This window comes from Rhea pennata, chromosome 1 (assembly GCF_028389875.1).
Source record: "Rhea pennata isolate bPtePen1 chromosome 1, bPtePen1.pri, whole genome shotgun sequence".
NCBI lineage: Eukaryota > Metazoa > Chordata > Aves > Rheiformes > Rheidae > Rhea > Rhea pennata.
In genome coordinates, this window is record NC_084663.1 from 138,751,434 (window position 1) to 139,039,791 (window position 288,358).

The 288,358-nt window shown below is 37.5% G+C and overlaps 1 protein-coding gene and 1 long non-coding RNA gene across 8 annotated transcripts; one reads left to right on the forward strand and one right to left on the reverse strand.

Moving 5' to 3' along the window:
- Positions 1–9,498: 9,498 nt before the first annotated feature.
- On the reverse strand, positions 9,499–214,041 carry TBL1X (transducin beta like 1 X-linked). Of its 7 annotated transcripts, none has more exons than XM_062601277.1 (17): positions 213,088–213,168; positions 156,124–156,196; positions 104,911–105,018; positions 67,559–67,666; positions 49,994–50,139; positions 46,955–47,204; positions 40,213–40,345; positions 31,497–31,638; positions 29,206–29,269; positions 29,005–29,102; positions 27,391–27,451; positions 22,833–22,954; positions 21,298–21,372; positions 17,686–17,813; positions 16,325–16,490; positions 15,149–15,250; positions 9,499–13,937 (listed from the first exon to the last, which is right to left on the reverse strand). In XM_062601277.1, the coding sequence occupies exons 4-17, from the start codon at positions 67,614–67,616 to the stop codon at positions 13,911–13,913; spliced, it is 1,572 nt and encodes a 523-aa protein (XP_062457261.1). In that variant the 5' UTR covers positions 67,617–67,666; positions 104,911–105,018; positions 156,124–156,196; positions 213,088–213,168; the 3' UTR covers positions 9,499–13,910. The 7 variants fall into 7 exon arrangements, with proteins under 7 accessions (XP_062457261.1, XP_062457268.1, XP_062457254.1 ...); XM_062601284.1 differs by lacking the exon at positions 213,088–213,168 and adding an exon at positions 212,249–212,275; XM_062601270.1 differs by lacking the exon at positions 213,088–213,168 and adding an exon at positions 211,987–212,037.
- A 6,909-nt stretch (positions 214,042–220,950) lies between these two features.
- Positions 220,951–232,594, forward strand: LOC134139855 (uncharacterized). The gene is made up of 6 exons (XR_009958273.1): positions 220,951–221,028; positions 222,514–222,605; positions 223,449–223,545; positions 228,074–228,187; positions 229,409–229,510; positions 232,494–232,594. It is a non-coding gene; the product is annotated as an uncharacterized LOC134139855 (long non-coding RNA).
- Positions 232,595–288,358: the final 55,764 nt, after the last annotated feature.

Genomic DNA, 288,358 nt, shown 5'->3' on the forward strand with positions numbered 1-288,358 from the left:
GCCCTGGGAAGACATTTCATGTTTGATTGTTAGAGCGAGAGTTAAAAGGCAGAGGGAATTTGTGACGTCCCAGAGCCTCCTGCGATCAGCTGGGCCTTGTGAATTTGTTCAAAAACTATACAACAGAAACATCAGTGAAAACCGAAGGTTGTTTCCATATGTAGAAATGCCTGGGTTTCTAATTAGCATAGAGGCATTTATGTCTTAGACGTAGAAGACTCAGCTCTGCACCTCAATTTGAATGTCTTCTGTATCAGGAAGTTTTTAGAATCTTGGAAATTAATTGAAGCTTCTTTGTATTTTGTGGAAAGTGATTGTTTTGAGAAGTATTTAGCTGATAAAACAAAATAAATTTAATTGACTTCTTTAATGCCTCATATATCATTGGTGTTTGCACAAATTAGTATGGGATAAGGCATGTTCAGGCCAATTATATCTATTGAAGCATTAGTAAGGTTGAACACTTGGTGACTCCAATATGCTGTTAGATGTATTTCCTTTTACAGGACTGTGTGCTTGAGTTCTACATTTATCTATTTTTTTTCTTGTGGGTACCATTAGCAAGATTAGACCTAACTATAGTATAGAGTCTTAGCAAGAATACAAGTAGGATGAGAGATGAAAGCACTATAGTGTTTTAAAGAAATACTAGGAAAAAAAAGGTATCTGTTAGTTATCTGTATTACAGTAGGTGCCTTTTGTGTCCAAATGACTCATATACCCTTTAGTTTTAGAAAAAACTCTAATGTATCTGGGAAGTTAGAGCAGCATAAAACCGGTCCATGTAGTTAGAGCTGGAGTGAGACTGTGTGAAAGCTGGGACTTACATGATGTAGTGAATGTAGCACAGATGCGTAGAAAATAAACAGGGATGCTGGCCTGTGTGGGTGTTACAAAGAGCCTGCTATTTGAAGGTAATATGGACCGAGGGTAATGAGGGAGAATTCCCGGGTAGGGCGTTACTTGTTTAGAGTGAGAAACAAAGGGCTTTGGAACGAAAGTGTCTGAACTTTCTCTTCGCTCACTCCCAAATGAATTAGTTTCTGATTAAGGTGAAATGAGCAATCCCGCTGAAACAAAAATACCCTATGGATGTTGAGTAAGGGATATATTCTGGATAGCTTCTAGATAAGATTAGGATTTAGCAGACAGAAAGTCTCAGCCACTGGAAGTCAGAATGATCGTTAAAATTTAGCTCAGTGATGAGATCACTTTGAAGCACTATGCGATCAACAGCTGCTTAAGAGCTTGGTTGATAGTACCTAGTATTTTGCAGTTACTTAGGGGAGACAGAGAAATAATCTGACTAAGAGCTATTGCTCTTCTGCCACAGTGGATTCTAGCTCTCCACCCAACAAGAAGTTTCTGCTAGTACATTTTAATGGAAAATCTTCTATGAAAAGAACACAACTTTTATAAAGGAGGCTGTACAGGGCTATTTTGGATTCACATTTTCATTTTATTTGGTTAAAAAGATTAAAGACCTGGTGGCTTGACGAGGGAATGGCCTTATTTAAGGAAGCATTTGCATCTGAAGAAGAGCTTCAGTTCTTAAAGTTCTGGTACAAATCTAGTTTTACTTTAGAGGGAATCAAAAACAGTTGTCATCTGATGACAGTATGTTTGCTGGCTTCTTTGAAAACAGACTGTAGTCTTAATTCAGTTTACAGAATGCAGGCCTGCTTTCCACAGGAACTGCCTCAGGTGTCACCTGTAATGACAGTTTCATCAGAGGCAAGACCTGAAGGTCTTTGGGACCTGATCTGGGCTCTAACTCTTGCCCTGTTAGGTCTTTTGGGTCAAGTATTAGACGCAGGCTAATGGGAGTTAAAGACTTCTGCGTTAGTGTTTCCTAGCTGGGAGAGTACATGGGGCATTTTCTAGCTTGACCATTTTCAGGAATGTAGAGACTGAATTCACTTAGGAAGATCAGAGGGCAGGTTGTTTTGCCCTGAATCGTGTGACAGAAAGTGACGGCTGTAGACTTATGAGGGGAAGGGAATTCCAGCTGGCAATGTTAGTCTGTTAAAGTTAAAAAATATTATTTCTAGTAGCCGTGTGTTTTATTGTTTCTCTCTATAAGGTCTCTGAATGAAAATCATTGCATCATTTGTATTTACAAATATGAGGATAGTATGTTTTTAATCTTAATAAACTGTCAAACTGACAACAGGTAAATTTGTCCTATGAAGCCTGAATAAAAGAAATTGGGTTTTCTTTTCTGGCTCAATGGTAAAAATAGTATTTCTATAATAACAACACTGTCAATTTGTGAAATGATACCAGCCAGCTGAAAAAAAGTCTAAGCAAAAGAAGTCCACAAAGTAAGCTGTGTTGCCTGAACACAGTAGAAAAATAATGAAATCTTCATAAACATCCATTAGAATCTCATGTATGAAAGAGGTTTTTATCATCCATTTATAAATGAGAAGACCTATAGCCTGAAATAACTTTCAAGATTCCACTTCTCTTTATAACAACGAAAGGGAATCTTATCATACTTTTGTCATTGGACCTTATTACTACATCTGAAGTTTATCAGCAGCAATACTGCATTCCAGTCACCCAGTGGCAGTGAGTAGTGGGGGACAAGCTGACTCACCTAGTGGAAATCATCCTGTGAGGAATGCGATAAGAAGACTTTGTGCTCCTCCTTCCTAGCAACCTAGGAAGGACTCTGGGGCTCATTATGTTTTGGGAACATAGTCTTTTAAACTAAGTCTTTTAAACTTTCCAGCATCTCTGTAGGCTCTTTGCAAAGCCAGGGCTTTGATCTGGGGAAACGTGGGGTGCTGGAGAAGGCAGGTTCACCTTGGGCAGAGATGTGGCTGTCGGGCTCTCTTTGTGCCCTGATGTTGCACCGGTGTGGGATTCAGGCATCTGGCCATGCCTCCTTTGGGGCGAAAGGTTTAAGGGCTGTAAAAGAGCTGTGATGGATGAAAGCAAGTTAGTTCCTTCTGGGAAGCAGAGGCATGTCTGTTAATGAAGTCAACCTTTGTAGCCTAGTCCTAGCCTAGTCTTCCACCAACTTTCCTCCACCTCCCATGAACTATTTAATGCTTTCATGCAGTGTAGCAGAGAGGGACACATTGCATTGGCCTTGGGTTCTTCTCCAGGTACCCCTGGACAGGAGAAGTAACCTCATACCTCATGCATCTGACAGCCTCCTGCAAAATCATGAAAATACATAAAACAAGATCTTTTTTATCATGCTTATTAAAAAAAGATAGGTTTTAAAGACAGGCTTTTAAAACAATTGAGGTGGTTTTGTCCGTGCAATGTAAGGAGCAAGTTCTGCTGCTGCAGCGGGGAATGGGTTGTTCTTGCCATGTGCCCCCCTCAGATGGCACTGGGGCAAATGCTGCTGTGAATCACTGGCAGCCGTTCACTGAGCTGCAGCCACATGATAGCACCGGCTCATGTTTAGCCTGCTGCAGCAGATCTTGAGTGAAATTCCTTGGCAGGGGAAAAAAAAATCAAGAACAGCTCTCTCCTTAGGCTAAAGCACTCAAGCAAGCATCACATTTTATGTGGAGATGAAATGGCTTCTCCCACCCTGGTCCTAATCATGCGCCTCCATGTGACAGAGGACACAGTGTTCTTCTTGCAACCGCTTTGCTCAAGGCAGCAGACATGACCTGCCAGCGATCACAGACATTCCCACAGCCGTGCTAAGTGCTCTCTTAACAGCTCGGCTCTGCTAAGTCAGGGTGTGATGCAGTCAACCATTCCCTAGGAATGCAGTTACACTGAGAACAATAAGGCAGAGGCTAGATAAGGAGGCTTTTCCCCTGTTTCCTGGGGATTTTATCGTCTAGAAGCCAGTATACCAAGATTCTTTCAATACAATGTTTGAACTAAAAAGAAAAAAAAAAATCATCTCTACATTGACAGAATGCTTTTTGATAAAGACAAAAGTTTTTTAAAATAAATATCTTTAAATATAATAGAGTCCTTTCTCTTTTGTTTGCTAGGTTCTGATGCTAGTACAATTGAAATCTACCTCTCAAGTGAGATATATGACTTAAATGGTAATGAGGCTGATGTTGAATAACTGGAAAGCTGTGAAAGGCCTGAGCGGGTGAGCTGAAGACACAAAGACAGGCTCAAGGACCTGAGAATTGTTTCTGTATTTCAGATGCATTTGTCTTCCTTCAGGGGCTGGGGAGGTGGGACACAAATTGCTGTACTGCTACTTATTGCTGCTGCTGCTGCTGCCGCCACAAAGCCAGTCCCACATTTTCCCATCCGAGTGCTTCTGCTCTGCTTATAAAATTAAATCTTCACTGGGCCAAAAGTGGGAGAGGGGAGAAAAAGTAAGAGATGCTGACCTTATAGCCCAGCAGAAGGGGATTCACATTCAGCCCCATGCTCTGCTTATTTTTACATTCGTGACGTTGCCCGGGGATGCGTGGCGCCCTGCACAACCGTGGGCCACGATCAGGGCTCCTGTGTGGGATGCCGAGGAACTACAAGCAGAATTGTTTAATCACTAGGCTGGTGGCTCTGGGGCTGTAAAAAATTATTTATTTATTTATTTATTTATTTATTCTGTAGCACGTGTGAGAAGTATTAGTCTTACTGACATAGAATGGAAAAAAAATGTTGAAACTGCAAAAAGTATTTCATTTTTCTGCCTCTTCTGCATGCTGTCTCCATCTTAAACACTCTTAGGCTTTCTTGTTAGGCAAGATTGATGTGCAAAAATTTTTTTTTTCAGTATCAATTATACCAAATTTAGGCTTCAGTCTTCACGTGATAAGCAAATGGGTAGCCTTCACATTATACAGAAATAAAAATTACATAGCTTCATGTAGGTGTAACACTCTCCTTCTCGTGATGTACTCAATGTCCCTCCACTTGTACTCACCTGTGAACTTAATTGAGCTTCAGCACATGGATACCTCACATATGAAACAAGGTAAATGAGATAAGATACATACATTTTGTTAATACTGATGGGTAAAATTATATCTTTTCATGGTGGAAAAAAAGAATTAATTCAAAGTTCTACTTTACTGTATGCAGTATAACTTGTATTGTAGTGTCCCTGAGGACACTAGTTACAGTTCAGCATATTGACTGTAATATTTTTTACAGGTTGTTCTGGTGCTTTTAGCTAAAGAAATCTAACTATTTTTGATTTTGTATGTCTTACATCATTAACAGAGATAAAAATGCTCTGAATTATTTTGACTTATTCTATCAGGATATCACTATTTAGATCATTAGTAAACAGACTAATCTTATTCCAAGTGAGACCCTAATTATGGCTAGAAAATAGTAAGACTTGCTTCTTGTCCTAGTCTTTTAGAGGTCTGTGAAATAAACTGATAAATATTCAGGCCCAATACAACCTTAAAGTAGTAAGTATATACACACACAGTCGTGCGCATCTTTATTTTTAATACCATAACTTTATAGTTCCTCCAGAAGAGTATATTTTTCTGGTTTTATAACTGTCCTGGTATTTTTCCCCAAATGTTAATGCCTTTTGTTAACCCACTACCACCACTGCAAAAGCCACTACTGAAATAATAAACTTTTTTCTTTTTTCTTTTTTCTTTCTTTTTTTCTTTTTTTTTTTTTTTACCAAAACTTGAATTTGTTTACCAAAGCTCAAATAAAATTTTCAATATCCATTTCACTAATAGCTCGCCTCCCTTGGCAACATTTGCCCATTAATTCTTTACTTGGTTCTTTCAGCATTTTTTCCAGGGTCATTTTCCAATGACAACTGTTCGTTTTGTTCAGACATTTTCAGCCAGCTCAAACAATAATCTACTCCATGGCCTTTAAGAGGCTGCTGTAGGAAGTCTGCTCAGGAGAGGCAGTACAAAGCACATCTTAGAGGAGGATTCAGAGAAGCAGCTCATGCCGGACAATAACATCTCCCCAGCCAAAGACATACAGGGACAGCAAGGAGAAAGCCCATACTGATGGCTTTGGTTAAAGTAGCAGAGCAGAAATCAAACTATTTTTCATTCTCTTTTAGAAATTATATTCTGGAAGCTGATCAGATCATCTTTCCATCAAAGGCATCAAGCCTTTCACTGTTCAGAAAGACATGGTTTGGCAATAAGATGATTTATTTTTTCTTTACTGCTAGAGGTGCCTCTGTGAGTTTGATTTGTGTTGGAATAGGTTTATCACAGAGGACTGGCTCTAGAAATGTATCAGAGCCTTTTTTTTAAGGTTAATTTTATATAAAGAAAGTTCTGAATGTAGTTTCCTTGGAAGGCTTTGGGAGAAATAGTCCCACTCTCCCCATCTGAGCGCTGATCATGTCTACTAGCTTGACCGACATTGCAGAAAGGAAAACAGACTGAAGGTTAGTGTTTCGTATTAATAGGAATGGTTTTTGTTGGTGACAGGTCATCAGTGATGTTTGCAGTTCATCTTCTGTTAGCTTCACCTATTTCAGGAGGTCTCAGGGGATTTCTGCAGTGATGAGCAATGGTGGTTATTCGAATTCCAAAACAGCTAAGTAAGTTATGCAGCTTTCCTTCTGCAGATATTTAGCTGAATTTATGGATATTTTGCAGACTGTGGCAGAATCCAGAGCTTTTTTGGGGGGGGCGTGGGGGTGGGGGATTATGAGTTTTTTTAATCAATATCTGTTTAGGAGATCTAGGATTTTCTTTTTCATGATCGGATGTTTCTTGTCTGCAAAAAGATTTTTATATGCCATGTGCCAATTTTCAGAAATGTCTCTATGCTGAAACAGTAGGACTGCTATTCAAGAACTTGGTAGATTGGAAAGATTTGATTTTCAGTTGCTCTCATTTGTAATCCCTGTCCAAGTCATGAGACCTGGACCTTTAATGTGGATATGAACAAAGGGAGCTTCTATCTGTAGCAGTGTGTCTGTGTAGGCAGACTGACCCGGGGGCGCTCTGCCTGTGGTGTCATCTGTTTTGAAGGAAGGCCTGGGGTGGATAGTTAGATCTGGTGATCTTATTGGACAAATTTCTCAAGATTCTCCCCAAAGTAGCCTCCGAAAAAGAACCCGACAAGCATTCATGCCCAGGACTTACAATAGGGCAGCATCACGGTGCTGACATTTCCATTTGGACTTCTGGTGTTTTTGGAAGACCATGAATCCATCTACCTTAAATGTAGTAACCGAAGGTATTATCTGCAATGACTTGAAACCTCTTCCAATCACTCTGTCAGGACACCATGAGGTGTCCTGCTGTGAGGATTGCAGACGTCTCAAAAAAAAAAAAAAAAAAAAAAAAAAAAATCCATCTATGGATTTGACCTTTGTGTCTAGTCCTCTAAGGAACTGTAAAGATTTCTTTCAGGAACTGCTGCCCAGTGTGTTCAGTGTGTTGTGGTGTAGTTCTCTGTTGACTCCAGTGATTTTTATGGAAGTCAGTTGGAAGCCTAGAGAAATAATTTTGCGTTTTAGGACTCCAGAAAACTGTCAGGGCTTCTCAACTAAATTCATTCTCATTTGTTGTGCATTTCTTACTGTAACAAATTACTCTAATGAAGGGCTAGGATGCTAATTTTGTTCCAGTTATTAATGGGAAGGACTTGGAAACAGATGAGTAGAATCTTTAACCCAGTCCTTTGTATTGAGATAGACAGTAGTGATTTACACATTGAAGTAAAGAGTTCTTCTGTGAGGGTAAAAGATGTTAGATCTTGCAGCAGGAAAAAAGGATATAGCTGCTTTCCTGTGCTTATTAGGTTTTGTATTCTTTTCATTTTGTGAATGTATTCCAAAGGAAGTAGAAAGAAACCTTATCTCTAAGGAAGCAAAGATCTTCCTTCCTATTGGGAACAGAGTCAACAAGGATGATGATAAATTCCTTGCCAAATGAGTCATTTCTTCACGTAAGACACTACAAAGATTTTAAAAAAATGCTTTTCAGAGCAGGGGGCTTAGATATGAAGAATGCAGGCGCTCTTAATGGATGTGACTGATCTTTCCCTTTATGGAAGATGATACATAGAAGATGGCACGGAAATAAGTGGTTTTGAGTGAGGTGCTGCAATACAACATCTTCACAGAGTAGCTCTAACAAATATCCTTTTATTGGATTGCACTCTGACAGAAGCAAGAAGCAAAGCATTTAGAATTGCTCAATACTTCAAGTGCTACTTGTCAAATGGTTTACAGGGTAAGTAAATATTTATAAGATAAACAAATGAAAACTAAATTACAGTGTTAGTTTGACAGTATTACATTTTCTTGAAATATAGTTGGAAATGATGTGAGTAAAAGTAGGACTATAATGTAGCATTAACTTAATAAGTGGGTAAAGTCCCAGCTTTTACATTGTGCTGTTAAAGCTTTAGACCCATAATAGCTATAGCTCCTTTCTCCCTGGCTCTCACATTCTTTGTTTTGAGGAACCATTCTGAAGACTGCTGGTAGTTAGTGGTCTTACGAGAAGCATAAAAATATCTGTCCTATTGCTTTAAAATAATACAATTACAGGGAATTAATTGTATATTGATATTCTGCAAATTTGATAGAGTGGACTGTAAAAAACTGCACAAAAAGATATATTTTATTTTTTTGAGTATTTGATGATGTGACACTGTGCAAATCATCAGCATAGACTCTAGGTGCTTAAATACCTACGAGTCAGGTAATGTGAGACGTAAGATGCTGTGTGGATTTGGGTGGTAGCACCTTCTGAAGGCTGTTGACAATCTTTTAGCCTTGACTTAGATGAATTGGATCAGTGTTACACTGTCACAAAGCAAAAAAAAAAAAAAAAAAAAAAAAAAAAACCTCACACTTCCATGTTGACACCCCACAAAGTAGTGTGGGTACTATTTCATGGAATAAAAAAAATAACCATTATATCTGTGAATTGTTAGTGTCGTGAGGCCCCAGCAGGATGGAGGAGCTATTAGAGGGCGCCCATGGGAGCTCCTATCAGAGAGGATGACTGTGGGAAGCCCACTTCGCTTGCTCCAGCGTACTGGTAACGCTGGGGGACGGGGTATCCCTCTTTTTGAAATGTTTCTAGTTATAGCTGAATGGAAAAAAAAGACCTATCACCCCATTGCATGAGCTGCAACACTCTAAGGTCCTTTAAAAGCCTCCATGGTTTGTTCAGTGAAGCACAGGCACCCTCCTGCATTACGGCCAACTGCGCAAGCAGCTTGTCGAATGTAAGGCCTTCATAGCTTCAGGAAGAACTAACAATTTATTTAGATCAGCTTAGAGACAAATTTATTTTATCTAGAGAAACCTCCTTTTGATTAAACTTTTTTTTTTTTTTTTTTTTTTTTTTTTTTTTTAAGTACTTTAACACAGTTTTACTGAAGCTGGTTCCTTGCTAGTGATCAATTTTAATAATTCACTTTTTTGCTCCCTCTAAAATGAGGGATTTTTCAATAAATGAATCATCTGGGGAAAGTAAAACTGAACAAGAAACGTGTGAAAGTGTAACCCGCCCCCCCCAGCTCTTAACACAGAAAGCAAAATAGTCAAGAAAGAATAAGGAACAACACGCACAGAATTCTCTAATATCAAAATATAGCAATTTATTCAAGACACTGAATATGATCTGTTGATTCTCTCCTTAAAACAAATGAGCTACAATACACAAGGTGATTTTGAAGAAAGTGTGGGTGGGGGAGAAACAAAATAAAGGGTTGATGTTGTTTCAACAGAACCTGGGAAATGCTGAAATGAGAACCAAGTCTGGCTGCAAGTCTGACACAGACAATAAAAACTGCAGAAGCCAGAATTCAGAATTTCAGTGAGTGGCTGAAAGAACATTTCTGCAATTGACAAAGAACCACATTTTTTTAAAAAAAGGCAAAAGGAGGAAAAAAGGAGGAAAAATTAAAAAGGAAAAAAGAAAAAAAGAAACCCAAAAACAAAGCAGACCCTTACATTTGACAAAGTGCACTTCACTTGGCTCTAAAATTAGCTATTTTTTCTCTTTTTAAACAAATTAAAAGGAAATTTCTAAGATGTAGCATGGGGTTAATGTGTGTGTAACCCTGTAAGTCAGGCCCTTTAGTGCCCCATAAGGGACCCAGTGTTTTCTACATAAAAGATTCAGTATCCTTCTAACCCATGGAGCTGAGTGTTTTTTTTTCAGAAACTTTTTTTTTTTCTCACTTCAAGGCCAGTTCCAGACAGCCAGCAAAGATAAAATTCCAGTAAGCCTCGTGATGGTTTCACAATTCAGTTTGATTTCTTATGTTTTTCAATTTCTCTTCCATAAAATCAAAACTATCAAAAAGTATTGTGTGAAAAAAATTGCTCAAGTCCACCAGCCTGTTGCTTCATGCTATGCTGTCTCATAGGGGCAGTCATAAAAGGTAGCGTTAGCCCAGGGACACCGCTGCAGAAATGCAGAAAAGTGAGAGCTCTCGCAAGGGCAATTCTGGACATTCAGGCTTTGATTTCCACTTTGAACTAAGCCCTGGTAGAGCTTCTCTCTCCCCACTGCCCATGGCCTAGAGAAACCAGCCCACGTGCCTAAAACCAGCCTTTGCAATCACAGCTTTTGCTTTCCTTCATCTCTTTAGCTGCCCTCATTTTACCTGAAAACTAGCTACTACAATAGCTTTGAGCATTTTCCCACTTTAGAGGCTAGGGGAGGGGAATAAAGGTGAATTTTTGCAGCTTTTTGCAAATGATGCTTTCAAATCTGATGGTCTGTATAGGGAACGCTCCACTGGAATGGCAGCCTCTCTCACAGGCAGACACTGTAAACCAGCTCATTTTGAAATTGCATTTCTTGTGGCTTCTTACCTCCATGTAGACTGGCAGAGGAAAGATGGTGTTCTCACTGAGAGGTTAAAAAAAATAAAAAGAAAAAAAGAAACACACATCTTCAACACTGCAGACTTATCTACAGTAGCTATTCTTCGAAAAAGTACAAAACCTGGGCTCTGTAACCGGACGGCCACGTGGCACAGCTGAACTCACACGGAGCAACGTGCTCTCTTTGAGTCTGGAGGTTTGCTATTGAAGCATTACACATGGGGCAGATGATTGAAAAGCAGCACCCCGTCCTGCCTATCTTCCACTGTCTGCACAAAAGGAGATTTTTTTTTTTTTTTTTGCTTGTTTTTCTCAGAAACACGACCTCAAACTCCTGTACAAGTAAGGAAGTGAACCGTCTACATGCAATGATTCCAATCAAATCATCAACTCAACCGTGCTTTATAAAACCACATTAAACCTATGTATTCAAATTCAAGTCTCTCTCTTCTAATAAGTACTCTTTTTTTAGGTAGTGACTTTAAATTAGTAGTTACACGTGGTTATTATAAAACAGTGCAAAACTGTCACGTGATCATCTACAGTCATGCTCTTGGAGCAGAAAACTAAAAACAACACATAGACACATTTAACACCAAAAATAATCCTTGATACCGTCCAGTGTCCAATTCTTTGATATAAATTATAAACAAGCCTAACTGTAATTAATAACCAAAATCCCACATAAATCTTTTCACCTCAGGACTAAGTAACCCTTTTAGCAGTTATTTGTTTTTCATTAGTTTTTCCTTTTCAAATGTGTATCTTGAAGAAAAAAGGCTGAAGCTGACAGTGGCTAGTTCCACTGAAAAGACTAGGATATTGTACAGATACAAGTGTAAAGAGAGGAAATCAAAGGAGAAAAAAAAATGTAGTCTGAACTCCACGATGCCAAGATGCTTGGCAGGTTTTGCATCACCATTTCAATATTATGGGCCTGGTTTTGTTTCAGCTCAGATCAGATCACCGCTTCGGCAGCTGGGGTCAAATCAAAGGGAAGATTCTGCATTACAGCAATCACAGCTTTTGTGCTATACGATTTTAAGGGGCTTTTCTGTTTGCCATTCTGCACACTACAAATCTTAACCTAGCCTGCAGGCTGGAGCAGATACTAGTTTGACGCAGATCACTCTGAGGACTTGTCTAAATAATGGCCACCACCTTGCGGCTGCCCTACGGTTTACAGCACTGTCAGTAAACTCTGCCTATGGCTTGCTTATAATATGCCTTTTTTACATCCATCATTTGCTCTTACAGTAAAGAAATCTTCAGTAGGCATCACTGCAGATGTCTTTAACTTTGCAGTAAGGAAATCATATCCAAACTGGAGAAGTGGCTTATCTTTATTGTCTTTATTGTCATTCTGATCATTTCACCCACTCTAACTTTATAGTGGTATATATGTCAAGAAATAATTCATATATTGTTTATCATGTCCTCACCTAATATAGAGATCTATGTTGTCTTCTGAGCACCACACTGAGGATGTGCTCTAAACTAAATGTGTCTGGACAGATAGTGAACCTTCAAGTGCAGACCCAGAGCTTGCTTCAGAGCATGAGAACATGCGGCTGAGGGTGACAGCAGCACGACACGCTGCCGGATGCAACAGAAGAGCCTATTTTAGGTATGTGCTCACCACAGATGGACAGGACCTTGGCAAGAGTCCGTTCATCAACAACGATAAGCACAGTCAATATATCTTGGTCCAATTGGTCCCATTAAGTCAGTGATAAAATCCCACTGACTTACTGGATTAGAAACAGCTGAGTGGGATGAATAGTGGGGGGTCGGCATTGCTCAGCATGACCAGTGGCAGCCAAATCCACGGTCTACATGAACTTTGAACTGTATATAGAGGAAATGGGATATACAGTTGTTTTCCTTTCATTACGAGGATAAATATATAGTCTCAAAACTTATGGATTTCTTTTAATTAGTGTACATCATCAAACAGCCACAAATTTGAAATTAGTCTATATAAATGTCTGGCTGCTGGAAGAGGACTCTTACTAAATGACTGGCATTTTTTGTATCAAATGGCATTTTTTTCTTACCGTACTTTCTCAGAGAAAAAGGATACTGCACCTTTCATGTTCCTTGGACTTTGTGTCATTCTTTTTACTTGAATTACACAACTGGTCTACATTTGGTGGGCATTTTAGGCTTTTAAAACTGTGTTTAACATAAAAAATATCTTTTTCCAAAAATACACTGGGTTCTTTCTGTTAAAAGTCATCTTTCTCCTGTAAAAATCTTCCCCAGCACTGCATTCTTATATAAAGCACTTATTACACAATTTGCTGAAAGTGCCCTTGAGACGCTAAGATCTGAAGCATGGAGGATTTTTTTTTTCTTTTAAACGGAGAGAAAGAAAGAAAAGAGAGAGAGAAAGAAGAGAGGAGAAGCAGTCTGTCAAAAATTTTCATTGTCATGTCCACCTGGCTGCATCTACTATGGGAATACAGGGAAAAAAGAAAGAAAGAGTAAGAAGAAAGAGAAGGGGAAAAAAAAAGGAAAGAGAAGTTGGGAATGGAAGGGAGAAATAAAAGGAAAACAAAAGCTTCATCCTAAGCCTGGGATCCTCCAGGCTTTAATATTCCAGCTGATAGAAAAACCACTGAACAAAAAAAGTAGTCTAGAAAATAGAAAGTGTTGTGATTACAAAGTTGAGCATTTCATCAGTACAAACTGGTCTTTGAACGTCCTTTGGGAGAGCAACTGTAGTGTCCAAATTGGAAGGAAAAAATACAACACCGCATGGAGGAGGATTTTTTTTCCCTTTTGGTTTATCACAGCATTTTTCTTTTTTTGTTTATTAATTTTTTTTGGCACAGCTTTTTTTCCCAGCCATCAGAGCAAGTTCTCAGACGCAAACCAAACAGTGCAATGCCTAGCTGGTGGCTTCATGCTTCCAAGGCTGAATGTTCCAGGTGGAAACCATTCCCTCCCCCTCTGAAGTGACTGTGTTTTTACTCCTTGATGAAGGTTACGGACAAAATACTAGACATCTGTGGCCAGGGAGAGTTGGTTTCACGGTACACTCTAACTTTGTTCAAGTTCGTACAGTTCTGGAGCTGTTAAGAATAGTTTTGAAGAGTGCTTCTCCCCACACATTCACTGCTGGTCCATTTGAAATTTCTTCTAAAACATTTCACTTTTACTTCCGCAGATCTAGAACACAAACCTAGAGAGAAAAGACTCAGGATTAAGAACCATTTCTGAAGATTATTTGGGATTCATATGCATATATGGCCCAGCACAAAGGCAGATCAGCCAGCAGCTGAAAAAATGGCATGTCATACTCCCAAGCTTCACATCAGTCTAAAGTACCTGTTTTCATGTACACAAGCAAGGAAACCTTGGAAGAAACACATGAAAACCATGTATTAAACATTTACCTGAGCGTTCACTAGATTAAAAACATTTCTGTGACACTGCATATCCCAGATAAACTTATAGGCTCTATTCAGTTGCCTAAAGATAGTGTCTCCTTCCATTTCAGAAATATATTCACTTGGAACAGTTCTTGCAAGCCATGCAGGGCACTATCTCAACTTAGCTCAGGCAGCTGAATCATGTCCTAGGTGCTCCCATGGTTAAAAACTTGCAAAATACTGCTCTAGAGCACAGCTATGCCAGCCAACCATGGAGAAAAGTTATTTAAAAAAGCTATAGAGTGCATTATAAAATCTGCATGTCTTTTAAAAGCTGCTTATGCTAGATAGAGGAATAGTGTAGTGGTTATCACATCTGCTTTACATGCTAAAGGTCTTGGGTTCAAGCCTCAGCTGAACCAGCACCTGGAAATCTTTGGGAGGTTGGACTAGATGATCTCCAGAGGTCCCTTCCAATCTTACTGATTCTGTGTAATTGAATTTTTTTATAAAGTAACATTAACAGCAAAGATAATAGTCATGAATTATCAGTATCTCCCAGGCAGCATTTCTTTACCACATGACAAAATCTTTGTGCATCCTGCTGAAAATTTCCTCCTTCAGTACTATTTAAATTTCTTCTGCAGAATAAAATTTAGCCCCAACACAGCTATTGATTAGACAGCTGACTGCCATGACTTTTGTTAAATTTTGATAGACAAAATAAATAATGGTAGAAACAATGCTGTTGTTCTTATCAAATATGTATTTAAAAGTCTTCTCCATTTTCAGCAATATTCACCTATTCCACATGCATTCTGCACTTTGAGTAACAACATCAGCTCTCAATATTCAAAACAGGAGGCACTTTAAATATACTCTTTAGCTCTACTTATTTCTGTCCTGAGCTGTCTACACCTTGACCTCTGTCCAGAGCAGGCAGGAAGGCATGTGAGTTTTTGTTGACAGTTTCCAGCAGAGTAATTTCCACCCAACATTTACAGTGTGTACAGATTCCTACCGATCCATCTGATGCGCTTGCTCCCACTTTGTCTCCTCTAGCATTCCAGCAGACTTCAAAGATGCCTCCAGTGCCTCTGTAGCTATGTACTAGAGTTCCACTCTACAAAGCAAAACAGCATGAGAACATTTGACACAGAAATTCCTTTTTTTTTCCTCTGCAGTAGGGCAATATATTAAGAGAAGCGAGTGGCAGTGAGGGGGAGCTATTCACATTGCCTAACTACAGTCATCTCATGAAGGTGCTGAAGTTAGGAGACTGGTCTTTGATAATAAAGAGAAAAAGGCTCCTCTAGAAAGCAGTTCACAACAGGAGTCTTGAACATCTCTTTCTGTCAACTCTGTAATAGCAAAGGCCAAGAGAGTTAGGCTGAGGTGGCTGTCAGGTTTGTCGTTTACTCTGTGAGGCTGTGAGGCATCAATGTCTGGAATTGTCTGTGGAACTATGGGCGCTGATGACAGTTCTGCCACCACTATGAGGGGGCCTCGGACTTTCCTCAATTCTTCATGCAGTATACATCTCTGTACATAACCTTCTCCCACATTTGGCATCTCCCTACCCAGGAAAAACCTCCTGGCAGGAGTTTCTAAGCCTGTACAGATCACACACAGAACACTCTCATTAGGAGAAGAGAACTGGGTGGACATGAAAGCAGTGATCAGCTCTTTCAGCTTGCTCCCAGGCCTTAGGTCATAAAGCATGAGTGAAAAGAGCTTCCTGGGGCTGGGAGGAAAAAAACTCCAATTGCCCCACTGTTTTTTCCAGAGTATACTCAAACTGTTCATCCTTTGTATCTATCATCTTTTCACTGCATATTATAAGCCAGGTTCAGTCTCACAACTGAACGGACTTTGTTACTGATTAGAAGTTATCACTTATTTCTAAGAATCAGTCCATGCCTTTGCTTCACAAAGCTGACAGCACAGTGTGACACAGCAATTTTCTTGTATGCTATTGTTTTAGCATACAAAGAAATCTTTGCAGAAATGTTCTGGACAGTCACCTCACTCCACCTGAGTGACTCAACTGTTATGCTGGGACTTATATCAGTCAGTACAATCAGGTTCACCTTGGCTGGCAGACACGGTCCACAGAGGTACATGTATTTTCCATTTAAGTTTTTGCCACTAATGTGTCATCTAAAACAGATGCATTTCACATAAATCAAAAAAATACCTGAGTATTCCATATATGGACACATTTGTCAAAGGACCCACTGGCTAGATATTTTCCATCAGGACTAAAAGCTACACTGTAGACAGGCTCTTGATGTTTTGTTAACGTATGAATACAGACTCCTCGGTCAACGTCCCAGAGCCGAACAGTCGAATCAAATGAAGCACTGCAAGAAGCATTCAAACACAAGCATGTCTTAACTTGGATATTAATCAATTCATAGGTTGATATTATAAATATTTGAAGAGAACACTACAGGGTTATTTTGACTAAGCAGGAACTAATGTTTCAAAACAGCAAGGCTAATGTTCACTCAAGCCTTTACTTGCTTAAAGGCAAGAACCTTATCTACAGAACTGAATTCTTTCATGTGGACCCTTGAGTTTAACTAGGGATATTGTACATATGATTAGCTCACTACCCCCAAACAGGGTCAGCTCTGTCTTTTTGAGATTCTACCTGCTATTATTGAGGAAGTTAAAAATATGTTGTCATTAATAGGATAGACTGTTCAGAGAAATCTTATTCCTAATAGATTTGTATCATCTAATGAATTAACTTCATGTAATTCTCTAGAATTGCAGTTCTTTTTACTTTCTTTCAGTGATGTTTTCACTCCAATCCATCTAAATCCCAGACTGTGGGCTTAGGGAAATACAAGGGAAGTAACTGGTATTAAAAATAACAATATTAGAAGAGTAACACCAGGCAAGCAAAGTTCTTTGCTGTCCCTTTTCCTGTCCTCTCCCAGATTGAGGGGTAAAGTAAATTAATCAACTTAGATGCAACTCTTTCCTGAATTGAAGACATAACAAACTGATTTATTAATCAAATGGTACATCATTTGGCATTCCTACAAGTAAACGTATTTCTGAAACTCAAAGAAGAATTTGAGTGAATTTTTAAGTGGAAGCTTAAAAAGTATCCAAGCTTTTCTCTGTTAGTTAACAAGTTAACAAAAATTGTCAGTATCTGCACAGGTGAGCTGCATGACCCTTCTTAGTACACACTCCAAATGGTTTAATAAGCTGCCATCTGTCTCATTAAATATATTCATTTATAACAACCAGCTGCCAAATATAAAGGTGCAATGCCAAATTTACTATCTTTTTATTGAGACAGCCAAAATATTAAATATCATAACTCAAATTTCCTTCCTTTTCTTCTTCCCTTTCCAAATACATTTTCCTTCCTTTTTTATCTATCCCCCTGATTTACAAACACAGGTGCTTTTTAATATTATCTGCAGATGGCTTACTGGAACTGTCTATAGGAAGAGTGACATCATGATAACAGTAGAATTATATGTCAGAAAGATGCTCCTTTTTCTTGGTAGGCAAGAGGAATAGGTGTATTTTTACCTTGCTAACATGATGTTGGAGTTTGGATTGCTGGTGCCCGGTCCTGTAGGACTCCATTTGATAGTATAAATCTCTTTGCTGTGAGCCTGAAGATCATGTACACAGGTATCTTGCTTCATACTCCAAATCTATGTCACAGTAATTATGGAGGAGAAAAATGGTGATGTTACTATTTTCAGCTAAATTATTTCTGTCTTCTTTATGTGTTACTCTTGACATTTCTTCATCTAATATCTAGATTAGATATTCAACTTCTTCATCAATGACCTGGATGAAGGGACGCAGTGCATCCTCAGCAAGTTTGCTGATGATACCAAGCTGGGAGGAGTGGCTGACACACCTGAGGGCTGTGCTGCCATTCAGAGAGACCTGGACAAGCTGGAGAGTTGGGCAGAGAGGAACCTCATGAGGTTCAACATGGGCAAGTGCAGGGTCCTGCACCTAGGGAGAAATAACCCCAGGCACCAGTACAAGCTGGGGGCTGACCTGCTGGAGAGCAGCTCTGCAGAGAAGGACCTGAGAGTGCTGGTGGGTGACAAGTTAACCATGAGACAGCAATGTGCCCTTGTGGCCAAGAAGGCCAATGGTCTCCTGGGGTGCATTAGGAAGAGTGTTGCAAACAGGTCGAGGGACGTGATCCTGCCCCTTTACTCAGACCTGGGGAGGCCTCATCTTGAGTACTATGTCCAGTTCTGGGCTTCCCAGGACAAGAGAGACATAGAGCTACTGAAGAGAGTCCAGCGTAGGGCTACAAAGATGATCAGAGGGCTGGAGCATCTGCCCTATGAGGAACGGCTGCGAGAGCTGGGCCTCTTCAGCCTGGGGAAGAGAAGCCTGAGGGGGGATCTGATCAATGTGTACAAGTACCTGAAGGGAGGGTGTCAAGGGGATGGGGACAAACTCTTTTCAGCTGTCGCATGTGACAGGACAAGAGGCAATGGGCAGAAACTGAAGCACAGGAAGTTCCACCTGAAAATGAGGGGGAATTTCTTCCCTGTGAGAGTGACGGGGCACTGGCACAGGTTGCCCAGGGAGGTTGTGGAGTCTCCTTCTCTGGAGATCTTCAAGGCCCACCTGGATGCAACCCTGTCTAACCTGCTCTAGGTGACCCTGCTGAGCAGGGAGGTTGGACTAGATGATCTCCAGAGGTCCCTTCCAACCTTACTGATTCTATGATTCTATGATATACATGCATAACTTAATTTGAGTTTATTAACACAGCAGTTTGGTACCTATAATGCACGCATGTTAGAGTCACCACATTAGGGGAACCTGATACACTTTTAATAGTATTTATTCAATTGGTCAGAAGATCTAGATAGTTGTCATACTGCCCATGGCCTATACCTGTATTTTCACAGAAGCTGAAAATGTTCTATTTACAGAAATTTAACTTGTTAAGTCATAGATTACAGCAATAGCAGTTTTTTTTAAAGAATGAGAATAGTTTCTGTAAGTACTTAAAATCTAGGAGTTTTCTCTTATGTCAGTCAATACTCATGTCACATGTTCCTTTTTCTCTAAAACTTCACTTGTTTTCCTGATGTTTTTAACAGCATAGATGATGGAACAAAATCACAGAATCACAGAATCGAATAAATCACAGAATCACACAAATCTGCTATTTATGCAGTGTTATGTGGCTAAATACTTTAGCATAAGATAAAGAATATGCTGAATAGACATGACAGGTAATTTAGTAAGTCTTTTTACAGATAATTAAGGAAACCAGAAGAACAAGCTAATCTCTCACAGCAGGGAAAACAACCTAAAATTACAGTCAATCAGTTTCAGAATATATCAAAAAAGTAGTAATAATTTAACTCACTAGTTATAAATCTGTACCATGAGAGAAATGATGGGCTCTTATGCTGAATTTTCAGCAGCATACCTGAGTTCACTTTTGGAAATGTTACACAAACCTTAGGCATGTTCTATGCCTAACAGGAAACATGTTCAAGGAATTTGTAGAAAAATATCAAGAACTTCAAAAATAAGAAAAAATTGAAGACAGAGAGGTATGCTTTCCAAGAAAATGGAAGAGGAACAGTATTTGCCTGAAGAGGATATGAAATCTCCATAACTGAAGGTTTAAAAACAGGCTAGGCCAGGCTAGTGATAGAAAACCATTAGGTCTTGTACCAAATTTGGCGGTCAGAAATTTGAACTGGTGCCAACAACACTGAGCCAAAGCAGTTTTAAAACCATAGCATCGAAATAGACACCAGAAAAAATGTACTACCACTGGGTCAGGATGTTTAAGCAGAGTATTATTGCTTAATACTATAGTCCTGAAGTGCTTCCTTCAAGTATCCTCTAGATCTATTTTCTGTAGCTTTGCATTTCTGTGAATAATTTGGAATACTCTACCTAGAATCCAGAGGGATTAAAACCCCAATGGGTATGTGGCAAAGACAGAAAAAGACCACGCAAGTTAAAAGAAAACATTCATTATGTAGACGTATACTTAGGTCTTACCTACAAGCTTTGCTGCATCCTGAATTTTAGTTCTTATGCATAGGCTGTGCTTATGCAGTAAGCATCTATTCTTTTAGCTGTGTCAATCCACAGTGGAAAGAGGTGTAAACCTTAAATAACACTGAAATCCGTCTTACTGGTACAATTCTGCCCTCAAAAACAAATCTTTCTTGGGATGTTAGCTTTGCTCAGAGGAAGTAGTATAAAACAATAGCTGTGTTGGCATTGTTCTGTAGTCCAACAGGAGGGCCCTCCTGTTACAATATACAGCTATGTAGACATAAGTGTTCATTTTATGGGGTTGAGAAAGAAGAACAAGACTGAGGGGAAAGTTTGGGCTGGAGAAAACTCTATTGTAAAAAGTAGTTTTGCCAGCCCAGCCTCTCCCTTTATTAGTACTACTTTGCTAGTGAAGCACAATGGCCTGGTTATACTGGTAGAGCAGCCTATGCCACCTGTGTGCCAGAACGCACATTAATTCCACCTAACTTCAGGCACCTAACAGAGGCACATAAATCAGCAGTGTAGCTGCCCTAGGCTTCCTATACAGTAAATGGATAAAGACAGGCATCTTCAGGGAGCGACTCAGGTATCTGATGAGCTTGATGTAACCTCTGAATATACTTGTCCTGCCCCATTGTTTATGCCAGGGCTTTTCAAAAAATCAGGGCTTCTCAAAAAATCAGACTGCTTCAATACTGAAGTACTTTCAGAAGAAAGACTCCAAAAGGAAAACTATTTATTTTTATATTCTTTACACAGCCTAATGCCTACTGAACACAGGGGAAGAGCTTCTGTTGACAGGCAAGTAGATGCATGTGTGTATGTATATACATATTATATGTAAATGCACCGCCCCACACACATATATATTAAACTATGACTACTCTGTGACAGTGACATACCAGCCACTTGACACTAATTTGGATAGTATGCTTCAGTTTTACCAGCGGCTGCTATTCTATGTTCAGTCTTATTTTTCACATCACCTTTAAGAAATATGGGACAAAATGAACTATTGTTCATGCACAGTTTTACTGATACAGTACTATCGTTCTGGAGAAGACTTAACAACAGAGATAAGTTTTTTTTTTTTTTTTACTTTTTGAACAGCTGAAACGGAAACTAAATTACCTTTAATGTCATATCATCGGAGCAAGATGCTAGTAGCATGCCAGATGGGTCCCATTTGATTGCATTAACTTCATTCTGAAATAAAGAGTGATTTTACAAAGTGAACACTCAGGTTACTCGTATTGCACCGGGCACCCAGCAGAGGGCACTCAAGGTCTACGCCTGCAACAAGTGAAAGCACAAACTGCAGTCCTCGTTGCTTTACGGGGGAAGAGAAGCAGTGCTCCTTCTTCATCGTGCTATTTAAGTAGCATTTAGAAATGGTAACCATTTTGTGTTTATGCTCGTCTTCACATATATTTTGTGGCACAAAATCTGTCATGTCCTCTTTCTTCAAATGCCAGGATTTAAATAAACCCTAAAACCAGGCTGATTGACGATGCAGCAATAACTTACTTTTAGAATTCAGATATTGCCTAAGTTAATATCACGTAGATCTAGAAGACACAAATTTGCAATAGCAAATACTGGGGGAAGGGAGTTACAGTTTTGTGGGGTTTATTGCTCTCGTTATTACAGCTTTACAACCATTGTGATCTCTCTAAAGAGAGCAGTATGTGTAAATGAAATCCAGCGTGGAATATTAATTAGTTTCTGATTCTTTCTCCATCAAATTTTCCAGCTCTTTGTAGTTAACTAAGTGTAGTGTTTCCCCTAGATAGTCAGTAAGCTTTCTCTGCTTTTTTGAGGGTCAGACGTATATAATCACAGGAGGGAAAAATGCATTTTATAAACACGAAGAGATTATTTTTTAAAAAGCATGAACTGGCTTGAGGTCTTAGTGACAATAATACTGGAAATACTTTCATTTTGCTTTACCCATTTTACACATTTTAACTATAGTCAAAAGGAACTTCACACACATATTTAAAGTCAAAATCTGACCCATATGTGAAATGATTTATTTCATATAATAATAAAACCCATCAATCTGTTGATAGGAATGTGCAGCAACCTGCCAGGAAATACCAGTTTAATACCGATTTAACCACATAAACAAACAAAATTTTTTTTCAGTGGGGAGACAAATAGCTCTGGGAGTTAATATTTAATTTACAGATCAGCATATGATAGCAGTTTTCTCATGAATGAAAACAAGAAAAATTAGCCTTTGACAACCATTAAATACTAAAGAAGAGAGGAAAAGAGGAGTGAAGTACATCTTAAACGGATCTCATCAGATGCAATTGATTCTAGACCTGAACAATGGAAGTAATTTGTTCTGTCCTTATTCTTTCACTCATTTATTAAAGGCAATTAAGAGAGTGGAAAACAAAATCCTATTTATTAATGTGCCTTCAGTCTGCAGCTCATGCTACGTATGAACAAAGTCATTGTTTAAGTTTTGCCTCCTAAACCGATTTATAACAGTTTATCCCTTTCCACAGGCCGTGAGTCATTCCCAAAGAATATGGTTTTAGGGAAGCACTGAGATATAACACCTTTGGTGCTACAATACCCTGCTCAACACATCAACTGCCACCACTGTTACGTGCTGTTGTGACTCCATCACTGACGTTTTAGACTTAACTTACTGTGTGTCCTTGAAAGGTTTTAACAGGACGATCACAGCCAAGTCTGCATACGTGAATGCACATGTCAGTGCTGCAGGAGGCAAAAGTAGTGTTGTTCTGCCAGTCTACGTCCAGAGCAGGAGCTGTGAAGTGCAAACAACAGAAGGAGCATTAGGGAACACAGCAAAGAAACATCCCAAATTATTTTGCTTGTCACCCCCCTAACACCCCCCTGTATCAAAGAGACTGAAAGCTAGTTGTGAGTTTGTCACCTGCAACCAGACTGTCTGAGGGGCACAATTCATTTTTTCTCTTATGATGGGCAATCTGGATGCTTTGTGTGAGATCTATTTATGAGGCTTTTTGGTTGGGTAAAATTACATGAGAGTGGGCAAAACAGTCCTGCTTCCACCTTTGCCCTCCCTGCTCCCAGCTTCCTGCTTCTTTTCTTGTGCCTTCTGTAACATTCAGTGAACTCCTCTGTCAGCCAGTTGAGCTGAGAATCTGGGAGAAAAAATAACCCACAAAAAATGTGGAAAGAGTTTCAGCTAGTTTAGAGAATTGAATCAGCTCCCAAAACAGACCTGTGAATGCCAGAGCCAACGCATGGGAAAAGGAGGGAGCATGTGGCCATCTTGCCTTGTACTATCTATCTCCAGGCAACAACCAGCGTAGACCTCTCATTCTGTGCAGACACATCTGGATTAATCATGTCTACATACAGACAGGTCTAATTTGGTTGGGCATTGAGTTAAGATAGATACGTTGATTAAGCCCACCTGAAGTCAGAGGAAGAGTTTCTGTGGAGGGTTTTGCATTGACTAGGATTGAACTAAGGAAATTTTCTACACAGGAAATTTTCTATACAGATAGCACATGAACACTTAACTGGTCCCTGTGTACACACACATACTTTGCAGAAAATATGAAAAAATCATTAACTTTCATAGCATGCTATTGCAGAGCAAAAGCACCACAGGAGCAAATATATGGGAACTCCTGACATACAGCTTGTGTGTATTTCTATAACTGCTGCTTGTTTTTCCTTCAGGGAAGTGTTTTGCTGCCCTCCAGAGGATGGAATAAGATTTGCCAAAAGAGAGAAATTTTCATTATCAGCACGTATGTGTTATAAATGGATCTATCAGAATGAGACTAGTATTTAAGAAGCGAAAAAAAAAAAAAAAATCTGTCAACAATACAGTGTAAGTCTACCTTTAAAATGAAAACAAGAAATTCCTTATTCAAAAATGTCTAGAGAGAAATACTTTTATAATATAAAGGTGAAAAAGTATCTGTTCTGCCAAACATATTACATTTAAATATGCTTTCTTCCTCTTGTAATTTTCATGAACCACAAAATGAGATTGAACTATGTTACCTTCTGAATCACTAGATAGCTCTTTAAATGAGAAGTGAGGGCTGCAATTGTTTCAAATATAATTTTTTTTAGAATATTAATGAAATAGCTCAATAATTCTGTGTGACAGGTAAGGAATTTCTACATTGCAGAAATATAAAGGAAACTGTGTAAGGCAGACTGCTGCTGTGATTTCTGATCAACATGAATGGGGATCAGGAAACAGTGAAGAATTTAGTTTCTCAAACTGCCTATTTTTCTTTCTATGCTGCAAAGCTTTGTATTACTGTTTCAGAGCAAAGAAAAGATCTGTATTACTGTTTCAGAGCAAAGAAAAGATCTCTTTTAATTAGTAGCAAAATGCCTTCAGGGCTAATATCTAGTATGATATATATGAGTCAAAAGTAATTTTCTGAGAGCTATTGGCACCTAAAATGATAGATTTTTATTACAGCATAATTTCATACAGTCTTGTTCATACAGCATAAATCATACAGTGTTGATAATTAATGCTGATTCATTTATTGGTGTATCTAATCATATGTTTATTGGATAAATCATAATGTAAAATGGTCTGGAAAGAACTACCAAACATTTTTTTTGCTGAAAGTAATCCTATTGCCAAAGAAGTGTCTCCAAACAGGTTACTAGTCAATTGCTTAAAAGCAATCAGAATGCCATCTAATAAAAGAAGCAACAAACCTGAAGAAATGCAGCTAAAATAAATATGAACAATAAAATGTTACAGTAATTCAGTAATTACAGTTAATTTAAGCTTTTACTCATCAAACATATGTGTGATTTAGAATTATTCAACAGTAGAGAGCTAAATGTCTGCACAGAGTGATTCAGGGCACTTAAGACGTCTAAAACTGGATGGTACGAATACCTTCTACTCTACCACTTAAATTGTTTTCCTGAGTGCATAAACATCAGTATATTTCTATCAGTAGATGTGAAATGTGGATTATTTTATTCCATTTTAAAGTAATAAGCTTTGTGAATATGGTTTTGATTGAATGTCCTCTGATGGCCACTAAAACTTAACCATAGAATGATGAAACCTTAGGTAAAATCTACTTATCCACATACTTACATATTTGAACCATAAAACCCTGAAGTTACCTGGGAACATTAAGGATATGGAGGCTTTCAAGACTTAAGACAAAGGAGTCTCACTTAAGATGACAGTCTCTAAGATGACCACTTTGTCCATATCTGTGTGACCTAAACAAGTTGTTTTAAAGGAGCTGAAAGTAAGAATTTTACATCATACCTAGGCCAGCTATCGCTAGACTTTGAACTCCATGAATATGTGTTAGGAGGACTGTAGTCTGTCTAGTCTACAATTTTAGTTTTTAAAATGCCACCTTTTAATCCTTCTTTAGATAAGGCTTTCAGATCCCAGATATGGTAAATAATTTTTTATAATTTTGTTCTGCCGAATACGTGATGCAAGGAGGACAAAGTGAGGTCTTTGTGGCTTTAGACTCAGGTGATGACAAAGGTGATGCCCTGCTTACTTGAGGGCAAAGATGTCTACTTACATGAAGGCAAAGATTTTAAGGAACTACTGGACCTATATTTTTGGCCTATCAACAATTTACTTAATCACTAACTCCTTTTTACTTCACTAGGAAAGCACACTTGAAATTTAAAAAATGTTAGCCTCTCCACATTCACACTTCAGCAATGTCTTAGGGCTGAAAGATGAACAGCACATGTAATAATCCTATTTTTTGCAGTCTAATAATACAGATGGACTTTGGTAGATTGTATGGAAGACACAGTCAAGCTTTCAATTAGCTAAAAGCAGAAGAGAGTGGTGTGTCCATGATGCACATCACACCGGTAGACAGTTAAATTTCAGTGAACATCATTCTGAAAGGACAACTATGTTTTGAATATGCACCTGCTTAGTAGTTAGGATTAGTATTGAATTTAAATTTTATTTTTAATATTTTGAATTTCATTAACTACACCACTATACCGAGCAAAGTTTGCTCCAACAGAACAGCTATGATAAATAAATGCCACATGAGAAAATCTGTCAACAAACACCAACTCCTCCAAACTGACAGTTGAACTAGTAACCGAGAAGATAAATGGCAAAAATACAGAGTGTGGATCTGCTGTGTGCAAAGATATACTTTGTATCTTCTGTTGAATTACTATTTCTGTTGTCACTGCATGTTAATAACATCTGTGAGAATGTAAGAGTGAGAACTAGCAATTCACCTGAAAAGCACGTGGGAATTAAATGTTTTTGTATTAGTAGGAAAATGTATGTTTTTAAACACCATTAAGCACTTTGAGTAAGCCTACTGTATTTAAAAATGGATTAGCTGGTTATAGCAGTTACACAGGAAGACTACAGACTAGAAGACTATCACTATATGGAAAGACCACAATATTTCTAGCATCAGAATCTGGAATGTTTTGGTAGTTAAAAACTCAAGTTTGCCTATGCCCCATAAAAATATTTCATTGTGACAACTTATCAAGTTTGGATTATGAATTCAGTCAACCAGGCTGGTCTCAAGTGAATTTAAGATTACATTAATGATTGCCTGTTACTCAAGATTACTTAGTACCTTGAGTGTCTCCTGCCTTCTGGAAGCAGACAAGATCTATGAACAGTTGTCCAAATAAGGTTTTGGTGCAGGGAGGTTTTGAATCTCAGAGCTGGTAATTGAGATTTCTGCTAATTAGACAAACCAAATACAAAAGAACTACACTTCAAGTCAAACTTAAAAACTGAGAAATTCCTGAGGACATCCATGTTTGCAAGGGTGCATTCAAACTTTTGAGAGATCTGTATCTGCTTCTCTCTGAAGTTAGCTTCATTGCAACTAGAGCCTTAGCAGGAAGAGATCCCAGAAGACTCAATTTAAATGTGTCTTTACAAGCCACCATTTTAGCCTTGATCCTATTCAAGCATATATCAATACTGATAGAATCAAGTAGGCAGGCACAGCTGGTGTATAAATCTTCTCTAAGAGTTTACTTTGACTTTCACAGCTGATTTTCAGAGAATCCCATCTTTCTGAAAAAAGATAAACCCATAAGCCATGATGTTCAGGGGAGTTATGGCACAAAAACCTTGGTTTGTAATTCAGATTACAGATCTGGCAGACACATTTTTACAAAAGGATACATCAGACTGACAAAAGTAAAAAGTGCATTTCATTTTACTATCAAGAGTTACATAGAAATTACCTGAATGGAAAGGAAACTGCTGTTTAGCTTCCCCTGTGTGAGCATCCCAAATTATTGTTGTCTGTATCCAGAGGGAAGAGGGAAAAAAAAAAGATTAGTGATGATTCAGCTTGGCGATTAACAGCAAAACAAAGAGAGAGAGAGACTTCACTGAGGAGTAATTCTAAAAGATGGTCTGATAAAATTACTGACTGCAGAGAGCCTTGTATGCTGCACAGCTGAATAAACAGAAATCACTTCCAAATATTACAGAACACTAACCTAAGTATAGAAACACAAGTATCCCCCCCTACAGAGGAAGCAATGTAACTACTGAGTATGGGCATGTTTTCTCTGGATGAGGTTAGAAGACAATACTAAAAATTTTGTTATATATAAGCATTTTATTACAGATGTTTCAGTTACTATCTTTCTTAAAGTAGTCTTTTCCTTTTTTCTAAGTTGCAAGTACTATAAAACTTAGTGATGCTAATTTAAAAAAATTAAATTATCACATGAAATGTTTATCTTACTGCCACTGTGGTGGGACACACTGAAGTGTAATTTGTTTACTGCAGGTTTAATCCATACTTACAGCATACTTAAGCAACCCCATGCAGAACTGAATACTATCTGATGACTGAATTGTCAATTTATTAGGATTATATACTTCCAGAGAATAAATTAAGGATGCCTCATCTGGCTGATAATAGATCATCTAAAAAATCACTGCTGCTATGGGGAATGTAAGTTTGCCAGGATAATGGAACTACCATTGGGAGATCAGTGTAGCTGCATGTAAGTCAGTATTAAATGAATAAAACTCTAAGTTTCCATTTTCACAAATACGTGAAAATACAGGATTCATCTGTAAGTCAGATTCATCTGGAAGTCAGGTCTGAGCTAGTTCCCCTGGGATCCCTTTGTAAGTTGATGGAAAGGGATGCAGGCAATACATCTCACTGTAACATGGGCCACACAACTCACCTTCTGGAAGTGCCTTTTTTTATCTCCTAATTTTATAAAGGAAGCCAAGGATGACATAGACATCTAACTTTCTAGGCATCTAAAGTTAGGCAAGATTAATGGTGTTTACTTTCTTGTTTGAGTTTTAATGGGTTTGTGTACATCCCTCACTCATCCTCCACTCATTTTAATCTCTTAATATGCACTCAGCGGAAACTACCACGTTTTGCTTTATTTTGAGTTCAGTACCACCATATTTTGCACATTTGCCAACAAAACCTTATACTGTATTCAGGTGCAAAAAATCAGATGAGCTGGCTACTTCCTTCCCTTGAAATACTTGATAAAACTATATGTATAAGTAAGGAAATTAGTTCTTTCTTTATCTGAAAAACATTTAAGATCTGATTTTGCACAGGGGGCACAATGGAGATATGTTAAAAAAAATTAACAGAAAAATAGTACACATTTATGCAGCCTCAAAAACACAATCAACTGCTTAATCTGAGGAAATCAAGGCCTACTAAATTAAAAGAAATTAAACAAATTAAAGAAAGCAAACTCCCCAGGACTCCTAGGGCAGAAGAAAATCATCTTACAAAATTCATCAGCCCAAGCTCACTGAATAAACACATTTATACATCCGAATTAGGCATTTTTAAAACTCACTTTATCGACTCCAGCACTTAAAATATAATTCCCCTTTTTGTTCCATTTCAGGGCAAATATGGGACCTTTATGTTGACCTAAGGTGCTTGCAAGGTTACCTGTAATAAAGAAAAAGTCAGAATTACCATTTAATCTTAAGTTAGCCAAATTACAGTTCATTGCTGTTAACTGCTTAAGAACAGTAATTATTGTGTGACTTACCATCTTCTGTCCATATTCTTGCAAAACCATCGTATGATCCTGTAGCCAATAGTGTTCCATCACTCTGTTAGGATATATATAAATGTCTAAGGTAAATACTAGATGAAATATATTTCAATCAATCTTTTTTTTGTTTGATGCATTACACTTTCCTGTAAATCTGAGCCCTCACAGTGAGACAGCTAATAGCATTATAGCTATTTATTTATAACATTATTATCTAAATTAGAGGTTAGTACAGCAGATATCAAAGAGGAAATGAAATTCTCTATTTTACTGTGAAATATTGGATTGCACCATCACATAGAGTAATCTAATCAAAATGACTGGAAAAGGAAAGCACAATACAACAACCTCTATGGGATTTTTCCAGTTAATAAACAGATATTACTTCTTAGCCATAAAGGGCCTCTAAATCATCAACAGATCACCTAAATCCTAACTAAATCCCAGTTCAGTGAAATTCAGGCATCTAGGCCACCTACACTCACCTTTAATGCCTCAAATGCTATCTAACAAAAAGAAGCTGTTCCACGCTGTCTAAACACAGATTCACACACATGCTCAGAGGCACACTACTATGACAGATAGCCTGAGCAAAGCCGAATTCATGGGTTTCACCTACTAGAAACAAGCCAGTTAATCATAGTCAGCAAATATATATACTCTGCTGGATGGAATCCTTCCTCAAAGGTTAGCTCCTCTGTAGCCAAGAATGCAAAATCTTTGGGCCAGAGTAAGAGAATAATCAGGAAGAAAACTGACCCTGCAGCCTGGTGAGACAAGTACTGCTGGAGCTAGGCATTTACTGGTTAAGATATTTCAGCTGCTGTGTTAGAGTTAAAATTCACCTCATTTATCTCCAGAAGTCCAGAAGTTTGGAGTTAGTCTAACAGCCTTTCTCTACAACTGATAGCATCATCCACCTCTGGAGTGTAATTCAGGATCCCATTTGCTTTAGACTATCCCCAGACCACCACCAAAGCACACACACATTTTTGTTTCTGCTGACTTTTGTGGAAACCTGTATAACTAGGTTAGGTGATTAAAGCTACGGGAGATGAATCTTGCCCTTGGTGCCAAAGGACATGATCTGAATATGACCTCTAGAATTAACGTCTAACAAGCACTGCTTAAATGACATTTCTTATTACAGTGTAAATCACATAAAATAGAAGAGAGGAACTAATTTAATATATTAACCAGTGTGAAAATTTCATAGTGGAATATGATTAATATTGTGGTTCTAAGTAAACAGTAAAAGCAGATGGCTTTTCTAGCATCATGAACAGAAATTTAGGAAAAAGAATAAAATAATCCTCTAAAACATATGTCCATTCCAATCCTCCAAAAACAGCGAGTCAGAGCAGTTGTAGATTTAATTCAAATATAAAATGATGCAGGGAAAAAATATCAAAACCAAGCCAATTTCATTAAGATATACACTAGATGGTGTATACAACCATCTAGTGAGAACAAAGGTGGTAACAGCACCAGGAAGGAGGGAAGTATCAGTGATCAAGTCTGTAAATATAAAGAACTACTAGAGGTTGCCCTTTCCTATCAGTTTTTGCCAACTTTTCTCCTCCATGCAACCTCCCTCTTCACACTCCTCAACTCAGTTTTCCTCAATATTTCAACAATATTTCTTCACCACGATGTCCTAAGGAAACAAATAATGAACACTTGCTTTTATCTTTATTTAGTTTCTTAACCCACCTGTTCTTTCTGTACTATTTATCAACTTAATTCATTGTCTCGAATAAACAAAATATAGGGGAAGTTGTTTTGTGCAGTGGCACAATGACTACACATGCTCCTACCAAAAGGAAGACTATTGTGTGAATACGTTTTGTTATGCACCACGGTACTCAAATAGAAGGGGGTCTCCATAAATGTTTCAACCTCAGGAAAAGCTTCACTGGCACTTACACCTCCTCACATACCAAAATAAATTAACCATGAGATGCAAATACACAATTAATCAGGCTTCATTAGTTCATAGACTGCTTGCTTAATCTTCATATGTAAGTTAGCTATTTTTACTCATGCTCCTAAAAATAGATACATTAATACATCATTTTTAAACTCAAAGCTGGCTAGAGTCCTGGAAAATTCAAGTGTATAGGAGAAAGTTCAGTCTATTACGAGTATGTGAAACAAGAGGTCAGTAGGTCAGGACAGAGGTTCTGGCCACCTCAGATACAAAAGATATGGAGCAGCAGCTGTAATCGCCTCTGAATTAAATTTAGACAGTTAAAAACCATGCCCAGTCCTAGAAGCTAACTTACATTCCAGTCCAATGAAGTCACATCCTTATTGCTGGGGACATCATGTCCTCCTTCTCTTATACAGTGCCTCAGAACTAGTTGAGTGGAACCACTGTTGCTGTTTTCATTGAGATTCCATATTCTGGCCGTTGAGTCTCCTGATCTATAAAGCAAATGTGGAAACATGAACACTTCTCGTTGAGTCCACTCAACAAAGTGAAAACCTCCAGTTATATTTTTGATTGAGAGAACACCTCATCCCAGCCTTTAAAATGCAACTTTTTTTTTTTTTTTTCCTTCCAATTCTGTCTTTCCTGCAGTCTCTAAGCTGGCAAACTTTTTCTTTAATGCTAACATGTTTAAATTACATATATAATTTGAATTCACATCTTAACATTATTTGCTTTATTCAGAACAGTTTTACCCAAAAGACATTTGCTTGTGCTCTACATTTTGCACTTCCTATATAAAGATCAGATCACTGTAACTGAGATAGTCTTGGGGAACTTCACATTACAAACACGTAACACTGTGGAAAACCAAATAAAGATAGAAACACAAAGGCTCTGCCTGCCTGCCTCCCCCAAAATGTCACATAAAGATACCTAAAGTCCTAAGGGTTTGTAGAGTCCCTGGTGCTCCAGAGTCCTAGTCTGCTCTGAGGACAATGCGACCAGACCTGCAGGGTCACCATTTGCAGAAGTGCAGAGTGTCACGGCAGCAGCGGCTGGGGGAAGAGGACTTCTAACTGTGTCACAAGGCTGCTGCAGCGCCAGCTCCTTGGTTCAGCCCGAGCTCCTCTGACAACCACGGCAGGAGCAGGAGGAGAACACAAGGCTGCCTTTAAGTTGGACGCTGCTCTTTCATAAAGTACTTTTTCCACTTCTGTTCAGGACAGTCCAGAGCACAGCCTCTGACAGAAGCTATTTGCAGAGCAGTCTCTCAGCATTAAATCAAACTATGGGAGCTAAAGATTAGGAAAATACAAAGGTAATTTAAATTCACTTTGTCTTGTCTATAGAGTCCTTTGCTGTCTGGAGCTTGGCTGCTTAGCTCATGTTGTTCAAAAAAGTGGCAAAATAACTATTGACATAAGAGAGTTTTTTTTTTCTTGATGAGAGATAGCAAGATAGAGACAGCATTAGGATGTTAATCTGTTTTATAGACTGAGTATTTTCTAAGAAGATGTTTTTATTGCAGACTAAAATTCTGATGTTTTCTAGAGAAAGTTGTGAGGAGGAAGTGAAGAGTTTAACATAATCTTCTCATAAATCATACCTTTATTTTCAGTTTGCATAAGCCTTTCTTCCAATGAAAAATGTCTCTGAGGTCACAAATCAATTTGCAACAAAGCGGAATATATTATGCTTTCCAGTTTATTGGGATTTGTCTCTCACGTCCTCCCCACACCTAACTTTTTAAAAAATAATCAATAAAACTGTTTGTACAATGGATTGCTTGTTTTGCCCAGAGGGTTACTTTCATTTATACACAGTAAACAGAAACATTCTTGGAGCAGAATTAGAACCTTCAATATGTTTCTTAGAATTCATACAGTCCAAACGAAATTTCATTGTCTGTATACTTCACAGGTTCACCTTTTCCTGTCTTTTTCTAAGCAATGATTAAAACTTCCTTTCCTGTAGAGTAGCAAGCAGAGAAGGTAATTCTCCTAAATTCCTGAGGTCCATTTTTGATCCATTTTTGCTTTGATAACGCATGTTTCCATGAAAAGGAAATGTTTCACAAGAGAATTTAAAATTTGATTCTGATCTACTAATAAAACATTTTACTTATTGATAGTAAAAATTCAAGGAAAACTTGAAAAGCATCATACTTTTCAAGGGCCAAACTTGATTGATCTTTGTATATTTCTCTATTATCCCCAATACAAATATTTATAATTTAGCCAGATTTTACATGAAAATGGTTCAACTAGAAGAGCAAAAACCCCTCTGCCTATGCTACCGGCTCAGAGCTCTGTCGGGTCATCGCATGGATGGGGAATGTGCCTCCCACCTGCTCTGAAACCTTTATTGGAAGCTGCAAAGCCTGGGCTTTGCCAGGCTAACCACAGCCTACTGCTATGCAGCCATTCTTTCATTTCTGGCACTCATCTTTCACACTAGTGAATAAAATAATTTAAGTCAGGATAATTTTTGTCATCATACAAAGCTGTAATTGTAATGTAACTCTTTATTGCTGATTTCTAAATTAATGAAATTAATCATGAGGCCTAGAAGTTAAGGAATATTTTTATTTGTGATAATTTACAATAGTGGGAACATATAAGCCTTTTATAGGCTTGGGTTATGGGTTAACATGCTAACGATCTAGGAAATTCCTTCAGTGCTGGCTTCTCTGCTATAGCAGGTTCTAAGCCAGGCCTGCCCTCATTGTAATAATGCAGTTTGTTACTGGACCCTTTGAATAAAACACTCAGCTCTTGGCTATCAAGCACAATTTTGTTTTTGCTACTTCTAAAAGGGTTCTGTTTTGTTTTTCAATATTCTGGCTGTGCTTGGACAATCTTACTTTCCAGTGTTTTAATTTTGTTTTTCCATTTTCTTCCTCCTTAGGCTACACAAGGTATCAGTGTGTGGCAGGGGTATTTGGGAGTCTTCCCTTTTGTTGCTGGGAAAAAAAAAAGAATGTTCTCTACTCTGGAAAGTATTCTGATTTCTGCTGAATGATTCAGTGAATCCTGCCTTATTAGAAGACTGTAGTTCAAACACAATTCAGAAAGATATTTAATCTTCTTAGCCCGCAGAAGCATTTCTATCTGCATGATAAAACAGCTCATTCCAACATGCAAGTCATGAACATTTGAGTAATAGAGTACTGTTCTGCACTAGGGTAGAATATTGCCAAATTTTTGGAAGGCTTAGTTCTGAAAGAATTTTATTTCATGCTCTTCAGCCCCCATGAATCCAGGTGGACAAATGCTTGCAGAGCTTTATTTGTGACATATAAAATCCCCATTCCATAACTGTCAGCACAGAGATTAAAATAGCTGCAGTTGTGTAAAGATACTTGCAAGATGACTCTTGCACCTTGTTATTTCTAATATCCAGTTCCAAGTATTGTATTTACTGTTACACTGTTATGCAATATTGCTAAAATGTATACTTAGCACTTCTGGCTTAAATAGGTTAGATTAGTTATTATTTTATTTTAAAAGAGATTATTAAAGGCATAAAGGGAAGGAACCCCTCCTCCAAATTTATGAATCTAATTTTTTGCTAATGAAGCAGGTCTCTCAAAATAAGTGCTTACATATCCTAGGGAGTCAGTAGAGGGAAGTATCTTGGAGGTATCCAGAGGAAGATTTTAGTGCCTAAGCTTTAGCAGAAGGCTCTCTGTTGCTACTGATTCTACAGTATTGCTTGTTCAAGCAAACCTCACCTAATGGTTAAACATTTTGCATTAAGGATTTGATGCAGTGAAGAAATAGGCTTCAATAAAGTCACTTGCTAATAAATCAACCCTTGTAGTTAAAAGAATTAGGACTGTTTGAGGAGTCTGAAATCTGCAATAGCAGGTACGGCTGGGTAAGTCAAAACAGCTCCTGTACAACTGGTATGAGGAATATGGTAATTCAAAGCATTATATACATCATAGAGGTGATATCAGAAGACGATCTAGAAACATCTTTTCTTGCTTCTGAGAAACACAGCCACAATCCTAAAACTTTGTGAAAAATGGCTTCTATAGCTGATTACTTCATTAACTAAGGAGCACTAAGGGGCACATGATGCTCTGGAAGAGACAGAGTCCCCTCCTGTGAAAGAGGCTGGTGCAGATCAGCAAAGATGAGCAAAGAAATCTACCGCTGGGTTTTGGGAATGATGCCAAGCCACCTGCTTTGGGGCTATGAGGGTTGCTTAAAGGACCTTGCTGGATGTAACAGAACAGAGCATGTTCCTGAAAGTAGCAGCTGGATGTGTACACAGACGCATCCTAATTTTAACTAGAAAAGCTTCCAGAGTTCAAGCTGCCGCAACGTTGACATTCACAGTCTGTTTCAACGCTAAGAAATTCAAGCATGCTCATAAGCATACTTGGTTACTAGACCAGGACTACCTATGTTAGCAAACTGATTGATTATCCCTAGGCCAGAATTTGGTCTGCTTGAACTCGCAATGTCTGTCAGGGCCATTAAGGCCTATTGGCGCATTCCAGGTGCAGACACTCTCCCTGAATAATTCCTGGGCATAGCTTGGTGGGTAGAATGGTTCAGAGACAACTCCAAATATGCAGGTTGTAGGCAGCTACCCTGCCTGCAGCCAAGGCAGTTTGCTAGCATAGATACAGGTCATTCTCTGTCAGCTGGCCTCAATGCCTAAGAATATTCCCAGGCGTGTTTAGTTTACTAATGTGGAGGTAGCTGTAATGGGTTTCTGCACTATCCATGGAACATAAGCATCTGAAATAACTTATATGTGTCATAAAATTAAAGCAGATACTGAAAGATATTTCACGGAAGAAAGCAGTCTTTGCAGAGAAGGGCAGAATCTGAAATATGGCTGAGGATGGCTTGAGATTTGGCCAACTATTTACATTTCATTTTACATGTCCAAAATCTTTTAAGCATTTATTTGCTTTAGAATGTTGATTTGTTTCATAATAGATAATTAATCCCCTTACATGTCTGTATGTATGCATTTTGCTGTATTATTATAATACTTCCCTTCACAATATCTAAGCATCCTTCTCATAAGCATCTGGTGACGCTTAAGCCTTTGATAGGCTTTACTGATATCTCTGGTCTCTCCCATTCTCCTCTTTAAGGTGTGGTGGAACAGGAAAGAGTAGCTGACTGTATGTATTATTTTCTGGCTATTTTATCAGAGAGGTGCCTGTCTCCATTTTTTTAACAGCCCTTTATAAAGTCCAGACAGCACACGTTGCTGTGCTAGCCTTCCTATCTTGAAAGTCTGTGAATGAGTGGATGGAACATCAAAAATCAAACTCCCTTTCTCAGTGGGATACCACTACATTTGGAAACTCATGCTCTAGTTTCAGATACTTTATTCTGCAAACAAATCCTCATACACAATTTGTTTTGGATTAGATCTTATACCTGTGTTACTCTTCCAGTGCTTTGAAGATTACATCAGAATGCTTTCTAAAATGTTAACTGTTAGAGAAATTTATTAGTTGTATAACCTACAGCTTGAAGAAAATACTTTGTAATATACTGAGGTCCACTGTACTAAGCGGTATATAGTCAGAGGAAATCTCTTCTTTCACTTATCAAAAAATGTATTTTTAAAGGGCAGCAGAAAAGTACAGTCAGGCAGATGGGAAAGTACAAGAAAATTAAGGGCTGGGCAGGACAATATGGCTACTATAGAATATAACAGTTCAGGACTGGCACATCAAATTAACTGTAGTTTTCATTTTGGAAGCATTCATCAATTTGTACAGGACAAACAGAACTGTAGCATACTGAAGAGCTCAGGGATTTTTTCCCCTCATTTAGTTGATGCTGTAATACATACTTTACCCATATATGATAACTCTTACCATAATTATGCAAGACATATCAAACACTTTTTTTTGTGCAATAGCATAAAGAAACAATCGGTTCTCTTTCTTTGGCTTATTTTTTTTTTCTGTGCATTCGATGCCATTTCAATCATGTAGGCTTTATATGGCAATCATTGCTGCATTATCTGAAGGCTAACTGAATTCGCATGCTTTGTTTCTTGTGAGCAGGCTAAAATCCGATCAGGAGGTGCATGAACTTAAACAATTTTTATTTTCATTGCATTGCCATCAGTCTGCATGAGAAATAGAACCTGAACGTACTTTCCAGCCATGTGTGTATTTATGTGCTTCCAAAATCAGTAGCAAAACTTATTAATAAAAATCTGTAATTTAAGGGTAAAGGCAAATGCAAGGTATGACATCTGACTAATGGTTTTGATTGTCATCCTCCAGGTTTAGCTGAAGCTGTTAAAAATATCAATGTCCTGTGCTCTTTGCCCCATCCAACTACTGGTGTTTAGTGCCCTGCAGCAGAATTAAACTGTACCTGACTCCTTAGTCGCTGCAGTACATACTCTGGTTTATCAGATTCTGCATGGTTTAAACTATGCATGCTAGGACTGCAAGCTACAGTGCCTCAGGAACCAGGATAGGAATGGCAAGTACTGGCAAAGAGGTGAATCAGATACCCAGAGATACCTATCGATGCAAAAGCTAACTGATGAGGTCTTAATTCCCTATAGAATGAGTTGAGAGATGTCCCCTGCAGAGGGACAGAGCACTTGAGTAGATGTCTAAGATCAGCTACGTAGATGCTCTCCAGAATAAAGCAGCATTCTTTACTTCATCTCAGGCATCACCACGTGTGCCTAAAGGATAATTCCGTATGGTATCCTTTCTCCCCATGGATTTTCCTTAAATAATGTGGTTGGGCTGACCTATCACCTGAAGACTATCTTTCACAAAATTCAAATAAATACCATAATGGGTAAATTTACCATTAAAAATGCACTATTTAGGATAACAGTGGAGGCTGAGGGCTAAAGAAACTCTATCAGATCAACATATTCAGTCCAGATTTGAATGATCCTAAATGAAGAGGTTAAGATAACAGCTCTGAAGAGAGCCATTGAATCTTCTCTGTAAATTTGTCTCCACATCTGGAAAGTTATTCCACATTTTTATGAAATTTTCTCTAAATTTTCATCTTTAGTAAGAACCAACCATGAAAACAATTTACTATGATTAATTAAATTCTCACACCTTAATCTGTGGGGGTTTCAATATTATGTCATGATTACCTATGGTTAATCACCGTATTTAGGCATATACTGAAACGTCAAATGAGTAATACAGGATCAAGTTAGTTCAGGATAACTTGTTGTTGATTTACAAATCATTATGTATGTAGTAACATTTCATTAATATCACAGAATCTTTGCCTTCGTTTGACACTTTTTTCTTTTCCCTTGAAACATTTGCTCAGGTTTGGACCAGGAAGATTAAGGAATATTATATGCCATAGTTTTTTCAGGCATGTCAGTCTTAAAATATTTTTCATTTATACATTAAATAAATCTCATTCTATAGCTCTCTCAATTATGTCCTTGGAAGAGAACTATCTGTATGAAAGAACTCTTTCACTCTTGCCTCCTTCATGACCAAGAGGTCCCTTCTTATGTTCCTAATAATAGTAATTTGGGTTGACCTTTGCTAGGGATAAGTAATACTGTGTAGAAATACTGCCTGAGACACTACAAGGCTGAGTGGGTAGAGGAATATGGTTAGCAGAAAGCATAGTAAATGCAAGGCAGAAGAGTGTGTCTGTTATTACTACTGCTTGTCTGAATCATGGTATCAACCACAGACTCTGTCACAAATCAAAAGGCCATTAAGCCTATGGAAAAAAAGAGCTGACAACCAAAGTATTTCATCCAAAAAATCTACACGCATTTTTGCAATTTCTGCCACTATATCCATTTAAAATGAATATATGAATATACCTTGTGTTACAGATACTAAAAGTACTATTAGCTTTGGACTTTTCAGAATAAAAAGGACATTTAAAAGAATTCTGTCTTCTAAAATCTATTTTGTTATCAGAAATTACTCTTTTCTTCAACAGACTGTTGTCTTCCCTTTCTTACAGATCTTGTGCTGTTTCTACAACTTGTATTTATTTCTGCCAATGACTTTTATTTTTCCTATTTATTCTTTTACATTTGCACTCTAACCCCTCATTTTCATATATTCAGTCAACCTTAGAAGAAGACTATACTGATGATCTTGCAAAAATTTGGGAACAGAATAAGGACATTTCTTCCTTTCAGAAATATGTTGAATAGCTGTACATCATGAAGACTCATCCCTCTTCTCTCTCTTTTATCAGCTTTCCTTCAGGTTCCCAGTTAGACTTCTTCATCTGAGCCTTCATTTTAATGTTTAATTCTAAGCATGGACAAATGCAGTTTTTGACAGTGTCTCAATGTAGCTCTTACAGGTATGTATATTATTAGCATTTTAGTTTGGATCAGGAATATGCTTTGTAAATGCATTTCCTTGTTATCCCGCTTACCACATTTTGGTTCTGAATGCATAGCAATCCTGGGGAGCACAAACTGGAGGGACTCCTTTTCAATGAAATTAAATCAAAATATGCCCTCAAACCACTCTTGAACATTCAGTTTTTACGACAAAATTATGTCTAGCTTGAAGTACCCCTCCCCAATAGAACCACTGGGACATAATGTCCTCACACAAGTGTTTTGCTCTATAGACCTGTTCCTATTGTGCTGCGCCATGTTAATGCAGACATAAGCCAAAGATAATTCTGTTTTAAAGTTTTGATACTTCTTCAAAGAAAGCTTGGATGACAAAGACTTTCTGAGACCCAAGTGTACACCATTAAGTAAGAAGAATCAGAGCGGATCACACGATCATTCAATATTTTAAGAATTTTCCATTATTTTTTTAAAAATATTCAAAATACTCCGTGTGTACTCAGGACTATAGAGAGCATTCTAGGTGCTCTATCCTAGCACATCTTTAATGTGGAAGTGCTTGATATTCTGTGTCACCTTACTGTTACTAAGCTCCTACACAGCTAGGGTACTGCTGAAAAAAAACAGTTGCAGCCTGGAAAAACAGTAGAGAGAAGTCTTGTTAATCTCTAGCGCATGCTCTCACGTTCTTGCGTCTCTAAATAAGCTCCAATTGCAGTAGCTAGTTTCAGTCATGCTCTTACCCAGATGCCAGCAGGTCACTGACAGGGTTCCAGGCACAGATGAACACCTCTGATTCATGGCCCCGAAGGACTGTTGCTTTGTTAGGAGGAATTTCAACATCCCCGTCAATTTCCATTGGCTTTGAATGATTATCTGTAAGGAGACATAGCCGAATATAAGTAGTCTGCAAGATGATGTTAGATCTGCTTTAAAAATAGCTGGCTACCCACAGGCTAAAGCTTAATGCAATGAACACATTACAAATAACGTACTGTATTGTGTCACTGACCACATTATTCTATTTTCTTCCTTAGGGTAATTCAAAGTTATGATAGTTCTTCAAAATGTAGAACTTTCCAAAATATTCTGTATAAATGCATGTAGTTTTTCTAGAAAAAAATGGTTAGCATTTACTTCAGTATATTTTTTGAAGCTGAATTTATAAAAAAATGACTTAAGGATTTATTAAAATAGCATATTACTGCACTTGAGAAAGCTCTATGTTGTTCTTTTAGGAAAGTAACATACAGCACATCCAGTTTCTTGAAGGGTGTCCAGAAAGAAATATGTGGGGTTACTGACAGATGATGGATATACCAAATAAGGGCCTCATTCCCTGAGCACTACAGGAAAACAGAGTGTGATCACCTTACTTTAGGGTTTCATGATTTATGCAAAGGAACCAATGATGCATAGATATACTTAACCTGCATGCTGCAATTTTGGTGGGTTTTTTGCAGTCTAAGGAACTTTGTTTTTTACAAAGCTCTTGCATTTCCTTAAGGAAAAAATAAAGCAAATTTAAAATGATGAATTTCTTAGTGGCAGCAATTCGTTCCAATTTGCACCACGAACAATGTTTTCACTCCAGATTTTCATCGCTTCAGTATAAATCTTCATCATTTTCAGCTCAAACTACACTTCCTGGCAGCAACACAAGATTATTATCCTCTGTGAACAAGACACCAATCAAGGACAGGTAACAAACTGAAACAACAGATAACAGATGTTACATACAGAAGTGTAGCCCATTTCACAAAAAGCACATCCAAGAGCAGGTACGTGGCAGGCTGTCAAGAGAGGCAGCCTCAGGTTATTTAATCAATTTCTTGGCCAGCTGATCTGCTCTGATTGATCAAAGTCCAAGTCCTTATCCTGGGTTAAATCTTTTAGTTAGTCATTCTTTAATCACATATGGAGATCCATAGGTTCACAAGTGAAATAATTATGTTTCTTTATTGCCACAAGTTTATGGTATTTAAAATCAGCCATCTGTCCCAATATCATGCCCTGCTGAGCTATTGCCCATTGCCTGGCAAAGCAGACTGTGATAGTATACAATTGCCATCGGAAGGAAGATCTCCAGATTTCTACCCTTGCCCATGCTTTCAACTACTTTGATCTGCTCAGTCTAATTTTTACCGAGTTGCATAAACAGCGCTTCCAATAGCATATTTTGTTGGGTACCTTATTAATTATGGGGTGTGCAGTCTGTGCCCTAGCTATGCTGAAGACTCACATGTAATTCAGTGAGTTACATGGCATTGCTTTGAGTATTAAAATTAGGAAACAGATAACAGTAGTTTCATAGTTCACATTCCTCATTCAAAATACTTGTATTTTTAACTATACTTACTATCTATGGACTCGTCATATAAAAATTAACATATTACAAATGTCTGTTTGTAAAACCTACACCTCTGCTAAGTTCATACGTAAATCATTGCCCTTGATAACTCCTCATGTGTGTAACTACTAAAATTAATACTGTCAGGATATAATAATGCTCGAGATCTAGCCTGACATTAGCAACTGGAAACTCTGATATGATATTCTGGGTAATCAGGGTAATGCACTATCAAAACCAACCAGAAGATAGGAGCCCAGAACCCACGACCTTCTGTTTCTAACCACAGTAGAAAATCACCTGTTTTAAAGCATACTTTGATGAGAAAACCAGCAGCATGGTAATGATTATGCGTTCCTCTGTGTCCTATTCACAGTATGAGTTGGAAACTGGGGGCAAGTCAAGAGGTAACATCTTTCAAGTACTTTAATTTGAAAAATTTAAATGAGAGCTGCTCTTACCAGATATGATCCTAGTGTCACCTGCCTGGCTCTAAAGGCAGAGCTGCTTTTCACTCTTGAGTAAAATCAAATGAAGGCTTGGAAACAGCATTACTCCCAGGTCCCAGAGTTATGAGGTGCTATCAGGGCAAAGCCATCCGATTCTTAGAATTTTTTCCTTTGTACATGGCCAGATGGAAGAACCTAAATACACACTTGCAATGTTATTAATTGCTGAAAAGAAAGATGGTCTTGCTATGAAAAAGAAACCTTGATCAGCTGATACCTGCACTGGTGTATGCAAGACTGATTTTCTTTTGGGAGTGGCCGAACACCTCCAGAATTATTTTCTATTATTATTTTCTACTACTCCTTTTGACAATCTTCAATTGTGCAGAATAAGAGGGGGAGATAAATGTCGAGTCTTCCCAAAAATGTTTGCAAATTTTCATATTATGTGTATTTTCTTGTTTTTATCAGTAATTAAATAGTCTGTAACATTCATATTTAGACTGCTACTGCTAAGCACGTGATTTAAAATGCCCCATTGAACAAATGGGACAGTTCCTACTTTTGCAATACTGCTTCAGGCTCTTTGCAAATTCAGATAGAAACTAGTAATATAAAAAAGACTTGGCTACTTAAACAACAAAAAATTGCAGAACCCTAGAGTACAAGATGATACCCTAGTAATGAGGGCTGAGCTCCTTGTACAGTGTGAGCTAGTTTGAGCCCTTTCTTATCTGAAAATTCTGCTTTCCTATGGCTACGGATACTATAGATGTAAAGGGAACTAGAAATCTCCAGATACAGTAATCATTAACCAGACACAGTAATCATTAGGAATAGACTCTCTCTCTCTCTCTTTTTTTTTTTTTAGTATCTTAGGATTAGAAAATTCTTGCACACAGGATCCTCGAAAAAGACGAGACAGTTCTACCAAATGCAACAGATTTTCATAGGTGAAAAATACAGTGAACAGGTCACACATTGGAGGACTGTGCTGAAATGTTAATACAAATCATTTTCTAAAGGCCAGGAACCTTCTGGTTAAAAATACATCATGTTCTTGTAATTTTTTCCCTCGAACATATTAAAAACCTAAACCTACTGGAAATTAAAAGTTACGATCCTCCAAACTTTTATGATTTTTTTTTAAAAAATACAATTTTAAAACATCAGTGAGTGATTTCAACCGTTTCTTTATTTTTCCACCAGATTAAAAAAAAAAGTTATTTTAAGATCTAAACCTGAGTTTTCTCAGGAAATGTGTTTTTTTTTAAATTAAATCTTTGACAGGCCATTCATTGAAGCTGTTCTTTATGGCCACAATTTTAATAAAAGAACAGGGCTCAGGTTTCTTTTGTTGACATTTTTTTCCTTAAACCCAAGCCAATCTTTGCAAAAATAATGAAACAAATGACACTAAATTTGAGTTGGAAACCAATCCAAAGTTTGGCTCCATTTCCACATACTGATTTTTTTATTATTATTTTTTAAGCTGACTTAAAGCTGAAAACATTACCATGAAACAGCAAAAGAAGGTAGCAATTTTATTTTTATTTTTTTAAATCTGTGCCTCAAATGGTTACTATGGTTAGATTTTTTTTTCTTTTTCCCTTTCTTAGATCAAATCACCCTTCCTATCATAGTATACTAATTATATTATGTACAGTACATATAAAAATATTTTCTATCTTATTATATTAAATACATTAACAATTTTTTTTGAAGAGTTACAGTGTCCAGGAGAACTCCATATGAGAATAAATGTAAACTAGATAACTTCCCAAAGAAAAGACATCTCCTTCTCTGTTTTTTCTTTTTCTTGCCCCCCCCTCCTTTTTTTTGACAGGTTGATATATTGGTGATTTCCAGATTATGATTAAAGACTAAGACACCATTTAAAATCAGTTCTGTGGGACCTGACAGTAGTGGAAATGATGGTTTGGGAATCTTCTCACATCTTTCATATCAGCAGCCCTTTACCCCAGTAGGTCTCCCAGCTTTCACCTTACCCATCCTATGTGCTATCCTAAGCTTTTATCCTATCCTATCCTATGCCTTCTGTCCTAACCTAAACTTTTGCAAGACCCTTTGTCTTATTCTATCCTAGACTAAACAGACTTTCTGAACCCTATGAAAGGAAAGGGTATGACTTATTATTGAACTAACATATTTTTATACCTTTACCATAAAAAGGAGAAATAAGAGTGTAAGAAAGCTAATCAGACCCATGCAATATATTATCCACTAGATTTGTTAAGAGTCTTTATTTCTAGTGGTTGCTGACAATTACTGAAGCAGATCTCTTGCAGTTCATTGTTTAAACAGATCTGTTCAAGAGTGAAAATGCCAGTTTTGCAGTTTTGTGTGCATCTTCCATGTATATTCCTCAGCCTTCAGCTGTGCTCCACCACCTTGCTGATATACCCTGAATAACCCAGACAGAAAGGCTACAGTTCTCCCAAGGTGACACACACAACAGAGAGCCACTGCCCTTGTATTTCTCAGCAGCTTCTCTCCAAAGCCTGTTTCTCCTTAAACTGCAGACCTCACCTCTTTGCCCATGATGAGTAACTGGTACAACAGCAGCTGTCAACAGCATGTGCCAGCTGGCCAGCTACTCCCCAATGACCTCTGTCTTTCCATTTCCACTGCTCTGTTAACCTGTCTGCCTGGCAGGTTGCGTATCCATAGTTATGCTTTGAAATTTGCTGTATGGTGGAATAGAAATTTGCTGTCTGGCGGAACACCTCATTTGTTGACATGAATCCTACCTCGGTGAAATTTTACAGGACAACACAACGTCAGTTACTGACATCCTACTCCAGGCAAAGCTCCTGGATGATATATTAAGTCATACAGGACTTCTTCATAAATATTCCAAGAAAGGTCTGTAACTGTTCATGAAAATAGTTCTATTAAAAATTATTGTGAGAATTACTTTTTTTCAAAGATGCAAATGGCAAATCTGAGAGATCACGGTGTAGAACGTGAAGATACATCTGAAGTGATCTGCAAGGCTTTCCTTTTTTTAAATACAATAGCATGTGAGTTTTTTCAGATCAAGAAGAAGCAAATCTGACAGGATCTGTGCTAGTGATGATCTGCTAATCAGTTTTCTACCTTCAGAATTTATTTTTTGTTCTGAGATAGGAAGAAGTTCCCCAAATTCACAAATGAGCTGAAGGAAAGGGTCAACAAACAAAATGTCACAGTTTGATACATTTACAAGTATTTTCATATCTTTTTTTACCACTTTATATATGAAATAAGTTCAATTTCAAAGCAAAGGATCATTCTGAAGTAAAACAATAACTCTTTAGTCTAGAAAGAGATATTATTTTGGAAATTTTCAGAACTTCTTTACAATTGTTTTCTCAAAGGAAAAGTATAATTTAAATCACTGCAGTTTTATTGGGGAAAACTATCCTGTTGAATTGGAGTTCTCCAAAGAAAAACCTAGTTTGTGAACATTTTTTTGACTGGCTCATAGTGGAATCTGTTCAGATAAAAGAGAAGATGGAGACTGATAAAGGTATCTACACTGCAGAACAAATACACTCCATTGCATGACTACAGCCCTGACCTCCTGTTTGTCTAAGCCAAGGAGCTACTGGAGCTTCCCACAAAACCTGCCAAGCACGTTCTGCTGCATTTTTTTTGAGGGAAATTAGGGATTAAGTTCTTATTTCAGAGGGCAGCCAGTGCCCTAGCATGGTTTGCACTCAGAAACCAGACCCATTAATCATATCTGCCCCACAATGTCAACACAGCCATCAAGATTTAGTTACACATGCTGGTATGTGCAGTTCTTGTTTTATATGTCTAACTATGTCTAGCTTAGTCTCCCTGTGTCATCAATAAACAAAGGTGAATTCAGAGCTCTTGAAGACTCTGATTTTTCACATAGACTAAGGAAGTCTAGGGAAGCTAACATTTATTTAGATATTTGCAGTGGCCCGTATGACTAAGCAGGTACTCTTAAATAAAATAGATTAGGAATACTGTCCTCTATGCCTTCAATACAACATTGGCTGTATCCAAACTGTTTTCTGGGAATAGTTCCTGGCCCATGCTATCCTCTATTTTGTACTTGACCATACTGTACTAAGATGGCTAGCCTGTACAGGCCAAAATGTGTCAAGGACCATGGTAATAAGGCCAGGGCTATCACAGAATAGTGTTCAAAACTATGCTCTGGTGATGTTTCATTTACCAATACATATATGGCTTGTAAATCCCAACCTCTTAGCCTATCTCCTTCCCAGTTTATATTATTTTAATTATCAGTCTGGCCAAAATGATCAACTGTAGCTACAGTTTGTCCTAATTTTTATCAACTGTCTAAAAACTGTTTATCAATTGCCTAAAAGCACTTATAAAGCTGATAATATTGATGAAGCTCGGGTAGCCTGCTAAAGGTAACAGCATGCAGCTCCACTTCATGACACCAGCTTCAACTTGCAGTTTTGAAGATAGCTGAAGTTTCTGGATTCTGAGAAGGCACCAGTAAAACAGAGCACGCTGACAGGAAATACGATGTTCACTCAGCAGCCTTCCAAAAATACACCTCCTCCTGGAATAATTCCCCTGAGTCTTGTCACGTTATGGATGGCAACCAACTACAAGAGTATTATTCAAACCCAAATCTACCCCAGTAACAGAAAGCAGCTGCACATGTTGGCTTACTTATTGCATGTGCCCCATTCTCCTCTCCATTCACAGTGGCTTCTCCGTTCTTTGGTGTGTTCTGCTGGGAAACAGCAGTTGTCGTTGCTCCCGCTGTTGCTGCCGTTGCTGCTGCCGCTGCTGCTGCACTGGCTTGTTGCTGAGCTAGTTTCTCTCTGAATGCTTGCTGCCGGGTCTGTACAACATCAGGCATCACCGCGTCTATCAGAGACAGTGATTCTATTGGCCTGCCATCAAATACTGTACCATCCTGCAGGGAAAATGAGCAGCAGTAAAATTGTAGGTTCAAGATCTTCACTATGGACAAGGAATGCAAAGAGGTCACCCTAAAGAGACACTGACTGAACTAGTTTGTGCGAAGATACTGCACCTTGACTTAACTTACAGTGCCACACTTCTATGGTCCATCTCTCTCTCACATCCACTATGATGGTGTTCATATTCAACTTAGAAATCTGTTCTGTGAACAGGTAATTTATTGCAATTTTTTGTAAGTCAGGTATAGAAGCTATTTACACATGCAAAAAATATGCTATGAAAATCAAATTGTCTGAATGATGACAAAGTTTCTCTTTATTTTACATTTTGAAATAATGAGTCATGGCTAAAACTGAGAAACAGACTTTGGCTGAATTGTTTTTCTTGCTGCATTAGCAGTGACATTTGAATGGAAGTGGCAGACAAATGATGAACCTCAGACAAAACAAGACATATGCACAAATTCAGCAGTTTGTAGTACTGCACTCACCAGTCTTGCACCACCAGTTGTAGCTGATTTTACAGGACTGCTATACTATTATTTTCTCCTTTTTTATTTTTGTTTTTCAGTTTCATGGACAAATAGTTAGGACTTACATTTAGATTTTCATTAATTAGGCTTCAGGGTTAAGAATCAACTAAATTAACCTTTAAGGGCTACTTTTAACGACTTAATACAGACTCAGGCCAAAAACGGCTGTATCTACTTAACTTAGCCTCACTTGAACCTTCCCATTATCTTAAATATGGCATAAATGTTTTGTAGTCTCAACAAAGTGCCATTTTAATGATCTCTTTCAAACTCTATTTAATTATTTGAAGTAAACAAGACCCAGCAGTGAAAGTTTGGGGTTTTAAGAATACGAGTTAGAATGTGGACAGATGAAGCAGCTGGGAAACAGTATCATTTTTAATGGATAAAAATAACTAATACGAAAAAACAGTAATTTGGCTGACTAGTATGCTTCTGTTGGACTGTTCATTTAATTATCCCTTACAATGACAATATTAAGATAATACATACTTGTTTCCTCATGAAGAAGATAAAGGAGGGAAGAGTCATTAGAAAAGACAAATATAGACATTGTTTCCCCTCAACATTTTTTAATGTAAGTGTCTTTACACACATTTATTTGAATACTGGCTCAAGTCCTTGTTATGCAATGAAAAGAATGGTTGCCAATGGATTTTTGGCATTTAAAATTTTTAACTGTAAAATTGCTCTCTAGACCACTTCCATGGCTGTCTTTCCATGATTCATAAATAATACCGCCACTTCATAAACATGAGCTTGGAGACTCACTGATTACACTGTATGTGACATGCACATACAGAAGCCTGTATGTAGCTACTATTGGGGACTAGACTTCAAAATGATTGACTTCTTTTGCTGTAACATACTTAAGAAGTATGTATTTGAACAGAATCAAACCACTATGAGAACATCATAAACCTTAATGGCACCAACACACATATTTCTAGATCATTGTCCGAACTGAGGTCAATTCTGAATCCCCAAGTGAGATTCATAGCAATAGATCCATACGGCTTTCATACAACCTGAACTTGCTGTTCATGGATGGAAGTGTCCAACTGTGTAGATCCAATTTCAAGTATAGGGCAAAATGTTAAGTAGCAGCAAATTGAGACAGATTCCTAACAGTGGTTTGTTATTACAACTGCATCAAAGCGCAGCTAGGCATGAATGTCAAATGTCATTGCTTCAATTAAAAAATAACATATACACAACCCTTAAACATGGTATCAGGTCTTAAAAAGAAAACTATACAGAATGCTACTGATAAAACCAAATGAGTTTCCAAATCACACATTACAAATGCAATCATTTCTCTTTTTTATATTCCTTTTTTTTCTCACCCATGCTTCTTCACATACTACATTTAGCTATAGAGGAAAAAGCAAAAGGTTTTTATGTATTATTAATTATTGCAGATCTCTGACAATTACGAACATCTATAGCAAATTTTTGCGATGCAGCACTTGCTTATCTGTCATGCTTCATTCCCCCCTGAAGCATCATGCTTTTAAGGTCAGCAGGGCAAAAATACTATTTTTTTTTCCTACATACTCCCTTCGTTTCTCCAAGCAGTGCAATATGAGAGCAGAGGCACTTTGCTGGCTGCTTACACAATCCACATAGACAACAGTGGCCCAGCCAGGATTAAAATTTATCCACAGTTCCTTCACCATGTACATGATGGGACAATGCTTGGGCTTTATATGGTTGGAGCCAAAGCCACTGAAATCAAAAAGAATCCCTCCAGTGACTTCTACGGACTTTTGATCAGGCTTATCATGGCTTGCATGCAGTACTGGCTTCTAAGAGAGACAAAGGCTGAAGTTTTAACCCACACTACAGGTCTTTCCTGTCAAATCCTGCTGTGACCTTGAAAACACAAGACTGTAAACACACATACATATATTTTCTTGTTTGCTGCAAGAATCTGTGCACTTGTGATTTGTTGACTTTGTTAGTCGGAGTTCAATAAAATTCATTGAAGTGAACCCTCAAACCCATGGCTGAAGACTGTAATCTCTCTCTCTCTTTCTCTCTCTCTCTCACTCTCTCTATGTATATATATATCTCCAGAGCTTTTCAGCACTCTGTTGGGGGTGGGGCAATACAGGAAAGAGGAACAAAATGGAACCACGTCAGGAGAAACTCAGGATTATTTGGGCTGTTAAGGTTGGCCCCCAAAGTGATGCTGCATGAGCTGGGGAGCTCTGGCGGTGGCGGAGGTGGGGGGGGGGGGGACTTACTTCGTTGATGCTGATCTCAGCCTCCACATACTGGAGCCCCTTCTGGAGGATGGAGATGAGTGCGGCAGGTGGCACTAGTGTTCCATTGATGTTGGACTGGCTGATGTGGCTCTCGATACCGAACGTGAAGGCCGAGTGGGAGAAACCTGAAAGCAGGCAGAGGAAGCCATGACGTGAAAGCGAAACGCATCAGTGACCTGCACCTTCGCAGTCTAAAAATAAGCCGGCTGCAAGACCTGCAAGACGCCTGGAGGGTGAACGGAGGAAGGCAAGCTGGTTACAGGGAACTCAGAAGGTTTAAGGGAGCCATCCTGAGGGCCGCTCGGCTGCTGCAGCCCCCCCCCTCCCCAGGCACATCCCACCCCAGGGAAGTCATACAGCAGGGGAAATGCGCACTGGGAGGCATCACCAAAGAAATCTACTAATTAAAAAGAAAAAAAAAAAGGAAAAAAATACGAATCACACCAAGAGCAAGTCCCACTAATTGTAAAAATGACTCAAATCTTCACTTTCCTTTCAACATTTTAGTATCAGTGTTTTCTGAAGCCTACACACAAGTTGTATAAAACCAAAGCAGAGATGCAGCTCACGCAGGGGAGCCATTCTCTCACAGAAGGGAAGAGATTTCAAAAGCTCTGCTCACCACATTTATTGCTGAGTGTAATATGACATGCAGAGCATTGCCATTAAAACATGAAACAACAACAAAAAAGGCCACTCCCATAAACCTATTTTCTGAAAGTGAACAGTAATCGCAAACGTAATTAACTGGAATGTGTCACGCAGCAGATGACAAGCCAATTCACGAATCCTTCTTTTAATCATAATTTTTTCTCTATTTCATTTTTGTCGTTGTCCTAGAAATAGCCAGTAATGAAGTTGACAGCATCCTAAATTGAAGATTTTTTGCAGACCTATTTTAAAGAAAGAGATGCTGGGTGAAGCTGCTCTGAGCTGTTGCTTGATAGGAAGGCAAGCACTGCAGCCTGACTATATGTACAGGCACATGCAGGAGGGGGAAGGGAGAACAGGATGTAGATATAACTGTAGGAACCCATTTATCACCACACTGTCTCCAGAGCATTAATCTAACATTAAAAGCCTTGGGGAAACCACCCATGCGCTGTCTCAAACAGGAAGAGCCGTAGCAGTCTCCACCGACTAGACAAGAAAAAAAAAAAAAAAAAAAAAAGAAAAAAGAAAAAACAGAAAGCAGCTCTCAAATGAAAATATTTCTGTTACATATAGCTATGCCTCCTTCCCTTGTCAACAGTAGTTTCATTTATAGTCTTGTCCGTTGAGGGATTTCCCCCATATCAATGCAATGTCCAATTGTGTCTGGGCTGGAGGACAGGATTTTGGGCTTATTCCACAGCTTTAGGAGTAATGCTTTCTCACTCTCTCACTCAAATTTTTTAAAGATTCTTTTTGCAAGTGGTTCAATTAAGATCACAGATAGATAGCAAAAACAATCTAAGAAACAGAATACCCATCATTTGAAAACTGCGGTATTCTTTCCTCTGTGATTCTCTTCCCCATACACATTTTTTTTGCCAATGTTTTTTGCTCTTCCTGATAACACCCTCTTATCCTCTCCTTTCCCTACCCTATTTTCCCTTCCTGACTCTCCCCCAGTTCTGGCGTGCCACTTAAAAGTATCCAGTCCAGCTATGAGTGTAATTACAAAAGATTGCAAGGTATGAAAATAAAGCACTGGAAAAAACACGTGAAAAACTATGCAGCATCATTTATCTAGTCCCTGGTCCCTTCTTACTCTGTCTTGCTCTTTATGTCCTGCTCTAGTTTATGAGCTGCCTCACCTCCTGCTGCATCCACAACAGACTGCAAGGTCTGCGTGGCAGTGTTTTTCCCTTGTTATTTGTTTTGTAGAATATCTGAGCACATTACTGGGCTCCACAAAGAGAAAGAAAGCATGCACTGAGCACAGGCAGCCTGAGTCAGAGGTCCATGGCCCGATCACTCGACACCGAAATCTGTCTCTATAAATATACGGCAAGCAACTGACCAGAATTACAGAATCAGATCCCCCTTAGTTTCCGTTTATGTGCAGTATAATCAGAACTAATAATATTAACACTGACAATACCATCTTGAAAAGGAATAGACCTTAAAATGCATGATGGATAAATCAGCCAAACTGTTTTAAAAAGGAATCAGGTGATTAAGCTGTCATCCAAAATCCCTGATGTTTGCTACTATAACAGGCAGCAGCTAGAGGCTCAGCATTTTGCAAAATAGTCCCAGATTCAATCAGAAGATGGATGGCATAAAAAAGGCAACCAACAAGCCTCTATAGAAAACTATAAAGAAGGCGATAAAGCCATTACTGTGGATGTACAGTAGGTTTAACCATGACTTTGTGTCTGCCACTTCTGCATTTGGTATCTTGCTGACTTTGGAGTTGGCTGCTGGCAAATATCAAGCAATGGCTTTGCCAGATTAACGTCACAAATAGCTAACCTCGTTGTCCTGTATTGAGTTGCCACATCCTCAAAGAGTAACACAGCTCACCTGACTGCATGTGAAAAAAGGACATTCTCAGCATAAAAACCCAGTTTTATTATTGTCATGAATCTTTTTATTATACAGGTTCTCTTGATGGTAAGGAACCATTACAGAAGCCCCTGTCAGATGACAAAACACAACACTCCCAGCTCCAGTGTCATGGAACAGCAACATTTACACATCTCCAGCAGTCAAGACAACTTCCCTAAAATCTTAGCTGCAAACATCCAAATGCTGAAAATCAACAGAGTTAAACTGTTCAGGTGGGTGCTGCTGAGTTCAGGTGAGTGTGGTCCTCACACCTCTTGGAAAAATCCTGACATAAAAATGTAATTAAAGAAAAAGCAACTGAGGTAACCAACAGCTACTTATCTCCTGGTTTCTTATACAGCTATAGCAATGTTTTTATAAGACCCATACGAAAATTTTAAAGATGATGAATACAATTAAGAAAATCCTGATGGAAGCTCCACCCGTGTCAGGTTTCAGATAACACTGAAAAATCACTTGAGCTTTGCTTTTATAGTTAGCAGATGTCACCAGTTTTCTCTGGGGTTCTGTATGTGAGTGCACTGCATTATATAGCAATGTTGTAGCTCTTTATAGTTCAGTCTTATAAAAAGGTGATTTCTATTAAACAAAGGCAAGTGTTTTAAATGTTAGCTATTTAAATGCTTGTGTTACAAATGTTAACTTGGCCCTCCTTCTGAAGTTCATGAAACCACATTAGGGAACACAAAGCCAAAAAATCAGTACACCACTCCCTCCAGTGACTCTATGCAGGCTGTCAAGGCAGTTAGGGAGAAGTAGAACAGAGACAGAATGTGCTGCAAATGGGAATCTTAAGACATGATGTGATAGAGATGATATGAAATTCTGATAGATCAAAGCTAGGAATGATATAATATCAGTGGGGGGGGGGGGAGAAAGAAAGAAGAAAGTTGCAAATCTATCTCCATATGTCTTATTTCCTGTAAATCCTATCATTTTAGTAATTGTAATAATCACTCTATAAAGCACTAATTTACATTTAAGTAGCATCAATAAATGAAATCTTAATGCAGTAAATCCTCCAAAATGAGACGACGATCTTTTAAAGCTAAAGACATAAACACAAAGGGCTGATGGGGAAGACTGTGACCACACACTTAACTGGTTTTGTACCACTGAACTGGACAGTCACTTGTGCAGTGACAAAGCCTGTGCATTTTTTTTTGGCTGAAGTGAAGATGGCTGAAGTGCCATTTTTCAGCAGAATTGAGAGAATGGCTTCCAGGTTTCCCCTGACTCACTCCAGTGAAAGGATGAGAAATACAACCATTAGGTCTGTACAATGTGTAAATATTATTTATACATTATTATACCTGAAAAAATACCAATATCAACAGAAATTAACTGCAGACTTCCAATGACGTTATCTTTAATTCGTAAAATCTACGAATTGTGGAGCAGTTACGTCTTGAAAGATTATACAGAACATAAAATAGAGGACACAGAATGCATGCAGAGGAAATGACTTAAATGAATCCCTATCCCCCACTCCAGAAATTGTTATGCAAGTGTTTTGAGTTGAAAACTAAGAGAAATTCCTTGTTCAGAAATTCCCACACTTTTTTTAACCACTGACAATGACAACAGGTCCTGGTTCTGTGCTGTATCATTTCCCACTTCGAGGTGTCTGTACATACTATCAGTGATACATATACAGCCATTTGGGAATTCTTGCCCTAGGCAGTGCCAAAAATGCTATGTAGGGCTGTTTTACAAAATCTCACTGCTACATTTTGCTGTAACTGCAGAAATAGAGATGACTGAGATTTTTCTTTTCCCTTGACTGCTCCTTTTCAGTTAAAAATGGGTCTCCCTTAAAACAATATTTGTTATTGATTACAAAGTGATTAGTTTTTGTTTTAATGAGCATAATTCTGTTCTTTGTGTGCTCATTTGACCTGTAGGCTATGTAATTTTAATTGTTTGCAACAAATCTGGCTCATAGTAGCAATGCATACCAAATGTAGGCATAAGGAAAGAGAACTGCACTGCCACATAGCCCTGAGAATTCCTTGCCATCACGAGAGATGTGTCTCACCTGCTCTAAATGTTAAGAATTATTCCTTATAAGCACATAAATGGGGTGCTGCTGAGTATTCCCTGCACAAGTTCATCTGGCACTTGTAGATCCAACAAACTGCTTGTTCACTAAGGGCTCCTTCCACTTCCTGATTCCTTTAGCACTGTAAAAAGCAGTCTTATTTAAACTGTATTCTTAAATGGCAACAGCTACAGCTTCTGCTGCAAACATACAGGTGAACAGAACTACATAAAAAGGACTCTCTGAGCAATGATTTCCGAAATAACAGTCCTAGCCAGTTAGTCTGGAGTCCCTGGTTATCAATAGTTAAGCTATCTGTTGAGTACTGCTTTAGTTTTCTATCTGTGAACTACCTGGACATTTTTTTTCCCTGGTAAATTTACTTAATATACTTTTCAAATAATTTATTAAAAGCAGATTTTGCCTCTAGGGTATTTGTAAGCTATTCAGTTTAATTATTCATACTGTGTGATTCTTCATCGAAATATTTTTATTGCTAAAGGAGACAAGAGAATAAGGAGTTATGAACATCAAATTGTCTTTCCCACGCATCTCAGGTGTGATCAGCAGCCTCTATCCAGACACTGAGTTCAAGTAACAACTCATTCTTACAAATCTTTGTAAAACTCATGCCAAGCATGGCCCTCTGTCCCAGAAAGAAGTAAGATTTTATATGGAGGTCTGTGTCATATCTTTTAATCACTAAACTAGTGATGTTGAGAGAGAGACAGGGAAAGAGACAGACAGGAGGCATAAACTATCTGAATACCTCTTCTTTCTCTCTAATAATTCAACCATCTCTATGTGCAGTGCAAAATAATCAGCGCTCCCTGTTTCATCGATTTCTCTGATACTGCATTGTCTTTATGGAATTTCCCAATAGAAGTTCTTTCAATCTTCATCTATGAAGTAACAAACTGTTCTCTTAGAAAGTATCTGGCAGGTACAAGATATGAAAATGACCAAGGTTGCAGAAATGATTAAATCTTCTGGCTCAGTAGAACCAACCTGTAACGACTACAATGTGACCTGCTGGCAATCTCACTTTTTTGAGTGCATAATTGCCCGTTTTCTTAAGGTAGTCTAGTATCTGGCCCTATCACTGCAACTTTTATTGATATAAAAATTCATGCAAGAATGGAATGTGTACAAGAGCTGACTAGAGCTCTACAGGCTGTAGGGGAAAAAAATGGGCATAAGAGGGTGAAGTAAAATCATTTTATGACCATAAATGGGTATACATGCAAAACTCATGGGAGATTTAGCCCATCAAGTAGAAACATTCCACAGAATAATGAGGCAAAAGAAAATCACATGCTAGAGGAAAAGACGGCTCCACACTCTCCTATCAGCAGCCTTACCACGCCACCAAACCCAGCACAACGGCTTGCAGAGCATGCTAAGGAAACTACATGCAGATAGTGGAAAAATGCCTTCCGCTGTTCGACATCCAGGTATTGGGACTGCCATCCAAGGAGGAAGCTAGGCAAGGAAGCATGGTACAATGTGGTGAGCTGAAATAAATCAGAGTCTTACTATTGCACTTTAAAAAAGTTCCACTAAAGAGCAGTGAAACAGGCCCATTAACAAAATCATTTCCTCCAAGGACTAATGATGTACAAACAGCACAATTAGCACCAAACTAATTCTTTTGAAGGTCTAGATTTACTAGCATAGAGAAGCAAGAAACATGTATCACCAAGTCCATATTTGAAAGTTCACATAAGAATGCAATTTCTGGCTGCAAAACCAGAAGCAAATAGTCTAATTTAGAACAACTGCATTTTCTTGATCCTGGGCCTAACACATGCTAATCTAGTTCCTGAAGTAAATTACACGTTTCATTGCCCATTGCCCAGGATAATATAATGATGTTTTTCACTGTAGTTGACTGCAGTTGCCATTTTAAAATCTAGTATTTCCCCTTCCATATTACGCACTGTGAGCTAGAATTATGAACATAACATGGATCCCCGTCTGAGCTTCTCCTTAAATTTCTGTCTAATGTAATTATGTAAACATAACTTTATTTTCATAGAACCCTAGTGTACATACACAGAGGTTTCACAAAGAGGACAGTGGTTTCCAGAAATACGTTTGCTTGAAATTAATAAAAGTTTGGTGCCTGGAGCCAGTGATAATATTCTACAAACAGTTAAAAAAATAGGTGGGCAAAAATCCTAAACCACATCTAGTTTATTATTCACAGCAGACTGAGATTCTTCTCCAAGCTGAGCTTTTTCTTTCTCAGTAATATATCCTAGAGTGCTTCTCTGTTTTTGGCAGTGTCTGCTTATTTTTGAAGACTTACCTTCGCAATTATATAAAGGGCTTAACAAGGACACACATTAGCAATTTAAAATATTCAACTGCAGTTGAAATATATTTTTAGAAAAATCAGCTGAACAATAAGGCCTGAACATTTGTTTTAAGATTAGGATTGCTGAATGATTGAAATTATTTCCAGAGCCCTGGGAAATGTGTCCTGTATTACAAGTTCTTTCACAGTCCCTGGGAAATATAAAGAAAGGATCACTAACTGCAGCTTACATTAGTTGCCAGAATTATAGTGAGCTTGTTACCCTAAATTTTGTAGAAGCAATTACTCACTAATATTAAATGTAACACCCTTTTTTCTTGGATATCTGACCTGTTCACCTTCTGCCAAGAATTTAGAGCAAATGTCTGCTACCCAAAATTATTTTATTATGTGCCAAAGAATGTATTTGGCAGGTTCTTTTCTTTTTCATGAAGGAAAGTATGTTGGAAAAGATTAACACAACTTGGAAATGATCTTTTGATGAGCAGTATTTGGCATTCACTGTTGAAATCTTTCTGAACACTGCAAATAACAAAAAGAGAAATATGATACAGACAGAAAACAGAACAAGAGCAATGGAAAGAGGAACTTCAAAAAATCTTTAAAAAATAAGGTTTGAAATAATCCCCATTTTCACTCATTCTCTGTGAATTAGTCTGATAGCTTGCAAGAAAAGATCAACATAGAGCTACCATTTGAATTTAACTATAGGCAAGATTTAAAATAACTTACAAAGGCCACTGCAAGAAAAAGAAAAGTATTCTTTTCCTTCCAAGTTGATGGGATGTTATCATTTTTTCCTGTCCTTGGAATCATACATCCAACAAGTAGATATGCACACTTTAAGGATCACATTCAGATAAGAAAGACCACAGATAAGAAAGACCACAGGCTTTTCCCCTAAGCTATGTTCTTTTGCCAGTTGCAATGTAGACCTTGCAACTAGGTCTACACTGCAAGCAGTGGCAGACAGGACGCCACTGCTGATGCTCGTGGCATATGCAATGGCATAGAGAAACTTCACTATCAGCATGGTTTCTACCAATAGTCACTTCAAAGGAGCATGAATACAGCAATGCTGGTAAGGGAGGTGTGGAGGTCAGATTTATAGTGGACATAGTCGTGCAGGCAGAGTCTTCAGCATTAAATGCAGTCTTACTCATAAAAGAAATGCAATGTTGCGGATACAACTTCTTTCACTGGGCCTGGAGAATCATAGGAAAAGCAGTAAACAGACAAGTATGTACTACTTTTGCTGGTTTTACTAGCAAATTCATACTGACCTACACATACTTTTCTTCCCCCCAATATTAATATTTCTATGATATCTTAATACTGTATTTATGCATGCTTTAAAAACAGGACATTAAAGGATCAAAAACAAAATCAGAGAACACATATTATGGAATAAACTTACAAAGGCATGATTGTTTATGCTCATATAACTTAAAATCACCATATTTGCTCAGTGTCTGAGATTCAATACTGTATAGCAACATTCAGGCCAAAGAAAAATTAAAATAGTCAAGTTAATAAAACTGTGAAGAGACCTAGGAGGAAATACCAAGTAAGTAGGGTTTTGCAAATGGCAACAGAACAAGATACTTAGTGTATTTTTTTCCTTCACAGGAACTTAAAAAATTCTACACCAAGTATTGCTCTTCTTACATGGAATTTAAATTGCTGTTATTATGCAAGAGGGATAAATGACATAGAGAAAGCTTTCAAAAGGACTTCTTGAACTGCACCACAAAAAAATTCAAAACAATGGCTTTCCATATGTAAAGTAGATAGCTGGACACAAAATTATAAGTCTATGCATACAAATGCATATAAAAATGGCCTCATGTACTTTATTACATTCTTTTGAAAATATAACCAGAGAAAAGTATGACAAAATGAATAACTTCTGTGGCTGTAAAAATATTTTTTCTTCCTCACTGTGGAATTTCGATTTTGGAAAACTGACCATCAAATACTGCTATTATTTATTCACTGTTCTATGAAAAAAGCACACAATGTGGTTTTGATTCACACATTGTTTCGTAAGATATAGGGGTGCTGTCAGCTTAGAAACCTTAGAAAGCTCAGAAACTTGCTTAGCTTTAAGGGAGACTGGTAAAAGTATTTACACTGAACCTAACAGTTTCATTCTTCCCAAGAGCTAAGTTCAGACTTAGCTTCGGTAAGTTAAAAGAAAAATTGTTTAGGAACTTCAGCCCAATAAAGCCAGTGGCCTTTTAAAGCTGACTCTGATTTTTTAAAAATGTATTTAGTATTTGCAAAGAGAATAAAGATGATTACTAGTGCAGTGAGAAACTGTGAGTAATAATACAGTACTTAATTAAGAAATAGATGTTTCTCTTCAGCAGTCATCCATCCCTGAACTAACATGTATAAATTAAAACTCAGAGTCTGCCTCACTGTTTCTGGAATTGTTTAGTAACTCCTTCCCTAGTTTAAAAGAGATGCAGAAATTAGGGGAGTGATTAAATAAAAAAGAAAGAATAGCAGTTTATTAAAATGAATTATACCCTTTTTATAGCATACTCTTTTTCTTACTGCATAAACATTATGCAGGGGAGGTTATATATATATACTATGATACATTATATGCAACATACATAATTACAGACAGTTTCTCATTAAATAGGAATTTTGATTCTGTGGTGAATTTTAGGAAACACTTTTATTTAAACTCAAACTGCTTTTGTCAAATTTCTTAAGTATTCTTATCCAAAAGAGTCGCTATAACATATATTACACTATCATAACAGCAAGGTGCTGTTTATTTATTTCAAATAATCCATGAAATGTCACAAATGCTGCCCATTGATCACAGATTTGGATCATAAGCCTAAGTCATTTTATTTTAATTGAGTAGGCTGGCCCCAAAGAGGGTAACATATCATATAAATAAAGCTGTGTGCCCACAGATCAGATCTGGGCTAAATCATGACAATTAAAAATGGATTTCATATTGCCCCAAAGCCTGGCTGTCATACAGCTAAAAAGGTGAAAACATCCCTGTGTTCAGTCTTAACAGTAGTTTCTGAAGAGTAAGTGTAACAGTTCATACTCTGTTTAGCTGTATATATACTCACACATAGTACTTTGAAATAATGGAAAAACACCGTTAAATATTGTCCCAGCACATCTGTAGTGGCCTTTCATTAGAGGATTTCAAAATATTTTAGGAATATAACCTTCTACCATCTGTTGTGAGGTAGTGTACACAGTACTACCCTCATTTTCAGACAGGAAAATTGAGGTACAGAAAAGATTAAGGCTCTGGCCTTTAAAAAATCAGTTTTCACATATTTCCTTAAACGGTGTATTATTTTATTTGATTAATAATACCTCACTCAGTTATACCCAGCACAAAAGTGTGCAAACAGAAGCTAAACAAATACACAAACATGTTTGTATCAGCGCCGCTGAGTTTAGTCTATGAACTACAGAGTTACTCCATACTGCAGGCAGAGCATATGCGGCCCAGGAGCCACCAATAACACACCTATACACAGAAATGATGCAGCCACCGACAGTTATTGGAATAACATCAAAACGTTTGTTTTATCCTTGACTGGGAGAATGTCATTTCAAGGATGTATTTTTCCCTCAGTAAATAAAAGGTCTCCTATCCTTACTGTTACAGCATAGTTTTGTACACAGTTTCAAGAGCATTCCAGTGACTACTGGGTGTAAAAGCACCTTTATGTAGGTCCTTTAAAATGCCTTCGAAGCTCCCCTGGGTTCAGCAGGAGGCTGGACTAGCTGACATAGGCCAGCAACGTGCAGGGGCAGTAAGGCAGGCCAGTCGCAGCTGGGCTGCATTAGGCAGAGTGCCGCTTGCAGGTGCCGGGAGCTGCTCCTTCCCTTCTGCTCAGCCCTGGTGAGGCCACCCCTGGAGTGCTGGGTCCATGTCTGGGCTCCCCAGCATGAGAGAGACATGGAGCTACTGGAGTGAGTCCTGCAAGGGGTCACAAAGGTGACGAAGGGAGTGGAGCATCTGATGAACGAGGAGAGGCTGAGAGAGCTGGGACTCTTCAGCCTGGAGAAGACTGGGGGGGGGGAGGATCTGATCAATGTGTATTAATATCTGATGTGGTGGGAGTACAGGAGCCAGAGGCGGACTCTCCTCAGTGGTACTCAGTGACAAGACAACGGGCAACAGACACATTGAAATACAGGAAATTCCATTTAAACAGAAGAAAAAACTTTTTTCCTGTGAGAATAACTGAGCACTGGCACAGGTTGCTCAAGGAGGCTGTCTCCATCCTTGGAGATGTTCAAAACCCAACTGGACACAGCCCTTAGCAACCTGCTCTAGCTGATACTGCTTTGAGCAGGGAGGTTGGACAAGAGACCTCCAGAGGTGTTTTCCAACCTCATTCATCCTGTGAATATGTCACCTTGTGAGATACCTTCCAATCTGAACAACACTACGATCCTAATGAGTCAAATTGGGGGGAAAAAAAAAGAAAAAAAAAAAAAAAAAAAAAAACAAAAAAAGAAAAAAAGAAAAATCATTATTCCCAGACTCCATTACCAGTACACACCATTACTTTTATTGTCACACTAGACAAATGTCTTTATTGACAAGAGTCTCATTCTTCTCATGAATTATTCTTCAATGTGTATAGTTTAATAATTTAAGCAAAACCCATACACTCTATATTCCCTTTCTACCTAGCAGCAGCCTTCCTACTATGCCAAAGAAGCAGTAGGCTTTGAAGTAAATTTAGCTGACCTATATATGCCAATATTTTCTGCTATGCTTAATCTGAATTACTCTGAACATGTACTTTTCATATCTGTGACTCAAGAACTCTGTGCCATACACAATTATTCAAAATACTCTAAACATGTACTTTATATGCAGAAGAATATGGACTTTGGACAAAAATTACATAGGCTTCTATAAGTAAGACTGTTGCATAAAGTATAAATTTAATAGAACAGAATATTAATCTTCAGTCATTTCCTATTGCCTGAGAATTTACCTGTGCAAACTGTGATGCTTTGTTTACCTTTCGTATTAAATTTCTTTTTTAAAAAATTACAAGAACGCTTCATGAAGAAGATATTTTCCTTCAAATTTTTTTGGTTTCTTCTAAAGCAATTGTGGCATTGGGAAAAGTGTAATTTAGCACAATTCAAAATACGAGTATCAAGTTGGACAACTGCACAGTGATGAAATCCCTGAAGCTTTGGAACATCCATGTCCTTTATAATGTCCACAGGCAGAATGACACTAAGATCCACAGACAGGAAATGTCCTTGCTTGCACATGCCAACTCTACAAAGAATTTTGTGCCATGATTTGCAGAAACAATTCATGCTGTGTAACTGTGCCCTTGAGCCTATGCTTAAACCAAGAGAGGTCTTATCTTTTAGAAAACAAGGAAAATCTGTCAAATGTGAACCAAACATAGACCAATGCATTGCTGTCATCTTGAATCTACAGAGTGAAAACAACTATATAATATTAGCTGCCTCAAATTGTATAGTTGGGAAGAAACAAATGACAATTCTGAAGTGTAATGGTAAATTGTCCCAAGTCACCAGCTAAAAATTTCATTGAAAATCTTTTCTAGCAAAAACATGCAGCTAATGTTTTTATTATGCCATTACCCTGGAGATGGCATTGATTGTACACTGAGGAATAGTTTATCAACTGTATATCATAAAACATGAAAAAAATTCAACCTGAACAGTGAAAGCTGTGAGGAAAAATGGAAACTGTGGTGCAACCTTAACTATAAAGGAGACATCCACTACAATAATGTCCTGCTAGAGAGCAACATAAGCAATTGATAGATGGGAAGTTGATTTTCAGATAAGGATTCCATACTGTGCAAGTGCTAGAAGAGGAACACAAACCAATCAATACATCAAAAACTTCAAATCTGAAAAAGCTTTAATAATTGAATTGACGAGTTGGGTTGGATAGGCAAGGTAACTTACTGTAGCACGTGGACCTAATACAGGATTTGTTACTCGCAACAGATGGCAGTACACTCTAGGTTAAAAGGTATGTGAAAGATTTGATTTCCCCTGATTTTGTCTTTTTTCCCCCTTTCCTCCCTTTTCAGTTCTCTTTGGAATTCTTACTGCATTGTTCTGTTTTTCACTCCAAAAGAGAAATAATTGCCTAATTCTGTTCTGAGTAGACAAACCAGAATGGGTTTTGAATTTTAAATGATTTTGTAGAAACACAGTTTTTCACTCGGAAGAAAACCAATAGAAGGAATATGTTGGCAGTAAAGACTGCTGCTGGCAAAAGTATGTTGATCAGGAGTTTGAAGACATGCAATCCCGATCCAATGTTATTTGGATGGTAGAACTATATATATTTTTTTTCACATAGCTTGTTTCATCTGTGTCAATGCACTGGCTTTATTGGTATAACCATATCTACTGTAGGAGTATTTTTTGTGCTCATATTTCTGCACTAGCAGAACCTTTCTGGTACATATATAATCTATTTTATTAACTAAGTCCAAATGTTTTCACTTAAATACAATCTCTGAACCAAGACACTTACAAATAAATGTAACTTGATTTTTAAAGGTTTGACTCCTGAGGTGAACAAAGTTTGGAAGTGCTTGGTACTTTTAAGAACTGGACTATTTTAAGCTGTGTGCCAAAAGCTCATATTCAAAAGGGATTTAGCTGAACACTGCAGGACTTAGCTTTTGGATACGAAGTAACAATCTCAACCAGAAATTAAACACCCACCTTCTTTATACCCCAGGAATCGGGGGGCGTTCATGACCCTACAGTGGAAGCGAAAATACCTAGCAAACTGAGTGGTAGAATTCCTACACCTACAGAGCTTAAATGAAAATTATGTCTGATGCACTGCTTTTTTTCTGACAAAAAATCAGCTCTGAGACAGCACCTATGTAAGAAGGCAATTCTTTCTTTATTGTGCTAATTAGAGCACAAACCTGTCCAAGTCCTGTGTGTGTGAAGGGATTTGAGTGCACTGCCTAACACTGAAAGGTTGTCCCTATCCAAAGTGAGGACCAGGCACCTTCTCCAGCCCTGTGTTGACCTGGGCCCTTGCGCTGCAGAACTCACAGGAGGCAACAGCCCGAGCGAGGACAAGCAAGGCAGCAGGGCACGCGATACAGACTGTCTCCCTGGCTACATTTTGTTCTATTAAACCATACAGCCTGTATCCAGACTGTACCCACAGTCTGAATCTAGATCAGGCTGTGTAACTAATCCATTTCATTTTCCGTTTCATCTGCAAATGTACTCAGGAATCATTTTGTATTTCCTTCCAGGTAACTGATAAAGCTGTTGAGCAGTATCAGGCCAAGAACAGATTCCTGTGAGTTCCCACTGGAAACAGGCTTTGAGATGAATATTCTCCATCTCCAATCACTTTTCAAGATTCTCCTGTTAGCCAGTGTTTAATCTATGTGACCACTCTGGTTAAACTAATTTTACATAGTATTACTTTTCTTGTTTGTTTTTGACCACAGAGTCAAAAAGACTAAGTAAATGTTATCTAGTAGCCTAAGAGTATTACTGTTATCCTTGTCAACTTAACTTGTAATCTCACAAAAAACAGTATCAAGTTTGTTCAACAAGCCCATTATCCACTAAAGCTTGCTGGCTAGTATTAGCTATGTTGTCATCTCTTAATTTTTTGTTGGAGGTATCTAGTTTCAACCTTCTAGTGGTTTCCCTTGACCTACGGTTACCTAGATCATCTTATTTAACCTTTAAAAATTCTGGCGCAACATTTGTTTTTTCCAGTTCACTGGAACTCCCCTTGGTACGCCAAGATTTGTTAAAAAGCAACAATAATGGTTTAGACATTTCAACTCTATTAATACTCTCCTGTGCAACTTTTCTGGTCTGAGGGAGAATTAAGGAGGAAAATATAATTATTGAATTTCATTTCTAACTTCAATTTTAGAAGATTTGAACTGTCATTAGAATGACCTGCAAGCATTTTCATAATGAAATGCAAAGCACCAATTAATATCTTTGCTATGGTAATATTTTAAATAATCTCAAGTGCTTCCATGCCTTACAGCTGCAAAATACTTGAAATGTCGCAGGCATAGGTTGCTTTTTATGCCGTTGTTTTATCATACATATTTCCTTTTGTTGTTTTTTTCTTCCTCCCACCTTTTTCCTGTACTTTATGGTCAAAGCCTGGAATTTTTAGAGAAGATTAAAGAAAGATAGCTGAAAAGGAAAACTGAATATGTGTAAGGTTTTGTAAGCAATTCTTATGGTCATGCTTGATAAAATTTTTAAAAGCTTTGGCATCAGCTGACGTTAATATACAGTCAATCTAACAATCCCTGTTTCAGCAAACTCCTTAAACTGTAGGTGTTTGAACTTTAATTTAAAATAAACACTAGCCCTCTATATTTGTCATACATTATTTTTGAAGCTATTGATTTAACACCTTTCATATATATATAACAACTTCTGTCTTGTTACCCTACCTTATGTGAAAATACAGATACAGCAATCTCTATACAAAAACAGTGAGAGTATGGAAGAAGATCAAACAAAGTGTAAGATGCCTTTTAAAGAGATTGGTGAATTCATCATTGCTTATAGTTCTCATTTGCTGAATGGAATTACTTGCCAACTGTTAGGTACATCTAATAAACCAGTACCTAGTATCTCAGTTTTAATATGCTCAGTTTGAAGCATTTTTGAATATTTCTTCAAATATTTAACCCCAATTTCTCCTCTATTCACTTATCAGTTTATATAGGGCTAAAATATGGCAAAACCAGTGGAAACACAATACACTTTTGAATATCTTTATCTCTGAGTGGATTAAATGAAAAAAAAAAATGACACTTACTATATAAGAAAAAAGAGCAGTAAAACTTGCAATTACAATGAAAATTTGTGTGTGAAGTTCGCTCCAAAAATATTCTTTGCCTGTGGGAGAGGGTGTTACATAAAAGAACTTTTTCTTCACATTTGGCTGATACCTCTGGTCTTGACTGACTTTGCAAAGCCCCCTTCTGAATCACTACACAACACTAATTTACCTTATTACTGTATTAAAAGGAATATAAAAGACAGTTTTCTTTGTTTCTTTTTTTTCATCAGGAAAAGTTACTGTATTAATACAGTGTTGTGTAGAATCTCTTACAATACAAATATAACAATGTAAACCAATTTCAGGATTCTTCAAGCCTCTGATAATGTCCATCTGTGCATCACTTTAATGTTCAAAAGCATTTTCCAGTATGGTACTCAATAGTTTATTTTAAAAAATTAACAACTTATGCACGAAATTTTGTTTTTCTTAGTTCCTATCTTTCCTTTATCAGATTGCATGCAAGAGCCAGACCATTTTTTGAAAAGCTTTGTTATTAGAGAGAAGAATACAATCTGAGAAAACAGCTACTAGCACAGGCCAGCACTGTACTCTCAAAGAAATGTTTTAAAAGACCAAATCCTGAAAAACTGTAATAAATCTTCCTTTGAAGTTCAGTGGAAATTCCTTGCATAAGGATTTGAGCTCCTGGGATTGAAATAGCCTTGGAAGGAGAAGAAACAAATCAAAACAATATATCCAAGGAACCCATATCTACGGCTCATTAGTTGAACAGAAGTAGGCTGACCTACTATCATCTACCTGCTGGATTTTTGGTCCTCTATTCAAGACGTCTCCCTAGTCTGGAGGGCTAATTCTGAAGCTGGCTTAAATAAGAGGTGTATTTTTCACAAAAATGTATACCTTTGTCTTCCAGAATGTGAAACACCAAGATTTTTAGCCAATTCTACTTTCACCAACCCATGGCACAGAGCCAGTCCTACTGGGTTTCAGACTATAAATCTATTGCCAATATTTCTGATCCCCTCTCACCTCTGCATTAACAGAGCATTTTCCACTAATGAACAGAATGTCTACTACTTGCAGTCAGAAAGTGAATTCAAGACTTGGAAAACAAAGTATACTGTAAATTTTATGTTTCATTTTTAATATTGTTTTGAATAAAAGATGAAACTTTATTTCTGAAAGGAAGGGCTCTCTGAAAGACATTCTTGTTTTGGGGATGAAAACAGCAATGGAAGTGATAGTGAGACAGAGCTATATTGACACCAAAAAGAGATGTCACTTGCACAGTTCACAATACATAATTATCTTGATTAAATTCTAAAACATAAGATATTTGCACCCAATATTCCATTTAGGAGCTCAACTTCATACAGCTAATGTAAAAGGTATTTGGAGAAAATCCCTCTTTACTTAATAAGTACCTGACAGAAATGTTACAAGTAGCTAAGAAAAAGAGACACAGAATCAATGTGCTTGTGTCAGTGCTGCCAAAAAAAAAACCCTTTGGCCAAGATGATATAACTCTATAAAAACATTTGTTAATATAATGTTATTTTCCTGTTTTGCCTAACTGCACTGTTTACTTTGTACCTGTGTTGTGTTTGCACTTCTATTATGATCAAGACTATGATTTCAAAGAAATACGGATTTGTTAAAGAAATATTTAGTCTGTGTATATCAGTCTAAATCACTCAATATGACATTCCTAAAGCAACACCATGCAAAAAGCCAAATTCCCCCACTTTATCTATGACCTGGAGCTGTGATGAAAGACAGGCAATTTACCCGATTCCTGGAGATAGCGATACACCAAGAAATTCACTTCGTCACTGGTTATGCTCATCTTAGCCCAACCTCAATATGATGAGGTTTACGAGAAGTATGATCCACGCTCTGTTCAAAGGGAAAGAAAAGAACAGATTTTGTTTTATCTTGCTTCATTATTAATTTTTTTTATCAAAATAGAGGTGGGAGTTATTAAGGTATTTAAAGGTTATATTTATAAGAGCTCTTACGTCCCCATGTGAGGTACCCGATAAATATTGTGAATCAAGTACTCAAGCTATAATATATTTATTCTAATTAAAGAGTAATACTTCATATAGAGAGAGCGTCAGAGGGAGAGAGAACATTTTAAACCTTGAAAGCCCTTTCAAATTTTATTTCTTTTGCTTACATGGCTTCATTACAGGTTCTTTGGACACTAGTCTTTACTGCTTGAATATTTTCTAATCAGAACTGCTGCCAATTACTGTCACATATATTTTCTATCCCCAGATTTGTAATCCAGTCTTCTGTCCAGTAGTTCATCTACTTAAAAGACAGATTATTCCTTTATATGTTATAAAGAGAACTTAAGAAAGTTCCCATAAATAGAAACAAATCTACATTTAAGGTGAAATTACAAATTTTATTACAGTGGTATGTGTGTGTGAAATAATGCAATATACCTTGTGCTAATAAGGAATACAAATATCCTGGCATTATAAAAAGTTAAAATGTTATAATGTCTTTGGTGATTAATGATGATCAAGAATTAAACTTCAATTATTCACTTATGTAATCATAACCTTTAGGATGACAGTTTTGTATTACTACTTTGGGCATATACTGTGATAATACACAACATATTGTATTTTAGATGATAAATTTCCCTGGAACATTTTCCATTAAATCCTGACAATAATTCATTTCCTTTTTGGGAATCTGATTCAAGTAGTTTGGTTTTAAAAGACGTAAGTATTTTTCAGACATAAATTCTACATCTTCATCAGCTACAACATATCTATTACTAATCATGTAAAGATTTGGACATAGAAGTGTACACTACAATCTTGTTGTGTATTATAAATGAAACATCATAGGCGTATGCTGTTTGTTTCAATTTTCCGTATGTCTCTTCTTGGCAAGTAGAGAGGTCTTTGTTCATCAAAAACCTCTTCAGTAATTCCTGTTGCCTAAAGTAGCACCTGCTACTGCAGGCACTACTGATCGACTACAAGTTTCCCCTGCTGATGATTTAAACCAGCAGGTCACTCATGACTGTAACAGATGTCTCTGCATATTTATGTAAATGGAGGTCTTTCGAACCCTGCTATGCCTTTTATTCTACTGTACTGCTATATTTCACCAATGGCTTAGATGCCATTTTTCCATAGCAACCCATGCCTTCCTAATTTGGGAGTCATCTTTCTCAAGTATTCTAGTCCATATTATTATAGTTTGTACTTCATGGAAAACGAGAATATAGAAAATATTGAAAATCTTGCATTCTCAGTTGGGAAAATCTCATCTACTTTGGAAAAATCGTCACCCTTCTGTTAAGGTCCTGGATAAAGACAACATCAGCTGCATTCAACATCCAGTTCTGTCACCATACCATGCAAGTCTCTGGAAAGTCATTTAGTCTCTTTTCCATTCCTCACATGTAAAGTGGCCGAAATTTCTCTACTACAGAATCAGGAGATTGAAAGCACTGACATCTGTAAGGAGCTCAGTTACTAAGTTGCTTTGGATATGGGACAGATCTACCTTTTAAACTCAAGGGATCCTGCAAGAGGAAAGACCACTGCACCAAGTCAAAGAAATGAGGCTAACAGAGTACATATAGGGACATGACAAGCACGCAGGGGAAGGATGCCGAAAGAAGAGAGAAAGTGGTGCCCAAGGCTGCAAGGGGGACCGGCCAAGCCGCATGGCCGGGCAGCCGCACGGATGCCGACGCTGGCTACGCTCCTTCCACTCCTTGCCCAGCTCAAGTCACAGTGGGGCTAAGGCGTCGCTGGGGGAATCTGCCCCTGACACAGAAAAGTTGTTTGCATGGCTTTTCAGATTTCACACCGAGAACGCATGGGAAAGACAGCACTTCTTACAAAACGCAATGAAGACGCTCCTTAAAGGGGGCTAACTTTTAAATGCAACTTTATACATACCTCTTCTAGGTAAACAGACTTGTTTCTGAATAATTAATAATTCACCATGCCTCTTTTTGCATCATCATCACCGTGCAATGAACAAAAAAGACGGTCATGGCAACAGTCATGGCCATTTTTATCTCTATCTGTTTGAGTGCTTAAAATATACTCTTACCATTACTGCAGTCATGATAACAATAAATAAAGAAACTTTGACAGCTAAAGGCTTAAAAAATACCTGATATAACTTCTTAAAAAATATTTTTAGAATAGCAGTTTCAGTATTTGGTGGTAGGAAAGTTGGTAAAGTTGAAACTTCTTACAAAAGTTCAATTTCATCAATGACGCAGTTTGTGGTAAAATGAACCGTATTAATAAAAAATTATCAAGAAATTATAGATGCAGTTCCTGGATGCATCTTGCTAATTTAAGACATGAACGTGGTATTTCCCAAATAGAGAGCATTGCTTTGAGAAGGGGGAGGGAAAGAAGGAGTGCCTTTTTCTGTTTGTTTTTTTAAAGAAGACTTCTCTTAAAAGATTTAAAACCAGTGAAAATCAGCCTGACTGCAAAATAAATAGTTTGACAGCCACAGAGAAACCTCTAGAGCAGCTACCTTTGTATCAGAATCCCAAACACACGGAGTAGCTGGATTTACAATGCATTTTCCCTGAAGTCAGTGAACAGGAATTACTTTGACATATGTGTCGGATCATATCTTTATACACATTGTTACCATGCCATAAATAACCAGATGATCCCCACTCATACATTTAAGGTTTCTTCCCTCCCACAGATGCCTGTGTAGCAATCAGATACACAACCGTAAAGCTTTTAACCATCCGTAATGATCCAGAGATCTTGGCTTTGACCCAGAGAAATCTATTCATTAGAAATTTGGCGGAGCAGCGGAAGACCATGCTCAATTTCATTAACAATCTGATTTCCTTCTTCCGGACAGATAAACACCCCAAATAAAGGAGACTAAAGAAAACATAGTGGGAAGGACAGAAACATACTTATCTCCTGTGTATCTCTAAGTCTGATTCATAAGGAACTCACAACTAGCCTTCCCCTCAATATTTCTAATCTAAAAATGTAAACTTCTGTAGAAGGCTCGAAAAACCTTTAGTTATCATTGTGATATAATTATTTCTGCTAACTGATAGTCTCCTGAAGACTCATATTAGCTAGATTAATACTTTTTTTTTTTTTTTTTTTTTTTTTAATTAGGGAGTAATTTAGAGACAATGCTGATGTGTTTTTGGAGACATTTCACACTTCAACCAGCAATAACATGTGCACTCTTGACATCCTCGACCAGATTTATAGAAAGCATTCAAACACATGTTCCAGCTTTCTTTACTTGAAACATTTTTTCCTGAACCTGATTATACATAATAGAAAGTTCTATTTGCTTCAACTATGACTTAATATTTTGGGCTACAATCCTGCAGATATTTAGGAATGTCTGAACTTGTGAGCATAGCCTACTAAGGCTATGGATTTCCCAAAGTACTGTGGACCCCAAACATTCAAAACTGCTCAGTGGATAGGTTCCTAAGATCCCGCAAAGATCATGCAAAATTAAATTTAACTCTTTTAAATATATACTCAACTCTCCATTCTGCAGGGATAGGCTTGCAGCCATGTTTCACATGCAGAGGTAGAAAGATGGGTTATTAGCTCAGGTGCACTACCGCTGTTCTGCTTCTAGGACTGCTTGGCTTTTGCCGAACTAACTCATTCAGTTGGATTAGAGCTGGCTCCAGCAAAGCTACCTCTGCAGTACGCTCCCCTGTGCTCTAGGAACCCAGGGAAGCTTATTTCCTTGAGTACAGCACTGGACTTGATTTGGCTCCATACACTGACATAGTACTGTTCTCAAAATCAACCTTTCCGGAGCACTAGAGATCTTGTTAATGGGCCCTCCAAGTGACTCTGGAGAAAGCAGCCTAGGGTATAGCTGAGCTTCTGCACAGCCCTAGCCAGGTCAGTCATGACTAGTTTATTTGCATCACACTCCCTATTCACATAAAATGATTGCTTTTCTTGGCACTGTCTTAACACAAATAAGGGAGATGTGACTGAAGAATCAAAGGAAAACCACTTTTTAAACTTTGGAAGAGCATCAAAAGAGGCAGCTCCTCTCCCTCTCTTCTAAACCATACTCACAGGGCTCTCCATAGCTACAGCAGAGGCCGCCTCAGGAAAGGAGTTTACATTTGCTACTTGAAACAGCATTGCCATCCGCAGAGAGTGGGAGTCACCAGGCAATCTTCCTTTCAGCAAGACAGAAACAGGCTAGCCATTTAGAGAAAACACCTAAACAGAAGCTTCTTATTTCTACTTCTGGCTCTCCTTACAGTAATCCTGGTCCTCGTATTACCTCCCGAAAAAAATCTGCAAGCTCCAGTCTGCATTATTGAATACTGAGCAGTCTTCAGCTTTTTGGAGGATGCTTTTCGTCATTACTATTAAAAAAACCCAACTTACTTTTATCTCCTGGAGGGGCTGTACTACTTACCTACTTATTTGACAAGTTTAGGTTGAAATGTCTTTTCCTAAGAGAAGTTTTAATGACAAACAGAAAAAAGCAGAAAAAAAAAGGGAGAAAACAGGCAAAACTTTTTATGAGAGGGCTCATAAAAATAAAAACATTTCGGAAAGTTCAAATATTTAATGTTTCCAAATCAATGCACTGCTGCATGGGAACCAGAGTTGATGTACTCATTCTCCTATTCTCTTATCCACGATGGCTCCATGCATTAAGCTACATCTTTGAGGAGCCAGTGGAGTCTCCCCATCGTATAGAAGAGAATGTGAACATGAGACAAATTGAACTATTCCTTTGGGAAGGCACTGTAACAACATAGCCAAACCACTATATTACTGTTTTCCATGCGCTCTATAGTTCAGTGAGAAACAACATATCCCAAAGCCAGAAACCATTTCTCAAAGAAGGAGCTGCTTTGTTAACCTCACTATTTTTTGTTGAAAAATAATTTCAGCAGACACTTTCTGAGCCCTGCACTTCCGTACTTTAAGGCTGTGTCTTACCATAGAGTCAGAACACAGTCATCAATCAGCAGCTTTTCAGCAAAGCCTAAGAAGAACTACGTAGCCCACACCACTGCATTCTTCAGGCCTGTCTTCTATTCCAGCTGTCTCTTTTTGAGAAGGAATTTCAATGTTTCCCAAAATGCCAAAATAGAACTTTTAGAGAGGAGCAGAGTACACTTGGCCCCTTCTCCCCTTGGAGTCTCTGCTGCCATTTCTAGAAGCTGCAAGATGTAAAACATCTTCTCGTTGCAAGCACCCTGACGAGGGAACGCCGAATGACAGTCCTGTTGATTACAAGGTACGCAGCATACAAGGTGATGCTTCCCAAACTCCGCCAATGCGAGTCACCAAAATAATACCCTGTTCAAAATATGGTTTGGACATTCATGCCCTCTAGACTCCTCCTTTGCGAGGCTTGAACTTGACACCTTCTTGCTTTAGGAAAAGCAACCTCCAAAATATAAACAGCTACCCCTTCTAGAGGTCATCCGCTTTAGACTCCAAATCAAAATGCTACTCGGTGAGCTGTGCACTGCGCCACCCCCGCCTTCCTTCATGGGGAGTTAAACAGCTAACTGCTGTCTTTCACAGCTCATCTGAATGGCAAAAACAAGGCAATTCAAACCCCTTGGAGCTATGGTACTAGGCTCTTGACTAATGCTCACTGGAGTCTTTACTTGCCTTACACTGTATTAATATTTCTTTAATATTTTAAATTTAAAATAATATAATAATAAATAATAATAATTAAAATATTAAAATATTTTAATATTTTAATATTTCTTAGGTTTTCTTCACTGAGCTAACATCCAACTTGCTTTTTGTTTTGAAATAAAAGTTGAGATTTTGAAGAACTGGGTAATCTCTGCAAAGAAGAATCAGTGGTAGTGCTCTGTACGACGATGTGCTGCCTCACTTAAGAGCTCCATCACTGACCTTTATAGTGGCTCAATTAGGACAGAGACCTCAAAGAGAAAAGGCAACAGGCTTGCCAGAAAACCTGAAAACCTGAACAGCCAAATGTAAAGGATGATTCTTTTATTTTTTTCTTTCTTTCTTTTTCAAGTCTAGCAATATTTATTTATAGTGACCTTCTGTTGATTTTTAAAATACCACACAAAAACAAAGCAAACTCCAGAAGTGTCAGCTCATCATCAGTCTCACTGCTGCCTAAAGACCACCTTCTTATGAAAAGAAGTAACAACTGCATCTCTAGCTGAGGTGTCCGGCAAAAACTGTACAGATATAAACAAGCTCTAGCTCTGACACTGACATGTTAGGATATCTCATACAATTAATCACTGAATTCTAGTATATCAGAGTTCAGAATCCACTGCCAATTGAAGAAAGAGGCAGTGGAAGGAATGCGCATTAGATGCACGTGGTGATGATTAATGAACTGGCAGTTCTGCCTTGAAGAGGTCACTCTTGACAAATCAAATGCTGTGTGGGCAAATCTGACAAAATGTGAAATGTGATTCTCATCTAAAGGAAAAGGTCCATCAAAATAAAATAAAAACTGAGTTCAGGAAGAAGGTCACTGGAATACTGATAAAGATGTGCTTTGAACAAATGAAACTTTTTTTTCTTTAAGAAAAAAGGGTAACTGTGTCTATTGTACTTATTCTTTTTAAGAATGTAACACCTATACTGAAATAAAAATAAACATTTTGAAATGATGTCCAGTAATGTGTTTTTTAAATAATATTTTACCAAGCTATTTTTTACCAATACTTTTATTAGATTTTTTTTTTTTTTAGTTTTGATATAATCCTGGATGGTTTTGTTTTTATTTACATTTTTTTCCAGGACAGGAAAAGCATTTTGGTGATTAATTGCAGATTTTTTAAAAAACTATAAATTACATTTCAAACTGAAAAGCCATTTGGAATCAAATCCAGAACCATTTATTCACAAAATGGCAACAAGCTATATTCTAGCATTTTCTAAGTGCTTTTCAAACTTTTTTCAACTAACCAACAATTTCCAGCACAAAATAAGTAACCGTCAACAAAAGACAAGCCTTTTGTCACCAAATTCCCAGCAATCTAGCTTCCAGATCAAAAGACACAAAACTGTCTATCAACTGTTTCACATTCATAATCTCTTAGTTTGATCAGGTTATTTTTCAGTTCTTAGCTGGTTTACTTATGTAAGTTTATTTATACCAGCCTTCAGTATTTCAGTTCTAAAAGTTCAAGTGGATCTTTCCCAACTCCCTTTGCTGTAGAATGAAATGCGTTTTCCTTTATCATTCTTTCCTTTTTGGCACAAAACCAACCACACTTCTTAACTAGTGCAAATGTGTCATACCTCTTTTATAGCCTAGTCCCAAGAAGAGGCAACTTCCATTGTATTTCTTCTCTTTTTTTTAATAGACAAAAATAATACTTACACTGTGTACTATATGGAAAGCTCTAGCAAGCCCAAAATAAGATTGATGGAAGACTAAAGGTATGGTAGTTTTAGAGCCTGAAAATGAAATTACTGTTTAAAAATAAAAATAATATTAAAAAAAAAAAAAATAGAATGACAGAGGCTTAAGAAATCAAAACATAGTATAGGATATAGTTTGAGAATCAAGATATTTCATGACTCTTGGAACAACTACAATCAATTAGGAATGTTGCCATTAAATAAAATTAAGATTTTTCTTTCCTCCCATGAGCACGAAGTGTTCATTCATCTACTTACTGCCTTATGTTTGCAAAGAAATGTTGATTTGGACAAACTGGGGGACAAGTGAGTGCATCCACTCATTTCAAATGAATCGGAACAAAATACACAATCACCTGATTGCGTAGTTACCAGAGCTTGCGCATGTGCATTCCCAAGTATATAATGCAACAAAAAATATCTTTTAAATCTTACAAGCAGAGTGACAAAATAATAGAGTCCAAAAAAGTCAAGAAAGACTGCAACTTTTTTAAAAATGGAAAAATTACTTTGTTAACTATTGTAATTATAGCATCAATATTTGCATTTCCTGATTTTTGGCAAGACATACAGTTATCTATCTTACAGTTAACTTTTGACTCAGTTTACCTGGATTTAACTCGATTTACTAAAACTTTTTTTTTAAAAAAAGTGAACATCAGCAGTTAATTTTTTTCATTTGTGCTCCATATTTATGGAATATTATGGGATGAGTTCCTATCAGAACAAGTTGTACTTGTCTGATTGCTTCATTTTCTCTCTGCAACCACGGATGTGAGCAAAATACCACAGCTGAATTCTTAGCATAAACCCACCCCTCCTTCAATATATAATAATGCACAATTTATTTTGCAGCTGAACAACTAAGATAACTCAAAATGAAGTCTTAGTGTATTTGAGACCTAAGCTTGCCTTTCAGTATGGACCTAAGCAGACATCCAACTGTGACGAGACAGGCCAAGGTCCAGTGTCCAGCAACACATTTGCTGGTGAGGTGACACCCTGTGGCTCAGACAGAAAAGGAAAAATCACTGCCATAAAGGCGCAGAGCCAGATGGGATTAGCAGGCAGATGGGATTAGCAGGCATGATGCCTATTTTATATGAGGTAAGTCCATAACAAAGAACACAAGAGCCATTGGCCTGGAAGGACAACAAGTGAGAGAAAGCCTGAATACCTTGCTTGAAAGATGGAATATGTGGATAATGCTTTTTAGACTTTTTCTGATTTTTATCCAGCAACTTTGCTGTGCAAAATGGCACAACTCCTAAAGCAGGGGCCAAAATCCTGATTTTTTTCCCATTCCAGCTGAGTGGTTTAAACATCAGGCTGCATTCAGGCTGTTTTTTGCTTGTTCCTCTTATTTTGCAAGAAGGAGATAAGGATATAACACTCATGAGTGATTTTTACGATGTTTCTTACAAGAACTGCCTCCTATAACATCTGCCGCACATCCTAATTTGAAAACACACGCTGCCGTCAGTTTACTGGTTGGAATCGTATTAGTGCCAGCTACAGGGAGATGCATCTTCACTATGCAACACGTTACGGAGAGGCACGGCAGGCATGTCATGTAAACACTGCAAGACTAGTGAGCTGACGCACACTCATGTAAACTTAAGGGGTTGGAGACGTCTTAATACCCATAAACTAAGTCTCTTATTATATGGCTTTGTTCCCGATCTCCAGTGTACAGGAAACACTCTAGAGGCCATGGGCAGACTGTAGTGGTAATGCAAACGCAGTAACGACACTGTGCCTAGGGGCCTGTTTGTCCAGATGCCTGTAGGTTTGTGTTTTACTTCTTCTTTCTCGCAAGGCCCAAACATTCAGTGAAATCTTGACCTTCAATTTTGTGTGCATTTGAATGTCATGTTATTTTAGTATCTTTCAGGACTGCTTGCTAGAGGAACAGTTAGAGGACAGAGCAGGTAGAAAAGCCATTCTGGCGCTTTCTCACGACTGCGCCTACAACTTGTGCGACAAAGCCAAACCTTGGCCTTACCAAAGCTCTGCCTCCAAGAGGCTGTAAAACAACAGGAGTCTTGTGCTGTGGAAAAAAAAAAAAAAAGAGAGAGAGAGAGAGAGAGAGAGAAAGAAAGAAAGAAAGAAAGAAAGAAAGAAAGAAGAAAAAGAAAACTCACTCTGAAGCTTTTTTAGCCATGCAGGCCAGCCCTGCACGGCTGCAGAGAGCAGTAGAGTAGTAGCCACCACAGGCACCAGTGTTACTCATGTCAAGGACGAAGGTGACCAAGGCAGCTTGGAGCCAGCCCAAGCTGGGTCACAGGAACGAGAGCTAGAGACAAGCCAAGGGGCACCGCCTGGTAGTTAGTTCAAGTCGGGATAGCCTCAGGCAGAGGGAATGTGTGGTGACGTCGTTTAGGGGGTGGGTTTTTATTAGCCTCAGCTAATAAGCTTAGCAGATGTTACTGGGAACAGTTTGATGTTATTTTTCCATCATTTATAACTTTAATTTTTCCTCAGAGCAAGCAAAGGCAATAGATCTTACCACTTATTTCAACCTTAAGTTGTTTTCCCTGTAGTATTGTTAAAAGTGTGGCTAAGGATTTTCTTTATTTTTATTATTATTATTATTACACAAAGCAAAAAAGTATTTTTCCCATTTGCCTGTAACTCCCAAATAGCTGAAAGCATTATATTCTGAGTTAAAGAGAAAAAATACTTTTCAGGCTCACAACATGGAAAATTGCATCGCCTAAAACAAATTGGAAAATGCAGAGTATGTGAAAACACAAAATTATACTGGAAACTATTTTGAACTTTTATTACAGCAGCTCTCATAGTTTTCTACAAACAATTTATAAATATATTAATTATGGCCATAAATAGGTTATTCTTTTCTCTTGAATAACCTTAAGGGAATGTCAATGTTAACTGCTGTAAGGACAAGGATTATACAGTGTAGTGCATCAGAACAACAGAAAAATACATACATATATTAAGGATATTTCACTGCTATATATTTATACCTCCAATACTTAGTTCCTACTGAAAATCTGTTTTTGTTTTTTTATTCTTGGGGACATGTCATTACATGCCTATATATTTTATGGAAGGTATCATACTACTTTTATTCTTGGAAGCTAGAAGGAAGAAGGATGGCAGGGACATATTTTGCTTCAGAAGGATGGCTGTAGAAACTTCTAAGCAACCACTGAACTAAACGCTTACTTCTAAATTACTTTTCTGCATTCACATTGCTAGCTATTTCATTTAGAAACTTCCCATACGTATCCCATAACACAAGCCTTTTAAAAATAATTCTCTTTAAAAATCAATAAAAAGAATTATGAACGAGTAATCTCAACCTCATGAACACTACCTCAAGCAGCAAGTTCAGATACATGGGAATTGTGCAATTAGGAATTAAATTTTGATTTGGATTTTTTTCCTTTTCCTTTTTGCAAACTTTCCTCTGTATGCTATCAATGCATAGCATAGCAAAGCAAAATCGAGGCACAGCATAGCCAATAGGATAATCTAAGCTGTACCACACTATTATCTGTCTTTTTATCCATCCCTCTTCCTTTGTATGTCATTATTGGCCATCACTCCTTAGGCAGAGGCTCTCTGTCATTTCATGTTTTCTGGCCTTATGTCTTACTTGCAAGACAGTAGCTAGGAGGAACAGCTTAGTGCTTCTACTCTTGTTGGAGGGCATTAGTCCATTTTTGCAAGCACACTAATCAGCAAGTTTGAAGGTACACACAAAATGTTCCAAGATGTATATACTGTAAATATAGTACACTGTGGAACAGGAAAGGTAAATCATGGTGACTGACCCATGGGCGAACGACGAGCAGAAACCGCGAGCCTGCCTTCTAGACTGCTGGTGGGTTTTGTGCCTTTTTCCCTCTCCATCTTTTGGCAGTCTGGTACATTTCAATATGGTATTTTGCTCTTTCCTTCAACTTGGGGATGGCAGGAAAATGGAGCAGTCCTCTTAAAGACAAACCTTACAAAGTATCCTTATGCACTGAGATTGTATTTTAAGAGTGATTTGTCAGTTCTCACTGGATTTTTTTTTTTTTTGAAGACCTTAATCTTCTGTAAAACACAAAGATAAAGCATCACATTTCTGGCAACAGCGTCGTCAAGTACTATACAGCCCTCACAGGAACAGCAAAGTCTATAGATTAAAAGGCAACAATAAGAGGAAAGATTTTTTAACCTACTTTTTATAAGCTAAAGAGCCTAGAAACTAGGATGAACGTAAAAATCCTTGGGGAGTCAGAGACAGACATGACATAATCAAAATTTTTCATGAAAATTTTTCAGCTGAATACTTCTCAAGTAGGGTTTTAATATATTATGACATAGTTATTAGCCAGCTCAAGTTAAATAAAACGTACTCCCCTGCTTAAAAAATCAAGATGTAGAGAACTGAAGCTTTAAATACACATATTCAGGGCTCAAGATACTTTTAAAGGTTTTAATTCCTAGAAAAGAACCGTTTCTTCAGAGAATAAAATAATCCTAAGTTTTTGGCCTTTGCTCCAAGAGGGACTCTAGGGAAGCTAGATCGTAAGGGTTAAAATACCTATCCACATTTATTTACTATTACAACAGTAAGCCACTAAACATCAGTAGAATTTTGGGTCACAGGAGATGGAAAGGGGCCTTAGGAGCTCTCTAGTCCAACCCCTGACCAAAGCAGGGCCAGTCCTGAGGTCCAAGCAGGCTGCTCAGGGTTGTGTCAAGCTGGGTCTCGAATACCTCCAAGGATGGAGACGTCACAGCCTCATGGGGGCACCTCTCCACTGCCCAACTGTCTTCACAGGGAAAAAGTTTCTACTTCTATCCTTATACTCTCCCTGAACACACTCTTTCCAACTCACCCTCCCATCATGCACGGCTGTGAGGAGCCCGTCTCTGGCTCCCTGTAGGTGTTGGGGGGCTGCCTGGTGCCCCCGAAGCCGTCCCTTCCCCAGGCTGAGCAAGCCCAGCTCCCCTGGCCTTTCCTCGTGAGGCCCCTTCCACCGTCTTGGGGACCCTCTGCTGAGCTCACTCCAGTTTGTCCATGCCTTTCCAGCACTGGGAAGCCCCAAACTGGACACAGCACTCTAACGAGTGGTCTAATGAGTGCTGTGTAAAGGGGGGGATAATCACCTCCTTCTACCAGCCACCCGTGCTCCTGTTCGTACAGCCCAGGATCCTCTGTTTCTTTTAGCTCACGCAAAGAGAAATTACTGTAGTGTTGGAAACATACAAAATCTATATACAGCTTCAAAATGAAAAGCAGTTATTTAAGTAATTGAAAATAAAAGTCTTTTTCTAAATTGGAAAAGTTTTGCTCACTACCATATTTACTGATTTTATTCAGAAAAATAATTTTATTTGGAAAAGATAGGCTGAAAAGTAGATGGAGTAATACTCAGTACAGTCATGCTTATAGCATCTTCTAAGGATACAGTAACCAAATGAGTATTTTAGCCATCCAACTCCTGGAATGTAATTCTCAAATGCTAGTTAGGTATTAAATTCCCTCTACAAGGACTAAGGAAAGTTATGTGCCTCTTTCACAGATTTATGTGCTTTCCTGTAGCCATTAGGCACTTGTCTGAGACTGGGATTCACTGCTTCAAATTTTCCCTCCAAATCTAGGGCCCATTTTGTATCTTTGGCTGTAGAGAATTCAAAATCTTTATTTCAAAAAATGTAGGAGAAAGGTGGCAGTGAAAGTGGTATAAGAAATATAAGAGATTAGAAATTAAAATATTCATTTTAGAGTTAGCAGGTTCAACCTTGCATTTTCCAGCTCCCAGGAGAGCACACTTCACACCTGCTTACAGGTTGTTGAAACGGTAACTCTGGGCAGCAAATAGTGTGACAGTCACGAGCTAGAGAGATGAGGGAAACAGATCAGTAATTCCTTTTAATGACTCCTTGCTTATTGCGGACATTTTGTAGCTGAATAATGAACAATACACATTCTATTTTCTCAGTACTAATGAAAAAATATATGTAGGAAGTACGAGCATTCATGTATTGTTTACTCAGAGATGAATTTTTATTTACCCTTTCACTTTTCACTACTTTTTTTAACATGTATTTTTCATTTCCTGATGAAGGGAAGATAATTCTGGTCCCTATTTCTAAACAAAACTCAAGATCCTTTGTAGCTGTTACGCAGGGAGCAGACATCAACACCTATATTTAACTGTGACACACTATAAGCTTACATTATCACTTATAATTTGACTACACTTTTGCTATTTGGACTGTAAAGCTCCATGGTGAGTGTTTGCCTCAAGCAAATTTTTCTGGAAGGCATAAGCAAAAATAGCTCAGTCTTTTCAGAGTGAAGTTAGGGAAAAATATAATTTTGCCGGTATTTATACAGCTGGTTCAGTGAGAATCTCTAGTGCTCCACAGTTTGGAGCAGGGACTTGACATTTGGCAGAGAGGTTGCTCTCACGGTAAAGTGGTGCCTTTTCCATTGCAGTGAAAATCCAGACAAATTTGACTAACATAAAACCTCTTGAAGATACTACTTGCATATGCTCTGCACAGGTTTGTCAGAGGCCTGTAATTAAATGATCAAAATATTTTCCTTGCACCAACTTTGCTCCATACTAAGGTGACAGGAGCTTAGCGTCTTTTCATCTTATATATAAGCAAAGCAGATACACAGTGATTACAGAGGAAAGGGTGAGGGATGGGACTTGGTTTTACTTACAAAAGCAGTTCTACCAAACCACTATTTACAGATAGCGGAAAATATGCTTTCCCCCCAGGAACATTTCAGAGGAAAAATAATAATTGAAAGCTAAAAGTTTACAGTCATTTATTTTGAAATCTTCATACTTTATCAGTAGATTATTCCTGCATAGCCAGACTAAATGACCCTTTATGTGGTTTTGCTTTTACTTTATGTGTTTTTGTGTATTTAATAACCAATTGTACTTGTATTAATTTTAAGATTCAGTATTTCCCCTCCAAGCTGTCAGTTATGAGATTTAGTTAGTTATATTCGGAACTTTTTTAAAAAAGGGTTATTTTTTCAACAGAAAGTAGATGGTATTTCCCTCTCCTACTTTTTTATCTTATTTATTTATTAAGAACAGAACAGATTTAAATAACATAGCTGTGTGCTTATAAAGACCCTTATTTTATTTTGGTCAAATTTAACTGGAAAATCACTGAAATTTTCAGCCATTTAGTGAACTGCTAATATTTAGTCAGCTCCTTTGAACACCAGAACTGCATGCAAACACATATTGTTTTATTCATGCTCATTCTCAAGCACTGGACTCAAAGCCAGAAAAGCAACAAAACTTTTTCTTGTTAATGCCATGTGTTTTAAATGATGTTTTTTGAGGAGGTACCATTTTGAGGCCTTTTCAGCAGTCACTGAACAGTATTTTTGTACTACAAACTAGACAGAGGCGATCAAATAAAATGTGTCAGTGCAGAGTCTTCACTTCTATTTTTATTCATTATAAACTTGTACAGGTTTGATCTGGAGTCTGAGAATAGGGACATTCTAAACCCTACTGCCTACCAAGAAAATAGAGATTTATTCATAAGACCTTCACAAGATGCAGAAAATCATTCCTTTCTCTCCTTTATTAATAGACACCTAAAAGGTTGGCTGGTGTTTAGGAATGCTTACAACCCCACAGGCCCAAAAGACTTCTTTTCCCCACCCGATTTATTGGTGCAGATTGTCTCCCTTCACAGCAAGTATCTTGTGAAAGAAAGCTCAAAGAGAAGAAAAGATTTGTCCACATTTTGTGTTTCGTGTTAATACATTGCCATTACCTGATATGAACACAGTGGTCTGTTCTTTCTCAGAACAGGAAAGAAAAAGATCAGTAAAGATACTCCATAACGAAATTTTACCTTGTGGCTGCTGATACTTTAAATACAGATCCACGTGCAATTCTTACGTAATTTTTAAATTTTGTTATTTTTATGAATGTATGAACATTCAGCACTTATTAGCATATAACCAGAATCAAGCAACTTAGACTTCTTTTTGGTAATAATTTCAGCAAATCTCAAGGCCAAAGAAAAAGAGTTATTATTAGTAATAAAACCTGCATTTATTTTGGAAAGATTACAGCATAAAAAGCAGGAAAATAAAATGCTGTAGAAAAATTCGATTAATTAAAAAACAATATTGGGTGTTTTCATTCAAGCAATAATGATAATGTAAGAAAAGCAGTTTTGCAAATACTTTTGCAATCTGTTTTCTTCAATATAAGAAGATGCCAACATACAAACATACAATTCTCTCATAAAGAGATGTATGTCCTAACAAACAGCATCATCCATTAATGACTTTTCAATGCTCTGTATTTTCAAATGTTCTTAAAACATTAATTAATGTATCTTAGACATTTTTAGATAGGTTTGGATTTTGGCGTAACTGAGAGTTTCTCATACTCACATTAGATCCCAATGATGGTTTAGTGAATACAGTTAAAAGTGAGCACAACGATTCTCTTCCGAAAGTAACACAATGCATCTGTGACAAACTTAAATGTAAAGCCAAAGTTACGCAAATTCAGATTTTGAGCTTCTCGGATTATTTCAACTGTCAGAAACAAGTAAATCATCCTTACTGATTATCAAAAAGCAAAGCTGACCACAGTCTTCATAGTTCTGTGTCATGCCTACAAGCTATACTATAATTTAATCTGCCAGTAATGTTACTAGATAAGAATGGCTCTTAAAGGGACTTCTAGTAAGCCATCTGGCACAACGTATTAAAAAAGATCAGAAACATTCACCCATGTGTCAGCAGCTCATTTGCCTCACTAGCCCTGTTTTAACCCAGCTTTCAGCTCCTAGTGATTTTGTTTGCCATTGCAGCGTCTAGGAAGAGGGGAGGGCAGGGCTGCCGGCACCCTCCCCAGCGAACTTCCAGGAGGCACCGACTAATTAGCGCATGGGGTGGCTGACAGGTTCAAGAGCTAGATAATCTCTGGTTGATTGAGCTACATGATTGAACTGAGTTGCATGTTGTTGAGCATAAAACTCAAGGGGCGGCGGAGGAAAGAGAAGCTTGGGGATGAGACATCAAATAAATTTCTACCAGTGTGGAGACAGAACCAGATTAACAAATAAATCACTGACTTAAAAACAATGCTAATGAATTAAACAGCCCCATGAATGGATGCACTATGTTGTCATTCCATCATTAAATATATCGTCCAGTTCCTCATACTATTTATATTTGTAAAGTATCTAGAGTCACCGAACGACTATCTATTGATATCAAATGGAACCCTTAAGGGTGTTTCAATTAATGTAAGCTAACCAGTAAGAGAATAATAGAATGTCTCAATACACCAATTCTCATAATTGCTTACCTAAATAAATGCTTTGTCGCAGCAGTTTTTTTTTTTTTTTTTTTTTTTTTTAAGTTGGAGCAATTGGTTTATCTGCAGTGTAGTGCACAACTTCTATTAAAATGTTATTTACAAGGACCCTTTTTGCTTATGAGGACACTTCTGTTTAAAGTTTGTGACGTTGAAAAGTTATTTAAAACCAAGTTGCTGGAGTGCTTTTGAGGTGAAGCCGAAGGGGGAAACCATTTACACTTGATGTACGTCTGTAATCCTTAAGATACGGAACCATAATAGACACAAAGCACAGTATATATGAAACACCTCATCGGGTTGTCTTACAATGGGTAAATGTTAACATTGAAGCTGCAAAGGCTACTAATTGATGCAACCTTTCTTGCCACCCGTTGTTGTAGTAGTCACTTTTCCTTCTGCAAATGTAAACCTGTTCCCCAAGCTCCTTTATGAAACCAGACAGCTGAACCAGAGGAGAAGCATCATAAACTTTTGCATGTGGCAATATCTGAGCACAGTTTGAACTTCAGGGCCTCAAAGATCTCTTGAGGGACTGGCAGGAAACTGGAAGCTGAGACAAGTGATAGGTGGAACTGGGCACATACAGTTGGGGATGTGGAAGAAAAGCTTCTACGAACCAGCACAGAAATATGCATCACGGGGAAGCAGAAGGCTGAAAGAGTAAAGAAAACTAGAAGACAAGGGGAAACAGCCTAGCAAGTGCAGTAATAGGTTAGGGTGCCAGCTGAAGTGAGGCTTGAATCTGAGAGCAAAGAAATGATTTCCTATTTAATTCCTGCTGTTTAATTTCATTGTATAATGGTATTCAGCAAACACTATTTAATTTAATTAGAGGTGAGGCCATAAAACAGAGAAGTTGCACAACTGCTTCTCCCACAAGTCTATATTCCAAGGATTTCACTGCTTCCTGAAAAATTCACACCACAGTCCCTCACTAAAACCACTCAATGGTGCTTACAAAACTGAAAAAAACCCCAAACCCTTAATCTCCCCTTCTCCCTAAATTAAACATGGATAGAAGACTTATATTCAGTAAGTTTAATAAACAGGTTTCATTCCAGCTGAATCAGTGCCTGTAACTATGACTCTAACATAATATGATATTTTCATCAAAGAAATCATCTTAAACACTCCTTTGCCACTTTCAGAAGTAACAGATTACAGATAAAAAAAAGGAAACACTATTGTAAATAAATATTCCCAAGACAGAATCTGAAATATTACTAATATTAGAAGTAAACATACAATTCTGAAGACTTTGTCTTCATTCAGATATAAAATGAAACTGTTTGCTAATGTGGTAAACAATACAAAATAAGAACTGAGTCTTGTAGATGCAATACTGTCATGCCTCTGGAAAAACAATTTATACAATTGTAATATAAGGAAACATGCAGGAGACCCAAGAGCTGTAAGCACATATATACTCTCATGATAATTTAGAAATCAAGCTTTCTCTTAAGACTAAACTCTTGAGCTCTTCTTATTTCCTGTATGTTGGCTTAAATTTTACCTAAATCTGGAATGAGCTAGTTGGTTGACAAACTTAGGTGGTCATGGTAGTAGGAATGGTTCATAGACAAAATTAATTCCTACAGGCACTGAAGAAGCAAAGGCTTGGGCCTGTTGAGTCTCTGATCTCAAATCCAAGTTCCTATGGCACTTAATCGTAGCTACCAAAGATAAGATAGACATAGTTAGTTTTTACTGAATTTGCACGACACACAAGACCTTCTTACCTATACACACCACTGCTCTGGTAGATAATATAAATAAAAGCCAGATGGACCACTAGAGGACTCATAAATTAATACAAAAACATCCAAGTCCTTCACACTAATAGTTTCTTGCCAATATAATGACAGTTTTAAAAGCCATAAACGCATTACAATAATTAGAAGCTCAGCATTAAACAAATTAAATCAGGGAGGTAGTTTATGACTGCTCTTTTATTAGCATCTCTTAGGCTTCCTGACACCACCTGAAGCAGTGCCTGGACTGTTGGACTTACCCACCAGACAACTTTGATAGCTTTAGTTAGCAGTTAGCATAACCATTAATGCTAGAAATGGTAAGACTAATTTGTCACAGGCTAGAGTCTGTGGCAGTCTTTGCATATACCTGTATTTTCAATAGGAGTTATTCAGGTATGATGCTTCACTCAAATTGTGCTCGAAAGCTGTTGGTGTCATCTGTGACACGGAAATGCTGATCGGACAACTAGTCAGCGACTTTTCCTCTTCTACTTTTTCTTCTATATGTAAAACATGTGTTAGAATTTTACTATTTACGGCTGTTTCTGTTTTCTTAGAATCATTCTCTCTGGACTGGACTTTAAGAAAAGTAAATCCAGGTAACATTTGCCAGGTCTTAAGTCGTATGCTCTGCACTCCTGCAAGTCAACAGAAAATTTTCAGTCTTGCTTTATAAACAATCTTCATACAAGATCATAATACAAAGCATTTGCAAGAAGGCTGAATAAATCTGACATGTATGTGGCAAAAGGGAGTTACTTATATGACAAGTAACAAGTTACTTATATTACTTCATTTAAAAATTTTGTTCCTCATATGCGAGTTAAGTCTCGCAATCTGTTCCAGAACCACCAAACCTGAAATCTTTAAAAATATTTTAAGATCTTAATATTTCCATTATCTGCACGGAAAAACTTCAGTTCACACAGGGCATTCAAAATGGCCCATTAAAACCATGTGGTCCAGAGTGTCCTTGTGGATTTAGTTCCATGGGAGACCAGGCCATTCCCAAGGATGAAAGAGCATGGTTATTTCCCAACAAACTTGACATTGTTTTGCCATTTCCTGAATGAGCATATCAATTCTTGGCCACCACACAAATCATCTAGTAAGGACAGGCTATTTTTATAGTTCCCAGATGGTCTCTATGTACTTTCATGCATGACATGAGCTTCACAGGATATAACCACTCTGGTGACCTTGGTACATGTGAAACTGTTTTCTCCAAGCAAAGAAAGGTAGGAGCTGTGTCGTGCACATGGGCACATCTATTCATAGTTATGTCATGCACTTTAGCTAGCACTACATCATTTTATTTTCACAGTATACCTTGGCATTTGTTACTGGCAGGAGTTCAATCTGTGTCGTAAAACCCATACTGTCTCCAGTTTCAGTTCGTTCTAGTTATCTGCTGCTTTCAAGAGGAAATGTGACAGGCAATTTGCATGCGGAAGTTGACTGGTAGTTTTGACCCCCTTATGACAGTGAGCACTCCCGCAATATTACCCATTTCTGAAATGATACTGCAGATACTGCTGATATTCAGCGTCGGTATGTGAGAAGAGCTAGCAATGAAGCATGACTTGAACTTTTCCTAAAGGTTCCCTCAAGGCTGTCCTTGCACAGCCTTAGGAGAAACCTTGCAAAGCCTTAGAATAAACAAGAAAAAAATCTGGATTTTTTAGATTCAAATATTTTGGCCTTGCCATTATTAAAACTCTCCGATTGAAACACAACAACCAACTACCTCTACAAAACACAACAAAAACCCTTGCCACTAATTACATTCCTTTCTGAGGAACATCAGTTATTCTCAGAGATTGCTGCTTAGTAAAATCAATGCTTTATATAATGAACAATAACTCATGTACAATGGACACAAACAGTGGAAGTTCAAGCAATAAATCATGGGTTCTTTATGCAGTCAAGATGCTTGTGGCCTCTGAAGGATCCTTTCACACTACTGAGACCCTGAAGAACAGCAAAGAGCAAATGAGGGCTATATTTTGGGAGACCATAGAGGTGATGGATCCCATCTGACAAAAATAAACAGGATTGTTTATCTACAAAAAAAAATGTTAGTTATGGGGAAAGAATTTGAAAAGTGTCCCTGGTGCTGCAATTGCCCTTTCTGGCTCATTATTGTGTAGCTCCAGGCCATAACTGAAACCAAACGACACATCAATGAATAATATTGACATATGACAGAGAAGACTTACAGAGTTGGAGATACAACTAAGACAGCCTGTAACAACTTCTATCTGGTAACTATTCTAGGCGCTTGTTATACTGATTATCATATCCTACTCCAGTTCTGTGTGCTACATAAACTTACAACTTGAAGAAAAGTTGATGATGATGATGATGAGTGGCATGTTGGTTTCAAATAGGTTTATATTTAGAAGACGAGAAACATTTGATGGAAATGGCAAGTGCAAAGACAAAGTTACAGTGCACATAAAGCCACAGGATGCACAAAACAAAGGTTGCAACATGCTTTTCCCTCTCATGGAAGAATTTTAAGAATTTATTTTAGTACTGTGTTGCTATAGCAAAAGCAACCAAAGAACTTTGTTCTCTTTCTCCATTCAGGCCACAAAAGAAAACCTTGCTCTCTGTGTCTGAAGTTCAAATTACACCTTCCACTATTAAACTCCTCAATCTATACTGACAGAGAATTTACAAGTTGCTTTTAAAACCATAGAGAGTTTTGAATTAAAGAAAGTTAGTCTGGAACCCAATATAGCACATGTTAATCTCTCTGACCTCAAAACTAAGGAAAACAAATGCCTCTACAGCAAACTAAATGAAGAAATACCACTCTTGGGTATCTGAAGTGTGCCCATAAACACATCAGTATTCTATCAGCACAAACATTTTGATAAAAACATATCAAAAAAAAATTTTTTTTTTTTTAATTAATGTAGCACAAAGAAACTAGGGAGCAGAAGTCTCCAGGTAGGTATTTTGAGTACATTCTGAATTGCAGACTGGATTGGGACACGGGTGCTTGCTTTGCTCCTACTCCTGAACTCTTGCCGGTGTTGGACAGAAGGGTGCAGTGCAGGCAGGGAAGGAGCGCTGGTGTGTGCTGGCCAGGCTTTCTGACCCACTAGTGTCAGGAGGAGGCTGCCCCAGAGGTCCCACTGCCCTGCAGTTAAAACAACATGCTGCGACCAGCCTCCAGGCTATGGCACCAGGGCATCAGCATCTCTGGGCCCTGTGAGTCACACCTCAACTGGTACGTCTGAGGGCAGCGTTAGCCACTACCTTCATATGAACAGCAGTTACTGATAAAAACAAATGGATAAAAATCAGGATGCCTGGCGCTGAAGTATTGGTTCCCTTGCAGACATGTTTCGTGACCTTGATTTATACTCGAATTGGGGGAATTTGTCAGCTCCAGCAAGTGAGAGTAAATGCAGCTTTGACAGGTGAATGATGAAATGAAAGTATCACCAGGCAGTGGAAAATATTCCTATCATGCCCCTCTCCACTACGGCACCCGAACGGCCACAGAAAATCTCCCTGGACAAGGAATGCAGATGTAACTTGTATCTTACAATTAAAGAGGAAAATGGTGTGTTATATTAAGAGAGACCTATGGGCACACTGATTCATTTTTTCTCTCCTTTACTAGACAGAAAGTAAAGGAGAGAAAAACCTTCTCGTTTTAGGAAGAATTTCACTAGGGTTTTACAATCACCCTTTACCTATCAGCTTAAATATCATAGTTTGAGCACCCTTAGAAGTAAGAGGAACAGGTAAATGGAGTCAACTGTAAAGACAGTGATCAAGTACAAATGTTCATGTCCATTTATATTAGCTTAAAAACACGTATTAAAAATACATATTTGTTCTCATAGTCTGCATAACCCCTCCTTCTTTGAAACCTCAGAAATATATAAAACTTAAGTAATAGCCACCTGCGCTCATAGAGGGCCATATAGAAAAGTAGCACTCTGCAGAGATAAAACCTTTGCCATGAATTTGTTTTATATAAGTGAACTTTGTGCCACAAATAAGTCTTTAGAACTGGAAATTACTACCTTTGTTTGGAACCATAATATGCTCGTAAATAAATTTTTTTTTAAAAAAAAATTGAAAAAAAACATACAGCTTGCTGTATGTTGCCTTAGTGAACTTGTTTTATAATTCAAAACAGCAAGATGACCTAAGTAGTTTAAACAGAAGACTCATTTCTGAAGATTAGATTTGACTCTCAATTCCAACCAAAGAACCTTGGGAAATATTACTTAATCTTTCTACTTACTGCTCTGCACAGTAAAGTGCTTTATAATAATTCACTTAGGATTCACCTACCTCATCAGTGTTTTGTGATAATTAGCTGGACAATATTTACAGGAAAAAATGGAAATGCAAAGCACTATGTAAATGCAAAACTTATTAAAGGATATAAACCACCACATATCTTCACTTTAAAAATCCATGCAAGAAACATCATCATCATCATAATAGAAAACAACTCTGACTTTGAATTCAAGGTTGATTAACTTTCGTCACACTCTCAACCTTCCAGCTTCCTGCTAATTCAAATTATTAATTGGCAGATATCCAGAAGAAGCAGAGAAGAAATCTAATTTGTATATGTACTTACACAACTGAAAATTCCCTTTACAATTGCTTATCTTCCTATTCCCTCTGTTCACCTTCCAGAGAAGCAACAAAATAAGAGCAGAAGTACTTTTTCAGTAGAAAAGAATGAAGTGTTAAAAGTATAAGCTATTTCTCAGCAACTGCAGAAACACACATCCTTGCCTTTCCTTCCCCTCCCTTGTTTTCATCAGTGGTATTAGCAGGTATTTTCTAAATGTTGCACAATATGGCACGTCCTTCAGAGAGAAAAGGCAAAGGCAAAGCCTCTTCCCCAAAGAACTTGCATTTTAAGCTCCAAACCTCCTTGGGTTATTAAAGCAAAGGATAAGACTATAACGTCTTGAAGTAAAGCATGGGCATGACAGCGGTTCTGCTGTACTTACAGAACCTCATCTCTTGCTCAGCTAAGGGAGGCACAACTTAAGAAGTAGCGCCATGCAGGAGACAGCATGTAAGTGGAGAAATTAACTGCTTTCCTCACGTTCTCAGCTCTCTTTCTTACATCATCACCCATGATTATTTTTGTATTTTATTTTTTATTTGTTACACTTTTAGAATTTCCCTATTTCCCCTCAGGATTTGGGGGTATTCAGAACAAAGGTTATTTTTACACTCGGGTGGCTGAAACTTTGCAGTTTTCTATTTCCGAGCCACAGTTGACTGAACATTACAATATTTGCAGCATCTGCCGAAATGCCGAAATCAACGCCTGACTTCCTCTGACTTCCTCTTTATCATGTAGAATTAGATAAAAAAAAGAGAGAGAGAGAGAGAGAGAGAGAGAGAGAGAACCACATCATCTGCCTTGTGCATATTGGTCACAATTTACCACTACCCTCAAAAGAACAAACAGTTAAATATAGAAATATTTGTAGCATAAAAACATGCAAAAATTCAAACTCAGTTGCACCAGGTTATGTAGGCATTTAGAAGAGCTGGAGTTAGAAGTAGTGCACGATACTGTTCATATGCCCTGCAATAATTTCCTTTATGAAAACTCAATGAATGCCTGATGGCTGAAAGCAGAAAAGTTGTGGCATTCCAGCAGACAACGGCAAATGACCCTAACAGGATGAATGCAATTCACTGAGTGGGAGAACTCTGCCGAGGGGAGCTCAAATACAGTTAGGAAGAAGTATTACAGCATTATGACCTGCTTGTTAAATTTTTGTGCTTGCTGCATAACTGCAAAGTGACCTGAAAAACGGCATTATGAATTTTGATTTTTTTGTTGCTTTTCATTATATTATGTCCATAGAAAATGCACTTGCCTTTTTATTGTTCTGCCTCAAAAGTGGGAACCAAAAATCAACCTGCATGATGTTTTTTCTTGTGCATTGCTATGAGTTAGAGGAGGTCTCTACGTGAAATCTGCTCGGATTCTTTAAGTGCAATACTTCTTTTGGCAGCAAACATCCATCTATGGCAGCAACAGCCATAGATGGAATCTGACTGAAGTTTGATCAGCAGTTCTACTGTTGAACGGGGAGGAGATGTTATAGGTTACTGTCTCTTGTCAGTATTATTCTGGCTAATAGTGAAACATACAGTAAAAGACACTTGTTATTATATGTAACAGTACACCAGTTCTGAGTATATGGTAAAGATACTCAGAAATTTATCTGAGCTACAAGCTACATAGTTACTTTGTAGAATCTGAATGCAAATTGGAGGACACAGTTTAGCCTTTAACTTAATAAATACCCTTTAACAATGAGGGAAGTAACAATTTATTTCAACTCCGGATTCTAACATGTTAAAATAAGGTGCATTATTATGCAAAGCATGTAAAAACACACTTTTCAATTATTCCCTCTCCCAAGTCTTTACATATTCTGAAATAACTCAACTATTCTGCTAGGTAAAAGAACTAAATAATTTCAATTCTAGTTTGAACTAACTTGGAAAGAAGATGCATCCTGTCATCACTTTCCCAAGCCCTGGGGATCTACAAAACCCAGCCACATCTGCATTGCATACAATAAGTAGCCACATCTTGTTTTTAAGTCTTGCCCACATCCTTTTACCTCCATTTTAGCTTGGTGAGCCTAATTCAAGTCGTGGTTTACTAATTAAATGGATAAACATTAAAAATGCCAGCAAAAACTATCAGGAATCAAGTCGCAGTGGCTATTTTACCTTCAGTGGTCCAACTTCTCCCAAAAGCCAGATCAAAGTTATTATAGATCAGATAGACACAAACTGTAGAATTGAAACGTAAAGACTAAACAATCAAACGTAGCTGACGAGCAAAACAATACTATTAAATACAGCTCTTATAAAACACACAGCCTTTAAGAGAGTCATAAGAACTCTACTGATAGCAAAAATTAATTTTTGCTATCAAGTTTGTTCACTTAACATTTACTATCCTGATCAGGTAAAATTAAATGGGATGAGGGAAGCAAATCATTGACCTATTTTATTCTAATGATGGACTGAAAAGCCTAGTAATTATGTGACATTACACACTATTCACAAAGAAATCATTGTAGTTCTCAGCTGTTAAACTGAAATTACTAGGAGGGCCTTACTGCATCTTTAAAGCCATGACCAAATATCTTTTCATATATTGTCTAATATTCAGGAGGAAAAGAGGTATATTCTGAGGGCAAAGCATTGATTTTTATTTTTTATACCAATTAAAACCTGTAAAAGTTAACTAAAATCTATTCTGCATTGTTCAAAACAAAATAAAGAGTGATAAATGACTATGATAAATGATAAAACTATTCTACATGATAAAATGATAAAACTTAAATGCTTAAGCTTATACTTAAATACTTAAAACTTAAGCTTAAATGATAAAACTATTCAGATGACAAGATATGATATGCAATAAATTATCATTTGATTTTAATTTTTTAAATATCCAATCTTTAGGCTCAGATTACACAAAATACAACAGCAGGAAAACATGATCACAGATACACAAATTTATCTGTTATTTCAGATCAGTTCTAACTTAAAGCAGTTGAAATTAGCTTTGATAACGAAAGATGACGCAACCAGATCAAACGATGCAAGTGATTTCATTAACTTCATGCTTACCATCATGGCTAGATCTAATTTAGAACTGAGTGATCATGTCTGACTGTGGTAAACAGCTCAACATCTGCCTTCCATGGTAATGTCTTCGTATGAGAGCAAGAGAGATTGAGATCTGCTATCTTCACAAAGTTTTCAGCTAAATCCCCTCTCTGTGAACATATTTCAAGCTTTTGATATCTTCAAGAAAAATTGCAATAAAAAGAACTATGCAAGCTTCTAGAACATCAAGAAACCACTTGATGAATAAAATCTGGTGTTTAAACTCTCTCTAAATCTACTGAAAAGTATAATTAAAACTATGTAAACAAGCCCTAGGGCTAAATTTAATGGTGAACTATAGCAACTTGGAGAAAACTACAGCAGAAATCATACACCTAAAACATTTATTCAATACATCAACTCAAGTAATGACCAGTGTGTCACAGTACTAGAATTTGTTTCCTCCATTGCCATAAGGACAAGACTATTCCTATTTTACTCTCTTTTTCCAAGCGACATGCAATTCTTCCACTTCATAGGATTAATGGTTTAAATCAATACAAATACAATCTAATTTATGCCCAATATATTTGCATTAAAATTTTTAGTAACACAAAAAATAATATTCTCTTTACTGCGAAATCCTAAAACAAAATCAACTAAGAGTCAGGAGAAGAACAAATGCAAAGATGAAGCTAGACTTCTACAAATCTCCAAGGATGCTAACACACACGTTAATCAGAGTGCTGCATGCAACACAAGAGCAGCCACCAATTACAGCACTGATGACCGTAACTAGGAAGAGAGGGCTCTGAGAGGCCTGGCACAGTTCAAGCACTGTAGAATGACTGAAATACACAGTAGAAGAGAAATCGAAATAGTATTAAGGATATACTGTAAGTTTTCAAAATATTTATATTGATAGAAAATATAATAGCACAGGAAAGAAGGGTCGTTAGTTTATAGAAAAAAAGAGGAAGAGTTGGTGGATTGGTATTATACCTACCACGAAATTGGGACTAGGCAAGAACAACAGGCTTAATCTCTGGATTTCAGGAGCACTAGTTAATCAAGTATTTATGGAATGAAAAGACTCTGAAGAACCAAAATGTTCTCCTCACCTCTAAGCACCAAACCGGAGCGCCGTCAAACCCTTTTCTTTCCTTCCACTCATTCCACTCAACTTCACTGATCTAATTGCTCCCTTTCTTCATCCCTCAGAGCACAATCTTCAGATCAATGTCACTGCAGATAGCTTTGGCTTCCTTGACTTTTGTTGCTCTGACCCTGGTCTATTTGATTTAAAACTGCTACTTAATTTGTTGCATCCTTTAGAATGATCTCCACATAATTTTAGAGCTTTACTTATGGGGGAGAGTTTTCAATCTTTGAAGCTTGCAAAGAGTGTATATACTCATTTACTTATTTTAAAATCTTATCCAATTAGGACTAAAAAGTCTAATTCAAAATATTTGGAACTACCCTTAAGCAGGTAATTTATAAAAATCTATCAGTGTCTAGAGAGAAACCTAATGCATACACAAAAAGGAAAAAATGTTTTCTCCAATTTACTACTATGTAGAGATTAATGAACTCAAATTGTTTAAAACAAATCATCCCACTATGATTCACAGTACGACTAAAAGCTAGAGATGTCAAAAAAAAGGGGGGGGGAGAAAAAAGAAATTGACAAAAATATTGGAATTATATTGTATAATCTGGAAAGGCCCAAAGCAATGTTTTGGGAAAACATGTCCAGAAAAGACCTCAAAGCAAATCAGACATCAAATTTGGCCTTAGTCATATTTCATCACAGCTGAACTTTCAGCTCAAAAAAGAATTTGCAAAAAGCTGATGAAACTGACACTGTGAAGAGATGTTTCTGTGCTAAAACCTGAAGTAATAAATTATTAAAACGTGAAAGTAATTCACATATGAGGACAACAAACTTTTTGAAACATAAAATTAAGCTTTAAATTACCAAAGATATTATATATATGTGTTGATGGAACAGAATCATGTAAATAACAATTAGGCAGTGTTGTTTATGGCCAAATTGCAATGTTTATTCAAAAAGGTGCACCACGTCCTTCTTCTTTGCCAATAAAAAGGTTAATACTTTTGCATGATGATCCTTGATTTTTAATATACAAGAAAAAATCAATTTCAGTGTCAAAACATACTCATGTTAAATCTCTTTTGGAACAAATTTCATAGTCTGAAAGCTCAAAGGACAAATAAGGGTACTTTCCACATTTCATTTCTCTACAGATATAAAAAGATATTCTAATATTAAACAAATATTTAACACTGAATCTCTTAATATTAAGGCAAGATAATAAAACGGTCAAAATCTGGTTTGATTTTATATGGCTCATACAATTCAATTCCTATATGAAAGCCAGCAGTTGCGTTTGAATTATACCACGATTCCCCCAAGCTGATTTTATTTTGAAATCAGTATTGAGTAGAAGTGGCAGAAATAGCAGCAGCAACTCCAAGTCCTTACTAAAACACCAGAAGCAGCTTTGACTGCTCCAGCTGTACTTACATACCATTTTGAGGCAGCTCCCTGCTATATCCTGATGTGTGTGGTAGTATAGAAACAGCATTTTTGAACTGGCCCTCTAGAAGTTTGTATTAACTAGTAGAGTAGGAATACTTCTTCTGATAGATTGCTGCTTTTCTAATTTTGTCAGCTAGAATTAACTGGATATATTCTGAACATTTGTTTTTAGATAAATCAGTTAGAACGTAAGTCTGCCTTAATTTGGTCGCCATTGGAAAAGAAAGAATTGGTTGATAGAGGCACAAGTATACCAAAAAGGTGTAAAATACTGCTTATACTGCTCTAAACAGATTACAGGTTGATCTTTTGGATATCATACATTTTTCATATTTGCATACGTAGAAAAGGTTATTAAATGTGTTATATAATATATATGCATCTAATTAAAAGATCATAGAAAATTAATAGACTGTGTAAATACTCAGCATAAAAGTAAAAATATTACTTCATTAGCAGGCCAGTTCCAGTTCTGTGTGAGAAGCAGGTAAGCGGTGTGGTCAACCTATTAAGGCAGCTCTCAGTCAATAAACTAAACAGAAGCTTTAACTGTTTTATTCCTAGTATCTTCCATCATGTTAATCTAAGCTTTTGCTGGGCACCTAATACTATATTTCAAATACAACAGGAAATTCCTAGCTGATGTCTTGCACCCACTGGAATCAATAAGAAAGGTGCCACTGACTTCAGAGCAGCTATTCCCGATAAAGACAGGTATAGGCCACTACCATGTAAACTCTTCAAAATACAGTATTTTTGCTTTTTTGCTTGTGAAAAATACTGTGAGTCAGACTCACATCTTTTGTGAGTTGTGGGAAACCATAAATATATTACACATTCACCATTTTACAGTGGTTAATATACCATATTATATTATTATTAAAACATATGATCTCAAAAAAGATTTTTTTTTCTGTTTTCCATCACGGCAATGTAAAAAATAATTAACATGAGTAATTAAATCCACACACCTTCGTTATTAGGAGAACAGAATAGGGACTAGAGAGAAACTATTTTACATTTTCTTGATCAGAGATGCACAATCATGTTACAGAAGAAGGCTCCTATGATTGATTATTCTGTTTATTAGGACTGGAAGGAGGCTAGATAAAAGGGAAATTAATTTGTGCATGCATCAGTTCAGCTGACCTTATTTAAATTGATTTAAGCTGACTATAAATACAATTCATTTTGCAGAGATCTGAGATACTTGCTAATTTACACGGTAGCCCACAGAGTAACCAAAATAAACCATTAACCACCTCAGATATAACAAAAATTACAAAATGCATTTTTTATTATAATAGATACATTATTTGAAAGAGTCTTTTTCCTGTTCCCCACATATTTTCTGAGTAGAGGATAACCATAATATCCCAATCTCCTGAACCATTTATTAGAAATGATACCATTTATTAGAAAAGATATAACGTTATGTAGGACTGGGAAGCCGTCTCCCCTCTAAGGGCCTGAAAGCCGTACGAATACGCAAAGGGAACGGGCTTTGCCAGACTCTCGCTTGGGACTGCAAAAGTGGCTGCAACTATGTAAACTTGCCTGAACTGCAGCTGTTTGCCTCTGCTCCTTAACTGAAGCCTACTGCCCCTCACAGCTGAATCAAAGCAAGAGCTTGTCCCACCTCTCCTTACCTACTCAAATGCTAAAACATCCCGCTAAGTTCTAGCGGGCTTCAGCAACAGCTGGCTGGCAACCAGCCGGCCTTGCACCGACGCGCTTAAGGAGCGCTCAAGCCCTCCGCTCCGCTCGCCGAGGCGCGGGCACTGGAGGATCTTGAACACCCGCTGCTTTTCTGTGGTGAGCACCTGACCTCCAACTATAGCATTACGATAACTTTACTAAGCCAGCGTCATCACCCTTACGAAGGAAAAGCTTGGGCCAAGGTACTCAGCGGAGTACCTTGAGTACAAAACCACGTGTGAACGTGCGACCTGAGTGCGTAAGTAAAAATGAACTGTCAGTGAGGACATGCTTGCAATACTGTTTTCGTTAATTGTATCTTAAAACTCACAAGTTCACACTGAATACTTACACCTCTAGTCTCACTAGGACAGTTAATTAAACTTTTAAGAAAAACAGTAATTTGATTTGTTTTCACTTGCAGCATTTAAGGTGAAGATTAGACAGTAAAATATTATGTGAAAATCCTCCCAAGCTTACTTCAGTATAGCTAAGAAGACAGGAATTGATGTTAATGTGTGTATATTGGGCACAAATCTTTAACACTCATAATCTATAAAATAGCCAATATTATATTACTGCTCTGTTAAATCAAAGCAGTTTTGGTAGTACAGACCCTATAAGTAAGTATATGGCAATACAGATCATATACATCTCCAAGGTATTAATTTATAGAGGAACATCTTATTGAAAGAATAAATATATGTTCTGTCATGTTCTGTCTCTCTGTGGGAGAACTGCATGAGATGTTCAGATATTTAGGAGTATGTTTAATTAGACTGCTTGTAGTAATTCATTTTCTATAGCCTAGTGGGATAAAAGAAAAGAACTCAGTTTAAAACAAAATCCTCAAATGTTTAAATATGGCCAAATTCCATTCTTCTTCAGAGAAATACTGTTCTAATTCTGCTTGGGAAGTAGCAGATGTACTGCATACACACACAGATTTACTGCACACGCGTCGTCCCTCATTAGAGCTAGCCTGCAGCAGATCCTGTGCCTGAACCATGTCTGCATGGACAAGGACATACTTGAGTTTTCCAAGAGTGCCACAGCTTAAACTAAATTCAATGACCTAGGCAAATTTCTCCAGTCCTGCCCAAGCAAATTAGGCGGGCTGTGGGTGGAAAAAGAAGTTGTTGGCTGTGTGAAGTCTCTTCTGAGCAAACTCATAGGGCCAGTTTAGGGCAATGCAGAACGCTACTCGCACGCTGTTCCCCTACCACCACTGTACGGCAGCTTCCACAGTTTTGAGCAGCAGCCAGTTTCTAAAACAGATTTCATTCACTCCTCGTGGAGTTATTGCTAATGCATCTTTGACATAGTCTGGCACTGTAGGCAGACCAACTAATCACTTATTAGTGATTAGCATGTACATCAACTTTCTGCACTCTTCTTATCTATTAGTAGCAGGATCAAAAGATTGACATGTTGAACTTGGAATCCCAACAAACTGTTCAAATCAAAGCATAGTGTACAGGATCGTCACACCTCTGTGCTAAAAGGTCTGAGTTATGCCTCAAATAATAACAAGTTCAGTTTAAAAAAAAACACATGATAATGCATTTCATCTTCTGATTTTGGAATGCTAATGTTTTTAAGCTTCTCTTAGGAAAACCCTCCTTGGAACCACAGCTGTATTAAAAAGAAAAAAAGAAAGAAGAGCAACAGTCTTATTACACTAGCAGTAGTTTAAAATGCTACCATATAATCCCAAGGCTCAAAACAAGTATCTCAGAGGTTGGCAGTGACAGTAGTTTCTTCATCTCTTCAGCACAATGTAAAGACATAAAAATTGTTTCCTAATGGGAAAGCTCGTGTTCTAGCTAGATACATTTTCTTCTGCCTTGGCTGAACAGTGGTAAAAATATTGATTCAGTAATATTTCATGAAAAAAATGCAGGGTTCAGTTAAGTACGATTCCCCAAGTAGCAAGGGACTTATCAGTGAATGTATAAACATAATCGTGTTTTATTCTTGAAACTGTTGCAAATGATGGAAATTTAAAGCATGCTCATTTTGTGTTATTTTAATGCTTATTTTTCAAAATGTTCTGACAACAGTTCACTATTCTCCAGTAAACAGAAACAATATCATTTGTCTTATATGAATAACTACACACTATGAATAATGAACAGTCAAACTGCTAGTTCATGTGTTGTCCCATAGTCTCTAGATTGTTTGTTGGTAACATTTGAAAAATAATTTTTAGAAATCAAAATCAATATATAGATGGTTCATTAACTAAAAATAAGAATTATATTATAAACAGTATTATTCACAAATTATTTTGATTAGTCTAGTTCATCTTACTTCAGTAAGTCTAATTGACCAGTGAAATGAAATGGCAGGATCTACTGCCAACAGCACCTGCTTTTACCACAGAAAGCTTCTCTGTCTGCCTGTCCAATACCATTGATAAAGTTCTAAATAAATTAAAACAAATACAAATCACAAATTGTAAAAATTATAAAAATTTTTAGGCAACAAGTATGCACAAATGTACTTATAAAACCCATACATTTGAAATGTAGAAAAATCAATGACCAACTGCTTTAAGATAGTTCCTTTCACAGTCCTTGTATAAAATGCCTTGTTCTTGTCATGTTAGAAGAAGTACCCTCCATCAAAATCAACCATCTTAATGCTGACCCATAATAAAACATTCTTTTCATTCATATCAAAAGAACGCTTCTGAAAAGCTTCTGAAAAAAAAATACTATTCTGGAAACATTTTTGAAAAAGAGTATTAATACATTGACCAATACTGGACCTTTCCGAGTGTTAATCCATGCTCGTATACTTTTACCAAAAACAGTCGAAACTTTTTGCTATTCCATTTTATCTGTGACATTGTAAGCTCCTTAAACAACACACGTCTTTCGGCTGACTTGTTTAAAATATATTCCACTTATCTTATAAAACATCTAGTTCTTAAATTCAAAGTAATTAATTAATACACTAAATAATCAAAGTCAGTCTCTGAGGAGTTTGAAAATTCACTGTATGAGAAAGAGACATAGTACCAGATTAAGAAGGGTAACAGGAAATTCCTACTGATGAAGGGACTCTGGAGTTTTTCTCTTTAGACTCCAAAACTTGACTCCTGCATGAGAAAGATAACTCAGGCGAACATAAGCACAGATCCTCTTCACACTTTGCATTTTGTAAAGTATCATCTCCTTACAGGAAACTTCACAAAAGCCAAGCCCTTCTTCATTAAAGTAGGGACAGAGAATGAAGTTCATGTGAACAGATTTTAGTTCTCCTTATGCTGCGTGGCTCTCATAAGGGAGAGAAATAATTTGTTTAATTGTTTTCATTTGTTCTCTTAGTCCATTGGAAATATGTGTTTTACTCAGGCAGAAAAGCCTGCAACATTCTGAGTTTTCTCTTACTGGTTCAGATACATGACTGTTATGAAATTCTCTGGGCAGATTTGCACTGACTGCTCCTCCTAACCCACCAAAACACAACAAAGGGCTTTTACAGTGGTTGGCATCAGGAAGTTGTATGAAATTTTTCTGGAACTTCTTTGAAGCATCACATTTTCTACCTTTTCTCACTCTATCTTCACAACAGAATAGTTGGACACATTTGCTTTAGGACATGGAAGTCTTAATGTTACTATGAGATGAAAAAGTGCTAAAGCACATATCACCAATTCAAGTTAATAATCGCCAGCTAGTAAAAACACAGTTGCACATTTCAGGAAGAAGAATGTGAAAGATATCTCAGGTCAGCCTGATCTTACAAGCGACACAAAATAATAATAATAATAAAGACTGATGGTCAATTATTGGCTATGTATTTGATGAAAAGTTGTTAAGTTCTGGGTTTTGGAACAGCAATTCACATCCACGGAGAGAAGCAACAAAATTCATAAAAAAAGCTTCACCTCACTGACACATGGTTACTCTGCATAAGGTCTATCTACAGCAGTCAAAAATGCTCTAAAGTCAACTGGAAAGTGTTGAAACAGATGTAATACAAATTCAATCTTATATATGGCAACAAATGTGGAGAGAACTAGAGGCCTGGGAAACAAGCAAGAGAGACTATAAAGGCCATAGAAGTAGGTATTTTATGTAGTTGCTATTGCTTAAAACTGTTGGGGCAAACTCCGTGATTAAAACATTATAATCAGTGTTTGTAACTTCTCAGGAATTACTGTTGTTACATACAGTAAGGTAAAAAGAAACAGACAATGATACTCTCCATTAAATACACCATTACCTCTCAGAATTATTGATAAGCTGGGGCATAAGATCTTGAACACAGATAAATAATATGCTATCTAGCAAATTCCAGGAGAATATACTGTTGCTAATGTGAAATATAGCAAACCACCAAACCATATCAGAGAATTAGGTGAGCTATTCCTTTTGCTACCTATCTGTAAAACATGAAAAGAATTATGAAGTACTTCCATATGAGAGATGTAAGCTAGAAATATCATGCAGGCTGTAGTAAAACATCAGCTGCTTCTAAATTTTATTCACAGAATAATTTTTCAAATTCAAAGGATAACTGCATTCTGGACCTGCATATTCAATATGCAAAGATTAGTTAATCACTAGCATGGTAGTTGGTTGTCCAAGGGAAACACAGGAAAATGCACGCATTTGGGATAAAGGACATAGACGAAACTGTGAAAGGACCCTCCCTTATCCCACTACCATCAGGGTTGAAAACTCACTATAAAATAGTCCAAAAAGTCAAAACCTGTGGCTAAAAGCACACACTACATCTGTGTTGAAGGAAGCAATTAGATAAAATTATGCATTATATGTTTAAAAATAATAATAAAAAGAATACTTAGAAATTAACTTAAATAGGAAATTAGGCACTAAAGAAAACAGAAGAAAAAGCTGAGGGTCCCCAACTTCTGATGTTTTAAAGGTAGAGAAACAAACTATGGTCCAGATCCATCAGCATACGGAGACTATAAAACTGTTAAGAACTGTGCAAAAAATTATGACTTAGAATATTCTCTTTCAGTAGAAAAAAGAATTTATACAGATGAGACCATTAATCAAAATGAATTTTAAAAGACAACTTCAAGTCAGCACACCCAGATAATTTGTGCCATAGCATCCTGAAAGGATTTGAGAGAGCATCATTTCAATGATGTTAATTTTCAATACATTTTGGAACACCAGAGAAATTTAGTAAGACTATTAACATTTTCTGCCAATATTTGAAGATGGTAAGCAGCGTGATCTGAATTATAGAGCTCTAAGCCAACTATTAATCTCAGGCAAAATAATGACCAAAGTGATAAAGGATAAATAATACGAATAAAACTGGTGCCAGTCAACAGTATTTTATGGAGACTAGGTCAGTAAAACACACAGGTTTGATTTAATCATCTGATAAAGTTACACATTTTGGTCAAGAGAAGTTACTCCAGAGATGAAACACCCTGACTTTTGAAAGGCATTTAGCTTAGAGCAACACTGCACAGATTAAGAAATTTTCTCTATATATTATCAGTATCATCAAATGTAAGTTAAATGAATTAAGATAGAGATAACTGATAAATACAAAAATGTAGCTGTCAACAGGAAATAATAATTGAAGAAGCGTGCTCTGTGTTACCCCAATAAAATCTGTCAGTACCAGCTCGATATTATGTAAAGTATCATCATTGATACAAAAGGAAATATAAATCATTGGTGAGAGCAGTTGTTTATGACATAAAATCAGCAGCTTGGTTAATAAAGGTGGCAGGGTGTTATTCAGAGCAATATGGATTGCTTTGTAAGACAGGCACATTTTATTACAGCCAAATGGACTTATGTACGAAGAAAGAATGAATATAGGTCATAACCACAGAACGGTACGTGGAAACCAGGGATTTTGGGGGAAAGAACGATGGCACAAGAACAACTCAACACAAATGCCAGTGAAAGCTTAGGGCAAAAAGGGGTTAATACAACCCCTAGAAGTATAAACGTATAGGAACAGAGATACAGTCTCCATTCACAGCACTAGTGATACTGGAATAGAGAATATAGCTGTATAGTCCCCTGCATTTTCCAAGACAGGAAAGGTCTTGATTTACTGTTTTCTCCACAATTCACCGAAATAGGGGAAGGATTCTGTGTTTCCTTAAGACGTTAACCAGAATATCCCATGCATTGTAATTAGCATAGCAAGGGATTTAGAAGGCATTTGTGTGAAAAGAGCACATCAAAATTTGAAAAGTCAGCAGAGTATCTATGAATGTTACATAAACATAGAAACAGTCTCTAAAAATGATTGCAAGACGGTAAGAGAGCCTAAACCTAAGGTTAATGAAAGGACAATACTGACAGAAATGTAGTGATAGTGTAACAGAGATCTTACCACTGAGAGATCTATTTGGGGGTTAATTCCTACCACAGCAATTTCCTAAATTTCACCACTTAAAAGAATTGTAAAGTTCTTCTCTGCTTTGTTACATTGCAACTTTTGAATCTGTAGCATTAAAAAAAACACCCTTCAATGAATTTAAGCATTTCCTCAAATGTCTCTATTCGGGCGAGTTGGACTATTGTTGTCTTGAATGATAGCACTAGTAGGCATTTTATTAGCAAGTTTAAGAATTAATTTCTTAAGTTCAAGCTAGACACGAGGCTTCACCAGGAGAAAATCTGGAAGGCAGGTGGATAGGAAACCATGTCCCCAAGGTAAGGTCATGTTTGGAGATTCTTTGGCTTACCTGGTCGCGAGACCCTCGAGCTGCTGAATGCTGCTCCTCGCAGGCGGCTGTCCAGAGTCTGGGGGTTTGAGTTACCATGGAGCTCACCACATCCGCCAGCTGCGAGGGCTGCAATGAGAGACACAGCGACTCAGTCAACACCTGAGCGTTTGACTCCTCTTTTTTCTAATTTTTGGGGCATTCTCCAGTGTATTGAGAGTTTTCTTACTGCCTCCTGAGTTCAGAAATTTGGCAGTACCATAAGGAAAAAGACTAGTGCACACACGCACGCACGCACACACACACATACATGCACAAAATCTACCACAGAAAGAATTAGAGAGGAAAGAGCAAGCCTCAGCGACTCAGAGCATGCAAGCACTTTGCAAAGCGGTGTACTTCAACAACAACCTATAAGAATCCTAATATACCCTGACCTTGGCTCAACATTTTTCAGCACCTCTGGTCAAGTGTAACATCAGCAAAAACTCTGTCTAGATCACAGGCTAGGGAACTGCAGCTGAGTCCCGTACGGACAGGCCTGTTTGCTGCCTGACAATGGCGGGGTACACAGAAGAGTTTCCTGAGAAAATTTCTAAGCAGCTGAAATAGATTTAGCATCACTTCTGTGCAAAAAAGAAATAAGTAGGCCAAAGAATTTACCTTCCTGAAGTTTTGAGGGGAAGGTCAGGAAGAAAATCTTTATGAAAACTGCACATGAAAGATAGACTGGAATTCTTCTGCAATAATAAATCTATTTGCAGACTTTCGCATGCCTGCCACTGAATATGATCAGTAAATCCTTGTTTCATATTTCCTCTGAATATTTCAACCTATATCTGACCAGCTTTCTAGTCCTGCATTTCAAGCCTTAAGTCTTATGCTCAATATTTGTCTACATAATAGAATAATTAAATGTTGTAAAGTGGAATGAGATAGTCATTGGAGACTTTTTAAATTAATTATATCCTTCCACACAAATGTCTAACAGCTTTTAAAACTATATATCAGGGATCATTTTATAATATAATCAATTTAATAAATAACATATTTAAAAACATCATCAGTAGATAGCTTTCATAAACCAAATCCTAATTCTCAGTCCGCAATATTACATGCTCTCATTTACATCACTTCGAGACAAATTTAGCATCCACCAAATATAGCATTAACCCAATACAACTACTCATACAAGACAGTGTTATACCCTTTCTAGTCAGAGGTAAATGACTATACAAGGGACAAGAAATGACTTTTTAAGCATCATATAGTATTCATGATATGTCAGCTAGAAGTCAGTACTCTGTCTACTGAGGTTTTTTTATTGAATGTATGAACCTCCATATATCTAGGAGCTACATACTTTACCTATGTAATTCTCAGATGACATTCTGAGATGACTGTTGCCATCACTCTATCTTATTTTGGAATTGTTTTCCTTGCCATTTTCCTGTGGTACATGAATGTTTATGCAGAATATAACATATCAGGAAACAAAACCCTATACAAATAATCTGAAAATCCAGATTCTCAGATATCTGAGAATTAGAGTACTTTTGCTGTTGCAACTTCTCCAAATCTTATAGAAAATGTATAAGAAAATGATTGTATTAAAATTAGCTCTATTCAACACTCTGACTCTTGGGATGCAACACGAGCTAAAACATTCTGGGGATTCTCTAGAGAGAAATATCAGGAAAAAAACTGGCTGATCTGCACTGACGGCCTCTGTAGGATTCACTGAGTTTAACATACACTGTAGAAAATCAGGAAAGAAAAACATTGTAGCACTGTAAACTAAAATATTGGGTTGGCTACATATTTAGTTCTTTCTACCCTAATTATATTTATAAATGAGTTGGGCTACATTTTCATTTGTTTTGTTTACAAATCTGATATACCAGATCATTGGTATGGAATCGCTAGAGGCCACTCGTCTTCCAGCGCCGCTACAGAGCGGACCAGGAGGCATCAGTATGGGCAGCACGGACAACAGAGGCTGGAAGGGTTACAAATCGTAAGGTTAAGACTGGATTTGGTTACCTTGCTGGACAACTTTTCAGTAAAAATTTTATACTGGTCTCCTACTCAAAAAACTGCTGGTGTGTGTATATGCGTAAGTACGCACATGTGTGTGAATATCTGAGTCAAGAATAAAGCAAGGGATAAGAGATAAATTAGAGATTAAAAGACATTATTATTTATTTTAAGTTCTATTACCTGTGAGTGTCAGTCATATTTAAAAGTAAAATAGATTTTCCTTGCAATTGGGCAAAAGCATACACTTGGATGGCTGTAAGAACTTTTTATGCAAACATAGCTTGATCACATGGCCTCACCCATAAGGCTTTACTCAAAGAAAAGTTAATTTCTTAAAATCCAATTTCATACAGCAATAAGTGGCAATATAAGGTTTGAAACAGAAAGCAGTAAACAAAAGGAAAGCAATATTTTCTGAACTTACATTTTTTGACTTTCATTGGCAATACTGATATTATACACTATCTGCAGTAGGATTAAAATCTCCACAATTTAGAAAAATTGAGAAAAACCCCAGATATCACAGAAAACAGCTGCAAAAGTGATCAGCGGGCTGAAGAAAATACTTTAATAGGAAACATTTGGAGAGTTCAACTCGTATAGCTTATCAAAAAAAAAGACAGATGACTTGATTACAGCATATAAGAATTTTCAGGGAAAGGAAATACCAAGTACCAACTGGCTCATTAATCTAGCAAAGAACGGTATATATAACACAAACCAATGTCTGGAAACTGATGCCAAATTCAAATGAGAAATTAAGCATATATTTTTCATCATCTATGATTAACCATTAGAGCAATTAACAAAAGGAGATTGTACAGGTTCTTCATTTCTTGTTATCAAGGTTTGGTGACACTTTCCTAGAAAATGAATTTTTGTGAAAACAGAAGTTACCTCTTAGTCAAATACAAGTTATTAGATTTCACAGAAAGACAGCTGGGCAAAGAGTCTGTAATACAAAGAAGGGGAGATTAGATGATCTAATCATCCCTTTCTGGTCATAAATTAAGTATCTTAGGATCTGAAACTACTGTCTAGCTTTGCAATTAAAGCACTGGATGGTGATAAGCAATGTGCCTGCTATGCTGCTGGTTCTAGCAATACTTTGTGATGCATACGCGCATACATATACAAATACACACACACGTGTATACATATATGTGCATATATATGCACACAAATGCATGCATACATATAGTGAGAAAGTACTCATGCATTCAGGCTGCATGTTGAGTTAGAATTGCAAAGATCCTTCCAGAGACAGGTGGACTAAATTCTCCTGTGAATAATATGCTGCCTTCTAACACAGGCAGGCAGTTGCTTCCCTCCGCCGACGGAGCGAAGCGAGGGAGGTAGCGGGTGATCTCCCCAGTCTGCCGTCAGCAGGAAGGCTCAAGCGAGGCCGTACAAACGCTGCTCTCTAAATCTGTGCTCAGCTCCGTAAGCGTAGAGCAATGAGTAATAGCTCTTCATTTTATTAACCACTTGCCGGCCTTATCTCCATAGGCAGTAAGCTTTCTGGGTCCAAAAAAAAAAGCTTTTTTCTTATGTATTTGGGTGCTTAAAGCAATGCAGCTCTCTACCTTAGCTGAAATCTGCTGCTGCTGGAATATGGACAGTAGTAACACCCGACTGCTGCCCTCCCTGCCTGCGCACCAGCTGTCTCGCCTACAACTACATCTTACTCCTGGCACAAAAATAACACGGGCACCTAAGAGAAGGGGGAAGGGGAGAAGAAAAGGAAATAAGGAAAAGAAATGGCTGAAACGTTCCACTGAACTGCACTCTGAAAACACCATAGCTGGCAAGTTTAAAAGACTTAAAGACAGGTAGTGGAAGTGTCAGTTCAACTATCTTTAGTGCAGTTGCTATGCCTTGGGCTGCTAAACTGCCAGAGAAATTAGCCATGTTCAAGTATCAACCAAAAATACTTACAATTTTTCATATGTTTTCACTAACTGCAGATCTGGTACCTGCAGTTTGACTTTGGATGTAGCACTGCTTTTGAAAATACAGAAACCATCCAAAGAGCGCAAATATGTCCATCGATCACCTTCTCTCTCAGATACACCACAGGACACAACTCCATGAAGGTAATCTATGGAAAACGCTAACCTCAACACAACGCAGAGCCTGTACAAAAACCCCTGCCGATGCCAGAAGTGTGAATCAAGACCTCCACCTTCACCGCCCTGGGCCCGGCAGAACGCAAGCTCAGTATCGGCCAAAAGGCACAGCGGCTTTTAGACCCACAAGCCAATAAAGTGACACTCACTTTGAGGAGACGAGAATTTGGCGCTACCTTTAGTAAGCCATAGATGAAATATTGTATTTATCTACTGCATCTTTGCCTTATACGTAGATTTGCTTTTGGAGGGACCTGCACCAGTTTAGGAAACTGAAACTGAGGGCCAGATTTATAGGAGGCACTTAAAATTATCAGCTGTGCCTAGAGGGATTTACAAAAGCACCTAAACAGTTTAGTAGCTTTACTCTTGGATATAAACTCTGAGCAACTAGACACATAATTTAAGAAGATGTTTTTGTAAATCTTACTAAATTCCTTAGATTAAGATTCTTAAATATTTTTCAAAACTGATTTATGTTTAAATTCTCTTTTTGCATAATTTCACCTATACCTTTTTTTTTTAAATGAAAAAAACATAGGTGAAAAGAAACTCAAACAGTGACATTAGTATTGTCTTTCAGGACAATTCTCCAACATTTTTTCATAATCAAAAACATTAACTGGGTGACTAATTTATTATCCCCCTTCCTTTCTGGATTTTGAAGTCACATGAGGACTTAAATGAAAAATAGGCCATTTTCAATAGATACAAAACTACAGAAGCATTTTTGAGAGATTTCACTATCAATCTCTAGGAAAGAAGTGCAGGATATGGAGTGCACAAGATGAATATGTTGCTCTCTTTCAATTCGATAAAAAGCTTTAGTATTTTCAAACAATCCCTGGGGGATTATACTCGCAGGAAAACAGGAATATATGGCACATTCCAGTAGGCCATCAATAATTATGCCACCCTTCTGCAAAATATAAACCAAGTATCTTTTCTAAAGCTGCTTAAAATATACACAAGGCAATTGTGTACTTAAGCAAAAGTGTACCAACCAGTGAAGGAAACATTCCAATATTTGAAAAACTTCTACTGATGAGCTGGGCTTTTTGTTTCTTTTATACATTAATATTATACATAAATATTATCACACTGGTATAATATAAATGTGGCTACCTCTGGGACAAGACCAGCAATTAGTCTGTACAAGGATTATGGATAACACTGCAGGCAAGTGGAACTGAAAGCAGGACCACCACTTTCAACACCAAGTGCAAGGTTGCTCTAGCACATTTTAACAGAATAGGTATGCATTGAGATTTTAATCTCTGTTCAAAACACCCACACAAAGCCTGCATATTAATCCACTTGCCCTAAAGTATTAAAGGGTAAATAAATACTTTTTAATGGCTTGCTATGATAAAGGTTTTCCGCTCTAGGTACTTATCAATCTATTCCTTCACAGCATACTTTTAAAGGAATCTAGAAATGCTTTCTGTTTTAAATCTAGCACCCAAGAATGCTCATCTTCAATAAAGGAGGCAAAGCAAAATAGTCATGAGTCAGCCAGAAATCACAGAGTCAAATTTGAAGTACATATTCATTATAGTACTAGTGCAGAAAGGTTTCCCATGATGAAATCAGAGACAAAGAAACACCACCACCTCACAAATAACCACTGTCTTCCAAGAAAATCTTAAAATATGTATTTTCGACTTGAAAGACTCTCCTCAGAATACTTCACTCTTTCAGGTAAACCTCACGGAGTTAGGTTTTAATTTCAACAAAGCAACTTGGATCTCTCAGCACCCTGTTCTTTGCTTGCAAAATGTTTAAGACTTGAGATGACATTTTGAAGGATATGTCTCTAGCGAATACAAAACTTACACTTGCAACCTACATTATAAGCAAAAATTATTTTCATGTTTCATCTTCTCTCTCTCAAAGTTACTAGACATCATGAAATTAAGAATTTAAAAACCACGATAATTTGGAACAAAAGAAAGCTATTCTGACACTCCTTTTATACCAGGCTCTCAAACAGCTAAATGACTATTAACATCCAAACTAATGAGTTACTCCAAAGCAGTAACTCAGTACAATCAATCTTAAAGCCAGACTCGGAGCCAATAAGTTACACAGTCAGTGCTCCAAATTACTTACTACAGTCAACACTTTGCCTGCACAGATGCTTGAACAGCTTTAGTTGTCTTCTCCTTCAGCTGTGTAGCTCAATGAAGTAGTTGTTCTATCCATCACAAATAACACTTTCAGAGACTGGAAATACATGAGTTATCTACCATTATCTGAAAGGCCAGTACTTTCAGCAATAATAATTAATTTGTGGTAAGCCAGTTGTCTGACAGTAACCAAAGTAGGTAATAAAACTGAAAATGCTTGGTATAGTAAGAACATTTTTCACATAACATGGATTCATGTGTGTTGTGGCTTAAAACAGCATTCCATAATTTTCCAGGTTTTTTTATAATTTTTTTGGGGGGGTCAGAGAGATATACACTACCAAATCAGCACAAAATTTATTTTACTAACCTGCAGGCATATCAAATGGTATTTTTCTAATTAACAAATTCAGATAAAAAAAAAAAGTCTCTTGATAGCAATGCATGAGATTTCTGCTTAACTTTATGAAATACAAGAGAAAAAGCACAAACATGTCTAGGATTGTTATGATGGGGGGAACAAAAGAAGAGCATCTAATCATGAAATCTGTGATATTTCAGGTAAGTGAAAAAGAATTATCCCTTTCAGAAGCATTGAACTGTAATCCCTCTATTTTGTCTATTTAGTCCTACCCTCAGGCAAAAGTATAGAAGGAACAGAAGGGAAGAAGAAATGTAGTTCCCTCTATATTGTCCTAACAATCACCATTAACTGATTTAAAAGTACAGATGTTTTTTAAAAAATAGTTTAATTCAGGTAACTTTTGCCCTGAGTAGTGCCACTCCAACCTAAGGAACGAGCTTTGAGTCTTTGGCCTCCAGCTGCACAAATACCGCATTACTTTTAGCATGCGCACCTTAGATGCACACGACTGAAGAGCAGTACGTGAAGGGGGCTGCTGTTTCCCACATATGCACAATACAGCATGCAGTTTCGTAGAGCTGCAACAGGAGTGTGAACTGCAGCTGACAACAAAGATGGAGTTTGTACAGTTTATTCTTAAACAGGGTTTAATGTGTGTTGCCAGTATCATCAGCTTCATTTTTGACTAGCTGTAGTTTCCAAAAAATTTAGAAGGTGGGACACGATGGACATTGCAGTAATATAATCTTATGTTGTAGACGCATAAATAGGTATTGCAAGGCCAGGCTTTGAGAGAAATGACTGCAATCAATTCAAATTCATCAAAAACAGGTAAGGGAGGCGCACCTTGGACGCTCCCACCAAGTGGATACCTGGGAACGGCTCGTCCCCAAAAGGCCTTTATAACTTTGGTCTGGTACCGCTGCAACCAGATGTGCATGTATGAGTATACATATACACACATATACACATATATCATATGTATATATGATCATTAGCACCTACAAGTTGCATTTTCCCCTTATATTACAGCAATTGTACTCAACATTATAGGCTGGAAGCTGCTGAATCAGGAAATGGATCAGAAGCTAACTAAAATGTCTTATGTATTGATTCCTGCTCTCTGTTTCATGTCAGCTTCCTAGGATCCATCCAACACAAGCCCAAAAGGGTAATGAGTTTCTGAACACATACTCTAATGGTGCACACTGCATCAAAGCTTTCGGTAATTGCCTGGATGCTGCTTCCCAGCAGTACTAAACAACTTAAATATAATTAGCTGGAAGCCCTATGGGCTGCATTTCCCCATTGGAACACCTCTTACACTAATCCATTTATCAGGCTGACAGATGACTGAATCACTGGTACTACGGACCCATTCTACTAATATTTCACAAGACAAAATTTGGGCTCATTACTCATCCAGTGTATTTTTGCAAAAGAAAATCTACATTTAGAGTGGGGAGAAGAACAAACAAAAAACACGCTCATCTCTTCACAGTATTGAACAATGTTATTTGTTTGATTAGCACACTAAGTGTAATGCTGGAGCTATCAGGCAGAAAATGCATATGAGATGTACATACTAAGGAACTGTATGATGCCAAAAATAGCAAGGAAACGTGCAAACACCGGAAGAACTATTGGAAGTTTTCCAGGTAATCAAACATTTTGGAAAGTTTGGACCAATGGACAGTTTTAGGGATATCCCTCCTGCAGACGGTCTGACTTAGCTCTTAAGCAGAAATTTCTGCATAGTATCCATTTCCTGTATATCCTTATGAATAATAGGTGACAAAAGAAATTTAAAAAAAATCAAAAAGCTTGGGCTATGCGTGTATGTAAACGCATATGAATTGAACAGCAAACTGCCACAGTACTACGCATTTTGCAAGCTGCTAAAGAATTCTCATGAAGGTACAAATAAATGTTCACAATTTTATTTCTTGGGCAAAGTTTTCCCATAATGTAATGTAAGCTATTCTTTCATTTTCTCCCTGTGGCTTTTGTTTCCGGACAGATTCCAACAAGTAGACCTCTGCAGGGGCTGAAGTCACTGCAACTGCAGGTGTCTTCCCAAATGTGTCCCACTATTGAAAAGAAGACACTGTAAAAATGCCAAATTTGCATAAAATGTTATTATTCCTTTAAATAACAGAAGAAAAGTTCTCTATAATGTTGTATGCTTAAGCCTCTTTGATATCAAAGTGCGGGACAGGAAATAATATGGGATAAAAATGGTAATGGCTAGTAAGAAGATACAGAAAAGTGGGGTTGAAAAGGTTCCCTCCTCTTAGGCCTATTGCACTGCAGTCAGTAATCCATATTCTGGCTTGGAATGATCAGGAATCAGCTAAAGTGTGAACACTGTTTTATTTGGTTACTCCCCCTGGATGTTCTCACCAGGGACATAGAAAATGTTGATCTTTAATAAGAAATAACTTATTTTACCATTTCCATAGGAGCCTGAGCAAACTGCTTGTGAGCCGATGGTTACCACTTACGAATTCTCTTAAAAGTAACACAAGTTAAAGTTAACCCACACTCTATTTTTGCTTTTATTTGCACAAGGAAAAGCTTTTTAAAAGAAAAAGTTTATAGAAGAAAATTTCCATCCAGCACAATAGGGGGAGAGAGAAAAAAGCCTGTCTATGTTTTAGATTTTGTTCCATTTACCAAGGGATAACATGGATTCTAAACTCAGAGCTAAGCATTAGGATAAGTGCACAGAAGTCTATAAAAAGTGCACAAAAACTAGAAAGAAATTTTACATAATCCAGGTCACTTGTCATCTGAATTCCTCAGGAAATGTTAACTTGCTAAGAACATGCAAAAAACCACCACTTCACTCTGAAACAACACACTGAAACATGGTAAAAAGTCCAGGTTTATGCATCTTCCCAGTCTGTCTTGTTCTATCTATCTACACACCATCTCATCTCCTTACCTAGAAAGATGGACATCGGTATGAATTGATTTCCAAAGAACGACTACTTAAATATTTAACAGTGGAACTCATGATTGAAATACAGTTATTCAGGAATCAAAACCAAACTGATTTAGCTGTAAAGCAAGAATCAGAAAGATGAGAGACAGCCAGCATTTCCCAGAATCACAGACCAACCAGCAATCTGAGAAGGTGGCTAATGAATAGCAGCTATTGGGACATTACCAGACTTCATTTTTGAAAATACAATCACAGGTGTTTACACTGTCTGGTAAAATACCTAGCAGGTTATTAAATACTAAGCTGCTGGAGAGTCGGAGATTTCTTTGTGTGAACCTAGCAGCAGAAATCTCAATTTCACGTGCGCTTTCCTCCCACTCCTTCCTTCCGGCTTGAAACTGGAAAACTAATTCCAGAGATAGTGACTTTTGCATTAGCCAGCCAACTTCCCTATCATTCGAAGCCAACCCCTTTCTTCTGAGCTTCATTTCCTCTTGTTAGTATATTTTGTACCTCTACAAAGAGCAGACCTGAGCAAAGTCTGCCCCAAGCCATACAACCCCAGTACTTGTCAGCCATACGCTCACATGAAATACATTATTTTACACATGCATTTTCAAACACTCCTTAAAAAGTCAGTGGCATTAAACAGAATAAACAACAGATGTAATCTTAAAACCATTTTGACATATAAAATGTTGAGAACTTTTCTTTCAGTCATTTTTAATAAAACAGATCCTGGTCATCAACTTAGGTAAGGGAAGACACTGTTTGCCACGCGGGGAATGGGACGCTACCTGCATGTAGATGCTTTAAGAGGCTTGCTTTATTATCAGTGAAGTTGAATTTCCTTGGTGCTACTTCTGATTTGAAATGAATCTTTATTTTTTGAAGTAGATACAATCTCTTTAAAGTATTTCCAAAATTACTACATAAACAGGCTCTTCCTTTTATTTTAAGCCAGGGGCAAATACATAGCTGCTTTATATAAAAAGACTTGCACTAAATTCCCCTTTTTTTTTTTTTTTTTTAATAGAAGAAGAAAATAAAAGTTTGAGGAGACAAAAGGAATCATTTAACAATAAAACTTACAGCTGGAGTCATACTTCAAATACACAGTAGTTAGTGTATGCTTGGAGGGCCATGGTAAGAAGTTACAGACTACAAAAATGTAAACACTATTTGTAAGTGCCAATAAAAGCTGCTCTAGAAAGCACGTCAGAAATAGCCTAATACACCAATCTACAAACAGAGGCCTTCTTTGTTTGAAAACTTAACTTCTATTTTCAGTAACTATCTTGAGCATTAGAATTTTTGTGCCATCTCCGTTGCTGGAGGTTTACAAGAGCTGACTGGACGCAGCCCTGAGCAGCCAGGCCAGACCCAGAGCTGGCCCCACTTTGGGCAGCAGGATGGGTTAGGGGCCTCCTGAGGTCCCCTCCTGCCTAAACTACCCTACAATCTTACAGTTGTGTCTTAAAATCATATATGCCTGTTGTACTGCTTCCATAAAAAAAAAAGAGCTTAATAAGAAAAGTAATAGCACAGACTTGCATATTGAATTCAGACAGATCTTAAAAGTATCAAACAGGAGATACTCTTTCTGATCATACTGACTTTATGCTGGTTAAACTATAACAAAGCTGAAGAACTGAGTCTAAAGACACAGGAACTTTTTGTCATACTACAAATTGCTCTCAATTTTATCTTCTCACTTTACTTAAATTATTTCCAGAGCTATAGTAGTAAGAATTATTTATATTAACTTAGATGACGCTCACAAACTCGCAAACTATGCGATTTATAACCCTTCCTTCAATTAAAATGCATGGTGTAATCTAACAGGTTATATTGCATAGATATCAAAAAATTCACCTGAGAATACTGGCAAGAGAAGTACACTACATTAAGTAAAGAGCAGGAACATGAGTTTATCTGCAGTAAATACAGCCATAAAAAAGCTGTGTATTTTGAAATACACAGACAAAAGAAACCCCACATATCACACAGACTTTGTGGTAAAGAGAACTGGTCTGGCAGCTTCTTGGTCCAAAAAACTCAGTCCTTTGAGTTGGCTAGTAACCCAAATATTTCCCTGAATTTGAACTTTTGCATAAAAGATTGTAAAAGTCTTTAATACAAGTGAAATTCCTGAAAAAAACAGAATATTTTCAAAATTAGCATCTGCACAGTCCATAGTAACTAACTTCTCTAGGTTTCAGTCCAGTTGATTTGTTAATCTGATTAAACTGGTGCTTGATATTAGCTGTCTCATATCCTGCTACTAGATAGGCCTAACAGGAGTAAATAGGGGTGTATAGCTCTACACTGAAACCAGATTCACCTCTCTTGACTAATATAAATGAGAAAAGTTTATTTGTATAGTGAGATTGAGATAAATCCTTCTAATAAATTTGACCAAAGTATCATCTCTTAATATCTGTGTTGTTCTTTATATTAATGCAATTTGATACCATGAACAGTATGACCCAATCATCTTTGTTTTCTTTTAGTGTTTCCGTGTATTTTCAGAGATGGAAAAAGAGAAAAGAGAGAAAATACGAGATATTTTGGCTAATAAAGCTCATATATTTTTAATGATTCTCCAGTCTGTACTTCAGTGAAAGGGCACACATAAAGACTAGTCGAGATCCTAATATTAGTAACTGGTTATCTAAATAATTTAACCAATACATGTTTTATAATGTCTCATGCTATATTCAGACATAGCTAAATTTGTGAAGTATGTTCTGGAGTCATAATGAAAAATCTTAATGTAAACACTGGAATTTAATTAAAAATACACATACCAAAAGCTTGAAATTTCAATTGATTAAACATGTTGAGGAAGGAGAATGTGGGAAACAACAAAGTTAAATTGTTTTCTTTTTTCCCAAAGCCTTGTTGGCCCTGCTGCTCCAGCAAGAGAGCTCAAGGACCTGATTCTGTTGTTTTCTCTAAAAAGCATTTCTTTAAAAATTGCTAGGACAAAGGAGCTTAAGAATGGAAAGGGTTGTTATCAGTCCCAGCACCTAGAAATGCATTGCAGTATTTAATACTGAATAGAACTAGAAGAATTTATTATATAAATTTGATGTACAATTACATAAGTATTATGTCTGTTTTTCAATTATGAAAGTAAGAAATTGAAGTATGTTTGAAAGCCATATAGATCAGGACAATAATCTGAATTACAATGTGGACTGCTTAAATTCTTACCTACATGTACTGTACTAACACTAACACTGCACCTTCCTGTAAATTTGATAGCAGTATATTTTCAAGGCTAATTTTGTGCAGTCATATTGGATGCTACTTTTAGTTAGCACTAAAATGTTACTTTTTGCAGGGTCTGAGAAGTGTGATTGCTGGTGACTTCAAAACAAAATGGAAGCAACTGCATCAGTCTTTTAATCTTCAGAATTAAAACTCTCTAAAAATTGAGGAAAGTATGAAAAGCAAGAGCAACTATTTACATAGGAACATACCTATTTTTACTGTGCTGTATTAAATTAAACAGAACCTTTCAATTTCATGATGGAACATGTCAGGAATATTCATACCATTTAACTTTGATTCCAATTTAAGTATATGTATACGGATGCTGATGTCTAAAGCTAGGTTGTATGAATTTTCAGTCTTCATTATAAATGAGTAGTTTCTTTGTATTACATTAACAGGAGAAGGACCTGGAGTTGAACATCAGCATCACAGATCACTGGATGTGGATATCAGCAACCAAAAAGGATCATTAAGAGCCTGTTCTTATCTCAGTTTACAGATTTTGTTTTGCTTTGCAATTAAGTGTTTTAGGGACGTACAAGTTGTTACAGTCACTTTTTGCTCTAGCCTTCAAAATTATTTAGGAAAAATCTGCTTTCGTACAGCTTTACTTCTCAACTTGTAAGGCATCAGAGAAGACTAAGTCTCTGACTTCTCCATTCTGCTGAGCTACATGAACAATTCTTAACTGAGTGACATGAAGGCCAAGAGACTCCGCTTAGAAATTTTGGAGGACAGGCATCAAAATTTAATCATCAAGGTAGCAAAAAGCCTAGCAGCCAAAAGCCAAAAAGCCATTTTATCCTCTACAGTTTGTAATTTCAGGCTGCAGCTGTGCTTCTTGTTCTGACTGCAGCCTCACTGCTGTAAACTTACTCTCTTCCTTATCGTAATCGCTCTTCCCTTACATCGCTGCTGAACATCGCTGCCCCTCCATATCTGTGGAATAACTGCTTATGTCAGAACGGTTCTGAACAACAGAGTTTGTTGAGTTGGTGTTAAAAGGGGTTTATACTAACCTAGACTATAGTGAACAAACCAGGTTGGGGAGTGCCTACATGATCGATTAAATCTCAGGGGTGCAGGAAGGAACTGTGGGGGACAGTTCAGCCAATTCAGCTGCAGCCAGACTAGTGGGAGGGAAGCACCGAAAGCTGTCCTTCTGCTTACGTTTCTTGGCTTCCTCCCTCCTCATGCCTGAAAGCCAGCATCCCTGATTCATCCTTCCAAGCTTCTTCAAAACTATTACCTCCCTACCAGTACCACAACTTAAACTTTGATAAAAGTCAAAGCACATCGATATTGTACCTATATTAAAAAAAAACTCACAGTAAACCAGCAATGAGTTTGAAATACAGCCATTTTGGTGTCCTCAGTTCACCTTGTTATTGCACCTCCAGTTATTGCAGCACATGCGGCATGTAACATCTCCCACTGGTTGGAGACTCCCCCTAAAGGTGAGCCATATGTTTTGCAATACCTAGACACAGCAGGATAAGATAAGGAAATCTCTGCAGCCCTAAGGCAGAACTGCTTTGATTTCACTGCTCTGTGTCCTGTCTCTATTTTTTTTAATGAACAATTTAGCCATTTAATTTATTTTGACTAAGTTTACAGAAAAAAAATACAAATACTGATGTGTGTGTGTGTGTGTGTGTGTGTACATACGTGCTCCCATAATACCTAGGAAATCTCTTGTGTTATCTTTCTGTATAACATTACCTTCCACTAGACAAATATATTTTTAAACAGACTGGAATCAAAACAACATTCTCAGCATTCAAGACATTCTGTCATTACTGTCCATTTGTTGCCCTCTAGGTTTCTCTCAGCTGGCAAATTTCCCATTTAAGGAATTATCAAATTCATCGCTTAGACACAGCAGCAAAATAAAATGAAAAGCTGGATTATTCTAGAGAACTCATTTTTCATTCATTGTATAAAAATCAGTGCATGAAAAAAATGAAAATAACAGCAAATGGAAGCAATCTCCCAGAATCCACAGGCCTCCCTTACTATACTCTGCAAATTCTAATTTTGACTAAGATGCCACAATATTTATATTATACACATCCTTTATTTCTTTAAAAATGTTTAATGGCACATATTATGTTAACCTGTTTTGGAGACCTAAACACTATGCTCACAGGCAATATGTCTTTTTCTAATGCAGTTCTTGTAACGCTTCTGTTTCCATATACTGCTGACTCTACTCTAATGTACATAAAGAATTACTAATTCCTATGTTGCCATTTTCCCTACATCATATTTTTTCCACCGAGAACTAGTAAGAAAAAAGAAAGAAAACATTAAAATGATTAAATTATAAGTCTTCCATGCCAAGAAGATTCAGGATTTACCTGGCTAATCAAGTAGCTTGAGTGTCAGAAACTGTGCTCCAAAGCCGTACGTGCCTGGGCCCACCTGGCTGCAGCACCTGGATTTCTGATAAGCACAAACTATGGTTCTTTGCACTGTAATACACAAAATCTCTCCACAGCCCTTTCACATCAAACTGTGGGAAACTACTTTCTCCCTCTGTGTAGGAAGAAAAAACTGTGGGAAGGTCTGGAGAAACATCTCAACATCTTTTCTCCTTACTGTGAAGTTAAAGCAGGTATCATCTTCTTGTCATAGATGAGTGAACTAATAAAAGCTCTTAGCAAATCCAGGTTAGGATTTCATGTGTACGTATGTGTAGAGTGTGGATGTGCATGCACATGAACCAAGTCAGGGACAAGATGAGTATAAGCCTGAGGAATCCTAAAGAGATTAGCATACATCAAACCTGCTACTGAGCCAGAACAGACTTAAGGAGACTACTGCTTTCCAACATTGATACTAATCCACTACCTTCTACTGTGAACAGTATAACACAGCGATTAATCAATTTCTTTTTAGAGCCTCCCTTTAAAGCTTAAAAATTGATGTTTCACTTTATTAATACTCTGTATGGCTTCCCATATTTTTTAAGTGGTATGAATAAATTTATCTGTGGTTGCTAATGGCCACAATATGGGAAAATACTACATATGAAAGCCACTGTTCCACGTGCATAGAATCACTTTCCTTGAAATATACTGCAAAACCCAAGCAAAAATGACTGCAAGTGACCAATTCTTTCCGTTTATTGTTAAACAGGCTAACATGAATATGCTCTCTGTGCAAAAGAAAAGAAGCCTTGTGAACAAATGTTCCAAATGGAGGCAATAAAGTATACTATTATATTTGCCACATTTTAAGACCGGAAATTGTTCCATATACTCTTTTGGGCTCAGGTCCTTCTGATCTACATTTTAGAAGATAAAAACTCATCTAAAATTTCATGCTATGATACAAGGACTACCAAAACGTATACTATGTTCAGAACTGTAAGTAGTGGCATGTTCCATTCCATTACTATATCTAAACAAACTCTCTGTTAGGTCCCAAGGTTCTCAGTGGTGTCTTATTTAATAGTCCATGCTGGGGAACCAAGCACTATGTTTTGCCATTCTGACCATAAAGCATTAATAAATAAAATATATAGGGGAGAAAAAAAAAAAACAACTGCTGCAGTAAGCTTAAATCAATCATCCACAACAATTACCATAGATGCAGACTTACAAATATGTTTCAGTTTTATTGTATGTAGCAAGGTATAATAGCATACTATCTCATGAACGATCTGTGGATACTAAATAATTTTGTGCCATCAGTAATGATAGCTCATTCTACAATCTAGAGTCACATCCCAAAGAACAGTAAGATATATTGCGATGTAATACAAAACAAGAAGAGCAATGTGTGAAGGTATCTACCATAAAGTAATAGTACTATCATTTTTTTTTAACTACATAAGCCATGGTTGATCTCTGAGTGATTTCTATGTTGTGTGCATTGTAATATAAGCTCTGGAAAAACAAAACTTGTTCAGCAAAGGTTAAATGATCTTGTTTCTCCTTTATTTTTCTTGAGATGCTCTGCTACCCAAAATTACAGAACGAAGTGTGTTTTTAGATGGAAAAAATATCTTGGTTCCAAAAGAGGCACTGGTGTGACTTTTCAGAAATAACACGTTAAAAATAAACCATCAAAAAATTTGTATTGTATTGACTCCATGACTCTAAAAATGCACTCTAAACTGTCATTACCGTTAAAGGTGATGAATATACTGTAATTCACTGGTGATTTTTCTGACACAGCCATCTCTCTACCACTGCACTTCACTTCTTCCTTCCCAGGAAAATGGGGACCAAATATTATCATCCGACGACAACAGACACCCGCCACTGGGCTAGCAAAGGGGTAATTCATAAGCAGTCTGCTGCAATATGCAAACATTCTGCAAATTCTTCAAAGCAGAAGCATGCCATTAATTTTGGTATTTATTACTTTCTATGAAAGATAAGTGACTCAACTTTGAGAATGGCTTTACAAGGCTGATATTTTGTCCCTGTTTAATGCTTATTTGCTGCATGATGTGCCTGCCTATTAGGAGACTGTGCTTATTCCAAATAATAAATTAAGCAGTAAGACATGACAAGCAGTGCACTTGTAGGCAATTTACTTACCACCTGAGGCATGCTACGAAGGCTCAAGGCCTAAGGCTGAGTAACTTTAATCATTCAATAAATGCAATAGTAATCAAACTGAAAAGAACAGCTTTGAGAGACTCACTTCTATCACGATATGGAATTCATACGCAGAAGAAAGCAGTTCGGTGCATATCGTGAACATTACTGACATAATAATGACACTGTTGAAAAACTCTTTTAACCATACCTCTGACAGTGGTTTACAATACACATTAAATAGAGAGGTTTATATACACTGCTCTAGGATCAAACATTGCTTGTGAAATGATGTAACTACCCACAGATTGGAGACCCAGTATCAGTTTAAAAAAATGTGTGCATAGATATGGATAAGTATTAATGGATAGGACAGTATATCAGTCATTCCAGAGATTTAGCAACTGACCTGTACTATTAACTGGATCTATCACATTTTTGCAATCCTGATCACGTAACGATTAATTAATACCTACTTGTGGAAGCAGCAAGCAAAGAATTAATTTAAAATGATTTATTTTTTTCTAACAGCAATAACTCATCTAATTCTGAAAAGAATGAGCATAGACAGTGAGCTTTGCTACTGGGACATTTTGTTTCTTTCGATGCTGCAAGTTTAATGAGTAAAACAAGGACATTATTTAGGTTCATGACCTACTCTCCAGTCACAGTAAAGTTCACCTCTTATATAAGCAGTGACAAGCTGGCTTTAATTTGCATTCAGCATACTAACATTCGAAGTTTTCCATAAACTCACTCTCCTGCTATGCTTTCCAACTCTCCTGCCTAATCCGACTGCAGAGTCTCCCGACATAAAGAACGAACCATCGTTTCCTATGTCCACGAGGAACCGTGGGACAGGTAAGGCAAACACAGTTTACAGGAACAGCCACTGCTCCAAGTGATCCAACCTGTGTGAACTTGCACAAAGTAGTGTGTGGCGAGCTTTGCATTTAACTCCATGTGTGTGCATGCGTGTATATGTGTATAAATATGTGTGTATGTGTATATATATATATATATATATATATAAAAAATAATAGATTTAGATTTCTCTGATGTAGAAGATCATACACACAAGACGAAAAAGCATGTATAATACAAGTTCTACATATTTATCTCAGATTTATATGGTCATTAGCTTTCACAGGCAGTACAAAATCTCCAGTGGAGTATTATGACTTGTATAACCCTGGCACAGAAAGCTGCCTTCCATACACATTCCTAAAACCTCAAGCTAAACCCTTAACAGAAAAATTAATCTGATGGAGAATAAAGGATGTAAGGATCTATTCATTAGGTGGAGAGACTAGGCGGTAAACTATTTTATGAGAAAAAGCAGTATCTATTCATTCTATCCTCTTTATTCTGCCGAGTCTTAATCTGTAAAAAGGGATGACTAAAATATATCTCAGCCTCTTACGAGATAATCATTACTTAGAAAGGCTAAAGGGAGCCCACTTGGTTTAATAATTCACAGAACAAACTGCTACGGTCTAGTTTTACTTCAACAAGGTATCACAACGTTTTCAACAGGTTTTCATGGGAAACCCACAAAGTGTCTTTTCTATTTTCTTCCTGAACTCTCCCTCCCAGCCCAAGCATATGTACATTAGGATTTCATAGATACTACAAAGGCTGCATAAAACAGGAAGAGTTGCATATAAAAAAAAAATCTAGCTAAAAAAAGATCAAAAACCAAGAACTAGTTACTGGTTTCTCTTCCTGTTGTTTCTCCAACCATCTCACCCCACCTCAAAACAAGAAAACGAAAAAGACATCCACTGTTCAAGACTGAGTATGAGCATATGTAAACTAAACAAAACAGCCTCCAAACCCTTTAGCTGGATAAACATCAGTGGACTGGTGTTTTCTATCTTCCTTCCGAAATGAATGGCATCACATCCAAGCTCTTCGATGTCGAGGACAGAAATACTACAGCTCTGGAGTGGGCTGCCTCTTCTTCTAATGAGGAACCAAAACATGCTAGCAAAAACATCCTCCAAGTACCAAACACCATTTTTATTCTCTGATTTCACAAAGTGCATTCTAAAAAAGAGGCTTCTTACTGCTTAGTCAAGATAAAATGCAATTTGCAGTCTTGTAAAAAAGTGTACTCATAAAAAGTGTACTCATGCTCTAATATTTATAATAGATATTCTTTTCAAGAATTTTGAATGTTGTAATATAAATATTTTCCATAAAACTCAATTCTGTATAGTAAACTATACTTATTTTAAGTTTAAAATTGAAAGACCATAAAAACAGATTTCTTACATCAAGTCAAACATCCACTTTAGCCAGTATCTCTTCTTTGACCATAACCAAAAGTGGAAATCTAATGAAGAGTGTATGAACAAAACCAGGACACAGCGGTGCTCCCCCAGGTCCCAACGGTCTGCAGCTCCAGGACCTCCTCATGGTGCCAGTATCAAAACACACCAGTATACGTACACACCAGGGTTCCACACCAGCAGAACACAAATGCAAAGTACTTGCAACTTATGACCTTAGTGGTGGGGGGAGGAGGAAATCCATCTTCTGCAGAACTGTAACAGGTATATTGGGAATCTTGTGGGGCAAAATACCTGGCCATGATTTTAGCTATCTAAATGCTATTAGCTGAACATAACCCTGTCCTTCGTGCTTTATTCGATGTTCAAAGTATCAAAGAGATTCTAGCATTCAGCTCCTTCTGAACCTGCAAGTAGGACCCAAATCAAAAACCATGTAAATGTGAATATTTCTACAATAAATCTGCACGTAAAAGTTATGTAAGAGGACTGGAGATTTTCACAAACATTTATTAACCATATGTTCAAATTTTCACGTATGTGGGCAAAAGCATAATCCGTAGAAGCGATGGACCTATCTGAAAATTAACCATAGGAAAGCTTTTGTGCCTTTCTTCCTTTTTGAAAATCTGACTTCAGGCACATTGCATCTCTGCTAAATTGCTCTTCTTTTTTGTGATGGTAATCACTTTGCTTTGTGCCCAAGAACATACCCAAAGTATGCAGTGATCTTGAGGACAAGCCCATTACTCACTCACATTCTCCAAATATTGAGTCCTTAGACTTCCATAAAATTCCTTCACACAAGGGGACAGAATCGCTACATTATTACTGAACAATTCTTGTATTTTGGAGTTAAAATGACTAGATTTCAGTTTCTTATTTTACAGCTGCCGCTACACTGTCTTCTACTTTATTCTAGTTGAATAATTAAATACCTTTTAGTCCTTCTGACAGTCCTAGACTCAGCATGGATGTTAATCAATATCACATAAAAGGGAATTAGTCTTAGGCAACTGTTGCACAAGGCAGAATGGATAAGGTAAGAGGGAAAAAGCTCTTTAGAGTTGAAGACTAATTTTTTTTTTTTTTTTTTTTTTTGCATTGTACAACACTTCTTACCAAATGTGCACTACACATTCATAAACACGCAATACATGCACAGATGCACAGCAGAATTCAAACTGACCTCCAGGATTTAGCCTTGTGTTATAATATGATGGCAACCAACAGTCACTTCTCAGTCCACTCTTTCCTAACTTCCTGTTCTTCACATGTTCCAGGGCTCAAAACAAACAAAAAAACAAACAAACAAAAAAAGATCACTCTGGTTTAAAATACTACGTTAAACCATTTCTGAAACTTTCACTGTGTGACTGCACTAGGAAAAGATAAAACAATAAAAAGAACACATTTAATAAATATGATCCTGAATTCTGCTCAGCACAGAAGAGTTAGGAAGACTCATTTTTCCCATAATTTGAGGAAAATTTCTAGAATCTCCCACAGCCCACAAGATACGTATTTTTTCTTTCTTTTCTCATACTACAATTAATCGGTAGAGTATTAAGAGAGATGGTAGACTCATGCTCCCAAGGAATGGAAGACTCAACGGAAGTAATGCAAATTTTCCCTGTGCTGCCCTGCCATGATATTTGCAGTCAGATCCATACAGAGAGTAGGAGACACTGCAGCTGCGGTACCTCTTCACCTGCTTTTCCCTTCTGGTAGGAACTGAATTGAGAAACACTTAAAACTTCCTAATAGGCCTTGGCAAGAAATGGCTTGCAAGTCCAACAGTAGCAATTTCAGGTGCTAAATAAATAAACAGTGATAACGACACCTAGTCAAGCCACTGACCTAGAAGTGGAAGACTCTGTATAGCCTTTTTACTGCTCTATTCTGGGCAGCCTCTTAAATTTCTTATGTTTAACAAACTAGTATTTATAAAACACAGTAATTCAACTTTAATCCATGCACAGCATAAAATTAATACCTCTGAGTAATGCAGAACAGATAGGATTTCAAATGGAAAACATAATTTTTACATAAGGCGTTCCTGATATTACACTTTCTGATATATTTAGCTGAAATACAGTTTTGCCAAAAATACTCTGGGTGTTGTACAACCAGTCACCATACTGACATTTTAGTTATTTATAAATTCTCAGTGCATACTGATTGATATATAATGAAGTACACTCTTCAAACTAACTTGATACTGCAATTTTGCTAACCATTAAGTTGTATTATATATACATACTTAAGGAACAATGTAAGCTAACCTAAACTTACTATTTTTGCACATTATTTAGCTAGAAAGTAATGAATGACCTGTTCTTATATACAAGACCATCATTTTTTAAAATGGAAATTAGACTTCAATCAAAATGTAAAAATCAAACACAATGAGATCTTTTAAAATAGTGTTTTACTACTGAATAAAGTTTATATAAAATGTGCACAACATTTAATAAAACATTTCTGCACTTGGAACAAAATCAGTAAATACAAGATGAATAATCCATAACTAGTGAAATGAACGGAGTATTTCTGGTTCCCACACTCTCCAATATTTTAAAACTTGTAGATCTCAGCCCCTCTTTTTTGATTTTCTCATCAAGTGACTACCTTGGGGAAAGGAGGGACTTTCCCGCCTTGTAATCTCCCAAGCAGTTTCTCATCTTTAAGCTATTTTCTAAACTTGATAAGCTGAAACGAAGAAAAGCCTTTCACCTGCTGGAAAAGCTACAGTTACCAAAAGAGGTTTTATTACCCTGGCCAGGTCCAGATGTATATCTAGAGTCTTCTTGCAATTAAGCAGATGACTTTCCCTAAAACTTCAGCAGGAAATGCCTACTGTCAGAATACTACCTTCATTATAATAAGGAATATAAGAAATTCAGAACTTAATGATATGCCATAATTTTTGCATTAATGTTCCTTTTCTAGCAAAAATGCAGCCATTTTATTTTTAAGAGATTCAAACTGTCCTTTGTGATTTATCAGAACTACTCATGCTTCAGCAACAGGCTTGAGTGGAGGCAGTATGTCAGGCAACACTGCCAGGCCTGTAGGACATTAATTTAAAAAGCTTATCTGAAAAAAAATGGAAGTGGTAAGTACAACTATAATACAAGCGTATAGAGGAATCAAAATAAGAGACTGAAGACAAAGATACATAAATAAATGCACAGCCCAGTTCCTAAAATAGTTTACATTAGCAAACTAATCTCTCTGTAGGGTTACAGTCAAGTGCTACTGGATTTGTAATCTAAACTGAAGCCAAAAATAAACATATATGGAAGCAAAATTTCAAAGACACAAGTATTCCACCTTCAATATTTAATATTCTAAGAGTACTTTAGGAGATGTCTAAATGCAAAGCAAATACGAGAAATCATGTGTGACAGAAATACCAGTTCTTGCTTAAAAGTAGATCTTTCTTAAATGTCTTAATAATCCACTCTATTATAACATCTAATAAAGTCGTTATAACATCTAATAAAGTAGCTGACTATGCAAAGACTTTATTTCTCCCTCCCATCAAAATGCTCTGTCACACAGATCAGTGTGTTAACAGGGCATCTTTGCCCCTCCTCCAGAGTTTTCCTTTGATGCCTTCTTCTCTAACTTACAGCAGCTGTGACTGCGAATACAGACTGCACGGGACAAACCCTTCTTTAATTAGTGTAGATTGCTAGGCCATGAATCAACAAATACACACCACTGGTACTACCACTATAGCTGTCTCAAAGGTCTATTTATTTGCCTCCAGTCTCCACTAAAACTCAGCTGCTTTAATCCCCCACATGCCACTCACCTCTTATTTTGCTATGTGCCAATTCTTCATGCTAAAAGGCAGTCTGTACATGTATGGATTTTTTTTTTAATTATGTCTCCAACCTACCAGCTGTCAAAATCTACTTGACATTTACAATAGTGTCTGCAGAGTAATCTGTATCTATTTCATTTTTTTCACTGTCAACTACTCTTGCTCTTACTTTATGAATACACTTTCATTGTACACTCCTCAAATAAAGCTTATCATTTTTGGTACACATCTATATTATGGTTGAATAAAAAATCTGAACTACAGAAACAGTACATTCTTTAAGATAAGATGAGGATGAATTACATAATAGGTATTGAATAACTCATCTCCAATTTGGCAGGCATAATGAACACACTTCTTCGTTCAGGCATTCAACCGTCACTTTGGACTCAAGAAAAAGAAAGAAGTTAAATTAAGTTTGCCATGGAGCTATGCTTTAGATCTCTGCCAGACAGTAAAAGCTACATCAACCAACCAATAGTCTGATTAAATACAAAATGTTTTTATATTTTGTACTTAAGGGTGGAAGACAACTTTGCTCTTTCCTTTTTCTGCAGCTTTTGACAACAATGAACTGTCTCAAGAGATAAAAATAGCTTCTTACCTGAAAATCATATGGAAAAAAATCATCCGCTCTTAAAAAAGAAAAGAAAAAAAAAGAATGTCTGGACAAACCTTTCACAGATTTTCCTTCTTCAGTTATTTAATGAACATATGGTCATTTATAATGTGAGATACACTTTCAGTATTTCAAAAATTAGTTCTAAAAATACCTAGAACTACTCAGCTCCTCCCCTGACTACACCACCCTCATTCAACAGCCTTCCAATATCCTTGGTATGGGATCTCTTTTGATGGTGAACCCATGTTCTGGCCTCAGTGTCTTCTCTCTGCCTTAAATACGTACATTATTTTTCTTCTCTTAGAAAGTACCTTATAACAGGTTACTTCAATTTCACATACATCATCACATCAAATATCAATTACGGTAAGAAACAAACCTGTCCAGCTGGCATAGCCGATTAAAAATACAGATACAATAAATGCAAACACAGCTATATGAAATCAAGTATTTAAGAAACTATGAGGAGTCAATCATTCAGGTTAGTGAAACGCAACAGTAGTTAACAGCAGGATTGATTTCATCTACTTTCTGACACACGTGCAAGACACACTCATGTCTGCGCTGGGCTCCTCTGCCAGTCAAGAGGACAGGACTCCTGGAGCAGCACCCACCTGACGTGGCAGGAGAGAGGCCCACCCGGGAGCACCTGCTTTTCTCCGGGGCATCTAAGGGAGATCAGTGTGAGATGGCTTAGAAGGAGATGTCTGTGTAACCTGAGAAGGCAGAGGCGAGACGATCCCACCACAGAGACCTTGTTTTAATGAGTAACAGGGACACAGCTGAGGGTGTAGAACTACAGACAGTCTTCTAGGGTTTTTTCTCTTTATCTATGTATGTATGTAAAAGTGTGTGTGTAATTTCTAATCAGAGAGTTATGCAGCTACAAAAAATGCAAATGAATCTGCTTCCATGTTGTTCTTGTACCTTTCGATAAAGATTATTACAGTTTATTTTACTCACTGTCAGTGTCTTTGGAATTTAGTGGACCTTCTCATGTAAACATACTGGTTTGCTCAATATTCCTTCCTGTTTAATGGAGATTTAATGCTATCTGGTGCATAATTTAACTCAACAGATAGTAAACCAACTTCTTTTCCCCTTTGCAATGAACATAAACTGCAAATATAAAAAGCATTTCAGAAGATGGCAGGTTTCTTTCATCCAACTTCTAGTGTTTTTTCAAGTATTGCTCTGTACTCTTAGTTTTTTTTTTTTTTTTGTATTTTTAAAACTGGATCCTAAAGTCAAAAAATAGCATGAAAATAAATACTATCGACTGAAACAGTAATGCTGCACAAACCCATACATTAATTGAAAGAAGAAATGTGGAATAAAATAGTCTTTTTTGAGTTTTTTCTGTTCCTGTTCATTGTGCTTCATAGTTCTTTTGGGGATTCCATAGAGCTCTGTCCTTGACTCCCTTCTCACGAGGGAATCTCATCCAAAAGCAATTTTAATTATTACTTATAGATGGATTCTCTGCTCCATATTCGTCTTTTCTCCGAAGACCAGGATCTCAGTCCCTTTCTGATGTGATCAGTACTTCTGGCTGTCAACTCCAGGACCACTTTGAGCACTCAACGCTCTTCCTCCTGTCACTGTGCACCCCCTTATTGCGACGCTTGTATTTTTGTCAAGTGTTGTCAACATCACAGCCATCTTGTTTGTCACAGAGGCTTGTAGCCCCCGGTAAATATGTCTTTAACAAACACATTTTTCTAGATCTCCATCTCTAAGTTATATAAGCATTATTTCTTAACATAACTTCCAAACACTACTTTTATTTATCACCAAGCTTATGCAAAGATCATTTTCATAGCTTTTTGTTCTTATTACAATATTTCTAAGCAGCTTACCACCGAATCACCCAAACACAAACAGCCCCTCTTTAATCTTGAGGCCTTTCACAGTCCTTATCTAAGCTCCTTCATTTTATTTGTCTGCTAATACCTTCATCTACCTATTATGTTTCTAGGTAGTAATTTTCATGTTTCTCCCACGTGCTCTCCTCTCACTTGGAAAATGCTTCACATAAACACTCATCAAGCTACTTCACCAAGATCCCTCTAATACTTCTTTAGGATTTCCTTTTACTATGTTGTACACTGAAAATGTATCAAGAGGCTAAGACTAAGAGTAAGGTATTAGTTCATTTGTCTGCTTGTCTGCTGTCTTTTCTTTCATTCTTAGACTTCGATCTTTTCAAGAAAGCTTCAGATACAGTATCTAACACGAAGCAGCCTTAATCTGTAACTAGATAGTACAATAAAAATCATAGTATGCAAACAGAAGATATATAAGTTCACTAAGGTAACATAAAAAAGTAAAACAACCCTCTTTCACTTATTTTTTAAGTAATCTATTCGTAGGCTTTGTTTTTGCATGGATTTTCTGCAGTTCTCTCTCTGACACATCTATAGAGCTTTTCAATGTTTCTAAGCATAAAATGGTAAGAAAGAAGAGAAAAAAGTTTTACACTTGAGAATGCACCTTTTTTTGCTTTGTAAAAGTCTGGGTGAATTAAAAACAAAACAAAAAAAACCCTGTCTTTCATCATATTTGGAATGATCTTTTCATTGCATTTCCTCTTTTCTATACCATACAGAAAATGAGAGCAGGATGATCTCCTTCCTGCTTAATTTTATTTTTTAACTCCCCCAAAATACTTGAACTACATAAATTTGGAGAAAAATTTTCCTATTTTATTTTGGCAGAAGAAAAACAAAAAAGCTTTAAGAAGAAATAACATTTCTAACTAATGGCTAAAATAACTAACTAATTTCTAAACAATGCCATTCCGCTGAGCATTCTTAAATTCAGTAGAATTTTCAGCCATTTTGTTCCTCCAAATGCACCTCCAAAGTGAATGGGAAGAATGGCTTTGGTTAAGGGAGTCCTATGACTTGTCACCAAATCTGTTCAGCTTATAAGGTTTTTTCCAGATTCACATACTGCGAATTCAATCTGAACCTGAAAGTCAGACACCTTCTCTCTTATGGTTCACTGAAGTAATCAAGATTTTCCATGTAAAATTCTTCTGCCATCACACCTGTTGTAATTCCATTGACATTACAGAGACACCCAGGGTAAGGTTTGGCTCTACATTTGGAATTTAGTTAATGATCTAGTTGTCTAGATGCCTGAGCCAAAGAATCCAGCTTACAAGTCCGTAAGTATTTTTACAGGAACAAAAAAAGCGGTAGACAGGAACTCAGTACTTTAAAATACAAAGAACGCAAGGCTCTGACCCACAGAATAAAACCAGATCAAATTTATCTTGAGTACAGAATTTCAGTCCCGTAAGACAGAATTTTAAGCACTGAACTTTCTGTACTCTGTGCTCTCCTGAACACAACCTGACTCCTTGCTTGTTCGTGTCCTTACTGTGTCTCATGTTATTGTATATTGTGGGAAAAAAAGCAAAAACCATAATTATCAGAGTGGATTCAGACACTCTTCTGTGGCATGGTGGAATATATCCATAGCCCAGCCTCTCCAACACCTTCACATACCCTGCAGAAGCTGAGTCCAAGCGTTGTTACTCCTGGTCCTTCCACGCTTACCACACAAAACCACTACTGCCAAAGCAGGAAATGCCAAGGTGCATTTCAAGAAGCTTTCCAAGCAAAGTGCTCTTTTGGGAGATGTTCTTTGTTTTAACATGTTTTGCTAAGAAGAGCTACATAGTCTTGCAAAGTTTCTAACTCCAGCAGCTCTGACTCCTCCATGGGATTTTTGCAAAATCGTGCGTGGCTGCATGAGAAAGGCTTTTGATCACAGACACCAGAAATCCCAGGGCAAAACAATGCTCTGCTAACTTCTCACCGCTGCTGCTCCACAACAGCTAACAAAATTAAGACTGGTTAACCTGGCCTCCTGTTCCCTCCCCCTCTAAAAAAGGAAAAAGAAAAAGAAAAAGTGAGAAGTGTCACAGTCAGTGCACTTTATTTAGATAAACCTTAAAAGGAGAAGATCAAAGCAACCTTTCAAAATATGCACCACATTTCTAAAAACATTTTGCCTCACTCTCAAATTTACAGTTTACCTAACTGAAGAATGAAAAAAAGAGACAGGAGCATGGCTGAAATGACACATCAAACCCATGCAACACTTATATATGAAATATCCCTGGAAATCGCAATCAATGAAACAAACTTTTCTAATGTGTTTTCTCTTTCCTAGCTTTTTCTTTCGTAGCAAAAGTCCCCCCCCCCACACACACACACTTTTGAACTCCTCATTTCAGGCAGAACTGATCAAACATTACCAAGAAGGGTTGTTTCTTTTACTCTTTCCTCTCCATATACACTGATTCATTTGTAAGGAAACTATATTGTTTAATTGGCTTATTTACACCTAAAATACTGTGCCCAAAATGAAGAAATAAATCCTTTCTAAAAAATGCCAATAAACTGAATATTTAATAAATGCTACAAACACTACTGAATACAAGAGTTTACAACATGATTATCATAGTCTCACAATTTTAACCCAGACACTTGATTTCCTACAGGTTATCAGAAGATGTGCATAGGGGCAGGAGGAGTTGGAGAGGGAGATCATCTTGTTTTGGAGGAAATCAGTTATGGAAGATTACAGAGTAAGCAGAAGGATTTAGGTCTAAACTTTCACTAGAAATACCCACATATGCACATACTCGTCTCTGGGGATGGTTAGTTTTTCTTTTAAACAGCTCCCTCAGAAAGTATACATATGAAAACACAATTGATATTGAGAATTTTGTGTTAATTTAAGTTAGCTCCCTGTTAATTTATGGAAGATTGTTTCCAAAGTGTGAGTTTAAACGTCTGTCTTACAACACAGCTGTTTCTTGTTTTCATTTGAAAGAAGTACTTCTTCCTGTAAATCTACCTACAAGACCTTTTCTTTCTTCTACAAACGTGTGGGCAATGTATTTAATTCATGCATGAGAATTTGGTTAGTTGAGCTGTAACAGCTTTTAACATGAAAATGAAACTTTTTATATGCTGCAAGGTATTTCATGATATATAACATATATCAACAAAAAAAATTACACTTTATATTGCCAACTAATGTTTTCTTACTGGTATTAGACATTAGAGAAAAAGAATGAAGTTCTTAATGTATCAAAACCACTGAACAACAATCATGGTAAGTCATTTGGAAAAACTGGGAACACTAACAGCTGATAACATTCCTTTTTTCCTGTTCTGCCTCCGGCTTCAAATTAGAGCCACATCAGCATGTCAGATGCTTTTATTCTGGAGAGACAACAGTAGAAATGAAATGATATCTCCTATACATGTGCTGAGCTGAGAATCAACTGAACTGGGCAGCTGCATGTGGGCAGAAGGTATCAGGTTCTTTTTTGGAAAACGGGTGAAAGGAGAACACAAACTTTTTCTAGAAACTGATTTTTCTAGGTTCAAATGGAGTCAGCACCTTATCGTGCTAATTCCTCACTGGCAGCCAACATCTTCTCCAAGTGAGAGATGAACAAAGTCTAGCAACAATCCTCTAAACAATTTAATTTAATTATATACAGTAGGACGCGGCTACAGTACACGGTTACCACCTTACAGCAGTTTGGGGCCACACTGTTTCATTTATTCTGATACACACACGCTCTTGCACAAACACACAGCTTTTTGTGCCCAGCACAACTTCTAAACAAAAAAAACAGGAAGAACAGAGAATGCAAAAAGTCAAACACTATTATAAAGTACCAATCAGCCTTATTCTTCAACAAAACAAACCCTTAATCAAGTAATAAGTGAGTAACCTAATATCTCCTTCTACCTTAAATCCTTCCCCATTCCTTCCCGACCCCCGCTTTCCTGAAAACCAGATGGCCCCTGCAATATGCCCTGAAGGTCAACAGATGCACCATGGCTTTGGATAAGGAAAAGGTATATAATACCTCTAATAATATTTCCAGATGATAAAATGGGAAACCATACAGTGAAAAAAGCACAAAAAATAAAATCTACAGCAAGGAAACAAACTAAGTATAGTTACTGTCTTAAAATAAACAAGCCACCAGTAAAAATAAAAGCCAAAATGTGACCTCTTATAAATACCATGAATAATATATAATGAATGAAAAGCACATTTTTTTTTTAATGTATATAAGAAATTACATAAAGAAAGGATACTAGGAAACTCAAGGAACTGGTTACTGCACAAAGCTGTTTATTTGTCATGTCTGTCAAAAGTTATAAGTTTCATGATTTCCATGTTTTCATAAAATGTACTCATGTCTTCTGGCTTTACAGGAAATTTTTGCGCGAGTCAGTGGGTTAGTAGCTGAAAGACTGTATAGGTGAATAAACAGGTTAACAATTTAATCTAGAGTTGGTTGGCTCAGCCTGAGCTCAGTTACAGCAAACTATATCTGGAGAGAATCAAACAAATTACAGATTAAGCTATTCCAGATTTTCACTGGTGAATTTGAGGTTCAAATCCAGGTCTCCTAAAATGAAAACTGATTCTAGCGACAACATTATTGAGTTCCATGCTTTTTGTGTTCCACCCAAAAACATTTGATCTGTGTTCCAGATCAAATTTGTTCAATTTATAGATAAAAACGGCTTTTTAACTGCCAGCCCTCTCAACTCAGTCTACAGTCAAAATGTCAGAAATCTTTCCTCAGAGCATCAGCAATAAACATGTTACTCTGCTCTCCGTCACAGCTCAGAAATCCCATCACCTTTGCCTTTTGTGCATAGGTACACTTGTGAACATCACTGACTTCAATATGATTCCATAGCCTTTACTCCAAGACAGAACTGCATTTTAAGGCTTAGTAACTATCGTTCTGTAGACATCCTATAAGTTATTACTCACAGGAATTGAGTGATTGTATCTATGCAAATGTTCTAAGCTCATGGCAAATACAAAGCAGTGCCAATTACCTTTGCACTTTTTCCTAGACATGAAATAACTTGTTATCTCACAGTAACAAGCTGTATCCTTACTTGAAAACTGTGCCAGAAAAAATACAATTCAGTTTTATTTCCTGTAGGTTCACTGGTAACAGAAGTAACAACAAAGAGAACCATGTCCAAGTGTGTGCATTAAAGAAATACTCTGAGTAGTTACAGTTCAATAAATGTGGCCCCTTTTTACTTAGAGTAGGTCTGAGCTGCCTTTTGCAATCAAATTGTTTGTACATGTCCATAAACAAATAGAAACCACAACCATAGTAGCCAAAAAGCCTTCAGCTACCTGCAGCTAATAGTACAGTGCTAATGTGGATAAGCTCTAGTGACCAAAGGTGTTAATAACCTTTAACTGTGGACTGACGTCAGCAGTGCAAAATAACTTTCACCAAAGGAAATGATTAAAGCCAGACAGTACTTCACTCGCAAAATGGACAGGGAAGAAGGAATAGCATCTCCACTCTGGCTCAAGTTCTGATAGCAAGACCTTCCAAAAGAGGTCTGATTTTCAGATCTGAGAATTAGAAAGCCTCCTCCAGCATAGTGGAGATACCTTGTATACTAGCAGAAGGTGTTTCTTTGCCCTGAAGGACCCACTGTCTTCCCAAATGACACCAGCTAAAAGGACAGAAACACCCACAACCTAGCACAGTTGAGCCTCTGCTGGCATTTTTTCTAGCACTGTGGAGAGGTAGATGCTATTTTTCCTTTCCACTCCTTGTCACTGGAGGTATGTGGTGTAGGCCAAGCCACAAAAGGCAACCACACTTTCAGGGGACAGTAAACAGACCTGCAAAACAAGAGAAGGCCATGCAGGAACACAATGTCAACAACAGGGAACGTACTTCGAGTCTCAAAACCTAGACAGAGCACCAAAATGAAGACACTGGCATATAAAATGAACAACTGAAAAGCTCCTAAATGAAAGAGGAAAACAATCAAAAAAGGTACTCTTTGTTGGGGTTTTTCCCATCAGTTTAAAGAGAGGAGAGTTCAAACTTGAAAACAAGCTCTGTCTCTGGGGTTCTCAATCTACAACTGCTGCATCAAATAAAAGAAAATCCATTTGCACACTGCTTAAGCCTTATGTATCACTGTGCATGCATAAGCATGGCTATAGAATCTACCTGGTAATGCTGGCAGGCAAATTCATTCATATAAGAATATTTGTTAAAAACCGTTCTGTTTTGTGTTGGAGCTGTCAACATCCTCGCAACTTTTGGTCCTCTGAGCCCATTTTAGACTCCCTCATCTAATCACCCGCTGCTGATCCGCAGAAGCTGTGCCAAATGCTACAGAAAGGAAAGAGAACAGTGAAACTTCCATTCTTATGAGGGGCTCCAACACTGTGCTTACAGGCACATTTTTCAACAGCCCTCTGTAATTTAACTATATTTGTTTTATGTGCAGACTGGCGTGCAGAATACTCTTGACTTTGAAGATGCATTAATGCTATACTCTTTAAGAGGGTTTAAAAGTCCTGAAGAGAGTTCTATTTTTCTCCTTCCCCACTCCTTCTACAGAAACCAGAATGTGCACAGTACACTGCACTTCACAGACCAGCTGACACAGAAGCCAGAGAGGTAAATATCAGACAGGAAGACTCGATATATCCTAGGACACCATTGTACATGTACATTCTATTTTAAGAAAACTTTGAATAGAGTGCTGAGAAATTAAAGCTGTTAGATTAATCTGAATCTTTTTATTCATTTACATAATTCTGCTGTAACATAAATTAGACTGTGGAATTGGTAGTGAGACTTTACCAGATTTTTGTGTATGTGAATAAGGAGTAACTTCATTATGTCAATGGAGCAACATTACAATCTGGGAAAAGCCTATTACTGATGAAATTGAAAAATAAAGCAGCATGCATGTCAGCCCACCAAAGCAAGCAGCTGATTTTTGCGTTTGATTGTGTGGAAAAGGAAAATTCATAAGAGAATAAGAGACTGTGAAAGCTGCTCCATTTTTAGAACACAGAGAATAAAAAATTGTAAACATTTTACAGTAGGTCAAGTTCCAGGCCCAGCATTCACAGCCTAACACTCACACTGCATTACAAAAATATCAGCAAAGGTCTTTCCAAAGCTGCTCCACACTATTAATCCCTTGAAATATTTGAGGAGCAAAACAGTACCTTAGTATAATCATCTCATAATGTTTCTATTTTTAAAATATTTGGGTTTAATGTACATGGGCCTAAATCTCAAATTGCTTTTTTACAAAAGACAAATAAAAATTGGCAGCATAATCTTAACTATTTATTCTTCTCTTTAGAATCACAAACTGGTGAATTGTTGATGAGAGGAATTATCAATATAAAGCAGCTTACAAGCATTCAATCCAGCCATTTGTTTTCAAGATATAACAAAAAGACAGCAAGCCTTGATCAATAATCATTTACCATTATTTATATTATGCTGCTGCCTAGGAATCTTAGCAGTGATTCCTCTTTGCTAGATGACATTAAAATCTAGAAAACACCACATTAAAAAAAATGACAGGATAATCCTTGCTCCTAGTAGTTACAGTTTAATAATAATATTAGAGACACTGGATAGATGTATTCCAGTAGATGGCAATTATAAGAAAACTGTCTATGTCTCCAGGCCACACTGCCAAAGAGATATTCATCTCTTGATGCTTGAGTACTGCAAGGCACATGACTTTCCACATTATTTAATTTTTCCTGTAGTAAAGTCAAATTGGCCCAGGGAAAACACTGCCCTACAGATGCTGCATTGTTTTTCCTAACTATGCTAACTTGGACTTACTGTACAAAAAAAAAAAAAAAAAAAAAAAAAAAAAAACTGTGCAGCAATGCTGGTTGAGCCAACGAACATTGGTCAGCATTTTCAATGTGATACTTTGCTTCCCTTTGCTTTAAAGTGGATTTTCAAGATACCTCTGAGACTTGACATCACTTGATCAGACTGTCGCAGTTTGCCCAAATTCATATTGCCATGGATAGACCTCGTGGGACCTAGGCAAAACATGGGGACTAATGAAAGCAGGCAGTTGTGGAACAAGCTCTGAACATGAAAAGCACTGCAGTGAAGCCCTGCTCACTGGGAAGGAGCAGTGCTGCCAGCTTCTGTGCTGGCAGAGCACTGTGAAGCAGGTAATCTCTCCAAAGGATTTTTCAGAAGAGAAAGTACAGTTTTCTTTCCGCTTCCATTTTCACACTTCCCTGCTCCAGTTCTTTCTTTCCCTATTCTCTCTACCCCTAGAGGTAACAACAACAACAAGAAAAAGAAGACAGTGGTGAAGCAGTAAATAAGGCATAAACAGTAACATCGTCTCCAAACTGAACGGGTAATTCCTTGGAAGAGCCTTTTTTCAATACAAAGAAAGGTCCTCAAGACAGCTCAGGAGAACACAAAGGAAATACAGTAAGGTTTAATTCCCAAGAACATATCTTCTGTTTGATATTGGTAGAGCTGCAGTGATCCCCTCTGAGCAGAGTTTTCAGTTCTGATCCCTGGGTGAGCTCTCAGCAACTTGCAGTGGCCCTGAAACAGCACAGGCGACCAAGGGAGAAGGAAGCAGGTACATGAGCACTCCAGCGTCCCCAGCTCACGTGCAGACATATACTAGCACGGGTTTGGCAGTGCCACATTTAACTGAGAAACAGGGGCCAGGACATCTCTCTCCCTACAGCTCTTCATTACAAAATGAAGAGGGTACGCTACCTTCAGCCTTTAACTGATTTGGACTGCATAGGTTGTGATTATACTCAAAAGCAATGTCAAGTCTACAAAAAAGGTTTGTTGTAATATTGTGTTAAACAAATGACAGAGATGAGGAAAATTCTATTCAAGGGAAGAAATGACCCTCATAAACCAATGTACATTAATGCCACCACATTGAAATTGCTTGTAGTAACTTGAAATCAACAGTTTTGCAAACACTGTTTGGAAGCTCACATTTAAATTTAATTTTTTTAATTTTCCTCTTAATGCTCTAAATGCATGGGGCGCATTATGAGCCTTGCTGTTAAGAGTCTGGGTAGTTTCAGATGCAAGAGCCCCAATGCTCAACATACCAGTTGGAGGGGACTGAGGCACAGGTCCATGCTGCTTCCACTCTAGCCACAGGTCAGCAACTGGGGGCAGCCACCTCTAAAACCACTGCAACTAAATCTACCAGAGCTTATGAGCCAGTCTCCTACTTTAAAGGTCCAAAAGCCAAGGATTCTGCTCATTTTTTAAAAAGCTTTCCCCTGATACTCCAAAAAAGTTATTTTCTTGCTCTGCTAGAAGTCAGAATTCTGTATAAAGCTTCTACCTTGTCAAAAGGAAGTTGAAAGACTTAACTCATTAAAGCATTCTGAGATCCTTTGATCCACTGCAATAGACCTAGTACAATTTGGTAAAAATTGTTTTTATTATCCCATCTACTAATGGGATAATGCACTTCAACAGCATACAATATCGTAGCAGGTTATTCAGAGACAACTGTTTTATGCACGTCATTTGTGCATTAATACCAAAAAAGTCCTGGCCTAGAGAGATATTTCAGTGTAGCAGTTCTATGCATTGCTAGTTTATGTCACGTAACGACTGCTTTTAATGCATTGCTATGTTACTCAAAATGTGGCAAAATGAAGCAAGCTATTTTTAGGGAGAGAGGCACTATACACTTTGGAAAACAACACTTCCTTAATGTAACTACTAAAGAGTTGGTGATTACACTACTAACACCTTGCAAAACAAATTTCAAATCTAAATCTCACCTGTTACATATACATACACATGTATACATATACACAAAATTGTTTGTGTGTGTGTGTGTGTGTGTATGGAGAAAGATACAAATACGCAGATCAAAAAGGTTCCCAAGGAGTATTTATGACCTTTTGGAAGAGCTCCTTTTCCACGTATATTCAGAACAAGCCATCCTTCAAGCGGACCAGCTACAGTCACCGTGCTGAACGGTAAATCTTAAAAGACTTAAGTCATGCAGCTACCTGGAAAGAAAAAAGATCCTTTGTAGTGTATTTATAAATGCTAAATGGCCCAGGAAACTACTTAGAGATTTCTCTTGCTCAGATCCTCATTTTCTCTTGCGTGGTCATCCCTAGGACAGCTCTGGAAACAAGGCAGCCATTTTCTCTTAAGCTGTTACACTCAGCAAACCAGATTGAAGTGCTTGATAAGCTGCTGTTCTCTTCTGTGCCTGCAGCAATCGGAGGGGAAAAACAACCAATCACCCACAAACAGGTAGCAACCGCAGCCATTTTTGTACTTGCCTGATATGACTCAGGAGGCAGCAGCAGCAGATGGGGCCTGCGAGGGGGAGGGCAGGGGACAGGGAGGCCGGCGTACGAACAAATCCGAACACGGGCAACGCGCCGGCCTTACCCCCTTTGCTGCTTCTACGCTTCGTCCCTACGAAACCTTAGAAATCCAGCAGCCTTGAAATAATCTTGCTTCCTTCACTTCTTCTGCATTTCCAAAAATTGTTACCATTATTATAAAATACTTTGCTTTTAAAGAGCCTTTAAGTCTAAGACGCTGCCTTATACACAATATTAAAAACACCTCAAAACCTAGGGATAAATATGGAAAGAAAACAATTTTAATATGCACTCTGCAAAGACACACACATCTGTGTGCATGTACATCCATGACAAAGTTGCATAAGTGACCTGGCTGTAAGTTACCTCTCTCAGATAATTTGTTACGGGTCCAGATTTTCAAAACCACTAAACACTACTAACTCCTTAAAGAGTACAAACCTGGCTACTCAAAATCCCTAATCTTAAAAACATAAAGGGCTGTCCTAGCATACACAAAAACAAGAAGCCATTTGTACTTAAGTCTACTACTAATTTTCATTAAAATCCTGTTTCCGTTCGTTTTTCTAAACCTCTCTATTTTGCAGCAGTGCTTTGAAATTTGGCGGTGAGTAGTCCTAGGCTTAGGGAGATGTCTTTTCAGTCTGCGTACAAAATGTGTTCAGGTATAGTTACACTTAAAGCTGCTGGGAAAAAAAGAAAAATCCCCATCTGCATTTTGTCAGCAGAGGTGACTCCTCGTTTCAGCAAGCGACACGCAAGCAACAGCCTCAGAGAGCCCGTAGGCAGCCGGCAGCCCCGCTGGCTCGCCAGGCCCAGCTTGGCCTCAGGAAACCCGACCAGTCGGGGACACAGGAGGCTGCCTGGCTGGCTCCCACTGCTGCCGTTCGGCTGCCACCGGTGCACTGCGCCAGCTGAGCAGGACCTCCTTCTCCACCCAGAGCCAGTACAGATGCCAAGGGGCTCCCCAAGGAGGACCCAAATCTCAGGCACAGCTCTTCTCAGAAAGGGTCTGGCAAACCCAGCCATGGACTTGGCTCTGCTGGTGCACAGGCACATTTAATTCATTATTTGCAACTCAAACATCTTTCTGTAGTGGCTGGTCCCCAAGAGGTAACAATACAACCTTGGTACCTAAGGTATTAATTTAGCTCAAGTTTTGTTACACCAACGTTGATGGCCAGGAATCCCAACTATAGCTTTGCTGTCAATGTTAGGTGGGTAGGATGTTTCTATAGTTATACCTCATAAGCTTCCATTTTCTTTAGAAAAACCTTAAGAGAGCCAAGGAGATGACATATAAACAACAGTATAAAAAATGCTATTAAAACTGCAGAGATCCTAAATATTAGAAAAGATGTTGAAACCTATTGTATCCTCTGTGCCTTGCTTCCTCCAGCTGCTCCAGCCCTACAGCGTCCCTGCCACAGCCCACCACCATGCCCACACTGTGAACTGGCTACAGCAGGACTCAGGCAACACTCGCAAAAACTTTCTTGTCCCAGTCCTTGCCCCAGACCTCGAGCGCTTGCCAATGCAACCTTACCATTTGCACTTTCATATGTGATTTCTAAGGCCATTTTAATTCAAGATGGTATCAAACCATCAAAGAAAAGAAACTGTAGAACTGTTTCCCAATATTACTTTGGATCACGCACAGCGTGCCTATTATAAGTGATGGCACTATGCCAAAGGTGAATCTTGCTAGTTTGCAGAACCCCAGTAAAACGGAAAGTCAGCATAACTCGAAGAGTACCTATATTTCAAATGTGATTCCATTATGAATTACAGAAATTACTGAAACATAGCCAATTGCTATATGATTAGCCAGTGAAGAACATTTTAGTTCTGTAATCACTGCTTTTTACTGGATAAAAAAAGTTAAGCCTTGTTTCTTTGCAAATATACATGCATCACCGCATTTTTTAATATCTTTTATTTTGGAATGCAGGATAGTATAAGTTTAAGAGTAGAAAATCTCCTCACTCCACTAAAATTCAAAGTATGTAAAGCCACAACTCTGTCAATCACACCATCTGTGCTAGAAATGCCATTCTTTTTTTTTTTCTTTTTTTTTTTTTTTTGGCCACTATTATATCATGTGCAGGTGGCAATGTCTAAAAATATATCATAGAAGACGTATGTAAAACTAGACTACTGCTTTTTTGCTCAAAACAGTAAGTACAAATGAACCTGTATCAATACAGCTCATACCTTTTGGCACTAGAATTTTTCTCTTTAGACCTGTAACCCTTGTGCTGAACTGCTGTTGCCAGATGGAAAGTGCATAGCTCCTCACACTTGTTTCATACCATCAAACTAGATAAAACAGCTCGATCTTTGCCAGGAAGGAGTTTGGTGGTGTTGCAAGGAGTCAGACAAGCACCATAAGGCCAGAAGGGAGGGAAGACAAAAGAGAGGGTAGCACCACCTCGCTCAGCCGCAGCAAGCGCAACATTGGCTCAGCTGTGTTGTCTAATCAAGTATTCTAAATCAATTAAGGCTGAAGCCAATTTGTACACATGAATCTTTGTATTTATAAATGAACCTAAATATTCACTAGTGATACTCCATACGGTTTATTTCCTGTAGTACAGGGACAGGAACCAAGCACTGGCTCAGGAACCAAGCACTGGCTGAGCTCATTAGCTGTGAAAAGCAGGGGTTTTATCAGGTAAGCTTTTGTCTAACAATACAGAAAATGAGTAGTGAATGAGCATCTTCCTGTCTTACAAAACAGTGCCACCCAACCTAAGGAAATTTTCAATTAACCATAAAGTTGTTTATTCAGTTGTTTGGAACTGTTATCACATTTTTGCTCTGGCCTGCTAAGCTATTTTTAGCTTAACAACAAAAGGAGAGTTTACTGATATCAGTCATACTAGTTGTAAGAACATAAAGGTTTATAAATAATTCTCCTAGATTGTCTGAGAAACCTAATTTTTCTCACAAATTTAAAGAAAACAGAGTGCCACTTTCTCTGACTGGACAACTTCATGACGGCGCTGTTTGCACAGGCTTTTCTTTGGGCCCTGATACACGGGCAGGGGCAGCTCTCCACGCGTGCCCACCTTGCTCCCCAAACTCCTCGCTCAGTGGCCAAAGACGGCCGTTTATCGCATGTCCTATGTGCACAGGAACTGGCAGCAATCTGCTTCCGAACAGCACGCAGAAAGCTAAAGCTTTCACCAGTGACTCAGCACTGCATACTAATAGCCAGCCTAAGCTCATTTAGGAGCCTCCTGTTGCCATGTGGCTGGGAAATGAGTTGCCTGGGACTGGTGATCTGACAGAAAGCTCACCTCCCAAATACACCCATTTTCCAGCACTGTGCAGCACAAGTACAGAGCCAACACTGGAGCGGGAGCGTGGGTCAGGGCCAGGAGGAGGGCAGGACAGTCCCTTTGGGAGCAGCCCGCACTGACATTGGCTTATCTCAGCTGAGAACAGGGTTGCTTTCCCTTTGCCCAGAGGAGGAAGTGCAGGCTGAAAGGACAGGAGCAATGTCTCCAGCCCTCCTCGGGAACAGATGCTGAAGTCATGAAGAATTAGGACCCAAATAATGCTTCGTATCTACCACACAAAATGAACGGAATAGATAACATGCCACAAAAGTGTTTTAAAGAATCATTTATATCTATCCTGCACACGCATAGATGCCTGTGTGCAGAACAGTAGAGAATCAGTGCCAGACACAAGGAAAAACAATTCTTTAATATATTTTGATCAAACTGAAAAGCACAAAGAGGTGAGAAATTGAAAAAGTCACCATAATCTGATTAGCTGTGCAATTAAGACTAAACTGGGAGATCAATAGGGGAAAATATAAAGAGGTTATTTTTCAGCAGAGTAGGCTGGAGAGAAGATGGGAAATCTGGTGGAAATCTAATGGGATAAAGTAACAGATGGTAGGTAGACACCCAGGGGACATGGAATATGTTTGAAGATGATATTGGCTAACAGTATGTTTAAGAGTACATGCAATATCACGATGCACTGAGTTGAACTACAGTGTAAATAGTAAGACCATAAAAACCTTAATATTCTAGGTTAGACTTAGACATTTAAAAACACACAAGACAAACAGGAAAAACATTTAAGAAAAAAAGCATGTAACAGGGATATTTACGAGAATGGCTCTTGTCCTTGTCTTAAGACATATGCAGTTCAACTCATGGCAGCTCCTCATACTCAGGCAACGCTTTCCCATTTTCTCCTTGCTTCAGTCAAGTTTGCTGTATCAGTGTCATGAAACTTTGGTGGTCCTGCACCTCCTAAATTTTTGCTAACAATTAACAAATAATATCTATAAACAGTACAGTCCAGCTGTAGAATTGCTTGTGTCTCAGTAAAATAAATAAATGTCATATATAAAGTCTGGATATACACAGATAGATGGATTCATACATACATACAATATAAGAGAGAATGTTAAATGGAGTAGATATAAACAAATGATATAAAAAGATATAAACCAATGCTGCATTATTATAAGCCAGTTATTTATGTAGATTTATTTTAAAATATGTCTGATTGCATTCATAGCACTGATGAAGAGAACAGTAATGTGCTAAACATCACTTAACACTAAAACTAAAATGCCTCCTTGATGATCCCTTCATGACTACTTTGGTTCCATTTTGGCACCCAGGAAAAACAACTGCATGACCTGAAGGTCAGAAAATTCTTACTCTAGCATGACAGCAAACTAAAAAATTTCCAAAAGCAGAGCTATTTCTGAGGCACAATGTGACTTTTAGCTCTACTATATCCAACTGGCACCAATTTAAATTATGAGACTGGTAGCTTTAGCACTTCAGCTGATATCAATTACCATTATATCATGCAAAGCACTCCCTGAAGTAATCAGGAACCAAGCTGCTTATGGAAATAATGTTAAAACTACACCAGAAATGAAATAGAAGCCAGGGCACAGCACAGATATAACCAGCCTCTCTGTAAGAAAAAGAGATTTAAATAGGCAGCTGCATTCTGCATCAGCAGAATTACAACCATTTCCGTGAGTGGCTGTAAGGCGCACAGGGAGGTCACTGTCTTGTATAGACTGGATTACTACAAAGCCGATGGGTAACAACTATAGCAAGGAAGCAACTGGGTGGTGCACTGCCATAAAACAGCTGAGGAGAAACAGAATAAGCCAGAATTTTGCTGACTATGATGTACCTTCAGAGTGGGTATAGTCCTCCAATTTACTCACAACTAGCTCATGAAAACTATGCAGTGTTTCTAAATCCATAAACCCCAATAAAGCAACCTCCGAAAGACGGCCTTTTTATCCTAGTCCAGGCAAATGGTGAGAGGTAATGAGCTTGGTCAGGGAAATGTGGTAGGAGAACCAAAAAGAAGCGTACTTTTAGGAAGCCTAAGTTGTAACAGCATCTTGTCTAGCTGACAAAAAGTTGTGTGTTTGTTTGTCATATCCCACCTAAGCAACTTTTGCTTGTGTACAAAATAGCTTGTTTTAAGGGTGCTTAAACTAATACCTATAATTTGTCAGATAGGACAAGCTTTCTAAACTAAGGTGCCAGCTAAGGTCATTCAGGGACCACCTTACACTTACTGAAAGGACAGATATAGATAGGCTTCCTGGCATCCTTCCATCCTACAATTTCCTGCTGCTATTACACTGATGATTCAAATCTAATTTTAACAAGCAAGCAAGCAAGCCTCTATGCTGACAGCAACCATTGTTCCAAGACAGAAGGAAAATACTTTAAGCACATTTTTGTACCTTTCAACATCTGCATTTTTGTATTGCTTTTGTTCCTAGAGAGGGGCACGGACAAGGAAAATAAGGAGAGCACGTCCTCAGATAGGGAGGAGATATTAATGCTATCACTTACCATTTCCTAAACTAGCCTAATTGTTCCAAATAGTCCATGATAGAAGGTAGGTGTTAGTCATTTAAGAACTAATGTTTTAAATTAAAAAAAAAATGCTGCAATTACAAAGCAAGCTTCAAAAATGAATTCCTCTGGGATCACATTAAAATAGCTGTTTTTTTTTTCAAAAATACAAAACCATTTTCAATGTCCATTGGTAAAATTGAGTCTTATAACACTGTGATATTTACTTTTTAAATAACAAACTGCATGGCTCTCTACAGCTAAGTGTGTGTAAATGAAATTTCTCCACTAGTTGAGAATGAAACCAAGCAGTTTTCTTGATTTCATACTATTGCATGAGAGGAGTTAACTCACCATGTTTCTAAGTGTTGACATAAGAGATCAGATAAAGCAAAAGGATTTGAACATTTTTTTTATATATGTTTGTTCATGGCTTTCAAGAATGAAAACAACGTTGAATAATGAAGATTTGGGTTCATTAGTTATATAGCAGAAGACGAAGTCCAATTATAATGTCCATTGGTAGTGAAAAGTTGCAAAAGATAAAATATCCACTGAATGTAATTCATTTTGAAGATTATTGTAGAAGAAAGACATAAATGTGGTTCCAACAACCAAGGATAAGACAACAATATGCATTGAAAAGTGTTTCTGACAAGGAAGAAATGGTCACTCTGATTTGTTCTCAGTTACAGTACAATCAAGTTAGCTATAGGGCGCATCCTGCTGATTAGGTCATATGATTTTAATAACTTAAAATACAAGATTAAAGCTGTCTGTGGGTCTCCTGACAAAATAAATAGCACCCTGTGGTGCTGAAATATGTAAGGTGCTTCCATTACTTAGAATTTATGACACAGAAGGTTATTTATACATTGGAATGGGAAATACTTAATAGCATTTAAAACTAACAGATATAGAAAACGTAATCTGTATAGCACACTGCCTTGCTATGATAGCCTACATAAAATGCACTGCTATACTGTTGACTGAATGGCAGCTGTTAAAACATGAGGGATCAAGCATTGCAAGTCCTTGCAGACAGACACAGAACCCGTACATGGTATTAAATTTGATCTCTGTTCAAGTCAGCTGCATTTGCATTGGTTCACATTCAGCAAATTATCCATCTAGAAAAACTGAGATTCTTTCATTCCCTCTTTTCTCCCAAACTCCGTGGGATTTCTTCTTCCATAAAACTGTTGCCATGAATAAAATGTTGCATTTAGTGTGGCTGTGATATTGCCAGCCAATTCCGCTGCAGATAAAGGTCAAGGGAAAAATTAGAAAAACCACAAAGTAGTAATTTTTTCCAAATTCTTTACACAAAGCATCAGTGCCAAGCGTTCAAGTAAACCCTGAATATTGGTCAGAATGTTGGGCTCTCCTCTAAGCAGGCTCTATCTACCACAGCAGAAGCACTCAGCAAAAGACATCACAGAGGTGATTTTTGGAACAGGACAAACTACTGAACTATTTCTTACTTGTACAGTAACTACTGTGCTGCAGCTGTCCAAGCAAAACATACAGCCATCATCTTAGTCAAATAATCTGCATATATATGTATGAAATCTTAACTGAAGACTTTCAATATGAAGACCAAAATAGACCAGTATAAAATCATCTAACTGGATTTCCTTAATAACACAAGTTTGGGAACTCAAAAACAAAATGCTTGCATTAAATATAACTTTGAAACACCGAAAAAAGTCTGTATTTCAGAAGTGCATCAGAACTGGATGTAAAACTTCCGCTCATGGAGAGTGCATCGTCTCAGTTTCAACAATCTCCCAACTTTAAATAGCTATGAATATTGGGGGAATAATAAAATCTGTTTCCTGTCTGCATTTTTCTAGCCTCAGTTTATAGCCAGGAGGTCTTTTATATTTCCCTATCTTTCAAACAAAAATACCTTCTAATATCATAAATCTTCACACACTTATTACCAAATGATGACCAATTCACAATTTCAGTCTCTATTTGACAAAAGAGATTGAGTTTTCTCAGTTCGCTGCCAGAAAGATGTGCTCCTCCAGATCACACTTTCAGTTAACTACTAATCTCTTTCCTGAATACATCTAAATACTCTGAACTCTGGCCTTCCAGTATGAGTATTGCACCGCCACACTAATTCCTGTAATGGTATTATCCATTCCATATGGATAATACACCTTTATATACACCTTTTATTTTTTAGTCATGTAATTACATATCAAAACATCATATTTACTTTTAGCCGTATCACTGTATTGTAGACTTCCATAAAATAACTATTCGGTATGACTTTGATGCACCTTGAGGTACACAAATAACAGCTTCTGAAGGAGCTTTAGCTATTATGGGATGCACAAATGAAGATAAAAAGACACCGCTTTGCTATTCCTCATTACTGTCTTTATAATTCCGTAATGTGAAATAATGAATAACCAGAACATGAAAAGTAATATCTAAAATCGCTTGCAGACCTAGGGTAGGGAAATAGAGAAGAAGCAAAGGGTGGTATTTGGTTCAGAATAAGGATGTTCAGAAACAGCTCAACAGCTTTTTCCAGTAACTGCAACTGGATCAAATAGTTGCTTAGTTTTCTTGCAAATGCAGACAGTGTTTTAAGGACAAGATATAGGGCAGGCTTCTGCAGAAGCAGACAAATATTTAAGCATGTATTAAAAGCATATATTATTATAAGAGACACAGGCCTGCACCTCTGGCTTCAATGCATGGGAGATACTGATATCTGAATCTACTGCTTTTCTCATCCTAGAGGTACACAGAAAGCACTAGGGTACAGCGCTCTGATGCTTAACATAGACTAGGCGAAGTTGCAGAGACAAGAAAGGCTGAAGATTTAACACAATGAAAAGGATACACTGTAACAAAGATATGCTCTTTGAGAAAGTGCAAGATACACAGGTTTGGAACAAAAAATAGAAGATATACATTGAAAGGAATGTTAAAATTGCACTAAGCCACAAATGAAGTAGGGTATATTATGGGCAGCAAGGTTCATAAGAGAATTTTTAAAAAGGAACATTTTTGGACAGTATCTACAAAAAGCATCGGAAAACATGCTAACAGAGAAAAGAGTTATTTTTTATAAACTTATAGTACATGGAATCTTGAATCTACTGATTAAATGAAGGAGATTCTCTCAATGGCAAAAACCTGAAGAACTGACTGTTGAGTAAAGACTGGGAGATAAAATTTGTATAGGTGGCAAAATGACAACCAAAACAAAGCAGGGTAATAATTTACAAATACCTAAAGGTAGAAACTTGCATAGCAGAAACGGAAGGCTATTTCTATCAGGTATGGAAAACAAGCAGGAATAAATAGAATGAGGATTTTTGGGTTGTTTTAATGGAAAATGTTGAATGACTAACAGGAAAGTCTTCTGGGAAGGAAGGGCTATTGGCCTGTGGAAAAACTGCCAGAGGGAATGCTGGAAAGCCACTACTGGACAAAATAGAAAATGCACTGATGGGAACAATCCTATATCAGCAAGGAGGAATGCATCAGATGATGCCAAAGGCAGGTTCCCAGCTTTCCTGTATTATTCTGTGCATGCTGTAACTAAGATATATTACTTAAAAAAGTGCTCCTTTTTAATATAATACTAATATATTTTATCACTGATTTTAACAAGCTTTGATAGGAGGAAGCATAATTCAATTATTATGTATTTTGAATATAAATGGTGAGTATCTGCACTCTAGTTCACCTTTCTTCTCAAAAATAACAGATACATTTTAGAATTCAAAGCGGCCCTCCCACTCCATCTGCATTCTTGGCTGGTTTGCTGGGATCTGTATATCCAATCTAATTATTTTGATTCCCATTTCCAACCCTATCAGTGGTGCAGTGGTGCAAGAAATCAAAATGCCAGTCTCTCAAATGTGTTAAAACCCAAAAGCTAGCAACTACTCGTTTGCTGAGGCATCACTATGTGGCCCAAAGCCTCTGTCACCATACAATTTATGTTCAGCATTCTGGATGTGTCTTGAGAGGGTTTTTCCAGCATATCAATACTGAGCACTTCATATAACATTTCAGATATGCTACAGCTTGTTGCATCATCTTGTTCTGTCACAATATAACTGATTCTAACAAAACCCAGCAATACTTCAGTTTAGATTGTCTCTTTTTAAGCACTTCCTTAAGTCCTTCCTCTTTGTTATTTTTACTTTGTTTTCTTGAAAGGGAAAAAAACAGGATCATATAGGTCTATCTTCTCACTAGTGATCAGAGGAGAGAGTCAGCAATACTCCTGCCAAAACACCTACTATCCTCTCAAGTCAGAGGGATCATATGTTGCTCACTAGCTGAATTCCCTTGGGGGTGTTTTCACTGACTACATGCTTTTCCCCCTCTTGAATTACAATCTTACTTAAATCGCTAATGCATCAGCGCCACCAAAAATATTCCCATTCATTTCCACAGCTTTTACAAATATGATTACATGATTTGTGTTTAAATATAAGCGGCACCGTTTTATTTTTTATTATGAATATCATATGTTTGGCAAGCTGTCTGACCTTCCTTATGATGATGAATGCTGCAACAAACAATTTGCTGTATCTTTAAAGAAATGGCCAATTCAATTACATTATGCCAGAAGCTCTCAAATCCCTCTTTGCCAAATGTCTTTGCTGTATCCTGCCACAGACAGCCCATTTGTATTCCAGCACAGTAGGACACTTGTTTTATTGAAGCGTACAGTTCTAGTTAGGTACTATCAACAGAGCGCTATTTCAGTTCTCCAGCTCTGTGCTCCTTTCTACCCCCGCTAGCCTTGGTTATTAGGATTTTCAATTCTACTGACCAAACGTGTATGCATTACTAATTACATGCATGAAATCTAGTAGTTATCGACTGCTACAACAAAATACATTAGTGACCAATTACAGGAGTTCTTGGCAGCAATAGTTATCATTTTAGTGGATTTAATCATTGCACTTAAAGTGAAGCTTGAGATTCCCTTTGAGATTACACCACTAATTGCTTCTGTTTTGCCAGTTACTGCATGAGCTGTTTTGCAAGAAGGATCACTATAGATGCTTTCTAAATATGACAAAGCAATAAACAAACAGATCAAGCATTCTGTAATGAGTTGTCCCCCCCACCTCCCGAAAAAACAGCGTAAACTCATTCATATCACAATGCACTCCTATGCAAATCCCTCTTATCATCCGTCTTTCCTTCTCCTTTCCCATTATTTGGAAAGACAACAGCAGTACAACCACATTGCTGTTCATCTTTAATGTTTGTTGCTGTAGACATACTATCATTTAATTATATATATAATATATATACACAAATATATATTACATATTAATTATAGAATATTGCACCTGTTAAAAAAATCCTTCTTTTCCCCTTCTTCCTTGTTTGAAGAGAAGATAGTACTTGTTATTTTTATTATGACAGAATGTTTAAATGGTGCTAGACCTTTGGGGAAAAAATAGGCAAAGCATATGATTTATTACATGCACAGTATCATCAAAATAGGCTTCCACTCTCCGGGAATCCCTAAAAACAAACACTCCCCCTTTAAACGAATTTGTAATATAACAGATTGTTCTTTAAAAGCTGACATCTATCTCCAGATTCCCACTAGTGATGAATTACCTGGTTTACAGCCTCATAAAGCAGAAGGGTCTATATATTTTTATGCTGAGGCCAACCACGAGACTTTTGTATCTTTCAAATTTAGTGATATACAACTTTCAAAACACCAATGAAAAGCTGTGACACTTTGCTTCAGGCAACTAAAAGAAAGAGGTATAATTTCATTAACATTTTAAGTGACCAAAACAAGTTGTCTTCTAAAAACAGAAAGCAAGGGGTGAGTTGCAACCACAGTTCTGTTTGTTGTCTCAAACAGAAAAATATTTTAATAAATTTTTTTGAATAATTGTATTTAGTTCATTTTTATTAAAATTTCAGCTATTTAAGCTTTGCATAAGTCAATCACTACATTCATGACCACAAAGAAACCCCCTCCAAAAATATAAAAAACAAAACTCCTCAACTAAAGTAAAATTTCTTTTAAGATTAGAAAACCTTCTAGAATTGCCTCACCATACATCAGTGTTCTTACATTTCCAGTACATTCTTAGTTGATAGAGGTCTAATTAGAAAATTAATTTACCTCCATGAGAGAGAGATTGTAGAGAAACAGTTTTAAATTCCCAGGGAATACCAGACAATTTTTTATACTAATGGAATAACAGAATGTGTGATACCTTTAAAAACTGTCATAACCGCAGAATATAATTTACAAAAATAACATCGATTCTCCTAAAAATAAACTCCTAAAACAAGTTAGAGCGCTTCATCCTATAGTATCAACAGGCTGTATCAAAGGTGTCAGTTGGCTTCACTTCAGCCCATAAACTAAGGAACTGAATACTACCCAATAATCCCTGAAGAGTAACACAGCACAGAGAGTTGCCTCACTAATACGTTTTATATTGTTTCAAACCAAGCAGACTTTCACAAAAGCTTAGACCTTGCCAGAATAACGCGCACAAGAACTGCTGCATGCAGAGCGCCTTCAAAAATACGGCCACTTGATTTCTATGCTTAACTGAGAAAATTTTGCCCCCAGGGCACTCAATTTCAGTTCTGAATGAGAAAAAACTGTGCATGACACAATGACTACAAATAACTGGCAAATAATAAACTGGATGAAACACCCAAATTATTGTAGAGATCAAACCTATGTTCATAAAGGAATAGACTACACAATTTAACTGGATTATCTCCATCTCTTAGTTCAATAGTTCTTAACTTCTGCCTTCCTCAAACAACAATTAAGGACAATGTTCCAGTAAAAAGAAACATAACATTGACATGATCTCTGTTTCAAAGCAGGACCCACTACGCGAGCCTCGCTGAATGAAAACCTTTCTTTCATATGGGCAAGCTTCTTTCTCACGTAAAAGAGCACAAAATTTAAATTATAATTCCAAAGAGATTGCAATTGCACCTGGAATTTCTAGTGCTACATTCAAAATGACAAAACAGGAACAAGGCATAAGAAGAAAATATTTTGAAATGAACAGCTGAACTTATGTAGGGCCTAAAATACAAAAGGTCAGGAAATACCTGTCTTTCATCACTGTCAAAAGCAATAGACTAAAATATGCAGAGTAGGACTGATAACACAGGAAATAAATGAAAACATTTGCTGTGTGTTAGTATAAAAGTTAAAAGAAACAAGGAAAAAATCTCTCTCAGAGGTCCCTGCTGGATTTAAAACAGAGCTGCTGAGCCAATTTTGATTTAAAAACATGCCATCATCATTTAAGAATACTGAATTTCTATCCTTTAATAAGCCTTATACCTGTTCACTAGTCCATGGACTTAATGCCTGCAACTGTGCATACTGAGTGCTAACATGGTAAGGTAGATCATGTATAGGAACCATAATTGTAATGAGAACTACAAATAGACAAGAAAGCAACCAATTACTTAAAATACAGTCTCAGGCATTTAAAATGTGATTCACTATCTGACTTACAAATCCGAGAGTTTTAAAATACTTCTCAGAAATGGTAATGCTAAATGCTGATATGATTCACTTCTGGATTGTAGAATGAATTAAAAAGTTTTATGTGTGTATAGCTTTCATAGCCTGAAATATTTTTAAGTTACCTATTTAATTCTCTTTAGTATCATAAGCAACTAAACAGAAACCATTTTTTTGCCTACTGTTTCACTGAAAAGAGAGAAACGGTAAATACTATAGCAAAATGAAACATACTTTCTTACACAGTGACATGATAGATATCAAATTATAAGCTCATTCATTCAGTACATATGATTAGACCACAGCAAAGATTTGGAATAAAATGCACTGATAACAAGTTTAGATTAGATTAAATTGAGAGAGACTCTGAGCTGAGAAACAGAGTTTGTAAAATTTAATGTAAATACAGGATTATTCACTTTACTGAAGCCTTCCAGAACTAAATCTTTTAACATGATAAATACCAGCAGGAAGAAAGGTGTCAGCTCTGACAGTCGTTTCACAAAACTCAATTAACTTTACACATCATTAAAAATACACTACTGATAAAAAGAAGTTTAGTGCTAAACTGATCTATTCATCAAAATTACATGTATTTCATATATGGACATATATAAATAAATAAATACATTAAATAATACAATAAATTACCTTTTTCACATCTAAAATAATTTATTGTAAACAGAATAGTGCTTGGATTGCCAGAAAAGGAAAAGTTAAGTGGATAGTCACTATCACTGGAAAATTAGTCATCTTTCCCTGACTTTTAAGAAATCTAGGTAGGCTGGGTATGGGATTATTGGGGTCCTTCAAAAGTCTAGCAAGCTCTGCTACATACCCCACCCAAGCTGATGAGAAAAGACTGTTTTCATTTTATGGGAAATTACTCCACCTGAGACAATAGCTTTTGTCTCAAACAATGTGAAATAAGCTATCATCACTTGCAAGACAACCATATTAGGCCACTGTGAGGTCCTCTTCATGACCTTCATTCTCTGCTGATCTTCTACTTTGCCTCTTTATAGGACTTCGGTCCTTCTAAATCTCAATCCCTCCTTATGGTCGCAAACCAGCAAGATTGAGTTTAAGAAATGGAGAGGTCCCTCAAATTCAGCATTTTGGCTCAAATAACTGAAAAGGCAAAATGCCATAATACCAAGAAATCTTGCATACAATGTACATTTAACTTTATGCAGGTGTTAAGGGTAGCAATAAAAAGCGAAACTACTATAAAGCCGTGAAGGTTATATATAAAATTCCATTTAGCTAATGCTGGTATTTCTAGTCTTTTTCAATCCAAAACCCTAAGTATTGTCTCCATTTCCAGTCTACATTAGGCAAGGAGGAGCTGAAAAATATTCAACAATTTTAACATTCTGAAAGTTGATTTCCAGCTAAGCATTCACTTACTCAGGTGCAAGTACAGTCAAGCTTCCCAGCTTCCCCCAGATTTTCCTTTCAGGCCAGTTTTATCCTTAGGTACCTGCATACAATCAAAAAACAAAAACAATTTACATAACTCTTCTTCACTTCATCCCTTGATCATATCACCTTTTAAATTGGCAGCTCTTTAAAAATTCAGATCCCTAGCTTTTCTAAAAGTATTATTTCCCACCAGTTTACATAAGTGGGAACAAATTAAAAGTTCTCTTTCTCTGCATCTTACAAGACTGTTCTTTATTTGACCAGTTCTACGTATTTTCTTTTTCAGGCTCAGCACAACCTTAAATGAAAGAGTTTTCTGTGAGAAACCTCATGTAAATTCAGCCTAGTAGAAGCTGGGATTGTATGATTTAGGTACATTTCATCACTTGTTTTTAGGAGTTCAAATAGAAAGCAATGCTGTTACATTGGTCACAGCCTTAAGTTACCTTAAAACTGTTAACAGGGGTTGAGAAAATCCTGTCTCTACTCAGTTACCACTCTAGAAATTGAGAGACGGTTGGTGTACAGGTGCACTGTCACTTAGTTAAGGAGGAACTAAAAAGTTATTCTGCCTTCTCCTGGCACTAATACGAGTTAAAGAAACATTTCCAAAATGCGCTATTCTACCATATGGAATCGATTTTTGCAGGCATATGGAGCTCCAATTAAATAAGCGTGGCTTTGCTGACACAGAAGTCCACCTGCACAGATTCAGATTTCCCAGTCTGAATTAGCCCACCTAATTTAGAGCAGCCCCCGTAACAGCAATAGGCTAGAAAACAATGCGTTTGGTACGCCACAGCAGCTGAAACTATTCTCTTCAAATAATAATCGCTACATTACAGCTGACCATGATCAGACCACAGCCAAATTAAAAAGGACAAAAGATGGAATTACTTTCTCCCAAAATAATTAAAAATACATTGGGTCAAAGGAAAAATTATCTTTAGTCTTCTACTTGATGCAAGTAAATATATAACTGAAAAAGCAAGCAAGTTAGAGTTTTTCAAAGAAGAATTTACTAGAAGTTAGTGGAAACTGAAAACTTGACTGTAAATATGCTTCCTATTTTTTTAAGTTTTCTTTGCACATTAGGCATCCAGATTTTCCCAGGATAAATATATTGAAAGCATGCATTTAAAAAAAAAAACTTAGTTTTTATATATAAACACTTAGTGTTTATATATAAACACTAACATCCTCTCATATATAAAATGTTAAGAAAGGTAACTGATGGAGTGGAAGCTTACAACATTTAAAATAAGCACTTGAGAAGTCCCAATTTTCATTTTTTTTTTTATGTATTCAGAATTAATTGGGCTCCCTTGTCCATACCCAGTCTGACATTGCTTAATTAGGTGATGGCATGCAATTTTTTTCACAGGACCTCTACCTCATCCAGTGAATACAGAAGACAGAAGAAAACAGAATATTGAAGATCTACACATTAAGTGAATTGTATTAAGTCACAGTACAGCTTACAGTTTCTTTCAGTTTATTCTGTGCTGTTTCAGAACAGAACTCTGAAGACAGAAAGGCAAGTTCTCACATACAGCTTCTCTTTGATACTGTCATGAGATAGTAGATTGCACTACAGTCCTCTGTGTGCTATGTGATACAATATCCATAGCGAACTGAAACTTTTAATTCAACTTTTGAATTAAAAACATGACAAATGCTCAACCAAAGATCCTCAAAACTCAAATTTTTCAGAGTCCCTAACGCTCTGTCCTACTCCAAACCGATGCTCTGGGGAATCTGTATTCACCTACTTTAACTAGGTAGGTGCTTTGCCCCCTTCACGATCTAACTTACACTTTTTACAGCAAATCAAAGCAAGTTTTCAAAGACGTGTCTCCTTTGCTACACAGTCTTCAGGGACCTTAACATTCTGAGATCATATAATTTAAAACTATTTCATAACACATATGTCCAAGAGAACTCAATTAAAATATTCTAGACAAACCTTAATTCTTCACTTTCCTAGTTTTGCAGTGTTTGACTTTGTAATGGTAATAACATTCTATAAGGCAGATTCTGAGCTTCATTTAATTGACAACTCTTTTAAAGAAAGTAACAGAACAGAAGTTTCATCTTGTTGAATACAACCACTCAGTCTCCCCCAACACTTGACCGACTGTTCTCCTCCAAACCGTATCAGTGCCAATCCTGTGGACATTCATCCTCCCCTCACCACCACAGTCTCCTTGTCATCAAGCTCAGTCTTCTCGTATTTCCGAGTCCTTCATCCCCATCTCTTCAGAGTAACCGCTTCCATTTCATCAAGTGTGTCATACTATATGTCGCACCCAACCCTCCCTCCAACCATAGTCCTGTTTCCACTAGCTTTCAGCCCTCGTCCACCATCTTTCCTTCCAACTGCAGCTTCATCTCTCAGTCAGCCGTCCCCTCATTGATAGATGGGTCATCTTCCTCATGCTGATTTTTACCTTCCTGCGGTTTTCCCACTGCTGCGTTCTCCCACTCAGCCTCCCTGCACGTGCCTCTCCCACTACTGATTTTCAAATATATCCTCCACAACTCACTCCCTGACTCTTCCGTACTTCCTTCTCTAGCTCCTACAGAGTCTTTGTGATCAGTGTGCCACAGTCATGGCTGCTGAGCTTTACGTTGAACTCATTTGCAATGATGGGTGTTAAATAAATCTGTACAAGCGCTCACAAGCAGGAACACTTAATTTGTGGATCCCAGAAGGACTTAGGCAGAAGATAAGCTGAAACAGCAGCGCTATCCAGTCAGAAGTCGAATTTTAGTCACTAAAATCCTTCACTACTGAAAAATATAAATATGTAAGTGTTCACAAGTCAGGGCAGCTAAATGAAGGTTTTGTGGGTAGTGGGTAATTCAGTCTTGACATTAGATTAACACCAACTACTCTTTTAAATTAAAACAAAATGATGTAATTTAGTACCAGCCAGCACTGTACATTATCTATCTCAGCTACATATACCAGTCTCCATTCCTACAGAGAGAACCCAAACAAAGTCAGGTGGAGTTTAAATCTTCAATATAAACTCACTCTACATTTCAGTTAATGCCAGCATTTTGAGCCATTCTTTCTGAAGACAAAACTGCCCTTGATTCCGTCACATAGAGTAAACATGGGGGTGGGGAGAGTTTTAGTAGTTTTTTAAATTATGAGTGGCATTTTCATAGCACTGTTCAGCAAGAATAAGTGTGTTTATTCCACTGGAAGAAAGTAGATAATAGCACACCTTCACCTATTTTAGTCAGAAAGCACAAACCAACTAAAGACATCTTCCTGTCTTGTCTCCAACTTCCACCCTGTCTTCCTTTTTTTTTTGGGGGGGGGGGGGTGGAGGAGGGGGGGAATTGAGACCAATTTTAAGATTGTTTCATACAATTGCGAGAGGCTGATTCACCCAACATGTGAAATAATACAGTAAATGAAATGACATTTGTTTTATTCTGTAAGTCCTATTTTGAAAACATCTTACATATTTGAGTTGTTATTGATAGGGTTTGTATCAAGAGAATTTGGACTACACCAACATAACTAGAAGTCAGAATTACACAATAAATTAAAATATGATGAGAAGCTGCATTAGGAACCTCTTCCCACCTTTGAATACCCCAAAATGGTTCTTGGGATTACCTTATGACATGCAGATTAATACTAACCATTATTTGTAACAGGTATCTTTTAAAAAGAAGACAAAACTTAATACAGATTAATATACAATAGATGATCTCAGCTTCTTGTTATCAGTGAAAACCAAAAGCTAGTCCTAGGATTTTTCCCAGTATGCATTTACACGAGTATCCTAAACATGTCAGATCTCCCACTCATTTCCCTTTCAACCTTATTTTTTCCTTTCTCATGTTTTATAAATCTCCCTATCTCACATAATTCCTCTTTTTTCCATTCACCTCCCACAGTTTGTTTCTTCCCCCATAGTTTCCTCACATAAATACAATCCAAGTGATACTTAAATACAACATTCAAGTGATGAAGAATGAAGTTGCCTTCCCGTTCCAGGGGGCACAACCGACATGTGCTCCAAGACCCCTGGGGGAAACAACTAGTGCATGGTCTCCAGCTGAACTTCACATTACTGATCATAGCCACCTGAGCCAAGCCATTCAGCCAGTTCTCAGACCACTTCGCTGACCACTTATCTAGCCTGTACTTCATCAGCTTGTCTATGAGAATGTTAGAGGAGATAGTGTTAAAAACCTTACTAAAGTCAAGGTAAACAACATCTACTGCTCTTTCCTCATCCACTAAGCCAGTCACCTCATTGAAGAAGGTTATCAGGTTGGTTAAGCTGATTGATCCTGATCACCTTCCTGTCCTTGATGCGCCTAGTAATTGTATCCAGGATTAGTTGCTCCAGCACCTTCCCAGAGATCAGGGTGAGGCTTCCTGGCCTACAGCTACCCAGAATCTCCTTCGTGCTCTTCTTGAAGATAGGTAGGATAGATAGGATAGATAGCTCTTCTTCTGGCCCTCAGGAACCACTCCCAATCACCACGACCTTTCCAAAATACTCAAGTGGCTTTGCAATGACATCATACAGCTTCTTCAGCACTCACAGGTGCATCCCATCAGGGCCCATGGACTTGTGCATGTCCAGTGTGTTTTAAGCGCTCCTCCACATGATCCTCCTCCACCAAGGGTAAATCTTCATTGCTCCAGGCTTGCCCTCTGTTCTCAGGAGCTTGGGATTCCTGAAAATTGGTCTTAACCAGTAAAGACTGAGGTGAAAAAGCTATTAAGTACCTCCGGTTTTCTTGTTGCACATGAGTTTAGTCAGGAGCTCCCCGTTCATCCACACAGGCCTGCTGCTGCCTTTAGGCCTGCTTAAATCTTAAGGCCTGCTTGTTGGGACCCTTCTTGAGTTTGGAGGAGGTGATCCTTGAGTATCAACTAGTTCCCTTGGACTCCCTTGGATCTTTCACATCCAATGGGATTCTTCCAAGCTGGTCTCTGAATAGGCCAAAGGCCTGCTTTCCTGAAGTCCAGTGTTGTGATCCTGCTTTTTGCCCTGCTCTCTCCTCACAGGATTCTTAACTCCACCATTTTGTGGCCACTGAAGCCAAGGCTGCCCCCAGCTTCCACACCACCATCCAGTTCTTCCTTGTTTGTGAGTAAAAGGTCCAGCAGAGCACCTCTCCTCATTGACTCCTTGATCACCTGTGTTAGGAAGTTGTCATCAAAACACTACAGAAACCTCTTGGTTTGCTTGTGCCCTGCTGTGCTGTCCCTCCAGTAGGTATCAGGGTGTTTCAAGTCCCTCATGAGGATCAGCGACTGCAAACAAGCAACTTCTTCCAGTTGTCTGAAGAATTCTTGATCGGGCAGTCCATAGTAGACACCTAATACAATGTCACCTGCTAACCCAGCCCCCAAAGCAGCTGGCTAAGCCCTCACCTGTCCCATGGCAGACCTCCTTGCATTCTGCCTGCTCTCTCACAAAACAACTCTCCCTTCCTGCCTGTCCTTCTTGAAGAGCTTGTATCCATCCATTGCAGCACTCTGCGCACACAGCTACAAAGTCTCAGGGAAGATCTAGTCTCTTTCTCATAGTCCCTGCTACTGTACCTCCTCCCACAGTAATAATTAGTAATAATACAATTCAGAACTGATATATCAGAGTATACAAAGATGAACCTAAAGGAAAATGTCTAAATTTGTATAATTTGAAACCGCAGATTAATCTTTCACACTACCTTTGTAATTAGCTTCCTGAGATTTATAATCTTGTTTGATGTAACTACTGTATTTAAATACAAATTTTAGAAAGTAGCATTGGATATAAAACCAAATCTATTATTTATGCAATCCAGAGATTATTCTTGGTATTATTCCCTCTTCTTCTACCCCAACTTCATTCAAACACACAGAGTTTCATATTTTCATAGCACATTTCACATGCCATTTTGCTTTATGTGCTGGTAAATTTCTCTGTGACTAAACCTTGGGTTTGTTTCCCAAGAATACCTTCTAAAGAGTGTAAAAAGTCACAACTTTTCTTCATTTTTTGCCCCTTTCATCAAGATAAAGCAGAAGCTGGTCACATTACTCCTGTTTCCTTCCTAAGGGAGCAACAGATCCAGGCTCCTCTTTAACCAAATGCAACACCGTCACTTGAAGATGACATTAGCAGCTTCAGTCACACTCTTGTTGTTTAATTTCTGCCCTAAATCCTACTCATCCCAAATAATTAATGGGGTCTATTCCTGAATCCTTTCTCCAACATGCCACACATTAAAACAACACTCAGGAGGCTGGTGAGTGTGAGTGTGAGTGTGTGTGCGGCAGGGAGGGAAAAGTGGGGAGAAGGGCCAGAAGCAGGAGAGGCAGCTTTCAAATCTAGCCTGGGGGGTCTGAGCTACAGGATTCTCATGACCTGTAATAAATCTGTGCAACTGAGTCCCCTACTCAAGTTTAAAACATCAGGTTCAGCTGAAATGAAGTAGATTCAGTGAAGAAAGCATATTTCCCTCCTGTGGCTACTTTGATACCGAGTGGTCATTTAATAACAACCTAATTTGCTTAATGTGTACAAATAAATGATTCAACTCTAAAAGCTGCATGTGGAAAAGGAATTTTATTACACCTGGATTCTTTCTATATTAAGACTAAGAAGAAAGAGAATTCTATTTGATTTATCGGAAATAAAGACTCATGTTACTTTTTATATTTAAATAACAAATGATGAATGTTTATATACACTTCAACAAGACAGCCTTTCAACACACAGTTTGTGTATGTGATGCTTAAAAATTAAACATAAGTGCAATATCATCAATGACTGCATTATTTACAAATAAATCACTCGTTCTTTTGTTCAGCCTAAGTTAAGCACAAATTAATGCTGAAAGTGGTAAGTAATTATCTCTACTTGACCACGAACATGCAATAGGAAAACAAAAAAGTTTGAAATAATTAGATCTTGCTGATAAATGCAGAACATTAAAAGGAATGTGTCAGAATAATATAAGATTTTATTAACAGTTATTTCTTCTGAAGAGGTCTCAAAACAGTCACACCAATGTATTTAATGTACTGTCTCTTATTCTCCAGTGTGGTATACTGCCTGCTAATGTTAAAGTCAAAATGAGATTCAGTTATCCTGGGTCCTACCTCCACTGCAAATCCACCACTTATATATCCCATGGAGTAACTGGGGCTGTTAATATGAATCATGACCTTGGAACTACGCTTCAAAACCTAAATAATCCGGTGGTGATAACTCATACAGCAGATAATAAGCACTAGTGATCCTGAACATTTGTCAAAGGCTGGCACTGTAAGTTTCTCTTATTCTCTAACATGTTTGCGTTTGTTTGATAGTTAGAATAATAGTTACATAAATATACATAACTATAGAAGATTGATGTTGAAGTTTGTTTTTTTAAAACTGGTAAACTGATAAAAATAACATAAAACAGATTTCAGTATTTGTTTCCATATACTTTATCGAAACATTCAGTTTGTTCTATCTTCTTGTTCACATTTTTAAGTTCCTGACATCCCTAGTAGTACAGTGTTTACAGTCTAGTTTCTATCATAGGTGACATGAAAAAGACACTTTGTTCACCCACACATACTTCCTTGCCAGAAAGGTCAACAGAATAATTTACAAATGAAAGTTCGCATCGTTTTTCCCCCATGAATTATTAGGATGGAGCCAAGAATTCCCTCATCACATCCTACTAGCTATACTCACCGGACTATACCTCATTAAGGTCTACAGGACTGAAGGAAAACAATGATTCTTACAACGCTAAAGATTTGCTGACATTGAACATTTACCAGTATAATAATAACAGAATCATAAACTGCAGTAGTTTAAATCTCCCATGATTTTTTTTTTGAATAGTTTTTTGCCTTAACAAACTTCATCCAACGTAAGCACAGCTAAAATAGAAAAGGCTTTCATACCAGAAGAAGAAAATCTTAACATTATGGCTACAGCAATTATACTCTAGGTTATGCTAGTTAACTTGCTCACACAGGCAAGTACTGAACTTTTCAGCAAACACAAGTGATACAGGGTTATACCTTATGCATCCTAAAGCCAATACAGGTAATATTTCTTTGATCCCTGAGCTCCACAGCTCACAGAGTTGTGGGAGAGAGGAAGTGCTAGAGGCCTCGTAACTTCAGAAACCATTAATTATAGGAACTCAACATGAAGCGCATTGCTAGAAGTTCACTTCAGCCTAGAAGTGGCAGAGATAGTCCAATGGTCTAAATATCAAAAGCACACTTGCTGTCACACAGTTGCCAATGAAAGACAAAGTTCCAGGTGCATTTTCCTCTTCAGAATGATAATTTCTGAGGTGTTGAATGGAGAGAAAATAATTTACCACAACGTAAGTCCCTCTGATTAAAAAGGTTTCTCCTAGCATGTATTTCTTGTCATATCTCAAAGTAAACTATGCAATCATTTTTTTTTAACCATCTACTATACTGCAAAGATTATGGCTAAAATTTTCAAAAGGACTGCCTATTGAATTTAGTTGGCACAGCTAGGTACACTCTTTTGAATTCAACTCATTTTAAAAACAGAATTCATCCTAAATTGGAGCTGGTGTATTTTTAAGGGAGAAAAATAAGTGAGGCTCAACTGACACCAACTTGGTACAATTATAAAATAATGAGCCATTCAAAATTATGTCTCCTTTTTTTGTGCACAATCATGTGGCACCTTATAGTTAAAAGCACAAATATTGTCTGCTTTACCAATTCACTTTCTTACAAGTTCTCTACTGCCTAACAATTTATTTTATAAATACTCAAGTTTATATTACAGTGATCCCTATATACATAAGAATCAAATTTTTATTATGATATTAGTCACATAAAGCACAGAGTCCTTCTTTTCACATAAAAGCCTGCTGAAAGTTTGTTGGCATGATATGGCCTGAGTCTAAAAATATGGTAATTTAAGAAGTAAGAATTTATTTTTCAATATGGCCCATCAACAAAAGGCTGAAAAGAAACCTTCTCTTTAAATGCTGTTCAGAATAAAATCTAGAGAACTGCGCTCCATCCTTTACCAGCTGTTTTAATTGTGACCTTAACTTACTAATTTAGGAACAGCACTTCTTCCTGTTGCATACTTAGCAGCAAGTAGTTATGCCATGAATGTGTTATAAATACTAAGAGATTCATAGACTGTATGATTTTTTCAAAAACCACGACAACCTAATGGATGTGCTGCTCTTCTTCACTCTCTACTTCCGGCCCACATTCTGATGACTTAATTCAACACCAAAGCTAGACCCTGTGAAAGAATTTCACATCTCGTTTTCCTGCCATATTTCCCCTTTCAACCTGAGATTTTTGACGATCTGCTGATTTCCCTGGAAGTTCACTTTCTCATAGAAAAGCTGCAAATGCAAAGCCGGAGGGAAAAACAAACTGCAAGACATCACTTACTCAGAAAATGCCTTCCTGAGACAGAGGAGAAGACAAATAGATGTATTCATACATGCACACATGCATATTTATATACATATACACACAAATCATAACAGAAGAGCATATCCCGACAAAACAACGCAACTCCTTATGTGGATCAACAACGTGATATTTCAACATGCGTCTCAAAGCACAGTTTTGGGATGCAGAATGGTCCCTTTGGAGACCCCACAAGGGATGCAGCTACGCAACCGCAGGCAGCCACAAAAAGAAAGTTTGGTCCAGAAATTTCCATGGTATCTACAATCTATGTGCCCTGAACACCACAAAATGCTTCTCTGTATCCTACAAAGAGCATAAGTGCTTAGGAAAGGCCATGAGTGCAGAATACCATAGAGGAAGAATTGAAGACGGAGGGCATTGTCCACATCTTATGTCTTTGCAAGAGCAGAAATCTTTTTAAAAAGCAGAAAATAACAAGATAAGAACTTCCCCCAAATGATCAGAGGAAGTGGACTAAGCATCATACAACAGAAATGGATAACAATGTCTATCATTGCGTGCCCATTTCCCCAGGGGCTGATGTTCATTGCTGATCCCAAATCTTGTAATCAGTTGAACTGTGAATGCAAGAATAAGGAGATGAGGGGGGAACGAGTAAAGATAACTTGTTATTACAGGGCAGTGGGAGGAGAAGAGCATTAAAAACATACTTCACACCCACAACCAACCACTGAAAACCCTGAAGCACATTGTTAATGCCAAATAAACACAGTGAAAAAATCAGTTTTAGTCTCCCTTCAAGCACCTTGGATACCTCAATACTTCAAATACTTGAAATCTAAAATCTCATCTCATAAGCTTAACTTTCTGCCTTTATTCAGAAATAAAATCTCCTTCTGTAAAACTTACTAAATTCTAGCTTTGAACTAAATTTAGGTTCATTGCCCCACAGTCCTTCTCATCTTGAATAGTTGGAAATGTTCTTATAATTTCCTGCCTATGTTTATTTAGGATGCATTTAGAATATCAGTCCCAGACAAAAATGATTATTCTTTAGCTGAAACAGCTCTTCATTCCTGATGTTTATCCATAAATTTATTTACAACGAATTGCTGTATCCCTTCTCAATCTCCATTGCCCTAAGCTAAACAATACAAGCTTTCTAATTCATTTTTTGAAAGAAAATTACTCTATTTCTCTGATCAGCTTAGTAGTCTTTCTTTGCACCTGTTCCAATTTAAGCCTATCTTCCCAAATATAAGTGAACAATATTGTACACAATATTCCAAATGAGATCTTGTAAAATGCTATCAGCGTTTCTCTCTTTCTCTCCAAAAATAGCATGTCTAATGCACTGCAAAAGGAAGCACATTAGGCTTTTCCACAGCTGCATCACACTGGTGGCGTAGGTCATCTTAGTAGTAGTATTACAGCACTTTACCTAGTTCAGGCTGCTCCAACCATTAAATCATCTGCACAACATCCTATGACGTTAACAGATATTTTTCTTGTTTTAGATATTTGCATATCAAGATAAAGATTAGAAGAACCTATCTGAGACCAGACATTGAGGCTTGCAGAGCTGCATTAGCAACTGAGACTTCCTGATTCTTAATCCTAAATATACACCTCCAAACATTAGCAGTAAACAGATGAACTACACACTGCACAGTAACAAGGGTACTCCAGTTACTTCATGCCAAATGCCTGTGCCTACACTCAAAAGCCATTTCTAAATGGATAGTAATAGACAGTCACTTCTCTCCTCCACCACATAATTGTGTTAGCCTGCTAGAAAGATTATACCTAGAAAGGCTAAACATCCACCCAGCTTGGAGCTGCGGTGGACTCATCATGGCCTGCTCTTATCTGCATGCCCTCAGCTGGCACCGAAACTACCTTTCTGTGGTGATCCCATGTAGACAAGCCTCTAGGTTTTAGGCCACCTCCTACACGTACTTGTTCTGAGTTGTCAGAACAAAAACTGCTCCATTATCTCCGCTTCTACCGAAGTTTTTGCTCACCCTGACAAATTCTCCTGATAAATGTTTTAAAGATTCTGATTTTTTAATCTGAGTGTTCTTCTTATTCTAAAACTTAGATCACAGCCAAAGTGATCACATCTCCCCCGCCCGCAAAAAAAAAAAAAAAAAAAAAAAAAAAAAAAATCTAAAAATGCAGCAGCACAAATTCAAAGAGGGATGATGGACAAAGGAGCTGACTGGCACACAGCTTTATGGTTCCTACACAACACAGGGTATTGTAGCTATTCAAATGTTACTGTTTATTTTATAATTATTAATAATCAGATACTCTTAATGCCAACGTATTCCCACTGACTAACGTATCTTTGGAAAAAAAAATTTGGCTAGAACATAAACATTAATAAAACTAGACAGAACATGAACTGATTTCCCTTAATGCTTAAATCTCTTAATTGCCTCAAAAATGCCATCCTTGTTTTGCAGTCACATTCCAAAAAATACTTTTTCTTCCAAGCAACTAGCAGAGCCAGCACTTTCCACGGAGCTAGTACATGGGGGTCTTTTTCTTTTACTAAGGAAAGCATTCTAGTCAAACAACACACAACCACTTCTTCTAAGAAAATAAATATCCTAATTATATTTGAACTTAGTTTCTCTTTTTTCCTTCAGTATCACACATACACCTTTAGAATTTCAGGTTAATTCCATTCTACGGTCTGTCTTTCACAGATGAAATATTACTAGTAAGGGGAAAAGCTCACAAATATATATAAGGCAGATAAAATGAATTCTGCTGGGACCTAGAGATGTAAAAGTCAGGGTTAACAGCAGTGCACAAAAATGAAAGAGTGGAGCTGTGCAGTGCCTCCAGCATTACCTCACAAAAACTGTAGACAAATATATCCACTACATCACTTCTACAAATTAAATATAAATACCTTCCAGATATTTATGTTTCCAGCGCACTGTCATGCATCACGGACGGAAGGGACCAGTGACACCTGTATTAGCATGACCTAGCATGTTACTGCTGGACAGCTGAGCAGCTGCAACCAGCCAGTGGTGCACATTCTTCCCACTTAGCAGCTGGGCGGGGGGGAGATCTTCAAAGTGGCTTGAGTGCACGCCTTTTACTTTACAACTGAAGTGATGAAAAAGCCAGTGTACAACCAGTTACGACAATTCTGCCGATGACCGCGTCTTATTAATCTGCAGTAACAGCCAGTATTTTATTAACGTGCAGTAGCATGATTTGCTGAAATTGTCAGGCCATGTCAGGCTGTCAAGCTACATCAGGCTGTAGAGACTGTTTTCTACCCCATGCCACAAGCACTCATGAACTAGTTCTGAATGTTACAGTTCAGCTTTTTTCTTTAAGATAATGGAAAAAACTATGTTTCATTTAAATTGTAGATAAATACTAGACTCAATTCTGGTAAGTTTTTGGTATAAGATATGTCAATATAAAATACATACACTTTTAACTGCATATACATTTAACTTATTCCAACAAAAAGCAAATAATTTGAAAACTAAGCGAGTATCTTCTGATGTTTGCAGTTAGAATCTGGGTAAACAATATTTATATACTGATACCTCAGAGGACATAAATATTGTGAGAGATGTATATTTTTAAATTTTCAATATGGAATCTGCATACAGAAAACTAGCATGATTTCAAGATTTCAGAAGTGACTTTTACCGGAATGCAACTGTCTGAACATCTTGCCAAAGTCCAACCAGTAGAATCCACCATATTCCTAGCTGGAAAGTACACATACCTACATAGATGGGCAAATAAGGCATACAGTTTGTATACATATAAATGCATACTACAAAACTTTGTAAGTATAAATGCTAAAGGAAACACTGCAGTTTCCAAGCAGGCAGTGTTCCACAATTGACAATGTGGTAGCAGTATTATTAGAATGACAAGAATTAAAGTGATTTACAGTAAATTACCCTTTCTGGCCAGGGATGATGTACAGTTATGAGACTAAATTAAGGAAGTTTGCATTGCTGCCTTCTGGTGTTTGTTCTTTGAGTTAATTTCTCAAGAATACTGAATTATCTATATCTGAGCACTGTTTATTTTTTGATGTTAGTATGAAAGAAACAGGCTTTTAAAGTCGTAACACACTTCAGCAGATTTCATCATCATCAATACTTCCGTTTCTAGTGAGCAAGTTCCACTCCTCCTCACTGATCTGACCAACAGCTCATCACTTTACCTTTTAATCTTTGGACTTCTACACACCAAAACTGTCAGAATAAGAAAAAAAAAAGTATAGGCCCAACATAGACCCTATACCTGTGTTTAAGAGCCTAATTCCTTTCAAATTCAGAGAGTCTAAAGCACTTAAATAAACTTAAACACTCTTTTTTCTAATGGAGGAGAGTATCTTGTGACGAATGTATCTTGTGAGTGAGGCATTTGTACGATGTGAGGAAGGTATAGGTATGACACCGCCTAAGCACTCAGCATATGCAAATGTCAAGTGAGATAATGGCCCACATACCAGAAACATACAGTCTAGTTAATGTCCATAAAAAGGAAGGAAAAAACTACAACAGTACTCTCAAAACGTTTTACAACTGGAATTTTACCAGGTTTGCTGGGGGCATAACTTCTGTTATATTTTTGGCTTGCATTTCTAAACTTTGGTCAATTTACAATAACTTAAAATTTGTTCAGAAGATCAAAAGCACAATATAGAAGACCTGAATTACTTCCTTCAGTTTATTGTCTTGAATTTTCCATCAAAGCAACAGCATAGGTAATTAAGATTTCCCGAAACTACTCATGCCACACTTACCCATTAAATTTCTAAATATAGAGTAACCAGTTTGCCACTCAGGCACTGAGCAGTTGACAGAAAAACTAGGTAATATGGCTTTTGTTAGGATATTCATGGTATTCCAGTGAACTTCTTCAGCATCACCAAAAAAGTCAGTATCACAAATGACATTTGGCAAGGTTGCCGCAGTCAAATCTTTGACCCCTGTAGATCTAGCCTCTTAAGAACGTAATACAGCTGAGTACAGGCTCAACATACTGAAAGTATAGGGGAGCCTCCAAAGAATAAAACATATAGTTGAACAATTCAAAGTTACAGTTTTATTGAAAGATCAGCAGAAATATTTCCATCACTCAAAAACAGAATAACTCCTAACACAAACTATCAGTCTGGACCTAAATAAGTGCCTGTTGATGAAGTTTCAGCCAAATGGTACAGTATTTATTTTGTTAGTGCATGAGAGCCAAAGTATTAAAATAGATTCTTCTACCCATTTTCATTGTTTAAAAAGAAAAGCATAAAGTATCAGCGTGGAAAAACAAAATCTTTAAAAATACAACTTGATATTATTCCATGCAGGAACTATTAATGAAAAAACAAAATAAAATTGAAGTTAAATTTATGGGAATTTTAATCTATGTATATTTTATTTAATACACATGTCAGACTAAACAGATCAGTCAAGACCTCTGAAAATTAGTCTAGACACATGAAGAGACATATGCTGCATAATAAGAAAGACTTTTAAAAGGCTTTAAAAAGAAACACTTTGGAGAATTCTTACTGCTTCACATAAATCACATAGGAGTGCTTTCTCCTAAAAATACTTCTTTATATAAACATAAAAACGATTTTAAAGCGTAGCTATAGGACACCTTTACAGTTCTGAGAGCAAGTAATTCTGTTCATGGAATTTCTTACTATATGCAGATGACTGACTATTCACCTCAACAATCAGGAAAAATGCTTATCCGAGCAAGCATCATGAATGCAGGAATATGTTTTTTCTTTGGGGTTACATGAAATATGGGTCAAACATCTATGAGAAAAATATTGGTCTCAAAAGGCTATGTTATCCAGTTATGGCCCCAGAAAGAGGATGAAAGATACTAGTTATTTATTTTAAGATCTCTGTGCCTTCACAACAAATGGGCACGCTAATGGGCGCCTGCATCACAATTATCCTGAGCAGGAATATAAAAATAAAATAAGCGATGCCTTCTGAAAGAACTACAAATTCAGTAGTTCACTGAAAACAACTGCAAATAATTTAAGATGCTATATACAGAGGAGAAGAGCTGGAGAAAGGAGTAATTCCTAATTCCCCTGAAACATCACCTGCACCAGTGGCTACTGGCTAGACATTGCTGTAAGTCAGTCGTAATAATCTCACATACTGAGTCAACATTAGAATATTACCACAGTAGCAAAAGATACTATAAAACGAGGTAAATATATTGTTTTCAGATAAATCATGTTAAGATAGCAAAAGGTAAATGTAAAAAAAAGAGAAAAAAGCTGTACTCCAAATTCTTGCACTGTGCAAGACCCACACTAATTTCAACACCTAGAGAAGCACTGCAGTTTTTCAAAAGAAACATCCAAATAAAAGCAATTACAATGAACTTTTTTTTTTTTTTTTTTTGCACTAAAATTACTTGTTTTAGGGCCTTTGAGTGAGTATTTTTGGTGCATTATTTTTTTTTAATTTTTTTTCAGTTTTGAGTTCCCATCTTGTAAGTTGCCTCCTTTCAAAGAAGCAGAGAAAAGAGGAAGGAATCAAAACGCTTGAAAACTAGAAAAAACCCAGAAATTTTAATAATAGGCTTAAAATTTTTATCTTATTAATCCAAGAGAAATTAGATTTTTTAATTCAATCTTCAGTTATTTTTTTCCTTTGCAAGGAGTATTTGTACATACTGTCAAAGCATCCTTAATCAAAATATTTGCAGTCTAACAGTTAAAATGACCCAGTCCAAACTGAGGGAACGTCAGGGTGATTTTACTGGAGCGAAACGCCCAACGGTGCCTGCTAAGAAAGCAAACCAAATAAAGAAAACCTCTTATTAAACTGCTGGTATTAGTGTTGGTATTATCATACGACATTACAGTTGTAACTGTAATCCCTTTGAAACTAATAGGAGGATCTTCTTCCCCGCAAAGAATATGGATACTGTGGTTATGATTTTACCAGGCAAGTCGAAATGGAGAATTCCCCCTGACCTGTGATGGTTGGCGTTCCACACATTTTCCTCAGTATTGTGTTGAAGCTTATGTCAGCTAAATCATTACTTGGAGCTGCTGCAGAACTCCACTGACTTGAGAATTCACCTCTTTCTTTTATGGCCCAGATTTATATAGGACACTCTCACAAGCAGCCAGTTTCTCCAGTGACCTACTCTGAGACTTGGTAGCTGAGCCCTGCGAGACGATGTTTGCCAGAAAGAGTATTCAAAAGAAAATGCAGAATCAGTTAATGGTCATGAATCACAAACCAACAGTTTACTGCTAAAGGCATCCTCTCAGAAAATCAGGTGAGATTTTGAACTTTATATAGCAAATGTGCATTGCTTTTACATATTTCAGCACTTTTTTTTTTTTTTTTTTTTTTGTCAAGACACAATATTTGTGTGTTTCTATGGCTCTAGCTTAATCCCAAATGGAAAGACAAATATGATTTACTAGTAAATACAGTTAGCAGTAGGAGCTGCAGCATAGTGATTATAGACGTCAAAAAAATAATACTAGTTCTGACCAGTTGAGCTGTCCTGACAAAAAGCTTTATTTCTTCTTTTCAGATTGAGTCTAGATAAGAGCATATCTTTTTCTCACAGCAACATAAATATTGCATTTGCATTCCTATATTTAGCCATCCTGTGCACTAGAGATTAAATAAGCAACCAGATATTGTCTGTAAAGAGTAATTTTCTTGCACTCAAAATAGTATAAAAAATAAAAAATAAAGCATGGCGGAGAAGGGGAGGAAAGATTTCCTCTTATAGTCACTTAATTCTTTCTTTTCTCTTTTCCTAGTACAAGCCTTGACAAAGTAGCATAATATTATCCCATCATTTTAAGTGCAGGTTCTCAGCTGTTTTGGTAATGAATTATATGCCAAGAGCTCAGGGAATCTTGGAAATTGAAATACACACAAGATTTTTCATCTATCTTCTCCAATTAGCAACTCTAGATGGATCAAGAGCATACAATTTCAGAAATGTCAGAGCCTAAAAGACATATACATGACATGCTAACATCAAGTAGGGCTACTAAAATAAGACCTCAGCCCTATGTGCAGTTCAAGTAACAGGTAATGGACAGATTGCGAAGGGAAGTGGGCAGCTGACAACTCTTCCAGCTGTGTAGGACAACTGTGCTAAAGCGCAGGAACGTGCATTTCAAACAAAACCAGTAAAGCAGTATTATCCTACCCTGGCCGCTCCCTGGCAGCATCAACAGAAATATATGGAAGCCAGGGCAGAGATCCCCTGTGTCGCTAATCTTTCGCTACATTGCATTATCTAAGAAACATTTCCTAGGGGTATAAATTAGAGCAAACCTAAGGCTGCTGTGAGTTATGATGGCTAAAGAAACTGCACAACAGGAGTTCGCTAAACTGGAGTCCTGGCTCTTTCTCTGTATGGCACTTTTGCTTCTGTATCTAAATAAGCCACAACAACAACAAAAAAATCTTATTTAAATCACGCTTACTTTAAAGGGGAGATTAAGGACAAAAAAAACTGTAAGAATGATACTCATTACAAACTACTATTAATTTGAAGGTCTATATTCACAATATATAGAACTATATTCACAAGCTTATATAAAAAAAAACTAATAAAGTCACATTTCTTCTTACGAAGCTCTGCAAGTGAAGAAATAGCATGTCACCCCATGTTAACGTCCAATTTTACTACCTTAAACTGGGAGTTTCCAGTTTAATAATAATAATAATAATAAACTAGTGCCAAATATCACTTCAGTAACTGCTGGAAGCTTGCTTGTATACAGAAGGCAACCTATCTTAGACTCCTCAGCAGAACAAGAACAGTTCTTCATTTAATTGCTTCTCTGACTTTCAGCCTGCTAGTGCTGCCCGGTATGGGGACGCTGCGTTTATTCTGGGGAGATGGCACTGTTCCCTCACCACCACTAACTCCTCTCCAGGACGACAACCCATAGCAACCGGTGGGGGCATCTGAACAGCAATCCTATGGCAAAGGGTGCCCCACCTCAAGATCTCTCTACAGTTTAGGGGAGAGAGAGAGAGGTTAGGATTAAGCAGTCCCACATCTCTGTTAGTGGGCAGCAGAAAAGAGGTGCCTGTCTGAACATCATCCTCCCTGGGCCTACCCACAAGCTGCAGCGTATTCACTCAGGTTGCCTTGGTGAGGAAATCAAGATGAAGGGGCTGGTGCCTATTTGGTTCCTGTCTAATACAGCATCATGTCACAGTTGGTTTATGTACCTGGATATCACCTCATGGCTTAGAAATCCTGGATCCACTGATTTAAATGACATTGCAGGAATTCCCTTTCTTTAGAAGCAATGCTTGCACGCTGTTTACTTACTCTTCATTCCTGTTTTCTTCCTAAATACACATCCCTTTTTGTGCTTAACTTCTCAATTGTCTCTTTCAGTTCAGCACTGTGATTTCCCGCTCCTTGCCAGCTGGAATCATTCTTCCAGCCCAGTGTTTGAAATCTCCATCAAAACCCTAAGTTCAAAGTAAGCATTACCAAAGTACATTTGATCTGCTGAAGAAATAATCCTCCTGGTCTTTTTGAGTCACTGAGCATAAGCTCTGCCGTCAGAGGCAACCACATCATAAATCTACTTTCTGAAACTTATTGATTATTCAGGTGCACCAATATCAATTATAAGAAGTTGAAATCTGAACTGTGGAAGGGTGGTTAATTAAAAAAAAAAAATCTTTTTTTTCAGGATTTTCGTATAGACATGACAGAAAACACACTGTGTCCAAAGGTATCATACAAGGTCAATGAGCTCTCGGCAGTATTTCCATTTTAGTGTCTTATTCTCAGAAACAACAAGAGCTTCACCAGAGAAAAATACTGAGAAATTTTAAGAAATATCTCAGAGCTGAAAATTTCAAAGGAACTCTTTGTTAATGAGATTTACTTACACAAATGAAGCCATAATATATTTAGAAGGCAGGACAGAAGGAAAAAACATGCACACACTCTGAATACCTCTCAGTCAGAAACACCAATTAGAAGTATTTCATGAATGCAAATGGATCTATATCATAAAGTCTTAGAACCAAATTGTTATTGGCAAAATGCCAATGAACCAATTACAATACCAAAATACACATTTGTATAGTGCATTTTTAATGCAACAAATACAAAAATGAATTGCATAGCCCATCAGAAAAAACAAAAAAGAAATATCAGCCATGTAGTTGCAAGTGGCAGATGAACATAGACTGAACAGACATTGATTTGAATTTGTTTAGAAAAGCAACCTCCTGCCTTTTTACAACTGCTTATGTTCAAAGGTGAAAAATATTTAAATATCATTATAAAAAGTCAATATTTAATTGACAATTATGAAATCATATTCTGAATGCAGAGTCTATGAGACAAAATAATTCTGTCCTTCTGGCATGACAAATGGTTACCAGCCAAGGCACAGAGCACCAGTAGAACACTCAACAAAGTTTGGAATAATATAATTCTGCTTCAGTAAGAATTTAGAAACAAAAAAAAAGGATATTTAACAAGCTCTGCAAGATTTATTACCTTCAAGATGTTACTCTAATTTGTAAGATATAATCAGTTTTCCAAAGAGTGATGTTAAAATGTAATAAAGGATCCAGATCTGATTCCTAAGAAGCTCCTTCCATTTAATCATAAAAACAAGATAAATCCATTTTACCAAAAATGAAAAGATGGACTAGGCAGATAGGAAACAAATCAGTAAAGTACAGACATCAGAAACTAAAGAATGAGATGGCACACAAATACTGCGGTTGACAGAGATAAATCTGACAGATAAATTCAGAAGAATTAGAACTGACACTAAAACTAAGGTTTGAGCAGAAGCTAGTACCAGAGCACAACAGGAAGACTGAAAGAGAGACGTTTCAGACTTGTCTCCGCTTTGAAAATCCCCTAGCTTTATTCATTTGTGTCACCATTTCATCATCATTTTAAAATAGCCTATTTCAGAAAATACTGTGTTCCTATAAACTGGGATTTTGAGAACCAGTAATATTTGCATTGCCTGACAGTGCTTTCCAAAAAATAACAATATTCCAGTATCCCATGAAATATCACAAATATCAAGTTCAAAGGAAACCTTATACAACATATAATAAGCAAATGCTGTATTTGCTATGAACACAAACTTATTTTCTTGCCAGGGCTAACACTATAGCTTCCCTGTAGCTTAGAAGGCACTACCAAAAAAGGGTGAAATTTTCTGCATGAGAAGTGCATCACACAAATTAATTGTTAATAAAATGATCTGAGAAGCTGTCAGCACATTTTATCTTGTTGGGAGAGGAATGAGGTCTAAGAATCTCAGATAAAGTTGCTACTGCTAATAGTTACCAAATAGCTGTTTTTCCATCATCTGAAGACCACTCAGAACAATCATCCTTCAGCCATCCCTTTTCCCACAGGACCTTCCTAGACGGTAGCACACATCAGCCACATTCACTCTCTTTAAACATGAAGTAGAGCTAACTATTCTTACATGTCTTAAAGAGCAACAGGAGGGCAAAAATTAACAAAGCAAGGAAGTTAGCAACAAGTCATGCTAATTCAAAAAGGTCTTTTAGTATCCATAGCCATCGCATGGAATAGAACACAGTGCCTACCATAACTTCCAACTCACTTGGTCATTCAGCAACACACTATCCTGCCTAAGGATGAAACAGTAAAAGATTAAACATCTAAAACACAGTTCCCCACAATGATGAACAGTGAGATGTTGAAGGGAGATGAAGGGAAGGGAAACTGAGAAACTCCCATTAACAGTGAGCCGGCAAAAGGGGAAAACCATCAGTGCATACAAAAAAAAGGAGAAGAAAAGAAATTTATATTGATGCACGTGATATGATTATAAATGAAGATTATATATTCAGTATTTTCTACCTCATCCTACAACATCACCATTCTGTCACAAGCAATGAGGTATCATCAAACTCTTCAATTCTGCATACAAGAGGGACTAATAAAGACAGTACTGCATAATCTGTGCAACTTCCCAGACCAAAGCAGGTATTTCTATATTGGAAGTTTTCTTCAACTATCCTTCAGGTGAATGACCCATTTATGAATCTCTCTGCATATAGCTAGTTGCAATATGATCATGTAACTTAAAGCCACACTGAATATAAATTTTATTTATCAGTTAAGAGGCCAAAAGCCTGTACAATAGCATCATTGTGTACACTAGAAAACAAACACGTCACATAAAAGTTAATGAACTCCTCCCCAACTACCTCAGCTTTTTATTTGAAGCAAGAGGCCTCTAATCATTGCAGTAATTAATTCAGTCTCAGAAGAAAAAAAAAAGACAAACCCAACAAAAAGCCACATGTGCTACGATTTTTACACGGTGAAATTGCTTCCTTTCTCAGAGCTAGTCTTAATTCATTTAGAAATACTCTTTCACTACAAGAAGCTGCAAATTACTTTCAGCATGATCATAACAGGTAAGAATTATGTTAAGCCATTTTCTCAGCTGAAGGTCTAGGCTTTCTTTAAACTATGTCATGACTCTCCCAAAATAAGGTAACAATATGTATGTTGATATTTTACATTAAATCACACTGTAAGCCAAATGTCACAGAAACATAGGTCAACAGTGGCTTGGCAAAGACTTAAGATTGCTGCAATCTTTCCTCATTTGAAATACAGAAGAATGTTGTAGTGTCAAAGTCTGGAGAATACTTCTGTGAAGAACAATGAGACAGGGCTGATACATTAACACTTAAGTGATGGGAAGGCAGAAAAATGAGGTTAAGAACTATGAGGTTATTACTTTTTAGAAAGTTAAGCAATACGAGAATACAGAAGAAAAAATTTCTCACGTCTCAGTCTAGAGTGTTTATGTGTCTTTATACACGTGTGTCTGTGCGCACATGTGCACGTTTATGTATCTACACCTGCACACGTGCTTGTGTGTATAAATAAAACACTGCTGGATAATCATTTAAAATAGTGTTCTCACAAAAAAGATAGCTTCCTTGGATACATACTTTGAAGATTAAGAAGAGATGAGATGCTCAAAAGCATAATGTCAAAGTACAAGATTGTGCACTCCCACTCTCTAACACACTAAAAAGGTAGAAAGAATAAACAACAAAATTTGAATACTTACAATACTGTGCACTCCCACTCTCTAACACACTAAAAAGGTAGAAAGAATAAACAACAAAATTTGAATACTTACAATACATTTGGCAGAAACACATGAACTTCTATACTAAAAAAAAGCCTAACACACACAGTATACCAAATACAATAGACTTGACTTAGAAGATTACAGAAAAATAAGTAATGGCAATAAGTAATAAACCTCGAAGTTCATTATTTGTTTGTGAGAGTGGCATTACACATTCGGCCCAGTTTTTAACCTCAGAAGTTCAGAGGGAGACTGACTGGCTCCTTCCCAGACACCCATCACGCCCCACTCCCCTCGCTTTCTGCAGGAGAAAGCCATCTGCCTGCAGTAGCAGCAGAGCCACGGTAAGGCGGCCCAGCGAACTTCAGGCAGACACATCCATCCCCTCAGCAATTCCTGGGGAAGGCCCAGTGCAGGGTGGAGAAGGAAAACGAGGAGAAGGAAGAGGAAGGCCACCTAACCTAAAATGCTTAATTGAGGTTAAAACATGAAGGAGAAATAAAAAGGTAATGAAGGGTATGTTTCCAGCCAGCAGTTTGAATTGAAACTATTATAGAATCCTAAGGTTGAAACTGAATTGAAACTGAAACAAATGCTTTAAAATCCAAACTGGCCTTCAAGGTTTTTTCAGCTCAATTAACTGACCACCTCAAATACAAAGGCAAATATAAAGGAAAGCATATTGAGGAGAGATGTAGCCATGGGGTTTAACAACTGGAAAAGTGAGAGCTTTTCATATTGCATCTAAATCAATTAACTGAGCATTGCTACCATAGAGGCACTCCCAGCTCCCCTCCCGCTTCCAGCTAGAAATTGGCTCTTCCTCACTTGGCATCATCCTGTTCTTCACAGCATCGCTGTGGCTGCAGTGCATGGGTGTGGGGAAGGGAGGAGAGAAGGGCAAGGCAGATCAATCAGTCTAACAGAAAACCACCCGCCACTCACTCACTACCTTTCTGTTGGAAGAACTTCCTCATCTGACACTCAACGGCACTGCACCGATCACCAGAACTTGTACGTGAAAGTCACAGAGAAGAAGGTTGCAATAATGTTCCTTTTGGTAGCAGCCTACAGTTACAACGGGTTCGGTGACACGTGAAATCACAGACCCAGATCACACCCTGTGTGATCTGCACACTGTTGAGGCTAGCACATCTTCAGTCCAAAGCTAGAGATAAAGTCTTGCAGGGTTCAATGTTTCCATCTGCCTGGTTCTCGCTGGCTTCTTCAGCAGCACATGAACTTCTCATGGGTCACTCTTCAGAGATATTTAATGTTTTCCCCAACAGCAAAAACAGCCTCATCATTTACATGAGGTGTGTTGAAGCAGTTTGTGAGGGGCAAGCACCTGAATTTTTAGATGAGGCAGCACTTACACGAGAAGGTGCCTTAATGTATCATCTGGATAGAAGGAAATTCTCTAATTAAACCTCTAATCAAAAGAGAAAAAAAGTACTAGTGACTAAATTATACTCTGAACTTTATTTTTTAAAAGGGGAGATAGTAATTCAATTTTTAACTTGCAGATCTTTGATCACTGATTCGACATCCCCTGACAAGATAATTATATGAAAATTTAATTAAATCTTTAAATTAGGTGTAGATCAATTGAAGTCCCTAGGTTGGGTCAGAAGGTTGCTAAGGGAGGTCCTCTGGGATTTATTTTATGATTGTTCTATAAAAATATTTTTCCAAAATTCTTCAAGAATCTCTATCTTGGTGATTTGCATCACAACTTCTTTCTTGGATTGACTTCAGAATATTTAATTTGGACCTATTTCTATTTTATCTTCTGGGAAGTTGATAAAGCATTATTTTGTGGATAAAAAGTATTTGTATTTTTAACTAAGGCAGTTAGAGACACTAAATTTTAGGGTCGCAAGTAAAAACTATGCTGCTCATCTATTCATCCATGACTGAAAAACTGTTAACAGCATGATAAAAACCTTATATAATGAATAGAGCTCTGAAGCAAAACTGCATTATTAGTTAAGAGACATTGGTTTCATAGTACTTCCTGCTGAAGGAGAATATTTAAAAAAAATTCTCTTAGACTTGACAATAGTTGAGACCACTCTAAGACTGTCTTCATTGCTATTTTCACTGAGAATATTTTGTGTCATATTTCCATTGAGCTGTCTTGTTAAATTATCTAAATAAGAAAAATGGACTAAAAATGATGATGTAAGTGGTGCATAACTACAGCCTAACACTGGTATCTGACCTCCCAAGGATGTAAGAAAATAGTTTATATGAATCATACCACTATTTTTGATAAAATATGATTCATATCTTTCCTGGAGAATATACAGGAGTAAGGTGCTTTGCTTCCAACTCTACCGGATCTGTGATGCTTTATCTTGCCTCCTCTGTAAACCACAGCTCTAGATTCAACTGAGATTGTTGAAAGTTTAGCTACAAAAAGGAGTTTGAGCTAATACTGGTCTCCAGAGGCTCAGCCTTCACAATAGTAACAAATTTTAAGATAATTATTAGTGAGTGTAACCTGTTCTTCAGTTAACATTGTGTAATATAACTTTATAGAATTACCTCTGTAAAGGTTTAAATACAGGATTTACAAAATACATTGCAGAATATTCTAACAAAGTCGGTAACTTCTGAGGTCACCTATGTGGTTCCTGCCATTCCAGATACACGCTAGTGAGTTTCCTGACAGCCAGGTCAGAGGCTTCAGGAAGGTTACAACATACGTTGTACCAGCAGTCTCTGACTACACAGGTTCCCACACATGACTAATCCCATTCAGTGCACAGGCACGCATTAAGAATTTTTAAGACTAGGACGGACAGTAGAGTTACAACACTTGTAAGCATGACTGCTTAAATATACCCCTTGCAGATTATACTTGAAGCAAAAAAAAAAAAAAAAAAAAAAGGTAATTTTAGTTTAACCTTTCACACAGGTATTTGCCTAATTGTTAGGATTACAAGGCAGCAATAGCTGTTACCTACCTGTAAACTCATACAAACATCTTTTTCTAGTGGTTTAATTGTGAACATTTTCTAGAGACACACTAAGGTATTAGAACAGCTGCATTACCACTGCTGTGAAAGTCCTTCCTATTATTACACAGGTTTTCATTGTCATCCTGTTGATTCTGTTTCCTTTTTGTCTGGAATTTTGCAGAGATGATCTCTCGCAAAAAGATACTTTATTTACTTTTCATAATGAAGAGCTAATTGGGAAAAGCTAGGCCTCAAAAGTGTATAAGAAACTAGGACTAGAAACATATTGTTTGCTTTGGTTCAATGGATAAGATAAAAAGGTTTTTCTATTGGCCTGACAAGATTTTATAAATTCCAGCAGCTTGTACTAATTTCAATGTGTTTAGACAAAACAGCCAACGTTCACCCAACTGCCTAGAAATTCTAGGCAGCATTGTTTTAAAGTGCTAATATCAGAAAATGTACTTAACTTATTTTCAAGAAAGGTTCTAAGTATCCTGCTTCTAAAAGGGATTTTTTAAAAAGAAAGAAAAGAAAAAAAAAGAGGTAATTGGATTTTCAAAGATCAAGATGCAAATATCAGTAGCTGTTTTTTTGAGGGTATTTTTTTTAAGTCCTATCTGTTTCTATCTTTATGCGTTTACAGCTGAAAATCCCACTGTGACTATGAGGCATACCTATCTCAAGAGAAAACATAACTAACTGATAACTTTAAAGGTAGAAGAAGCAGTAGGTAGTAGCATGATGTTACCTAAATAGATCAGGTATTTCTTCTAGCTTAGATAAAATGAAATGCAGTTCTCATCATCATTGAACAAACATCATACATACATTGAACTGTATGTAAAATTTTATTTGGTGTCAGACTTGTTAAAACACTGAAAGATGTGCTTGCTTAACAGTAAGCATGTGTACAGTTCTTTTGCTTGTAATATGCTAGTCAAAAATATAAAAATCATTAAACTTTCTTTAAAAATGCATTTTAGTTTTCTTCTACCATCTTTTGAGGATGATCTTTCTGCACTACTGTAACACACACAGCAGTTACAGGGCTGTATTTTAGAGAGTTCAGTAATTTTGATTCCTGTTGCTGCTGTACTCTCTGGTTACAAGGCAGTGCAGAAGAGTTCTTGGCTATTCCCCAAACTTGGCTATTCCCTCATTAGGTATCCCCTTTGCCAGCTTTACATTTGCCAGCACCTTGCCTCAGCAACTAATTATACTCACTCACATGTGTCTCTTGCCTCTCAAACTCATTTTTGCTCCTCCTAGTATGCCAGTGTCTTGTCCCCAAGCACATTTTTCAGGTCAAGGACAGATGAAGTAATGCCAACTCCTCCCTCTTGCTAGATTTGGAAGACAGAGGTGACGCATGCCACAGGTCTGAGGGTCATTTACCCCCTTCTCCTCTGCCCACAATCAGGCCTGAGGAGATAAGGATGGGATGGGGAGAAGACGAGGGAGAAGAAATGAAGAAACTTGTTTTTCATAAAAGAGCAAGAACTCCACTCTCCTCAGTAGCTTAGACAGGTTTTGTCCTTTCAGTCAATGGTCAAGTGAGACATTAACAGCCAAATCAGAGAGCTGTCTTCACCTCTCTTTGCTCCCTCTGTAGGGATGAGTGAAATTCATAAGGTGGCTCAAGTTTCTTGTACCTTGGGAAAACTGCTGGCTTTTGCAAAGGATGAGAACTGGTCAACTTAGTGTGCCAAGCATTTTACCCAGATGATTTCTGGGCTCAGGGACTGAAAACAACCTGACACAAGGATATTTGCTTTTGGTAGGACAGTGCATCTTCATTCAAAAATCCATTTATAGTAGTGCATCTTCATTTAAAAACCTATTGTGAAAAGATTCAAAAATATAGCAAAAAATATTCACACATACAACATATAGTTAGTAGCCTTTTTACAGGTAAATCAAAAGATTGACAAGATCAGGTTCTTGCTAAGCACTTACTTAAACTTTTTCTATCAGCGACACCTCTCTCCAGTAGTCAGAGGATATTGTAGCCCCAAAAGTGCAGGTCTTCAGTTGTGCTTTTTATTATTACTGTGCAAGGATGTGTATATGGCACGTTATCCTCCATTTGGGGCTGCACAGGTCTAGTGTATCAGAAGCTATAGGCTTCTGTAATAACTAGGATCTGATGGCCTATATTATGCAATACTTCCTAACACTTTCAAAGTCAAAAATTAGTTTTGTATGCTCGGGGTTTTTGGATGCTATCACGATCAAAGGGTTTTCATGATATTAAGTCAAATGATTGTTTCTACAAAAATAGTCCATGTATGACAGAATATGAGTTTATATTCAGTAGTATACCACAGATGTATTCTAGAGTAAGGATGTTTTAGAAACTTTATTTTGGACTAAAGACTCTACCAAGCAGAAGTTTAGGATTCATTGCCATTGCTACATTATGCTATCTTTTAGTAAGTTCTCTTGTTATATTAGCTGTCTGTGCTTTAACAGGACCATATGCTAGAAGGAGCAGACAAATTTGTGAACAACCAGGAATATTTCTCCTAGTCATTCCAGATAACTGAACTACACGTTTACAGCCAGCAAGGATGAATGGCCTAAAGCCACTTCCAGAATTAACATGGTTCACTGTTCAATCCACTGGGCACAGATAATAGTGTACATGAGACTAGACAAACAAAATTAGAAATCATTTTGTTTTGGGGTTTTTTGTTTGTTTGTTTGTTTGAAGTAGTGCCTACAGCAATAACATCCACAACTGTGTCAAAGCTAAGCATATAATAAAACACAATCTATTCTTCTTCAGTATCTCTCTAACACATCTTAAAATGCAGGAGACATGGAAATCACAAGACAGCTTTATTTCCTTATGAACACTTACGTATAGCATTCATAAACATACTAAGAGGCTCCTTAATATCTCAGTCTAATGGAAGCAGATAGGTCTTAGGAAAAGATATAAAGATGGATAGTGTGGTACCTTTACTGCCAAGAATATTTTATTTTTGTTTTCAATATAAATACAGAAGTTCAATGCCCATCAAAATGAGAAATCATTTACCAGTAAAACAATTAGAAGTAGATCTGGCTAGGCATTTTGACAGAAGAGCATTTCCCATTAATACATAGGAAAATTAATGTTTTTGTGAGACACTAAGGAACATATCCTGCAGAAATTTGATGGAAGAAATGCAAAAATAATTACAAAGAGTCAATATGCAATTCATGTTGAAATATATTCTATTACAATACATTCTATTTTTAAAATGGGTATCATACACGCTTAACATTGTAGAAAGGGTCCAAGCAAAGTAATCAACATGATAACTGAAACTGATACTGTGCATGAAAATGAAACATTTTTGTTGTCTCATTTTTAGTGCTGAATTTTGAAATATCAGCTTTTCATTTCAGTTCATAGAATAAAAAAGAACACAAAAGAAAATGTTAGCATTCCCTGTGGAAAGAATTTTTCTGTGTCTGACCTAGATGAGAAAGAGTTTCTCAATAATTTGGGTAAAAATGCACCTAATTTTTAAAATAAAGAGGAATGGGAGGAGTAGAGAATGGGGAGGTGTTTTTTATCCCTGGCCCCATCCTTTGACTCCTCCAATAAAGGAAGGGAAGTAACTCTCTGGCAATACTCTAAAAATAAACAAGATTTCATCTCCAAGCACCTTGAAATTTAGGATAGAGGTCTTCAAGAAAACAACTCAGTTATAATGGCATTCATTTCATCTTTGGGGATAGCTAGCTGACAGGGGCAAAATTAAGAGCAATATCTAAATCTAAAACCCAGAAAGCACTAACAAGGAAGAAGCAGGAAAAAGTACACAAGAGGAAGGAAGACAACAATAATATCTGATGCAGCATCAGTGGGTCCTGCCATGTTCTTCATATATTGCTATAGATCATGGGAGAGTTCAGAAGGTACGTCACCTTCCCTCCCCCCAGGCACTCATCTCACAAAAGGAAGCAGACTAAAACAGACAGGTTAGTGCTGAACAGGAAAAGTAATATAAGTCAAACAGTCCACAGTAAAATAAATGTGTGTGTGACAAGTTTTGTTTTAAATACATGTAACAAAATGAATTATATATATCTAAAACTGCTGTGGTCTTAGAACATAAGAAGGCGGTGGAGGGGAAGCTCCAAGATTCCTTCCTTTTTTTTTTTTTCCTCCTTCAAATAATGATACAAATTATATGTAACCTCTTCAGTATCACTCAGTTTCAAAATGGTTTTTTTGCTCCTATTGTTCAGCTGGAAAAATATACTCCTGAGTGGGAAAAAAAGCTATATTAATTCAGAAGCATTATGCAATCGAATACGGCATTTTAGAATAGAAATACTTGTGCAACCACAACCATAAATGTATTTACATGTTCCGCCTCTATTATCTGTAATAGTAACAAACATTTACAGTATACAGGCACACAATATGCACAACATTTAGAAAAAAATTGAGTCAAGTCCTAAAGAACTCTTATACACGCACTATCGCACTATCTACACGTGACTGAGAAATAATTTTGCTTGCTCACATTAGGCAAGAAGATTGTTGTGACCTTCACTTTTTTTTTTTTTTTTTAAGTAACAACAGCTAAACAAGAAAAAGGAAGCCATGCTTCACTTGGTACGAGCTAGAAAGGCTCTGAGCAAGGACATTATTCTGACACAGTAGCTCAGTTAGTTCAGGTTTAATCAACCGTAACTTCTATGTCAGAGTACTGGGCTCAGCCCAGTAGCTTCAACACTGAATTGGACTGTCTGCCTTACACTCGTTATAAGCATGTGATCTCAGTATTCTTATAACTTGAAAGGTTATTACCACTCATAAGTTTCTTTGACCATTTCTGCTGTAACTTTAAGAATTCAAAAGAGGCTGAAGGCAGGACCTGGTATTACTTGTTTGCTGATACCGTAAACAATCCAAGGTTTGCAACTCTCCTAACATTAATAGCTCCAAGAATTCATGTATATGCACACTGCATTAGGATTAAGGGGTTTAATTTCTTGTCATGCATCTGCTGGGACAGTGAAAGGCTTGAGGGTTTTGGCATTAAGAGACTGACCTAATTAAAGCTGATTCACTCTGCCCAAGTAGGATTCCGAAGCACCACACCCAATCAGATCACGAGGGTGGAAGCAGACTGGATCTTTGGAACATCTGCTAACAAGTTTATACCTGAAAAATAATGGGTTTGACATAGGCTAGCCAAGTACTCAGACATCCTTGAGAAAATTCAAGCAGAGAACGGTTAGTCAAGCTCAGTTGAGATAAATATATATTTATGTCTGAATATGAAAATTGCTTACACATAAGCTTTCAGATCTTACTTTCATGCCTTGTCCCTTTGGTTCCAGTCAATTATTTTCACATTTTTAGGTTTCTGTTATAATTTACCTGTGTTATGTAACCATAAACACATTGTTTGAATACACTATATTGTGTATTGTGTTCATTATTTAGTTTCTTACTTGCCTCCAGCCACTTAAATAGGAAAAATCAATGAACAATGAATACTTATACAAAATCTGCAATATAGTTGATAATTTAGGCGTTGTATTACTTCTTCTTTTAATATATACTTTAATAGTAAGACAACATAGTAAGTCTAACATCAGCATCGGGCACTTAATAAAAAAATCTCTTTTAATTTCCCTTTACATATAAATTTTATATCCATTTATATAGAGAGAGACTGGGTGATACACTGGTTTCATTATAAATAAGAGGATACATTTTTAAAAGTTAAGAGCAGAACTACATGCTCTTCTCTGAGTATACTTCCAATAGGTTTTACTCTATCACATACTACTTCACTTTGCAATCATTCTCTATAATCTGCTATAGTCTGTATCAGTCCTACATATCTTATTTTCTGAGTTAACCACATATCTTGGCATATATGTTTGTCATTAGACTATTAAATACAGTATTTGAATATATTTTTCACTATTCACGCTACTGTCTACTTTTTGCAGTTATTGTATTGGATAATTATCAAAACCTTTGGCTTTCACTTTTATGTTAGTTTCCATTGAATGTTGCTCTTCAGATCACAGGTATGGATATAATTCTGTAAGATCAGAGCTCAAATAACAAAAGCAAATCCTCTTATTAAAAAAAGAACTGCATTACCTAGAATTTGGAAAGTTCACAGAACCATTGCAACTAAGAACACAATTAGAAAATACCCCTGCCCTGAATTTTCTCTATATAAAAACCTAGAGGCAAAACTAAAGCATGTGACTTTATCCCAGTTTCTCTGTCTATAAAACCGGGTAATTATATTTAACTACTTCACAGAATACACTTAAGCCCTCACTGTACATAAAGTTTGTGAAGCCTTTAAAATTGTCAAGACATGACACAACGGGAAGCAGAATAGAGGGACTCCATTATTCTCCCAGTTAGAACTAAACACCGGAAGTTCAGAGATTTATGCATTATGAAGGCTCAAAGAGAATACCTTTTGGCTTTTTGTTAAACTCAGTACCTTGAACTCAAAGAGCCTTTTTACTTAAGGCTTGTTTCCAGCCCTTTAATCATCCTTGTGACTCTTCTTTGAACCTTCATCTATTTTCTCCCTTTCTTACGGACTCTAGAACTAGACATGAGAATCCAGCCTTAGTCCTCTCAGTCCCTGATACAGAGAGAATATAGACTCCCCCCTGCCCCTTCCCAAACTTTCTAGCTTACGCACTCAAAGATCACTTTAGCCTTTTGGCTGCAGACAGTTTCCACATGATGGAGTCTATGGCTCTAAAAAGAAGTCTGATGTCTTTGTTTCTCAGTGTGTAATGTTACATTTGCGATATTAAAGCAATGACCTTGTTTTGGCCAGTTTGACAAGTATGGTCACTCAGCAGCTTGTCCCGTTCACTACTGATTTCTCAATCTTTGAATCATCTAAAAACTTCATTAGTCAGGACTTTTACGAGGGCATAGACAATAAAGTGTTCAGGACTAGGAATAGTATCTTTGGTACTCAGTAGTACACAAGATACTCAAAAAGCTCGTATGTAACTGTAAACAGGCAATAATCTTCCTTGTAGCTCTAAAAAGCTACTGTATGCCATTCTCATCTCGTATTGTTCTTGTTTCTTCATCAAAATGTGACTTTACAGCAAGTAACTTTACAGAAGTCTAAATATGTACTTTCCCATTAGTTCATCAACAACCCAATGCATAAGTACCTCAGAAACACAGTAAGGGTAGTAGTTTAATGAGACCTATTTTCAATAAACTCCTGTCAATATGCATTAGTTATATTAGTTATATATATACCCTCTGTTCTTTATTAACCAAATTCTACCCCAGCCATTGCATTATTTTACCTGGATAAACGCCTGAGTTTATAATTACCAGGTCACCTGGTCTACAACACTGGCACCCATCCAAATTTCTACCACTTTCCCAGTATTCCAAGATTTTATAAATCAACAGTAAGAGTCCAATATTAACTCCTTTTGTCAGCTCTTTTTGGATTAAATTACCTACAGATTTTACAAATCAAACTGAACACTCAACTTCAATCCCTGTGCTCACTGTTGTAGAATATATGCTCCTAGAAAGGCAACGCCAGCTTTAAATTCTAGTATTCTAAATTTTAAACAAAGCATACCCTTCCTGTACCAAGATTCAAGCTGCTCTCAAGAATGAAATATCAAATAAAACCAACAGTATGTGCTTTTTTATCTCATCCCAACATTTTAGTCTAGATGAGCAAAGGTATCTCAACAGTGCATGAAAGAAAATACTGCAACATGCCTATTCATCCCATTCCAGGCTTACTTTATTCCTTTCATATACATGTGATTGCAATACAAGCTTATAAAAATGCAAATTGGGCAAATGAAGGAAGGGTTTGTTTTAATTTGTTTGAAAAACTGAAAAACTAGAATTGTTTCTGATCCAGGAACACATATGTCAAAATTCAGACACAAGATTTTGTTTAAAATGTATATAAGAAGGTGTAAGAGAGCAATAGGCTTTTACTTTTCAATCTGAATTACTTCAGGTACCATAAATAACACAGCAGAAAATTCATCTTCCCTTCTCTTTGGTGTTCAACTTATCTGAGAAATAAAGGTTTAATAGATCACTTTCAGGATCAAAAGCAGCCAATCTCTTCTACTGGCAAGAATCAACATTTTGAAAAAGAAAAAAAAAATCTCAGAAGAATAAATATTGATCAATCATTCTGTCATGCTGATGTTTGTCTAATTATCTACTCGATCCCAGAAATACTTATGTTGAAATTTTCTGCATATAAGGTTCTTTTCATTATTTATTTTGCAGATAATCTGGAGTTTTGTTTTATCAGAGAGTGGATTTGGTTTCTGGGGACAGAGATGGGGTGAGGGAAGGGAGGGGAGAAGGAGGGAGGCTTCATGTCTATAAAAGAGCAATTGAAGATCTGACTAAAGCTCATTTAAGACTTCCAGTAAGAAACTGTGACCAAGGCTTAAAACACACACTAAAGAAGCAGCTTCACGTTGAACTTTGGGAGCAGCTGTGCTCTCATTCCCCTTCCCCCAACACAGGAAACAGACCTAGAAACAAAAATAAGACAGGAATGCTCCTGTGCAAGCTAATGTTGCTGGCTTCTTAAACATCCACTACTCTTGTGCCAAAGAAAATGAAACCTAGAAGGATTTAACACTTCAAAGGATAGTGGGAGCCTGCGTTAAACACAGAATTTTCTACCAGAGACAGATATTCTTTCATTTTGTAAACAAGCAGGAAAAATGTTATCGTGAGTGCATGTCAAGACAGATTTCATCTATATTCCTTTACATCTTATGTACTACTACAGTATTGCATATTAAGCTTTTACCTATTTTAGACTGTAGTTAATGCTGTAGTAATGTTATCGCCAATCATAAAAAAAAAAAAGAAAGAAAAAGAAAAAGAAAAAAAAAGAAAGAAACACTTGAATCCTCTGGTATCTTCAAAACCATTCTATTACAATTTGGAGTTTGAAAGCTTAACACTACAGAGTAACGTTTGACAAAGTTCTCTCCTTATTAAGCAATGATACATAATTATATGTTCAAGGAGAATGTGAATAACATCTTGCCAAAGGAACGTATGGCCACATATGCTACTCACAATATTCCCAACTACAAACTGAGTTACGCTTTCACTTGTGTTATTAAGAACTTGGCCTTTGTTCACTGTATTTCGTTCTCTGAACAAAGGTAGAGAGAGAAGGAAAGTTAAATGCTAGAGAAGCTAAACCCTCTGTTTATTCTTAAAAAAAAAAAACTTTTATCTGATTTTGATGAGGACAAAATCATGAGTAGCTTGCTCTGCTTAATGCACCAAAAACAACTCTTGTTTTCAACACATTTAATACTTTGCAGGCTAATGGAAACTTTACATAATGCATTCACTCTCATAAAGCTAAAATGTCAGTGCAGATGAGCTCAAGATCTTGATATGGAGAGAAAGAAATGTTATCTTTTCAACATCTTCAGCCTAACAAACATGATGTGGAGGATGGGATGACCACTGGTATGAGAAAAAAAAGGAGGGGAAATAATCTTACTTATCTTAGAAGAGTGACTGTATTTCTTTCGAGTGTAGCACCCCTAGCCATACCTCTCAACAGTGCTTAACATTTGATTTAAATACTTCCTTGGTCCCTCCTTGTTCTCTTAGTGTCCTCCCTGTGGTAGGACATGAAAAACAGATTGGAAAAAACCCACCTGATGCAATTTTTAACAGTTATATTTCATTCTCCCTTCAAACTCACTAAGTACTGTTACACTATTCCTTAGTCACAATGAATCACAACTGCAGTAGTTTCTTATTCTCTGGGTTTTTTTCCCCATGTATTTGATCTTTCCTTTCTACTTTGAGGGTTCAGGGCCATGCAGCATTCTTTCCTTCAGCACCTATTAATAATTCCTCAGAGAAATGTGTAGAGAGGAAAAGAAGGTGAAGAGAAGTTTTCAAGTTTTCACCATTCCATCTGTGGTTCACATCCCATCCAACCACTCAGTGTCATGATTTAAAGCACCAGTTCTTCTCGGCTGTACCTAGGAAAAGGGAAGTAACTTGCTATGGGTCTAACAATTGAAAAAGAGGCAAAGTAATGTAAATGATTTTTCTGCTTTAAAGGATTTCATTCTAAATATAGGTAACTAAATCTAAGTACAGCGTGAAGACACAGGCAAGCACTGGTTGCACTGTGAATGTGTCAATCCTGATGATGTCCTAAGGTCCCTTCCAAACTTAACCATTCTGTGAAACATCATCACAGATGGTGAACTTAATCCTGGACACACAATTTTCCTCCTGAACTCTCTTACAGTTACCAAAATAATTATTACTCCTTGTCTCAAAAATAAAGTCAAATTTTTGCAAAAAGACCTATATGCTTTTACTATGCACTGTTATGCTTGAAAAGGAACAAATGAATGCATCTACATAACTGTCCATAATATTGTCATTTCACAAATCCTTTTTCTCCATTCCTGGTAGAGGCATATTTTGTAAGTCTATTGTATTTTTATTTTTTAATCATTGCTAATAACAAGCATCTTATTACTAGAGTTTTATATTCCAAATGTAATTCTGTTCAAACCACTTCATACTAGCTGGCCTACCGCAAGAGGATAGGTAAACGCACCAGGCTTTGAACAGATTACAACCGAAAAACAAACAAATAAAAAACCACCACAGCACCTCTGCAGAATAGCCCCATCTGAATTCACAGGTGATACTAAGATATCACACTGAGCCTTTTGCACTGTTGTCATTACTGGAGTATAAAGCTTCTTGTGCCTGGAAAACAGTATCAAGAACAGACTGTACAAACTCTTTGAATTTACTGCCAAGAATGGATGTTCCAAAATGCCTGAACTGTCACGTCCCCACACTACAAACTGACTTTCCTTCAAATCCCAGGCCAGAGGAACTCCTCAGGTTTCTCATTCTGATTCTCACAGTTACAGCATTTATGCTCGGTCTGATCTATGAGATACTAAGAAGGTTTAGAAATAAAATTAACAAGAGTTCCACAACTGAAGGCCCAAGCTGATTGAGAACTATATCTCAATTAATTTAAGAGGATGTATGTAATGATTGAGATATATGCATTTTATTATATACAGATTGTATTTGGAGATGCCAGCTGGGCCATGATACAGAACAAAATTTAAAAAATAAAGCTAATCCACAGGCCTAGTATGGTTAGGGTAAAAAGGCTGTCTATAAAACAGCAAGTCATTATGTATGTACATCACACATGAATATCTCAAGGAAATTTATATACATTTCTGTATATAGCTTAGTAACACAAAGTCCTCATGCAAAGTGTTACAGGAATACAGGAATTAATTATGTAAGAACTGTTAATTACTGTAAATTTTCTGGTTGCTTGATAAACAATAAATTTAACTCTGATGATTCTTCACTTCAGCACAGCAATGGATTTTTCTGAAGACATTTAGACATTGTGTTACATTTCTGTAATGACACACTACATAAGAAGTATGGTACATCATTAGATTTCAAAACATTTGATTGTAAATAGAGGGTTTTAAACTTGCAACTTATAAAGCTGTTTCATACTCTAGTATGTGGTATGTATTCATTTCATTCATCTAAAAATATCTCATTTGTAAAAATCAAATTGCTGGAAATATGAGTAGACAGGCTTAAAATAATTCAGTGATGGATGTGTAACCCTTTTATCTATATTTCGCAATTATACTCAAAAGCATATTCTGAAAAAAAATAAGCTCATGCCCTTTCTACACCTAGGCATTTGCAACAGCACTTGATCAAGTTCTCAACAGACTGCAGCCCACATTGTGAATAGATGTATTTTTCTACCAACAGCAGAACTAATGGAATCTGCTTTTTTATACCTTCACATTCAGATGTCTTCAGTGCCCCACACTATGCCCTGGGCCATGTGGCCGGTCAGTGTGCACGTCCTCAAACAGCGAGTCAGTTGCATCTCCACAGAATGAGTGGGGAGCTGAGTTCTTCCTCTTTCTCCCTTGGGAAGGGATGACACTAATTTGGTCTCCATCTACTGAATGACTAGTTTTCACAAAACCTGTAGGAATTCCATATCTTTGAGAGCATTAACACTCTGTCAAATGGGGTTGAAATTACCTAACAGACCTAATTGTTATATTACTGGAGGGATGGACTGGCAGATCAAGAGAGATGATGCCAACTGCATGGACTTCAATTCTTAGGAAAACCTCAGTAACACTTTGATATGCAGTGCATACAAACTTGTAATTCCCAAATCGATTAGCATGGCCAAGGGAGATTTCTGGACTGACCTACCATTAGCTTTCCCCCTAAAAACTCTGGCTTCTACTGGTAAGTGCTGAAACCAGGCAGAAAAAGGCACTACACAGCTGCACACCTCAATGTGTCCAGTGCACACAGATGACTGATTTCAGTTTCTTGTTCCTCTCAACCTTTTTTACACACAGGCAGTTCAAGTTAAGACCCAGTAAAATGGCCATACTCATCAGCTGGCAGAATACCTAAATAACTTCAATTTTTACACCACTATAGCCAGGCAGGCTATCTCGTGAGGAGAAACAGTATGGTGCTTTTTATGTAATTCCTCACTGATAGGTAAGAAGTAGTCATTCACCTTTAGACTTCATCTTGTGCTATTCAGCTTCTGCTACTGCTTTACTGAGTACAGGTTGTGTGAAAACACTAAATTCAAACCACTGGGCAAGAAACAAGTTGCAGTGAATTCTGTACTAGCGTTCTTTTATAAATAATTCTATTCTTAATATTCTTTTTTTAAAGGTAGCAATAATGTTTTTAATCAGTGTTTAAATATGAAGAAGAATCCATAAAAATGTGGATTACTTGAACCAAAGCTCTGAACTATGATATATCTGTCTTAAAATTTCCTTTATGGTCTGCCAACCTAAATTCTGATTTGGACTAAAATGGTAACTGATCTGGCATATACTCATTAGCAGAAAAACAAATACTGTGTTTTTTAAAGTACAACAAACCAGATAAATTTTCAGCTCACAGCAGAAGTTTAGTATCTATCCCAATGTACTATCTTAACTTTTTCTTCTGATTGTACAGATGGAAGAAGTTTATTCTATTACGTATTAAGCTTTTAGCTATAACTTCCTTCATTTAACTACTGCTATTTCTTCTCTCGATATCCCTTTCCCCCCATTTTAAGTGAAACTATCAAGGTGAAGTCTACTAAATTTCAAAAAAGTGAGGTAAAGTAGTCTTAGAGGCTAAATCAGTCCCAATCTTTATGTTTGCTTTTATGATTTGAAAGCACATTTCATGTTATTTTTACTATTTAAAAAATATCAACACTGTAGGGGAAAACATCCAACAGACTGAATGGGAAAAACAGCGACCTCAGAGGACTGCAGTGAAACTGACTGCAACAAGAGCATCTCAAATATGCAAAACAAATAGAAAACAAAATAGAACAGAAAGGGGAGGGGAAAAAGAGAATTACACAGACAATTACATATATTTCTTTTTGTAGAGTAACCTCAGGTATCACTCGTCAAAACATTTTAACTGTTGTATGACTCCAAGCGTGAAGGTGCAGTTAATGCATGTAATACGGATACGCGTTAGAAGATGACAATAAGAAAGTGTTGCTCTGAAGTTTTCATTCCTTTTAACTTCTAATTAATATCTTTGTTATTTGAGGAGCCTCCTGGGTGTTTAGAGGGCTAATCTGCAGTAAAGCTACGGTACGTAAATTAAACCTATTAAGATCGTCTTAGTCCACAAGAACAAACCGCACCAAAGAGGGCAACCGCCCCGGACCCGGCTAGGCTGGGAAGCGCAGGCCTAGCACCGCTGTCCCTGCGCCTCAGGCCAGCCCGCCTCGCACCGCCACAGGAAGCCATTCAACAGTAGTATTTCAACAGCCACATGGCCATGCCGCACACACTTGGCCTTGCAGCCTCGCAGTGTTGTTGTCGACCTCCTTCCCAGAAGTGCTCCCGCACGGATCCGTTTTGCCCCGCAGAGGGGCCCGCGCGCTGCAGGTGCCCCCTCCCAGCCACTCTCAAACAGATCCCCATCACTTCTATAAATAGGTTGGTAAACAAAGTCTGGTGCGTACTTCAGGCAAAAAGCCTTTCAGAATCCTGCGTTCAATTTGTGGGGGATAAAGTATCCCAGGTATTTATAAATAGCCCGTAAACTCCATTCATACACTGTCTGCGGACTACATGAGCTCCATTTTTCCTGTATTAGGAACAAATATTTACAACTGCTTCCTTCATCTGACTGAAGTTTCATCTTTGAATATCAGGTGTAATTTATATCACTCCTTTGGTGACAGGCTTCCTTCAGCTCAGAAAGGGAGCATTCATGTCACCAACAACTAAAACAGGAGGAACTAACTGTGACTACGCACCATTTACAATACACATTTTTTGGTTTTAGTTGCAGAATGGGTCGGTATTGCTAGTGGATAGAAAGTTCAGACTGCTAGATATGAGGATTACTTGTAAAAGCATCCAAAGTACAGTATTACACAGATATTTTTCATGAGCATTTAACACAGCTGCTAACCTTCTCATGTCTAAATTACATTTTATTTACTAGAAGTTGCACAGATACCTTCTTCCTTGAGAACACTGCAGATTGCAGTTAAAAATCTCTTTATCCAATTTTCACTATATGGAGGCTTAAGGTATTCATACAAAGATAAAACATGAATCACAAAGAACAATCAGAAGGCCTAGCAACAGAGTATTAACAACACATTGAAAGCTTTTAATAACTGTTTTTTTAAATATCTAAAGTAGAAGGAAGGTGGATTTTAAAACATTTATACTCCAGACAGTAAATTCTTAGAGATTATTATAAACTAGCAGTTAAGGCCTAGTTAAGGCCTAAGTCCTACACACACACACACACACACACACACACACACACACACTGAACTGAGTACCGCTATTTACTTCTGTGGAATACTGTACATACAATTAAGCACAGGCATAAAGGTTTAACATCTACAGCTATATCCTGAATGAGGGAAATATCTGGCTTATAATAAAAATACACATTTCACAAAAATATTCTCGAAGTATATACATACATTTGGAAGGGAATTAGATTGTCTTTTTCTTTTTTTTTTTTTAAGTTAAGCTCTTTAATATTCAATGTGAACATATTCCTCAAAGTGCAGCTAACAGCATTTTGTTTTTAATGCTTAAGTTGTGGAAGGCTTATTTTATGGAAAAAGATTTTTTTAAAAAAAGTTTACCTCTAAACTGAGGTTAAGTTCAAGAAGAGAAACATTTTTGGAGCTGGTGAAAGGATCATTTTTTAGCTCTAGATATAGCCCCTTTTTACATCAGCGTCAACCTGTCTGATACTGGCAATTAGACAATACCTGAAGGTCTATGTACGGTCTACAAACTATTACAGAAACAATTGGAATAAAGGCACAGATATGTCTGTGTAAGCACTCAAAATGGAGAACATCCTAATTTTGGGCAGATTTTGATCTTTTATTAGCAGGCATAATTAACTCCCTTGTAAAAATATTTTTATCATCATCATTTTTATAAAATGCTTGCTATTATATGGGCAAAATTACAGTTTTGCAAAATGAGAAAATGGTATTTACCAAAAAAAAAACCGTACATATTTCTAGCAGTCAAACAATGGGACATGATCTTAGGATTTATTGCTTCAAAAACAAAAAAGGACAATTCTTTGATTTAGGAGAGTTGAAAAATATTAATATGTCATTTCTCTTCTCCCCAAACACATACATAAAAGTACCAGAATAACCATCAATAGCAACTGTTCTTATAAGAATGTTTTTCATGAAAAGTTCACTTCATCTCCCACACGCATCAAGTTGACAGAGGAGGATCAATTCAAAATGCAAGCACCTATGTCCTAAGATAACCTTCACTGCTCAGTAACATGTCTGTCATCTGCTCAATTTTAGCTTGCTGAGGGATGTTGAAGGGTTTTTTGCTTTGCTTTCCTTTCTCATTTGTTTGTTTTTTAAAGCTTCATTAACGTGACGATTCGTAGCGATTTACTAACACAGAACCAATTTCCTCTTTTTAGAAAGGCCACCTTTCAATTAAAAGCTGAAAACTAGATGTTTGGTAAATGCTCACATTAGAAGAGATCACAGTCTCTTTAAACGACTGTTCTGCCACCAGCCTCAATCAGATCTACCCCTGAGAAGAGCACACAGAGAAAAACAAACTGGAAAGCAGGCATATGTGCCTCTGTCTCCTCATAAAATGGCACACACACACATCCCGTCCCCAATCTATTAAGTGAAGCAAGATCTGCAGCATCAAAACACTTCGCCATTTATTTCTTACCAGTGTGATGTGGCACACACTAACATCTCACTTAACATTATACTCTTCACAGGAAGCAGACTAGCCTAGAATAGGCTTTGAAACTATCAGGTTCAAAAACTGTGAAAACAATCATGAGAGAAACTTGTTTTAAACAGCAATGCAAGAAACTAACAAAAATCTGCCAGTTGGATATTCTTCCTTATAAGCACTGTTTTTTTTTTTTTTATTTATTTTTTTTTAAATATAAAGGCTTCTTGAAACTGATCTCTACAGACTGTCTTTAAATTTCCCTAAGTTCAAGCAGGGGATTCTAGAGGATTCTTTTTTCTTTTTTGAACAAAAATTTGGAAGGAGATACAAAAATACAAAGTTAGACACTGACATAACTATGTAAATGCACGTTACTCAGACTGTTTGGCTTTGGTTGAACAAATACATACTAAAATGGCTGCAATTGTAGATTGTATGCTCCTTTGATAGAACGCAACTTTTTACTGTTTTTACTGCACCAAGCAGATTCATGACTGATATTTCTAAGAAATTTTGTGAAACAAAACTAATAAATAGTTTAAAAGAAAGTATTAAGTAATATCTGTACTTTTGTACAAATAAACCTTTTGTTTTTGGGGGGGTCAGCAATGCAAATTTGTTATATTCTGATCAGCAGTTAGTCTGTTGTTACTAGCAAGAAACGGGTGATATATGAAACTTCAAATATCAAAAAAATAATTTCAAACCACATAAACTGTGAACTGACATTTCAGCATACATATAAACACGTTTCATACATGCACATATTCTCATACACGTACACATTCTCAGGCTAAAAGAAAAATAAATGAGGAAATCTAAGTTACTATTTTACAGGATCTAAAGTCCTCTCTAGAGAGGAACAGTTCATCACATTTTGTTCTTCACATCAAAAGTCTTTTAAAAAATATTTTCCATTAAACTTGCCTCAAAACAGCATTCAGATATTTCTAAGCAACTCAAGCTAAAAAAACCCTCCCAGCCTGCATAATTTGCATAGAATTCTTCTTATTCAGAAAACTTATTGCTTGATACCATTCTATCTTTAGATATTCCTACACATAATTATAATGCAAATTTCTTTAATTTTGAGACTCATTTGGGGTTTCTTTGCATTAAGTCACTATACCTCATATTATTCTTTCCTTAGGATTTTTATTTGTTTAATAAAGAACAAGATTCGCAGTTGCTACTGTTACAATCACAAAATATTTTTTTCAAGAATTTTAAAGTTGGAAATATTTGTAATACCTACTAAAGCCTACAACCAGCACAATATAGCACATCTTTCCACTAAAGCAAATATTATATTAAATAAAGCTAAATGAAACAGCCATGTTACCAATTTACAGTAAATGCTCCCTAACTTCAATACAAACCAAACACCACATGCATAGAGTCATGCATATTTTAAATGGACCAAATGTGCTGGAGCTATTTCTCAAAATCAGGAACAAATTTTGCCATTAAAAAAAATATACAAAGAAAAAGAAATATCTATGTATAGACTGTTTGTAATCACCTGGTAGGACCCATTTGCTTAACACAGTTTTTAAAAATACTGCTTTATTTAACCAGAGGGGAAAAAAGAGGTAGATGATCTTCTGCTGTCACAATTTTATAACGCACCCCTGTGTTTAGACACCTGACTGATTACTTATTCAGGCGCTGAGCAGCTGCTAATTCCTTTGATTTCAATTGTAGCTGGATGTATTCAAAGCTTCTGAAAATCAGGCCACTTATTTAGGTACCTGTATTTGAAAATGTTGGCCTCTTAAAGCTTTCAGCTAGTACACATGCTAAAGACACAAATCATTAACAACATAATCAGCGTGAGCCACAGGCAGTACACAAACAGTCTTGAGTGTCTGTCGTAAAAGAACAGAAATAATGAGGTGCAGGTAACTCTAGCATTTACTTCCATTTAGGTTAAACTTAACAGTTTGATCTTGTCTGACAGCAACCCCAAACAACCTCTGGCTTTAGATTTAGGTCACTCCATGACAAAGTAGCACACTGCTCCTAAAAACATAGTTAAAAAGTGATATTACCAAGTGTTTATCCAAGTTGCTGGTGGGCTAGCTGATGTAGCCTACTGCTTTGGGGAAAACAGTTTAATGCCTCTAACTGCTGGTTAGATGACAGTCACAGCTATGTGGAAAGTTTTAAGCAATTAACTGCCTTTGGAAAAAAATGTGTAGTCTGAATTACCACTTGCACTGCAAGTCCTAGGACTGAAGGTAACAGCTGTCCTCCCAGTAGGACTGCCTTGTTTTTTGTGTCGTAATTATATGCCAATATTTCTGGAGGACAACAAATTCTTTTTATAAAGCAGAAATAATAGCAAGTTGAGGCACATCAGCTCTCAGTGACACAGCAAGTTGCTGGAGTGACAAAGCAGCACCACTGCACCACTTGGGAAAACCAATAATGGCACACATATAGGCTGCAGCTTTAAGAAACCCAAGAAAGCCGCTTCAGGGAAGGAAAATGCATGTGTACAAACATTGATAATAAATAATACTAAGCAGAAGGTCTGTTCATTACATTATGCAGAACCTAGAAGAAATCATTCTTCATCTGCCTGCCTGCTCAATCTGTATTTTAGTGCTGACTGCAGGAAATGCTTTCCAATATTCCAAAGAAAATAGGCATGCAGGTGGATGGCTCTGTGCACCTGATTTCATCGGAGATCTGAAATATAAGTGCTGGAAACCAGAATGATCGACTATAAAACCACAAAGCAGACTAAAACCACCCCAAAATAAATTTTAAAAAGTACGTAGATGCACACATCATGCAGAAATCAGAAAGAGGGATTTGTCATCAGCTCCTGGAGCCAAAAGGTTATCATGTTGAAAATAAAAAAATCTATTAGTAAAAACATTTTGATTACATTACTTTCCATTTGGAACAAATCAGCTACAAGGAAGGAGTCAAATTTGACTTTGCCCTTTTATAGGCAACTGTCATAATTTTCAGAATTTCTAACAATGTTATAAAGTGATCTTAAGTCTTACATACATGCACTATACTGTGTATTACATTTTCAGTCTAAGAGATTAACAGATTACTACTTATTTTTATTGGCAGCATGCCCAAATACCCCAGATCTGAAATACCGATAATGAAAAGCAAAATATTTGAGGCCTCAATGAGTGCAGATCTATGGTTGCCTGGAATGCGTAAACACCCAGGGCCTGTTTGACTTCCCACCCCCACTCTCACCATACACACCTCCTCTTCGTAATCCCTCCTAGCATCACCATGTAGTGCTGCTATTGAGCAGAGGGGAGAATGGCATTGTAGTAACATCCTATAACAAAAATGCTGACATTTTGAGGTGCAAGACTTTGGGTTTATTGAAATGTTATAGTACCACATAGATAGCTGCAGTCTAAAATAAAAATGATACTGCATAAGACCAAATAAAGAAAAATCAATTGAACAGGCTTGTTATGGTACAGACCTGAAGCACAAACTAAGGGAATCCAAATGCTCTTCTCTAGATTATTCCTTGTACAACTAAAGATCAGCCAAAACAACAGTGATCACAGGCTCTGTTCTAGTAGAGAATATATACCACAGTCCTACACAAGACAAGGGATATTTTCATAAATATCTACACAGTATAACAAAGCAGATGCCAAAATTTAATGTTGGTATAAATTACCTTCTGTGAAAACAAAGATTATTACTTGCATAATGATATATACACCCACAAAGCAGTAAGTCATAAAAGTAAGATATCATCGCATCTTTAAGACATTTACAATATAATTAGATCAGTGGGTTTTAATCTCTAAATTTGTGGACCTATAAAGACACCTTGTACAGTGAATTTGAACTGAATGGCAAGAGACCTTTTTTTCCACAGACCTCTAAAAAAATAGTCTGCATCTCCTCTAGCAGTTTACAAGCCACTGGTTGAAACTACAAAATTAAAGAACTAGTAAATATTACTGCTGTTATTTACCTAGTTCTTTTAGTATTCCAAAACAAAACAAATAAACAAGAATATATAAAAATAGAAAATTGCAATTAAGACATATAACCAAGTGGATGTGTATGATGGGAAGCTCAGACAACCTGAGAGAACAAAACTGGTGTGTGAGGGAGAAGCATCATAGCATAGTATAGAGTTAAAAACAGAAAGCAGTTACATGATGTTTACAAACAGTGTGTCACACACAGCTCTTGTACTTTTACTTTCTTTTAATTTTGCCACCTTCATGAATGCATGTGACTAATATTAAAAAGAACTCATCTAAGACTAATGAGGGTAAAATGCTAGCTCAAAGGAGAGACAAGCAAACAGTCTGTCAGTAGAATATTTGCAAACAGTTGAAATCAATAATAAATTCAGCCTAACCAAATGTAATGCATACAAACAGAAATTAAAAGACTGAAGCAATTGGCAAATATATAAATGACGTTTCGGGCCACAGGGCATACATTCTCACACATACGCACACTAAATAGCCTGGCAAGAGATTCTCTCCACTTCAGACACCAGAGATGTGACTATATTTATATATTTCCAAAGACAAAAACAATAATTAAGACAATACTAACAGCATAAACATTTATACATTCATGTAAAACAGCTATTAGGAAAACCTCTGGGTTATCAAATGAGAAGTTTGACTAAAAATTTTTATTTTTGAGATTTGAAAAAATAAAGTTGATGCTTTTTCAGCGTTATTTTTCCCTACCCAGCATTGATACAGGTACAGTAACCACAAAACAAAAAACAGTAAATTCAAATAAAACACAGACACCACATCCCCAATACAGAGACATACTACATTCAGGGGTTAGGGGTGCATTTAGAAACACTGAAACCTTCATATTTATTTCTATGGACAGTATCCAATATGAAGGATGTGGCATCGTGCTGTGCACTGCCAAGCTTCTGCCTTCCAAGTGAGCATCACTGGTATCTGCCAAGTCAGCTACAGGACCCACCTCAGGAACGCTTTGCTGAGAGGGTATTAGCTAAGTAGAGTGAGGTAGGCTTTGTGTCAGGGTCAGTACAAAGCAATGAGACACAGGCTGTTGAGAATCGTAGCAGACAGGATTAGAGGAGGTGTAGCTCTGGATTCTGACCTTCTGACTGCGTAACACGCGCGGGGCGTACCTGCAGCCGTGTGGGAAGGCTGGTGCGTGGTCTCGGTGGAGGATATGACACTCATAACCCTTACACAGGAGACAAGCATCAGGGGCTGGACCTGACGTGTTAGGCTTGTGACACATAGGTCACAGCTGGCAGCGCAGTTGTGAGACTATGCAGGATACAGACGAGCAATGGCAAGAGAGCCCTGTCCCTGCCTGCGAGGTGCCATATGGGTGGCTGCTGCCACGACTTTCTCAGATCTCCTCAGCCAGTGGGCTGGTCTGAAAAACTAAGGGCACTTGTCTGAGGAAGTCAGGGTCTCTAATCATCCCTGTTAGAGGGGCATTTTTCAAAATATGTGTCTCTACCCCCGCTTGCTAGGTTTTACCATGTATACCCCGGATCAGTAAGCCTGTGTAAGTTTCAAAACCATGAGCAAAAGCTTGAGCACATTTTAAAGGGACTGAGCTATAAATCTCAACTTTGTGTTTGTCAACTACACAAACTTCAAAGAACATTGTTAGGACTCAGATAAGAATGGTATTCAAAATAGATAATGGAAGTTATATACACAAAAGAGTACTCTACTCAAAGAGGCTATGTAGGCTAGGGGAGAAGGAAGGCACACCACATTCTCTATTCCATTAGAAGAATACTGACTTTCAGAACTAAAGCTAAAATCACATCATTGATCACCTAAAGAAAAGCTCAAACATGTTTAGTTACCCAGTCAAGAATCTGTATTGTCATCATGCAAGCCCTGATCCTAAAAGACTTTTGCACATGCCAAATAAGTTTCTGCAATATTGAGGCCATGTTTGCAATAGGATTTATTGAATGTTCAGAACACAAATGTATAACGAACTCTATGCTTGTTGGCATTACCCATGAATTGTGGGGGTGACAGGGAAAAAAAAAAAAAAGCTATGAGGTAGAAAAAACACCCACTAAAATGGAATCTCTCCTTAAACTCCAGTGGCAATTCTAATAGTTCTTATTAGGAAAAAAGGGTTTAAAAAAGGCTTAAAGGGGTTAGAAAAAAGGATGGAAAAAAACCCAGATTTTTTCAGTGGCAGCTATACTACCCTAAACTCAAATTTGTTGGCAAAGAAAATAATTTAAAGATTAACAGAATATTAAGAAATTGATGCAGTCATTACTCATACACCTAAACCAACTGCCAAAGGAAAATAAACTTTTTTTCCATAATTTCCTATTGATACTTTGCTTATCTATGATCCTTTGCTAATCTAGGATATAATTTGATGGAGAAGTAAGATTTTACTTTAGCAAGTAGAGTTTTATATTCATACTTTTTAATAAAACATTAGTAAAAATAAATTGGCAATGTGTTTTGATCTTTAAAATTCTTTAACAGTAACTAATAAAATCTTCATAGTAGTCCTGTAGGATGGTGGGCAGATAAATCATTTAAATTCCGCTGTAATTATCCAGCTGTGGAAATGAGTGCACTACCAATTGCCTTGTAAAGATTTTTATTAAAAAAGAAAATCTATTTCTTAATATATATTCAAATTCACTTTAAAAATAAGGAAAAATAATGTACTCTAAAATAGCCCCATGGTGATATGAAGGTAGGAGCAAATAATGTGTTTCTATGAAAGTATGCAACTAATTCACTGTAATTATCTAAACACTTCACAAATATGTATAGAATACACTACTTTTTTTCTTTAAGAGAGGAAATTAGATTTCTTTTAGACTGGGCTACATGTGCATATGCACCTGCTATGCACAACATACCTTATCTCCAAAGCCACCATTAATTGACTATGATCATTTGAATTGACAATGTATAATTACACTTAACATGTTGACATTAGAGGACACCAAGAATCCTTCCATGTTTCAGAAGGATTCCAAAGATATCCAAAAATACGCTGCCAATGGATACCACAAACATACTCTTTACTCTAAGGCAAATTTAAATTAAAAAATTTAATCCAGTAGTGAGCACATACACATATATGCACACAAAATGTTAAAAAACACACACGCAAACAGCCATTTCAGTAACCACAAAATAGTATTGACATATTAGAAAATACCCACATATAGAATATACCCCCATCACAACACTGAAGAAATTGCAGGAATAAGAGAAGCGAAGGCATATCATCTCAGCCAAGAAAAAAATAGTTCAAAAAATCTGAAGTAGTGTTTGTTGGCTACTTGACAGTCAGCAAGTTAAAATCAGCAGAGTCTAGCTATTGAGGTAACCTCCTCCCACTCTCTTTCCTCTTCCTTGCATGTTGCCCATTCTGGCCTAAATTAAATTCTATTTTTTACCTAACCTCTACCTAGCTTTACCACACTATGTAGTAAAGACGTGTTAACGGTCTCCTGGAGAAGCTGATTTCATTCATCAGCACTAAAAATAATTACTATGATAATGCTTTAGTACCTTTTCACTGTATGTAGTAAGTAGGGTTTTTTCTTCTATTCTAACATTTTATTTATGATTATCCTTCCAGCTTGCTTTTCACTTTTTTTTCCCAAGTAGATAAGACTTTGTGAGGATGAAGCTGGATGAATTTTTAGCAAAAACTGGCATGCACTACTTTTAAATTAATTGGCTGATTTAAATTAAGTAGCTATTTAAGATACTTACTGATATAAGCAGAAGTATCAGAGCCTAGAATTTTTTTAATATAAAAACAAATTCCAACAAATACAAATGAGCATCTGTAATGAGTTATAACACCAGCAATCCAAGAAACCCGAGTAACAATCAAAATAGAATTAAAGAAACCTTCAATACCTTCCACATAGAATGACATAAACCCTGGTACTATGAACATTATATAATGTTACTGAAAATCTACCTGTTTCTGTTCCTGCCTTTCATTTTCAGGAACTTGGATAGGAAAGAAGATGTGTTCTTCATTAGAATAATCCATGTGCTTGCGTTTTATCTGTGCCCTCCAGATTACATTATTCTATTTACAAAGTCAACAAATAAAATTATATTAACTAGCTTTTACAAAGCTTTTATTTTTTTAATCGGAAGCATTATCAATACCTTCTGAAAAACAGGAAAGAATTACGTTGCATTTCAGTCAATTCCATTATCAAATTGCTTTTCTAGAGGTCTAACTGATGTGTGTAAATGGGTACAAGAGGAGTTAAGTTTGTTTTGTAACTGTAAAAAGCAGCAGATAGATATCCTTGGAAACTAATCCCTACAATATGAATAGGCACTGTCTGTGCTAGGATTCTCTCTCCTACACTGTCAGTAAGGCTCAACCCTATCTGTAAAGAAACACTAGGAAAGGGTAATTTTGCCTTGATCTCTCTGCTAAGACCAAGGTTTTCATTTTACTTGTGAGAGTAACCAACAAATGAATAGAAAAAAAATGAGGAAAAATGAAAAGATTATCATTTTAATGTTGAATCCATCCCCCATCCACTATGGTACCCTAATTGTCACCCTCCAGTCTTACCATGCTCAGTCAGATGTAGAAACATTCCTGTCCTTGTTGCATTTCAGCAAGCATGTAATTTGAGGGTACTTCATGCATGTCTTCTCCCAACACCTGACATCCAGCCTGACCCAGTCCCACAGTCATTCTACTGCCTTTGTAACACCTCAGGGATTCTTGAATGGAGCTGGAAACCTGAGCATATCCTAGCTGAGGGTATGAGAGCATATCCCACCACAGCACATTTCTCCAACCTCAGGATGATTCTTTATTGCTCCAAGGCTGGTTTTCAGACATGTATGTGTATTTATAATTATATATATAATTTTTACTTCACTTTGAGAGAAGATATGACAATTAGTCTAGTTAATTTTAAACAATTACCACTTGTGAAACTGATTATTGGTTAACAATCCTAATTGAGACTATGTGCTAACAACAGTGTTAATAATAACAGGTCTCTGGATGTACATACATCATTTGCCAGTAGCAACTAGACTGAATGTACTGGCGTAGACAAAAAGCAACTTGTAGCTGCTCAACCCTGAAGCTATCATATGGTTGTAAAATTTCCTAAATTTTACTTACCAATATATATATATAAATTTGCAGAAGACCTGTATTTTTACTTAATTTTATAAAAATCTCGTGTATGTTTACGATATACTCTGAAGGTCATTTCTTTCAGCACTATTTCTTGAATGATTTTGCCATAGGCTACTGGAATGTGTTAAAATCAGCATAAGCTCATCACTGTACATTTTTAAGCATAAAACAAGTAATAAGAACTGTATACATGTTAATCTTTACAAGTGTCCTTTCATCGGTGCTGTTACAACACACAAATTATTTTGTTCAGAAGTATAAATCATAAATAGTTGGTTATACTTTTGAACTGCAGGGAATATTCTGCAGAGTCTGTGTTGGATAGTACAGGATTAATGAAGAGCTGATAGTGCTGCATCACAAAACACAGCAGAAGCTGAAGTTATGTGTCCACTGCAGTTTGCTGACTTCAAAAAGGAGCACAACAAATGTACTATTCTGCAGTATGACAAAGGGAATCTCTCCACTAGAAGTAAATCCTCTTTGCGTTCTTGAAGACAATGTCAAAGAATAGCTTCTAAATGTTTTTAATACCTGAGGGAAAAAAGTTGCTCCTTTGCTGTAGCCATAATTTAGTGAACAGTTGTGTTTTGTTAGAAAAAAAAAATCACTATGTTACCACATCTTTCCACATAACACAGTAACGACTTTATGCAATAAAATGCATTCTAAACCTACTACATAATAGTAAGAGGTTAAACTGTAACTTACGGGATCAAATGAAATTTAGGTCAGTAAATGCAATCGCATTTTGAATAGTAGCAGAGCGATGTATAACACAGCCATTACATATTAATGGCAAATACACTTTTTGAAAAGCCTTGTTTCATCCTCTAATGGCGGAGTGAGCCAATAAAACTCAACACTTAATTTGACAGAAGAATTTTGATGAGTATATATATCTAATTATTATGCATTATTAGTGCTACTTATCTATTCATAAATAGGCCACAAGTCTTACCATCTAAGCATCAAGAAGCACTGCTTTGTCCATGGATTTAGTGGACTATGTACCTTCTGGTAATAAATGAATAAGATTCCACACCCAAACCACATTGTATATATGCAATGCACTTAGCTAAAATGTTCAAATAATTATTCTTCATACTATAATACTTATCATTGTCATGGATACTGTAGTGTTTTTGGCATAAAATTCCGTTATAACTTGCAGAATACTTAGAATAGTGAAATTCTAAAAACACTTCAATTTAAATAGGACAAGCAGACATGTATTGATTGTACCACAGGCAGAGAAGTTCAAAAATGGGGTTAAACACTGTGATGCACCTTCTATTGCATGAAGGCAGCAAAACGACAAAAATGGAAGTCAAGCCACCAGACGCACCTAACTCGAAGTCTCTTGTCCTTACTGCAGCCATACTAGTAAACTAATGTGGAAGAAGTGATTGAGGGTTGGGAACTGAACAGAAGATTATAGATGGAATAAACAGGCTGCAAGTACAACCATATACTCTTTTTTTTAATAACAAATGAAGAAATCTATCACCTGCTCCTACAGTGCAATTAAACTAAATACAGACAAATAAGCGCAAGAGGAACAATACTGGATATCTGTGCCCTTTAACATGCAGAAACAGTTACGTATGTGTCCATGGTTGAACAGAAAGGTTGAAGAAACAAGTTTATGTATTTCTATGTAATTACTGCATATTAGTAGTTCTTTGCCACAAGAAAAAAAATGGGTATAAAACTACGATATTTTCTTATGACAACGAACATACTTTGATTCCACCTAGTTTTTATACCATCCTAACTTCATTTAGGAATAACTATGTTGCTTTATAACAAAAGAAGCCTCTTGAAATTTTACATTAATGACTAGACTGCCCTAAAAAAGCCCTTTAAAATATTCACTTGTCTCCCAGAGAAAATAAAAATAGCACATTTTTCACCTTCAGATGTTCATTTCAGTTTTGCCATATTAAAATGATATCTTTTGTATTTACAGGAAGACTGCTATTCCTATGTAGAGCTGTAGTTCCAATGTTTTTGTTTAATTTTAACCAACTTGTCCAAGTAGGCCATTTGGTAGAAACCTATAAATGGCACCCAGGGGGTCTGGGTTCTTGCTGTAAAGAGGTCAGCTATTTCCTCCTAACTAAAAATAGTCAAGAGAAGGGAGGGAAGGGAGTATAATTTAGCAGTTGGAAAAAGTTTACAAAATTATTTCCATCTTGCCTCATGATGAAGATTATGAAAAAGAATCTGCCCTCGAAAGTTACAAAAGCTTGATCATTTTATAGGCATGCTGGTGTACATAATCTAAAATAATACTATGAATTAAAACAACAATAATAAAGAGAATGTAGGCTAAGCATTAGACATTGCAAAAGTGAAGGAAAATCTATACCCTCTTTGAATAAAATAATCTGATTTATCAACAGTGGCACTTTCAGGTGTTAACAATCCTGCTCTCTCCTACCAAATGAAGTCACAGTATTGTCCAGTAGATAAGGGACTACAATCAGCTGTTGTTCCCTTGAGTCAGTTTCTTCCACCATTTACCTTCCTGCTTTTTTTGTCTCTCTCCTTGACTGAGATTACAACCTTTTCAGGATAAGAACTATCATCTAGGATATTCCCAAAATGGCCCTGATTTGAATAGAGGCCTCTTGGCACTATTAAAATATAAACAATTCAGAACAGACTAGAGCATAAATTCTAACACCAAAATTTAAAAGTCGTCAACAGAAAACAGTAAGAATGCTTCGAAACAGTGACCAAAATACTACATATAAGAAACGTCACACTACAGCCTTGGGACAGGTTTTCCAGCCAGAACGCCAAGCTGACCAGAACACAGAATATTGCTAACATCTCACGATTGACTTTTCTGACTTATTGACCATCTGACTGTTGGTTTATCTTCTACAAAGAAACACCACCTGGTCTGTGCTAAAGGATATTCTCTTCTATTCCTTTTCAAGCTTAAGGACACAGGCCTTTAATACCTGCTGCTACCTGAGGAGTTGCAATTCCGGAAGTTCCTCAAGGAGGCAAGGCACATTATACATTTCAAGAGGACAGCAGGTCTACTTCTGCTCCTGTTGCCATGGAAATGGGAAAAGCCCATTTGTAAATAAACACGAGGACTAGAACTGGAAAAACTGGCAGAGCAGACACCTTACAGTCCTAAATACAGACATGCTGGCCTTCTCCATCAAGAATTTAACATATGTTTGCTCTTTTGATACTCTTATTGTTGAGCAGATTTGCCACCTGCTGTAAAGCAGAACAAGCAGTGTAATACGTAACAGAGGTATGACAGACATCAGACATGGAAGTTCTGTTACTAAATCAAGTAAGAGGGAAGGCAAAGAGTACATTCAGATAACTTACTTTCAGAAGGGTATGTGTGTGTGCGTGCACATGCATGTGTGTGTGTGTGTGTGTGTGTGTGTGTGTGTGTGTGTCCATGTTCTAAAAGACTTGGACAGTTGCATAGCTGGCAGTGTTTACATGCATGAATTATTATTTATCCTCTTTGCTTCTGAAACAAGCTGTTTAATCTTTGGGGGAGAAGAAACAACACTGGCTGTTCCTTAGCTCACTGAAGGTGTTAAACTGAGATAAATACAGCAGCTCTGCTTACATCTCTGCCAGTTTTTACTATTATTGCACATAGACCAAGAAAGGTTTAATGCATTTTTAATGTGCTAGCATCCTCCCTCTCTAGTTTTCCTTCCCCCCCCCCCAACAAAGCTTTCATGGGAAAGCTTCCCATTTCTACTATTACTGTCTTTGAGATGTTGCAATGTGTAACTGTTAAAACACATACACACAAAAGAACACCTTAGGACAATCCTGCTCTGTTGCCAACGTTATCTGCTGTAACAAAAAGAACATATTTATTCCACAATTTGTGCAATATTTCTATATTTGATTACATACTAAGTTTAGGACAGGAGGAGGCCTAAATCCAGCATGTGCAAACACATGGCAAGCAAGGTAGGTATATTACGTTAAATCTTGTATATGCCACATGAACACTTTCAGTTAAAGGATCACTAATAAATGGATTAAGGAAGAAAGATATGACATTGTATTTGTCACAAGTAAAGACTTTGTATTTATTACCCACAATCAGGTCTCCCTCTGGAACAATAAATTTAATTTTATACTATTAGCCTGAAATATCAATCTTGAAATTTTAATTTTACACTCCATTTTATTCTGCTCATCATTTGATTACTGTTTTCAATGGAGTATTCCGGTTTTCTGCAGCAACATTATGCTAAAATATTTTTTTTTTGAAACGGTCATCGTTCCCCCTCCCCCCCAAACACACACATATACACTTCTAAGAGTTAAGCTGTACATCAAGAGAAATGCTACACAAACTCTCATGGAGAAAGGTGAAAGACTTGTTAAAGATGACGTGAAGGAAAGCTTTTATTCAGTCCCAACACTGGCTTCGAGAAATTAATATGCAAGCTTAGGCTAACTTTTAGGGTGTGGTTTTGTTTGTTTTTTTTTTCCCCTTTGTGTGTCGTGCAGGATGTCTGCTTGAGAATTCAACAACATATAACCAAACGGGTCAAGGGTCATCCGCTGGCTTCACATCACCCTACACCGACAGCTACCCTCACACCGTGTTAGGCCGAAACGCTGGGGCAGCTGCCGAGGCCAAAGCAGCGCGACAAAATGGGGGGCAGGATCAGCATCGCTCGGATGGCGGTCGCCGAGGGGAAGGTGCCCCCCACCCCCACCCCCGCCGCAGCTCCCCGCGGCGAGCGCACCACTCGGCGCCGCGGTACCTTGCCCTTCCAGTTACAGGAAAATTAAAAAGCGCCGCTTCATGTGTCGGCCCTAAAACGCGTGCAACAGGTCCGTCATTCCGCCCTCCTGCAGCACTGCGGAGCGCCGCGCTTTGCCCCGGCCCCGCCGAGGGCTTTCCCTGGGCGCACCCGCGTGCTTCCAGCACTCCGTAACGCTTCTAAGTTAGTTGGCAGCGGTATAAATCATAGTGGGGGGGGGGAGGGGAGGAGGAGGGAGAGAGGAATTAACTTGTTTACCTACTTGGAAGTAAACTTCGATTTACTGGAGTGGTCGGCTCCTCCGCCTGCTGCTGATTCAAACCCTGGCGATGAATGGGCTCCCCTCCCCCACCCGGCCTCGGCAAACTCCACACTTCAGCGGGAATACCTCGCATTTTTCTCCCTTAGCATTTCTGCCCCCACACACACACACCTTTTTTTTTTTTTTTAATATATATATATATATATTTTTTTAATAATATCTTCGAGCTAGGGAGCCACTTCAGAAACTCTCCCTCCCCTCCCCCCCGCGCACACACATATACACACACTCTCAGCAAACAGCTTCTCGCCCAATTCAAACGAAGATTAAAACACACCGACCAAAGACGGCAACCCCAAACAAATCTTTCCTCTCCCTCGCTCTCCGGGAGCGATCACGTTTTTGCCACTGTTCTGCCGCAAAGAAGGAAAAAAAAATAAAAACACACCAGGGTTCAAAAACTTCGTCATAACAGACAAGGACTGAGCTAATCCTCTCTTTTATAAAAAAGAAAAAAATAATAAAAAACAAGGCACGGCTTGCCAGCGCTCGGCAATGGCTCGAGGTTCACCCAGCAGCAGCAGCAGCTCCAGGCGCACCCGGGGGGGGGGGGGGGGGAGCGCAGGGAGCTGCGGGGCCGCGGCCGCGGCCGCCCGCCGAGGGGCGCGGAGCCGCCCGCACCCCGCCGCCCGGGCGAGGGGAGCCGCGCAGCGCCGCCGCGGCCGGGCAGCTGCGTTTGTCACCTCTGCGCGCACACACACACACACACACCAAAAAAAAAAAAAAAAAAAAAAAAAAAAAAGGGCCCAAACGATGAATAATCCGCCTCGGAAACTCACCTCGCTCAGCGGGCGTTAAAGGCACAGCTCCCGCTCCTCGAGGCGGCGGCGGCGGCGGCGGGGGGTGGGGGGTGTTTGGGGGGGGGGGGGTGTTGGGAAGCCTCAACTTCTGCGGGCGGCGCACGCAGAGACTTTCCCTCACTTGCCGCGCATGGTGCAACTCCTCTTCCCCCGGGGTCCCGGCCAGCCTGCGAGGAGACTGTAAATCCCCCCTCGCCGCCGCCGCCGCCGCACACCCGCCTCCTCCTCCCCCTCCGCACACACAGAGAGCACAAGGAAGTCCCGGAGAGTGGGAAGGGGAGAATGGAAAGTTTTGGGGCGGAATGGCGGTCAGGAGGTGCCGCCGCTCGGCGCGGTTCCGTTGGCCGTTGGCGGGGCCGGTGCGGGCGCGCGGCGGCGGCGGCGGCGGCGGCGGCGGGAGCGGCGCTGAGGGGAGCCGGCCGCGCCCGGGGCCCGCCGCCACCACCGCCGCTGCGGCCGCGGCCGGCGGGAGGGGCAGCGGGCCGGGGCGACCGGCGGGGGGCGACCGGCGGGTCCCCGCGGCGGGAGGGGGGCACCCCTGCGCCGTCCCACCCCGCTCCCTCCCTGCCTCCCCTCCCCCCCACTCCCGGCCCCGCGCGCCCCGCAACGGTACCGCCGCCAGCAACGTCTGCCCGCGGTGCCCTGAGGTAACTCCTGCCCCGCGCTTTCACCGCGCACCCGCGCCAGCGCTGCCCTTAACACCCCCCTTAACGCACTAACAAACCCCCAACACACATACACACACACACAGGAGGGGAGGAAAAAAAAAAAAAAAAAAAAAAAACTCTCCCCTCCCCCACCCGGCTGGAAAAATGAAGCATTAACCTTGTGAGCTCGGCAATAAGGAGCAAAAATACCTAATACACATGGACAGAGTCCTTTCCCCCAGAGCCGCCCTTCCCCCTTCCAGCACCACCACCGGCACGTACAGTTGGGGGCTGTGTGCCCACACATACGCCGGCTAGCCCGGGTGACTCCGGGTTATTAACCGCTGCTGCTGCTGCTGCTATTATTATTTTATTTTATTATTATTCCCGCTCAAGTTTCAGCCTGGTTGGAGATGCCTTTCCCTTTGAAGAGGTTCACAAAAACCAGCTCTGGCGACCGTCAGCTGAAATAAGCCTGAATTCGCGTTGTTTGGAGTATAAACAAGAGGAAGGCGCAATTTTTGTACTCCCTCCCCCCCAAAAAAACACCAAACAACGCAACAACCCCAAACCACCAAGCCCAACCACGCTCCAATTAACCAGATTGGACATACGCCCCTGAACCGTTTTCTCCTTTTCAGGCTATTCCAGTTTTTAGAAAGTGGTTCCCTCTGCGCTGAGCGAGGCAGCAAAAGCCCGGTTCTCGGTACTGTAATTTGAAACAACACAATCAGATCACAAGACAATGGGGTGTTTTTCAAGTTTTAAAACAGCTGGGAGCTCACCAGTCAACACTGCACACAAGCAGAAATAAATGTCTCCAGTCGTAAGACCTGGCTGATGTAAAAATAACGCTGCTACAGCACCATCAGAGCACATTAAAAAACGTGGGCTTACACGGTCTCCATAATTGTGAATCAGCAGAATGGATTTTATTACTTATCGAGTAGAAATTCAACACCCAGAAAAATGTGGCTGCTCTTTTGCCTTGAACATGCCCTTCTTCCCTTATTGTATTTATTTTTATTTTTGCTCTGGATGTGTACGGCTTGGTGCTGAGATATTACATTCAGCGGGGAAAAGAAGGGAGCGATACAAAACCCCGTGCAAGCAAATGATGCAACACTGCCCTGGTTACATGTGCTTCCCCTCCCCCGCCGGAGCCGGCGCTGGGATTTTTTCCGCCTGTAGGGTCACTTTGTGGTTGATTGATTCTCCTTTCGCCTTGCTCAGTCATTCAGATTTGGAAAGTAAATAACAAGTTGACATCATTACAGCTTTCTGCATTACTGTGACACATTCCTCGGCTACCGCGCGATGCCGACTAGCTGCGCACCACAAAACCGCCGCCGCCGCCGGCGGCCCCGGGCTGCCGGCACCAAGCCGCCGGCCTCGCCTGGTGCCCCCGCAACGCGGTCCCCGCTTCGCTAAACCCTCTCCCCACCGCGGAGCCCCGCGAAAGGCCTCGCGTTTGTTTTTCGAGGAGGCGAAGCATCCGGCCGTCCTGGCCTCATAGCACCGGGCAAGTAATAAGATTATCTGAGCGCTGCCTGGATGTCTGCTTTGATATGCTAATCCTGGTAACAACGACTGTCACTTAGCATCATAATTCATAATTTCTTTTAAATGACCTTTCTGCTTTTTTTTTTTTGTCTTATTTTGACACTAAAGGGAATTTCATGCTTGTTACGTGTTTAGCCTAGAGCCTATTTACTTGCTGTCACTGGAAGTTCTTATGGCAAAATATGATACCATTAAAGGCAGCAAAACAAAGACCATTGCTACATGCATCAACATATATATGTTGAAGCGAGAAATCTTGAAACACAGGGAATATTATTAAAGGCTAACTTTAATATGATTCATTTTCATATTCACGATCTAGAGATTACAGTGCAAGGCAATTATCATTAGACAGACATATATGCAAAATCCTCTCGTTCTATACAAGCACCCATTTGTCTGGTGTCTTTTTTTTTTTTTTTTTTTGAAAAACTATTAGATTTCAAAGGTTTGTGTTACTTAACAGTCTAAACAAACAAAAATTTACTGAGATAGTACTGAATTTTACTTCTCATGCTTTTTGTTTTTTTCCTGCTTGCTTTTTTTTTATTATTATTTTAAATCCACCGGCCTTACAAATGATGTAAGCAATGTAAGCTGATAGTTGAGTCACAGTTTTAAGTCAAGATTTTTGCAACTGCCATGGCTTGATTGTTCAGCAGGGAGACTGTTATCATTTACACTCATTTTATGTTCTGTAGAGAGTAATTCAGCTTTGGTAAAATCAAGCAAAACCTTTATCCACTCCAGTTGGCCCAGTTCTTGCCATTCAGCGTTGTTATGCTAGCTCAGCTCTGTGAGATTTATAGTTGCAAAACAGAAGCGTTGTATCACAAGGAAACACTAGAACATGTGGGATTTCCCTAGCAGCACCCAGGTAGGTGAGTGATAGCATTCCAGGTTTGCCTAAATGCAGCCTTCAAAGCCATACGTTTGATTTTTCAACAGCTGAGGAGCAGCACATGCTCATCCTCCCCAGCCTCGATGCTCTGGCCACATAGCCTACCCAGTGGCTGCACCTTTGGCTCAGAAAGCTGTCATGTCACAGCCAGGTGCCTGGTGGCTTGGTCATCCAGATGCACCTTTCTCCCAGGCCAGAGCCCTGCTACAAGCTGCCTTTTGTGGAGCGGCCAGGGAGGCAGAGTTAGTAAAAGGCAAAAGGTAGGATGTACTATGGGGAACCAAAGTATTGCAAGGTCATCATTACAACATCATGTCGAAAAAATGCAGTGACTTTTACTCCATTTTATTTGGACACAACAGCTGTATGTTTCCACCTTAGTGTAACTCCTGCAACAAGTAGGACCAGAAGAAGAGGGCAAATCTGAAAAGTCACAAGTGTCTAGCTCTTCTTGCTTTCCGAGCTGGTTCCTTTCCAGTTCTAAATTGTCTTTACGCAGCTGTGTCTGAGAGAGAGCAATTGTAGGAATGGTCTTAGCTATGCTGGGAAGCCAGGCAGGCTACAGCTAACTCCTAGAGAGAAAAGGTTAAATATTGATGTAATGCCTGCCTAGAACTTAAAAAGAAGTCTATCAAGGAACTTGTTTTTCTCTAGCTACACTTGAGTGGCTAAGAGTGGCAGCACAGAGTGATGAAAAAGACTTGTTTTTTTTTTCAATTAAAATGAAACAAAAAACTTCATAAAATGATGGTAGGGAAAAAGAAGAGTGAATCATTGCAGCTATTATTATAATGATTTTGACCTTTGTGTAACAGAAGAGTCCAAAATGACCATGTATAAAAGAAATCTCTAGGTTTTTAAGAGTTTGTTTTATAACTTCAGACACACTGATTGTGATTTGCAGTAGAGCTCAGGTCCTATAATTCCAGATGAAGGAAGCCATAGTTGTGGTTTCTTACCCTCGCTAAAATGGAAACCCAAATCTGAAACAATCAAAATCAAAGGCTGGCAGTGCTGGCCTACTGCAGAGATAATGGGATCATAAGACAAAATATTTTGCATTTTAAAAGATAAAAGTCATTGTCTTTTTTAAACTTTTTATGCATTGTATTGCATTCGTAACTGTTTCTAACTCTGGTTTCCTCCACACTATGTTTTCCTGTTCTCTCATCATGCAGAGGAAAGTAATTTCTTTTGAATAAGAGAATCACTTAAATAATTGGTTTTACTTTTATGGAACTATAGTTAAATGCTTCTCCTCACAAAAAATTCTGAAATACTGATTAATTATTTGCTCCTCTAATGAACTGTAAGAATTGCAAATCTATTAATCTCATGAAGTTTTTAAGAGATTGAATATGAAAACTTTTGACATGATAATGAAAACTGAATTGATGTTCTACTGTGGTATTCTTATGTTGTAATATGCAGATATTGTGTACACTGAAATGTGACATATTAGGCACTAGTCCTCCAACACTTAGAAACATATTAAATATAAGTGCTTAGTTTTCCTCTTATGTCCCACAAGACAGTTTGTAGGAGGATGGGAGAGGCTTGCAGTAGCGAGAGTCAATTCTTATTTTGTGAACATCTTCACAACATTTGAAAATTTTCAAATAAATTTTCCTATAGAGCCACTCATGTGAGCAACTGCTCTGTAGCATCAAAAGAAGGTTTCCCATTTAGTTATTTGTTAAGAGTTACTATTTTAAAAGGAAATTCTGATCAATTAAGATATTTTCAGGAATTGAGACTATCATTGGTATTTTTTTTCTCATGTTATTTAACTGATATCTTTAAATTAGACTGAAAAGTTTTACTAACCTCTGAAACTGTTGTGCAAGCAGGCCTGTTGAGTAAAACAGCACTATTAGGGAGAATAAATGCTGTGGAATTCTAGAATATTTGCTCAGTCTGAAGTCAAAAGATATCAAAAACCACCATAGTGAGAGATTTAGTCTCACAGCTTTGGAAGTCAGTTAAGAAGTATGATTTTGCAAAGAAAGCAAACGTCATTTTCCTGTCATTTGTTAAAGCTTTATGTGACTTGCAGTACCTGCACACTCTTGCAATATTTTTTCATCTGCCTTTTCAAGATGCGGCAATCTAGATTCTTTGAAAACTGATAAGAATCCAGTCATTTCTAGTGGGAATTTTGATGCTATTACACTGTAACAGAAGTTACTAACTGCGATACACTATTCATAGTTTCTTTGCTGTGCCATTATATAATCAATGCACATCTACCACTGCTCAGGGACATTTCATGTTAGATAAGTGTTAAGTCAAGTGTATTTTTGTTTCTTTATATAAGATGATAAGAACATATCCACTGATTCTTCTAATAGTGCAATTGCAATAATCTTGTGTTGAAATAAGTTAGTGAAAAACTCCTATATATAGAATGCATTGTTCAGTACGTGGAACGTGTATATTTGTTACTGCTTAAGGTAAAACCAACTCAATCATCAACTTTGATGTGTGTAATATATATTCCTCTGATCTATTTAGCGGGTTGACATGATAGGCCAAGCTAGCTATATGGGTCCCTTAGGATCCTTAGATGGAACAGAAACTTTTTGTGTTGTTCTAATTTACTTTTAGAGACATTTTGGCATCCTGCCAGTCTAGATAGAAAGAACAGAGAGGTGATCATCTCTTTCTTGTTTCCCCAGTATTGCCTGTCCCCAGCTGTGCAGAATTAATGTTTGGGATAGCATTTTTTTCCTCCCATGAAAGATGCTGTAACAGATAGTGATTCTAACTAGGAGCTGGCTGCAGAAAATGAAAAACCTAGAGATTAACAAGCCCAGTCTCCTGCAGAGAAGCCAACCTACATAAAGGCTGGGTTATGGGTGTGAGAGATGTTGGACAGGTATCAGCTCGCTTAGTTGCTCAGGTGTTCTAGAGGTTTATTAGTACTGAACTTCTGAACGTTGTGACAATGTCTCCCCTTGTCCTGTGATTCTATGAGGCCAGCATCAGAAATGGCCCTGGTAGCAGGCTTCTTGAAGTGGTTAAAGTGAGGTAGGAACCTGAAACCTGCTGGTAGAGAATATTTAACTTTCCTGAAAAGGTTTTGTTAATGCAGATTGTAGAAACAATCCATCAGAGAATTTGTCAAGAAAAACTCTCAAGAAGATTCCAGTCCCTTGCATGAGAAGAGTGTACAGAGCATGAACGAGCAAACAAGAATTTCATGAAACAAGATGTTGCTATGTCTAGATAAGCAGGTGGCATGGTGCAGATGTGTATGATGATGCCAGTGGTTCTGGGACCCAAATATCTGCATTGTACCAACACCAACAGCCAGATGCATCTCCGCACTGGGGGCATCTAACTCTAGTCTGGTGCCACGGGCTGCCTCCCATGTGACAGCTGGAGCACCTTTGATGCATTCCTGAAGCACATCTCTGGTTGAGTTCAGTTCAAAAGGAAGCCGTTTCCCATGCACAGAGATTGCTCTGCTGTGTGTACCGAAGTGCAGTGAGGGGAGAGAATCGGGTGATTCATTTCAGAAGTGCATTCCTGATTCAAACTACAACTCTTTTTTAGACACAGACTGTGATAGTTCCCAGTTTCTGTTGACTTTGTATTGTATAATATTTTCTATACTTTAAAAGATTTCTTGTAATTCACAGGGGCTACTCAGTAAAATACCTTAAATGTATGGATTCCCTTGCCAAATGCAAACTTTTTGATTCAAGAACTTGAAAATGGATTTTTTTAATTCATTTTCCGTAGTTACTTAAGCATGCCAGGTATGCTATATCTTTTCTAAATGTAAGCAGTTATTTTTAGGAACAAATAATAGCGAGGTGAAGGATTCTGAAGAAACTCATACAAGTAATGTTAATGGTGGCAAAAAACAAACTGAATTTGAATGCCTAGGGAGGTGCCATGGCCAAAGAAGCTGCCACGATTATTGTACAGACAAAAAGGAAATGTAAAAAAGGAAAATCAAGGTTATACTATCTATTTGGCAGTGGTGCTACTGCTACTTAGTCCCATTCAGTTATCTGCAGTTTAAGATGAATGACGATAAACTGGAGAGACTACAGAGAAGAGTACTGCTAATGATTAAAGGATTGGAAAATGGCTTATTTTTAAAGATAGTGATCTGTTTAACTTATCAATAAGTAACTTACCAGCCTAGAAGAACTGATGTTTGGGAAAAGAGCTAATAGAGCGTTCCTCACTCTGTTACACAAATGTAGGAAATATTTGCAGCTCAAAGTTAAAGACAATGTGGGCATAAATGCAAGTTTTTAGGAGCAGAGGAAATTAACCAGTGAACCAACTGGTGTGGATATTCTCCAACTGTAATCTTAAATCAAGCATAGCTCCTGAATTTCAAAAGGGACAAATATAAAGAAGTCCTATGGCTCATTTTATGGTCTTATGTGCTCAGACTAAACTATCACAATGTGCTTTCTAGCCTTATAGTCTACAGACCTAGGCTTCTCAAAGTGGTATTTCTGAGATGTCAAAATATCTGGTTGGATATCTAATTAAATATCAATATATTTAATACAAACTTCCATTTAAAATTGATAATCTGGCAACACAGAAGTTTTACTTTGCATTGTAAATTTGCATACACTGTATTTTTATGAGTGCATGCAAAGTGACTGTTTTTCTATTTCTAATGTAAGTAGTTTTGTTTAAAGCAATTTTCCCCATAGTTTTGTTTTTTTTTTTTTTCATATTCTAAAACTTTTCTCAGGGAGTTTATCCAAGAAAGAAGACACAAAGGAAAATATAATGGTCCACAACCTCTCTAGCAGTAAACCAAACTAATACAAGGTTAGTAAGTCAGACCTGCTTTTCAGTCTTACTTTTTATACAGTTCTAGTTTACTTCATATGTTTATGGCCTCTGTTCACTGGCTTCAGTTCTCTACGAGGATATAAATAAGGATACATGATAGAGAGAAGAAACTCAGCCCATTGTTATAATTAACTTTAAAATACAGCACTACTAAACACATTACATACAATACTACAGTGTTCAAAATGCAGTATTAGCAAATATTTAAAAATCCAAGATATGCTTCCACACTTTGGCCAACAATTTCAAACCCTGGGTATTTAAATAAAGACTTTCAGGTACCAAATCTATTTTTAATCTCTCTTTTGTTCTCCTTGAAATTAACAGTGTTTTTGCCACAATTTCAATGGGAATAGCATAAGGCTCTTCAGTTTCAATACCTTATAACTACTGGAAAAGTAGTGGATATAATAGAACCTCTTTAGGTAATCTTTTTTTTGTGTGTGCTATTGCAGTTCCTGAATAACATAGTAGATTATATAAAAGATGGAGTAGTGATGGAGAAACAGATTCAATAAATCAGTTCATCTCCATTATAACAAAAATACTTCCTAAATTCTTTAGTGTCCTTATTTTTTGAATCAAGTATTCCTACTTTGCCTGTTAATGCTAGTAAGTGAGAGGGAAGTTGCTCACTCTTTTCTTTCTTTTCTGTATTTCTTCCTTTCTCTTCTCCTCTGCTCTGCTCTGCTCTGCTCTCCTCTTCTTTCATGCAAAAATAGGGATTGTTTTGACTGAAGTAACAACCTGAAAACTCAGTGCCTGGTAGCATATACTTGCTGCACCCGCATACCATATATGGATGCCACATTTCCTCCTTTTTACTGAATTCTATAGTGCTGATTTTTTCTTACTAATTTCAGTGTTTGCTTTAATGTTGATATTAGAAACACAAGTTAGGAAAGATAATAGGAATGAGGTAGTTCCTGTATGCCCCTTAGCCACTCTCCTTGAATATCTCCATAATGTTTTTAAGTTTCACTATGCAATTTGAGACTTCCAGAATCAGACTTGACAGCTTTGGCTTCAAACTATAGCTTCCTCTGCATTATGTCATGGCAAATTTGTGACTGGCAATATTTTTACAAGCTGCAGTTGCTTATGATTCCTCTATGCATTTGGCTATGTGTATATGTTACTGTTTCTTTTTCCTTTTCTCATGTTAAAGAAGAGAAATATGAAGATAGATAGAATATTAAGATAGTTACATTGTTTTGTCTGTACCAAGTTCTTTAGTTTTTCTATTTTCAAGACTGTTAAACATTTCATTTAAATTAAATCAAAATTTTGTAATAAAGGATGCAAATCTGTGAAAGAGTCAACCCGAAATATTTTGAGCCATTTGCATAGGATTCTTCTTTTTAAAGCTATTTCTATACTTAGCCTTAGAATACAATTAGCTGTTAAGCCCTAAGTTTCTTTCTTTCTTTCTTTCTTTTTTCTTTTTTCTTTTTTTTTAAGGGCAAAAATGATCTAATTCTGGCTTAGATAAATTATATCTCTAACTCTGTCAACCATGAGAGATTGAAAAAAGCATAACCGAGATATGTGAGGTAAGCACAGTTTTCAGAAATATACCAAAAGTGGAACTGAAAGTGAACTTGAATATAGTGTTTAAATTTACTATTTTTAAGTAAAACTTTGAATTCAAAATAGCCATTATATATAATATCAAAATTCAAATACTTCTGAAAGAAAGATTAGATGAAAAATCACCTTTTTTTTGTACGTGGTCTACTGTAACTCTAATTTCGGTGTTTTCCATTTCTGTATGTCAACAAATTTAGTTTGATCCCTCTGTGATAAGAATAGAGGCTGTGTCTTTATATGCTTAATGTGAGATATTTTGCATGTTTCTTCACTTGTTTTCCTTTTAGAGCTCGAAGGAACCTGATCCTGAAATTAGCTTGAGGTGAAAATATTGAAAATAAAATGCAATATATATACAAAGAATTGTAACAAAGTGATATTATGAAGTTAAAAACATACCAAATAAAATGGGATTGCTACTCTAATTTCAACACTATAGTATTCAGAAAATCAGCTTCAAAATTAGAGTAAGACTGTGTTATTGTTCAAGCTGATTGTTCTGTAACTTTCGAGATAGAGCAGCAATCACTTTTCTTTTAGTCTTATGGTCTCTTAGTTCTGCAAATCACAGTCCAAGATGAACTTGGACTTAATTGGGAGTAAAAGCAGCTGCAAGGTTCACAGAGATCATACAGTTTCAATTATAGCCTACATTTCCGCTCATTAATGTTTATTTTGACTGTTGTATCAGTAGTGAGTAGCCCAGCTAAAAAGATTTATTTGCCAGCTAGAACCAAGTGAATGTCTGCAACTAGAATTTGGTCACTAAATAGAATAGAATTACTTTTTATCTTTCTTTTGTTCAGTGCCATGAAATTCTGAACAACTTGCCTCCTAGAAAGGTGACCTTCAGTGGAAGCTTCCTAATTGCTTGCAAAGACACAGATTGTCTGAATCGTTCTGGTAAGGTTTATATTAACTTTGCTTGATATTTTCTTTCATTAAATCTAAAAATTCCTGTTTAAGAAAACAGCAAAGCATTTATCAGATTTATCAACCAAAACAAAGTCATAAAATTACCTATTTTTCAATATAATTTGAGGGTTCACAACCATAAATGAATGTTTATATATTTGTATTTACACACATCAGCAAACACAGACATAATATACAAACATGCTTCATCTAAAAACACATATCCTGAACCTAATCCACAGCCTTTAGCTTCATGAAGCGTCCAATGAAATCAATGGGACCAATCTGCCAACAGTCCTTTACTACCTTCTGATACCTTAAAAAGAAATGGCTTTGTTGCTCCAGTTGCATTGCAAGATTTCTATTGTTTACTTAGGTACTAAGATCCATATTGCTGTCTATCCACCCATTTATATACAGGTACTCTGCATATCTCAGTAGTAATCAAAGCCTGAAGCTTGGAATTAATCTATGTCCAGTCCCAGATCTACCAAAAATGAGGAACAGAGTAGTAATCTTTTCCTTATGCTTTTTGTTATATTCATTTTGAGAGCAGCAAATAAATTTTATGTAGAGTTTTCTTTTTTTCTCAGAAAATGCTATAGTGAAAGGAATTGTAGAGAAGCCACTTTCCCTTTTATTTCTTAAACTGAAAAAAGGTCACAGTCATCAACTTATTTTACTTAAAAAAAACCCTTGAAATGTAGCTATATGCTCTATTTTGAATTTTAGTATTCCCGATCACATCATTTTGTTGTCAGACCCAGAGAAGACATCCCGTGAGTGTGTAGAGCAGTTCGTGCATGTGTGTGTGCGTGTGCGTACGCATGCATTTGCCTGAAAGGAAGGAGTGTTTCCACATGGATCCTCTCATGAAGGCCCAAAGAACAGAATGAACCCTCCAGCTTGGTAGATCTGCAGGAATGAATACGAAAGAGCAGGTTTCACGAAGGCTGGGGTCGCACATGCCTGGCTCAGGCAGCATTAGGTCCTATGAAGATGCTTGCACGCATGTACTTCCAAATGGCCATTGCAAACCTGAGTTCATGCAATAACATAGCACCCCTCTGAGACAAAGTACAATCTTCCTTACCACTCAAAAGTAAGCTGAAGCCAAGATAAACAAAGAGCTTGCCTGTAACTAGAATGGTTACAGTTTTATCATAAAATATAATGTTAAGTGAGATCACTCCATTTGTGTACAAGCAGTTGCAGCAGTGTACCTTCCCCTCAACAAAAAAATGAAATAAACTATTTGGGTAAGCCACAAGAATTTGTGCTCACCCAAAACAAATGATTAAAAAGATCACATTCCTAACCAATGTAATTAAATCAATGTGTCTTTTCTAATTTAGATCAATCTAAAATGACTACTTAGTGACCACTATCAAGAAAACATATTCAGATTGGAAAATCCCCACTCCCTTTTCCTCTACATCACAAACACTTCAGAAGGGAGAATTCCCAGTATTAGTTTAAAATACTAAAGTCCCATTAAAGCTAATGGACTTCTTTCTGTTTATAGTAGCTGAGGCAGTTGTCCCTAATTTCTTTCTGCGGAAGAATGTGCAAAGATTTCAGATATTTACTATGAAGTGGTGGACATGTTGCAAGCTTAACATACTGCAAAGAGATGTTCCTAAAGTATGAAAGAATGATCAAGAAAGAAAGAGGCGTCTTGTAGATAATATCTATTTTCCATCCCCCCCCCACTGAATTCTACACTTTGGCAGTGAACATAAGTGTATGATTGGCACTATTGTCTTATTCTTAAAATGAACTGCTAATACTTGAGGAATACTCTCAATAAAAAATGGAATCACTTTAAAATACTTACAGATATTTCTAAAATTAGCACTCCTCTAAAGAGTCTATTTACATGACTGATCAACGGATACACCTATGGGTGGGAGAAACTGTGGTTAATAAAATAAATGAGAAAGGAAATATTTTGTCAATTCATTTTTTCCTATACTTTTATGGGATTTTTAAAAACTGTTTTTTATTCCTAAATTCAAAAAACCCCTCACTTACCCTACTCACACCAGCTGCCATTCTGCTTTTACCATTGTAAATATGTGCTTAAAAGAGGAGAACAAAGCATAGTGGGCTCCAAAATCTCAGCACAGACATTCCCCTAGTTTCTGAAAGTTTTAGGGTGCAGTTCTGGCTTCATTAAAATCTGTGGTGAAATTGCTGTAGACTTCATAACAATGCACATTTAATCTTAATGCTTATTTTTACTTATTTTTTAATAATAAAAGATGACACATTAGGGAATGTATGAGATTTCATTCTACCAAATAAATCAATTAAATAAAGAAAATAGAATAATAAATGAGCTTACCAAAATAAAACTAGAGTTGCATAAAAGCGCATCATATAAAATAAACAACTTTTTTTTCTTAAAAAGTTTGCACACAAAGTTGCCATTAAAGTAAAATGTGACATTTGGGCAAACTTTACCAATGAGCTACTGAAAAGTATTTTAATTTGTACTTACATTTACATTTTAGAATTATCTTTTTTTTTTTTTACTTCTTTATTTAGGAATCTGTAAGCTCAGTAGGGCCAAAAATTATTACTTCCTTTGTGAGAAGGAAGTATGGTTGCTGAGTAATATATATTGTACTCATAAGACTGCTCATAAGTGGTAGTGCTCCCTACCCCTAAAAGCTGAATGTTTTCCGTATTAATAATGCATTAACCCTCCACATTCCCTGTGAGATAGGGTAAGAGAAGAGAAAATGGCAAAGGCATAAAGTAATAGTTCCCAAAATTCTGATTGTGGTTGTAGCTATGTGATCGTGCTTAGAAAATTTTGATCATGAATCACACACAATTTAAGTGTAGGTTTAAAACATGATACATGCAATGTGAATCTACGGGCACTTGCTATAGCTGCAGAGGGCAGAAGCCGCCACTTGGGAGACGATTATAGAAACCATGGGCTCAGCTCCCTCGTGTGAATAAGCTCTTTCACCCCTCAGTGAAGAAGATCTGGGTTTTCATGAGACCTTCAGCATAGGTAAAAGACCTTCTGGAGCGGGTAAAGAAACTGCCCTGGTGAGAGAGGATGTAAAAGGAAGGCCACAGTGGAACGGTTGTTGGGCCAGGTTGCCTCTCGACAGGACCGGGGCAGGCAGGAGGTGGGCAAGAGACCTCCTGCCAACCTGACTTTTCTGTGATTCTGCCATCCTAATTTCATACACTGATTATTCTGTTGGAGCAAGGGAATTGGGGCAAGAATAGCACCTCCATTAAAACCATTTCTAAGATTCTTATGTGATGCTAAAGTACTTGTTTTACTTCACTGTAGGTCCCACATATGCCCTAGGGAAAAGCAGGAATTCAACACGCTCAACAACAATAAAAAAGGAGAATATTTGTTTATAAACTTGAGTATTGTTTTAACAACCTAATATTAACTAGCCAGGTTTGAAAATGATGGTCAAATTATTCATAGAGCTGAGAGGCACTGCGTACAAAAATACAGTTGTATTTGTATTACAGATTTTACAGAAATGGAAAAAAAAATTGAAATTTTTGCTTTCAATTTTTCTTTGCTTGTTTTTTCTCATTCTTGCATTGTGAAACTGGGATTGTGAATGGCCACCTCTGTCTTACAGTGCTGATTCCTTGCTGTCTAGGCTTTACAGACTTTTATCTGTTGATAATTTACTTGTGTAAGAGTGATCAAGATTAGGCTCAATAGTTCTACTTGCAGTCTGCCCCTTTTTATGTTGAAATCTAATGCAGAATTGTCAAGAGGTGGGTTTCTGCTGAGATATTTGGGTCTAGCATAGTGGCAGCTGCCTGTTTGAATGTATTATTTAAATAAACTTTTAAGTGCTCCTTTTCAGCCTGTGCTTGTGTATGTGCAAACTACAACAGCTCAGATGTACAAGAGGCTACAATGACTGTTCATAAGACTCTAATTTCCCTCCTCAGTTGCTGCTCTGTGCAACCTTTGTGCATTTATCTTTTCATATAAATTCTACTTTAAGTGCTGATTTATATTTAAAAAATCTAAAAATGTAGCCATTAATTTGTACGTGTTGATGTATACCTTTCAAATTAAATGAATAAGGTAAAAAAAAAAAAAAGAAAAAAAAAGAAAAGAAAGCTGAACTCATAGCCTGATTATTATTTAACCATTTTCTGAAGAAACAAGTGTGGAAAAATATATATTTTTCTTCTGGAACTTTTCATTGAGTTTTCTGTGTTAGGCTTTAGCAAAAGTTTATCTGGTATGATAAAACCTGTTGTCCACTTTTCCCTTGCTATCTACTTTATCCATCTTCCGGCTTGTTTTTTTTCTTCTTGTCCCTCTCTACTACTATTAATGTACTATATTCTGCTCCTGTGTTTTTCCTAAAATGTCTTGATGTTCATGTATTTATACTCCAAATTGTAACAGCATGTCTCCTATTACAAGTGAAGTACAATACCATATTGACCCCGATGCTGAAAACACTCGCTTTATTTTACTTGCATTATTTTGTAATTGTTACAGTCAATAACGCTGCCCTACTCCAGGGCACCAGGGTGCCGACAGCCTGCCTGGCACTCCGTGGCTCTGAGGGAAGCGCACAGGATGCACCCATGTCAAGCACTCTGAGATCTACTTGTGAGTAGCTGGTGCTGATCTTCTCACTTCTGGATAAAATGTTTGATCACTGAAATCGGTGTGCATTACTCCTTTGACTTTGATAAGAGCCAGTCTGTATTTGCGTAAGCTTTGAGGAAAATATAGTTTAGCTCCCAGAAGTTGTTTCTTACTTTTGGAAAAAAGTTTCTTACTCTGCCTAGCTGTTAAGCAAATATTGTCCTGGTTTGTAAATTTATTTTTCAGTCTCCTGACAAGAACTATGACTCTGAGATTTCTGACTTGGGAAAGAGGGAAAGGTGCAATACAGTGGATCATAATAAAATATAGCTTCTATTCCCTGTGTTTTGCATCCCTTCAGTCATTCCTAAGGGTACATTAAAGATTCAATCTCTCCTTGTCCTTCTTAACACTATTGTAACCCCTTCCTGCTTTTATTGCTCATAGTGCAAATCAGCTCCAATTTTCCTACACATACAAACATATGGGTTCAAGATGTGGTTGTTCTTTCAGAAGGAGATGGCATCTTTTATTTTCCCTGAAACTGAATAGGCAGTTGTCGCAATCCAAGCTATTGTGCTAAACTAAGAAAAAAAGAAAAATAAAGAAAAATAAAGGTTATAAAATGAGAGACTGTGTATGGGTGGCAAAACTGGGTGCTATGTAAATGTTGTGCAGAGCAAAAATATGCTTATAAAATAGGCAATAGAGAATTAGAGGAAACTATTTCAGTTTACATTCAAGTATATTATGGGACTATTTATAGGGCCCAAAAGAACTTTCTGAGCATTAACACATGTAGTTTGAGACACAGAGGTGGTAGAATCTATATAAAGGTGAATAGACATGTAAAACCAGAATAACTTGTTAGCATTTACACTGTTGCTGCCTCCAGGCTGTGGCAACTATTTCACCCACCTTTTAGAAATTTGTTCAGTGTTTTTCTGTGGGGTGGATTAAAAGACAGCATTTTCTTAAGGTCAGGGAACGACGTCAATGATAAATCAACCTAATCTTGTACAATTCTTTCAGAATAATGAAGGACACATGTGAGAACTATATAGAAGAAGTTACTGTTATTAATAATGGACTATGAAAGAAGGTGGGGAAGGCTGGGTTTATGTTCTTGTTCCTCCTCTCAAATTATAAAGATCAGATGCTGTGTATGTCTCCGGAAAGTAAAAGACGGAAGTTTCCTGTTTGTGTCATGTTAGAAATTCATCTCTTATCACCCTTTTCTAGGCAATTCCTTGGAGTCTCTAGACTTCTATACAGAAGAAAAATAGAAGGACTTCTGACATTAGAAAAGTCTATGCAAATGAATCCTGAATAATGAGATGGAAGGTGAGTTTTATTCACACTATTTAGTTTTGATTTTAGCTCAAGTTCTGAAAAACACTCAGGAGAAAATTTAGCTCACTCTCTTTCTTCAGGGCAGACAAAGTTCAAAGTGAACATGTGAGGTCTCCAATGACTCCTCCAGCAAAGTTATGAGAGAATTAGCCTTCTTGGTAGCTTAAAGGTTAAAAAAAAAACAGAAAAAAAAGAAAAGAAAAAAAAAAGAAAAAAAAAAAAAAAAAGAAAAAGAAAGAAAGAAAGAAAGAAAGAAAACCCATTTCTCTCCCACATTTTATCATGCATTTAACCTTTTTAATAAATTATTGAGAAACAGAGCAATTAATAGTTTATCTTTTAAAACATTCTTATCTAGATTTTTTGAACAAATGGAGAAAAGGATGGGGCATTCATCCATCTTTTTATTACCTTTTTCCCACACTGGGGAGTGCTTTATCCTTCCATGAGCCATAACAAATGGTTCCATTTGCTATGGGATTTGCTCTCAGCTGGGACAGAGACTGTGGTATGTCTTTACCACCAAAAAGCTGTGTGTTTTAAAGCAAGGAAATTAATATGCATTACTATCCTGCTCTAAAATCCCAGTGGAGTCAAAGATCATTTTTACTACACAGTACCTCAGTCAGGCTAGTACTAAACTTTTTGAGGTGACCATTTTCAAGTATGTTAGGGTAAATCAATAGAGATTTGTTTTCTTGAGGGTTTACTGAAAACCTCCCACCCTATTCTAGTTATCGTATAACACAAGAAAAATATATTTTTAGGGGAGTGGCAGAACTTAAAAGAGAAGGAAAAGAATCTCTTTTTCTGTACCCCACTGCAGCTTGGCTCTCCTGATGTGCCCATTGAAGAGTCTCTAAAGAAACCGGTTTTTTTTTTCCTAAATGGATGTGTGTGGGAGAATCACATTCACACCTTGTCTGAAGAAACTACTCTCTTCATCCCTTTTCACAGCTGACTAAACAAACAGTACTGGCTTAACGATGAACCACAAACAGCAGAACTGATTATAGCCCATACTGAAGAAAAAGCTTGATTCAACAGGGTTAATGAAGGTCAAATGAAACATGGTTTATATTTCCATTACCCACCAAAAAACTTGCATTACATTACATTTCATTGCACTACATTTCTAGAATTTCAGTCCAAAGTCTGGATTCTCTACCTACTTCATTAGCCCCTCTAGCGGACTTCAGTTTCTTTGAGGTATATATTACCAGTACTACCTTGACTTGCATAAGTGGTCAGTGTAAAAGTTTTGAAGGCATCAGTATCTCCATTATTAGAGCCATATTAACCACAACATGAAAGTTTCCTTTATTTAACAGGACAGATGTGTACTTCACAAGATCACTTCACAGTTGCCCTTGTTGGACTACAAGATAGTAGCTTAGGTCACCTAATTTGGGCTCCAAGTTAGAGGTAAAGGATAGTATAAATTTATAATTTTCCTTTAATTGCTTTAACCTTATTTGTACCACTACATTGTTTCCCAATTAATCTACAAAGTTTGATTGCATGTAAGGTGACATGGACAGGAAAATTTCCTGACATACAATACTTTGAGCCAAATACTATTATTAAGACCTTTCCTATATGCAAAGGTTAATATACTGGGCCAAGAAGCCAGTGCTCAGGTGAGTTTGTTTCTGTAAAGTTGACAGACCCTTTGACCATTTTAGTGACTGTATAATTCCATTCACTTAATATTATAGGGAGAATTATTCAAATTCATCATTTAAATTCCATTTCTCAGATATGCCTGACAGCTCTTGGAAATTAGAGCAATACACCTGAAAGCAACTAAAGGATGAATATCTGCATGTTACCATTCACTCTGCTTTGGAATCACTCATGGTGCTAAAAAGAGTAACTAGTTCATATGGATTCTCTCTACTATGACTACTTCCAGCAGTAAAACTGTCTTTGGTATCTCTACACAAAACTGTAGTGTTCAGGGTAGATATACCTATATGTTTTCTTGGCAGGCACAATTTTCCATTCTAATGGAATTGTTACAAATGTATACATATAAATGTACATGTATACAAATGTATTTGTATACAATTGTCCATTCTAATTAGAATGAAAGTTTAACTTTAGGCTAAAACATAGGGAAAGTTTGAGCAGAAAGGTTAAAAAAAACCTTTAACATGACAATTGTAAATATTCTAAAAATATTTACTGAAGTTCCTCTGTTTTGGCCTAAAATCATCATAGACTGAATGCCTCATAAAAAGTTTGAGGATGTCTACAATGAATTTTTTTTTAATGAAAAAAGTAATATAAACCCCAGGAATTCCCACTTGCATTTAGAAGCTGGTGTTTCAGAAGTATTTGCCTAGTAGAGAAAGAGAAGCGAAAGAGGCCAGAGAAAATGAAATGTAAGGAGAAGGTTAAGCTAGCTTTGAAGTCAGGATAATTTAAGGTGCATGAAAATGCAAGAGTCAGGTTGGCAGTTGGCAGCCAGGATATGAATGACTTAAAAATTAAGACAAAGTGCAGAGTGTAATAGCCTCCTCCAAAAGTGAACAGACAAAAAATAAAAAAGTTGTAAAGGTTTAAAGGTTTTAAAGTTTTTTTAGGGAAGGTTTAAAGACTATTAATTGGGAGACTATTCCAGGACAACTTTGATTTGCACACATCCTTTCAGTGGATGTAGGCATTTGCTTCTACGGCTGCAGTTTACTCAGATGCATAATAGAAATGGGAAAAGATACTTTTTTGAAGTTAAATGTACTCTCTTGCAAAGTGTGAATATAGGTATGCATAAACCATGGGTTCTTAGTGTCTAATGGAAAATAGGTAGGAAATGGTATAAATTGGCATAAATATATTTGATGAGGATACAGCCATTTACATTAGGTGGGTATTTGTTTCTTTTTTTGGTCATGTTATGCCAAGTCTTTCACACTGTCAAGGTGATTTGATTAATATACTGCTAATTGCTTTTTTGAACCATACCTGGCAGGATTCAAGTACCTCTTCAGAGATGCTGGAAGTCCTGAGCTGACACTGGAAACAACGTATCTCAAGGACTTTCAGAATTGGCCAAGCATGTTTTGCACCTTAGAAGACCAGACCCTTTGTGTTTATCTTCAATAAAGTTGATATCTTGTGTTTTGTTTGATAATTATGCATGCAATGACCTTGATGCATTACAGTGCAAGATTACAAATGAGAAACATCACTGATAGTAGTAGAAAACATAGTAGTAACAAAAGGCCAAATACTTACACTTTAGGGCAATTAAATCTTTCTGGACTAGGACTACTACTTTCTTTTTTTCTTTTCCTTTTTTTTTTTTTTTTTGTTTGTTTGTTTGTTAACATCTAGCATGGTTAGGTCTGGGCTTGTGGCTGGTGGGCCTATCAGGTTCTATGACTCAGATATATAACAAAATTCAATGTGTGTGCAGGTACAAAACTTCTAGCCAGTAGCTAACTTCAAGCATCAAAATAAATCCTAGTAAGTTAAAGTAACTAGCTATTTGTTTTTGAGTACTGCCAAATTCGAAGTATTGAGGAAAGAGATATTGAGAACCCTCTGAACTCATTTATTCTCAGGTTGTTCCCACATATGACTGGGCACATATTATGTGACATGAACTAATGAAGATGGGAAAAATCTCAGTCTGTTGTTGATCCAGGACACTACTCCTGGATGTCCCTGGCACTGAGTAAGGAAGGAAGCCAGAAGAAGGTGATATCAGTCCTCATCAATCCCCACCTATGCAACATTTACAGGAAAGCCAGGAAGTTCTTTCCCAGAAGATAGGGTTTTATCTGATATTGCAGTACTAACTTAGAACCACACGATCATTTAATTAAAAACCTTGTACTACTTGGAATTAATACGGGAAGGATTAAAACCTGGGTCACTTATAGATCCAACATTGAAGTATTAATCAGAACACATATAAAAAAGCTTGGCTTTTTAAAGTAGATTCACCAGCGAGTAACTCCATCTGACGCATGATCATTCTAGACAGTGACATAGCATCAGCGCTAATAATGTCTGCAGATAGAGAAATTGGCAGGGTAGTAAATAAGGAAAAATGTTACCTGCGCTGTGAAAGTTGAATGGCTTAATTAGGTTGTCATGATGAGCATAATTCATTTTAGTACAACTAAAGAGAAAATAAAATTCCACGTTCTGCCTTTAGAATGGGAAACTGTCTTGACAAGCAGTCACTCTGGGAAGTGTTTAGTAATCCCTAGTAATCTCCTCAAGGTGAACACTCAAAGGAACTCCATGGCCAAGAAAGCCAGTATCCTGGAGGCATCTGTGGGTACCTTGTATCCTGGAAGAACCAGGGTACCAAGCAGAGAACTGGCTGTGCCTAAACGTAGAACACTGCATTTTACTGCAGTTAACTGCATCTACCAAGCGGTAGATTTGCATTTCAAGATGAAATCCAAAGTGAGAAAAAGATAAAATGAAGGTAATAAAATGATGTTAAATCTACACAACAAATCTAATTATATACAAGGAATTTAACTTACCAGGTTGGATCACTGTGGATAGACATTTACACACTGAACAGCTATTTGGCAGCGTGAGCTTTCTGACCTTTCCACTAAGGCATAATAAAATCTAATCACTGGGAACTGGACTTTGAGAAATGGAACTTCAAAGTAAGATGTAATTAAAATGATAAAACCCTGGAATCATCTTTCTACTGGATGTTCCATTATGCCATCACGGTTTTCAGTCTCAGGAAATCACAGGAAATGTATATCCAGCCATAACTGCAAATTTGGAAGAAAATCTGCATGTTCTGATTAAATAAAGACAAAGAAGCCAACAAAACTAGCTAATAAGTATCTCTGTGTTAGTTGAACAGTCTTTATCTACTTGTTGATTTTATGTTGATGATCATGCCAAGCAGTTCATGCAAAAGGACATAAGAATCAAAGCATTACTCTTTACATGATTAAAAAAAGACTAAAAACAAAAGAAGCCTACAATATTATTCTACTACAAATCCATTACTGATCCATACCAATACATTCATTTAATGAATGGAAATACCTAATTATGCTAAATGTTTGGATATACTTTGGCTTTCTTTGTGTTAAAGCATATTTGACATCTCAAACAAATGCATCAATTGTTTACTCCAAAATGCCAGTCCTATTATGTCTACTAAATCTTTACTAGCCTATAAATTCTGTTTTTCTTCTATATTTTAGGGAAATATCTACAGTTTCATAAGTGCCACATGCACCACTGAAGGTAACACTTTCCACATTTTTGTGTTTCTATCTTTCTTGCTTTTGAACTAGATCTTGGTTTTAGATGGATCAAAATTCCTAAAAATTCTTCAAGATAATATCTTGTTTATTCAAAACCAGAAATTATCCTGGATCATTAATCTTATTTTTAGTTTTGAGGGACGTCATTCAGTTACATTCCAAGTCACCCATACTTCATATCTGTATCATTTCATATCAGTGTCACCCTTCTGAAAGCTGAACATTTCAATTAAATAAAAGGAAGGTATAGAATTGCAATTAAACTCATCAAAAGCATGAAATGCAAGATCATTTTTTTTTTTTGCAACATCTATTTTTGTGTATTCCTCTTTGAGCCAGTGTCCCAGAACAGAGTCTCCCACTTCAGACTGTGAAGGCTGAGAATCATGACAAATGCCTGTTCCTTTAAAAATTGCTCCTTAGAAATATTTTAAAGACCTATTAGCCTCTGTAATCTAGCTTTTATGGATGTGTATGAGAATGTCTTTATAAAGTATGACCCAGCTATGTAGCCACTTACCTTTTTATCAGCAAAATTATTACAAAGAAAATTGAGCTAATACTGTAGATACTAGTTAATATGTCATTTTGATACAGTTTTCAAGTTATTCTTTAGCATTCACATACATTTAAACAGAAAGTATGAAACCAATGTGATAAGTCACTGCTGGAAGTTAGGCTTCTGAAGGAAACAGTTTTAGTAATGCTAACATAGAGAATATGGTGTAATGGTTAATGGCAGTAGGTGGGTCACCTCCCCACTATTCACCTAACTCCCCTGCATCCCTATTAGATCTGCTCCTCATGGGCCAAACCTTGTACAATCCACTAAGACCTAAAATACCTGTTTTTGAAATTAACACCTCCATTGATTAACATGAATGGGAGTTGAACATGTTGCTTGACTGCTGCAATTTAAATTATTTGGACATCAACCTGACTTCTGAGTTGAAGAGTACTTTAGCCAGCACCACGGCATATGTTCTATAACGGTGCATGGGGACAAGGAAAGATAAAAATAGAAATTTTCAAACAAAGTACTCCTACATGATAGCTGTGCTATTATTATAGTTTGAAATTTTATATTTTTGTGAAGAATAAAATCATCAGAGTCTGGCATAGTAAAACATTAAAATCTATCCTTGAAAGTTATAAATTATTGGAATAATTCAGCTTAGTAAAGAGAATTAAAGGGAAACAAAGTGCCTGTGTATGTGTGATGGGGGACTTAGGTGCTAAGATTTCTGACGGAGGGCTGTTTATCTAGCAAACCACAATCAGAGACAAATCTCTGCTTTAAATAGGACTGCAAAATTATTTGACCATGTGATATGGCATGCAAAGACCTATCTTGCTGTCTGGTACTATCACAGTAGAAAGATGAACTACCCATGGTAAATTGCTCCAGCAAACAAATGCCTAGCAAAATGCAGCACTGGAAAGCTAGAGCTAGACAAATTCAGTATAAAAATAACAGGCACAATTTTTATTCTGAGGTTAATTCATCACAAGAACAACTTACTAAAATGCAATAGAGTCTTCAGAATTTGAGAATTCTAGTAAGAGTAGACACTTTTCTCTAAGCAATAGTCTAGATTAGCCAAAAAAATGTGAGCTTATGGTAAGAAGCTATGGGGAGAATCTAATTTCTCTATGAGATGATCTTTGGGCCTTAAAAAACGTCTGAAATGATTAAGAATGACTTTGGAACAATTCTGGGCTTATTGACAAACATTATATTGTGACGTGGAGAAGTCAACCTAAAACTTTAAATGTTCCAGCTTAGGTCCTTTTCAAGAGGAAGTTCTGTATTATCTTCATCAAAGGCATCCATCAATATGGAACCAATTTTTCAGTGATATTCTGAGAGAATATACTGAGAGATAGGGAGTCGCCCTCCCTCTTTGGTTACAGTCCCTTGTAACCAAGAAACATTTCTAGGATTCTAAGATTTTGCTTGCTCAGTATCACTTAAAAAATGTGTATGTCCTTAGGCCAATTGCTCCATTTGTGTATAGATATTAAAGTGTTTTTTATTGCTTATAGTTTCTATGAGTAGAAGGTAAGCTTATGTAATTAGTACTTTACACCACTTTGACAAGTAAGGTAATTCAGACTTTGCTGACAAAAGCTTGGCTGTTTCCACCACGTTTACGTGGAGCTTCCTCGTATAAAAGTCTTGGATAATTTCAGACATACCTGAAATGAATGGTAGATACGGGCTTTCAAGAACTCTGGAAATGGAGACTTAAAAAATTTATTTAGGTGTCTAATTTTGAACATTCACATTTTTAAAAGTTGACTTTGAAGTGTCATACCTAATATTGTTTTTAGTTTTTTCTTATTAAAGTTATTTTTAAAATTTTCTTGCAAAGAAATAGTAACTTTTTCTGCCTATTATTAAAGCTGTGAAAGTATTTAAAATTAAATTTTGCAATCTAGAAAGCTGGCATAGCGTAATAGTTTCATATCTGTATTTGCACTTTTGCTTTGTTGTGCAGTTCTTAGAGTAGAATAACAATGCAATGCTGTCATTCTTTGATGGGCAGAAGCACAACTAAATTAGTTTTATTATCATCATTGTTTAAAAAGCCACTAGTTGTAGAATGGATTAAGTAGAGAGAGAAAATTTCTTCCAGCAAATTAAAGACAAAGCAGAGTACATTCTTGCATTAGGAAACACACAGAATATTAAGTTAACTTCATGCTAAAATAAAGATGGTGAATTACTCAAAGGAAAGAAATACAAATAGTAGGACTTTGCTATAAATGTTAAAAAATATTTTTTTTTCTATATGTGTGTATATATAAAACTCTCAGTCTTTTAATATCCATGAGAGAACTAAAGGTGCCTGGGAAAATAAATCATGTGAGAATTTGAGTACTGGCTGCTGCAGAGCCAGAGGAGGTTTGGACAATGCTCTGGAAAAGTGAAGTGTTGTGGAAAATATTACAGTGTTGTGGAAGAAGTAATAGTTTGTTAAACATAAGGGCTGCAAAAATGAAATGATGTGTGGTCTGGCAAATGTTTCTTTTTTAAAGCTATGCATCCCGCTCATCCAAAAATATGCTGGAAGAACCCAGAGCTAGTTGAGGACCAGCAGCTGTACATGCCTGCTGAGCACAACAGTCAGAGAGAATTAATGTAGATCTGCCCTTAGTGTGTCTCTGATGCAGATTATAGCCATTTTTGTCCACAAGCAGAATAATAAAGACATCATTTTCAGAGAAATACTGTATTTTTTTTTTTAGGCTTTATTTTTAGACACGGTTGCCAGGATTTACTGCTCTCCAGAAAAACCGAAATAGTAGTCTTGAATTATATATAGCCACATTACCTATGCTTTGTTGTATTACCTTGTTCTGGGGTAATAAGCTGTGCCCAGATATATGCATATATGCTATTACATGGATGTAGCACTGAGAGCTGGTGCTCTTGGTACCCTAAATGGCAAGTCTGAAGTACAAACCCACAGGAACAATATGTAAGACAAATACATAGTTGTGGTACAGCTGAGTCAGCATGCAGTTTATTTGTATACTTGGAAGCTGACAGCAGTATTGCAGAAAAGCAGGAAATATTATTTCTGTAGTTCTCAATGAATCTACTAGTGTCACTAGAGTGCTTTGAAAAAGCTATTCTTCCTATATAAGTAGTTGTTTTGTGATGTTGAGCTGGTTGAATAGTTTGAAACATTTTCTCTAAAGTAATTCTCCATTTGTAATTGAAAGAATTTTCCTCCAAAATTCTGTAAAGAAAAATACATGGTTCTTTTTTTTGTTTGATTGTTTTTTTTTAAAACTTGCCAGAAATAGATTTTCATGACTCCAGAAATCTTTATTGCAGGTTTGGGCAGATCTTTTTAATGAGTAAAGCATTGTTTAGCATACCACAGTAAAGCAAATTGATGTGCTAGTGCAATTGAATTTGGAACAATTCATTAAACAAATGAAAATATGAGATGAAATACAAGGAATGATACATCTCCAGAGTCTGAATTCCAGAGCTACATCTCTTCTGGGTATCTCACTAACTTAGTAGCAGGTTGCCTGTCCGACTGCAGTAAGAGGCTGAGACAGGAATGTGATAAAAATGAATGAGAGCAGAAGGGGATTCTGAAGTGAAAGAACGGCCCTTCGGAGTCTCAAGGGGAGACCTGAATAATTGACATAAATGGCCTATGTGTCTGAAGACAGCAGGTGCTCAGTGGGCTACATATATATCATTTCCTAAATAAAATGCATGTCAAGAAATAAAATCAGACCATCATCCCAAACGTATGTTCTTCTAGTGCTGATGTTCAAAAGCCAGCCAACTCTCATCCAGAGTTAATATAAAATGATTACTCTGATGAGCAAAACAACGAAAAATATCCTGAACTCTGTAGACAAGCATCACCTTTTTTATTTATGCTTTGCAAGAGCCAGTGGTTTCAAAGCTGCAAGTGAAAATGCAGCACCTGTGATTTCAGCTAGGTCACGTAGTCAGATTAAGTAGTGTCACAGATTCCGAGTCTTGGATATTTTTTACAGAAGTGGAGACTTTGTAAAGGAAATGTAAAAGGTTTTCTGCTTGACTTTTGTCATTTACTGCTGACATCAGCTTAGGGCTGGCATTGCAAAACAGTAAACTAGCACAGCAATCCTTTATGCATTGCTTTAGAGATTGCCTCAATGCGAAGCCAAAGAAAGAATTCAGTAATTTCCTTCTAGACTTATTTGCCCTCTGTATCACTGAATAATTAATGAAGATAGGTATAGAAAATCATCTCCAGCTGAACTTTTAAGAGTGAAGAAAGGATGGCAGAAGTTTCTTTTAACTAATTAATAGCTTCTATTTGAATAAGCAATGCTTAAATAACATTGATGCATTCTAAAGGGTACATTTGTCTGCATTATAAATGCAGACAAATGATGCTTTGGGGTCTTCGCAGTCAGTACTGGCTACAGGCATTGACTGCTGCTGGTTTGCTTGCTCAGGAGGGATCGGCAGAAGAGACGTCTCTCCCTCAACAGCAGTCCAAAATGCATGGGAAAGGGATCACAGCATAACCCATGCACAAACCGATTGGCACCGCTTGATTCTGACATGATCACAGACGGCTCTAAACACACTCCAAAGGGTGACCTCACTCTAAATCTTTTTTCACAGCAGCCCTGTCGAAGAAGGCCTCATGCTTTGGACACCCTGCATGAACTCGCAATGCGTTGGGCTGCCTCTCTGCTCTCCTGCATCTTTTTCAGTGTTGAGTCTGCTCATTTTGTAAGAGTTTGGGACTGCCTTACCGCCAACCTAAGGCCTGAGTGCTTGAGATAGGCAACCTTCCTTTTGCCTTTAGTTCAGAGACATTCAAAATAAAACACAACACAACCTTCAAAATGTTGCAACCAACAGTTTTGCAATCAGCAATCATCATTTTGGGAACGATGATCAAGACATAGAGATATAAGTTTTTTCAACACGGAATTACCTCAATGTAGCCAAGGAAAAAAGTAAACATGCCATGTTTCCATGAATCCCTAAACATTGTGCTTAAGGTTATGGCCAGTTAATTCATTTAAGTGCACTGTGGGAATCCGAACAGAGTTGCAGTCCCATTTTGAGTCAGAATTTTTTGTTTCTTTAGGTAAAGTTGTGGTTTCAAAAAACTAAAAAGACATATACTTTATTGTGGCAAATTGTCACTGGCCTTTGTTTCTTTATTTTTCAGATGGTTATAATGTTGTATTCAGAATACTATATCTAGTTATTCCCCTCTTTTATGATTCACAATTTTCTGCACTACCTTCTTGTCCTAAACCTGTATGTTTTACAGTTAGTAATTAGCCAGATTTGATATCATTTATTTGAATTTATTTCATATCTTTCCATTTTCTGTACTGTGAAACTGTAAACATCTGTCATTTTATACTAATTTTAGATGCAATAAAAACATTGAGCTATTGTTATAAAATCAATGAAAAGAGTTCCCCTGTAGATAATGATGAAGTGGAAGAAATTAACATAAAACTTTCATGAAAAGAATTATTTTACTGTATAAAACATCTATTTTACAGCACCTATAATTGTAATAGCACTTCAGAGCACAAACCAAAAGGGTTTACAATTTCACTTCAGATGCAATGCAATTTAGAGCTTGCTTCCAGGAGGAAAAGGATTCTGAGGGATGTAGTTAGCTGACATGTAACTCTGATACCAGGTGGTCAGGTTGCACAGTGAGCTTCAGCAGTTTATCAGCTTGTTGCAGATAAGTTCTGTTGGAAAAACTGAATTTTAGGTTGCCTATCCTTGCTCTCCTCCATCACAACAGTAGTAATATACCAGATCTGAATAACATTTCCAGAGATGAATAGGCAGGCAAAATTAACAAGGAGGCAAAAATGCAGGCTGATTTTTTCTGAACTGGGAAGGTTGTGATAGCAAACAGAAAATATTCCAGACTCTTCACGGGAGGGAAGGGTGGGATGTCAGCACAGCAAGCATTGCCCTATAAAGCACCTCTGTAATTTCAGTGGAAATAATAACTTGATAATAACTCTGATAATCTGCAGTCTAGTCCTCTGTCCTGTTGTCCTAGGCTCCAAAGAGAGTGACTGGCTGAAACAGGGAGTTGCAAGGAGTGTGTGGCTAAGCTACAAAAATATGAAGAGATTGAAGGGCAAGCCTAGGAACATATACTCAGTCAGAATTTCTGCTGATGACAAACAGGAGTTTTGGCCTGTGTGAGGACGTCAGGATTTGGCCTAGTAATTCACAGAAAGTATTATGTGGATGAGGTCATATTCCACTCCCAGTTACACAGCAATAAATCCAGAGCAACTTTTTACTGACTTCATTGGAGGTACGCTGGATTTACACCAACTTCAGTGAGACCTTAAAATGGTCTATTGAGAATTCGAACTTTATGCCTGAATTTACAAGAGTGAGAATTGGCTGAGTTAGGCAAAGCCCGGCACAGACAATTATGTCCAAAGATAACACTGAAGAGGAACTTTTTGCTGCTGTTCTTACTGCATTTCTTCCACCAGGAAACTCCACTCCTGTTCCAGACTTATCTGTGAGAATCAAAGACTTGCAACTACTACGGACTATGGTTTATCTACTGTTCCTTAGCTTATTGCTAATAATATCTAATGGCCCGTAGTTAAGAATTCTGCATATACCATGAATGGATCAGACAGCCTGTTAGGCTCTTCAAATATCTATTTGTTCATTCTTAGAGTCTGCTACACCACAGATGTACAGGATATTGCTTAATATATTACCATCACAGATTATACTGGTGTGTCAATTACTTTAATAATCAACAGTTTCACTAGCTCTGCTTTCCATATTTCAACATAAACCTCCATAGATCAAATTTTTGAAAATCAGGCTTTCAAAAGAAGAGAAGCAATGTAAACAACCTGGTTGGAATTCAACTAGATATCAGCTGAGGATGCAAGGGAGTTGAAGTCACGTCCATTATTGCCAGGTGTTGACATGTCTGCATGTCATGTAAGGCGTGAGCCCATTTATAAGAATTTTTGTTTACTGATGACCATCAGAATATTACTGCTATCATCTGACTAATTTACATGTGTATTTAAGTATGAATTTTTGATAGACAAAGCACCTAATGAGGTAATACAGTCAAAAAGTTAGGCACAGCACCTACTTAGATTTCTTTCTAAATATCACTAAACACACAGGTACATTAGGCAACATCAGAAATCCTTCTGCTGACCTCTTCTTAACTATTAAGAGAAAGTGTGTTTACCCTGAGGATCTTAAAGGCCGTACAATGGGCATTCCTGATGAGAAAAAAAAACCACTGAGATTTCTTACTACAAAGTCACTCAAATTAAATACAGGTTGTTGGGGGCAGGCGGGAAATTCAAACAGGTATCGTCTTATTTATTCTTTTGTTTCAGTGTGGTTGAACAGTTGACTTGGTTTCCCTAATCAGCTCTGCTTTGATTTCCAACTTATATGACATGGCGAAAGTTTGCTTTTACTTTTAATAAATATTTTCTTGAGAAAAATGACTTTGGCTCGAGTTCTATTCCTTTGCATTTTGAAGCAGCAATTAAGCAATTGAATTAAAGTCTGTAAATAGCAAGTGTTTCCATTATAAAACCACTAACAGCTCCACCTCTTTAAAAAGTAGTATGATAAAAATGCCTCAGAAATTCTTTGAAATCAGATATCTGACAAGTATCTGATCTTCATCTTTAAGATAGTGGGAATAACAGAGGTTTTGCAAAACCCATATGTTCCTTCCAAATCAGAAAACGGTCAGGTTTTCCAGCTACAGTTCCCCCCTAAATTACATTTTCAAGGTTTTATTTAGTATTACTGTACTTAAGGCATTACTGATATTCAGGTGCTTCAGTGCAATAGACTTCGTTTCTGATTACTTAAAGCAGATAAATGTTAATCTTTCTTGTTTCTTCCCATCTACTCTGTGGTCTTTGACATCTCTTTCATTATACTCCAGATGTAAACAAATTCTAACTGCACAGCTTCTCTTCTTCTGGTTCTGCTATTTTTTTTTTAAACAGAAGCTTTTTTGGCTTTGGCATCAACGTGAGGATAATTACCATGTGTTCTCCATTTGCTTCTAGGTTGAAGACCCCCACCCAAGATCAAAAAGAATTTCAGTTGACTGAAACATCATTTCCCAGCAAATGGAAATGATGCATATCTGGCAACTTTTCAGTGTAAAATGAATCATCAAAACATACCGATTGTAAGCATCTTCACCCTTCCTTCCCCCAGTTCTTACTGCAAAAATGGCTAGGCATAGCATACAGCTTCTTCTTCTATATGTATGCAAAATACATAGGGGTACAAAGATAAGCACTTGATTGCAAGGCAGAGATAAAATGAAAAAGCATATAATTTGAATCAGATTGGGTTGAAATTAAAGTTGCATCAAACTATTTGCCAGAGATTCAAACTGTGGAGAGAAAACTCACTCTTTTCCTAAACTGCTTTCATTCTCTCTCTCTCCTCGTCTGTTTCTGAGTCGCTCTCCTGCTCCCGTCACTCACAGTGTAGGAGTTCTGCATTGCTGTATATTTGGCTTCTGATTAAAAAAAAAAAAAAAAAAAAAAAAAGAAGAAATCCATTCAGACTTCAAATGGAAAGCAAAGTTATAAAAAGAAAATTCTGTCAAAAATTTCAGTGAAAGACTCAATGACAAAATATAATCTGCTCTTGGCACAGAAGTCAGAGGCAGTTCTGTGCCTGTGAGGTAATATTCAGGGTAATATGTGGAATCATAATATGGATCAACAAGGAGAGCAAAAAGAGGAAAGGAAAGGAGAGGAGAGGAGAGGAGAGGAGAGGAGAGGAGAGGAGAGGAGAGGAGAGGAGAGGAGAGGAGAGGAGAGAAGAGGAAAGGAAAAGAAAGGAAAGGAAAGGAAAGGAAAGGAAAAAGATAAGATGGTGGTGTGAAAAAAGTTTCAGTCTCTGTGAGAGAAATTAAGAAAGTACCTGTGCCATAAGAAAAGTTGAATTTTTTGAACAATTTTTGCTTGGTTTGAGTGCTTTATTTAGTGTTTTGTAAGCTGCTATTGTTTTTTAAAGCCCTGGTCTCAGTTTCCTAACACTGTGACTTTCTGTTGCTTTTTGCAACTCATTACTTCTTTGTATATTTGTAGTATGAGGATATCACTCATATAATGCTTGTACCAACAAACGGTCTGATGGATTCTTGAAAATTATGGGTCTATGACTTACTCTTTTTGACATTTATTTTACAGAATTCATAAATTTGGACCCTCTGGGAAACACGTGACTTCGAGTGTGTTAGAATCACACACTGGTTTGTTAATGAAAAGCGACAGAGCGGTGCCGTCCCTGCAGGTGCCTATCAATTCCTTCTGAAGGAAGGCCTGGGTGCCAGCTAGTGATAAAAAAAGCGAGTGTTAGAGCCACACTCAAGAAACAATTTGCTGTCTTGGATGTTGTTTCCAGCTAACCCTGACACCCAGCTTCCAGCTTTGGATGAGTTTATCAAACTTATGACTAATCAGTTCTGTATGCAGATTCATGAAAGCTCTGATAATAATTCAGGTAGAGAGGAGTACCAAACCTGCAGCGGTCATGGTCTGCTCCTGGAAAGGGAGGAACACCATGGCTCCTTGCTGGCCTTTAGATCTATATCAACTACATTTACACCTCTGGTCTATTTGACATGCCTGCCAATTGTACTTAAATCTTTTTTAAAAAGAGACCCATGAGGCACTCATTCTGCTTTGCACCAGAACTCCTATTTGTGCACTGACATATTCAATGTGCACATGAACTTGTTGTAGCAGTGTCCAAAAGGAAAGCTTAGCTGTAGAGTTTTTGACATGTGATGACATATTTTTTTTATGTTCATCTTTTTACACCCGATCAATGCAATAATGCAGCTTACTGAAAGGACAGAGAAAAGTAGAAGGAAGGAATTACTGTATAAATTGGTCTCTCCTTTAGAGTACGTTGACAAGTGTGGGGAAAACTATTTTGCAAAAGAGAAATAGACCTTTCAAATCATCTTTCACATGTCACACACACATACATACGTACTTCAGTATTATCCAGCATCCCCAACAACAGTATGCACCCAAAAATGTGGCCGTGGACATCATGAAATGAAACTAAAGGCCATAAAAAGCCTCAGGCTACTGGTTTATCACTTCTGATCTTCACCCCCTCTGCAGAGTAGGGTGACCCTTCTTGGCCCAGCCTCCGAGGCAAAGAGATGCCACGCAGCCATGCCAGCGTGGCATCAAGCCCAAGCTAATGCCCTCGGCCTCTCAGCTAGGTCTTCAGACAGTGCGGCTGGCCCGCTTCCACTGGAGCCAACAGAACGACGCCAGCTAGCAGGGCATGGGACTTGGCCTTGCGTTTTTAATGTGCATAATTTGTTTGGGCCAAGGATCATCTGAACTGATAAGCTGAGCATTTTAAAAAGATGCAAGAGTGCAGAAAGTATGTGACTGCTATTTTTGAAGAAGAAATAAGGTTATTTTATTTTTCAACCTGCTCTTATCTTTCCTTTTCCTCAACCTGTAAAATTCTTTCCCTTAAACTGCAATTCTGACTTCACAGGCTCTCTGATTTTGTATTTAAATCTCTGTGCTTTGTTTTAAAATTACATATATAGTTTTAAAATTTATGTCTCCTTGTATAATTTTGCCTCAGAGTACACCAGCATTTCATATTTTCTCTTGTTATGGCTCACACTCAGTGTCAGAACTACAAAAGCTGCTACTGTTAATTCACATTTGAGGAATGAACAAAGGGAGCTTTCTGTAGCCTGTGCACCTGGAATGTGAAGTGAGAATGGTAACTTTTGCAACCTACTTGTGCCAGATGGCAGCACCTTGCTAAAAGGTAAAATTAAAATAAAAAAATTGTGAAAATGCTTTAGGGATTGCTACGTTATACACTAAGGCACTAACTTTGTTTTATGTTGGTTCTGTGTTTCATTTTTAGATTTAAAACACATACTGTTTTGAATTGCTTGGCCATCCATCAGCACAAAGCTACAGAATTGCCAGCTCCTGCAGGATTTTGCAGCAGGGCTGAGCTACATTAATTGTGAACTTCCTGCAGAATTTTGTCTATCATGATGCAAAACACAGACTGACTTTTAACATACAGAAAAGAAAAAAAAAATCCCAACCCTCCCTTAATGGTTTTAGATGAAAGAAAAAGAGATTAAAAATGCATTTGTGATTTTGCCAAAGCAAAATACAACAGTTACTTGTTTCCTCTAACAATAGCTTAACATTCATCTTTTTTCAAAAACTTTACAATATTATGCAGCTATCATTTAGATAGTACCCAGAGCAGATTAGGAATAGAAGAATGTAGATCCTAATTGCCCTTGCTTCTCCCTGAGAAGCAGTTCAACAGTAAAAACGTGGGGCCACAATATTTACAAAAGTGTTTAAATTTATTCATATGCTTTATCTTCTTTTACAGAAATGTTGTTCATCTGAGCTGATATTTTTGTACTACAATACTGGAAATAAATTTGAGTTCACATTTTCCCTGAATTCATACTGAAAAGAGCTTACATGCCAAAAAATGCCCCCAAAAATGCTATGTGGTTTTAGAAAGCTTGGTTGAGAACTGGCAGATACAAAGATCTAAGAACAATCCTGGAAGATCTCCCAAATAATTTTACTTTGGTTCTGAGAAGATTGATGAGATAAGAAAAGTTGAAAAATAAAGTATTTGGATAAATGCAACTTCATTATTGGTTCTCCATAAGCTTTTTGGAACCAAACTTTTCCAGAATTCCCAGGGTTAACACTGCATGTTATGTTTATAAAGCTGCACCAGTGAGTTGCCTGTCTTCATGACCTACTGTCGTTTTTTGAAATTCTATATCTCCTTTTAGGCAACAATAACTCCCTCTTACCCCCCCCCCCCCAAGCAGTTCAAGTGGAAGTAAGATTTGTCTAAAACTGAACACATCTCATCAGCATCTCAAGCTTTATTTTCTTCAGATCACCAGATAAATATTATCTTTCTCTGTTTACTTTCTGCACTCAAGTATCTGAAGTCAAGGATCTGAAGATCATAGATCTCCTACGAAGCTTGAATTTCAGCTGCCATTTAAAGATTGATTTAAGCTTTCCTCATTGCTTTGTACTTGACAGAGACACAGATGTGTTATTTTAATACCCCTTTTCGACCTTCTAGACATGGAAAACCCATCTGCTCTTCTGGGACTCTCCTATTTTTTCAGTGGCTATAATTTGCACCTGGGCTGGAACTGTCCCTGGGGGGACAATCTGGTGGCTCAGAACAGATCGAGTGTAGTGCGCTTTGGATGTACTGATTCATGAGTATATAACCACCTCCATCCCTAGCAAGCTGGTGAAGACAGGATAAATAGCCTTGTGTGAATAGAATCTTCATTAGGATGGGGAATCTTCTATCAGGAAGATCTGCCTGTATTCTAATCCTTTTATATAGCAGGAATAACGTAAAGGGTGTGAAATCCAGTATAGAAGTGGTTAATATGTTTTAAAACAGTGTGATGCAACTTGCACATTTCTACCATGCTGATTTACAAAATTTCCTTTACAGACAAGTTTATTTCTCCCTCCTCCTTTCCACCCACTTCTGTCTTTTCAAAAGTGTCAGTCTTTACATTAGCCATTAAGTTTTGTATTCTTAGCATGGTTTGGTAAAGCCTGTGATGTTCAGATCCCCTCTTGGTTCATATAGTTTTATTTCTCCTATTTTCTTTGTCCCAATGTATGCATTTATAGTATATATAAAATTCTCTCCAGTGAACTCATTATTTCAGTTTTTTAAACATTCTCCCATATGCTTCCCTTTTGACCGTATACTGCTTGTTTCACTGCTCAAAATTATTTCCTGCTGTCTCCTAATTTTAGCAACTTCCTCTTTCCTGCCTTTTTGATCAGTTCTCTATGACATGTCTCAAACGCCGGAGTCACCATATTCTTCTTGTCTTAAAAATAAGTAAAGCTCCATGACTTGGCTTAGTCAACCTATGAAGCCAGAACCAAGCGATCCTTTCAAAGCCAAGAGATGCAGAAGACCAAACCTCACTGTAGAAAAGCTACCCCAACCTACCAAACCGCCTATCACAGCACCACTCTTTGAATGCTACAAGGTTGTTTACAAATGTTTTGGTCTTTGTCAGTTTGTATTTCACTGCAATTTGTTGATTTTTTTTTCCATGTAATTGCAATTGTGTGTCTTTTGATTATCATAGTTTTGATTTTATTATGTCCCTAACATTGTAATTCCTCCCTTATTTCTATGTCACTTCCTGTTCTACATGTTTCTTTCTTTCTCTCCAATCTTATTTCATGCATTCCTCCTCAAAAGATCCTACCCTGAGTAAAATGCTTGAAACATCTACACATGATCACAAGCCTAAATATCGTCATGATCTTGCTGTTGTATTTTTAGTTCACCTTCCCTTCAGTGTTAATCTTACTGGCTATGTTATAGCTATAAATACTTTGTGTGCTCTTTCTGGGAAATGTCTACAGAGTACCTCGCATACTTTCAGGCACTGCATAATTTATAAGTCAGTATAAACGAGAGCAAGCAAAAAAGTCATACCAGGTTGCCTTCCATTCCTCCTCAGTGATTATATCAACTTGCTTTTCTTGTCACCAGAAGCCCATCTCTTTTTCTGCTTATCTTTCCTCTCTACTACCCATAGCAGGTACTCCCCCACTGTGAGGCTACTTTTCTAAGTAATATATGTCACATAACATCTCTGGGATGAACAATTCATTTGCTATGTCCTGCTCTTACAATGTACAACATTGCTTTCCAAGTTCTGCGCAGTTCAGTGTGCACATGTGTGCACATGTATAGTATATATTCATGTATACACATGCGTATTCACACTCAGCCCCACCCCAAACGGGTGGACGGAAGGAGCAAAAAAAAAGATTGGAAGCCAGACCTGTTTCAGTGTACAGTATACGAGCCATCTATTCACTATGAGAAAGCAGCTAGAAGGTAACAAGGAGGGAGTCATAATACAAAAGCAGCGAGACAATCTTCACCAGATACTTTTCACAACGTTCAGTTGTCGAGAAAGTCAAGCAAGAAGCAGAACATGACAATAAACACAATTTACCCCTGTTAATCCAGCCCTTTCCCTACTAAAAAGCCTTTACAACTTTATCAGGAAAATATTTGTTCCACTGCCAGACATATTAAATCACATGTTTTCATGCAAGTGACCACATTTACAACCATCACAGACTTTAATCATTAAAAGATCATGAATTATTCTGGTCTTGAAAACAAAACTCTGAAATCTGAATACAGAGGAAATGGATTCAAATTTTAGTCTTAAAAAAAAAAAAAGGAATCAATGTCTTTAATGACAGGTCTGCTCAGAATTTTATCGGCTAGAATGGTGGAAACTGGCAGAACGAGCTATAGATTTATTACCTTTGGTTGGAAAATAATAGTATTTGTATTAATAATTTTCCTAGAAAATCACGAATTTTAATGTAAAAATGTTTTACTCTTTGGTCTAGAAAAGTACTTTATGAAAGGCTCAGTCCACCAACGTGATAGGCAGCTGGCTAAAATAAATTAGCACAAAATTAGGGTAAGAAAGAAAGTAATAATTGCTTGAACTGTAGGTTAAAGCATAAAGAATAAGAGATCAGCTCCAGTTATATACTGTAAAGCTTCAAAAGCTTCCAACTGAATCTTAATGTTCATAGATTATTAAAAAAATCAGATTTATTTTATAAGACTTATTAGCTTGGAAACAAGAAGGTAATAAATAAAGATCTATGGTAGACTAGTGGTGAACTGGAATGAATACTTTCCCCTTCATATATATCAGTCACAGGTGATATTAAGCAGAGATTTTTTTACCTCTGTGATTATTAAGATATAGGAAAAACTTTCAAGGGAAGCAGAGAAAGCTGTAAGCTCAAAGAATTTAAAGTTGGAAAGCATGTGCATCTGGTTATACAGTGGATTTCTCAGTTTATCTGCTGGAAGAAAGGTCAGCTCTAAGTCCTGCCGAAGAGCAGCAGACAGGTTAATAGGCTAAGGGCTCCCTACATCCACCTCCTTAGCTCTCTTCCACTTTGCTCAAAAATGTAGTTGATTTTTATGCTGCTGCCCTTTACCTGAGGACTGTTTTAGTCCCAAAGGTGAGCACATTCAACCCGAACTAGACAGCTGCCTCATTTTTACTACTGAACATAATTTTACCTCACACATAAAGAAAGCTGATGGAAGTGAAATTGTAGCCAAGGTTTATCCCATGAATAGTATGGATATTTTTCAGTGTTTACCTCTTCTGTCTGGCCAACCGAGAAGAATCATGAGTAAGCGATACATATTTACACAATAAATTCCCCTTAAAAAGTAGAGAGCTCAAGCAATTGAGGAGGAAGGGGAAACAAAAGCAGAGCAGTACTGTGAACATTTTTGAGATAATAGTTTTTCCCCTTTTTTGACTCTCCCTCCCTGTCCTCTCTGAACTGATACCTCCTTAGCAGATGCCAGGGTATAAACCCCTTCCCGCGTACGGCTGGCTCGCCCCGCTCTGGGGGCTGCTGCTACGGGCTCACGGGGCCTGGCCCGTGTCAGCCCCAACCCCAACCCCATGTCAAGCAGGGACAGCCTGCCCCGGCTGGGTCCCAGCCCCGCTCGTGAGCGAGCCGAGGGCCGTGTCTCTGTGCCGTTAATAAGCGTACCGGAGGCCGTGGCTCACGCCTGTCCAGCTGATAGAGAGTGCTGCCATGAGCTTAAACGGTGGTAGCATCATTTCCACACTGGGAACTTTCAAGCCCTGAACGTAAAAGCACTAACTGGCACTGGTGTAAAGGTGAAATAGTTTCAGCTCCGAAATCTAGGCAGACTTAGCAGTCTCTGCATTTCATCCTACAGGCAAACTGGACTAGATTGGTAGTAACTTAACTGGTAAAATGGCCTAATAAATTATACTGCTGAGTAGTGATATAAATCTCTCTAGCAAAGACTTTCAAAGCACTATACAGATACTAGATGCCTCAGCATCCGCTATACTAGCCAGCACATGTTCACTCATGGCTACTCTTTAATTAGAAAAATCCCATCTGGACAGGACTGCAAATACTTTCTCTAGACCTTGCTGAGGCTCCAGGTGCGCAATGTCTTCTGCACGATACCCTGAGCTGCTCCAGCCCCTTAGGAGCATCACTGGATTGTCCTCATGGAGATGGTGTGCAAGCCTCTGACACATTCCTTTCCTGCAAGCAGACTTCTGTGAAAATGAAGTCATTCTGCGGCAGTTGTTCAAGTATTAGGGAACTCTCCAGGCAACGCCTGCAGTGATGCACAGTTAGGAAACATAATCCATTTTTCCTAAAAAGCCTCCAGGTTAGGAAAGACAGATTACTGAGCTCATACATCTGGAGGTCATTTAAAGCTGAGATGTAAGGTGTGTAAAGCGAGAAGGCAAGAGAGGTGTCTTTTACGATGGGAGAAGGAAATGGAAATATAGGTGTTAAAGTAGGTGTCTAAGCTTTCATCTTGGCAAGAGGAGAGCTTTGTAGTGTTTTTGAGCGCTGGAGAACAGGAAAGTGCAGGTTGCTTTTATTTTTTTCCTGCTTTTATTCCAAGGAATAGAAGAAAGGAGCTATATTGAAAAAAGAAAACATTCAGACTAAGATTAAACTGCACAAGGAGAAAGTCAATGTTATTTTCTTTGTTTACTTCTGAGTGAAAAATTCAACCAATGTCATTTCACAAACTTTGAAATACATAAACTGAGACAGAAGGAGAACAGCAATTCATGTAAGTTTATGTAGTAACAGGGTTGGGAGAAAAAACCATCTCACCTTAGACTTTAATGGAGGAACCTGGATTGCAGTTTATAGAGCAGAGAGGAAGGCAGGCTGCAGACCTACTGCCCAGGACCTTGGCAGCTCTGCTTGTAACATGGATACTTTGGTTAGGTGCTAAAATTAGGAGGAACAAATTTCTACCCAGAAAATAACAGCACCATACACAAAAGCCAGCAGTCTTAATATTACTTTTCCTGAAAGTAAATAATAAAAATAAATGATCTACTCTACTCCAAAATCAATGAAGGATGCTTGCCCTGACTATTTATACTATGGATTGAATAACTGCGATTGTGATTTAATGCTTATTCCTAGTGACTATTTGCTCACTTTTTAAAACAAAATTATGCTCATAGGCTTTTCTTTTGTTAAAAAAGTGAGTTTGTTTTCCAAGTGTCTTCCATGTTTTTTTAGCTCTTAATTCAGAAATCAAGCAACGTGATTTACAAGGTTAATTTTTTACATTCATCCGTATCACAGTAAACAGTGCGTTACCTCTGAAAATCCAAGGGTTCATTCTACAGTTAAAACTCTAGATCTGCAGGTTGTCTTTCATTTATACTATCAGTTTTAGGAACAAAGATATAGGTTTTGTTTGGAGTCATGCAGTGTATTGTTAAGAGTTTAGATCAATAGTGTGGTTAACTTATGAGGGAAAGATTGAGACAGTCTTCAAAGGCATCATAGCCCAGAGTTGCAATGTTGAAGTTGCTTTCATCCAAACGAAGTATTCAGGTAAGACTTATGCAAGGGCCAAAGATTCCACAGGAGCTTCACAAAGAGAATGAAAGATGCATCTAATGTGCTGTCCAATATTTCTTCTCAATATGTAAAATGAGACTCATATTTTTAATGCCATTTCAGCTTCTTTGTGCATGCTTCTGCACCTTTTTTCTCCATCTAATATATGAGAATTTGTCTCATATATCTGATTCTATGTGCACAGACAAAAATCATTTTCACTTGCTTTGTGTGCTGACAGGGGTTTTGCTTGCTAAATTCTACTATATCAAATGACATGCCAGAAAAGAAATCTGTGGGAATAGTTTTATATGCAAATTGCATATTCACAAATAACTTCAGATTGAAATGTTACTCTCAGATAACCAAGTTTAATCAAATGGTACTTACTGATGTATTCTTATTACAGCCCTAAATCATTTCCTAGAAAACTGTTAGGGTTGTGAGTTAAGAAATACGAGAATTAAGCCTGCTTATACTTTGTGACCAGAGATGCAGCTTTAAGTCCAGGTTCAGCATAAGTGTGGCTCTTGTAATCTGAGATGTTTTAGACCTTCTCTGCTGTTCCTTAGGCCTTCTACATATACTCGCCTTTCATTTTTTCTTTCTTGCGCATTCTTCCTTGGTTTGTGTTCCAGCTGACTCTAATCACCATTTGTTATTTGCCTATTTCTGTTCCTGGTCCCTCCTCAAGAGCTTTTTCTTCTGGCCTCTCATCTTTCTTTTTTCTTTCTTCTTAACTATCTGTGTTTCTCACCCTCTGCATTAAATCAAGTGACCACCTTTCTCCATGTAGCTGGTTGCCGGAAGCACAGAGAAGTATGATAAACACAAGAGACAACCTTTTACTCTTAGTTCCAACATTATGTGTCACAGCAGTGGTAGTAGCCGTTGACAGCTAAAAATATTAGTTGCTGGAAAGATATTTGGAGCATGCTACACTCCTCTGTAACACACACATTCTACAGTGAAGGTCTATGGATTTTCAGTCAGCCAGGTTGGATCAACACTGTTACCGAAATAACCAGAGATACCCCAAGCCTGTCTCCCTGACTCATTTTTAAGTCAGCTCTACACAGCATCAAAGTGCAATAGGTTCTCAATGAAGGAGAAATAAGAACATATCTAACACAGAGAAAATAACAGATTGTTTCATTTTTTATTCTTGGGAAGGGGGAAGCTCTGTTAGGTGAAACTTTCCAACTAAATTCAGCTAAAACAAAGTTCAAATGACATTGTTGGCAAAAATTTTAACAACTGAAAATACAATATTAACACAGGAAACGTTGGACAATGCTACTTTTATGTATTAGTTCTGTTAAAAAAGGCATGTTGGTGCTGTACAGTGCATTGCTATGTAGTCAAGTTAGCTCAGACTAGGTTTGGCTGGTAGAAACAGAATAAGCATATAAACATATCTTCCTGATTTTGTACTCCCTGCTTCTAAATGATGTGAGTACTGAGGAACAAAAAAGTTGTGTTTAACTAACAATTATTTCTATATGAACATTAGGTAATATGAAGATTGGATACTGTGGGTGAAATTTATTTGACCAAATGCAGGTTTATGGTAAGTGGGAGAAATTATCACTTCTAGTGCATGACTCACCTCATCATTGTGTAGGTACCTAAATCATAGTCTAGAACTGCCCCTTACTTCCACTGACAGTAAAGAAAGTTTATGAATAGCTTACACGTAGACACCTGAAGTTAAAAGAGATAGATCCTACCTATTCTATCTTGAAACCTAGTTCAAAATAGAAGATGACTCTCTGCAAACAGCTGGGAATCTTGAAACCAAGTTGATGAAACCACCCTTAAACCATTGCTTAGTAGAAGTCACAACATGTTTAGCTACAACCTTTGGGCACTCAAATATCATGGATACACTTGATAGAAGCACCCAAAATGATCAAGTGTGTTGAGAGTCACTTTCTGAAATCAGGGAGCACATCTGCCAAGGCAATGTCCCCACTCCTTTCCAAAGAAGCAATTAAAGCAACAATACTTAACAGAGAGAAAAAACAAACCGACTATTCTCAGAGATGACTCATTTTCAGAGGGGCCACCTTTTAAGATCAGTTCACACAGAGAAAAAAAGAATTTTAGCATCACGTTCCACACAGTTTTCAACTCAGAGTTGTGACTTCTGGGGAAACACAGAGGTAGGAGCTTGCCATAATATCTCTTGGTATGTATATTACTTTGTCTGGCAGCATTTTGGATATAAAAGCACTATGTGAAAACAAATTTCATTCTTATTGTATTGTGTTATCCATAGCACAAGAGCATTCTTATTGGCTCTAGTAAAAAGGTTCTCATGTGGGTTGTAGGCAGACGCAGGAAATTTGCTCTCTTCATGGATCAAACAGAGCTGGCACTAATGATACAGCACATGGAAAGTTAAAAAAAATAGAAAATGAAAAGAAGAAAAGAAATGTTTAACACTCAACAGTAGAGGAGAGTGAAAACAGAACACACTTTGAAGAATTTCCTTACTGCAACATAGTCCTGCGTAGGAGAGGCTCTACAGTCAGACTCAAAATGTTTTGAAGTATCTCTGTTTGTTTAATCTTTGGGTCAGGTTTTGGCACTGTGCTATGATTGACACAATATGAAAGAATAAAGGTCCAAACAAGGCAAAGGGAAAAAAAAAACCTTAGGAAAGTGCGAGACTCAGCAAATAAAATTGTCTAAGAAGCAGAGCAACCTAGGTGCTGTAAGAGCTGATGCAAACATGTTCAAGACCACAAGAGTAGGATCTAGAGCTCTCCTTCCAATAACCTGGTGTCATGGCCTACCTGGGAGCTAAGAAATGATTTCCTAGAAATCAAACTGGGCTTGTAGAAAGTGAGAAAACACTACTTTCCATTAAAAATAGAGACTAGAACTAGCAGGCTAAAAATTCCACTAATGGTCAGTGTAAACTGCTGTTCTGAAAGTCTGTTACCATAGTAAGAAATCTGTTATTGTAGTTACATCACTACAAATGCCTCTCCCTTCAATTATGGCTCTCTGACAAGGTTGTGAAGAACTGGAAATTCAAAATCTTCCAACTTTCTTGGTAACAGAGACCCTACTACCCTTTCATCTGCACATATTCTGACAAATTATGAACAAGTACTACGGAAAGCAGGGACCAAATAAAGAGTACTTCCATATGAAAGCATGTGTGTGTATATACATACATATATATATATATATATATATAGTTGGAGACTAAACACATAGTACAAGGTAAACAGTCCATTCCTTACAAGTGAAAGGAATGGGCATCATAGAAGAATATCATGTTCCTGCAGAGGTGTTATGGTGTTCACTCAAAGACTGATTGTCAAATACTCTCTCCTGTAAAACAGCAGAAGGTACAAGTGAACACAGGAATGGATGACCATTTCAGATGAAAATTTCATTGTGTCCAGTGACAACTGCCTACAGCAGATGCCTAGGGAAGAATATGAGAACAGGCAAAATGTACTAATATTGTTTCAATTTATAGAGCTGTGTCTCAGAAACTTCCTAAACCACAGTTGATAGCTTTGTGTGCAAGAATGACAGGTTAAGAACTGCAGAGATTTCACTTAAGGTTGTGATCTCTGGTGTATCCCAAGAGGCTGCCATAATGTAGACTGGTCCAAAGCTATGCTCTCTGATATTTCTCCATATCATTGCCCAGAGCAAGCCAGTTCAGGGAAATGTAAAGTATAAAAGACAAAATTTTATTCATTAAGCAACAGCCTGCATCATGATATAAGACTAATGTCACATACCCTAAATCAGAGATCTAAGTTCAAATATTAGCATTATCAAAGAGAAGAGCAAATTTCTTATTGACTTCAGGGCATATGGAATTTTATTCCAAGCCTTAAGTAAATAATAATAATAAAAGTAAGCCTGCCTCATTTGCAGCACTTAATTCATTTTATTTCACTAGTGGAAAGAATTTTGGCTTTAGCTAAAGGCTATTCTTTGTTAATAATTATTTTTGACTATTGCATTACACACTAAATTTAGTTAGCACATTTACAAACTCTATTATAGAGGCACTGCAGCAGATAAAATAAAGAGATGGAATCTGAATCTGCTAAAACATATATTTGACTACCATTTTACAAGAATACACTTTGAATTAAATAGTAGTATCAATTTTCATTGTAGAATGTTTAATTAAAAGTGGAAAGAGTGAGAGTCAATTCTGTTTTTTAAGAGTAACTTATTTTATATTGTATCCAGCATATGAAAATTTAATAGAGTATATATTTTATTTAAAAATAGTGATACCGTATTTTTATTCTTACCACACATTTCTGACCTTGTCATATCAGAAACATTTTTTTAAAAATCAAAACAGTTATGTAATCTAGAAACTATAATAATGGTGCTAAAGCTCTGTCATAGTAACTCTTCAGTGACAATTGATGTAAGTATATTTACTATGAATTTGCATCAGTGCGGCATCAGGATTTGGCCCAGCGTCTGGGTGTTGGGAATTTTCTTCTACAATGCAGGCATTCAAAGAAACAATACATTGTAAAATCTAGCATTTCAATTTCCAATTTGAAAATATTTTAATGAATTATAACAGTATCAGGACACTAGAAACCTTATTAGGGTAGCTCAGGGCATTAGCAGATTCCTTTCTCAGTCAATTCATAGAACGACTCTCACCTTTTTATGACACAGTTCAACCCAGCAAGGGATTTGCACACAACGAGGCTGTTTTCACCAACATGGTGATGGCTTTCTGCATCTCTGCTGTGTCAGCCTTGAGGTGATGACTAGTAGTGAGGAAATTATTATCTTAAAGTGGGAAAGGCTTGATGGATTTTCTTTCAAGAAAACCAAACCATATGGCAATGCAACTTCCACTTAAAAGGAGGTACCACAGGTAACAGTGGGAATGTCTGGAAATGTTGACTGTAATATTCCAAGAGATCTGGCTTAGTTGTCTGCGCACCCCCAACCAATTGCTGTAGCAATCTCATTACTCTTCAGGAGAGTAAATTGAAGCAGGGCTATTAATTACTCTGACGATCTTCAGCAAAGAACAGCTATGTAAAGCTGAACAGGCATCATTCCTGATCTAAAAAAAAACCAAGTTGAACCTTTGTTGGTTTTGACATCTTGGTAACTTAGATAATAGCAAAATTCATGGCTAGAATCTTTTTTTACAAAACTATGTGCTTCTAAGGATAGGACTGTGCCTTTTCCCCCAGGATCTCACACATGCATATCCCTTGCTATCTCACAAAACATATCCCTTGAACTAACTTGGCAACACTAGCAACAATAGAGAAAATGTGTGACAATGGCAAAACAGGAATAGTTCATATTAATTAAAAAATATCAATTTAATGGAGAGGTTAGAACATTTTACATCATAAAATATGTTTGATATTGTGTGAATTTTTAAAAAAGCTTTATTTTATTTTAATTACAGAAACAGTAAAATTATATGCCAGCCAAAAGTTTTGCCCACCACTAGAAAGGCTGTTAGCTCATTTGGAATCCTAAGTCTCCTTGTTTTGAATTTATGACTGCTTGTAATTCAGCTGTAGAAGTCATCATTTTTTTGTGTGTTGTCCGTTCACTCAACAGCCATACATGTCCATTTGGTTTCAAATTTAGACAACTTTTTCTTTCTGACAGAAGTCAATGGAAACTATATTCCTGAATCTACTTTGGGTTCTAGTAAGAGTTACAGTGCAGCCATTCTGTGACGTGGTAATCATAGGAGATACATGTCCAACACATATGCTCAATGAACACGATCTATCAAGCAGTTGATCCCCAGCCATAATTCTACTGAAATAAACCAACTGCAGTGGAAATTTATGCTAGCAGATATTCAGTTCTGCACTGCCTCCCCCTTTCAGGCAAGAATGATCACATATGCATTCTCTTTAACTTGTTTGTAAGAGAGGAATGAACACGAAAGAGAAAAAAAGGTGTTTGTATGGTAGGGTGTGGTAAATTAGTCTCTAAAACAGATTATGAAGTCCAGAGAAATACATACTATGCAGGAGAGGATATATAGAGGATAGACTGTCAAAAGAGACAAGGGAGAGAAGCAGTCATTTAGGCACATCAGCCACTGCAGTCAGATTAGTACAAAGCTGGTAACAGAAGTGGTAAAAGAATTCATATATAATAGAATATTAATGTATACTTCCTTACCTCTCAGCTTAAAGTACAGCCCCACAGCTACTACTTCAGGGGATTGAATAGAGAGGAATTGTTGTGGTACCTATGAAACATTGCCTGCCTTTTTGGAGCAGCCAGCTGGAATTGGCTAAAATGCAGAACGTCACATCAAATCTCATACAGATGAGAGGTTTGTTTGCTTTCCAGTAGAGATAACAATCATGATGAGCCAGCAGAACTTATTCTGCAGCTATATGAAAGATTGTGCATTTGAACATTTGTGAACTTTGAATAACAGGATGAGCCAACCTGTAAGTGCACCACACCTTTTTAGGGTCATGAATTTAATCATTCGCATATTTTCCTTCATAGAACAAAGCTTAGAGCATGGCCTCTTTCTTCTCAGCTTTTGTGCAACTGATTCCTACTCCGGGTCCTAACAACCACGGTTTCCAGAGAATATGGATTCCTGGCACAATGACAATTATTCTTTCTCTACAGCCTTGGAGAGCCTGAAAATTCCACTCTTTTTTCTGAAACAGCTAGCTGGAGTGTGATCAAAATCCTCCACAGATGGGGGACAAGCTTGAGAAACAGCAGTATAAGAGGTAATATTTTATAAAGAAAATGATGAATGATTCCAAGAAAGACTCTAGGAAGAAGAAACCATCTCAGGCTTACATGGAACACCACTGTGGTGTAATGGAAAAGATCGTATTACAGCAGCTGGTTTGATAACAAAGGGAAAGCTGTGAAGCTCGTTTGTGATAATGTAGGAAAAAAAAAGAATATGTTGATAATCAGCCCTGAATATTCTTTCTTTTCTTTTTTCTCCTATCTCGTTACCTTTGGTCTGCTTGGCATTCATCCAGATTACAAGACTGACAATCATTTCTCTTTAATAATCACTCTTGGAAAGTCAAGAAGCACTCCCTTTTCAGCTCTGTCAACAGGGAATCATTAACACTGAAAAAAATACATATATATGCTTAATTGTTTTTACTGAAATAAACACTCTGGGTACCCCCTGCTGTTTAATGAACATGCACTGGGTTAACTATGAGGGCTGCTACCACTGCCATCTTTGATTACCTGTTAGTTGCAGATGAAACCTTAAACACTTATTTTTTGACAGTAAATACGATTTCACTTTTTTGGCTTCCACATCAATCCATGCTTTTCAAAGTAGGGCAGACTAGCAAAGGCTGTCAAAATAAGGCTAGCAAGTAAGTGGAGTAGCAGCTCTCTACAGAGTTTGATTATTCTTCTGTGAAAGAGTCTGTAAACAAAACCTTTGGGCTTTTGTCTACTAAACAGAAATTTTTTTCTAGACCAGCATTTTTAATATGTGGGAACATGACTGCAGTAGGATTTGAGAGCACTCAACATTTTTGAAAAGAAGGCAACTTATTTATGTAACTAAATGTGGTGTTAGTAGTCAAAATGTAGGTAAAACTTCACTTGTTTAGGAAATGAAATAGTCCGCATGCATGCATCCTCCGGGCTGTCTGAAAGAAGCTTTTCCTTTGCCTTGACTACATGTATCAGAATGAATAATAGAGCAAAAAATGTTTTGAAGTATCAAAAAATTTTAATATCAATTTTGATTTTAGAAGTGGGATGAAATTTAACTAAAAACATTTATTTAGGTTTTATTTTTTTACTTCCATGTTTTTTATTGTGATAACCAACAAATTAGTCTGAGACCTGATGCCTTTCAACTAATAATCAGTTTTCTGAGATGCCCAGGAACCCTTGGTGCATAGCTACTTGCATTATGGGACACGAAGGCTCAAATCTCTTCACTTCTGAGGTGAACATTCTGTTTAAGTATTTGATACAGGGTTGGGTAATGCTCCTCTTCACTGGTTCAAACCACCAGTTTCTGAATGTAGCCAGAAATCAGGTGCTAATTTGTGCATGTCTCAAGGCAGAAATATATGGGATGTTCCCATGGAAGTTTCCATCCCATATATCTACACTGTGTCAATACGAGTAGATTAAATGTGCCCTGAAACATTCTTTGAGCCTACGGCCATACCCAAATGCATACAGTCAAGCTCTTTTCACCTCCAAGCAGGGTAGCCATGTCAGTGTTCCAAGGGAATCGTCTGTGGCTTGTGCTAAGTCCCCCTAGCTGTGGTAGGGAAATTTTGGGGATAATAATGGTGTGCCCAGAACCCAAATAAGGCAAAGACCACTCTTACAGAGCAACAGGATAGACAACTGAGTCCCCAGTGCCTGTCAACTTTCCCTGGCACTGTTAAAGTTACTATTATAGATGCAGCCATATGTGTCAAGGCGATTTAGACAGCAGTAGAGCCTGGAGTTTTTAATTGCTAGCTCTGTCTAAATAGCAGGTTTAGGCATTTAAAAGGGAAACCAGTTACATAACAGCCCTTCCTGAATTTAGCTCCAAATGGCTGAGTGGTGGATATCACTCCTACAAGTTCCTTGGTTAGCTTTTAGCTTGAGGTTGTGAAAATTATTGCAAGCATGATTTTAGTTTGCCTTCTTTCATATGAGATCTGTTAATAACTTTACCTGTAACCTTAATGTTTATTTTTCAATTATCTGTTTAATATGCTTTTTGTCCTTTATTCATTAGATAATTAACTGTTAGATCCTCAAGTTCAGAAAGTAGGGCCTGATGAAAATCTTTAAAGAGTACTTAATTTTGGATTCTCAGAATAGACAAGATCCTATTATAAGCTAGATGATAGCTTTTCTTCACTTCAGAGGCTTGCTGAAAATCAGCGATACTGTGTCCTCTTAGTATTAGTCATCTGTCCTTATATACCTCTCCAGTGTTACATCCACATAGGAAGGATAATTTGTTTCCCATCATTACATAAACTTCAGCCACACAACTTTTGCAGAGTATAAACCCTAGTGACAATGAAACCCTAGCTGTTTTCTAATGCAGATGTATTCCTCCTGACCTTTCCAATGCTGCCAGACTGCTTGTGGCTTCACGTAAGAGTAATTCCAAAGACAGACACCAATATGACCAAAGGAACTTTCATAATGCAGAAGGACTGTAGCAATATATGTTTTGTTTAAGGCCATGCCAACATCTATGTTTTAGCTGTCTTGCCACACTCCTACTACTGTGATTAGGCAGTGGATGACTCTGTTTCACACACACACACACACACAGACACACACAGAGTTCCTCATCCTCAGAAGACTGACTTTCAGGATGAAACACAACAGACATATGCATTAAGAAAATTTTTGGGGTATAAAGAATAATATTGTAGATATCTTCTGGAGTAAATGAGCAGAAAACATACAAGTTTTGATATATTATTTAGTCCTAACATTATTCTGAAAACATCCTACATATTTCCCTTTTTCTTGTGCATGGCTAGCATCTTTGGATTTTATTGAAAGGAAAAGGATTTCCCTTTGAGATTTTCCCTATGTAAATATTGATACAGCATGATTCTATGAGATCTGACAAAAAGCTCATGCAACCGATGTTCTGTATATATGTTACTACTAGAGTTGCTTGGAAATAGCTTTTAGATGGAATTTTATAATTCAGTAATTTTTTTGTTTGATTTTTCATTGGAAAATCAAATTGACCCACATTAAGTTTAATGTTAAATTGAACTTAAGCCATGAAGCCCTATTGGAGCTCTCACCTAGTTCTCTCTTTGGGTCTGGCTTCCAGATACAGTATACATCTCACGCAATATAGATTTTTCTCTGAATGACCAGGGAGCCTGACTGATAGACTACCTGTCTTTTCAGGGTATTGTAAGAAAATGAAGACCTTACATTAATTGTACTATTGAACACTGAAAGAAGCTTAAAGATCTCACATTATTTTAAAATAACAATTAAAAAAGTTTACCTTCAGATTTGTGTGAGGTTATCAAGAGTTCATAGCTGCATAATAGCAAAATGGAGGCTGAAGCCAAAATCCTCTCTCGCCAAAAGCACAGTATCCCTGACTGCAGTAGTCTCTACTTGAGTCAGAAGAGCAGGTTTGCAGTTTGCAGTATTCCTCCAAGCAGTGCAACTTCTACAGTCTTCTCTGGAGAGGAAGATCGTTGGACTGAAAGAGAGATTTTCAGGATTATCATGTGGATAAGTGAGACAATTCATTCACTATTAATAAAATGAAAGAAAAGTTTTGCAAAGGCTGTATTGTGTTACTTGCATATACTATATTTTTTAATTCAGTTCAAGACAAAAAAATTTATTGGAGCACGCAGAAAAGTGTTACACAAATGCAAAACAGTTCCTTTCTTCTATTGCATCTCTTAGTAAAAGCCACAGGTCAGGTACCTTTTATCCACAGTAATTGTTATGTTCATTTTAGTGGAGAGTTTATTTATCTTGAAGAGCTTTTTCTTGGGCATATTATTATTATTATTATTATATCTGAAGTTTTCTTTTTCTTATTTTATTGTAACAGAACATACCATGAACCTGAAATCCACTGTTTAGCTGAGTCTCCTTTGTGTCACAAGAATGTCTTAACCAGGGGCTTTGAAAAGGATTCCTTACTCTTTTATTCTGTATCCACTTTCTGTTATTAGTTATAGCACAATCAAGAGTTGTAAATAAAAATGTTTTACATTTCTAGTTTCCAACTGCAAGGCTCCACATATAGAAATACTCACTGTAAGATCATGCAACCTTTGTCTTAATTGAGTATACAGGGTGTTTGGAGTATTATACAGCAGGACCTGGCTAATTAAGTATTGTTCAGATTTCTCACTGACAAGTTTATGCAAGCACTGAACCATGAACTGTAGTGTTGCATCTCAGAAATCACGTAACTATAAGGTGGGTATTTGGGGGAATAAGAGCCCTTTCTTTCTTTAAAAAATGTAATCAACTTGCAGCTTTTTGTTGAGGCAGAATAAAGATAATCAGACTGATCTGAGCTGTTTGAATAAATCTTTGTTGCAAAAAACGGATTTTTTTTTGAGAAGTAATTGGACTTTTAACTTAGTAGATCTCCCAATGACAGCCTTTTGAATAAGCATCCATTTAGGGTTAAATTGTCATAAGCAGCTAATTTGTTAAATGAGTGAATTCTGTAACTTCAGTGATCTTTCTTTATTGCCTATACTATGAATCCTAAAACCCACACCAAGGCTGGTGAACTCCAGGAAGATTCATAAATGTATTATTATAAAGGAACAAACACATCTGCATTGAATGTTCATGCAGGAGAACAGCCAACTGAGAGAGATCAACTCTCTCTTAAAAGAAAGGAAACAGGAAACAACAGCTAGCCACTGAAGATCAGGTTGAGAGAATGAGCACCTTTAGTGTCTATAGGTTCTTGATTGCTTCACATATATCACTTTTCAGGTTTTCCCTGGCCTTATTACTTTGGATAACTTAACATACAGGAGAAACACCAAGATTACCAGGCTGAGAGTCTTGACAATAAACCATTACATAGACAGGCAATTCTAGATAAACTGTGGAACTCATGTAAGCATCACAACTACTTAGGTTTATTAGGATATTCCAGCTCAATCCTGTGTGCATGCTGGGAGAGACCTGCATGCCCACAATCCTTCCTCTGCCTCCCAGATGACCCTAAAAGGAAGGTGCTTCTGTGTTTAAGATGAGCTGTTCATGCTCCAGACTGGATGATCAGGGACCAGGACTGCAGATACATAGTAGAAAGTACTTGAGGTGCAGTTTAGGTATAGCTTTACAGACTGGCCCTCAAGGGCCAAGTCACAGCTGACATGAGAATGGCAATTCTATGGGCCTAATCTTGGGGGGCAGAGCTTGTTGACCCTTGATCAGACAATATCTTGATAGTAAATTTGAATCAAAAGATACAATGATGAACAAAGACAAAACCACACCATTATAAGGATCTCTCTCTCTCCCATTCCCTTTTCCAGTTGCTAACTACATGGTTTGACCTCATTTGAGAAAATAATCAAATAAAATGGGAATAAACATTGAAAGAAAGGTAGTGGGAGCCTTGACAAACCAAGCTTGAAGTATCTATGCAGACTTCAGATGACCAGATTTTGAGATGGGACTTTATGCAGTAAGCATACGTATTTTTCACATAGCACAGCAAAGTGCTTTGGGGAACACATTTTTTTGAGAAATGGTCTCAGAAGGCCTTCAGTTACAGAGATTTTATAAGAAGGATCATTTGAGTCCTTCTTAATATTATCATTATGCAGGCACACCTGTGCTGAATGTTGCACATGGACAGTGGAAACAAATTTAACTAATCAACTGAGAGTAATTCACACATAGTTGAATATCAGATCTGAAAAAATCCTCTGGATTTATAGATCTTTCCTTTGCCTTTGCACATGTCTCTCTCCAAGGCTCTGCAATAGCTTTAGCTTAGATAATGCAGGTGGAAAAGAAAGAAGCACAACAGGAGGCCATTCATTCCACAGTTAAGCTGTTAAAGCTTGATATGGCCCTCAGGGCTAAGTCACAAAGCTGAAGCACATAGCGTTTCAATTCTTTGTAATATTCATTGGAATTATCCTCATGTCACAAATGTATTTATTTGAATATACTGAAAATTGCTATTTTCTCCATTTCAGCAAGAGAGAACAGATATAGGAGTCATATCTAAGTAACTAGGATGGCTTCCCAGTTTTCAACATTATTCTCCCTCCACTTAACCAGCTTTCCTATTACAAAGAAAATCCCCCATACCTTGAGCAGTTGGTTGGGGAGACACCCATGGAGTGCTCTAACAGCTGCTTTAGTCAGAATGCCTTGAAGGTAAGATCTGTGGGTCATATCTTGTGGTGTATATCTGCCCAGTAGCTTTGATGCAAACCAGAGATGCTACAACCCAGTTATCAAAGGGGCTTAGCCATGATGATTCTCAGGTGATTCTCTCTTAGAATATAAATAAAAAGCTTAAGTTTTATGCCTTAGATTTCATACACAATACTTAAGAATGGTTCAAAGACAGGGAATAAGAATCACACAGACAACACGGTAGATGTGGGGATGCTTAAGCTGTCCAATAGGACATACTGCAATTCTCTCTCCAGGCTTTGACATCTCTGAATAGGTCTGTGTTAGATGTCAGTGTAGCATTAGCATCCACATCTGCACTTTGATGTCTAAATGTCCTTGTGTAGGAACTTCTGGTTCATTCTTTTATCTTAATACATGACCCGAAAGAAATGAAATGTAGATACCTAATTTGAGTTCTGGAAGCTAACCCTAAGTCCTTTATAGGTCAAGCAGAAAATGAGTGGCAGAGGAAGTGTTTAAATTTGTCCCCTTCTAAATACAGGGGAACATCTTAACTAATCTGTAGGCACTTTACTTTCACTCATTAAGGCTGACAACCTAGTGGGATGATCATGGGAATGGAGAACTGCTACCCCGCAGTGCAGGCCTGGCTCTTACGTCCTCAGTTCCTTAGTGCTGTCACCTCTTTCTAGGGGCTCCTAAACAGAGAAGATTAAGGAAAAAAAATTAAAAGAAGAGTATATGATAATTTGCTTATGGCAACTTGAGAACTTTCAATGATCAACTTTACAAGATAATATGCAGAGAAGACATGCCTTGCAGTGATTGCTAATCAGATCAAAATAATGATAGTATCAAACTCACCTAATAGAAGTTAAAGACTTTTAACAAAGGAGCAATCTGCAAATGTTAAGTAAGTGCTATAAATGAGGATATTCCAGTAAATTTATTTTTTACATGTTTTTAATAAACACTATGAACTCAGGCCTTTAGAAATTTGCCTTTGGGCTAGTTGAAATACTGCTACTTCCTTAGATAAAGAACTTCACAGTAAGTGGTATCAGATATAGAATATGGATGGCTGACCCATAGTCCAGATGATTGTTTATGTATTAATATATAAATATTGTTAATATTATTTTTTTGTAAAATCATATTCACATGCAGATACATGATTTCATCATTTAAACTTCAGGATTGTGTAGACTGTAGACCTCTCTGAGTCTGTTTCCTGAACAAAACAGTAATTTTTGTTAAGATTATTGCTGTTGTTCATCATATTTTTGTTCTTGTTCATAATTTCCTAGCTCCTCTTATTCAAAGTAAAGCATGAATAAGCTCCTCTTACTCATGTTAGTCTAAATGGAGAGAGACCACAGCTAAAATTATGATCTCAGTCCAGTGTAAATCTGCATGAACTGCCTGTCACGGACACACTTCATGTTAATTTTGAGATAATTATGTTAGCAAATCTGGGCCAAAACTACAATTTAAACTACTTCTGTGAGACCTACAGTACCCTGTAACCCCTAAATCCCAGTTCACTTAAAAAAGCTGCTTTGCTGGATGATCTCTTGTGCATTTAGATCATTATGAAAAAGCTACTCTTTGCAAATGTAAGTTTAGTTAATGCATAGTCTGGTAGTTGAGGAAAGACTTTCCTCTGTGTATTTTCCTTTTAAAAAACATCTGTCTGCCCTTGAATTAGTTTGCTCCCTGAACTGTAATCTCTATTTTATCTAGAGAATACCTGAAACATCCTTCAGTTTCAGCAGTGCATCCTGAATCCAGCAGAGATTCTTAATACACAGAATAGATGAGAAATTGTTTTTACCCATTTATTATACCTGGAGCATCTCTCAACAACCTTTTGACATTTCCTGTTTTGCTGACTCAAAGTACTATCAGAGAGTTGCAAAAGAAATGCAAGTAATCTGAGCTATTCTGGGACTCTAGAGGCATAAAGCAAAAAGTGCCTCCAACTTGAATAAAATGTGAACTTATAACTTGTTGTCAGTTAATTATGGGGACAAGGTTACAGAATGAAAAATCATTGCTTGTAGGGATGTTAGGCGTGCATTCAACAACTGGAGATCATCATGTTCCTGATGTGAAATTCATAGAAATTTTTTTTTCCATTTTCCCAGAATTTATGAAAACTTTTTTTTAAGTTACTGCATTTTCAAGCACCATTCTAAGAGAATGCCTACACTTCTTGACACATTTTCAAATTGAAATTTGAATTCCAACTACTTTTGAATGTATTTCATAATTTTGTTTGAATGCAGCTGAAAAAAACACAGTAACAACAAAAGCAGATGAATTCCGCAAAATGTGATGAGCCTGTATGACTAGAATCCTTTACTACTGAAAATAGAAAGGCTAAGAAATAGGGTTAAATGAGGTAGGGCTCTCTTACTGGTGGTAAAAATGCAGTACGTAAACAGACCAAAGGTCGATTGACCACAAAAAATAACTACGCAAGCAGCATCAATACTGATAGAAATGAAATGCCAGCTTAAGTATGATTTTCAAAGGCACTCAGCACTAGTTTAATTTTCTTTGCACTGCAATCAGTGGGATATTTGCTGGTGGGTTAGCTGAAGCCATGCTTCTGAAAATTCTATTCTGAAATCATCCCTGTCTCTTCTCTCCTTGATCCTGGAAAATCCATATATCATTTTTAGAATAAAAAATTCCAGATGGAAAATGTGCATGTCTCTGCTCTGGGACCTTACAACAGCAACCACACAAGAACAGCATATATTTTTTAATTTAGTTGCATGGGTCCTTCAACCTTTGCCATTCCAGCAAACATTTTTAACTTCATTTCAGCTGAACCCTGCCACCCAGAACACAGCCAGTCAGATTAATGCTCTAGACTGGAAGAGAGTTGTCCATCTTTGATGGAACAAAATGTGTGCAACTGAGTTGCCACTGTGGATTAGGTCTTATATTCCCTTTTCTCTACCTCTCAAAGCAAGTTTCAGCCCGACCACTGTGTCTTTTAGAATGCAGGCTGTTCTTACTTTCTCCTCTCTTTGGCCATGTAACAGTTAAGTAGTGAGGCAACTCCCGCATAGAGCAGGCTGCCTTCTTCCCAGTTGCTTGAGATATCTGGTATCCTGGTGGAAGAGAAAGAGGTAAGCAGTCAGAGGAGGTATGCTATCAGACATGTGGGCAGGTTTACAGGTGTTTAAGATTTTTTGGAAAGTGAGGGAATATTAGGATTTTGAATTTCCCACTCAGCCTTCCTCTTCTGCATGAACTGCAACCAGATTGCTCTCTTCATCCCATGCCATTCCAATATATGATTATTAGTGTGAGTAGATACTGCTCAACCAACCCCTTAGTGTTGGAAGACAAATGAGGGGTGCCAGATATGAAGACCCACGAGAACCAGCAGCGCTGAGGGTAAATATTAAATCCTTAATTATGTTTCTATACACTGTAGAATGGCTTGATTAAAATGTGCATCAGCTGCATGGAGTGGCGGGGGAGTAACTTGGCCACCTTGAACAGTTGTGGCAATAGACACATTGTTTCCTAGATCGTGGGAGCTCTCTGAAGCAGAATGCCATTAGGCATTGCACTCCACACAACACCAACCCTCAGTCCATTCATCTCTAGTAGATCTCCTAGTGAACTTCAATTTTAATTTCCCTTTGAGTAGGATTATGCCAACAAGACGCAATCAAGCATTCTGTTCCCTGCTTCAGAACAGACAGATACTGAGAGGATAAGAATTCTTTCCCTCTGAAACAACAGGAGGGAAGGTCCTTATGTTTTTCATTCTGTCTGAATTTAAGAATGGCAGAAAGCCAAGGAATAATATGATGTGTGCACCTATGCAAACCACAGCTGAGGGATATAATTTTCTAATCTTCACAGCAGCCCTTTACACAAGCCTAAGAGACTGCAGCCCAGCAGCTGGTAACAGTGTTTTCTCAAATATTCACTGGCATAAAACCAGGCACTCCACATTTAAGCTCAGTCTCACAAAAATGATATTAATATAGAGCTTTCCATTTTTACTCATTAAAAAAGAATCACACACATTTTGATTCTGGTAATATGAATTCTCTTTTCACACCTGCACCTCTGAAATTTTGGTTAGCAACAGTGTGATTTCACATTCAATACTCTCCTCTTACAGTTTGCTTTTATTATCTGTATCATAAATTAACTCTCCCCCCCTTTTTTCCTAAGAGAAGAAAGCATTTATAAGTGAACAGTTAAAAAATGAAAACACAAAAAACTTCTCTTCCTTCTTGCTATCCCAAAATCTAACAGTGAAAATGGAACACATTTCAGTGCACCAGTATTGTGATGATGTCACTAGGCATACTCATGATGTTGCAAAAAATTACACATACATTATTAATACTAACCTTAAGAAGAAACAATTATAAAATTCTCATAGACTTGTCATAAAGAAAATCAAGAAAAAAAATAAATTTCTCTTTGAGTAAAACCACCAAAATACCCTGATTACAATCTGTGACTGATTCAATTTGGAAAATATGCAGCTTTTGTCTATAAGGATTTCACAAATTTTATACTTCAATAGCTGCAGTAGCTTCCTAGGTGAAGGCTATAGATTTGAAAATGTGGCCCATAATGTACAAAGAATTAAGGTAAAGGAACCATTGCATCAAAAAATCAATTGTGCCATTATAGAATACAAGTATGTTTAAAGTCCAGGTTTCTTAAGATTAATGCATTAAAGATCAGAGTTGGGCACAAAAGCAAATCAATTGGAGGGTATCATATATAATAAGTTAGCACCGCTGAAAGTTACAAATTGACTCTGACTTGTTCATCTAGTTCACACCATATGCCTTTCTATTCTAATGTTTCAGCAAATTGCTTGAGTAAATAAATTAATTACACCATCATGAGGAAACACACACGGAATTTGCTTTACCACAAGGCAGAATGTAACTCAGTAGGTGACCCAAATGGATGAGCAACAGAGCTGTGGGGAACTTCAGCAAAATTCTTGGAAAGCCACCATATTCGATGCAACAGTAATTAGACAAGAGCTGGCAAGAGCTAATGGTTATGCAGTTTAAAACAAAACTTGATATTTATTAAAATGCTGTGCATAAAGATTAATATTTTCCTCAATAGCCTTCATTGTTCCAATAGTCTTGAAATAAGAGTTGCAAGAACTTTGAAAAAGTTCCCATAGCAACAGTAAAGAGGACGGGACTATTTTTCTCTTAGCAGTGAATGAACAGCAATGACATGCAATTGTGGTAGATTGGCCCTTTCTGTGCAGAGTGTATCTACTCCATTTTGTGATTACACACAGAAGGGCAGTATTTTCACTACCTCCAAAAGAGATGACTGCCTTTTCTTTTAAAATTATAAAAATATTCTTTTTGCTTCAAAAAAGAGAGAACCTCTTTTTGTCCTCAAGAACAAAAACAACAAAATAACAGACTATATAAATGAACGTCTGAAGCAGTAAATAAGGCCAGCAGTGAGGTTTGATGACAGAGGCACTCTTTTGGGATTTGACCACCTCTTCATGGAATTTCCCTCAACTCGATGCCCGAGTAGGTGGGGTCCATCTGCTGATGAGCTGCAGTTTTATTCCCAACCCTTGCAATATTCTCAAGAGGTTTTGCATCTCTGCAATGACTCTGGAGCACCCTGCAGCACTTTTGTTAGTGCTGTTTTCAGCAGCATGTGACTTCTCCAACGGATTCCCAGTGAGTGGACTTGTTCTTTTATATAGAAATAGAGCCAGAGGCTGTAGACGGGTCAGAACACAAGATGAGGTGAAATGGCCTACTTTGACTTTTTCAGTTGAAGATGAACCTACCCAGTATTTTGTAGTTGCCTTCAGAAATCTAATGCCTAATCACAGAATCCCCCAAAATTGTCAGAATTATCCTGCGGTTAACACACTTCTCTTGGTATCACGAATGTTTTATGTGTAATAAGCTTTTGTGCATGACTGTACCAATACTGTCTAATACAGATGTGCTGTAACAACAAAAGCTAGGAAACCAGCCATCCATGTATTCATACTTCAAAATATATTTCCAGAATATTTGGTTTTTATTATTTCAGGATCTTCTGGTACAGCTACTCTGTTTTTAAGCAACAAAATTTAGAAAGGATAAATATTACAATTGATATGATCTATACAGACCATGCCTACATTCAGGTATTAAAAGGGTTTTCAGCTTTCTAATGCTATGAAGTATCTTTTACTGCATTTTCAGTGTTATCCAAAAGATCCTTGATTTCATCAAATTTTTATTTAACCAAGCACAGCTTCTGCCTATTGGACCATTCAGTTTTTGGAACTCTTCCTCCAGCAAATACTTACAAAAAAACTCCCTACATCAAAAGGACTTTGTTGTTGTTGTTACTAGTACCCCAAAACTGTGTTCAAAAGGCCAGTATGAATTCTTATAAATGCCACAGTAGAAATTTTTAGGTTCCAATACACCCATATTACATTCACTGTGACAGTTTGGCAAATACTAACCTATTTTGACTATGTTTACGCAAAGTCTTTTGCCTTCATAGAGGAGTGGTTTGAAGTTTTCTTTCCTTTTCCTTTTTTTTTTTTTTTTTTAAAGTGATTCTAACTGGTAAAACTGGTAGATCAGGCTCTGAGCCATGCACATGAGATGGCAAAGCAATAAAACACTCTGTGCTCTAATAGTTTCCCTTTCACTAGCACTCCCCCTATTGTTTTGACTGGTACAGTTGTACGATACTGGTGATGGGAAAATTCAACATCAAAGAGGTACTGCATATTAGAATGGTTTGATAATGCCAAGTGGTTATTTTAGTGCAGTTTGAAAACTTTTTTTTTCCATGACTTCTTACTGAAAAGGAGAAAAAACCCGCAAAGATTCAGATGAAAAACTGAAAGTAAAATATGTCAATTTTCCGCAGTCAGAAACTGATGCTTTCTGAAAAATATGCTTTCATATTTGAAAAAAATGCAATAGTTTATGAAAGTTTCATTAAAAATTTTGTTCTTTTTCTTTAAAAAGCTCTGATGAATTTTCAGTTGTGTGTGAAAGAGTTTGTGTATTCTAAGAGACTTCTTCCTTTACACAAATGTGGGCTTGTCAGTTAACACTGCAGAAATTGTAACACTGTATGATCAACAAAATGCATTTACACAGAATCCTTTCAAAGAAAGTTCTAGTACATATGACTAGCAGGCAACTTTCCACTTCAAAATAATGTATTTTTTTCCCCCCGCTTAGGGAAACATACTCAGGGAAACATTTGCTCTCATATATACTTGCATAAATCAACAGTAACTTTATTACTACATGGAGACACAGCAGTGCATTTTGTGTAAGAAGCGAGTCAGGCCTACATGCTTTTGACTTGATTTTAAATGCTGGCATCACAGATTAGAAATAACTCAAAAAAAATATTATAATTGAGAAATTTCACGGAAGCTCAGCTGAGTTACACCGGGCTGCAGAAGCTCCCTCCAGCCTTTTATGCGTCCTCCAACAAGAGCACTTAGAGGAGCTCGCGCCTTCCCTCCACACCCCCCTGCAAAATAATTGAGAAGGCCCTCAGCTCCCATAAAGTCAGCATGTACAGTCCCGAGGGAGGCAGGAATTCCCATAAAAGGTTCAGTCCGAAGCCCCGGGATAAGTTTATTTGGCACGCTAGTCAGGCAAAAAAGCGGCGTTCCCATTGTTTCCCTTGACCTTTTAACCCACGCTGCTATCTCCGCAGAGGTCAGGGGACAGGAATCGGCCTCCAGCCCCCGCCACCGCCACCACCACCACCTCTCCCCGCCACACTTTCTGCTCTGGCCTCTGAACACGGCCAAACACTCAAAGGGAAGGGTTTTGACTGAGGCAGTGAGAAACAGATGTCTGTGGCTGGGGGAGGGAAGGGGAAGGAAGTGCAGAAAAGGTGACTTAAAGCCAGTATTTATTTAATTGATCATTAAGCCTGGAAAGGGGAGGAAAATCGAAGCAAAGTTTTCTTGCGGGCAAAGAAAGGAATGGGGATTAGGGCACTTCATGTAGTGATAGTGATATAATAGTATTTTTTCCTCTGCAGTTTTTAGTGAGTCGAATCTTGCAATGCTTTGAGAGATTACATCTGACTGTGCAGCTCTACCAGGAGGCAGAGGACAGGGAAGAGCCTACAGGGGGATTTCATCATATTTGCATTCCTGTACAGAAGCCAGAAATAATCCTGCACCTTGTTTACGTTCTGAAGCACCCTCAGTTTTAGCTCGGTGTAGCTGCAAACCTTTGATGGCAGCACAGCAGGCTTTTGTGCGAGCGGGGTTAACTCCCACAAGGGCAGGAGACAAGTTCTCCCTGCCTACTGCGAGGGTTTGCCCCTGGAGCAGCTGTGATGACAACTGCTTATAGGGAGAAGGCCAACACAGGCAGGAGGAGAAGGCCGGTACCTGCTGGAGGATGCCGAAGCCTCCCCAGAGCTGGTCATGGCGCACAAAATGGAGGCACCAACTGGCAGCTGGGGCAAGGCCTCCCAAGCCCTAAATGGGCCCAGAGGGCAGCAGGGCCGTTTGCTTATGCCACAGACTGGTGTTGTGAGCATGTGGGGCTCCAGTAACGGGGGAGCGGCAGGGCCCAGTGCCCAGGCGGCCAGGAGCTTGGGCTGCGCTGCAGCACAGTGCAGGCCCCAGTCGGCCTGTGCCCCGCTCTCCCTGCGGCAGGCCACCGGGCAGCAACGAGAATCTTGCAGCCCAGGGCCTGGGGGGCATCCGATGTCTCCAGCCGATGCTGCCTCCCCGTAACGGAAAGCGCCGTTGCGGGGCTCGCACCCGCCGCCCCGCGTTGCCGCTCCGCGGGGACTAACAGGGCGCCACCAGCGGGATCGACTCGGGGCGGCGGCGGCGAGTGCCCGGCTCTTCGAAGGTTGTCGGTAATCCCCTCCCCGCCGCGGGAGCCGGCGTTGACCTCTTAACAAAGAACAGGTTCAATCTGCTTCCCCTCCTCCACCCCGGGAGGCTGATGGGGGGTCACGTGACCTTTCTCGACAGCGCCGGGCCCGGCCGGTAACGCGCGGCCGTTGGGGGAGGGGCGCGCGCCGCAACGCTCGGCGCCGCCGCCCGCGCGCGCGCGGGGGAGGGGACGGGAGGGGAGTGGGGGAGGGGCCGCGGCGCGCCTCGTTAAGATGCAAATGCTTTTTTTTTTCTTCTTCTTCTTCTTTTTTTTTTTTTTTTTTTTTTTTTTAAAAAAAACAGGCTGTATAAATTCACGGTTTCCTCTTTAGCTTTGGTGGACAATGTTAAAATACGTTAGCTTCTGGGACTGCAAATCAAACATGGGCTATCTGCGCCGAGGCCTAATTAAAGGTTCATGGAAAAAAAAAAAAAAAAAAAAAACCAAACGGAGAAGGAGGAGAAAAAAAAAAAAAAGGTGAAGTGTTCATTAGCCAGAGTGAGTTGTTTTTTCTTGCTCTTGTTTAAATAAAGGTTGCAGACATATTAAAAAAAATAGACTCTCAGGTTTTCATTTAGATTTTAACTGAAAGTATTCATCATGTTGTTTGCTGGTTTAGCCACAGGTTTTCCCCATAAGCGCAGTCACTTTGTTCTGCTGTAATGAAGGTTTGTGTGCTACTATGAAGTTTTAAAAGGCAAGATTTAAGTGTTCCCTGACCTGAATGACAAAAATTCATTCTGAGCTGAAAATTGGTGTGCAAAGTAGCCTGGGGGTACACAGGCATCCGTATCCTTTCCCAGCCCCAAATATGAAACAGTATTGATTCTGTCATTCTTCCTGCCAATTACTTAGTCGTGCAGGGCTTTAAAATGCCATTTTGTGCTCATACGACTTCAAAATGGCTCTGAAATGAAAAGGGAAAACTGGCAAAGGAGTGGTCTGTAATCTGCTTTAATCACTGAAGGCCAAATTCAGTAAAACCTCCCACTGCTGTGCCAGGCTCCCTCTCGAACTGAATTTGTTTTCCTGCTCTTATGTGGACTTCCCTGGCATGGGAGCTGATGGAGCCCTTATTCAAATTTTCTTGTTAATTGTAGCTCTCTGAAGGACAGCTAACAACATACTAAGTTGTCATTTTAAATCTCTTTACTTACATGTGTCCAAAAGCAAAGCGAAACAGAAGAAACGCGCGTTTCTACAATCGCATGTTGTAGCTCTCTTTGTGCCCCAACAATCTATCACTCAAGCTGTAAGCACGGTAAAAAATGGTCCAAAGTATGCATTTTGAAGTGAGGAAAGTGATGCAGTCAATAGCTTATATTTATGTTCATATAGATAACGTTTAAATGTTAGTGTATTTCCCTCTAAACCTTCCATAATAATAATAATGAATTGGGCAGAAGGGAAGATGCCCTAGAAATGTTGCTGTAAGGATGGAGCGGGGTCCATTAATAGCGCTCCGGTTCAGATAATGATGATGCGGACAGGCTGCGGCGCGTTGTGCTCCAAGAACTGGGAATCCCTTGTGGAACACCTTCACCAGAATCGCTTTAGGAGTTTATGTAATGGGAATTTAAAGTGAAATCCCATCCTTCTTTGCCAAAACACGGCAAGGTCTGTAGCTCATCATACTTTCAGGTTACTCGTCTTACACATAGCTATAAAATAGTAATCTCATCCTCCTCATGCCAGTTGCACTGTGTAGCACAAAAATCTTTGAACTCTACGCCAGCTGTCTGCACTATGATCTTCCACGTCAGTCCAGAAGGACCTGACAGAAAAAAACAGTATGCTGAGTTGCCAGTCATCCGGCGAACTCCTGTGAGTCTTCTTTGAAGTGCTGTAACTGTAGTGCCCTCTGCAACTTCAGTAAAAAAAAAAATATATATATATATATATATATATGTATTATATAGTATATATTTTACATATATATATATATATATATATATATATGTCATTTTTTTGTGGTATCAATGCATCAATCACCGCTTGTGTTCACTGGGATTCTCCTAAATGTTCAGTAAATTAAAAAAAAAACAACAAAATTGAAGTCTGTCGAACGTTGCCTGGAGTAAACAGATTCAAGGAAGTCTCTCTGGAGGTTCTGAGCTAAATTATATAGTGGAGTAAATGATGGTATGAAGCTGTGCTGCAAGAGTGTGCTGTGTAACTCGTTCCAAGTATAAAAGTCAAACTGATGTGACTGTTGTGGTATTTCATGGGGATGTAAAATTAGGATACACGCAGAGGGCCAGTTTCTATGCTGACCTAATCTAATGCCATTCCAGTAATCTTAGAAAACTGTACTGATTAATACAAGAAGTGACTCTGATCCTGGAACACTGGGAGAAGTATTTCAGCAAAAGCAAATAAAGAGAACTATAAAATTCATGCTTGATGTAAACTGATGTTTACTTAGGCTGTAATCATGCCCCTAATTAACATGGCATCAGTTTAGCCCACGGGAAGTATCAGTGTGATTTAAAAGCTTTTGGAATGCCCACTGAGTCTTAGAGAGGCACTGGTGGAAAAATGTTAACATTTACTCCTTCACTTACTGATTTAAACTTGGTATGTCACTTAACCCCCAACGCACATCACTGCTGAATTTGGCAAGTTAGCTTTTGCTAGACTGCTTTAACATACTTAAAGAGTCCTAAATACAATTCTTTCTAGTGTGTTAACTCTTTTAAAGAAGAAAATAAGGAAAAGCAAAACTTTTTTATGCGCTTGAGAAAACTGAAATGGCCATCCTGAACCTAACATTCATATTATACGTTCTGATAAACCATCTTGTGGGAAACAATATTAAAACATATTTTTATTTTTATAGACTGTTTGATTTCTTCTGCTGCTGGAGGTATGTTATGCAGTCTGTTGTCTGAAAGAATCTCATGATAAAATGGGCAAACTGACAGGAAAATAAGACCTAATGATGGAGGAAATCCAAATGGAAAGCCTGCTGTAGTTTGACAAGGATTCATTAGAATCACTGGACACATTACAAGTAGCACTAATGCAGTCTCAACCAAAGTCACCAAATACTTTTTTTAAAGGGCTATTGAAAATTCATTGTATAGCTAACCAAATTGCAATTATTCCATTGTGCATTATTTGGGATTTTATTATTCAGTTTGCCTCACTAATGCGTATACAGTCTTGTGTATCTGAGCTAAAATATAAATAAACTTCAGTTTCTGCCCAGGATCTTTTGAGTAGTTACTGTGAAATGGAATGGAGAGGCCAGAAGAAGAGAGTCCTAAAAGTTATCTCTCTGCTTAAGTAACATACAAGTTTGTTCAACAGATTAGCAGGAAAAGCAAAAGTGTGTAAGTGCATCTGTCACAAGTAAAGATCAAGTGGTGTGCATATACATGTATGTGTGACTGTATACTGGCACATGTTACATGTTCGGTTCTGTAAAAAACTTTCCTACCATACCATTACAGGTTAAGTGCTTCATGTTTGGTACTGGAAGTTGCCTGACAGATGAAAACAGAAAATTTCCCAACTGTTTATCAGACAGATGAAAACAGAAGCCTTCCGAATCATATATCATTACTTTTAGAAATATGTCAATTGCTATTCTTTTTAAAGGAGAAATGTTTTTATCACAAGGGAAATACAGGTTCTTTTAGATTTACTAGGCTTGGTACGGTAAAATCCATAGTGCCCTTGGTGGACATTTATTCCAAGGAAAGCCAGGAAATAAAATCATTATTGTCCCTTTGGGTTAGGCTGTGATGATGTGAGCATCCATGAATAGTTTAAGACCACGCTCTGGGTAGTTACACTGGAATATGCTGAATCAGCAGGTCCTTTGGCCACCTTGTCATTTTTCTTCTCCAGAAACTGCTCCTTGTTTTTAAGGCTGTCTTAGCTCATCTGTCCGTTTTTCTCTTTATTCCACATGAGAGAAGTTGTGATTCTATCACTGCAGGCTGTATATTGTATCTGCTTGTATTCACACTGAGTCAAACTAGTGAAAATCTGGGGTACAGGTGGCTCTTGATGTGAACTCTATATAAAGTGCAGTAGTGCCTGACTTCTAATTGTATATTGAAATCTCACATATAGAAAGTAAAACTATTATTTCTTTCTGTTTACAACTGAAATTAAATTCTTCTTGTTTCAACAAGCATTCCTAATTTCTTCTTTTCAAAGCTATGAGGATTGTTGACCTACTTTTCAGGTGGCAAAAATAAGACACAGAGGCAGCAAGCTGTTTTATAATATACTGCAAAATGATTTCCTTTTGCAAGTATATAAACAGTTATTTGCATTCAAATATGACTGGCCTTCCAAATCTGAGTATCTCCTTTGATTCCTAAGATGTTGCTTTTCAAAATGAGTGGTCACAGATTAAGGGAAATGCAGCATATGCTCTTTTAAAGAAAATCTTAGCATGCTCATTTCTTTTCCTGCTTATTCGAAACAAATTTGTTGTTGTTTTTCCAGACTCATATTTCTGAGGAGCTCAGACGGGCTCGGATATATGATCTTTCAGCCTTCAGGCCAAGATAAATTTAACCGTAGTGCATTTATGAGACCTGTGGGTGTGATCAAAAAGCATGTCTTCAGAATCAATTAAATGATGGCTTGGTGTGCAGGAGAGGGAGGCAGAGGATCTGAACTGAATGTCTGTGCAGATGATACAGTTTGGAAGGGGTCTCTGCTGCAGAGGATCAGCAGTCTGTCATCTGCTGCCTCCCAATCAAGTTTCACCCCATCAGTAGAAAAGTCAGAGTTTGGAATGCAAAACCTACTCTCTCAAGTTTCTCTCTGACATTCAGCACTGATGAATGCACCTTCTGTGCCTTGACTGAAAATTTCATCACCTGTTTTGTTCTTCTGATTTCACTCTCCCTATTCCTTTTCTTACATAAAGCAGAAAACATATGCAAGAACATACAGCCAGAAGGACCCTCAGTCTAGAGGGGGTTGGGATGTTGTTAAGAAAGACAATTACTCAGGGAGACTGTGGAGCTATGCAATAGCGATACCAAAGGAGGGGCCCTGGGGAATACATCAGCTTTTTTTTTTTTTTTTTTTTTTTTTTTTTTCTCCTAAGGAAAAATCCTGAATAGGGTTACCAGCTGTCTAACTCTAATCAGCGCTATCCTAATGCATAGCAAAGAGTACAGAATGAACCAAGAGGAGAGCTCACAGAGCTTCTGCAACCCACAGTTTTCAAAAGCCAGGGCACGTAGTTTCCTATGGAGCCCTAAAGAATCGAAAGGATGATATGAAGCACAGGCCGTTTCCTGGTAATAAGTATGAACTATTTCACCTTTGTTCTCCCTTTGTCTCCTTGCTGGCTTTCATGACTCAGCATCGCCTTTCATAAAAATCCTATGCCTCTCCCCTCTAATATGTTGACAGACTTGTACTCCTCTCGCAGGGTTGCTGCTCCACTTCCTTTGTCTGCCCACTTAAAATGACTCATCTCTTCTTGGATGCTGGCCTTTGCCACTCACTTCCTGACACTATAAAATATTGCATTGGCTTGGAAAAAAACATCCACTCAAGGGCATTAGCATTCGAGGATTATGCAGCTAATTGCAGTGCAGACTGAGTGACAGGTTCTAGCCTCACTGGGAGCAGGTACTCCCCAGAAGAAAGCTGGACCCTGTCTCCCCAGGGCCCGCAGGAGCTTGTCGAATGGCCCTTTGGTCGGCGCACAAGTCCCCATCTCGCTTCCTTCTTCTCCACTGAAAACTGCTTTGGGGAACCTGCACAGCTGGACATAAAAGCTGACAAACCTTTCCCCCTCTTGCACTGTGCAGTGACAACACCCTCCGCTAATGCCTTCTTTTGCTTTCACATCACTTCGAGTGTCATCTCCTTAGGGCAGACATTTTGCTTCACGTTGTGATAACTGGAGATTTAAACCGTTGCCAGCCTAATGGTTCTGACACGCAGACAAAATGAAATAACTCGGAGTGGAGCTGGCAACCGGTGAACTTCAGAAACAAATTGATCTGGCAAGGAATTTTCATTATGCTTCAGGGAACAGGTTGATCTGACAAAAATAGAAGCTGGCAAATAGATTACCTCTTGGAAAATGGCATACTGAGGTGGTGCGGTGAGAGGAAGGGTAGCGTCTGATCTGCCTCCAGGAGGAGGGATTGGCTGGCTCAGAGGGAAAGGGGAGAAAAAGCCTCAGACCTCTTTGGAAGAGAGATTTTGTCATTCAAGTGTTTTATACAGCGCTATTGAGTGCTCGCACCTTCTTCCCACAGTTCCCACCTCGGTCAGGAGGCTCTGCCAGGGCACATTGGTGCTGACGTGCTGCATCTCGCCCTGTGCCTGCTCGACGCTGTTGTGCTGCACGCCTGCTTTGAACCTCTCCTGCTTCTATTTTCCCGGCCTCTGCTCCACCAATATTTGCTTGCCAATATTGCCAGGGAGGCTAAACAGTCCTGTAGGAGAATTTGCCCCAAATGCCCATTTGCAGTAGCTGCTGTCCTATACTCTGTATGTTTTTATATCTGCAAAATATCTGAACTTTTTGAACCAGGAAAACAAGAAGCTGTCTTTAACCTGATTTATAAGCTGCTTGCATTGCTGATGGGGACACCAAGTCTCCAAACTGGTTAAACTATTTGCACTATGGAGGATGAAAATGTTTCACCCTCAATCTCAAACATGCAAGTCATTTGTTCTCCAAGTATTTCCTTGTTTATATATTATTATAGTCATAATGATGTACCTCAGTGTAACATTAATGCACTTTAATAGCTAGCATAATAAAAGTTAAAACACATGACAGTCAATGTGTTGCTGCAGTTCTCCTTATAACTTTGGAAGCCTTGTGAGTGCTTTTACTGTTCTGCTGGACTATCTAGGAGAATAAGTATTCATAAGAATAGCAGGAGAGTAGTATAGTAGATCAAATAAAGTATATATAGGAACTCTTGCAATTTTTGCTTTTTATCTTACTGTCTTTCTGACAATTTCTTCGTTTCCCGCTGGCACTCCATATGTTGCACTTTAAGTTAAGGTAACATATAAATGCCATAACCTTGAAGTGGTTATGAAAGGATTACAAGAGGAAGATTTATTTTTGATTCTTTAAATTATAAAGCAGTTTAGAAAGTGCACAAATAAAAATGCCACTCTGACAAGCTATAATAAAATTAAAAATATTAATCTACCAGGAAAACCCCACAAACCTATTTCATGTGCAACAGTAGTTTTGAATTGTCCAAGTCAATAGCATCTAGGCTCTTGTGTCATTGTAATTAATATGGAATCCAGTCACCACTCTGAACATTTTAAATTGTTTCTTTTAATTCACATTACCTTCCACTAGTCTACACTGAATGGTATTATATTTTTTCCCAAACCATAGTGTCTAGAATTCCTTGTGAACTTGAGACGGATGAACCTAAATAATTTTGGGAGAAAACACATGATATTTTTCTTTCGTTTAAAAATGCCATCTCATTTTTGGCTTCAGTCCGTAATTCAGATCAAGCTGAATTATTTCTAACCAGTGCATTACTTATATTTTAAAGCTTTGTCTAGAGAATTTTCTGGTTCTAAAGGCACTTAATGCCACAGATTAACTTTAGGTTTATTAGCCAGCCTGTGAAAACAAATTAACTTAGTCTAAAAAATAGTTGATTCTATATCAGTTTTGATGGGTAACCAGAGAGCAATTATAAACTGCCCAGCCTTAAGCTAGGCAAAAATTACATATCATGAAAAATGCCATATGAACATAAATGACTGCAGGTGATGAGGACTGCAATATTACTTATGAATTGAAAAACATTAAAATGCTTCATGAAAAGACTTAGCATTTTGTAAGGTAGCTTTGCCTTATCATTTGTAATCTTTAAGTCAGTTTGAAGAATCACAGAATCATAAAATAGAACTCCTTTTCTCCCTTTCTTACTTTCTTTGCTTCCTTCCTTCTTTTCTTTTTTTACTTTCTTTTCCTTCCCCTTCCCCTGTCTTTCCTTTTCCTTCACCAAAAGTGAAAAAAGCTTCTTTTTGTATATAAAAAAATAAACTCTTCTTCCTCTCTGACCTGAATCAAGAGCAGTAAAAGATTATCTGAATTAGTTTCGGATAATTAGACATAGGATAGTATTAGTAGATAGAGGATGAACAGACAAGAGGAAAGAAGAGAATTAAGAGCAGCAATCCATGTTATCCTCATAAACCCATTCCTGCAATGAACTCCACCTACTCACAACTGAGTAAGCTGGGGACTCTTGCCATTCTTAAACGACCTTTTCTGAGAAATAAAGCCTGTACAGTTTAAACAGACACACATATTTTTAAATAATTATCATGAATATTTTCTGCATTCCCATTATTCATGACCTTTCTGAGATAAAAAGGAACCATTTTCTTACTAAACTCTCTCTTTTGGAAGTTTTTGCAGCCTATTCTTTGTAATATCACTATTATTTTTACAGTTTCCTTTGCTCCCAAAATTTTAAAGATTTATTTTTCAGAAACACAGATTTGTGTTTGATCATAGGGAAGAAAAAGCATGAAATATTATGCTTTTATGAAAATATAAAGAAAAGATTTTTTTTTCATTCTTAAATTTCTCAGGCAAATCTCACTGTGTGATTACTGCTACTAACAAAGGATTGAAGCAGTATGAAAAGAATAAGGCAAGAGGGGAGGGAAGGAAGAGGAGGTGGCTGATTATGAATGTGAAAGCTTTATTTACACACACACACATGAATAATCAGCAGCTTTGAAAAAAGAATACAGAAAAAGCGCGCACACATTTTTTACATTTCCTTATGCGTAATGGCGCTCTTAAAGAATCAACCAATTTAGTAATTTTACTGCACAGAGAATTTGTTATGCATGTAAAGAGGCATATCTTGAATGAAGCTGTTTTCTCTTTTTTTTAATGCTCGCTGCACATGAGATTAAACTGACAGAACAGGGATTTTTTTGTACGCAGATCTCGAAATCGAGTCCGTGAGGGGGAAACATAAGTGAAAGGAGCTAGAAGTATAGCGACAAAGTGCGCTGTGTGGAGGCACATCACCTCTCTTTGACCCATATTGCCTCTTGATCATCCTCTGGCCACGGATGTGGAGTTCATCCCTGTGGATGGTTGCAGTGCTGGCAGCAGCCACTGTCTTATTTAACAGCCAGTTGTTTCCCCACAGGTCTTAGAGATGCTATGGCCTGTAGTGGAGTCATTCGGGGATTAGTCCCTGCTATGTATACACTTTGTCGTGCAAGTTAGATGACAGTTAGGAATTGGTTGAAAGGACAAAGATGTAGTGAATTGTGAGGATGAGGAGTGACTTTTGCTGCAGTCTCTGAATCACTAAGCTGGGCAAAGAAAGTTGAATGCTGGGCAGTGAGCATCCATGTAGCAGCATGTTGAAACCACTAGGGCAACTAAAATGAGGTGATGAAGTTAAAGATTATGTTTCCTATTTTTTCCAGTGTTGATGCTGCTTTGTCACTGGTGGTAATAGAGAGTTTGCTGATGCTGGCTGATGTAGACTTTTTATTCACTATTGTAGTCACAACTGGCAGTGGGTCTATGGCACCAGCATGAGTGCAATGAAAAAAGCCTAGTAGAGGAAATGTTTGATGTCAGTTGATCAGCGCTTTCGACCTGCATTTTTAATGCAAGCTGAAGGAAGAAGATGACTGAACTAAAGGTTCAAAAAGAATCTCTATTCTCCTTTTGGACGTGCAGAGGAAAATCACCTCCTCTACCTTGGAAAGACTCCTTTTAGAAGAATCTCCTCATAAAAACGTGTATATGGGGGTGTGTGTGATCAGAACTGTATTTCTCAATCCAGGATTTCTCATTAGAGGCTGGATTTTCTTCTGTTTTGCCTACCTGTTTTAATTGTGGATTAGAAGAACTGAATATGCGTAGCGAGGTAGAGGTGTTGTGATTTAGGGCACAATACAATCACTACCAATGCCATATTAATTTGGTGGGTGTCTGTCTCTATTGATCTGTCATATCTAGAATGTTAAAAAAAATGGTCATATAATGCCGTGATAGGAAGATACAATGACTAATCTTTATTTTGAAATTAGTTATGTTGTGGCGAAGACACATGGTACTCTAGTGATGTCCTATGTAGCAGAAGAAAACAGGTATTATGCAAAATATAATGAAAAAGGTGGGTATTAGGAACACCAAGAATTCTGTACTATAATTTCTGTTATGACAAAACATCTCTCTTACTGATGAGATTTAGATAAATATCTAAAATTAAAACTTTTTCCATGGAAAGATGCAGATTCAATCACACAAAAATAATCTATGGACTTGTGAGACTTTATTGAATTTCATAATTTAGAAAAGCTAAAACATGCCAAAATAATCTGAATATTTTCGCATGACTTTCAAAATGAAACTTTCATTTTTTATTTCAAGTGGATTGCCTGCCTAGAACTCTACTTTTATTAAAAGAAAGCTCAAAATTGAAATTACATGTGTAATACTGACAGGGTTTTCAATTCAATGACAACTGCTTTTTCTGTCCTCATTCCTTTCTCTTCCCCTGGTGGATTTTTCAGAATTGCCATCAGCTAAAAATACCCGTGATTTTTGTAGGTCTTTGTCTGACTACTGTACTTTTTAGATATTTCCTGATACTGTATCACTTCCAAGCTATCCTATGCTTTTTAAACATTAATATTCATGATTTTTACAATTACCAGTCTTCTGCATTAACTCCATCATGCTGAGGTACTTGTACTCTATGCCTTACATGTGACAGACTTGGAGAAAATTTTGTGAGAGAAGCATATTTACATTAATTTTTTAGGTTTTTCTCTATCTTCCAGGGGCTTTGGGGGTTAAATACTCTTTTCTGTGAACTGTGCTACATCTTGGCAAGTTTCCTCACATATTTCATAATATCAACAAGACTGGGATTGTGCCTCAGAGATCCTTTTCTTGTCAGTGTTGGAAATAAATCAGTTTATTCAAATTTTATATCAAATTATATATCAAATTTATTCAAATTATATATCAAACTTCAACCTGTCATCGTACCTTATGGACCACTTTTTTGTTCCTTTCCATCCTGAAATGTGGGGATTAGGCAGGCCCGTTACCAGGATATAGGACGGCAATCTCGGCTGTTTCCACTGGTTTTTGAGTTCGGAGGTGCTGAAAGTGTGGCTCTTCATTTCTACTCAGCAGTTATAAATATTACAGCTAAATGGCGTGTCAGGCTGAGTGCAGTACTGCTGCACATCCTCCACACAGCTGTATTGCGGAGCAGGGCAATTTTGCAATCAAACCCAGTTCATGGAGAGCAGAGGTCAGAGCTGTTAGTGAATGCCCCGTGTAACTGGGATCTACCTGTCACTGGGTGTCAGGGGGGATTTTACACTCCGGCTTGCACCTTGCTAGGAGGTACTGGCTGAACAATACGTTGTGTCTAAACAGCAGGGCCGCGGTTGGCAACTAATTATTTTAGATCAGAGGGGAAAAGAATGAAAAAAAATGCAGGAAAGAAATTCTTTGTATATTCATTAAGCACCATAAAAGATTCATTACATGCTCAGTATAATAAATGCCCAGTACCTTCTCACTGTAAAGCAATGTAGATTCACTGATTTTAATAGAAAATGCTTATTTTGACCACTTTAGAATCTCATTAGTAACAGAACGAACAGAACTTTGAATGCATGTCTAGATCCCCAAACTTGCATTTCAACGAGAACAAATTTCAACCACGAACCTAGAAGAGGAGCTGATAAATCAAAGTGTAGCAGCAGAACGGACCAGCTCCTAATCTGGGCACTCGTAAATTTATTTAGTGTAAGAGAGCGTAACTGGGAGTATCCACAAATGCAGAAGGGCTTAGTTTGTGGCTAGTCCTTCCCTTTCACAGGAAACTGGTGCGATTTCTATTTCAAAAGCATGAAGATGTGGCAAGGCAAAGGTGTCAAGGGGGGCCCTCTGGGCCTGATCCTGGCTCACAGTGGCTTGGAGACCCACCATGGCAGACTGCTGCTGCACCATTTTGGGTCCACAGTTTACTGAGGCTCTCTGGGCCCAGACAAAAACCAGGAAGGTGGCAGAGGTAGTTCAGTCATTTAGGTGCTTCAGTGATAGGCTTATAGTAGCAAGTAGCAGTAGTATGAAAGATCGAAGAGCAAGTATTAGGAGGTTTTTAATATATATTGGCTTATTGTCATTTTAGTTAAATCATATATTTATGTGAACTAAAATTTAGCCCTTTAAGTGTAATGTCTAGGTCTGGTACATGAGTCATTGCATGGAGTGACTGCTTTCCAAGCAGAACTGTTTATATTCCAGGATTTTCTAGGTTTTTCTGAGCTGTTTCTAGCGTATCTTTGTTAGACGGATTATGCATTTTTTCCCTTGTTCCTAACAGTGAAATACAAACCTTGTACTTAGGCATTTCCCACAAAGCAAAAGCCCTCTGCAACTCAGAAGTGTTGAATGCTGATTTACTGTTCATGTGTGAACAAATAAATTCCCCAGAAATCTGTTGTTTCAAGCACCGTGCACACAGCTTGCCTCTGCAGCTGTGTGGCGTGCAGATGAGGTCATCCCCATTACAGAGCCAGCTCTGTCTGCAGGCCTGCTGCCGAAAAAAGCTCCAGACAGCCTGGAACAGGAAGGGAAAGAATGCATGGAAGATTGAACAAGGCGGTTTTGATTATGATAAAATCCTGACTATTGCAAGCCGTGGGGTTTGTAACGTGTTCCTGAACAGCAGTATTTTCAAAACACTTCCTCACCTGCCTGAAGAGAAAGTGTGCAGCAATGTCAATGACTTTTAACATACATCTGATTGAAAAATAGGTCAAAACAAATCATTCAAAGATATGTATATATATTAGGGAAAGACGTGTGAAAATGTAAATAGCAATGCTTTGTCATTACCCTTACTTTGTAAAGGCTATCAATTTCAGTTCCTGAAACTGGGTTTTGTGATCTTTTTTGAGTGGTATTGAAAATCTACAAGTCCCTACTTCAAGACCTAAGCTGAGGTCTGAGATTTACAAATTTTGTGTTTTGTGACATAAAACAACATGTCAACATATGAACATACAAACATTAATGTTTTAGTGTAATGATGTTAACAGATTTAACATTTTATGCAGCTTTATGTGTATATATATATATATATTTTATATATTATAGTTATATAATTATGATAAAATTTTTTAATCTACTCACAATCTTTGGAAACAAGCTAAGTGAATGAACTATTGTTAGTGAATTTTGGAACACTCCTAAGGCAGAATATGATAAATTATTAGTTAAAATGTGAAACACTGTAATGATTTTAGTGCCGCCAGTAGTCTGGAAAGTTTCTTTTTGTCAGGCATGCCAGCTAAAAAAAGAGATGGGAGAGTGTTTCTTTCTTTTCGTTTTTAAGTCCAAAAAACAAAGTAAAAATACTTGTAATAAAATTAGTTAACTAATAATAATATTAATAAAATAATATAATAAAATAATAAAATTAGTTTCAGCCAATCTTTCCATAGAGCCTAAAGAATAGAAAATAATATATAAACAATCAATTTAAAATGTGTCCATATTTTGCTAGATTGTAAAGGGAAAAATCTGTTAGTTACTAATGGTATCTTACAGGGGTTTATTCTAGGGTCAGTACAGTCCAATATCTTTGTTAGAGACTCAGGAGATGGGACAGAGTGCATTCTCCACAGGTTTGCAGATGATA

What these genes read in the sequence shown, in the direction of transcription:
- TBL1X (XM_062601262.1), bottom strand. An exon ending in TCCAACATCATGTTAGCAAG is followed by an intron (nt 16,491 to 17,685) that starts GTAAAAATACAC and finishes TGCTTCTTGCAG; the next exon opens with TGCTTCATTTGATTCGACTG. An exon ending in CAAGCGCATCAGATGGATCG is followed by an intron (nt 13,938 to 15,148) that starts GTAGGAATCTGT and finishes TTTTCTCTCTAG; the next exon opens with GTTTGTGTTCTAGATCTGCG.